This window comes from Labeo rohita, chromosome 22, assembly GCF_022985175.1.
Source record: "Labeo rohita strain BAU-BD-2019 chromosome 22, IGBB_LRoh.1.0, whole genome shotgun sequence".
In the NCBI taxonomy this organism is placed as follows: Eukaryota; Metazoa; Chordata; class Actinopteri; order Cypriniformes; family Cyprinidae; genus Labeo; species Labeo rohita.
Window position 1 is genome coordinate 18,740,579 of NC_066890.1, and position 253,994 is coordinate 18,994,572.

Here is a 253,994-nt window from a genome sequence, read left to right on the forward strand (position 1 = left end):
ATGTTATGTGATTAAAATAACAATTATTACATAAAAAGTCAATTTTTTGCAATAATTTTAACTGACTTGTTTTTCACAACTTTCTTATTTTATCATTTTAACTTTTATATCATCACAGAGTTTTATCTCATGCTTATGACTTTTTTTCATAATTTTGACTATTTGGATGCATCAAATTCTTGTTATTTGTCTGTGAAATTAATCAAAAAGTGTTCAAAATTATTTAGTCAAAATGTTATTCAATCATGTCATAATTATTACATAAAATGTAATTTTTTTTACTTATGTTATAGTTATGACTGTATTTCAAATATTAACTTCTTATAATTATCTCATAATGACGTTTTATCTCAAATTTTTGACTTTAAAGATCATGATTAGACATTTTTCTATCTATGTTCGATTTAATAGATTTTCACATTTTGACTTTTTGGATACATTAGATTCTAGCTATGGAATTAGAATTAGATTACTTTCACCTCTGTTATACATTTTTAGATATTTCGAATTAGTATTGTTTCACAATTTAATAATTGTATTATTGCTTTAATCTTTTGTCGAACTATGGAAGGCAGAAAGGGCCAAAACAAATGTGTCTCTTTGTGTTTCTCAACATGCACACATTCTGGCCGTGTTTGAATGTGTAATATATTTGAAATTAAATTCTAGTGAAAATGATAAGATTAAAGTCATAATTACATACATAAATACATTTAAGAAATTTTCATTACTTCAACTTATGTCATAACTATGACTCTGCATCTCATAATTTCGACTTTATCCCATAATTCAAAGTGACTTTAAAATTATGCAAAAACTGTTAAAATGTTACTCAAACCTTATTTTTTAATCAAAAGTGAGAATTATTACATAAAAAGTCAATTGACTTATTTCATAGTATCTCATAATATCAACTTTTTATCTCATAATGACCTTTTATCTCATAATTTTGACTAAAGACCATGATTACATGGCATCAAAATCTACTTATGAAATTAGAAATAGAATTAGCCATTTCATTCTTAAATAAATAAATAAATTCTCCTTCTATGCTTTTGTTATTTGGTTCCTGTTCTAGCTGTTCTCTTCTAAACGATGTTTGAAACTTGTACAGCTAGCACATCTTATGTTATTGCATCCTAAAGATGAATCGCTTCTTGTATTTCTCATTTGTAAGTCACTTTGGATAAAAGCACCTGATAAATGAATACATATAAATGTAATGTAAATGTAAATGTATATACTGCTTCATTAATAATGAGAAATCCATTTCGAGTTCAGCCAAGAAAAAAAATAAATAAAGAGGAGGCAACAGGACCATAAAGCAACACAAGCCAGACTCAAACTCCTGTGGCCTGCGAGTGGAAACAAATGTACTTTATCCCTCTGGATGAGGTTTATTTAAATGCCATGTGTGTATTCCAGTCAGCTGTCCTTCGTATAGATCCGTCCTGGTTTAAGAGCTTTTGCCTGACCTCTAATATGAACTCCATCACAGCACAGACAGCACTGGCTTTACTAGAGATTCATAAATTAATCATTGCATTTACATAGCGATATCCCAGGAAAGTAAAGTGCTGAAGAGGTGAAGTCGGCTAGATGACAGCCCAGACTTATGATTATCTACATAAAGTCTGGCGCATTTACTAAAATATTCTAGGCAAGCGCTCAAAGACAGGTAATAACAGACTAGCATGTAGAAAAGTGGTAGATTATTTGAATAATGGCAAAGAAGCCCACAAAAAGCTGTAGAACAGACAGCAATTTGCAACACTGGGAAAATCCAGATTGATTTGACGTATAGCACCACCTAGACGGAGTCTCTAATATCGGCTGTTTGGAGTGGAGGTTTAGTAGGTTATAAACAGGAGATGAATATAGAGCTATTTTAAACAGGCCAATATTGGACCAGGATATTGAGGTTCCTTGTATGTGAGGAAAGCCAGGACATCTGAAATCCTTATAATGCCAGAGATTTGAAGACCAGACTGTCAAATTATTATAGAAATGTCAAGTCTGAAAAGACAAGCAAGCAAGTAATAATTTAACAGATGCTTCTATGCAAAGTAAGCTTTTGAGACTTGTTTTGCATTACTTGGCGTCAAGTGATTTCATTTTTCTAACAGTCCTTTGATCATACTCAGTTTGAACAAACAATTTCAAAATACATATTTTACTGACCCAAGGTTAGATGCTTTCTTACAGTTAAATCTGACTGGAGAAATCATGAAATATAATTAGATTGACTTGCTCTTTTTTAATTTGTATTGTTTTACAATTTAACAATTTTATTATTGCTCTCATACTGTCAAATTAGGAAAGTTAGACAGGACCAAAACAAATTTGATCAAGTCTCTCAATGCGCACACATTCTGGCCATTTTTGAACATGTAATACATTATAAAGCAGATTTAACTCTAGATTTTCGGACATATTAATCAATTTTTAGTCAATCGTTGCTTTACTGATATCTACAACAGTGTTTTAGTGGCACTTTAAAAAATGAAAAAAAAAACCATTAAGATCATGAGATTAAAGTCGTAAAATTTCAAGAATAAAGTAGAAATTACGAGAATAAAGTCAAAATACTAAAGAGAATAAAGTCAAATTATTTTGAGAATAAAGAAATACTACAACGTTACTAAAACTGAAATATTATGAGAATGAAGTTGAAATATTTTGAGAGTAAATCTGAAATACTACAAGAATAAAGTCTAAATATTCTGAGAATAAAGTCAAACTATTTTGAGAATAAAGTCGAAATACAACAAGAATAAAGTTGAAATTACAAGAATAAAGTCAAAATATTTTGAGTAGTAAAGTCGAAATACTATGATAATAACATTGAAATTACGAGAATAAAGTTGAAATATTTCGAGAATAAAGTCGAAATAAAACAAGAATAAAGGTTAAATACTACGAGAATAAAGTCGAAATATTTAGAGGATAAAGTCAAAATATTTTGAGAATAAAGTCGAAATTACGAGAATAAAGTTGAAATATTTTAAGAATGAAGTCGAAATATTTTGAGAATAAAGTCGAAATATTTTGAGAATAAAGTCGAAATATTACAAGAATACAGTTGAAATATTTTGAGAATAAATACTACAAGAATAAAGTCAAAATATTTCAAGAATGAAGTCGAAATATTACAAGAATAAAGTCGAAATACTACGATAATAAAGTGAAAATATTTTGAATAAAGTCGAAATATTTCAAGAATAAAGTCGAAATATTTTGAGAATAAATTCTAAATATTACAAGAATAAAGTTGAAATATTTTGAGAATAAAGTCAATTACAAGAATAAAGATGAAATATTTCGAGAATATAGTTGAAATACAACAAGAATAAAGTCGAAATACTGTGAGAATAAAGTTGAAATTACGAGAATATAGTTGAAATACAACAAGAATAAAGTCAAAATATTTCAAGAATAAAGTAAAACACTACGAGAATAAAGTCGAAATATTTCGAGAATATAGTCAAAATACAACAAGAATAAAGTTGAAATACTACAAGAATAAAGTTTAAATATTTTGACAATAAAGTCAAAATTACAAGAATAAAGTCAAAATGTTTCGAGAATATCTAAGTTCTGAGAAAAAAAGTCAGAATTATGAGATATTAACTCGGAATTGCGAGAAAAAAGCTCAGACATACAAAGATACAAACTCGTATTTGTGAGAAAAGTGTCAAAATTGCAAATTTTTATCTCAAAATTCTAACTTTATAACTCGCAATTCAGAGTTTATTTCATGCAACTCTAAAAAAAAAACATTCAGAGTTGTGAGATAAAAACAATTGCAATTACATTTATTATTTTTTATTTACTTACAGAAAAGGGCTTCTATACTTTTCTACCTGAGAAAGAACGTTAAAATAAACAAATAAAAGTACATCAGAAATCATGACATAATACTGACATCACACACAATGTACGGATGCATTATCCCTCATGAACAAATATGATGGCTAATGTTTACATATGTGCACATTTCGTGTCAAATCAATCAAATTTCAAAAACTTTTTGACTTTGCTAATATTTTTTTTCAGAAGAAACATACACATGTATAATAATGAAAGCCAAAATATTAAATGTAATGGATGAACATTTACTGAGTAATCCACAATTTTATAGAGGGGGGGTTTCTATTAAGAACTAGAATCTAAAATCATACTGCGATATCTTTAATACTTCCTGAGTTATAGGCAAACAAACGTTGAAAAGCGCTCAGCACTCAGACTGGTATATTCAATCCAGTTGTTTAGACAGAAGGAAACAAGATACATCTCTAGTTTCAACATTATTTGTTCTTCAGACATTCATCTTTAAAAGAAAATAAGTATCATATTTTTGCAAAGTGACCCACATTTGGTTTTTGACCACTGAAAATGTGTACAATTTAATAATTTACTCCTGGAGCCATACTGAAATTCCAATATCTCTGGAATAGATCCATACAGGGCCTTAAAAATGAAGATGCCAAAGAGAAAGTTTGTTAAGACTCAATATATAAAAGGACATTAAAATATCTTCAATACTTCTTGAGTTACAGGCATGTAACCTTTGGAGAAAAACTTTAAAAAAAAAAAACACTTTTACTAATTTCTGAATGGTCACCATTGGTACATAACTTGTCTCTGAATCTTAGGTGAAAATTGCCATTTTGACCTCCCTCTACAAAATTGTGGATTACTCAGTAAATATACATCCACGACATTTAATGTTTTGGCTTTCATCATTATACATGTCTACCTTTCCTCAGAAATAATCATTTAAAAAAAATTGAGCCGGGACCTTTAATTGAGTTGACACAGAATGACCCAATATATATAAATACAAATGTACCAATGCATCACAAATGCAAACATAGTCTCAAATACATGTCAGTTTCGTTGGCTGCTGTGCATGTTTTCACGTTAACTCTGTAAACTGTAAAAACTGTGTGTGTTGATACGATCAAATTTCACACTCCATTTAAACTTTTGGCCACATTGGCCTTCCATAGCAAACTGTGCGAAATAGAACTGCCATATGAAAACGTCAAACTAAAGTAAGTTTTCCTCACATCCTGTCATCGCACATGCAACCCTTAAGAGATGCTCTTTGATCTGGAAGCAGTTTGGCTTTCTATACCGTTTATATGATCAAAACTAACCGCTTACCAAATATATAAAGCTGATGATTTTGTCCTTCTCTGTACATCGCCGTTTAAGATGAGTAAAAGTTATACATCTATTCAAGGGCGCGTGGGACGTGAGCAGGATTAAGACTGACTCCAGTTTTCAACTATGCCCTCTGGCAAACATCTGACAGAACCACACTTTTAGAAAAAATTATTTAAATCCCCATTCAGCACAATGATCAGCAGACAGCAAACTACATTTGAAGGGTAAGTTTCCATCTGCCTTTAGTCTCTTTTTCAGAAGAAAAGATTTAACACATTTAATGTGACAAAATAATCACTAGCAAAGACAAATATTAAAAAGGCTCTTTTAAAAAAAGAAATAGGCCACGGCAAACCTAAACAAATTAGACAAATTCTATAGATGCCCTTCCTAGCAGACTCTGACAGCTTTCTAATTCTGTCAGAGATATTTGACAGACTCTCAATGGAAACAGACCCAGAAACCAGTGAAGCATTAAATGAGAGCGCGCACACAGATAATGAGAGAAAAACGTCCCAAAACGTGTCTAAATTTAAAAAAGCGACTTTTTTTATGCGCACAGCGCCACCTTGTGCTCATCACCGCATAACGCACCAGGAAACGCCACTGAACCTCAAACATTTACACGCACGCGGGGTTAATCGGTACAGATGACAGTTCACATCTAGTTGTGAAGAAACACAGATGCTGAAATGTGTACATAAACACACATCTGTGCATTCTGGTGAGACTGTATGGCTACACAAACTTTAAAGTTTTCAGAGCAAATGTAATTGTTCCCTGTTTTTACAAGAGTTAAGAGCTTGTTTTCTGATCCTGCAAGTAATGCGAATGATTGTTGGGTTTTGAAATGCTCTGTGATGCATTAAACTCTCAAGGACACGGTGCAAACTAATCGTAAATGTCTAATGCACAAGCTTTTTGGCACCTTATTGTGTCCTTCCAACCGCACGTTATAATTTACAAAAGCACAAATGCAGATCAAATTTAAACGCAAACATTAAAAATCCACTCATTTAAAGAGATATAAATAGCGCCTAAAATAATGCAGTGCAACCGCTGGTAAAGCAGAAACACAATAAAAGAAAGCCAAACAAACACGCTGAGCAGCTGGTACACTGTGAAGCAGTGAAGTGTGCAGTAATCTGCGTTTCTCTCTCTCTCTCTCCCGCTAAGGAAGGAACTCATCAAAGTGTAGATTAGCCGCGCGGCCGTGATTATTTCGGGTGCTGTAATGTAACGGTTCAAAGGTGCCATTAATCTTGGCGTTCAGATGCACATCTCATTCCGGAGAGTCTCCTTGATTCGCACACAAAGGGTGAACGCAGCAATTTCTGAATTGCTTTTGCACTCCGTGACTCTAAACAGACTAATCTAACCTCGTCTGTAACCTTCACAATAACTTATGCAATGCATATCTTTTCAAATCAACCGTCGATGTCATGTTTAAGTAAGAGCTCCCTCTGTTGGTCAGTCGGGGAGGTGCTTCGGTTGACTGACAGGGTTTGTCGTAACACAAACGGCCTCCAGGGATGACCTGAACTTACGATGGACCTGAGCTCATGAAAATTCATCAGCCTGTTGATGTAACAGCCTTCACTTATTTTATATTCAAATTTGTATTATTTCTATGCATATGCATGGCATTTCAAGGATAACTGATATATGGAATCAGTAATAGAACAGATAGCACTGCAAGATGTCTGGTAAAGATCACTTGATCTGGAAAGCAAACATCTGACAGTTTTACATACATTCTAAATCCTAAACGTATTATTTGACATCTGATAGGAAACGTCCCATAGACGTATTGCAGATGAGCAAGCAATACAAAAAATACGTCTACCAGATGTAAATGCAGACATCAAATAGATGTCTCCCAGATGTATATGTGCTATCAGGGATATTTGAGTCATTTGAAAAGACCCAGATAGCACACGTACATCTGCAAGATGTCTTTTAAAGATCACTTGATCTGGAAGGCATCTGCTGTGTACAAACATCTGACAGACGTCTGTAAGATGTCAGTTTTACATATATTCAAATTCGTAAATATCTTAAAGACATCTAATAGACGTCTGTGTGACATCTGATATTAAACGTCCTATAGATGTATTGCAGATGAGCAAACAATCTAAAAAAATACGTCTTCCAGATATAAATGCAGACATCAAATAGACGTCTCCCAGATGTATATGTGCTATCAGGGATATTTGAGTCATTTGAAAAGACCCAGATAGCACACGTACATCTGCAAGATGTCTTTTAAAGATCACTTGATCTGGAAGGCATCTGCTGTGTACAAACATCTGACAGACGTCTGTAAGATGTCAGTTTTACATACATTCTAAATCATAAACATCTTAAAGACATCTAATAGACGTCTATTTTGACATCTGATAGTAAACGTCCTATAGATGTATTGCAGATGAGCAAACAATCTAAAAAATACGTCTTGCAGATGTAAATGCAGACGTCAAATAGAGATTTCCACGATGTGCATGTGCTATTGGGGATGCAATATATGCAACAAAGAAGTTCACTTCCAGAATGAAAAAAATCCTGATAATTTACCTCCATGTCGTCCAAGATGTTCACATCTTTCTTTCTTCAGTCGAAAAGAAGTTAAGGTCTTTGAGGAAAACATTCAGGATTTTTCTCCATATAGTGGACTTAAATGGTAGCCAATGGGTTGCAGTTTCAATGCAGCTTCGAAGAGCTCTACATGATCCCAGCTGAGAAATAAGGGTCTTATTAGCAAAACGATCTGCCATTTTCTGAGGAAAAGACAAATGTATATACTTTTTAACCACAAATGCTCATCTTGCATTAGCTCGACCTCACACATTACCCTGATAGCACACGTACATCTCGGAGACGTCTATTTGACATCTGCATTTACATCTGCAAGATGTATTTTTTAGATTGTTTGCTCATCTGTCTATAGGACGTTTCCTAGCAGATGTCAAATAGATGTCTATTAGATGTCTTTAAGATGTTTATGATTTAGAATGTATGTAAAACTGACATCTTACAGACGTTTGTCAGACGTTTGTACACAGCAGATGCTTTCCAGATCAAGTGATCTTTAATCTTGCTATCTTAAATTATCAGGAAATTTTTATTCTGAAAGTGAACATCTCCTTTAAGTTTGTATTTAACATAGGGATTATGATTGTCACTTATTCTCTGATTTCTGATACAGATGTCAAAAGGACATAAAATAAACATTATCATTATTATATAATTTCATTTCATGTAGTCAAGAATATGTGCAATGCAATATACATTACAGTGATTGTATGTGAAGCATTCTAATCATTTTAAAACATTCCAAATTGCTAAAACAGTTCAAACAGGTCAACTTAAAGCTGTAATTTTGCACCATTAGTGCCAGCAAACCAAACTGCAAAAATGACAGCAGTAAACAGTGTTGGTGACCTGTGCAATGCGACACTGACACTCTTGCTAATAACCCTGCAAAACCCTACATGCTAAATCCACACTATAATCACCACTGAAAATATCCCCCACTTTCTACCACTTCCGCATCATGCTAAATGAGTCCCGCTTAAAAAAATAAATAAATAAATAAAAATGTGCCCAAGCGCCTGCCTCCTACTAGGTATTGTTGAGATATTTCCGAGTCTAATCCTGAAGGCAGAATCCATTACGCTTGGTGGGGAGCAGTGAGTGTCTGTGATAAGCGCTCGCCACCTCAAAGACATGAGGTAAAATACGCCAATAGAAGCGTGGCTGCAGGGTTAAGGGTATTAGCAGCCCTACAAAGCGACATTTCACGTTAGAAATACAAGCAATTTTGGTTATTTCGGTTTTGAGAGAGGAATCCAGCAGCTAGGTGGATTCCTAACGGGAGAAAGAAAGGAAAAGACATCTAAAACGTGACCGCTGTCACCTTTTAAACAGATTTATGGTCCATTCACACAAAATGCATTTTTTGCATTTAAAAAGAAGTCAATCAACATCAGATAAAAACAAAATCAATCAGCAGAGAATGCGCTGCTGTCACACACTCTCAAAAATGTGTACATAACCCACCTGGCAGACGTCTGTAAGATGTCAGTTTTACATACATTCTAAATGATAAATATCTTAAAGACATCTAATAGACATCTATTTGACATCTGATAAGAAACGTCCAATAGACGTATTGCAGATGAGCAAACTATGCCTTGCAGATGTAACGTCTGGCAGATGTCTGTAAGATGTCAGTTTTACATACATTCTAAATCATAAACATCTTAAAGACATCTAATAGACGTCTATTTGACATCTGATAGGAAACGTCCAATAGACGTGTTGCAGATGAGCAAACTACGTCTTGCGGATGTCTTGCAGATGTAAATACAGACCTCTCCGAGATGTACGTGTGTTATCAGGGCAGATAGCACACGTACGTCTGCAAGATGTCTGTTAAAGATCACTTGATCTGGAAAGCATCTGCTGTGTACAAACATCTGACAGACGTCTGTAAGATGTCAGTTTTACATACATTCTAAATCATAAACATCTTAAAGACATCTAATAGACGTCTATTTGACATCTGATAGGAAACGTCCTATAGGCGTATTGCAAATGAGCAAACTACGTAAAAACTACGTCTTCCAGATGTAAATGCAGACCTCAAATAGACATCTCCGTGATGTATGTGTGCTATCAGAAAACTTAAAACGAAACAGTTGAGGACACAGCGAAGATGGTACCTTTTTCATGGGCTAGTGCGCTAGCATTAACATGCTAACTTTTAGAATAGCGAGCTGGACAGTGTCTGAATCTATTTTCTATACTTGTGAACACAGCTAGCCTGTACATATTCAAAATCGCCTCATGAAATGAAAAACATTGACTTTTAGTTCATTAGCTTTGAGGCTATATGCTAATGTTCTCCAGCCTAAGCATTGACAACATATACTTTTTAGTAAACATATGTATTTCTCATGTTGTGACTCAAGCGATGGATACAAATTATTAACCATTATATAGCCCAAGTTAATAACTAATGCTTCTAATAACACTTGAAACTAACTAGCAATAGGCAGTACTCATCATGGTTTAGCCAGGCATGGACATAAGCTAAATGCTAACTAGCTGTTTTAAAAAGTCACACTCCAGCTTTCTGGACAAACTTCCTTCTTATCTAAAATCACATATGATGAAAAATGTAGCAGTTTTCATTCAAAAACGTGTCAGATGTGTGCCACTAGTGGTATGCTCTTATGCTACTGACACATTGCTATTAGTTATGGAGCTAAATCTGGAGGCAAATTTAGCACATGATATCCATGGTCAATTTAATTCTCATTACTCTAATATTTCAGTCAAATAAAGAGACTGGAGATTCAAAATAACTAAAATAAAGTGTAAAAAAAAAAAATTCTACTTCCAACTTAGCTAACAAGTTAATGGTGTTCGTAATTGTAATTTAGCTACTACATTATACTACGTCACTACAGTATGTTGTGTTTTTTTTAATCCCAAAGTACAGCATACTTCAGTTTTTTATGCATACGGTAGCATACAATCAACGGCGAGATATAAAGTCAGAATTGCGAGATAAAAACTTGCAACTCTGACTTTTTTTTTTCTCGCAATTACGAGTTTATATCTCAAAATTCTGACAAAAAAGGCAGAATTGCAAGATAAAAAGAATTGCGACATGAAAAATCTTGCAACTCAGACTTTTTCTCACAAATGCGAGTTTGTATCTCGCAATTCTTACTTTTTTGTCACAATTATGAGTTTATATCTCACAATACTGAAAAAAGGTAGAATTGCGAGATAAAAAGAATTGCGACATAAAAACGTGCCATTCTGACCTTTTTTCACACAAATGCAAGTTTGTATCTCGCAATTCTGACTTTTTTACCGCAATTGCAAATTTATATCATGCAATTCTGACTTTATAACAGTTTATCGCAGTTGCACATTTATATCATGTAATGCTGAGAAAAAAAAAGTCAGAATTGTGAATCTGTATCACGCAAAAAAGTCAGAATCGTGAGCTAAAAAGAACTGCGAGGTTAAAGATAGCAATTATTACGAGTTATAAAGTCCAATTTTTAGAATGGACCGATATGTTCCCAGAATTGCGAATTCATCTCACAGTTCCGACTTAAGAACACGCACAATCACCATTCTGTAATAACACACAATGTTATTTAAAAAAAAAAATCTGAGAAAAAAAGTCACAATTGCGAAATATAAACGAACAATTCTGAGAAACAAAAGTCCAAATTGCGAGGTGTAAACTCGTAATTGTGAGAAAAAAAGTCTGAATTGTGAGATAAAGGGTCATATTTACCTTTTCATTGGTGGAAATGGCCTTGAAATTGAATAGAAAAGTAAAAATAGATGAAAAATGTAGTGTAAAAAAACTTGAAATGAGTGCTAATACATCTACAGACATGCTGTGAGCATGTAAGAAATACTCCTGCTGCACATATAACATATGAAATATCCCTGATATAACACATGAAATTACCCCATAGCACACAGGTGGAGCTGGGGAGGTGGAGGGTTTCTAAAGCACACTGCAACTGCTACAGCACGTACTAGGCAAATATTTGAATGTTCAGCAGCAAGCTCATTGGCTGCTGATGTGAAAAGTAACCAATCAGCTGCACCATGTGAATGATGATGTCATTTTGTCAGTGTGTATATATAATACTAAACCTGAATGAAACAATAGCTGGGGGGTGAATCTGTCATGCTGATCTATACGGCACAGTAAACGCTCCAGTGGCTCTGCTGAGAAGAGTGTGAAAACCCTGGCTGATGTCTTCCTTCCTCAGCAGATCTGACACAGCTGCTGTCCAAACGCTTTCATATCTGCTGTGACAAGCTGGATCCTGACAAGCAAACCTCAGTAAACACTAATGTATGGAAGAAAAAACTTCAGTAGTTGCATATAAAAAGAAACAACACCTTGAACTTGGTGCAACCTTGTAGTATTTGTTCTGGATGTTTGTTGTGATTCCTCCCGGAGGGCAAATGTTGTTTTAAGTTAAATGACGGGCCCTGTTGTACAATAACATTCAATATACGGCAGACCGAGCGTGTTTGTTCCCAGCTGAACAATTCCACATAGAGCAGCATTTAATTTCACAAACTGTGCGTATTTGCACGTAGGGATTACCCAGACATCCTCTCAGCAGCAAAAATAGCAGTCTAAACCTGCAAGCAGTGAAAGATTGAGGAGAGTTCAGCAAAATGTGAAGAGCTGGACTAAACCGGATGATGGCCAGAGACACGGTTTACATCCGAACCAGGGATTTGAAGTTATCTAGTTAAGCACTAAATCTAAACTTGTGTCCATAATTAGTTTTCTGATAGAACACTGTGTTCGCAACACCAAGGTCATGGGTTCGATTCCCAGGTGCCACATACTGATAAATGTATGTGTTTAATGGACTATACAGATAAAAGTGAAGTAAAAAAATAAATGATATAAAAATAACAAAAAAAATGTGCTTTTGGACATTCTTATTGCTAGATTTACTCTGAGATTGAGAAACAACATAAGCAAGATCTAAACCCTTCTACTCGAATGTACTACAAATTTCTTGCTAGGTCTTGCATTTCTCCAACAATGGTAAATGGGACGTGCCTGACCCTATAATTTCAACGCTCCACCTTATTCAGGACAAACAGACACAGAACTAACCACTACAATTTAACACAGTCCATGTGGCATTGTGTCGGGCAGCTTTATTGATTAAACCATTCATGAAACGAGACGGGAGAGCAAGAGTGAAAAGGGGTTTGAGATTGGTTTGACAGATTTAAGGCTGATGGGAAATCCAATCTACACTCATAACATCCTCAAGGGGACAGAAAACTACTAGAGGACATCAGTGTCCACAATCAAAGACATGCAATCTGTGTGAAATAACCAAGTTTTTCACAGAGATCAACACTGTTTAAATATTTGAGGAAAAATGTCAAAAAAAAAAACCATCAGTGAATATATGTATAAAGGTGTGGTTACACTCCATAACACACGTGAATGTGGAATGGAAATTGACTTAATTTTGTAGTGTCTGCTGGGAAAAAAATATCAGAGGTTCATTAACAGCAGATTGAATCTTTCAACTCATCAAACACGCCTTCATTTATAATCACACGTTTTAGGCCTCACTGCTTCAAATTATTTAGCAAGCATGCAAATCAGTCAATGTCTAATTTTTGGTACACAGCATCGTCCCGGACCTAGTTAGTTGCCCACCTAGACAGCATTTTTAGTATAGCCATCCCTGATGCAAATGCCAATCCCTATCTATCTATCTATCTATCTATCTATCTGTTTGTTTGCATTTACTCAGTTCACTAATTAAATAGCCATTCAATTTCTTTGATAAGTTTAGTATTTTACACAATGTTTACTCAATTCACTAACTCAAACTAACTTAACTAACTAAAAAATAATGAAAAGCCATTCCTTTTTTTTTCTTGATAGTCTGTGTTTTACAGAATGTTTATACTCAAATCCCTAACTAACTAAAAAGCATTCCATTTTTTTAAAGTTTAGTATTTTACACAAGCTACATCTACATGTTTTACAGAATGTTTAAACTCAATCCACTAACTAATAAAAAACTATTCCATTTTTTATAAGCTATCATGTTTAATAGAATGTTTATTTTCAAGTCACTAACTAAATAAAAAGCCATTCCAATTTTATTCTAATTTTAAGCTATGTGTTTTACAGAATGTTTATACTCAGTTCACTAACTAACTAATAAATAAATAAAAAGCCATTCCAGATTTTTTTGATAAGCTACATGTTTTATGGAAACTTTTATGCTTAATTCACTAACTAGCTTACTAACTAACCAATAAAAAGCTATTGCTTTTTTGATAGGCTACGTGTTTTATGGAATGTTTATACTCAATTCACCAACCAACTAACTAACTAACTAATTAATAAAAACCCATTCCATTTCTTTCTTTTTTTAAGATTTGATAAGCAACATGTTTTATGGAATGTTTATACTCAATTCACTAACTCAAACTAACTAACTAACTAACTAACTAAACAATAAAATGCCATTCCAATTATTATAAGCTATGCGTTTTACAGAATGTTTATACTCAATTCACTAACTAACTAATAAAAAGCCATAATAAAAAGCCATTCCATTTTTTTTTTTTTTATAAGCTGTGTTTTACAGAATGTTTATACTTAATTCTCTAACTAACTAACTAATAAAAAGCCATTCAAGCTATTTAAACTGTTTTATGGAATCTTTATTCTCAATTCACTAACCAGCTAACTAAGTAACTAACTAAATAAATAAATAAATAAATAAATAAATAAAAAGCCATTCCAGATTTTTTTGATAAGCTACATGTTTTATGGAAACTTTTATGCTTAATTCACTAACTAGCTTACTAACTAACCAATAAAAAGCTATTGCTTTTTTTGATAGGCTACGTGTTTTATGGAATGTTTATACTCAATTCACCAACCAACTAACTAACTAACTAATTAATAAAAACCCATTCCATTTCTTTCTTTTTTTAAGATTTGATAAGCAACATGTTTTATGGAATGTTTATACTCAATTCACTAACTCAAACTAACTAACTAACTAACTAACTAAACAATAAAATGCCATTCCAATTATTATAAGCTATGCGTTTTACAGAATGTTTATACTCAATTCACTAACTAACTAATAAAAAGCCATAATAAAAAGCCATTCCAATTTTTTTTTTATAAGCTGTGTTTTACAGAATGTTTATACTTAATTCTCTAACTAACTAACTAATAAAAAGCCATTCAAGCTATTTAAACTGTTTTATGGAATCTTTATTCTCAATTCACTAACCAGCTAACTAAGTAACTAACTAAATAAATAAATAAATAAATAAATAAATAAAAAGCCATTCCAGATTTTTTTGATAAGCTACATGTTTTATGGAAACTTTTATGCTTAATTCACTAACTAGCTTACTAACTAACCAATAAAAAGCTATTGCTTTTTTGATAGGCTACGTGTTTTATGGAATGTTTATACTCAATTCACCAACCAACTAACTAACTAACTAATTAATAAAAACCCATTCCATTTCTTTCTTTTTTTAAGATTTGATAAGCAACATGTTTTATGGAATGTTTATACTCAATTCACTAACTCAAACTAACTAACTAACTAACTAACTAAACAATAAAATGCCATTCCAATTATTATAAGCTATGCGTTTTACAGAATGTTTATACTCAATTCACTAACTAACTAATAAAAAGCCATAATAAAAAGCCATTCCAATTTTTTTTTTATAAGCTGTGTTTTACAGAATGTTTATACTTAATTCTCTAACTAACTAACTAATAAAAAGCCATTCAAGCTATTTAAACTGTTTTATGGAATCTTTATTCTCAATTCACTAACCAGCTAACTAAGTAACTAACTAACTAAATAAATAAATAAATAAATAAATAAAAAGCCATTCCAGATTTTTTTGATAAGCTACATGTTTTACAGAACTTTTTATACTCAATTCACTAACTAGCTTACTAACTAACTAACTAATAAAAAGCTATTGCTTTTTTTGATAGGCTATGTGTTTTATGGAATGTTTATACTCAATTCACTAACTAACCAACTAACCCACTAAGTTCTAATAAGCTGCATGTTTTATGGAATGTTTATACTCAATTCACTAACTAAATTAATTAATAAAAACCCATTTAATTTCTTTTTTTTTAGTTCTGATAAGCTGCATGTTTTATGGAATGTTTATACTCAATTCACTAACTAAATTAATTAATAAAAACCCATTTAATTTCTTTTTTTTTAGTTCTGATAAGCTGCATGTTTTATGGAATGTTTATACTCAATTCACTAACTAAATTAATTAATAAAAACCCATTTAATTTCTTTTTTTTTAGTTCTGATAAGCTACATGTTTTATGGAATGTTTATACTCAATTCACTAACTAACCAACCAACTAACTAACTAACTAACTAAATTAATCAATAAAAACTCATTTCACTTCTTTTTTTTTTTAGTTCTGATAAGCTACACGTTTTATGGAATGTTTATACTCAATTTACTAACTAACCAACCAACTAACTAACTAACTAACTAACTAACTAACTAACTAACTAACTAACTAAATTAATTAATAAAAACCCATTTAATTTCTTTTTTTTTTTAGTTCTGATAAGCTACATGTTTTATGGAATGTTTATACTCAATTCACCAACTAACCAACCAACTAACTAACTAACTAAATTAATTAATAAAAACTCATTTCATTTCTTTTTTTTTTAGTTCTGATAAGCTACACGTTTTATGGAATGTTTATACTCAATTTACTAACTAACCAACCAACTAACTAACTAACTAACTAATTAACTTAATTAATAAAAACCTATTTAATTTCTTTTTTTTTTAGTTCTGATAAGCTACATGTTTTATGGAATGTTTATACTAAATTCTAACTAACTAACTAACTAACTAACTAACTAAATTAATTAATAAAAAAACATTTAATTTCTTTTTTTTTTAGTTCTGATAAGCTACATGTTTTATGGAATGTTTATACTCAATTCACTAACTAGCTAACTAACTAACTAACTAAAAAGATAAAAAGCCTTTTTTTTAAAAAAAGACTAGGAATTTTACAGAATGTTTATACTCAATTCACTAACTAACTAGCTAGCTAACTAACTAAATATTAAAAAGCCATTCCTTTTTTTTTTTTTTTTGATAAGATATATGTCTGGAACGACATGAGGGTGAGTAATCAATGACAGAATTTTCATTTCTGGGTAAACTATCCCTTTTAGATGCGCTACATCCTACATGTGTGTTTAATGTGAAGTCTACACGGACGTCCTGCACTGCTTCACTGCAGGAAGAATGACCTGTCACTGTAAGGACAGCGCAGTGAATGGACTGCAGTTCACTAGGAAAAATGAAGTTGTGCTCAGGGTTGTTGAGCAATAGGACAGTGATCCTGAGCAGCATTTATACGTTATGAATACTGGATGACAGAAGCGAATACAGGCTGCCCAAAGCCATTTCATTCATTAGCATAGATTTTCCACAGTCGTTTCCTTCTGTTTGATCTGAGAAAACGGCTAATGTTTATGTTAATTAACTGATTTTACAACCGCTAAACCTGAGAAACAAGTCACTGCATTTCAATGAGAACCAGCCAATCAGACACTATGATTAACAAACATTATAATGTATGCTATATATACATATACTGGGTACACCACAAAAACATTTTTAGGAACATATTTTTAAAAGGTGTAAAGAGAGGAGAAAAAAGGAGAGAGAGTAAAGATAGATTATAATTATATTAAATGTTTTATTTCATATATACACCACACTCTTTGATATATTCAGAGATTTTCAGCTGAGGCCCAAAGCAGATGATGCTGAGTCTGACTGCAGTCTGTAAATCACAGCTGGAGTGGGAGAGAGAAAATTGCTTTTATTGCCTTTCCAAATTATGCAAACGATTAGTTGAATAAAGTAATTGTGAGGCCCAGCAAACCGGCAAACCGATACTTGGCTGTCACTCGGCTGAGGAAATAACATCAGCAGGGAAACGCGAGGTGAAATAATAATAGAATATAAAGCTGGAACTGAGGAAAAACAGACTGAAATATGATGATCTGATCACAAGATATCAGCAGATTAATACAGATACAAACAGGAAAGACGCCTAAAGAATACATTTTATATATAAAATGAATTCTTTAAAATAAATATGTTATTCTTAAGCAAAACTAAAACATAAAAAAAAATTGTGTTACTTGAAATAAAATAAAAATGTAATTGAAAATTGATAAATAAATAAATAAATAAACATTTATTTATTCTCAGCTAGTTGTTAAGGTACACTCAAACTAAAAATTAAACACAGGGGAAAAACTATATAGATATATTTTAAATAATACAAACAAAAACATAAAAACAAAATAAAATATTCATACATAAAATTCTGTATATAATAAATGGTTTATTCCTATAAATATTACTATAATAAAAAGGTTATTATCATTAGCTAAAACTAAAACTAATATATATATATATATATATATATATATATATATATATATATATATATCTAATAACATAACTCTGAAATGAATTTCATGAAATAAATTAAAAATACATTTTAAAAATCTAATTTAAGCACATATTTTATATAAATAAATATGTGTTATTATTATTAACCAAAACTAAAACCATAAAAAAAAAATTTATTACTTGAAATAAAATAAAAATATAATTTAAAAAAGTAAAAACAAACAAGCAAATAAACAAACAGAATGTTAAGCTATTGTCAAGGTACACTCAAACTTAAAATAATAATTAAAAAAAAAAAAACTTTAATTAAAACAAAATGACCGAAAATATAAAAATACACATTAAAAAAAAAAAAACATAATATAAAATAACAAATTTAAAATATTAAAAACAACTATATTTTAAATTCATACATAAAATTCTGTATATAATATAATATAATATAATATAATATAATATAATATAATATAATATAATATAATATAATATAATATAATAATTATCACTATAAATATTATTAAAATAAAAGGGTTATTATCATTAGCTAAAACTAAAATTACGTTACATGAAATAAACTAACAATAACTAACATTTTAATTTAGCTAATTTAAAGCCATAATTTTTATAAATTAATAAATAAATAAATAGAGAAAAGAGAAAAAATACTTGAAATAAAATATAAATGGAATTAAAAGTTATAAATTAATTAATGAATTAATATTTCAGCTTGTTGTCAAGGTACACTCAAATATATATATATACAAAAACATAACAAAAACTAATACAAATAAAAACAAAATGACAAAAACTTTATTTAAAATTATAATGAATAGAAAATATAAAAATAACAATATAAAATAACATTCTTTTATTTAAACGAAACAAAATTTTATTTTTAAATAAATTTATTTATTTAAACGAAATTTAAATGAAACTATATTTTGTATTCATACATAAAAAAACTGTATATAATAAAGGGGTTATTACTATAAATATTATTATACTAAAAGGGAAATTATCATTAGCTAAAACTAAAACCATTAGGGGAAAAAAATGTTACTTTCAAATCAATTACATGTTAAAAATAATAAATAAATAAATAAATAAATAATTTTTTTTAAATCTAATTTAAGGACATATTTTACATAAATAAATAGTTAGTTATTAAAGTTATTATTATTAACCAAAACTAAAATATGTGTTATTATTATTAACACAATTTATTGCAGCTAATTTTAATAACTAATATATAAACTTAATCTTAAATTTATTTTATTTTTATTAGTTGCAACATTTCATTTATTTATTTATTTATTTATTTATTTATTTATTTATTCATTCATTCATTCATTCATTCATTCTTTTTTTTTTTTATTTAACTTGAGGTACTTAAATAACCAAATAAATTAAAAACAAAATTAAAACTACACAGACATATTAATGGAGACTAACAACATGAATTGAAATGCCGCAGAGTGTGAAAAAAAAAAACAGCACTGACTGACTAACTGATAAAATTAGACGTACAAAAGGTGGAACGTAAATTTCACACTTGGCGAATGAGCAGATTCATTTGATCTCACAACGAGCCGGCGAATAATCAGCTTGTTTTAGCAAGCCTAAAAAAAGACGAGAGAAAATCAGCCATGCAAGACAGACTTGCCTAGAGCAGTCGTTTTACACACAAACCATAGTAAAGAGAAAGTCAGTAATTCAGTCAGAAAGCTGCCTTTTAAAAGGTCAAACATGCTTTAAACGCACTTCAGCCTGGAGAAAGAATCACAACCTACTGTTAATACAGACATAAACCCGTATTCACCGACTGATACATGTAAGTCAAAATAATGAAATGAAAAGCTTATTTGTAAAAACCCAATAAACGCCACTTTAAAAACAAACGGGCTGATTGCCCTGCATTATTCTCCACATATAGCACGATCTGAACCCTAAACACGTTTTGTCAAATTAATTAAAATCATGAAACTTATACAATTTCACATCAATTTAATAAAGGTTTAGGGCCCTATGAAATGTTTCATTTTCTCTCACCATATGTTTTATTGTTATCAAGTTCTGTTTTAGCATGTCTAATTATTAATGCATGCTTAATTTATTCAAATTTACTCTTAAAATAGCCTTATAAAAGGTTTTTTTACCCTCAGAAATTCTGTGTTGTGTATTTAAAATGTTCTGGTTATCAAATGAACGCATAAAGCATTATTTTCATTTATCGTTTAATTATTAAAAATTAAGCAAACCTTTTTTGGCAAACAAAGGGGCATTTACTATTAAAATTAAAACATGGAAGAAATGTTGTGTGATTATACCCTAAAAATAAAGTTTGTTTCACTTTAGTAGTAGTAGTAATAGTAGTAATATCTGGCACAATGTCTTTAGTTAAACCCGACTTTTATTTTGACGGGTTGCGTTGTGTGTGTATGCAGTGTTGGGGGTAACGCATTACAAGTAACGCAAGTTATGTAATAATATTACTTTTTTCAAGTAACTAGTAAAGTAACGCATTACTTTTGAATTTCTATTTGAGTTACTTTTTCAAATAAGTAACGCCAGTTACTTTTTTCCCCATTTATTGACTGACAAGTCTCCTGTCGGAAAATTGGGAGTAAACATGATGTTACTGTATTCTAGACTAAATGTGAACATGCATTAATTCATCTCACTCACAAAAAACAGATTAATTCCTCAAAATTAATAAAAACAGTGAAAATGCAAACTCAGAATATGATGCAACCCTGCAATGATTAAATAAGTCAAATAAAACAAATATCCTTTATGTATTTAATCCCATTTAATTAACCAGTGTCTTGCTGCCGACCTTCGATGATGCAATTCAACCATACTAATAAGCAAAAATTACCTTAGATAAATTAATATTTGTGCTTCATTTTTTTATAGCTGAAGAGTGATCTCCTGCATAAATGTACTTTTCTTTCAGCCTGAGGTGAATTCATTTCACTTTTGGTGTAAAAGGGCTTTTACATTAGAATTGTTTTATATTAAAAACAACGAAGCAAGCCCCGCTCAGATTTAAAAAGTAACGCAAAAGTAGCGTAACACATTACGTTCCATAAAAAGTAACTAAGTAACATTATTAGTTGTTTTTTCAGGGAGTACCGCAAAATAGTGATGCATTACTTTTAAAAGTAACTTTCCCCAACACTGTGTATATGATATAATGCTAGTTTTCCTAAAATGTTCATGAAGTGACTCTCAGCAGATATTGTGCATGTATTTATGTCCTCATTTAGAGAGACGACAGATCTTACACGCGCGCTTTAGTGTGTGTAGTAAACAAACAAAACCGCTCGTAGAGACACGCAGAACATACAGGATTCACATTTAAATGGTATTTTTGCGGCGTAATATTTACAGATACTAGTCCATATTGCGGTTTGATGTAAGTGTAATGACCTACTTTTGATTCTTTAATTCAAACTTTGACAAATTCTGTTACATTTCGCGTTATTCAGTAAATTTCGTTTTTATGACTGGATTCAGCGATTCCGTCCGCGTTTTCCGCATCGCGGAAATCATAGGACAATAGCATAAAAGAAAAATAAAAGCTGAAACGTTTTCACGTTACAACGTGAGGGAAAAGCTCATCCATACAGTCTATGATCACAACAACAACGTTTGTCAGACATCTACATTGTCGTCTGAAGAGATTACAAAAATTAAACGAGTGTTTTTACTTTAACTCTAAAACATGAAATGTGGAGTGACCCGCTTTTGCCAAGAAAAAAAAAAAAAAACGACTCTTGGAGTATCTGCTTTTGCTATTTCTTAATCAAAACAACCCAACTGCAATTGATGATATTACTTGGAATGTGCAATTAAAAAAATAAAATAAAATAAAATAAAATAAAAATAAAAACGGAGTTATCGGTTTTTGCAAACGAACTGTTGAAATAATAATATGGCTAACATGACATAAACATATACGCAGTCACTTAAACACCAGTCAGAAGTGTTGAAAGAATAATTCAGGTACAAGATCTCAAAGAGAAAAACGAGTGTCGAAATGTCATCTGAAACCTGTCGATAGATGAATGAACCACAAACACTGAAGTTTTAAATCAGTTTAATCGCATGTAGCTGTCCATTTCTCACAGGAGAAACACAGCTGACATTATCATTAGTTCTCATGTCTGTTATAGTGACAAATTCTTATGGATTTGTATTGAAAGTATGAGATGATTGTGGATATAATGCGTCAGACGCTGATAAGTGTTTCGTCAGCGCTATCAGGAGCCGGCAGCTGTTCAGCGCTGGCCACAGAAAAGCAGCTTTCCTTTATTTTTCACTCAAACTTCTTGGATTTCATTAGGAGTTGATAGTGAGTGATTTATCTCTGTTGAGTCCAATGTTGGTTTAAAAGCAAACTTGTCTGTTTTTTAATGTGTTTTTGTTGAGAAATGTACTGGGTTACTCTCAACAACAGAAAACACACACACACACATGTATAAACCACCTGATGTGCAGTTGAGTTTATACACAAGTTTCAGTTTTTATTTAAGCGCTGATTATTATATCCGAAAATAAATGGCAGTTGAATATAATAGTTTTTTTTTAAAAGGAATAAATAAACTAAATCATATGACATGAACAATAATTAAATAAATGGTAATATGTTTTAGTGTATATTATTATTTATTATTTATAATTATAATATAGTAATTTATATAGATATAGAAATATGCATATTAAATGTGCATATAATGTACATTTACATATTATGTATAATTGTTATACATTAACATATGACAAATAATAATTAGATAAATAATATAATATATATTTGTTATAAATTACCACAATTCTATATTGTAAGTATAAATATTATGTATACTTTTAAATCATGATCATACAATATATAATAATAATAATAATAATAATAATAATAATGTAATGTTTTATTTTATTAAATATAAATATGTATAATGTATTATATTTATATATAATATTTATGTGTTATATTTAAATATAATACATACATTATGTGTTAAATGTTACAATTATTTTATTTTATAAATATAAAAATAAAATATTATTTAATACTACTGTTACTACTACTACTAATAATAATAATGTATTTTTGTTATATTAAATGTGTACAATGTATTATATTTATATATAATATTAATATGTAATATATTCATATATAATACATATGTTAAATATTAAAATGTATTTATATTATAAATATAATAATAATAATAATAATATAGACCTATGTATTTTTATATTATATATAGTTATATACATATGCAATTTATTATATTTTTATACAATATAATCATTTATAATTTATTATATGTAAATATGCATATATTATATTTGCACACAATGTACATTGATATATGACAAACACTTATACACACACATACATAGATATAAAAAAAAAAGCACATTATATTTGTGCATATGATATGTAATAATAATAATCACAGTCATAATTCTGTATTATTTTATGATATGGATATAGAAATATGCATATTATATATGCATGTCATGTACATTTACATGTTATATATACTTTTAAACATGAACATATGACATAATTAATAATTATATAAATAATATTAGAATATATATTTTGTTATAAATGTTGTGTATACTTTTAAAACATGGTCATACAATATGTAATTTACATTTCTATTTCTATTTTATATTTATATATATATACTTGTTAAACATGAACATAAGACATAATTAATAATTATATAAATAATATTAGAATATATATTTTGTTATATTGCAATTTTATTTATATTATAAATATAAATATTGTGTATAAAACATGATCATACAATATGTAATAAATAATAATAATAAAAATAATGTGTATTATTATAATATAGAGAGATATAAAAATATGCATAATATAATGCATTATTTTTGTATATTATAATTGTAATATAATAATTCATACAGATATAAAAATATGCACAATTACATAAGATATGTACAAATAATAATAATAATTCGATATGTATTATTACATTAGAATATATCTGGAATACATACATATATATATATATATATATGAACCTACAGGACAACAGCGCAGTGTTTAAAAAATATGATAGGGCTGGGTTTAAAAAAAATTGATTTCTCAATTTTAATAGATCCTCATTTTAATGAACCAATATCAATTCTTAAATCACAATCGATCTCTTGGTCTATGCTGTTTTTAGTTGATAAATAAATAGAAATAGGCTAAGCTTGGTGTTACTTTTGATATGAAACAAATTTCCTTAGGAAATTCAAGCAACAAATACCGTTTTGGCACTCTTTAATGTGCTGTGATAGATCGTTGTAGCTTCTGTGTACTCACCTGTGCATAATCAAACGCATAGCAAAACATTCGTGACAGTTTCGTTTTTGTTCTGGATCTCGTGCTCTGCTGCTACACTGGAGCACACCCGCCACCAACTGGACAGGGGTGGGAATTACAGCTACAGTTTACAATAGATCACCCTCAGTGTCATCTGACAAAATGACAGACGGCCTTCAAATTTTTCCGTCACTGATAAAACATTTTGGAGAATTTTCAGTTAACACAACCTCTGACATATATATGAAGAGTTCAGATGCAAAACCAGCTAAAAGCCATCTCGGTCAAAAATGAGATAATGATACTGAGTGAATGTTCCTGATACATATTATACGTCCATCAAATACTTTCACTTCAAACTCGCTAAATTCCAGCCTCAACCCAATCAGAAGCACCAGTACTTACATAGAAACCTATACAAAGCAGCCAGAAAGAAATGCTCATTTTAAAGAAATACGTCAGATGGATTTGAGGCTTTTGCATCTGAACTCTTCATATATATGCATACTATATTTGCATATATTGTACATTTAAGTAAAACTACCAGCCTAGTGAGTCTCAGAGATCAGCGTTGAATCTCTGTTCCCATCAGTGAGAGTAAAGCACAGGCTCTTGGAAAGCAGCACATCAAGCTGCCCATCAGAGTTGCAACAGCGCCTCATTTGTGCTGGAACAGATCCAGTCCAGATCCAGTTTCTCCACAAACACACCAGGAACCTTATTTAGTGGATACACCATTTACTTCATCTTTAAGTGAGACATTTATGCTACAATTTGCACTCATGTTTTGATGAAACATCAACTAGTAGCTACCTAGTAACAGCCCTGCAATGCCTTAGTGCTAATGTTGTCTATTAGTTGCAATATCACATACTGTTTAAAAATAATATCTTGTATCAAACACTTTCCATAATCAAGCTGACAGGTCGCTCATTATTTCTTCTGCAGGCTCCTGATTTGCTCATGAAGCAGTGGCTGGAAGAGCAGATCTCTGAAGATCTGGTTTAGCATGCTATAGCTGTGAGCATCAGTGGCCTGAATCTGTGGCCGGCGTCGGTCATGCGTGTTTTTGTGCAGCTGTGGGCCAGCGGGGTTCACACGGGCACCACTGGAGCTGAAGGTACCGCAGGGGCGACTGACAATAACGCCAATCAGGTCTGATCTCAAATGCAAACGTTTACTGACTGAGCAAAAATATAGGAGCTGTTTGGTCTTTGGCAGGTTTACTGCATAGCTACACCTTGGAAACCAGCCATTAGCATACAACATTTTATATTAAGTTACATTTATATATTTTATAATATGACATTAACAATATTTATATTTTAAAGTCCTTATATTTATAATAAACTGTAAATATAGAGAATATATTTTATAAATTATATATTTTATTTAATGCTTTTATTTAATTTTAAACTGAGATAAATATTACTATTATAATTTTATTTATTTATTTACATTTATATACTTAATATTACATTTACAATATTTATATTCTATAATAATTTAAGGTTTTTATATTTGCAATTTATAACTTTTTTATATAACGTTTTTATATTTACAATTTATAATAAACTATATATATAAAATATATTTTATAAATTATATATTTTATTTAATATTGCAATTTAATCATTAATTGAAATAAATATTACTATTATAATTGTATTTATTTATTTACTTACATTTAGATACTTAATAATATTATATTTACAATATTTATATTTTATAATATTTTAAAGTTTATATATTTGCAATTTCTAACATTTTTTTGTATAACATGTTTTTATATTTACAATTTATAATAAAGTAAATATATAGAATATATTTTCTAAATTATTTAGTATTTATTTAATTATCAAATTAAATGAATATTAGTATTATAATTTTATTTATTTAAGTATTTATTTTATAATTTACATTTATATGCTTTATAATAGTACATTCACAGTATTTATTTATAGTTATAAATTACACATTATTATTGTATTATTATTTATATATTTATTTATTTTATAATAATTTTATATCAATTTATAGTACTTTGTAATATAACTTTTTTATATTTATACACATACATTTTTTATATATACACATACATTTTAATATTTATATTTAATTAGTAATTATTCATTGATATTAATATTACTATTATACACTATAATTTATTTTATATTATAATTTACATTTATATTCTTTACATTACATTTAAAATATTTATATTTTATAATAATTTAACGTTTGTATATTTGCAATGTCTAACAATTTCTAAATAATTTATAATATAACATGTTTTTATATTTAAAATTTATATTACTATTATACACTATTATATAATTTGTTTTATTTATTTATTCAATATTATAATTTACATTTATATACTTTATATTACAATATTTATATTTGATAATAATTGAACGTTTTTATAATTTCAATTTCAAACAATTTCTAATTAATTTTTAATATAACGTTTTTATATTTACAATTTAAAATAAACCATATATATACACTTTTGTATTTGTAATGTACATTTAACATAATTTTGTATATATTTTTAATATTTACAGTGTCTAATACTATTATTTTATTTGTTCATACTTACAGTTTATATGATAAAATAACTTAAATTTTTAAAATTATAAATCAAAAACATATTCTGGAATATCTTCTTACATTATACTACATTTCATATGATAATACAATTATAAATATTTAAAGTATAAACAAAAAATGTTAATTATCTAACATGTTGTTAACATTATATAAATATTGTTATAGTATTTATATTTTAAAACATTAATAATTTATGTTTTTATATTCACAACATTTATATATGCACAGTATAATTCATAGTAATTTGTACATCTATTATAGTACTTTTTACCTTTAATGTTAATCATTTGCAGAAGAATATTAGTTTTGTTTTAATTAGAATTTACTATATAAAATATAATTTCATACTACACGCCAAATATTTCCAAATAATTCATACTACAAACATAAAAATGACAGTCTTTCTATAGGCTATTTTAAATAAATGTACAAATAATTTACAATTTGTATTTTTTTTAAATAAAGTTACAAAAAAAAAAAAAAAACACTTGCAACCGACTGTGAGAAATTTGCCCAGGCAGGAGTTTATTGGTTTTATGTGGCGGGGTGAGGATATCGTAAGCGAGGGGATGGGAGACAAAAGCAACAACAGGCATGAAGGCCAAGTCCCTCACAGCTAAACCCTAAGGAGATAGTCAAGTAGCTTTTGTTGGTTGAAAAAAAGGAAGTGAATAAAAAAGGCAAAAGGAACAGACATAAAAGAATATCATTCATGAAAGGATCAAGTAAAACCCAATCCTTTCTGTCTTGCAGTAAGTCTCAATCCAGGGTCAAAACTGCTGCTGGGAAAAACTTCCACGAGCGAGGAAACCGACGGGAGCTTTAATTCAGTCTGATCAATGGAGCAGTAAAAAGATTCTTTAGATAAGCACTATTGATCACATAAAGAGCTGAACGCTTCACGGCAATCATCTCTCATCTTCTGTAGGTCTGATACGATGTGAGAGATGGCTCTGTAATCATGGGAATTATGGGAAACACACTGTGTCATTACATAAGTATTATATATTTCATTCTGGAGGCTGAAAGTCAGCGTGCAACTATCCAAAAGTCCTTTTACTTCTCAAATATGATGAGTAAAACAATATTATGAAAGAAAAAATATTAATTTTATTAAATAATATTATCAAAAATGTGAGAGGGTCTCAGTTTTTATTATTACGTACTGTAGCTTTGTTACTGTTAAAAATGTTTTTAACCGAAATAAACTGAAATAAGTTTCAGTTAAAATTAGTTTAAGTTGAAGTACTAAAATTACTAAAACTGAAATAAAATGTATTAAAAGTTAACAAAAATCATAGCATGTAAAGAAATTAATTAAAATATTAATTAGCAATATAATAGCTTATAAATGAAATATGAAATAAAATGAATAAAAATGTAAAACTTAAAAATTAGAAATAAAATAAATTCAGGATGAAGTGCTGAAATTACTAAATTAAAAAAAGTAAAATAGAAATACATAATTATATAAATTGTATAAATATTAAATGTCAAACTTAAAAATCAGAAATAAATTGAAACAAAATCAAGTAAAAGTAAAAAGTTTAAAGTAAAAGTAAAGTAAAAAAAAGATTAAAAATAAATATTAGATGACAAACTTAAAAATGTAAAATCATTTTAAACTGAAGAACTACAATTACTAAAATTACTAAAACTATACTAAAAGTATATTAAAAGTAAAATAGAAATATCAAACATGAACAAAAATCACTGTATGTAACAAAATTAATTTAAATATTAATTAGCACTATAATATCTTATTAATTAAATATTCTGAAATAAAATAAATATAAACTTAAAACCTAAAAAATAGAAAAAAGACTGGAAAAATTAGGATGAAATACTGAAATTACAAAAACTAAAAAATATAGATTAAAAGCAAAACAGAAATATATAATTAGATCAATTATATAAATATTAGATTTCAAACTTTAAAATGAAGAATAAATGGAAAAAAAATTAAATGAAATAAAATGAAATTAAAATTACATTACAAACTTAAAAAGTAGAAATAAACTGAAATAAAATCAATTTAAGTCAAAGTACTAAAATTACCAAAACTGAAATAACATTATAGTAAAACAGTAAAACAGAACTTATAAAAATGAGCAAAAATCATAGCACATAACAAAATAAATTTATTAATACTTCAATTAACAATTAACACTAAAATAGCTTATAAATAAAATATTATTAAATGAATAAAAACTTACAAATTTGAAATAAACCAAATTATAATAAATTTACTAAAACTAAAACTGAAATAAAAACATATTAAAATCAAAATAAATACAATAAAATATTATAACCATTATTTTAAAGTATTATAATAAAATTATAATAAAAACTAATAAACCTGACAAAGAAAAAATACTAAAAAGCTTCAAAAATTACTTTTTTTTTTTTTCTTTTAAAATGCTGTTTGTTATTGTCTTTGGTTTTCTTGAATCCATTGTACAGCACATTGGGGTGCTCTTTTGGCAGTAGAAATGTGCTATATAAGAAAAATAACTAAAACTAAACAAAAAAATTAATAAATACCATAATAGTATTTAATGTATGTATGAAAATTAGTTTGAGTAGCAAGAAACATCTGTGTTTATGTACTTGCAGTGACAATGCTAACTGTTTTATACTCGCTATAAGCTAATTTCATAGGACTTGCACATTGTGAGTGTTCACTTCAGACTGCGGCAAACAGAACCCTCTATAATCAGGCTAAAAACTCAGGTTTCTCTCTCCCTAAATGCTCTTGCATCTTTCACAAAAGTATGCGAAAGCCTAGCGGTGCATTTCAGCTAAGCTAAGAAAGATGCTTTTGCTGCAGTTTCCGTGGCCTCCTGCCAGTTTCGCTGCACTGTGAATAGGGTTAGACGCTTGCCGTCTCAACACAAGCTTTCATCTTGGATTATATTCTTCATCTGGGCGAGTGGAGAGTCTGCTACTCCTGCCCCGGAGCTCTCTTTAACGTCCGCCCACCATCGCGCGCACAAAAAAAAAGAGAAAAGCTCCCCACAGACATCTCACGAACATCATCACACCGATAATTCAGATTCCTCATGTTCCACTTGTGTGGCGTAGGGGCAGATCAGGAAAGCGTGAGTGCACACATGAGACAGATCTGCCAGTTCGAGTCAAAGGTTGAGAGGGAAAAGATCCTTTCGCACTCCACTGGGCTGTGTGGAAGCTTTGCACCGATCACGAACGCTTAAAATCACGAGTGCTATGATGAATTACCGTGCTCTTGTGCTAACACACCTGCTCGGGCTCAAAATCTCATTGGATATCACCAAACAATCTCATTTTGTGACTAATGCTATTATACATCACAGGTGTCTAACTGACTAACCACAACCTTAAAGTACCATGGTTTTACTGGTTTTTTTGGATGGTACATTATTTAACTTTTTTAGGTTTTTGAGCTATACGTTCATAAAACATATGATGGTAATATCATTGTTTCTTATATATGGTGCCATGGTAATACCATGATTTTGTTTGTGCATCTACAATAGTAGTACAGTGACTTAATGGAGATCGTGCCCTGGTAATACCAACGCTATCTCACGGCCAAATCGTACGTATTTTACAAGGTGGCTAATTTTACGAACCTCACTCGTACGATTTTGTGCGAATTCTGTACACTGTAAAAAAGAAAAAACACAATTTGTTGAGTCAGCTTAAAATAATTTGTTACCCTGCTGCTTTAAAATTTTAAGTTCAGTCAACTAAAATAAGTTTAGTCAACTTGAAATGTTAAGTTGTACTTAGTAACAACTTAGATATTTGTGTTTGCTAAACTTAACAGATGGGTAAGTAACCCAGCTGCCTTAAACTTTTAAGTTGATTCAACTCGAATATCTAAGTTGTCACTTAGTACAACTTAACATTTCAAGTTGAATAAACTTTTTTTTGAGTTGACTGAACTTAAAATTTTAAGGCAGCCAGGTTACAAATTATTTTAAGCTGACTCAACAAATTGTTTTTTACAGTGTAACGGTTAGGTTTAGGATGTAAAATATGTAAGATTTTTTACAAATCGTATAAATTTGTATGAGCGAAGTTGTACGAATTCGTACAAATTAGCCACCTTGGATGGTACATTATTTCACTTTTTTTGCTTTCAAACAGATTTAGCTATACATGCGCATCTACAATAGTAGTACAGTGGCTTAATGGACATTATACCATGGTAAAATCGTGGCAAATCGTACGTATTTTACGAGGTAGCTAATTTGTACAAATTCGTATAACCTCACTTGTATGATTTCTGTAACGGTTAAGTTTAGGGTAGTGGCTATGAATCTGCCACTTCGTAAAACACGTATTTTTTTCATATAAATTTGTATGAGTGAGGTTGTACAAATTAGCCAATTATCTCAAGGCCAATTCATACATATTTTACAATTTAGCAAATTCGTACAAATTTGTATGACGTCACTCATATGATTTCTGTTACGGTTGAGTTTAGGGTCAGGTGTGGTCCTTCATATGAATTCCTACGAATTTGGCACCGCGTAAAATACGTACACAAAGGTTATGAATTTGTATGAGTGAGGTTACAATAGTACAATACAATACAATAGTAGTATGGTGGCTTAATGGACATTATGCCATGATAATGTCAACATTATCTCACGGCCAGATCGTACATATTTTACGAGGTAGCTAATCCACACAAATTCGTACGACCTTACTCATTTGATTTCTGTAACGGTTAAGTTTATGGTCTCTCATACGAATTCATATGAATTTGCTACCTCGTAAAATATGTGCAATTTTTTTTTACAAATCGTATAAATTTATATGAGTGAGGTTGTACAAATTCGTACAAATTAGCCAATTATCTCAAGGTCAATTCGTACGTATTTTATGAGGCAGCTAATTTGTACAAATTTGTATGACCTCACTCATATGATTTCTGTTATGGTAGAGTTTAGGGTTAAGTGTGGTCCTTCATACGAATTCCTACGAATTTGGCACCACGTAAAATACATATTACTTTTCACAAAGGTTATGAATTTTTATAAGTGAGGTTGCACAAATTCGTACAAATTAGTCACCTTGGATGGCACATTATTTAGCTTTTTTTACTTTCAAACAGATTTATTTATTTAGCTATTTAGGATCTGAGCTATACGTTCATAAAACATATAATGGTAATATCATTGTTTCTTATATATGGTGCCATGGTAATACCATGATTTTGTTTGGACATCTATAATAGTAGTACAGTGGCTTAATGGATATTATATCATGGTAATACCAACTCTATCTCACAGCCAAATCGTATGTATTTTATGAGGTAGCTAATCTGCACCTCACTCGTACGATTTCTGTAACGGTTAAGTTTAGGATTAGGTGTGGTACTTCATACAAATACATACTTCATATGAATTCATACAAATTAGCCACCTTGAATGGTACATTGTTTAGCTTTTAAGCTTTTAAACAGATTCAGCTACTTTAGATCTGAGCTATACGTTCATAAAACATATCATGGTAATATTGTTGTTTCTTATACATGATGCAATAGTGATGTCATAGTGAATGCCAATGCTATCTCACAGCCAATTCATACGTATTTTACAAGGTAGCTAATTCGTACAAATTCATACGACTTCACTCCTACGATTTCTAAATTGTTAAGTTTAGGGTTAGGTGTGGTCCTTCATACTGATTCCTACGAATTTGCCACCTCATAAAATACGCACAATTTTTCACAAATCGTATACATTTGTATAAGTGAGATTGTACGAATTCATACAAATTAGGCACCTTGGATGGGAGATTATTTAGCTTTTTTTACTTTCAAACAGATTTAGCTATTTGGATCTGAGCTGTATGTTCATAAAACATATCATTGTAATATCATTGTCTCTTATATATGGTGCCATGGTAATACCGTGATTTTGTTTGGACATCTACAATAGTAGTACAGTGGCTTAATGGACATTATACCATGGTAATACCAACGCTATCTAACGACCAAATCGTACGTACTTTACGAGGTCGCTAATTTGTACAAATTCATACGACCTCACTCCTATGATTTCTGAATGGTTAAGTTTAGGGTTAGGCGTGGTCCTTCATACAAATTCATACGAATTTGCCACCTCGTAAAATACATATTTTTTTTTAACAAATCATATAAATTTGTATGATTGAGGTTGTACGAATTCGTACAAATTAACCAATTATCTCAAGGCCAATTCGTACGTATTTTACGAGGTAGCTAATTCGTACAAATTTGTATGACCATGATTTGTTTGGGACATTACACTATAGTACTATCACTACTATTTGGGAAATGTACCATGGTTGAATCATGGTAATTTTAGAAGTACTATATAAACACAATGGTACATGAATTTTAGAACCACTGTATATGGTATTACCATCCATGGTACTTTTTTACAGCAAATGATTGAGCTTTTACACATCTGCTATGGTTGTACCATAGTTTTTCATACATGTACCATAGTCACACCACATTTTTTTTTAATACCATTATATTACAATGATTTTTGAACATGTAACATGGTTTTTGGAATGTTGTACCATAGTGTTTTTTGGACAGCTACCATGGTAGTATCATAGTAACTTGAAGGTTTTCCTTGAAGTATTTTAAAATACCATATAAATACCATTGTTTACTGTATATGGATAGCTATTTATTGTGTTAAATCCAACATCTACAATATCTTGCCTAGTGAGAATCATTAGAATCAAACAATACCATGGTTTCTTACTTGGGTACATACAATGGTATTACCATTGTGTTTTTTGGACAATATCTTCACTTACAATAAAGTACCATGGTATGATTTTTTTGGACATTACAATATCGTACCACCACTACTATTTGGGAAATGTACCGCGGTAGAATCATGGTATTCCATGGTAAGTGAAACCATGTCACTTGAATTTCAGTACCATTCTGTATTTTAAAGTACCATAGTATTACCTTTCATGGTACTTTTTACAGTAAAGGATAGTGTTTTTTCATATCTACCATGGTATTACATTGATTTTCGATCATGTAATACTGTGGAGTTTATTGCATGTTGTTTTTTGTACTGTTGTAGTATCATAGTAATTTAAAGGTTTCTGAGATAGAGTACCATGGTAATACCATGGTGATTTGGACAATATCATCATTTACAATAAGTACCATGGTATGACAAGGAATTTTTGCAACCTGCACCATTGTACTATTACTACCACATTAATTTGGAAATGTACCATGGTACAATCATAGTATTTCTGAAGTACCACAAAAAAACATGGTAAAACTATGGTTTCAGTATATTTTTATTTATTTATTTTACATTTATTTATTTATTTATTTATTTTATTATAAAGGATGGATTTTTGCACATCTGCCATGGTTTTACCATAGTTTTTTAAACATGTACAGTGGTGATACCATGTTTTACCATCTTTTCCATCATAATACTGTGGGGTTTTTTGGACAATGTAGTGTTTTTTGGACATCTAACCTCTTTGAAGGTATTGCTAACTACCATAAGTAACTACCATAGTAGCTACATAAGTAACTACCATAGTAATTTTAAGGTATTCTTTTGAAATATCATACAAATACCACTGGATATTGTGACATAATGCCGAATAAAACTAAGGATTGTATTGGTTTGAAACAAATGAAACGTTAAATAATTTGAGCAGTATATAATAAAATATGACTTACACACAGAAGAGTCTTTGCGGGTCAGGTGTAAGACTTTGACTGTATGAAAACTGAAGGTTTGTGCTGAAGAGATGAGAATAGGTTGGATGTTCTTTTAAATGATACGCAGACCTCAAACTCAAAGCGACAGGCCCCTGCAGCCAGAATGACAGAGCGCGTCGCGGTTCCCCTACTTGATCTCGTATCTTGGAGCCACAAAGCAAGTCATCTAGAAAGGCAGAATTACGCTGAATAATGGCCATTATGCGGGAAGTAAACAGCAAAAAGGCACAATAATGAGTGCTAGAGACTGCTTAACGCAAACTACTCAACTGAGAGGCGAGGTAAACATCTTAGTGAAAGTTATTTAAATCAGATTCAGTGAAATATGCCTCCTAAAGACCCAATTAGGTCAAAGTTTTGTGGTTTTTAGCCCATTTCTAATAGAATTGAGGCTGTTTCCTTCGTTTTTCAGCCAAGTTAGTGACACCACCTTATTTTACGATTTCAAATTTGATTCACGTTAGATCAAACAGATTTACAAATCAGTTTATTAAACAGGCTGTTTAGGCTAACACACAATGCTAACAATAACAGGTTACATAAAACATCTGTTAACAGAAAACGAAAACACTCTGAGACCAAATGATGGCAATAAATATGTAGAATTACCCACAATAGTCACAAGCTTTAGCTTTAACAAACTAAAACAGCTCTTGCTAACTGCTGAAGACACGCCTAATGTAGTTTTGTATTGCTTATTGGCCATCTGGATCATTTATCAGAATAAAGGAAGTATTGATTTCACTCAAGCCACAGCACACGCTTGTCATTGCAGTCAAAAAGCGGAAAACGAAAAAAACAGTTGGAAACAAACATGCAGGTGACAATTTTAACAAGGCTAATTAGTCAATGTTAAACAGAGTGTGTTTACCTGTACAACAAAAAGCTGATAACAACACTTGACTGACATATTTTTCAATGGCTGATTTAATCGCAACAGCTAGAAAGCTAGGTGGCTAATGGCTAATGAATTTTTTTTTGTATATGTGATACAGGCTAATACAATTGATTACAGCAAGGGAAACACATATATTTATGCTGAAATTAGAAGGATTTACCTCAAAATATGTTGTTTTAATACAATATTCACTAGAAATTTACTAAAATATATGAAAAAATGCATATGGTAAGTTGGTACATATGGTAATGGGCACAAAGCAGAGCTAAAACACTATAAATTTCAGTCTATAAAACTGCTTCATTATAAAAACCTGTTTTAAGGGTTGGCAAATCAATAAACCAGAAATATAAAAAAAACTGCCTTAACTTCTTGACATCAACAGTTACATGTATGTACATATTATGGAAGGCTGACAGGGCCAAAAGTCAATAAACCGAATAAGTGAAATTTGACCTTGTCAGCATGCACTGTTTGTCCATGTTAATGTGACAACAAACACAGCAGCCAATGAAACTGCTGTGTTTAAGACTATATTTGCATATGTGTCACAATGTTACATTGGTATATAGGTATTAAACACATAAGATATCATGTTTATTTATGAAGGATGTCATAATGGTACACTGTTATGCACATATGCAAACATCAGACATTAAATTTGTTCATTAGAGAAAATGCGTCCGTAGGTTGTGTGTAATGTCAGTTTTATGTCATAATTTGTCATGTCCTGTTTAGTTCAGCGCTCTTTCTTGCTCCAATAAGTACAATACTAAGTTACTTACACTTTAGACACAGTGTTGTCAGTTGTGTGTTGCCAGTTGTCTTGTCTGTTTTTGTTCTGCAGACAAAAAAAAAGCTGTGAAGTCTACAGCATTTTTGAACAAATCAATCAGCTCAATGAATGATTCGCTCAAATCAGTCACCTGCTTTCTGAACAAATCAGTTTAGAGAATGGTTCAAAGATTCACTCATAAAATGTTTTGCTTCTGAATGAATTTTGCAACTAATTAATTTTTTCAACAAGTTTTTTTAACGAATCAGTTCAATGAATGATTCAATGATTCATTACAGTCATTTAAATCAAATTCTCTGAAAAAAAATGACAGTTACCACACAACACAAGAAATAATGTCTTCTCAGATAGCACACGTACGTCTGCAAAATGTCTGTTAAAGATCTCTTGATCTGGAAAGCATCTGCTGTGTACAACCGTCTGGCAGACGTAAGATGGTAAGATGTCAGTTTTACATACATTCTAAATCATAAACATCTTAAAGACATCTAATAGACGTCTATTTGACATCTGATAGGAAACGTCCAATAGACGTATTGCAGATGAGCAAACTACGTAAAAAATACGTCTTGCAGATGTAAATGCAGACGTCAAATAGACGTCTCAGAGATGTACGTGTGCTATCAGGGTTTATTCAATGCAAAAAGTTGCAGTACAGCTAAAACTGACTGAAGTTTTCCAAATATGTAGAGCAGTGGTCGGCAACAGGTGGCCCGTGGGTCAAAACTGGCCCACCAGCAATAATATCTGGCCCACGCCTGCAGCCAGATTATTTTGATAGCGGCTGGTTCTGAAATAGATCTGTCATGACAGCAACAGTTACTCATAATTTATTTAAATCGCCTTTGAATAAGCACTTACTGTTCACTTTCACTTTCAATTTCACAATCAGGCGCACCTGGAAGCCACATCTTACGATATAACACAGTGTCCGACTACGCAACGCCAGGACACACAATAAAAGGAGTTTATGTCCTAACTAGCCGTGAAGACAACACACAAAATTTCTATTTTAGAAACAGTTCCTATTTCTGCAACGTCACGGCTGGAACAACAACACAAACTATGACAGTTATAATCTCAGGTACTGATAATTTGCTTTATTCAATGTTAAAAGTGTCTAATGTAGGTTGAATATCATTTTGCGTGACATTTATAGCCAGGCTAAAAGCAACAACAGATAAATTTAAGCAAACATATGTTAAAACTGTGAACGACAAGTGTGTTCCATGACAAAGATGGTATCAGTCACTCAATATTTAGTTTTAACAATGTTAAAAAGTTTAATATTTATTAATTATATTATATTATATTATATATTATATTAATTAGAATTATATTATCTATCACATGCAAATCTAGTTGCATTTTTCAGCAATAATTTCTTAAATTATCATTTCACTATGTTGTGGCCCACCATCTAGTGGCAAAACATTTTTTGGCCTGATGCCAAACTTATTTGCCGACCCTAATGTAAAGTTTGTTGCTAATAATGTTTCTTTCTCAGACAGAAAAGTCTTAATTTACACGGTGACATTAATTACTTTTCTTAGCACAGTAGATATCAGTAAAGCAATGCTACAATAAATTAAAGAAATGATTCCTATGTGGGCAAATCTGCTTCATAATGTATCACACATACAAACACAGCCAGAATGTGCATGTTGAGAGACACATTCAAATTTGTTGTCATAACACAGTGAAACTGTGTCTTTACACTTACTAAAAAACACTGCAAAAACTTGCACTTTAACAGTGTGCAAGTCTCCACATATAAAAAGAAACACATTCAAAATTGATGCCTTAATGTGGACAACCTTCACACATGTTTGAAAAAATTTTGGCACCGTCAGCCTTCCACAATCAATAAATCAGCAATAGCTTATAAAAACACTGCCTTGACACCTTAATGTCAATAGGTGTACATTTAATGCACAAGGCTGACTGTCAATAAAATGTTAATCTGTTAATGAGGTGTAAATGCATATTTTACACAATATTGGCCCATTAATCAGTCACTAAACTGCTAATTAAAGACAAGCAAATATAAAATTGCTATGTCTTCTGCAATGACAGTAGAAAGGACCAAAATATTCTCTGCCATTAACAATGCCGTGCAGCACTGGAAACATTTAGTCCAGTCTGTCCTCTTTGCATCTACTGTATTTAACACTAATTACACGCTTTGCTTCCTGATAGAGTGTGTACATTTATAGTGTCCTCTTTATCTTCATCCTTTACTTAAACTCTCATAAATGCCATGTAACCCCTCTATGAACAATAGCTTTCAACTTCATTCATTAATTACTTGAACAGAATTAAAATAGCGCTTGGATCAAGATAGGAAGATGAGTCTCTAACAATAACAAGACTATGAACAGTAGCTGAAGTGCTTTACAAACAGCAAAACAGTAGCTTGGCTAGAGTTTTCACTTTAAGCAAACAAAGTTCGTTAAGCAATAATTTAAACAACACTCCAAGAAGTACAATAAAATACTGAGTAACTTACACTTTAGACACAGTGTTGCTAGTTACGTTGACTGTTTTTGCTTTGCAGACAAAAATCCTGTGAAGTTCAACATTTCAGAACGAATCAGTCAGTTCAGTGAATGATTTGTTCAAATCAGTCACCTGCTTTCTGAACAAATCAGTTTAGAGAATGATTCAAAGATTCACTCATAAAATGTTTTGGTTAGTTTTTTAACGAATCAGTTCAATGAATGATTCAGTGATTCATTATATAGTCATTTGTTGCCACCTACACTGTAAAAAATAAAGAACACAATTTGCTGAGTCAGCTTAAAATAATTTGTTACCCTGCTGCCTTAAAATTTTAAGTTCAGTCAACTAAAATAAGTTCACTCAACTTGAAATGTTAAGTTGTACTAAGTAACAACTTAGATATTTGTGTTTGCTAAACTTAACAGATGGGTAAGTAACCCAGCTGCTTTAAAGTTTTACGTTGATTCAACTCAAGTTGTCACTTAGTATAATTTAACATTTCAAGTTGAATAAACTTTTTTTTGAGTTCACTGAACTTAAAAGTTTAAGGCAGCCAGGTTACAAATTATTTTAAGTTGACTCAACAAATTGTTTTTTACAGTGTACTGGCATAACAATGTAACCTCTAATCAAATCTTTAAAAAAAATTAAACTTATCACACAACACAAGAAAAAAAGCATTTTTTTAGTGCAAAAGTTGCACAGCATAACTTTAAATCAAAAAGTTACACTAAAGCTAAAATTTAGTTTTATTTTCCAAAAATATAGAGTTTGTTGGTAATAACTTACTTTTGTAAAGTATATACTCTGACCAATGCAGGAAAGATAAAGAGGGTGATAGAGCCATAGGACGTTAGAGGATATAGCCTGTCCATAAATTTTGTGTTGTAGACATTTATTGTCTGAGCCTTACATTGGTTTTGGTCATTGCACACACTTGCTCCAAAGATAAATGAACCGAGGCAAATGTATTGAGCTGTAGGAAGTGTCAAGCTTTAGTATCTGTGTCGACTATCAGACAGTTGCTAGTAATTAAAGATTGTGAAAGTGATTTTTTTTTTTTTTTTTCAGGGTCAGAGAGTGGGGCTTTAAAGAGAGAGAGTTTGTTGCAAACTTTCATACTTTTACTTTTGTTTTCAACACAAGGAGAATGAGATGGAACTTAAACGAATGCAATATAAAGTAAACATAATTATATATCAGGCTGTCTTGTATCCACTGAGCTTTTAAGAAAGCATCTATCTAGCAACATAAATCCACAGAAATATGACTTGGTCCAGTATACGGTACTGTTATAATGCACTACTATAAATGAACTGATGATATCACTGAAATTGGTGTCTTGAGATGTTAGCAAAATGGCAGAAGTTAGCACTGGCTGAAACTGCACACAAAACCCTGCAGATTTACAGTGAAAAAAATATTTTTTATTACTCGTTTCTTTAGGGTGTCACTTTGTTTACATGCATTTATAACATCTGAGAAAGCTAGCACCCAGATAGCACATGTACGTCTGCAAGATGTCTGTTAAAGATCTCTTGATCTGGAAAGCATCTGCTGTGTACAAATCATAAACATCTTAAAGACATCTAATAGACGTCTATCTGACGTCTGATAGGAAATGTCCTATTGACGTATTGCAGATGAGCAAACTACGTCTTGCAGGGCTGTTATTTCCCTGATAGCACACATACATAACGGAGATGTCTATCTGACGTCTGCATTTACATCTGTAAGACGTATTTTTAAGAGTGTTTGTTCATCTGCAATACGTTTATAGAATGTTTCCTATCAGATGTCAAATAGACGTCTATTAGATGTATTTACAATCTTTATGATATAGAATGTATGTAAAACTGACATCTTACAGACGTCTACCAGTGCTATGTGGGTTGGTTAGATTGATAATACTTTGTAGTGAACTGCATTGCCATTCATCTCAGTTATCTTGGTTTTGGTGTTTAAGTCAATGAAAATTAAGTTATTTAATGCTTAATCAATAAAAAATTGCTCTCTACTATAATACAGAGCTAATTAAATACTGAAATGCTTTTTAGATGTATAGTTGATGTAGTTCCTGCACTCATAGATATGAGGTCAGAAGTTTACATACACCTTGCAGAATCTGCAAAATGTTAATTTACCAAAATAAGAGGGATCATACAAAATGCATGTTATTTTTTAGTACTGACCTGAATAAGATATTTCACATAAAAAATGTTTACATATAGTCCACAAGAGAAAATAATAGTTAAATTTATAAATATGACCCTGTTCAAAAGTTTACGTTTGATTTGTAATACTGTTTTGTTACATGAATGATCAACAGGTGTGTGTTTTTTTTGTTTAGTGATAGTTGTTCAAGAGTCCCTTGTTTGTCCTGAACAGTTAAACTGCTTGCAGTTCTTCAGAAAAATCCTTCAGGCCCCACTTCTTTGGTTTTTCAGCATTTTTGTGTATTTGAAGCATTTCCAACAATGATTGTATGATACTGAAATCCATCTTTTCACACTGAGGACAACTGAGCGACTCATATGCAACTAATTCAGAAGGTTTAAACTCTCACTGATGCTCCAAAAGGAAACACAATGCATTAAAAAAAACTTTTTGAATTTGAAAATGTTTTGAATTTGAAGATTAGGGTAAATTTAAGTTATTTTGTCTTCTGGGAAACATGTAAGTATCTTTTGTAGCTTCTGAAGGGCAGTACTAAATGAAAAAAAAAGTATGATATTTAGGCAAAATAAGAAAAATGTACACATCTTCATTCTGTTCAAAAGTTTTCACACCCCGGCTCTTAATGCATGCTTTTTCTTTCTAAAGCATCAGTGAGTGTTTGAACCTTCTGTAATAGTTGCATATGAGTCCCTCAGTTGTCCTCAGTGTGAAAAGATCTCAAAATCATACAGTCATTGTTGGAAAGGGTTCAAATACAAAAAAAAAAAAAAAAAAAAAAAAAAAAATCAGAAAAACCAAAGAATTTGTGGGACCTGAAGGATTTGCAGCAGGCAAAAAAAAAACACAACTGTGGATCATTCAGGTAACAACATAGTATTAAGAATCAAGCGTATGTAAACTTTTGAACAGGGTCATTTTTATAAATTAAACTATTTTTTTCTCCTGTGGACTACATCTTTTATGTGAAATATCTTATTCAGGTCAGTACTACATAAAAAAAAATAACACGCATTTTTATATGATCCCATTATTTTGGTCAAATAATTAACATTTTACAGATTCTGCAAGGTGTATGTAAACTTTTGACTTCAACTGTAGGTAGACGACATGTTAGACCGCTCCAGACATATTGACACGTCTGCCATCTTCAAACGGTCAATGCGTCATTCCTCACAGTAAAAATAAATATGATTTCCAAGAAGCCACAGAGCATGCTCTAGTAAAACACCTCAATTCAAAATCCTGAAGAAATTAAATAAACTTTCACAGGTGAGAATGTGTTCATTTGTGTTTTTTAATATGTATTAACTCTAAGTTTACGGTTTCGTCTTATTGTATTGTGTTCAGGTGTGTGCACACCAAAAGCGAATTTAATCATTTGCATGAGTAGATTACATGCAAACTCAATGCAAAGACGAAAATGCACAATATTCGCCGTTAACGTGTCTTCCGTGCAAGTTGAAAAATTTAAAACTCGAGCCAGAAATCACGCAAAGCAAATCACAGTTTTTTGACATGTACAGTTTGACGTTGTTGTTGTTGATGTGTGTAAAGTTACTCTTCATTCTAGAGCAGTTAACACTATGCTAATATTCTATGCTAAAATGCTATCTATATATAATAGTACTGTCAATCAATTAAAAAAAATAACTAATTAATCACACATTTTTTTCTGAAATAAATCGCGATTAATTGCGATTAATCCCACCTAACATTAGTTTATAAATATAGTTTAATATTGCAATAATTTCACACTCAATCTTCAAATTAATGTGGAAACAACATAAAGACAGTATATTTTTAATATCTGTTCAATTTTTTTCTTAATATTTAACCATTTAGCATTACAGTATAACTGAGAGCTATCAATTTTAACATTAGCAGCTGCTAATCTCAACTCTCTGCTTAGGAAACTGTTTTCCTGCATACCTTTTACAAAATAAAGCAATAAATGTCCCATGGGGTTAAGAAAGATGTTATTCTAAAAAACATTTAACTATAAATTATGGAACAATTTGTTTTTTGAAGAGAATACAAGCAACAAATTATCAGTGAGAACGTTTTAAAGGTTAAATGCTGCAACTCATCATAAACGGCTGCAGATGTCACCGCAAAAGAGCACCGCCGTATGTTTGTGAACTAGCTGAACCCCACATCTCTGACTAAGTGATGAACGGCAGACTGTCTTTCACGGGAATTGCCCTCCCTGTGGTCGTCTGAGTTTACAGGCCACTGCCTCTCAGAGCAATCAGGCCCCAGCAGGCTTTACAGTGCAAAACCAAGCGAGCCCGATAGTGTGCGTATGAAGGCACTGTAGATCAGCCATCGGTGTCGCTCATCACAATGTCAAGTCCGAACGAGGTGAGTCACGGTGAGCCACATTCACTGTCACAAAACACTGACAGTACCACACCAAACCACTCATGGGAAACAGGACAGGAAATAAACAGTCAGTCGCATGTTATACTTCATAACGAAAACGAAGCTGTGTTTTCTGCTTGAGTGAGTCATCAAATCACATTACCCACAATTCCAATGAGTGACCTAGATGAAGATTAGCTAACGCTGCTGGCACGCATGTCACTTAACGCAAAAAAAAAACGCATTCAACACAGTCTGTTTGGAGGTTGGAGTCGTGTATAATTCCCCTCCTTTCCCATGATACTTTGAAAGGGAAATAAGTATGAACATATGACAAAAGGAAGCGACATTAATGGTTGTGAATCATATTTGTTTGATGATCCTGACGATTACATGCTTGATAAGCACACAAGCCTGTGGGACAATCTGGCGAAATGTCGCGCTCAGGAAAAACCAGCCAAGCAGATTAATTAAACACTTTGCCACATGCTGAAACAAACCCATGATTAGGAAGAATCTGGGCAGCATCAATGTGAATATGGTAATTATGAAACAAAAAATGGAGAAAAATGGTCAGGCTGTTCCATCTTCATGAAAAAAATGATACAATGTGATGTAATTAAACATAATGTAATTATCATTTAGGATTTAAAATTAAAGGAGAACTCCACTTCCAGAGCAACAATTCACAAGTAATTTACTCACCCCCTTGTCATCCAAGATGTTCATGTCTTTCTGTCTTCAGTCGTGAAGAAATTATGATTTTTGAGAAAAGCATTTCAGGATTTTTCTTCATATAATGGACTTCATTGGTGCCCCGATTTTGAACTTCCAAAATGTAGTTTAAATGCGGCTTCAAAGGGCTCTAAACGATCCTAGCCAAGGAAGAAGGGACTTATTTAGTGAAACAATCAGTCATTTTTTTTTGGAAAATAATGTTTTTAATACTTTTTAAGCACAAAAGCTCATGTAGCACAGGCTCTGGGATGCACGTTCACAACGCTATATATTACTGAATCACATCGAAAGGTCACGCAGTACTGCAGACCCAGTTTTTACAAAGCGAACGTGCAAAGACTAAGAAAGTGCAAGTAAGTTTGTAAACGCTGTTTACAGACAAAAAGGTACAACAATGTCCTCCTCTCAAGTTGTAGGACTTTTTCTGCCATACTCGGTTCGGATCATTTTACCAACTTGGACCTTTGAGTCTCGTTCGGCAAAATGAACTAATCTTTTTTCGAGTCATTTCGTTCATTTTAGCAAATTATAATTAAAATGTTACGTGTTACTTCCCTAACACATCTACTGCTTACACAAACGTTGATCACACTACAAACAAGACAAAACTATAATGCTATAAGAAACAGAAAAGATTAATTCATTGTTAACCTGAGTCTTTAGTCTATGATTAGCTCACTTCACCTCTTATGTGACAAGTCTTCTGGTTCATGTCGTTCGTTCATCACATGACAGCTCCATAAAATGAACGAACGACTCGAAAAACCCGAAGACTCGAAACAGGTGAATTAATTCCAGTATAAAACCTAATAGGATGTTGCGCATGCGCGACTGAACGAATCACTCCCCGAGACGACTCGTCCTTCCCGAGTCACATTAAACATTCGTTCAAAATGAAAGAATCGTTCAAGAACAACCTATTACTAATTTAGCATTGTAAACGCGCATCCCAGAACCTGTGCTACACAAGCTTTTGTGCTTAAAAAGTATACAACATTTTATTTTCCAAAAAAAAAAATGACCAATCGTTTCACTAGATAAGACCCTTCTTCCCCTGCTGGGATCGTTTAGAGCCCTTTGAAGCCGCATTTAAACTACATTTTGGAAGATCGGGGCACCACTGAAGTCCATTATATGGAGAAAAATCCTGAAATGCTTTCCTCAATAATCATAATTTCTTTACAACTGAAGACAGAAAGACATGAACATCTTGGATGACAAGGGGGTGAGTACATTATTTGTAAATTGTTGGTCTGGAAGTGGACTTCTCCTTTCCTTTAAAAGCTTAGTTCATCCAAAAAATTAAAATTTGGATTGTTTACGAGTCCTCATGTTGTGCCAAAATGTCTTTTATTTGTGGAAAGCAAAATGTGATTATAATTAGAACTGATCTGAATTTAATTCAGTCAGCTATTAACTGCTTAATGATCGATTCATTGAGTTGAATCACTCAGGTTTGTGAACTGCATAAAATGATTAATTAAAAAAAAATACTGATTAAAAAAATTATTTGGTGGAAATTTTCTGTGAATAAATAACATTCATTTTAGCCTGTTCTTTCAAACAAAGATTTCGTATAGCTTCAAAAGATTTGGAAGATACTCAAAAATAAGACTCATTGATTCATTCAGGCTTGTGAACTCCTCAAACTGATTCAGTGAAAAATACAGTTTAAAAATAAATTGATTTGGATGATGTTTTCTGTGAATAATGTAATTAATTATGCTCTGTTCTTTCAAACAATTTTTTTGTGTAGCTTCAATAGTGCAGTTTTGTGAACTGCGTTAACAGATTAACTGGAAAAATACAGATTCAAGAAACGATTTAGTCAAGATTTTCTTGGAATAATGATGTTAATTTTGGTCTGTTCTTTCACACAAAGTTTTCACATAGCTTCAAAAGACATAAAAACAAGATTAATTTATGAACCTTTCAGTTTTATGAAGTGCATAAACTGATTCACTTAAAAATACAGATTCAAAAAATGATTTGATCAAGATTTTCTTGGAATAATGACATTAATTTTGGTCTGTTCATTCACACAGAGTTTTCGTATAGCTTGAAAAGATTTAAGAAATGAGTTTATTAATGAATCATTCAGTTTTGTGAACTGCATAAACTATTTCACTGAAAAACAGAGATTCCAAAAATGATTCAGTAAACATTTTTACATTTATTCTGGTCTGTTCTTTTAAACAAGATTTTTGTATAGCTTCAAAGAATTGAAGTATGCTCAAAATAAGACGCAGTGATTCGTTTAGTTTTGTAAACTCCTTAAACTGATTTATTGAAAATTAAAAAATTATTCGGACGATATTTTCTGTGAATAATGACATTAATTATACTCATTAATTATGCTCTTTCACACAAAATTTCTGTGTAGCTTCAAAACACTTGGAATATACTAAAATAAACTAATTCATTAATGGATCATTTAGTTTTGTGAACTGCATAAACTGATTCACTGAAAAATACAGATTCAAGAAATGAGTTGGTCAACATTTTGTTGGAATAACGACATTAATTTTGGTCTGTTCATTGACACAGAGTTTTTTGTATATCTTAAAAAGACTCAAGAACCAGGTTCATTAATGAATCATTCAGTTTTGTGAACTCCTCAAACTGCTTCACTGAAAAATATACAGATTCAAAAAATGATTTGGTCAAAATTTTCAGTGAATAATGACCTTAATTAAATTAAAACTGGCATGTTCTTTCACACAAACTTTTTGTATAGCTTCAAAAAGACCTGAAATATACTCAAAACTTAATTCATTAACGAATCATTCAGTTTTGTGAACTCCATAAACTGATTCACTGAAAAATACAGATTCAAGAAATGATTTGATCAAGATTCTCTGTGAATAATGACATTAATTTTGGTCTGTTCATTCACACAGAGTTTTCGTATATCTTGAAATGACTCAAGAACCGAGTTCATTAATGAATCATTCAGTTGTGAACTGCATAAACTGATTCACTGAAAAAAAAAGAGATTAAAAAATGATTCAGTAAACATTTTACATTAATTCTGGTCTGTTCTTTCACACAAGATTTTTAGTATAGCTTCAAAAAACTTGAAATATACTCAAAATAAGACTTAGTAATTCATTTAGTTTTGTGAACTCCTTAAACGGATTCACTGAAATTTTAAAAATGATTCGGACAATATTTTCTGTGAATAATGACATTAATTATACTCCGTTCTTTCACACAAAATTTCTGTATAGCTTCAAAACACTTGGAATATACTCAAAACAACTGATTCATTAATGGATCAATCAGTTTTGTGAACTGCATAAACCGATTCACTGAAAATACAGATTCAATAAATTATTTAATCAAGATTTTGTTGGAATAATTGCATTAATTTTGGTCTGTTCAGTCACAAAAGACTTGGAATATACTTAAAATAAGACAGTTTTGTAAACTCCTTAAACTGATTCAGTAAAAAATACAGATTACAAAAAATATTTTTGATCAAAAAAAAAATTGTGAGTAATGACATTAATTATAGTCTGTGCTTTCCCACAAATTTTTGGTATAGCTTAAAAAAAATTGGAATATACTCAAAAAACCTGATTCATTAATGAATCATTCCGTTTTGTGAGCTACATAAACTGATTCACTGAAAATAAAGATTCAAGAAATTATTTGGTCAACATTTTGTTGGAATTAATGACATTTATTTTGGTCTGTTCCATAACATTGAGTTTTTGTATATCTTTAAAAGACTCAAGAACTGGGTTAATTAATGAATCATTCAGTTTTGTGAACTCTGCAAACTGATTCACTGAAAAATATACAGATTCAAAAAATGATTTGGTCAAGATTTTCTGTAAATAAAGACCTTAAGTTTGGCCTGTTCTATCGCACAAAGTCTTTGTATGGCTTGAACAGAAAATTCAATTTTTAATGACACGAAGCTCAATGAGTCCTTTTAAAAGCTGGCAAAGCTTCACCCATCACAAAAAGGTGAAGACACATTGTTCTAAATAATTAAACAAATATATTATTTTTAGTGGCTTACTGTAAAGAATACTGCACGTATGTTATACCACAAAATTCAGCATTCTAGCTGGGGTAAAATTCATAAAAGATGTTTTGTTTCCGTTGCTTACATGCATGAAGGGATTCATTCCATCCAAATGAATATATTTCACCCATGGAAAGAAAATGAACCATAAACATTCTCATTACAGTTTATCAGTTCAGCCAAACTGACTATGTGAACCGCATAAACAATTTGAGTCGAAAAACCCCGAGAGCTTCATGGATGAGCATAATGAGAATAACGAGCATCCTTAGATTTAATACAAGACAAACAAGATCAAGAATGAAGGTTAAGGTAAAGCTACAGTTTTTCTTTCTGCTTGCATTACCACTTTGGGAATAGGCTATATATTGCAAAAAATGGGTCAAAAACTATTCTGAACATGATTTAAACGTCTTTGGGGAATGTTTTATCCACAGCTATCAGTGATAAGCGTCTACTGAGTAGAGTCATGCTATCGCTTAGTCATTTTCATTCACAAGATAGCGAACGACACATCTCTTCATTACCGCTTCTGCTCATCCCCACGATTCCTCAGAGTCTTCAACGTTCCCGAAGATCTTAATATGTTTATAATGAAATACCAAGCGCACAGTTGGTTTGTCGTGCCTTGTCATGAGGGCAGATTTGCGCCGCTGAAGGTTGAGTGCGGGCGGTAATGTGATGAAGGCCTGCTGCCACTAGTGTCATTTGTGAAATTGGTGAATTGATAGGAGACCCGTGTTAGCCCGAGGGATTTGTAAAGTAGATTATGCAAATTGGACATTATCTTGATCGGTTCTGAAAATAGATGGGAAATTGAAAAAATGAAGAACTTAAAATGAACTTTAGTGGAGTTTGAGTTTCGGTCTTTTTCATACTTTAATAATTAAGTTAATGTGTATTTGACCTCAAATTATTTGAATCACCTGGAGACGAATTTACACAAGACTCAAAAGTTTTGCAGATATACTGTAGGGGTTTTTATAAAGTGTGGGACCAGAGTGAATGAATCTATCTTTATGTAAACTCTTGCATATTTATAGTTTAATGCACTGGGTTCACAAATGCTTTACATAAACATTGTTCTGGTTTGCAAAAGCATATGACTGCCGTCATAATCACAACCAGCCAGTACAAGAAGCTGTGGTCGAGAGAATCTTGTTGTGGTTTGTCAAACAATGTTTGCTATGACTGGACTTCAGCAACAGGGCACAACCCTTTGATATTTAACATACATGCAATTCCAGAGGCTTCTAAAAATAGGAGGAGGAAGATGACGGCTCTATAGCGAAGGGCAAATGAGCATTCTGCTCTCTGACCTCATCCTGCTTTGAGACACGAGGCAGAGGAAATATTTCAGAAATGCCATTTTAAATGGCATCCATGGCTGCATTCATTAAAGAAATGATATAAAATATCACAAAGCAAAGCCTATTTTAAAACCTAGAAGGAAACTGCATTATAACTGATCCGAAGGATTGATAAACCAAATTTTTTTTACAAAAGCACCTGCTGTAAAACTCAGTTTAAAGTCTTAATTCATGCAGCTCAAGATCAATTCTACTAAAGCTAAATGTGGGAATCTGTCCAGATATACTGCTGCAGCCACCGCGAGATATGATCAGGCAATGCTCTATCAGTGCTACAACTTCCTCCAAATGCACACACACAGTCTGCAAACAGCAAATTCATCCTCGCTATTCTAATTTAACTTGGTTCTTATGATTAATGGGATCTCGCGTCTTGGAATTCAAATTCTGATAAGGAAAGCGGATTAGCTTCTGAATGAGAGAGAAAAACAGAATAAAAATGCAATTTTTCTCCTTGTTCTTCTGAGCATTTCAGCAACATTTTTGCTCGGCGGTGACCAATGCAGTTCATTGCTAATTGACTTTACTGATTGTGAGCAACTTCTGTTTTGTAAGCATCTTCACACAATGCCTTTTTTTAGAGTGTGACATTCTCACCTCTCTGCGTGCACAATTCATGACATCTTCTACGCACAAGAGATCACAGAGTTGAGGCAAGTTAAGTGACTCAAAATTTCTCCCCTGGGCAATGAATATTCAGTCATTCAGCGTCAACTTGAAAAACATCAGCAGGTATGTTACAGTATCTTAAAAATTGCTGGAGAACTTCACTGTAGATCAAGATGCTGAGGAGTGCCTCAGGGCTATCTACTGGGGCACAACTCAATTTTCGTTTGACATCTTTTTACCCAACTGTTGAGGTGAGTACCTCAAGGCTATGTATTGGGGCACATCTCATTTTGCCTTGGACTTCATTATACTGTAGCTTGGGTATACCAGGGGGCCATTCCTGTTATGCAATATCTTTTGAATTTTGCAATTTATAAATGAATAAATAAATAAAAATGTGTGTTATGGTTTAAGGCAGACTATGTTTTTAGAAACAGGTTCTGGTCAAGCTGAAACACTTCATCTTTATTATTATTAATTTAATTAATAACTTCATAATGTATAAATTAATTGCCAGTTAAAATAATATTCTGTATTCTGTTTAGTTTGAAATCTTAGGGAAAAAAAAAACATAAATATGTCTTAACCGTTGTGCGTCAAAAAAAAAAAAATTACACAAAGGTCCAAAATGTCAAAAAATGTCATAAAAATTTAAAGCTTGATTTGAAAAAAAAATTGAAAAATTTTCTCATTTTAAAGAAGACCCATGGCAGATTATTGTTGAAGTAAAAAAAGTTTAAAAAGTGAAAAAAAAACAAAAGTTTATAAAAATGCTTTATGAACAATGTTTTATATAAAATATATATTTATGAAACATGCTGATTTCTAAACTTGCTAGAAAATCAAAGCCATAAATCTAAACAAGTTGTATTCCAAATTTGAGGTTGATATCTCAAAAAATTAGCTTTCAGTAAGATTTTGTTTGGGCGCAGTACCAGATTTTCCACATTAGGTGACAGCAAAACTGCACTGGTGCACACAGTGGTTGCATTTATGATTTGCAGTATTTTTTCTCTCTCAAATATTACAAGCACAAACACAATTTTTTTTCTTATAACACGCATATAAACCACAGTCTAACATCCATACCAACACACCAATACAATTATAGCTGCATTATTTATCCAATTGGCTCTATAATATGCAGAAGCAGAAAACAGAAATGAAGTTTAAAAAAAAAAAATTGCACCATCTGGTAAAAAATTGTAAACAAAATAATAATAATAATAATGATAATAATAATAATAATAATAATAAATAATAATAATTTTGAAGCCTTGCCAACAAAATTAAAGTCTATTAACAAAAACCGCATCATTTTACAGTTAAATGGCAGTGTGATTAAAAATAGCAGTTTTAATAGGGATATTTTTGTCCTTAAGGTTCTGAGAGAAACTATTTTTTGTACCTAGAGCAAAACAGATTTATTAAAGGAAATGGGGGTGAAATAGTAACATTCCAATAAAAATACTCAATTTATGTGTATGTAACACAGGCAAAATTACCAACAAAAACAAAACTGAAATGGACAAAAATGTCCAAAAGGTCACACAAGGGTTGATACATTTCTCAATTTTACATGTTAAAAGTTGAATAGCTTTGTTTAAAATGGCGCTATACATTAAAATAATTAAATTATTTAAAATTCACGCCATGTTCATTTTAGTGTATATGCACTTACATCACGATTTGGTCAGTTGCTCAGCGATATCTGGCGATACTCGGATGTAAACAACAGCACGGATGGCATTGTTATTGTACTACTGAATACATTGTTCTGCTAATTTATGTTGTCTAAACCACGGAAAAACGCGTGGAAGCTGTTAAATCATATAGAGAATGACTTAATAAGCAAGAAATGGCACAATATTTTGACAAACTAAAGTTAATCGGTGGTAAAGATACATACAAGCAGTATTAATTAAGATATTAGCCTAAAATTTCACTTTCCTGACTGAACAAATACAAATGCTGTCAAGATTCTTGCCCTGGAAGTCCTGGTTCAGTTTGGTCACCACAAACGCATTTTATTCCTCAGACAGTTCTTGCACTCTTCTCTTTGATTTGTAATAACTTTTGTCAGCCTATAGTACTCCAAATGTTTTCTTTCCAGATCCGACCAATTAGTACAGCCCAAAACATGACAATAATTGACCATTTCAGCAGCAAAACATGCGAGTTTCGTTCGGTTTAGTGGCATTGTTTACATTTAGTGCCGCCAGTGTGGCCGATTGATGATGCCTCGTGGTATTATCATAAATGAGGATGTTTATGGCATTACGGATTTGAAGAATGGGTAAAGAGTGCTTAATTTTGAGTGAAATAATGTGAAAATGCAAAATATGTATTTTTTTAGAAATTACATAACTGTCAAAAATGATAATATCCACTTAAATGAAAGTAATTCTTTAAAATTCACACAATTTTTATTTTATTGTGAAGCTGTTATGGAAGACAAACTAATATGATTTTCATATTTAAAAAATCTCTTTTTAACATCTATCCGATATATTAAGACATAAAAAGTACTGCATAGTAGGAATCACCCAACATTCATGGAGGAAAACCGCAAGGCTATGTCCTGGGGCACAACTCATTTTGCTTGAGACATTATTTCTGATATCATTATAAACACAAAGCAAGGAAAAACACATGGCACTTGATTAGCACGTGGGTTCAGAGCAGCAAACGCAGTCACTCGTGGTGAATTCACAGAGCTCATGTCTGTTACGCACAACATAGAGCTTATAATTCAGCATTCGCCCTTATAACCGATAAGCGAATTCCCACGAAACTCGATTTTTAAGTATGAAATCCATCCACTTACCTTCGTCGTGCATTCTCTGCAGGCAAAAAGTCAGGTTTCTCCTCCAGCTTGGCATGGCAAATAACTAAGAGTAATGCGTTATGCGGAGAGAGGCGGCAACGGACGCTCGTTTGTGGTGATGATGATGGATAGGGAGCACGCGGCCGGAGATGTGTCGGTGGTCAGGTGTATCGTGGACAGATCCTGTGGTGTTCACGCAGTGGTCCATGAGCGGGCATCAGCTGTCACTCCTGAGAGCGGAGCGCAAATGACTCACGAGTGTCACCGCCTCACCAAAGTGTGCGAACGCGTGGACCGCCGGAACGCTCTCAGATCCAGGCAATATGCCACAGCAAACTCATTAACCCTTACCTTCTGATGGGCTCGGAGAAGTGCAGATTCTGCCATTCAAGACGGTATTAAATGATTAGCATATTCATATAGCATGGGTTAGTTTATATATTGTTCTCCAAAGCACTGTACTTAGAATAATACAAAGGTATGTCCAAAAAACATGGAATTATGATTATACTTTGTTAGTAGACAGATCCTTTGAGGTTTTAATTGCACAAACATTATATTTCCCAATTTCAGAGAACGTTTTTTAAACTTTTTTGAAAATATAAAACTGTAGTTTTTCTTAAAGAAAACTGTATTTGTTACATACTGTTATATAATGAATGATGCACATTCCCTATGAGGCAGTTAATAAAAGTGAGAATCACCTTGCCCAAATATTTTTAATTAGTATCAGCAAGGTAGTTCAACAAATTTCATTTTAATGAAATTTCAAAAATAGTTTCTCAGCTTAATGGTAGTTCAACAAATGCTATAAATAAATTATATTAATAAAATCTTTAATTATATATTTGTAATTACATTTAGTTTTTTTGTTTGTTTTTGTTGCTGTTGTTTTTAACATTATTGAATGTATATATTTTAAATATGCATTTCAAACTTTAAATAATTTATAGTTTTTTTTAAACAATTTTTATTGTAGAAATATTATTTTAAAAATACTAAAAAAAAGTTAAATTAACATCAGCTTAAAGGCAGTTTAACAAATGCTATATTCAAATTATATAAATAATTCAGTTATACAATTGTTTTTATTGTAAACAATATTTGGTTTCTTTAAATAATGTTTGTATATATATTATTACAAAATAAGTTAGATATTTAAAATAGTTTTCAATTAAAATGTTTTTAAAATTACTTAAAAATTATTTAATTATTTATTTATCTGTTTGTTTACCAGTATTTTGGTATCAGAATAATGAGAATTAAATAATATCAGCTTAAAGGAAGTTCAACAAATGCTATAATTAAATTATATAAATAACATCTTTGATTACATATTTTTTAATAACTTTTTTTTACAGTATTGAATGTATATATTTAAAATATATCTTTTAAAATTTAAATAATTTATATTATCTAATAAATCATTTTTATTGTAAAAAAAATAATGAAATTTTTAAAAATAGAAAAAAAAAGTTAAATTAATATCAGCTTAAAGGCCTTTCGACAAATGCTATAATGAAATGTATATAAAAAATTAATTAAATTGTATAATTGTTTTTATTGTAAATAACATTTGGTTTCTTTAAATAATGTAACAGTATTTTAATTTAATTTATATATTTTTTTATTTTCTGATCATGCATTTCATGAATAATTTTATAAAATACAAAATAAGTTATATATTTAATTTGTTTTGTTTGTTCTTTATTTAAATGTATTTAAAATTACTTAAACATGATTATTTGTTTATTTATTTATTTGCACAGTATTATCAGTAGCCATTCTTCTGGTATTAAAGGAATGAGAATTACAAGTTAAAAAAAAAAAAACAGATTACATTATTATTATTGTTGTTGTTGTTGCTGCTATATTTATTTATTTATTTTCCCTGTATTATCAGTATCCAGTATTTTGGTTTAAAGGAATGAGAGTTACAAGTAAAAAAAACAGACAGTTAGACTAAAGAGTTTTGATTTAATCATTTGAACATACTAAAATAATTAAAAGAAAAATGAGAACTGTGCTATTAAAAATAGTGAAATGTGTTGAAAATGAGTGATTTAGCTCTGTAATATGAGTAAGAAACTTGTCAGAACTGCAAACTGAAAGTGCTAAGCTGATGTGTAACCCAGTGTGTGAAAATACGCATTTCTCAAAACAATAAATCAACCTGTTATTCTAAGTGACACTTCACTTGCGCTTGTGAGAGGCTGCCGCAGAGGTTTTTTCCCCCGTTCCAGATGCAAACTCATAACTGGAGGCCAAGGGAGGGTTGGCAGGCCTCTGTGCTGATCTCCTGAACCCTTGAGCAACTCTGCCAAATCTGTAACCAAGGCATAATTTAATATGACAGTAATGGAAACAACTGCCATGGTACGTTCACGCTGGATGTTTAGATGGCATGTTTATCTGACAGATTATGCAGGTGATGCCATCCGTTTCACTCACAGGTTAGTTGTTTTGTGGTGTTCCAGTGATTGCATTTTGAAATACGGTGTAAAGTCAACATGAAAAGCTGTTCGCAACTGTTTATTCCTATATTCTCATGGCGATTTGTAGCCAATTTTTATGCTTTAGCGAACTGGTGGATAATTTGCATGATTTTATGTTTTTATACAATTTTCTGATGGTTAGGTTTAAGAGTGGATTTCCATGCTTATTTTCTGAATTTCGTAATTTGTGTAAACTTCATTCCCATATGCATGCAGTTCATATGGAATTTCCACCATTAGAATTAAAGTTTAAAAGGTTATTGCAACTTTTTTTCTTGTAATATTTATTATATTTCACAATTTGTACTTTTTTTCTCAATTTTGAGTTTATATTGCACAATTGTGAGTTCACATATAGCAACTCGGACTTGTAAAGTCAGAATTACATCTCGCAACTGTTATAAACTCGCAATTCTGACTTTTGTCTACAAATTCTGGGTTTACATCACTGTTAATAACTTGCAGTTCTGAGACATAATCGAGAGTTCTTTAACTTTCAGTTGCAATTAATATCATGTTGAATGTTGTTAACCAAACTGGTTAACAACAGCGGTACCCACTGACTTCCATAGAATTTTTTTTTTGCCATTCTATGGAAGTCAATGGCTATAAATATCTTCTTGTGTGTTCAACAGAAGAAAGACACTCATACAGGTTTGAAACAACATGAGGGTGAGTAAATAATGACAGATTATTTTTTAGGTGAACTGTCCCTACTAATATGTAAATCTTGCATAATAAAACCAGTACCATGCATAAATTAGGTAAATGTTAAGTAATGTTACATTTTTAGTTCTTTAGAACAAAAATTGTATTATATACCAACCCAATCTCATGTCAATCCATACATATTTTGGTGGGTAATTATATGAAACTTTGTAAGATTTATTGAAAATCTTTTATAAGGTGCCAAATTCATAGGAATTTGTATGAAAGACCACTTCTAACCCCGTCTCTAAACCTACCCCTCACACAAATCAATTGTAAAAGTGATGTTGTACAAATTTGTAAGATTTTTAAAAAATCATACATATTTTATGACGTGCCAAATTCATAGGAATTCGTACGAAAGACCACCACTAATCCACCATTAAAGATTTAAGATTTTTCAAAAATATGAATTTGTATGATTTTTGAAAAATCTTACATATTTTACGAGGTGCCAGATTCATGAGAATTTGTATGAAGGACCCCCCCTAAACCTACCTCTCACACACATAGTACAAAAGTGATGTTGTAAGAATATGTGCGATTTTTCAAAAATAGTACATATTTTACAAATTTGTATGAAAGACCACCCCAAAACCCGCCACCCATAACACAAATCGTACAAAATTGTAAGAGTGATGTTGTACAAATTTGTACGATTTTTGAAAAAGCATCAATTTATTTTATAACGTGCCAAATTAATAGGAATTCATATGAAATACCACCCCTAAACCCACCCTTAAACCTTCCACACACACAAATTGTACAAAATTATAGGAGTGATTCCATGCGAATCCAAACTATTTTTGAAAAATCTTGAAAAATTGAAAAATTTTATGAGGTGCCAAATTCATATGAATTTGTATGAGGGACCACCCCTAAACCTACCCCTCATACAAATCGTACAAAACTGTACAAGTGCTGTTGTAAGAATTTGTAGGATTTTTCAAAAATATGAGTTTGTATGATTTTTGAAAAATCGTCCATATTTTACGAGGTGCCAAATTTATGAGAATTTGTATGAAGGACCACCTCTAACCCCGCCCCTCACACAAATAGTACAAAATTGTACAAGAGATGTTGTAAGAATTTGTGCGATTTTTCAAAAATCATACATATTTTATTATGTGCCAAATTCATAGGAATTTGTATGAAAGACCACCCCTAAACCCACCCTTAAACCTACCACACACACAAATTGTGATGTCGTATGAATTCGTATGATTTTTGAAAAATCATATTTTACGAGGTGCCAAATTCATAAGAAATATGTACTATTTTTGAAAAATCACATAAATTCATACATCACTTGTACAATTTTGTACGATTTTAGGACCACCCCTAAACCTACCCCTGACACAAATTGTACAAATCTGTATGATTGATGTTATAGAAATTTGTACAATTTTTGAAAAATCTTACATATTTTATGCAGTGCCAGATTCATACGAATTTGTATGAACAAAATTGTACAAGTGATGTCCTACGAATTTGTATTTTTCAAAAACTGTACGTATTTTGAGGTGCCAGATTCATGAGAATTTGTATGAAGGACCACCCCTAACCTTACCCCTCACACAAATAGTACAAAATTGTACAAGTGATGTTGTAAGAATTTGTGTGATTTTTCAAAAATAGCACTTATTTTACAATGTGCCAAATTCATAGTAATTTGTATGAACAAAATTGTAAAAGTCCATCCCTTAACCTAGCCCTCACACAAATCTTACAAAATTGTACGAGTAATGTCATATGAATTTGTACGATTTTTGAAAAATCTTACATATTTCACAAGGTGCCAAATTTATAGGAATTTGTATGAAGAACCACCCCTAACCTCACCCCTAAACCTACCCTCACACAAATTGTACAAAATTGTACAATTGAGGTCATACAAATTCATATGAATTAGCCACCTCCTAAAACATACAAATTGGCCGTGAGCTGTAGCGTTACATATACACCCACACAATAAATTCTTTATAACCATTATATTTTACGTAATTGAAATTCTAGCAATATAATATATTTAATGAAATTAATAATGAAAAAAACAAATAAATGAGTAAATGAGTTGTAGTTTAGTATAGAAAATTTTATTCTTGGTCAATGGTCATGTAGGTCTTAAAACATTTTAAAGTCCACTGTGCCCAATATATTTGGACCAGCTTTCATTTATAATCATTTTTTTCTTACCTCTCCATAAATCATTTCTCAACATAATTGACATGTTAAGATTATTTTTTTTACAAATCAACTCAAACATCCTTTTTGGAAACGAACCAATGGATATGATCTAGAACAATCAGGGACAGGTTGAAAACCAAAACAAAATTTCATATCTGCTCCGTCGGCTGGGAGTGAGATGCACATTTAATGTTCAAGAAAAGTCTTTGAGGGCAGAACGATGTCTGATTGGAGGTGTGAGAAAGGAGATGAGCTTCATTGCTCGTTCTGCTGGCTGTCTGTGATGGAGGTCACGGCCCCCTGGCCTTTGTTGACGTCACTGATACAAGCCCACTGTCCGTCCACTGACTCCTTCCACAGGGTCACCTACACGCAATAAGTCAATATAGTAAATGATAGTAACATTATTGTGCATGCATACATTATTATTCAAATGTTCCAGATTTTTAAAGAAATTAATAGTTTTATTCAGCAAGGATGCATTAAATTGACTGGTTAGTCAGGTTGGAGGCCGTCAGGCAAAAGCAAACATCCTGTCTTCCCATTCCAGGGATAGCGATGCAATCTAAAGCTCACCTTGGTGGTGTAAAATAATTTCAATGAGCAAATGAGGCACTGTCGAGAATGACTGCCGCACACACCATTAGTTAAAAAAACAAACCGTTGCCTGCTTTAGCTGCCTAGAACCACCTGGTCAGAACTGTATTTAACCCGTGCTTACTTTCAAAGCCCTTTTGCATTATTTAGCTGTCTGTTTTACAAATGCATCAGATAATGGCACCTACGTCTGCGAGTAAATGACTCGACCCGCCGCTCACCATTGTGAATAATTACAAGGCAGAGCGTCGCACCGAAAGCGCAACAACCCAGAGTCTTCATTTAAATAACGGCGACGTCGAGGACCCGTTCACTCACGCTGGGCAGAGTGCTGGGTGATATAACCTCAGTCATTAATTCCTGAACCTGAGAGTGCTTTAATAGTCAGGCACTGTAAAATGAGTAATGATGCTGGGTAAATGGGGGCTCTGCAGTGCTGTAAGCTGCCCACATGCTCCAGCGGAGCATCTTCACTCCGTAATCCCATAGGACGAGAGCCAAAGACTGTCAACATAAGTTTCATGGTGAAAAGTGAATGAATCACAATGAATTTGTCAGAGAACATTCACGGCCTGTCCTTTAGTTGGTGACGGGATGAATCATGTTTGGCGCACAACATCCTGGAGCACATCCATCCTTGAGTACCAGAGCGCATGGTAGTGTTTATTAGTGGTGTTATTTAAGTATTAAGATAATATGGTTTCTTATGTGTTGAATTCATTTTTGCTTATATTTTCTGTTGTCATTTAAAGTTTGGTTAAAATCTGAATATACATTTTTTACATTTTCATGCTTTTTAGCAGACAGGACAGTAGAGAATGACAGGAAAGTGTGAGGTGAAGAGTTGGGAACACGATTGCACCACGAGTCTGGACTTGAACTTGGGTCGCCAGAGGTGCAGTTGCACTATGTCAGTGTGCGAACCGCTTGGCTATCAGCGCCAACGTTTTTCTCTTTTATTTTCTGTTGTCATTTAAAGTTTAGGTAAAATTGTAATAATGTCCTTTTTAGCCATTTTTAATGCTTTTTAACAGACAGGACAGCAGAGAATGACAGTAAAATTGTGGGGTGGAGAGTTGGGAACAGGACTGGCAAAGGACCACAAGTCGGGACTCAAACTTGGGTTGCCAGTGGTGCAGTTGCACTACGTGCAATCGACCCAAGTTCGAATCCACCTTTTGCCGAACTCGTTCTTCTTCCTTTTCACATCTCATATCATAGCAGAAAGGTATTTATTTTCAATAAGAATGAACAAAATAATCTAAAAGTTTAAAATAAAGTACTGGATAGGGTTAGGGGTAAGTGTAGTTGTAGGGACAGCTTTATTATCCCAATAATGCAGCATCCATTTAATAATTTTAATAAAAATTATCATTTACATTCAATATGTTGTTATTGCATAATGTTTTACAATGTACTACAATACTGAGTTGCAGATATTTGCAATAAGTAGTATAAACAGCAGAAAATACTGCTGTTTACATAGTGATATGCTATTTACACTAAGTGCAAATAGCGATAGATTCTACTTGGAGTAAGAAAATACAGCTATTTTCACTTAGTCTAAATAGAATCCATTGCTATTTGCACATGCTCAAACAGCCACTACCTTTTTTAATACATAGTTTTCATTCATTTTCATTTTTAAGTTTTAATTATTTTAGTACATCGGGTTAAACTAAATCAAAATGAGAAATGTTGCCTCAGCAACTAGCTGAAGTATTTTTATTTTAATTAGGGTACGTTTTATTTCAAGCAACCGTGTACAGTCATCAGCCTTGTTTATTAGTATAACTTTATTAGTGCTCATTATTTAAACTTAATAAAAATGTTGTGATGTTGCAGTTCATACAGCTAATTTTAAAGAACTGATTTAAAACTGTATTTAAAAACATTAAAAGTACAAATACTGTGCAAGTAAAATAAATTTAGACAAATATTGCTTATTACAATAAAACAGTAATATTGTAAAATATTATTGCAATTTAAATAACTGCTTTCTATTGTAATATATATTAAAATGTAATTTATTCTTGTGATCAAAGCTGAATTTTCAGGATCATTACTCCAATCTTCTGTCACATGATTCTGATTATATGTTGATTTGTTGAAACATTTCTTTATTATTATCAATGTTGAAAACAGTTGTGCTGCTTAATATTTTTCTGTAAAAAGTGGATTCTTTGATGAAAAAGTTCAAAAGAACAGCATTTATTTGAAATTTTATCTTTTGTAACATATATATATATATATTTTTTACTGTTACTTTTGATTAGTTTAATGCATCTTAGCTGAATATAAGTATTAATTTCTTTAAAAATTATTTTTTGCTAGTTTATTTTATTGATTAACTAGATTTTTAATGTATTATTTTAGTTCTTTCATGTTTCAAATTCAGAATTTAATTTACTACAATGGTTGATTGAAAAAGCCATTTTAAGTAGTTTAAGAGTAAATACATAACTTTTGATTTTTGATAAACTATTACTTAACTCCAGACTCTAGGATTGTATTAGAAAGGTATAACAGTGCACATACTTTGTTGTCTCCTCCTGACACGGCCAGGATGTTTCCTGTGATGGACCAGCTCACATGCCACACCACATCGTTGAATTTGTGGAGAAGTTTGGCCGTCCAGGTGTTACCGGCTGGGTCGTCACACGTCCAGATAAACACACGACCATCCTACGGTGCAATATAATATAACATAATATAATATAATATAATATAATATAATATAATATATTTACCATTCATGCATTTTCAAGATATTTTTATCCAACTTACATAGCATTAAACGTATACATTTTATATAAACTTAAACATATATATATATATATATATATATATATATATATAAAAAGTTCTTTTTTGTATTTAACTAGATATTATTACAATTATTGTTCACAGTGATACAATATTCATAGTAAAGCATTTGGTTGTGATCACCTGTGAGCAGCTGGCGATTGTGCTGGAAGGCAGACCAATGGAAGGAGCCCAGCCAACGTCTCTCACCCAATCACTGTGCGCCTCCAGCTTCTGGTCCTCTTTCCACTGGCCGTCCTCTTCTCTGAGAAGAAAATATGAATGTCAGCACATTATTTCACGATATTTCAAATAAATGCTGTTCTTTTGAAGTTTCAGAGTTTAGAGTTTCCATAAAAACCGGACAGCATCAATAATAATCGGAAATGTTTCTTGAGCAGCAAATCAACATATTAGAATGATTTCTGAAGGATCATGTGACAGTGAAGACTGGAGTATTGATGCTGAAAATTCAGCTTTTATCACAGGAATAAATTACATTTTTAAAATATTCGAACAGAAAACTGTTATTTTAAATTGCAATATTATTTCACAGCAATACTTAATTTTTGGTCAAATAAATGCATCCTTAATGAGCATCACAGCACTTTCAAAAACATTGTAAAACTTTTTATTATTCCGAATGCCAACGTGTACATTAAATTTTCTTTTTTTATTTAATTCTGTGGGTCTATTGGTGCCCAAGACAGCAGGTGCTCGCATCACTGTACCCTCTAAAATAAGGGCTGCACTCACTTCCACAGCTTGACCAGATTGTCACAGCCTCCAGACACAAATCTCTTGATGTAGTTGGGCTTCTGTCCTGTTGGCTGCTCAATAAGGCTCCCTGGGACAACAGCTGGGGCCCAACTCACAGCGTTACAACCGATCTGCCAGCGAAAAGACAGAAACCATTAAAAAAACTCAAAAAACAGGATGCAGTACAACAAACTGGGCTAGTCTTGTATGACATCTACCATACTGAATGAAACCTTTTCATATTGCATGTCTAGAATGCTGTATATCCAATCAGCACTCACAAATAAATAAATAAATAAATATATGAAGAGTTCAGATGCAAAACCAGCTAAATTCATAAAAAATTCATTTTTATCAGGCTCAGATGTATAGGTTTCTATGTAAGTACTGGTACTTCTGATTGGGCTGAGGCTGGTATTTTAGCGAGTTTGAAGAAAAAGTATTTGAAGGACGTATAATGTGTGTCAAGAGCATTTACTCAGAATCATCATCTCATTTTTGACCGAGATAGCTTTTAGCTGGTTTTGCCTCTGAACTTTTCAGATATATATATTTCTAAATTTTTTGATCAAAAAGGTTTAAATATAGTAATAACGTTGTAATAACATAGTAATAACATAGTAACAGCCAAAAGTGTGCACATTTACTCATTAATGAGAAGATCTGGATGAGATGAATTATGGTTTTAGTTGAAAAATATGACGTTATGACTGTTTTACATGCTTATATTCCAGCGGGTCAAAATTGAGTGCATTAAGATGAATCAAAATGTAAGAATAATTAAATAAAAACACTTGTTTAATTAAATACTAACTTTAATTACACAATATTCACATTTAATTAAATTAACATTAAATTAAAATATATTTAAATAATAATAATCAAAATGCTTTTAGAATACAGTTGAGGTCAAAAGTTTACATACACCTTGCAGAATCTGCAAAATGTTAATTATTTTACCAAAATAAGAGGGATCTCACAAAACGCATGTTATTTTTTATTTAGTACTGACCTGAATAAGATATTTCACTTATAAGACGTTCACATATAAAGAAAATAATAGTTGAATATATAAAAATGATCCTGTTCAAAAGTTTAGATGCGCTTAATTCTTAATACTTTGTTGTTACCTGAATGATCCTCAGCTGTGTTTTTTTGTTAAGTGATAGTTGTTTATGAGTCCCTTGTTTGTTCTGAACAGTTCAACTGTCCACTGTTCTTCAAATAAAATCCTTGAGGTCCCACAAATTCTTTGGTTTTTCAGCATTTTTGTGTATTTGAGTCCAAGTTGAGTCCAAATCTTTAATCAATCGAGTCCGAGACGAGTTCGAGTCCAAAATGGGCCGAGTCGGACTCAAGTCTGAGTCCCAAAGGGCCGAGTCCAAGTCGAGTCCGAGTCCAAGGAAACACTACTGTTTGTCAGTATCTTAACATTGTTTTAACCCAGGGGTGCCCAAACTCGGTCCTGGAGGGCCGGTGTCCTACAGAGTTCAGCTCCAGCCCCAATCAGACACACATGAACCAGCTAATCAAGCTCTTACTAGGCATACTAGAAACCCCCCCTGGCAGATGTGTTGAGGCAAGCTGGAGCTAAACCAAGGACCAGGACCGAGTTTGGGCACCCCTGTTTTTAACCTTTACAACTAGAAAACACAATGTCAGTTGAAATGTAAGAAAAGCAAACCTCTAGTGGATCTTGCCATTTTGATTTCACAATCAATCTCATAATTAGTGTCCATGCACTGCTTAGCAAACTTAAAGTGTGTGCAAACTTTGAGTGTGTGTGCATGTATAAACCCGTCGGCTTTCAAGTAGCCTTCGGACAAGACTTAAAAACACATGCAAATACTGAATATCACTTTCGTGATAATGCATCAAGTCAGTGACATTTCCGTCAACTGTCTCTGGACTCGGGATATTTTCCAAGTCCAGAGGCTTGAGTCCGAGTCAAGTCCGAGTAAAAATGCATCTGAGTCCATGACATGTCCGTGTCGCCTAAAAATCGTAATCAAGACCGGACTCGAGTCCGAGTACCCCAACTGTAATTTGAACCCTTTCCAACAATGACTGTATGATTTTGAGATCCATCTTTTCACACTGAGGACAACTGAGGGACTCATATGCAACTATTACAGAAGATTCAAATGCTCACTGATGCTCCAGAAGGAAAAACCATGCATTAAGAGCCAGAGGGTGAAAACTTTTAGAATTTGAAGATTAGGGTAAATTTTACTTCTTGTGTCTTCTGGAAAACGTAAGTATTTCTGTAGCTTCTGAAGGCCAGTACTAAATGAAAAAATATGATATTTGGGCATAGTACGAAAAATACACACATCTCCATTCTGTTCAAAAGTTTTCACCCCTCTGCATCGTGTTTCCTTCTGGAGCATCAGTGAGCATTTGAACCATCTGTAATAGTTACATACGAGTCCCTCAGTTGTCCTCAGTGTGAAAAGATGGATCTCAAAATTATACAGTCATTGCTGGAAAAGGTTTAAATACACAAAAATGCTGAAAAAGCAAAGAATTTGTGGGACCTGAAAGATTTTTCTGAAGAACAGCAGGCAGTTTAACTGTTCAGGACAAACAAGGGACTCATGAACAACTATCACTAAACAAAAATTCAGGTGACAACACCGTATTAAGAATCAAGTGTATGCAAACTTTTGAACGGGGTCTTTTTTATAAATCCAACTATTATTTTCTCTATATGTAAACATCTTTTATATGAAATATCTTATTCAGGTCAGTACTAAATAAAAAAATGACATGCATTTTGTGTGATCCCTCTTATTTTAGTTAAATAATTAACATTTTGCAGATTCTACCAGGCGTATGTAAACTTTCGACCTCAACTGTAAATCTTCCATTTAAGCAATATTAATTGAATACACACATTTTAGCATATTGTGGTTGCACATAAAGGCTAAACTCACTGTATGTGCATTGTTGATCTTCTTAATATCCCAGTGTCCATCTCCAGAGCAGGTCAGCACTGAAATGGCACCGTCTGAGCTGCCACAGGCCATAATCAAGCCGAAGTCATACGGTCCCCAGCAAACAGAGTTCACTGCGGGAGATCAAATGTGTGATTGTCCACAGCAGGATGCATTTCTGTATCACAGTGTTTGATATAAGAATCAAAAGCATGAAGTTACCAGAGGAATCGTGGCCTGTGTATTCATACATCTTATCCCAGGTGCCATTCTCCTCCTTCCAGATGATCACTTTTCTGTCATAGGAGCAGGACGCCAGGATGTTGCCGTACATGGGGTGAGCCCAGGCCACCTGCCACACTGGACCCTCATGACTGCCCAGAGAGATCCAGATGATTAAAATGCAATAATTAGCCCCATTTTCAGTCATAAGTCAACAAATTATGTTTATTACTACTTAAATACATAGTTGTTTGTTTATATTGGCATTTAAATATTAAATATTTATTTTTTGGGGATGAAATTGTGTTCTTTAGCATTGAAAAGTTATCGTTGTAGCAACTGTAATCGTCTCCTGAAATTTTGGTTTTCTTTTTGGTGTAATGGCAAGCCAAGTTTTATTTGCATGCTTCACTTACCCTCTCAAATCAGCCACGAGGATTTGTCCTCCGTTTTTGACGTCAAAGATCTTCACGGAGCGATCAGAGGAGCAGGTGGCCAGTCTGGTGCCGTAATAATCCATCTGAGCATCATGCTAAAAAGACAACAACGAAACAGAGTCATAATGCTGGAAAAATGCAATAAAGGTAAAGATGGAGGCAGGATGGATGGAGAGACTCACAATCATGTCCTCGTGTGAGGTGTCCACTGTGTTAATGACCGAAACCTGAAAGACACAAGACCACAGATGTGCTGAAAACTTAAACAGCTTACTGTAGAAAATAAATGATTTTAGTGTTTCAATAACTTCAAATTATCAAATTAAAATTAAATAATAAATTAAATGATATCTCAACAGAATTTTTTCGTATCATTACACATTTTATCTGAATACCCATAACTCTCAATAACTACATTCATGTATAAAGGTATGCAACTAATCGATTGTTTTGAAATGTCATTATTATAAATGAATAATAATCTAGAATTTAATTCACTAGATTAAATATTTTATTCAATTGACAAACACTGATATGCCATTACTCATTAAATCTGTGCTGTCAAATCGATTAATCGCGATTAAATCGCATCCAAAATAAAGGTTGAAAAACAAAAAGACATGGTATTTTAAGCTGATAGATCATTAAACTCAGACTGTAACTAACTACAACTGCTTGTCAATAATAATAATGATAATATTGGAAAACTGAAAGTATGGAACATATCGCAGTAGATGTAATATACCGTAGATTTGACTGTAATGTAGATACACTACCAGTCAAAAGTTTTTAAATGTTTTAAATGTCAAATAAGATTTTAAATGTTTTTAAAGAAGTCTCTTCAGCTCACCAATTCTGAAATTTAATTTGATCCAAAATTCTGCAAAAACAGTAAATTTAAAAAAATATATATTTTTACTGTTCAAAATAGCTGCTTTCTATTTGAATACATTTTAAAAGGTAGTTTATTTCTGTGATTTTAAAGCTGAATTTTAAGCATCATTACTCCAGTCTCCATTACTCCAGTGTCAGAAATCATTCTAATATGCTGATTTGTTAGTCAAAAAATGTATTATTACTATTATTATTATTATTATGAAAACAGCTGAGCATAATTTTTCGGGTTTCTTTGATGAATAGAATAAGACAGCATTTTAGAGCCATGTTTAAAAAAAAAAAAAAACTAAGATTACGAGATTAAAGTCGAAATATTTTGAGAATAAAGTCGAAATACTATGAGAGTATCTTCAGTTATTTCGAGTTGAAAAGTTAAAATGTTAAATAAAGTTGAAATCTTTCAAGAATAAAGTCTAAACATTTTACGTATTTAAATATTTAGAATTTAAATTGTAGAAATTACAGTTAATATCAAAATATTGTAACTTTAATCTCATAATTGGCAACTTAATTATAATATTTCGACTTTACTCTCGAATAAAGTCAAAATAGTTTGAGAATAAAGTTGAAATATTTCGAGAGTAAAGTAAAAATATTTTTATTCTCAAAATATTTCTACTTTACTCTCACAATTTTAGATTTTTGTTACTTTTTAATGTGCCACTAAAATGTCGTCATAATAGAAAGTTCAAAAGAAACAGCATTTATCTGAAATAGAAATCTTTTGTAACATTATAAATGATTATCATCACTTTTGACCAATTTAAAGCATCCTTAAACAAATAAATGATTATTTTCTATAATTTCTTTCTGGTATAGAGTATAATGTTACAAAACCTTTTTCATTTCAGATAAATGCTGATCTTTGGATCTTTCTACTCATCGAAGAATCCTGAAAAAATGTACTCAACTGTTTTAAATATTGATAATGATGATAATAATAAAAGCATATTATAATGATTTCTGAAGGATCATGTGACACTGACGACCAAAGTAATGATGCTGAAAATTGAGCTTTGATCACAGGAATAAATTACATTTAAAAATACATTCAAATTAAAAGCAGCTATTTTAAATGGTACACTTCTTTCATAATATTACAGCTTTTACTGTATTTTGGATCAAATAAATGCTGAGCAGAAGAAACGTCTTTTAAAAAAAACATTAAAACTCTTTTGACTAACGGTGTATTTAACAGAATCATATCATGTTGTTTTATCAGAGCTGTTTTATAAAGTCTAATCATAACTAAACAAGAAAAACTAGCTTTTAATCTCAAAAACAGTTTTGACATCTACAAATGCTTTTTATTTTCCATCAGTTTACTTGCTGTAAAACTACAGAATCAGGTTTGTTTAGATTTTTTCATTTATTGGCCACCGAACTACCGGGTTTATACAAATATCTGAGAAAAATCAAACCTTAGTCAATAAAACGACACTCACCATTTTGATTAAATCACTCCGACAACCACCTTCACCACCCAAAACTTAAAAAAATCGTCCTAGTTGCTCCTCAGAGCTTCAGAAATGAATTTACTGATAGTATTTCCGACGTGGCAGACTGACCGCTCGGTGCGGACTGTGTTTCCGTTGCTAAACGCTCCGGGTGGAACGAAAAAAAGGTTCCGTTCAAATTGTCCCGTCCGCGCCCTGCAGTTCACATTGATTCCAGCAGATGACGGCAAAGCGAGTTGAATTCATATATCGCTCAACTCTATTTATAAACTGTTCGAAAGTGTCATATGTCCCAGTCTGTCCAGTGTCCAGCCAGGCGCTATGATCTTCATCAAGCTCAGCTTCAAGTATTAATTTTAACAACGCCATAAAGTGCAGTACTTTAAACCGTCAAGATGTCGAACGTCACCTTTTACATTTCCAATCTTTTGGAAAAAATGACATCCACTGACAAAGACTTTCGGTAAGACAAGTGTGTTGTAGACGCATGTTTCAGACTCATGACTAGTGTTTACAAAAATAGGCCAATGACAAAGCAACGGCCTGGACTTTTTGTTTACAACGCAAACGTTTTCTGATTTTCAGATTCATGTAACTCTTAACTGTAATAAACATTGACTTCTGTGACTAAACACTCTTGTCGACATACCGAAAACTGATTTGTTGGCATGAAATTTCAATTTACACTACCAGTCAAAAGTTTTTTTTTTGTTTTTAAGTCTCTTGTGCTCACCAAGCCTGCATTTATTTGATCCAAAGTACAGCAAAAACAGTAAAATTGAGAAATATTTTTTACTATATATAATAAGTGCTTTCTATTTGAATATATTTTAAAACGTAATTTATTCCTGTGATTTCAAAGGTAAATTTTCAGTATCATTACACCTGTCTTAAGTGTCACACGATTCTTCAGAAATCATTATAAGATGCTCAGAATCATTTTTGTTATTATTATTATCAATATTTAAAACAGTTAAGTACATTTTCTTTCAGGATTCTTTGATGAATAGAAAGATCCAAAGATCTGCATTTATCTGAGATAAAAAGCATTAATTATAGAAATTAATTATAGAAAATTGTTTAGCAAGGATGCTTTAAATGGATCAAAAGTGATGATTAAGACATTTATAATGTTACAAAAGATTTCTGTTGCAGATAAATGCTGTTTCTGTTCATCAAAGAAACCTGGAAAAATCTACTCGGCTGTTTTCAACATAATAATAACAATAAATGTTTTTTAAACAGCAAATCAGAATATTAGAATCATTTCTGAAGGATCATGTGACTGGAGTAAATCACAGGAATAAATTGCATTTTAAACTATATTCAAATAGAAATAGTTATTTTAATTAGTAAAAAAAATATATATATATATTTCACAATTTTACTGTTTTTTGCTGTACTTTGAATCAAATAAATGCAGGCCTGGTGAGCAGAAGAGACTTCTTTAAAAACATTAAACATCTTACCGTTCAAAAACCTTTGACTGGTAGTGTACATGTAGATCAGGGGTGCTGAACCCTGTTCCTGGAGATCTACCTTCCTGCAGAGTTTAGTTCCAACCCTGATCAAACACACCTGTCTGTAATTATCAAGTGCTCCTTCAGATCCTAATTAGTTGGTTCAGGTGTGTTTGATCAGGGTTGGAGCTGAACTCTGCAGGAAGGTAGATCTCCAGGAACAGGGTTGAGCACCCCTGATATAGACTATTCTTTTCTATTATATTTTATCTGTCATTTGGTAATAAAATGGTAACTTAAACCCAGTCAAACTTAATTAAATATTAAATAAATCACCATTAATGATAACTATCACAATTCCTACAGAATTCAGTTTCTAATTTGTTATTGTCCAACTGTTTTGCTATGGAAAGTTTTAGTGGCATGTTAAAAAAATAAAATTACAAAGAATTACAAGAATAAAGTCTAAATATTTTGAGAATAAAGTCAAAATACTACAAGAGTAAAGTTGAGATACTACAAGAGTAAATTCGAAATACTATGAGAGTAAACCTGAAATATGTCAAGAATAAAGAGAATAAAGTCAAATATCACAAGAATAAAGATGAAATGTTTTGAGAGTAAATTCAAAATACTACAAGAGTAAAGTCGAAATACTACGAGAGTAAAGTCAAAATACTACATGAGTAAAGTCGAAATATATCAAGAATAAAATCAAAATATTATGAGAATAAAGTCAAAATACTACATTAGTAAAGTCTAAATATTTTTAGAATAAATGTCAAAATACTACAAGAGTAAAGTCAAAATACTACAAGACTAAAGTCAACATACTACAAAAGTAAAGTCTAAATATATCAAGAATAAAGTTGAAATATTTAAAGAATAAAGTTGAAATATTACGAGAATAAAGTCGAAATATCATGAGAATAAAGTCAAAATGTTTTGAGAATAAAGTTGAAATACTACGAGAGTAAAGTCAAAATACTACAAGAGTAAAGTCGAAATATATCAAGAATAAAGTCGAAATATTACAAGAATATAGCTGAAATGTTTCGATAATAAAGTCAAAATACTACAAGAGTAAATTCAAAATACTGCAAGAGTAAAGTTGAAATACTACGAGAGTGAAGTCAAAATACTACAAAAGTAAAGTCGAAATACTTCAAGAATAAAGTCGAAATATTACGAGAATAAAGTCGAAATATTACAAGAGTAAAGTCGAAATACTACGAGAGTAAAGTCAAAATATATCAAGAATAAAGTTGAAATATCAGGAGAATAAAGTCGAAATGTTTCGAGAATAAAGTCGAAATACTACGAGAGTAAAGTCGAAATACTACGAGAGTAAATTCGAAATATATCAAGAATAAAGTTGAAATATCAGGAGAATAAAGTCTAAATGTTTTGAGAATAAAGTCGAAATATTACGAGAGTAAAGTCGAAATATATCAAGAATAAAGTTGAAATATCAGGAGAATAAAGTCAAAATGTTTCGAGAATAAAGTCAAAATACTACCAGAGTAAAGTCAAAATACTACAAGAGTAAAGTTGAAATATGTCAAGAATAAAGTTGAAATATTATGAGAATAAAGTCGAAATTTTTTGAGAATGAAGTCAAAATACTACAAGAGTAAAGTCGAAATATTACATGAGTGAAGTCGAAATATTTCTAGAATAATGTCAAAATACTACGAGAGTAAAGTCAGAATACTACGAGAGTAGAGTCGAAATACTACATGAGTGAAGTCTAAATATTTCTAGAATAATGTCAAAATACTACGAGAGTAAAGTCGAAATACTACAAGACAATAAATTCTAAAAGTTTTAACTGAATAAGCTATTAGCTAACAAAAAAGAACTGTGGAGCTATCTTGGTAGTATTTACCATGGTAAAACCATGTGTTTTGGACATTGATTTCTTTCAGGTTTATGGCGGCCAATGACCTGATGATGGAGCTCCAGAAGGACTCGATCAAACTGGACGAGGAAAGTGAGAGGAAAGTTGTGGCGATGCTACTCAAACTTCTGGAGGACAAAAACGGAGAAGTGCAGAACCTAGCCGTCAAATGGTATTTTCTCACTCAAATTTTCTTCCAAACTTCTTTCTTTACAGTTTGTAAACACGATTATTTCTGGGTTGTGTAGTCTTGGTCCTTTAGTGGGAAAAGTGAAGGAGTGTCAAGTGGAGACGATGGTGGACACGCTATGCTCCAATATGGTGTCCAACAAAGAGCAGCTGAGGGACATTTCCAGCATGGGCCTGAAGACGGTCATTGCTGAACTGCCTCCTTCATCTACAGGTATCAAGGTCATGTTAGAGAAACGTCCATCTTATCATAACCTTTGTAATTGTTGTATTGCGTTAAAGGCTTGAGCCTCACAGTCAACGTCTGTCGGAAGATCACGTCCCAGTTGATCGGAGCATTGGGAATGCAAGATGACGTGTCCATTCAGCTGGAGGCTTTGGATATTCTCTCTGACATGTTGGGCAGGTTGGTCCAAATCTCTTGTACTTGCATAAACAAGTGTTTATGAACATCCACCCGTTTTATACCTTAATTTGACAGGTTGAGCACTGCTCTGATGAGCTTCCATCAGTCGATTCTGACCAGTCTCCTCGCCCAGCTCATGAGTCCTCGAATGGCTGTGAGGAAACGCTCTATTATTGCTCTAGGTCACCTGGTGCCTAGTTGTAGCCCTGCTCTGTTCACGCAGCTCACCGAACACCTAATGGGCGAGCTGTCTCGCGGACCGCCCACCGCCAATGTCCGCACCTACATCCAGTGCCTGGCCACGGTCAGCAGACGAGGAGGACACAGGATCGGTGAGAGCTGATTGGTTACTTCTGCTAGAATTTGGTCCGTCATTGTTGAGTGAATGTAGTGTTATGGTTTGACCAGCAGAGGGAGCTGAAGAGACTAACAGATTTTGGAGATTTTGAATATTACATGTACTGCATTACATTTCGAATATTCAAGTGTAGTAATATGGAGTCTTATGATCTGAAGGTGAACACCTGCAGAAGATTGTGCCAATGGTGGTGAAATTTTGTAACGTGGAGGATGATGAGCTTCGCGAGTTCTGCTTCCAAGCTTTTGAAGCTTTTGTTAGCAGGTACAATTATTATTTCTATATTGTTTGGTCTAAAACTTAAAATTCTTCTATTTCTTTTTTTTTTTAACATGAGACAAATGTTTTTGCATTTTAGTATTTTATTATTTTTGTTTACATTTTATTCCTTGGTAAATTTTATTTATGTTTGTTTAAATTATAACGTTATGTCATTTTGTAACATTTATTTTATGATTTTGGTTAGATTTATAATGTGTTTTTTCATTTCGTAAAATTATTTTATTTTATTATTTTGGTTTTACATTATATCATATTTTGATTTTTTTTATTTTATGATTTTTTTAAAACAATATCATGTTTTGTCAGTTTTTGGTTTATTTTGTTACTATATTACTTTGGTATATATTATAATAATTAATTACAATTAATTCTAAATTATTTTTTCTCATTTTTGTTTTATTTAATTATGTTGATTTACATTATATCATGCTTGGGAATTTTTTGACTATTTTATTACAGTATTTTGGTTTAAATTATATAGTGTTTTGTCATTTTGTAACTTTATTATATTATTTTGAATTATTTAATACAATTTTCCTAATTTTTGTTTCAATTTTATCATGTTATCATGTTTTGTCATTTTTGTAACATTTTGTTACTGTATATTATTTTGGTATAAATTATAATTAATTATAAATAGATTTTTCTAATTCTTGTTTTCATTTTATTATGTTAGTTTACATTATATCATGCTTGGTAATTTTTTGACTCATTTTATTTTATTATAGTAGATTGGTTTGAATTATATAATGTTTTGTCATTCTGTGATATTTTATTATATATATATATATATATATATATATATGTCATGATCAGTTTTGACATTTTTATTTCATTTTATTATGTTGGCTTATATTATTTTATGCTGTGGCATTTTTGTAATATTTTACTATATTATTTTGAATATAAATTTTACTATGTTTCATCATTTTGTTTCATTTTAATTAATTTTATTTATTGTTTATTGTTCTTTTATTTAATTTATTTTATTGTTATGTTGTAAGTCAGAAATTATTTTCTGTTTTTTTAACAGATGTCCGAAAGAAATGTCCCCTCATATCCAAGCAATCATCAAGTTGTGTTTGAAGTACATCACCTACGACCCCAATTACAACTATGATGCTGAAGATGATGAGGATGACAGTATGGACATTGAGGACAGAGAAGATGAAGATCAGGGTGATTTTTATGACCATCATTATGCAACTTTAAGAGTAAACATAAATCAATATTATCCTTCGAAATAAAAACAAAAAATTACTACTAATGGTACACAAAAAACAAGTTTATCTAGCTATGAGATGAGGCAGATGGTGGATCTAGTGCTGCCCACTCTGAGCATTATTTTCACAGTCGACTCACTTGTAATCAATAGAGTCTGATGATGAATACAGTGATGATGATGACATGAGCTGGAAGGTGCGCCGTTCCTCTGTGAAATGTCTGGAAGCAATAATCAGCAGCCGCAGGGATCTCCTGGTGGAGCTCTATGGATCTGTAAGCCCAACGTTGGTGTCCCGCTTCAAAGAACGTGAGGAGAATGTTAAGACTGATATCTTCTCAGCCTTCGTGGCTTTGCTTAGACAGACCAGACACCCTCATGGTCCTACTTTGGACACGGGGGCTAAAGAGGAGCCTGCAATTTCTCTTTTGAAGAAACAGGTACTCAAGTTTGCAAGTTATCAACCCAACTTACATCCCTGCTGAAAAAAAAAACGGCTAAAAACAGCCTAAGCTGGTTGACTGGTTTTAGCTGGTCATCCAGCCTGGTCATAGCTGGTCAGCAGGTTGGTTTTAGAGGGGTTTTGGCCAGTTCCTTAGCTGATCAGGCTGGGAGACCAGCTGGAACAACCAGCTAAAACCAGCTTGACCAGCCTAGCCAGGCTGGGAGACCAGCTAAAACCAGCTTCAATCAGCTAAGACCGGCCAACAATCTTAGGTTTTTCCAGCAGGGATGCAGCATCTGGTTCATATCTCCTAAAAACACCTCTCACCTTCTCTCACAGGTACCGACAATTGTAAAAGCCTTACACCGACAACTAAAGGAGAAAAGCATGAGATGTAGGCAAGGCTGCTTCAGTCTTCTGACAGAGATGGCCAATGTACTGCCTGGTCAACTAGGAGAACACATACCAGCCCTCATTCCAGGTCAGAATAAAAGAGATTTAGCATAAATTCTATGCTAACATCCTGTCCACATTATATAAGAACAGAGGTGTCCAAACTCTGTCCTGGAGGGACGATGTCCTGCAGAGTTTAGATCCAACCCTAATCAAACACACCTTAACCAGCTAATCAAGGTCTTATAAGGCATACTAAAAACTTCCAGGCAGATGTGTTGAGGCAAGTTGGAGCTAAACTCTGCAGGACACCGGCCTTTAAGCACAGAGTTTGGACACCCTTGTATAAAAGTGTCTGAACGTCAAAAGCCAGTAAACCCATTATAACTAGTGATACTGTCTACAATGGATGCAAAGCAATGAGTTACCAATAGCAAACTGATGTCCTGTCTGACTTCTGACATAAAGGACAATTTTTGACTTGTCCAGCATAGACAGCTTCAAGCACAGGGCTGGGCAACTTCGTTCCTGGAGGGCCACTGTCTTGCAGAGTTTAGCTCCAACCCTAATCAAACACACATGAACAAGGTAATCAATGTCTTTAAGATCACTAGAAAGCTACCAGCAGGTGCGTTTGATTAGGGTTGAAGATAAACTCTGTAGGACAGTGGCCCTCCAGGACCGAAGTTACCCAGCCCTGTTTAAGCAGTTGAGGCTTGATGCATGACTATAGTCCAGTGGTGTCCAAACTGGGTCCTGGAGGGCCGGTGTCCTGCAAAGTTTAGCTCCAACCCTAACTAAATACACCTGAACCAGCTAATAAAGGTCTTACTAAGCATACTAGAAACTCCCAAGTTGGAGTTAAACTCTGTAGGACACAGGCCCTCCAGGACCAAGTTCGGACACCCCATTGTAAACATGGCGTTAGTCGCTATTCTGAGTAAGAACAGCTAACATGTTTACTTCAGACCGTCTCTTGCAAATTGACACCTAGTTCTTGTCAGTGATGTTCTTTTCTTGCCCTAGTTTGAACAAGTACATCAGAGTCTGCGAAGTTGCCTTTGGACCTTTTGCATCCAGTTTTGTGGCATGTTATTTTCAGTATATACATTCATTTCAGCTTTTATCTCTCTTTAGGTATTATTTATTCCTTGACAGACAAATCGACCTCTTCAAACATGAAGATTGACGCCCTAGCTTTCCTTAATGTTCTTTTAAGTAGCCACAGCCCAGAGACCTTCCACCCACACATTAGCGTTATCTTACCACCGGTGATCCAATGCGTCGAAGACACGTTTTATAAAATCACATCCGAGGCCCTCCAAGTCACCCAACAGATTGTCAAACTCATGCGGCCGCTGGACAAGCCTGTCTCTTTTGACGCCAAGCCTTATGTTAAGAACATATTTGCTTGCACCTCAAAGAGGTTAAAGGCGGCTGACATAGACCAAGAGGTGAAAGAGCGGGCCATTTTCTGCATGGGCCATGTTTTGGGTCATTTTGGAGACCAGCTTGGTGGTGACCTGCAGCCCACCTTGCAGATATTTCTGGAGAGGCTTAAAAATGAAATCACCAGACTTGTCGCAGTAAAGACTTTGACTCTTGTTGCATCATCGCCACTTAAAATCGACTTAAGACCCATTTTAGCAGAAGGGATTCCAATGCTTGGATCCTTCTTGCGGAAAAACCAACGGGCCCTTAAGTTGAATACAATAACAGCCCTGAATGTGATGGTCACAAACTACAGCGACAGCTTCAAGCAGCCTTTGATAGAGTCCATACTAAGTGAGGTACCTGCTTTGATTCAGGAGAGTGATATGCATATCTCACAAGTAGCCATAACGCTGATCACCTGTATGGCCAAAGTTTGCCCATCCTCTTTGAGCAAGATCGGGGGGACGATCTTACCTGAAGTGCTTAACCTAGTCCATTCTCCACTGCTACAAGGAGGTGCCCTTAATTCAATACTTGAGTTCTTCCAGGTTCTTGTAGGAACGAAGGCCAACAACATGGGTTACAGTGATCTTCTGAAAGCCTTGAGGGGGCCTTTCTATGATTCAAAATCGACTGACTCCATGTCCGTGCATAAACAGTCCTACTACTCAGTGGCCAAGTGTGTAGCAGCTTTGTCAACTGCCTGTCCCAAAGAGGCTTCTGGAGTGGTCACCAACCTTATCCAGGAGGTTAAGAACCCCAAATCTTCAGAGTCTGTGAGGATTCTCTCATTGCTGTGTCTTGGGGAAATTGGACGTTTTATGAACTTTGAAGGGCAGAAAGAGCTAAAGGGAGTCATAATGGAAGCCTTCAGTTCTCCCAACGAGGAAGTCAAGTCTGCCGCATCTTTTGCTTTGGGAAACATTTGTGTTGGCAACTTGGGGGAGTATCTGCCATTCATGCTTAAGGAGATAGGAAGCCAGCCAAGGAGACAGTACCTGCTCCTGCACTCCCTTAAGGAAATGATCAGTGCTCTGTCAGCTGAAAGTCTCAAGCCTCACGTCGAGAACATCTGGGCTTTGCTGTTCAAGCACTGTGAATGTGCAGAAGAGGGTACTCGAAATATTGTAGCCGAATGTTTGGGAAAACTCACATTGGTCAGTCCATCTGAGCTCCTACCAAGACTAAAGAAACAACTGTCTTCAGGTAATACAAGATCAAAATTTACCTAGACTTTCCTCAGTAGATCAGGGGCGCCCAGACTCGATCCTGATCCTATGATATACATAATTTGCCTTCACAAACATAAACAAAAAAGCAATATTTATTGTTCTTCCAGGGTCTCCTCTTTCCCGCAGTACGGTCGTGACTGCGGTGAAGTTCACCATTGTAGACCACCCCATGCCCATAGACACACTCCTTAAAGGATGCATTGGTAAACTGCCTGTTTTTACATATAGGTAAATGCATGATAGATACCATCTTATATCCTTTCACTAATGACCTAGATTGTAATTCTGGTATTAGGTGACTTCCTGAAAACACTCCAGGACCCTGACCTCAATGTTCGGCGGGTGGCTTTAGTTATGTTCAATTCAGCTGCGCACAATAAACCCTCCCTGATCCGTGGACTTCTGACATCACTTCTCCCACATTTATACAAGGAAACCCAGATCAGAAAAGACCTTGTCAGAGAGGTACACACTATGAACGTTAAACAGTGTTGCACTAACAGTGTTGCATCTAAAATATTGGAAACACAAAATCTTAAGTAAGTTTTTTAGATCTTAACAAATTACGGCATATTAAATCACGTTTCAGGTTGAGATGGGCCCCTTCAAGCACACAGTAGATGATGGTTTGGATGTCCGCAAGGCAGCGTTCGAATGTATGTACACTCTGCTGGACAGCTGCCTGGACTGTTTGGACATCTTTGAATTTCTGAACCATGTTGAAGAAGGTCTGAAAGATCACTATGACATTAAAGTGAGTACTTTCAGTGATGTGTAGATCAAATGCATTGCTTTATGCTTTACGAAATTCAAAAATGAACATTTTGTCATTAATTACTCACCCTCGTTGTTCCAAACCTGTAAGTCCTTTGTTCATCTTCAGAACACAAATTAAGATATTTTAGATGAAATCCGAGAACTTTCTGACCCTGCATAGAAAGCAACGCAACTACCACATTCAAGGCCCAGAAAGGTAGTAAGAACATAGATAAAATAACAATTTTATGAAGCTCCAAAAATACTTTTTGTGCGCAAAGACAACAAAAATTGACTATATTCAACAGTCTTTTCTCTTTCATGTCAGTCTTCAACGCACACACATAAGAGTACCACAATATATGTGTTTTTTTTAACTGCACACAAAACATATTCTAGTAGCTTCACAAAATTAAGGTTGAACTACTGATAATACATAGACTATTTTAACTATCTTTACCTTTCTAGGCCTTGAACATGGTAGTTGTCCTGCTGTCTATTCAGGGTCAGAAAGCTCTTAGATTTTATCAAAAATATCTTCATTTGTGTTCGAAAGGTGAATGAAGGTCTTACAGGTTTGGAACAACATGAGGGTGAGTAATTAATGATAGAATATCACTTTAAATGTTGTTCAATACATTACATAGGATTGAAAAAATGCATATTTTCATGCTCTTTCCTGTTAAGACACTCATGTTTCTGGTTTTCAGATGCTGACCTTCATTATGCTCGCCAGACTTTCTAAACTCTGTCCAGCCGCTGTTGTACAAAGGTTGGACAGATTAGTGGAACCACTAAAAGCTACTTGCACTACAAAAGTAAGATTTAACACGACAGCAACTTGTAACAAAATATGAGATGTTGTCTTTTAATACTCAGTAAACATTATCTTTTGTGAATACAAAGGTGAAAGCCGGTTCAGTTAAGCAAGAGTTTGAGAAACAGGAAGAGCTGAGACGCTCTGCCATGCGTGCAGTCGCCGCCCTGCTGTCCATCAGCGAGGTGGAAAAGAGTCCTGCTATGGCAGACTTCGCCAATCAGATCAGAAGCAACGCAGAGATGGCCACCATCTTCGAAAGCCTTCAAGGAGACCCCTTAACAGGAGCTGTGGAATCGATGGACACCAGTTAGGACTCACAACTGCTGTTTATGCAATGGTTTGTGGTTGCACAACCTGCAATGGACTAGTTTTGATGTGAAAATAAAAACAAACACTTTTAAAGTTTGGAGCATATTATTACAGAACCTGGACCTTCTAGACCAGGGATGGGCAACTTCAGTCCTGGAGGGCCATTGAAATGCAGAGTTTAGCTCCAACCCTAATCAAACACACCTGTCTGTAGCTTTCTAGTGATCTTGAAGATACTGATTAGCTTGTTCAGGTTTGCTTGATTAGGGTTTGAGCTATACTCTGCAGAACAGCAGCCCTCCAGGAGCAACATTGCCTAGACCAGGGGTGCTCAACCCTGTTCCTGGAGAGCTACCATCCTGCAGAGTTCAGCTCCAACCCTGATCAAACACACCTGAACCAACCAATTAGGATCTCAAGGAGCACTTGATAATTACAGAAGGTGTGCTTGATCATGGTTGGAACTGAACTCTGCAGGAAGGTAGATCTCCAGAAACAGGGTTGGGCACCCCTGGCCTAGACCAAGGGTTCTCAACTCTGGCCTACAAGATCCATTTTCCTGCAGAGTTTAGCTCCAACCTTGATCAAACTCACCTGCCTGTAACTTTCTAGGGATCCTAAAGACCTTGATGAACTTGTCCAAGTGTGTCACTGGGGTTGGAGCTAAACTCTGAAGAAAAAAAATGGATCTTGCAGGCCAGATTTGAGAACCCCTGGCCTAGACCAAGGGTTTTCAACCCTGTTCCTGGAGCTCACCCAACAGTGCTCATTTTGCATGTCTCCATAAACATCCCATTCAGGTCATTAGCTCATTACTGGAGGCTCCAAGAACTGGACTGAATTCAAAAATCGCATACTTCTTAACTGTATAGCAGGTGAAAAACTCTGACAAAAATAGTATGTCCCAATCCACAGTAGTCATAAAACAAGAAAAAAGCTGTGCATATGATGGACACTTTGCTATCCCATGATGCCACAGGAGAGAATGACAGCATGACTTTTTTCAGCTTTCAGACACAGTCCTAAAAAGATTGTGTGATTGAAAGGAGACATTCAAAATGTGCAATGCTAAGGGGACAAGAACATTTTCTAGTCAATAAGAAATGAGACAAGACAATTGTAGTTCCTCTTTTTTCCACTTTATTGAAAAGACAACAAGATAACCAGATTATTCGTTTTCCTCGCTGCGGAGTCTGGCGTTGGGGTTTGTGACCTTGATGGCCAACTGAGCAGCCCTCTCTACAATGAGCTTCCTGTTCTTGGAAGACACATTGTGGGCGATCTCTGCGCAATGGGACCTATAAAGAAAGAATAACCTTCAGATTATCACATTCTTATTTTAAAGACACTATTAAATAAGCCAAAGCAGCATTCATCAGTGAAACTCAAGTTATTTGTTTACACACGCATATAATGTAGTTCTATTCAAAGAAGGAGACCCAAATACAAGCGTTAGGCACTTGTAGCAGATTATCTTCCACCTGCTGGCTATGAAAAGAGCTAGAGGTGGAATGGGTATTTCCTCCGCCATGCTATTTCTCTCAATTCAACACCCGAGATGAATACAGCCAACTCACCAGGTATGATCAGAGAGATATAGACAGGTTAAACAGCTTTAAATAATTACCGTACACCATGTATAAAAACAGCGATATATAAAAATCTTACTTGTTGCTCATCATGAGGACTTCAAGTTCCTTGACATTGTGAACCAGGAACTTCCTGAATCCAGAGGGCAGCATGTGTTTGGTCTTCTTGTTACTTCCATAACCGATGTTGGGCATCAACATCTGACCCTTGAAGCGCCTGCGCACTCTGTTGTCAATACCTCTGGGTTTCCTCCAGTTTTTCTACAGACAGATCATTCATATTAGATGATAGATGTAACTGAAGGCTAAAACTATTTGACAAGTATGCTGAACTACTCCAGTTGGTCTCTTAAAATGACAGTGCTTTGGAGAGTGTTGTTGCATTTGAACAGCATACAAACTCCTACTGCTTCAAGAAGATCTGAGAACTTGTTACAAGTGTGCTTTCTAAACTTCTGATCAATGACTTTCCATGATTTGTCCAGGAATTATGGAAAATAACTTGCACTGCACTCAGAGAAATGCAACTTCTAGCTTAAAGTACAAAGTATTGTAGAACTTAATGTTGCAATAAAACCAAACTAATGCCAGATCTTCCTAATCGCACATCAAAATGATCAAAAAAGACAGACTTATTAGACTTAATTAAACATTAGGATGTCAAAATTCAATGAAACATATGGACAAATTCAAAACATCTATAGATGTTTTTTTCCTGAACGTGGAAGTAACACCTGACTCTTAACCAGAAGGATGCTTTGCATTTCCGGTCTCCCGTGTTTCTTTTCAAATTAGTGTAAATTTCCGAACTGATAATCTAATGTTAAACCCATTAGAATGTTTTTAAAAAGCACATGGCGCCATAGCGCCATCACTTTGCAATGTCACAATGACCATTACTTGTCAGTGCCTCACTCCTCAAAGTTTAATGTGTGTGTAGATGACACAATGCTTCCAACATTAGCTACATTAAAAATAAAGGATGCTATTTGAATGGGTTCCTATGGAGACTGGAACAGAAGTTAGAACTCGTAATGGTGGCACTCATCATTTACTCAGAAAAAAGGTCTATACCATACACACTATCAACATTCCAGCTTTTGTAGCGATTTTAAAATGGATTTTCTGAATATATTTAAGATGCATTTAAGCAGCTCTGGTGTTGCCGACTTTACATACGTTTTTCAACTTTTTTTTAGTCAAGTACCCATTTGAGACTGATGTGCGTGCTTTTCTTTGCTTGTTGCTAAAATGCTGAAAACTACACTTGGTTTGCCTGCTAAAAACAACTAAGCTTTTTGTCCACCGAGTTAATCCAAGCACAACCTGACAACATGTTTTAGAGACAATTGATTTTTATAAAAAATGTTTGTGGAACTTCTACCATTATTAAAAACTTAAAAAGGCTTATTTGGCTAGCAAAGTCTTCATTTAATACTAGCTTTAACTAGAAAAGAATCTTCTCTATGTAAACTCGCATCATTTCTGCAAATTTTCAAAGCCTAGAAAACCATGGCTTCAGAAAAATGCTTGATATTCCTACCTTGATCTTGACATAGCGGTCGGACTGATGTCTGATGAACTTCTTAGTCCTTTTCTTGACGATTTTAGGCCTCCTGAGTGGTCTGAGTTGAGTCATGTTGCCTACAGAGTGAACAAAGAATTACATGAGTTTACTAAATATAAGTGTACACATTAAAAAAAAACAAAACAAACAAACAAAAAAAAAAGTAATTCTATCTAAACAGTTGCGCATCTTAGACCAAAGCAATCTACTTTGACATGTAGCATGTACATTAGCAATGTTAGCTTACGGTAAATTCTCGTGCAAAAAAAAAAAACGATTGTCAACAAGAACGAGTAAATTACAGCATACGATAAAATATAAGCGTAACGCATTTTTCGTTTAAACTACGGTAGAAACGTAAGGTTTATACACTAAATGGCGCAACATGCACAACACATGCAGCTACCACTAACCACAACATGCTATATAGTATATTGAGCGGCTTAAAGTATACATAATATATATTTTGCTATAAAAGGACTTTATTTTATTACTGTTGTAATGTTAAAGCGAGCTGAACAGTACGTAATACATTTCGTGATTTCAGTGTTTCACACAAATGGCCGCCATGTACAGACCCCGTGTAATAGTTTACATAAATATCGCGTATTCTATCGATTTGCGAGCCACAATATCAGCGTATTTAAATGCAGTAAACATTAATAAAGTGCCAAAGACTGTAAAACGTTTATTTTAATCAAAATGTAAAAGGATGAATTGAGATTTTATTCCGCTCACCGGTTGGCCTGCCTCTGCCGAAGACAGTCCAGAAGAAGAGGAGGAAGTGACGCCGCGACGCCCTGGAAGTAATATCAGGCAGCGGAAGTCGCCCCTGCTCTGTAATGTGTCCGTTCACAACATGTGTTAAACTTATTTTTTTTTTTTTATTAATGCTTGAACAACATGTACATAACAAACGTGCCAAGGGTATATACAAAATAAGATAAGATATTACATAGATATTACAAGATAAGTACATACATGTATTATGTGTTATGAACAAAAGTACATAAACTACACAAAAATATAAAGAACCAACAAATAAAATAATTTAAAAATATATACAAGAAAATAAAATACATACAAAAATAAGTAAAATAAAATAAAGAAATAACAGGTCTTGCTAAATCACAATAACTTAAATGTATCAAACAGTTTTACAGCTTTTTTGTTTGTACTCTAATAGTACTTATATAAATATCCAATTCTTTAAGTACCACAGAAAAAATAGGTTTCTGATTGCTAAATTTACAACGATGAATATTGTTAAATTTATTTACTTTAATGTTATGAGCATACTGTTGACTTCATAATTTGGTATATTGTGAATCATTGTACTCATTATATATGGAAAATTATTTATTTGCAAATGTAAATTAGCAATAAAAAAGCTAATTTTATTCATTTTAAAATAGAAATAGGTCACTGTATAATAAAATAAACAAGAAATAACAAAGTGAAAAAGTTAATTATTTTACAGCCTTAAATGTACTCTTTGAATCATTTGTAATTATTTGTGCTTGCTTACTGGCATGTGATTTTCTTACAGCTTTCACTAATTTATTGTTTTTTTATTATCGTATTTGTTTTGATGTAATTTATGTTATTGCCCTTGTATGTTTCTTGTTCTAAAAATTGCAATAAAAATATTGAAATTTGAATGAAAAACACTTACACTAATAAACTAATGCAGCCAAAAAAAAAAAAAATTTTCAGTTCAGTTCAGTTGAGAAAAGTCATCCTTGGCCAAGTGTACTCCTAATATGGCCAGAACTTGGCCATACTGACATTTTATATAACAATATATTTTTTGTCTTGTGTTCCACACAAATGCAGTTCATCTCATTGGCTACACCATTGCACCACCCCTTACGATGTGACTATAATCTGTTGAAGTAATAATAAACTTTGTTTATGAACAGACAATTGGCTTTATGTTCATAATTCTGTCCGTGGGTTCACCTAAGCACTGAGAATAGTTGAACGGCATGGAAAGATAAAGAGCTAAGATATTTATTAAGAGTAATGGCCATTAAAGGCATGTCGGATACATCGTATTTACGAGTTGAACGCATGTAAAGTCGTTAATACGAGTGGGAAACTCGGCGCTTAAAGAAAATTTCGAGTTCGAGTTGGGGGCGTGTCCATGAAAAATGTGTCGGACACAATATACGCAGCTAAAGACTATAGATATGTACTGTATCCAGTAGTCTACATGCACACTTTACACCTAGAGCACACTACGTAGAACACTGATGCAATTCACTCAACTTGACAGTCCATTTCAAGAATGTAAACACTGCACGCTACTGTAATAAAAAGGCAAACTATATCTGAGATTAGTCTCGGTCGATTAAAAATGTAATGCGGTCATGTACTGTAAGTTTTGCTGTTTCAAATTTCCATCATTGCACAATACCGTTGTCACTTGTTATTCAAGAAAGTTAGCAAGCTGCTAGAACTGACTGCAACAATAACATTTCGGATGACCTGTTGATTACATTTGTCCAAAAGTGACAGAAAAGTAGTTAGCTAAATTAAAAGAAGCCTAAAAATGAACATATGGTTTTCTTCTCTGCATTTAGAGCAATAGGCTAATCCTTAAAGATGAAATTTTCTCTAGGAAAACTTCAATTCAAATAAGCCCTGAAGATATCTGTGAAACACTACATGCTGATATGCAAAACATCCGCTCATTCTCCAAACTGATAGTTTTAGCTCGCAAATAGTAATTTAACTTAGTCTTAAACCAGTAATACACATCTCAGGCAATTTAATATTGACGTGAACATTTACGTATTGATGTAAACTTTTAATTCGTTTCATATTACGAAATCGTCTCAGATTACACTGCTGCTTTTCCTTTCTTCCGTAACTCTCGCTTCTCGCAAAACGAAAGTTCACAACTCGCTAGCAAGCATGGACAGGACGCATTTGCTGAGGTACGTCTGACAAAATAAGCTAAATTATGAAGCGAAGACCATAGGAAGCAACACAAATGCTGCTTTTATCTGAGAGTCTCTAGCAATTTCTATCTAAATACCATAAACGCAGCAGCTTCTGAATCTCGGAAATCGTAATAAAAGATGACGTACTAAAGCTTGGGTCGCTAAATAAGCACTTGTTAAGGACAATGAGGCATTTAAGAGTCTTCTTTTTTTCTTTCTTTCTTTCTTTCTTTCTTTCTTTCTCACGGCAGAGGATGTGGTGTCGACCTTCTTTTTTCAGCGTTGTGGCGTAATAAGCTAATAACAACATCAATTGTTTATTTTTTTGTTTCGTAATAGTGACCAGGATGAAGCCCACCCTTCTCCTTCGTGTCCTGCTGGATCTTATGCAGGTAAACATAAAATTATTTCCAAAAGATGTAAGGTAGTGTGGGGGAAAAGGACTGTGCAATTTTTTTTTTTTTTTTTTTTTTCTGTGAAACAAAAGTTAAATGTGTTCAGAAAAGTTATCATAGTTTTGGTGACAGTTACATAAATTATAAACAATTTATGAAAAAAATGTCCAGAGTTTTCATGTCAACAAAAATTTTAATTTGTACCAAAAGTGCGTTTTACCCCACCTATGGGACAAAACGCCCCCATGGATGGGGTACAATGCCCCCCCCTAGTCTGACAAAGCTATTTGCTTTAAACATTTACAGCAAAATCAAAGGCAGTTTTAGCTTAAAATTAAAAAGAATATAATCAATATTTATGAATTGCAAAATTATAATAGCCTTGAAACATTTTGTTAGCGGATGCTAAATGGCTAGCTAACTAACTACCTGATACTAACTTGAGGTAATTTTTAAATATAAAATCCAAATATTTTTATTCGACCAACTAGTTAGAATTCATTTGATGGGGGTGTTTCACCCCACCTTGCTGGGGGGTGTTTTACCCCACTGACTGTTTCAGAAAAAAAAACGATGTCATTCTGAAAATATAATTATATTTTTATTAAATAACACATACTTACTATCTACAGGCTCTATTGTTTGCGTATCATATATAACTGTGATGTTCTACAAAACAACAAGAATTAGATCATTTACTGTGAAATTGTAATCTTGATCTTGATTTCATCTTGTGGTTATTTTCGGGAAAAAACAGTAGGGGGGTGTTTTACCCCACTCTGTCCTACATGAGCAGTTCACTTTAAAGTCTATATAGGAAACATGTTTGCATATTCAAACAGAAATCAGAATAGACTCAAATTATGAAGTGCACTTTAAAATAGTGCAAAAATCTTCAGTCAGCAAATTCAGAGAAACTTGTTTCCTGTTTACCTCATAGCATGAATGACTGATGAAAAAAGAGAAGATACTATGCTGAAATAAATCTGTGGTGTACGTTATTCAGATCCGAACACAACAGATGGGGCGACGGCTCCTCCTGCAGATCTGATGCCTGTTGTTCCTGGATATGAGAGTTTGGGACCAAATGGTGAGAACGGTTTCAGTGGCTTCAGTTGAAACAAAGAGTAAAGTGTTGGTAATAAACATGACAGTGAGTTTTTTTTATTGTTATTTATCCACAGTTATTCCACCGTCCAATTTTGGATCGGTGCAACCACAGGAACCAGCCAGACCTCCAGACAGATGCTTTGAGTAAGAACTCCAGCACTCATGCAATAAAACAAGTCATGATATCAATACGTAGATTGAGGATTAATTATAAACCTAGTGCTGGTACATAAGGACTAAAATTTTTCATTAAGTGGAAAATAGAAAGAAATTTTACAATTTTCCCTAATGCATAACCTATAATCACCCCTACCCTTTGTCTAGTGTTGTCTCTTTCATTTGGTCACGTTGATTTTCCTGCCTTGCCTAACTGGTTTTCTTGTCATGTTTTGAATTCATGAATGAGGCATTTCTGGATTTATTTATTTATAGTAGCTCCACCCTGTTTGTGAGCCATTAAACATTAGACCAGGGGTGCTCCACCCTGATCAAACACACCTGAACCAACTAATTAGGATCTGAAGGAGCACTTGATAATTAAAGACAGGTGCGTTTGATCAGGGTTGGAACTAAGCTCTGCAGGAAGGTAGATCTGCAGGAACAGGGTTGAGCACCCCTGCATTAGACTAATTAGTAGTGTAAGGTATACAGTTGAGGTCAGACACCTTGCAGAATCTGTAAAATGTTAATTATTTTACCAAAATAAGAAGAATCATACACAATGCATGTTATTTTTACTTAATACTCACCTGAATAAGATATTTCACACAAAATATGTTTACATATAGTCCACAAGAGAAAATAATAGCTGAATTTATAAAAATGATCCTGTTCAAAAGTTTACATACACTTGATTCGTAACACTGTGTTGTTACCTGAATGATCCACAGCTGTGTTTTTTTGGTGTAGTGATAGTAGTCCCTTGTTTGTTAAGGGACAGTTAAGATGCATGCTGTTCTTCAGAAAAAATCCTTCAGGTCCCACAAATTCTTTGGTTTTTCAGCATTTTTGTGTATTTGAACCCTTTCCAACAATGACTGTATGGTTTTGAGATCCATCTTTTCACACTGAGGACAACTGAGGGACTCATATGCAACTACTGCAGAAGCTTCAAATGCTTACCGATGTTTCAGAAAGAAAAAAAAAAACACGTATTAAGAGCTTTTTGAATGTGAAGATCAGGGTTAATTTTACTTTATTTTCTGTATGTATTCTGGGAAACATGTAAGTATCTTCTGTAGCTTCTGAAGGGAAGTACTAATTGAAAAAAAAAGACAGAGAAATGTACACATCTTTATTCTGTACAAAAGTTTTCACCCCCTTAATGCATTCTGTTTCTTCTGGAGCATCATTGAGTGTTTGAACCTTCTGTAATAGTCCCTCAGTTGTCCTCAGTGTGAAAAGATGGATCTCAAAATGTTATAGTCATTGTTGGAAAGGATTCAAATACACAAAAATGATTTGTGGAACCTGAAAGATTTTTTCTGAAGAACAATCAAAAACATCATTTTTACATGCATGAGTTTACAATAAGTATGAAAATTCAGTGTTGTAAATGACTGGTCAAAAGTTCTTAAGTTCACACATCATGTCCTCAGCATTCCTGCAATCACTGAAGAACTTGCACATGAGGCCTTTATAAAATATGCCAGCAGCAAATGCTGTTACAGCTCTAAACCAGCCAAAGAGATGGTGTTTACAGACCTGCAGTCCCTTAACACATATCGGGTGAGCAGCAACATCCATACATCATGGCATACATCACATCCAACTACTGTATATGCAGCAGCCATGCTTACGTACAGCTTGGATATCTGTTTCCCCTAATAGTACCGATTGGAGACTTTTACTGAGTCCAGAACAACAGAATGGGACAGCGAACCATATGATGGTAAGGAAAGTCATTCTAAACTTTTTTTTTCTGGTCCTCAAATCTGCTGAGAGGTGTGTGATATTCTAGTGATAACAGAACTCCAGACGTTTCGTTGTTTTCTCACAGCGAGTGTCATGGCAGACACCCAAAGTTCATTATACTTTTAGAAATAACAGTGTTTTTGTGTCAGGGAGTGTAGTTTTAAGAGATTTACAGATGAGAATGTACTTGTTTAGACTTCAAATCATACATTTTGTTAATAAAGATAACGTCTGTTTGAAAATTTGCTGCCGTCAGCAGGCATTCAGTGCTCATGAACCCGCTGAGAGCAGCCTTACCTCGGCCAGGCCTTCTAGAATTTGCAGCTGGCTCTGATGTCTCTATAGTGATTAAATATGTGATATAATTTGTTTTGAGTAAATCTAAAGGGCAGTATTTTGTCTTAATTATCTATTATTTGTTCCAACACAAATAGTTTTAGTAATAAGTTTTCAATGAAGCAACTCAACGTTCCTTCATTACTAGTTCTAAAGTGGCATTTTGGAATTAGTAACAGAGGCTTGGGTTCAGCTGTTAAACTGTCAAACTTAAATTTGAATCTGTGGCAGACGCACGGTTGTTTTTCTTATGTATTTACTCACGTCAAACTGTCATATAAACACAGCCTGTATACAGGTGCATCTCAATAAATTAGAATGTCGTGGAAAAGTTCATTTATTTTAGTAATTCAACTCAAATTGTGAAACTTGTGTATTAAATTAAATGCACACAGACTGAAGTAGTTTAAGTCTTTGGTTCTTTTAATTGTGATGATTTTGGCTCACATTTAACAAAAACCCACCAATTAGAATACTTTATAAGACCAATAAAAAAAACAACAACATTTTAGTGAATTGTTGGCCTTTTGGAAAGTATGTTCATTTGCTGTGTATGTACTCAATACTTGGTAGGGGCTCCTTTTGCTTTAATTACTGCCTCAATTCGGCGTGGCATGGAGGTGATCAGTCTGTGGCACTGCTGAGGTGGTATGGAAGCCCAGGTTTCTTTGACAGTGGCCTTCAGCTCATCTGCATTTGTTGGTCTCTATTTTCTCATTTTCCTCTTGACAATACCCCATAGATTCTCTATGGGGTTCAGGTCTGGTGAGTTTGCTGGCCAGTCAAGCACACCAACACCATGGTCATTTAACCAACTTTTGGTGCTTTTGGCAGTGTGGGCAGGTGCTAAATCCTGCTGGAAAATTAAATCAGCATCTTGAAAAAGCTGGTCAGCAGAAGGAAGCAAGAAGTGCTCTAAAATTTCTTGGTAAACGGGTGCAGTGACTTTGGTTTTCAAAAAACACACTGGACCAACACCAGCAGATGACATTGCAACCCAAATCATCACAGACTATGGAAACTTAATATTGGACTTCAAGCAACTTGGGCTATGAGCTTCTCCACCGTTCCTCCAGACTCTAGGACCTTGGTTTTCAAATGAAATACAAAACTTGCTCTCATCTGAAAAGAGGACTTTGGACCACTGGACAACAGTCCATTTCTTCTTCTCCTTAGCCCAGGTAAGACGTCTCTGACGTTGTCTGTGGTTCAGGAGTGGCTTAACAAGAGGAATACAACAACTGTAGCCAAATTCCTTGACACGTCTGTGTGTGGTGGCTCTTGATGCCTTGACCCCAGCCTCAGTCCTTGTGAAGTTCACCCAAATTCTTGAATCGATTTTGCTTGACAAGCCTCTCAAGGCTGCGGTTCTCTCGGTTGTGCATCTTTTTCTTCCACACTTTTTCCTTCCACTCAACTTTCTGTTAACATGCTTGGATACAGCACTCTGTGAACAGCCAGCTTCTTTGGCAATGAATGTTTGTGTCTTACCCTCCTTGTGAAGGGTGTCAATGATTGTCTTCTGGACAACTGTCAGATCAGCAGTCTTCCCCATGATTGTGTAGCCTAGTGAACCAAACTGAGAGACCATTTTGAAGGCTCAGGAAACCTTTGCAGGTGTTTTGAGTTGATTAGCTGTTCAGCATGTCACCATATTCTAATTTGTTGAGATAGTGAATTGGTGGGTTTTTGTTAAATGTGAGCCAAAATCATCACAATTAAAAGAACCCGAAGACTTAAACTTTAATACATGAGTTTCACAATTTAAGTTGAATTACTGAAATAAATGAACTTTTCCACAACATTCTAATTTATTGAGATGCACCTGTATATACTCGTGTGATATTGCTCATATATGTTTAAATATTTATGTCATGTCATTTATCAGGTCAAGTGGTGGATGGTTACGGAGTGGCTCCTGCTCCGTGGAGCATCCCGGTACCCATTCCTTCCCTCTTCCAAGACTGCGTGAAATCCGTCCGTGTTCCTCACACATCCACTGTCAAAGTAAACATTTTTTTTTTTCAGTTTTCCATTCATCAGGTGCAATAAAAAAGTAATCTTGATTAATTTTGTTGTTGTTGTTGGATTCAAAATACAGGGTTGTCATTCATGCCTGAATCTCGGTAGATCTGCTTGCAGTAGATGCGTAAATTCAGGAAGGGTAAGTACCATATGATGATCAGATGTCACTTTTAATACTTCCTTCTGTATTTTCGGTCTATTGTTTCATTATAATGTTTCTACTGTTACAGACTCGATGTGGATCCTGCAGTGGAAGGGGTCGAAATGCCTCCGATCAGCGCTGTACTATGTGTCAGGGCTCTGGCATGATTAGGTATGAAGTCATCCCATTTAAATTAATTAAATTATTATTATTATTATTATTTTTATCTTAATCACATTTTTTAAAAATATAGACAACTGTACACCCTGATTTATTTAAATTAATTAATTTTTAATTTATTTCATTTGCTTTATTTAATTACATTTCTGGTTTGGTTCTTTTTTTATTTCACTAAGATGAAATGTCTTAAAAATATATCGTACATTAGTATCCAAAATACATGGCTTCAGTTCTGATGCTAATTTGTCAATATAGAGTTTTAAAATACACAATAGAACACACTAGCATCATTGTTGTGGGTTTATCAGGGTTTTTATGAGTCAAAACCAGTTACATTTTCTTTGGAAAATGTAAGAATATAGTACTCAATAAATTATCTGCATTCCAGGTGTCATTCCTGTGGAGGAGTCGGTTCAATCACGTGCAAAACATGCAAAGGGAAAGGAAAGCTCCTCTGCTTCATCAAACTTAAAATTACATGGTGAGACAACCATCGCTAACCCATTTTCACAACACACTTTCACAACTTCACTGTGTACAAACAAGCTAATGAATGTTTATTTCCCCCCCACGTGTTTTATCTTCTTAGGAAGAACAACATTCATGTGTCTGTGATTGACAAGCGTTCGGGATTCCCAGTTGAGCTTCTTGACAAAATCACCGGAGAGAAACTTCTTACCGATATGGCTCCAATGGTGAGCAAAAACATCTTGGTGCTCACAGTGCCTTTGTTATCTAATGGGGTCATAGCATTATACATTTTCTGCTATTTGAGAACTATACACATACTGAACTCAAAAGCTGTCCAAAAAGGCCATTTATTGAAACCAAATTTGTTGGCCTGTTGTGTAGCACCTACAGTTCTGCATTTCTACCTAAAAGATATCAGTGCTTGTAAGTAAAGTCTGTTTTTAACAGAATCTCTAATTATTTCAGTCTAAACAGCATATATCAAACATGTAGACTAGTGACTAATGAAAGAGCTCAAAACTCATTGCTCATTTCACATGCGAAAAGGGCGTTTCTTAAATGTGCAGCAGCAATAAATGGCCTGTTTAATTCTAAGGTTAGAAAAGGTCGAAAGTGATAATAAAAAATAAATATATAAATAAAACTAAAACAAGTAAATAAATATAAAATGATATAATATTTTAACATAAGTTAACCTTTTCATAAAATAACAATATAGATAATATATAAAATATTATAAATTATGTTTAACCTTTGTGCTGTGCTGAAATGTTTTTCCCTAATTTAAAAATTGCTTGTAAATCGAGAATTTTTTAAAGCATTTTTTGGAGGCCAATCATTTTTGACAAAGAACTTAACAAAAAGTGTGAAAAATGCCAGAAATGTATTGGTATTGGTATCATTTTACAACATAACCTTAAAGGAGAAGTCCACTTCCAAATCAAAGATTCGCATATAATGTACTCACCCCCTTGTCATCCAAGATGTTCATGTCTTTCTTTCTTCACTTGTAAAGAAATTATGTTTTTTGAGGAAAACATTTCAGGATTTTTCTCCATAAAATGCACTGGTATGGTGCCCCAATTTTGAACTTCCAAAATGCAGTTTAAATGCTTCTTCAAACGATCCCAAATGCGGTTGTAAACGATTCCAGCCGAGGAAGAAGGGTCTTATCTAGCAAAACAATCGGCTATTTTAATAAAAATAATACAATTTATATACTTGTTAATGCCAAACGCACATCTTGTCTTACTCTGACTGGAGTGTTTTCGTTCCGGTTCATGACAGTTAGGGTACGTCGAAAAACTCCCATGTCATGTTCGAAATAGTCCTATATCGCTGTTTTACCTTTTTTGTTAAGGGTGTTTGATCTTTTTTGCATGTTCACTCTGCAAAGACTGGATCAGAACTTCTGCAGTGATGTAGGATGATTTTGAAATGATTTTTGAAGTTGAGGGAGAAAATACGATTGGAGTTTTTCGACATACCCTCACTAAGGGTAAGAAAGAAAGGCAAGACGAGCGTTTGAGATTAAAAAGTATTTCAATAGTATTTTTTTAATGAAAATAACCAATTGTTTCACTTGATAAGACCCTTCTTCTTTGGCTGGCATCATTTGAAGCTGCATTTAAACTGCATTTTGGAAGTCGGGCCACAATATCAGTCTATTACATGGAGAAAAATGCAGAAAAGTTTTCCTCAAAAAACATAATTTCTTTACGACTGAAGAAAGAAAGACATGAACATCCTGGATGACAAGGGGGTGAGTACAATATATGTGAATCTTTGTTTTGGAAGTGGACTTAATTGTTTAATTGTTTGGCTGTGACACTAACGTTTTGACTCATTACTGTAGGTTTATCCAGTTGTCAGTTTCCCAGACAGCTCTGTGAACGCAGCATCCGAAAGTGGCGTGAGGGAACACCAGGCTCAGTTCGCCACCACTTGCCGTATTCTCCAACAGGTATTAAAAGAAATTAAACACTGCTTCTGACGAAACCCCAAAAACATGCGCTTGTCTCTTTAAGGCCAGATCTCAGCCTCCCGCTCTTCTGGGAGTTCATTTCTGTTGGCTCAGTCCTGTGGAATCCTAACAGAAACCAGATTAGAGCTTGTGCTTAACAGAAAGAAGACTGAAGACACAAAAACTACCCACTGCTCTTTTCTAGATCACTTTATATTAAAGAATTAGTTCACTTCCAGAATAAACATTTCCTGATAATTTACTCACTCCCATGTCATCCAAGATGTTCATGTCTTTCTTTCCTCAGTCGAAAAACAATGAAAGGTTTTGTGGAAAATGTCCCAGGAGTTTTCTCCATATGGTGGACTTCAGTGGGGATCAGCAGGTTGATTGTACAAATTGCAGTTTTAATGCAGCTTCAAAGGGCTTAGCTGTGGAATAAGTGTCTTATCTAGTGAAGCGATCAGTCATTTAAAAAAAAATACATTTATATACTTTTTAACCACAAATGCTTGTCTTGCACTAGCTGGACTAGCTGGATATACATTACGTAATCACGCATGGTTAGTTCTTTGTCTGTGTACTCTGGATCAAAAAGGTAGGGGCAAGGTGAAAAATTCCATCTTAGTTTCTCCTCTAGCTTCAAAATCATCAAAAAAAATTTGTAAAGGGCATTTGACTTTCTTTGCATGTTTGCTTTGTAAACACTGGGTCAGTACTTTCCACCTACGTCATGCTTGACCTTTCCAACATGATTCAAAATGTGTCCAGCTAGTGCGAGATAAGCATTTATGGTTAAAAAATATATAATTTTTAATGTGTTTTATGGAATGACTGATTGTTTCACTACATTTCTCACCTGGGATCATGTTGATCCCCTCTGAAGTCCACTATATGGAGAAAAATGGACAATGGGGGGTGACTAAATTATCAGGAAATTTTGATTCTGGAACTGAACTAATTCTTTAACCCTTAAATGCATGAATGTTTCAACAATCATTATTACATATTCGGGTCTTTAGCGACCCGGACCTATATATTCAGCATGGATGGATCTCTGTTGCAATAGCAAAAAACTCTCCTGATATTTTAAGAACAATTACAGAAGAATAAAATAAAGCATATTTTTTTACCTTTTGAAACTTAGAAGGGTTCAGTTTGAGCAGATGATTTTACCATCGCCGTCATCCTCAGAGCGCACTTCCACAGTACATTCAGCATCAGGCTCATATTCAACATCGCAACCATATTAGAAAAACTATCGTTTTCAGTGACTTCAAAATCAATAGTTTGATCGCTGGCAGTTTATTTATCACATCCACCATCAAATGACAGTGACATTTATACACTGACCAAAATTATAAACGCAACACTTTTGTTTTTGCCCCTATTTTTCATGAGCTGAACTCAAAGATCTAAGACTTTTTCTATGTACACAAAAGGCCTATTTCTCTCAAGTATTGTTCACAAATCTGTCTAAATCTGTGTTAGTGAGCACTTCACCTTTGCCGAGAAAATCCATCCACGTCACTGGTGTGGCATATCAAGATGTTGATTAGACAGCATGACAATAAAAGACTACTCTAAAATGTGCAGTTTTATCACACAGCACAATGCCACAGATGTTGCAAGTTTTGAGGGAGCGTGCAACTGGCATGCTGACTGCAGGAATGTCCGCCAGAGCTGTTGCCTGTGAATTGAATGTTCATTTCTCTACAATAAGCCATCTCCAAAAGCGTTTCAGAGAATTTGGCAGTACATCCAACTGGCCTCACAACCGCAGACCACGTATAACCACACCAGCCCAGGACCTCCACATCCAGCATCCTCACCTCCAAGATTGTCTGAGACAAGCCATGCGGACAGCTGCTGCAACATTCGGTTTGCATAACCAAATCATTTCTGCACAAACTGTCAGAAACCATCTCAGGGAAGCTCGTCTGCATGCTCGTCATCCTCATCGGGGCAAATGCTCACATTCGATGGCATCTGGAACTTAGAGAGGTGTTCTCTTCACGGATGAATCCCGGTTTTCACTGTACAGGGCACATGGCAGACAGCGTGTATGGCGTCGTGCGGGTGAGTGGTTTGCTGATGTCAACATTATGGATTAAGTGGCCCAAGGTGGCGGTGGGGTTAAGGTATGGGCAGGCGTATGTTATGGACAACGAACACAGGTGCATTTTATTGATGGCATTTTGAATGCACAAAGATACCGTGACAAGATCCTGAGGCCCATTGTTGTGCCATTCATCCACGACCATCACCTCATGTTGCAGCATGATAATGCATGGCCCCATGTTGCAAGGATCTGTACACAATTCCTGGAAGCTAAAAACATCCCAGTTGTTGCATGGCCAGCATGCTCACCGGACATGTCACCCATTGAGTTCTGGATCGGCATATACGACAGCATGTTCCAGTTCCTGCCAATAATCAGCAACTTCGCACAGCCGTTGAATAGGAGTGGACCAACATTCCACAGGCCATAATCAGCAACCTGATCTACTCTGTGCGAAGGAGATGTGTTGCACTGCGTGAGGCAAAAGTTGGTCACACCAGATACTGACTGGTTTTCGGACCCCCATGGACCCCCCCAATACAGTAAAACTGTACAATTTAGAGTGGCCTTTTATTGTGGCTGGAGGTGGATGGATTATCTCGGCAAAGGAGAAGTGCTCACTAACACAGACTTAGACAGATTTGTGAACAATATTTGAGAAAAATAGGCCTTTTGTGTACATAGAAAAAAGTCTTAGATCTTTGAGTTCAGCTCATGAAAAATGGAGGCAAAAACAAAAGTGTTGCATTTATAATTTTGGTCAGTGTATTTTATGGCATACAGTAATTGCTCTGCAGGTTTTTTTTTGTTATATGGTTTATAATGAATAGATAGAGAAATACGAATAAAGTTAATGTCTAACTTTAAAAAATGAAGGAGGGAGAGGGTAGTGAATGACGTCCCGGGTCACTTAAGACCTGAGGTATGCATTTAAGGGTCAAACAAAAAACTGAACAACAACAACAACAAAAAGTCTAAAGTCACATAAAATAAGTAAATTATTGAGAAACTCTTTGAAGTAGCTATTGTTTCTTTAAAAGTATTAATAGTGAAACAGTTTATGTTATCTGTAAAGAATAACTGATGAAGAAAACTTGATATTATATGGAGACAAAACATGTTCTAACTCTGTTTTTTTTATTTTCCAGAGGCAGACCATTGAGCTCATTCCCATCACGCGAGTGCATTACGCCTGGAACGAGAAAACCCACATTTATTTTGTATATGGAACCGAACACAAAGTCTACACCAAAGATTATCCTGCCAAATGCTGCTGTTGCTCCATCCTTTAGACATGCTGTATAATGCCTGTGCTGCCGTTACTATGCTTTAAGACATGCAAAAGACTTGTGTTACTAGATGTACTAGATAGAACATATGGAGCATCTGTATTTCACCCCATAATCATAGGAAAGACAAAAACAAACATTGTAAACTTTCGGAATGCTTTACTTCGGGTTTGTAATACATACATTTTTATTTTCTCGCAGTTTATATTTTAACATTTTTTAATTTAAAAAAAAAAAAAAAAAAAAAAAAAGTTGTGAGAATTGACTTTTTTCTGTCAGTTTTGACTTCTTTCTTAGTTTTCCCATGTAAACTTGCAATTGCAAGAAATAAACTTGTAGTTCTGATAAGAAATGAGCTTAGCTTTGTTATACAATAATCTGCATATGCATTGTTACACTATGGCTGATTATATACTGTCTATAAATTACCTAGAAAACTCTATTTTTTTCTAAGATATACTCACTTTCATATCACTTTTTATACTTTCTTTTGCAAAATACAAAATGTTACTCAAATGGCAGCGCGAGTCTCCATCCACTTTTATTGGATGTATTTTTTTGCTTCTAGAGTGAATTAAGACTGACGCGGTAGGTCATCTGAAAAAAAAAAAAAAAAAAAAAAAAAAAAAAAAAAATATATATATATATATATATATATATATATATATATATATATATATATATATATATATATATATATATATACACATATATAAAAATACCTAATGGAATATGCCACAAAACACACTACAGGAAACGTTTTGAAGGTTAATAGCTGATGGTCTGTAATGTATGTAATGGTTTTTGAGTGAGAAGCCATTTCCGTAATGGTTTAAATTTTTTTTTTTCAGCAGGGATCCTTCCACATCGCATTTGTGCTAAAGTTCTAAATGTCTGCAACAGCTATATTACAGAATTTTATTTTAGAGTGTACTGTGCCTTTAAGGATTGTGTAATTTGTGAATTGTATCAGGCGCGCTTTATTAAACCAGACTGCCAGAACATTATTGTGGGCGTGTCTTCATTACTGTCCAGTTTTCAGAGTTTAAAACTGAGGAAAAGCTTTCAGTAAACATAAATGGGAAGCGCTGCTCAAACCAGGATCACTGTGAAACAGACCTCACCAGCGTTTTGTGCGTTATGGATGACAAAGACGAAGATATAGGTGGGTAAATTACTAAGCTACAATATGTGCATATTACAGCTGTTTATTTTCTTAACGTTTTACTTGAAGATATAATATGTTCATTGTCCACTCTAAATGGCTTGTAAGAAACTAAATGGTTTGCATCTGTAGCATGTAGCAAAAACGTATTAGTTTATCAAAAGTATATTTTTTATAAATAAGTCAATACAACATTAACACTCCATATATCCTTTTTAAAGAAATTTCAAGTGATTATATTATCAATTTAAAGTAATATTAACACGTTTGTAGAAACTGTAGTTTAGTTTTATGCTTTGTTTTGCGTTAAAGTTGACGTCACTTCTGTTCTTAAATCACATTGGCGTTAGAATCTAGAAAAATATTTTTCTTTTTGCACAACGTCAAATCAAACGGTTTTGCAACAAAAGCATTCTGTTCGAACAAAACCTTTCCAAAGCTTCTAAACGCAGTTCTTAAGTCATTTTGTTTAACACTTTATATCATTAATAAGTAACAGTATGTTGAGGATCACGTTATATTTTGGACGGCTGTCATGTGTCTTCAACCACGTGGACGCCTCATATTTTGATTCCAATAAACACACACACACACACACACACACACACACACGTTGTGTTTACATGTTTTATGGGGACATTACATAGGCGTAATGGTTTTTATACTGTACAAACCCTATTTTCTATCGCCCTACACCTACCTTATACCTAAACTTAGCCCTCACAGGAGACTGTGCACACTTTTACTTTCTCAAAAAAACTCATTCTGCATGATTTATAAGCCTGTTTCCTCATGGGGACCTCACAAATGTCCCCACAAGGTCAGAATTTACTGGTATTACTATCCTTGTGGGGACATTTGGTCCCCATAACGTGATAAATACCAGGTGCACACACACACACACGCACACACACACACACAAAACAAAGACTGTTGCAAACACTGACAAAACCTTATCTGTGCTAATACTAAATATCAGCAATCTTGCTAACTGCTATGAAATTTAGCTAGGCAAGCATAACAATCTGAGTTTCTGTGCTTTAATTGTGCAAAACGTGATGATCCATGGTATCTAGTGTGTCTCATGTACTTCAATGGAAGGAAGGAAATCTGACCTTTTGCACAAATGAGTTCACATGGTGAATGTCACTAGTTTGCTTTCTTCTTCCTCTTTTTTTTTTTTTAGTTACACAATAACTACGCAATTACGTTTGTAGGGAATAACACATTATTGTAATGTGTTACTTTTAAAAGTAACGTTCCCCTACATTGGTATTTATTATGGAAATAATTTATTTTAATCAATATACTTAACTGTGAACTGAATGTAATGTTTGTGTACACCTATTGCATGCTATTTACAATCAGTTTAAATTGTATTATCGTTAAAATTTATATTAAATGTGACCCTGGACCACATAAGGGTAACTTTTTAGTGACAGTGTTTGGCCAAAATACAACTATTTGAAAATCTTGATTCTGAGGATGCAACAAATCTAAATACTGAATAAATCACCTTTAAAGTTGTCTAAATAAAGTTCTTAGCAATGCATATTACTTATAAAAAAAATAAGTTTTGATATATTCACGATAGGAAATTTACAAAATGTCTTCATGGAACATGATCTTTACTTAATATCCTAATGATTTTTGGCATAAAATAAAAGTCAATAATTTTGACCCATACAATGTATTTTTGCCTATTGCTACAAATGTACCCATGCTACTTATCACTGGTTTTGTGGTCCAGGGTCACAAATGCAGTTAGCAGAACCTGAGATTGCTTTGTTTGACCCAATTAAGTACATCTTTATATGAAATTTCATAACTATACCGTCTTTGGAAATATAGCTTTAGTACGGCAATGAATTTACTGACAAGCATTTATCATGAATATATTCTTTAATACAATTTCTATTGAAACTTGAATGTCATGCATTTAAATATATCTGTAATTACACATTTGTAATGAAGTTCTCACTTGTTTTAAACCTGGAAGAATTTCTGTTGAACACAAAAGAAGATTTTTTGAAGAATGTTGGTAACCAAACAATTGACAGTAGCTATCGCCTTCCATAGTATGGAAAAACATTCAACAGGAGTCAATAGCTACCGTCAACTGTTTGGTTACCAACATTCTTCAGAATATCTTCTTTTGTGAAATACATACAGGTACGACATGAGGGTGAGGAAATGATCATAGAATTTTATTTTGAGGGGTGAAATCATTAAATTACCTCATTCTCGAACCATCCTATGTGTATATGACTTTCTATTTTTAGACGAATGCAATCAGAGTTAAATTTAAAAAAGGCCTGGTTCATCCAAGCTTTATAATGGCAGTGAATGGCTGTTGAGATTTTGAAGTTCAGTAAAGTGCATCCATTCATCATAAAAAGTGCTCAGCATTTTCAGCATTTTTCTCCATATAATGGACTGATATGGTGCCCAGATTTTGAACCTCCAAAATGCAGTTTAAATGCGATGTAGGATGATTTTGAAATGATTTTTGAAGTTGAGGGAGAAAATACGATTTAAGTTTTTTGACATACCCTAAGTATTTTGAGCCAGAATACACAGAGTTCAGGGAGAGAAAGGTGAGACGAGCGTTTGAGATTAAAAAGTATTTAAATTGTATTTTTTTAATGAAACTAACCGATTGCTTCGCTAAATAAGACCCTTCTTCGGCTGGGCTCGTTTACAACCGTATTTGGGATCATTTGAAGCCGCAGCTCTAAATTGGGGCACCATATCAGTCCATTATATGGAGAAAAATGCCAAAATGTCTTCCTCAAAAAACATAATTTCTTTATGACCGAAGAAAAGAAGACATGAACATCTTGGATGACAAGGGAGTGAGTACATTATATGTGAATCTTTGTTTTGGAAGTGGACTTCTCCACTTCTGAAGTGAATCGATGCGTTTACGCTATGCCTACATCACCCACTGGAACACCACTGTCTCGTGAACTTGTGTACGAAAGTTAGCGGAAGCTAGAGATTATGGTTTATAAAGTTTTAAATATGGATATTTTTCTTACACAAACGCATCGATTCACTTCAGGAGGCCTTTTTAACCCTCTGGAGCTGTGTGGAGTATTTTTATGATGGATGGACGCACTTTATTGGGCTTCAAAATCTCAACAGCCATTCACTGCCATTATAAAGCTTGGAAGAGCCATTTTTTTAATGTAACTCCGATTGTATTCGACTAAAAGAAGAAAGTCATATATAGTAGTCAACATTTGAAGTGGATCAAAAAAGACAACTTTGATGAAAGGTTTTGATCCACTTCAAACTTGAGGGTGATTTTCATTTTTGGGTGAACTGTCTCTTTAAGTGCACTTTTCATCAAAGTTTGTCCTAAATCTGGTTCAAGTCAAGATTAAAGCTTTTAAATAGTACTTTTCAGCAATAACACTAAAACACCCTTAGGAAGACCTGTTGATTGTATAACTTGGCTTTGTTATCTAGACTTGAGCTTTTTATAACACTTTCTTGTATCGCAAGAGCAAAAATCCATTCTGAGGAAAAATGTACTATCTGAAACTGTTAACTGCAAATGTTATCTTAAAATTGAACGTATCCTGTTTGCTAAATAGATCTCTGCTTCACAAAGCAGCAGCCCATGTCTGTCAGCAGGAGCACAATTAATCATGTACCAACTTCTTTAAGGCACAACAGCCATTTAAATTCATCTAGACCGAAGCGATTGTTTACATGTAGTATTATTTCTGTTATCAGTGCATTTTATTCATGCAGCGCTATTATTAGCCACCAGACTTTGTTAGAAAGACTTGTTCTCAGGGTGTTTTCCTTTCGTAAGTCTGCAAGTACACAGCAAGTTTGCCAATTGGATCAAAGCCATTGATTGCTGTAGTAATGACTGATATTTTGCCACTTCAGTATGTTTTTTTTTTTTTTTTTTTGCAACAAATTAACAAAATACTGCCGTATACCTCTGTACACTGGAAAAAGCGTGGTTTAGTATATGTCTGCTTATTTTTTCTTTTGAGGGAGGTATTATTTTTTTTTCAATTTTTACGCAAAATAGGATGGGGTTCATTCATACTGGACACCAGAGGGTGCCCTCGTGCACAAAATCCACATATGCGTCAAAGAAGTATCACTGATTACGTATTAAATAAATTAAATGCACACAGACTGAAGTAGTTTAAGTCTTTGGTTCTTTTAATTGTGATCATTTTGGCTCACATTTAACAAAAACCCACCAATCTCAATAAATTAGAATACTTCATAAGACCAATGAAAAAACATTTTTAGTGAATTGTTGGCCTTCTGGAAAGTATGTTCATTTACTGTATATGTACTCAATACTTGGTAGGGGCTCCTTTTGCTTTAATTATGGAGGTGATCAGTCTGTGGCACTGCTGAGGTGGTATGGAAGCCCAGGTTTCTTTGACAGTGGCCTTCAGCTCATCTGCATTTTTTTGGTCTCTTGTTTCTCATTTTCCTCTTGACAATACCCCATAGATTCTCTGTGGGGTTCAGGTCTGGTGAGTTTGCTGGCCAGACAAGCACACCAACACCATGGTCATTTAACCAACTTTTGGTGCTTTTGGCAGTGTGGGCAGGTGCCAAATCCTGCTGGAAAATGAAATCAGCATCTTTAAAAAGCTGGTCAGCAGAAGGAAGCATGAAGTGCTCTAAAATTTCTTGGTAAACGGGTGCAGTGATGTTGGTTTTCAAAAAACCTGGACCAACACCAGCAGACGACACTGCACCCCAAATCATCACAGACTCTGGAAACTTAACACTGAACGTCAAGCAACTTGGGCTATGAGCTTCTCCACCGTTCCTCCAGACTCTAGGACCTTGGTTTCCAAATGAAATACAAAACTTGCTCTCATCTGAAAAGAGGACTTTAGACCACTGGGCAACAGTCCATTTCTTCTTCTCCTTAGCCCAGGTAAGACGCCTCTGACATTGTCTGTGGTTCAGGAGTGGCTTAACAAGAGGAATACAACAACTGTAGCCAAATTCCTTGACACGTCTGTGTGTGGTGGCTCTTGATGCCTTGACCCCAGCCTCAGTCCTTGTGAAGTTCACCCAAATTCTTGAATCAATTTTGCTTGACAAGCCTCTCAAGGCTGCGGTTCTCTCGGTTGTGCATCTTTTTCTTCCACACTTTTTCCTTCCACTCAACTTTCTGTTAACATGCTTGGATACAGCACTCTGTGAACAGCCAGCTTCTTTGGAAATGAATGTTTGTGGCTTCCCCTCCTTGTGAAGGGTGTCAGTGATTGTCTTCTGGACAACTGTCAGATCAGCAGTCTTCCCCATAATTGTGTAGCCTAGTGAACCAAACTGAGAGACCATTTTGAAGGCTCAGGAAACCTTTGCAGGTGTTTTGAGTTGATTAGCTGTTCAGCATGTCACCATATTCTAATTTGTTGAGATACTGAATTGGTGGGTTTTTGTTAAATGTGAGCCAAAATCATCACAATTAAAAGAACCAAAGACTTAAACTAATTCAGTCTGTGTGCACTGAATTTATTTAATACACGAGTTTCACAATTTGAGTTGAATTACTGAAATAAATTAACTTTTCCACAACATTCTAATTTATTGAGATGCCACCTATATATTGAGAATTGTGACATCCCTAGTAATGACATATATTTGTAGGCAGACCCAAAGTTCATATCATCCTGGTTCTCTCAACAAAAACCCAATAGGATTTTTCCATTGGTGTTTGGATTGTTGTGAAAAATAAGCTGTTACCAACAAAAGTTTATGTAAATTCTTGCAAATGTACAGCAGGCAATAAACAAACTACACCATGGTTGCCACAAAGGACAATTTCATTTTTTCTTAACCATAAAAATTTGATGAATGCGCATTGCTAAATTAGCGTTTGAATTGTATCAGAGACGACCTGCTCCTCCCATCATTCAGTGCTGCTGTGTATTTTGAGGGCATTGTTTCTCTGGCATACAAGCCTGATTTTGCCCATTCTTTACGCTAAATCTGAAGCACGATCTCTGTTGAAGGAAACCCACTCCAGCTGATATTTATATCCACTTGTTAGTGGCATTGTTCACTGACGTAACAAGATGTTCGTGTGAAGTATATATAACTCACTGATGTACTGTGGAGGGAAAGAACCCTAATGACTTAATGAACAGCTGCCAACTACTGATTGCTTAGAAATGTGTTTGTATTCTGTTACCTAGCAGTGTGACTTGTCTTAAAGGAACAGTTCATCCAAAAATAAATTTGCTGAAGATTTACTCACCCTTTGGTGAGTTTGTTTCTTCATGGAAACAGATTTGGAGGGATTTTAGCATTAGATCACTTGCTCACCAATGGATCCTGAATGGATGCCGTCAGAATGAGAGTCCAAACAGCTGATAAAAACATCACAATCTCTTCACAAGATGTTAATTGATGCGCTGGAGTCACTTGTGGATTGTTGTGATGTTTTTATCAGCTGTTTGGACACTCTTTCTGACGGCACCCATTCACTGAGCATGCAGAAAGACAAAAATGGCATACGTCATAGTCGTTTGACTTTAGTAGGACTAAAATCTAACTGACTGATAAAGGATCTGTGATGATGTTCCAGGATCAACAAAGATGATGATCAAAAGGCTACTTGAAAAAAATTGGTTACTGGTTTTAAGGCAGCAACTGTTTGTGATTGTGGAGCATGTTGTTCTTGGAGAAATTAGAAATGTCATCATCTCTCTCACCGCAGACACCCTTGACCCCAACCTTCCTGAGGAGGGTCCGTCTGCTCCGCCTCCAGGCTGGCTGGACAGCGTAACAGGCTACGAGGAACACACGGGCGGAGGTGAAAAGCTTTCATGTGAACCACTCATATACATTCAGGATAGACTAATAGCAGTTGTACTATTTTTTATAAACATAATAGATTATTATTATTATTATTATTATTATTATTATTATTATTATTATTATTATTAATATTATTATTATAAAAGGCACTATGATAACAGTAACATTATTACTGTTAATATTATTATGACAGTATTCTTATAACACACTATTATATACACAAACAAATGATACACTATTCTGTTTATACACTATTATAAGGCACTATAATAATAATAATAATAATAGTTTATTATAACAAGCATTGCTTATAATAGCAGAAACAACAATTATTATTAGTAGTATTATTAAAAGTTATTTTATTTTGAAAACTAAGAAACTACAATAATAATAATAATAATAATAATTATTATTATTATTACTATTATTATTATAACAATTATTGCTTATATTATTAGCATTATTATTAAGACCAATATTTTAATAATTCACTATTTTGTACTGTGAGGCACAGTAATAATAATAATAATAATTGTTATTATTTACAACAATTATTGCTATTGTTATATATGACAATTATTTGTTATTGTCATTATTATTAAGACCCTATTAGTATAATAATGCACTATTATATGCACCAATGCACTGTAATAATAAAAATGTTGTTGTTATTGTTATTATTATTATTATTATTATGGAACATTTTATTTTTATTAAAATAGTCCTAATGTGTATTATGTTTTTATTATTACTAATACTAATACTAATAATAATAATATTTATTATTATTATTATTATTATTATTATTATTAAGACACTGTTATTTTAATAATATTAATATTATTATTATCATTATTCTTTTTAATAATATATAATTGCACTATAACAACACCATTTCATTATTGCTAATATTATTATGATACTTATTATAATACACTATTATATACACAAATTAATAATAACAATAATAATTCATAATAATGATCATAATGTACTTTAAGACACAATAATAATTATTTATTATTATTATGTACAGCAATTACTGTTACTGTTATATATAACAATTGTTGTTATATATAACAATTATTTGTTATGGTCATTATTATTATTATTATTATTATTATGAAACACTTTATTTTTATTGAAATAATCATAATAAGTATTAGTTTTTTTATAATAATAATAATTATTATTGTTGTTGTTATATAACAGTTATTGTTATATATAAAAAATATTTGTTGTTGTCATTATTTTTAAAGACACTATTAGTATAATAATACACCATTACATGCACCAAGACATTATAATAATGATTTTTTTTTATTATTCTTACTATTATACTATTATTATAATGGTATGCTTTGTTATTATTAAAATGCTCATAATGAGTATTATGTTTTATAATAATAATAATAATAATAATAATAATAATAATAATAATTATTATTATTATTATTATTATTGCTGTAGTATAGTGAACATTTAGTTATTCTGTGAAAATACAGAAACATTTACAAATTGCTTTTGCATATCAGATATTGGATGATTAATAATATCAGCACTGATCAAAAATGTAATATCCATCAATCTTTAACAGCTTGTAAAATCATATAAATACAGTATACAGTATATGAACTAATATCACAGTTATGTCTTTAAATTCTTAAGTAATTTTTCCTCACTCAACATCCAACTTTAAATTTAGTTTGTGTTCTTGTTTGCAGACTGTACAGATCAAATCTGTCCTCCTCCACCAGACTTTGTCCCTAAACCTGAAAATGACAAGAACGCCTCAGTTCCAAATGTCATGTAGGTACAATATCACTTTTCACTGTACAACGTCTTTACGAATACAAAATACAACGAATACATATTTACACAACATTTGCTGAGGAAAAAAAAACATACAAATTTCATATAGTGCACAATGCATATACATTTTTTTATTTGCACACTTACCGACAGGGTACCCACCGTCTCAGAGGACGTCGCGAGAGACGCTCTACTTCAGTTTGTGGGTAAAAAATGGACATACAGCAGCAAACCAGCCAAAAATCTGATCTTCAAAGAGCTGAAGCCTTTTACAGTTTACCGTGTAAATCTTGTTATTATTTGTTCTCGATATTGTTATCACATTATAATAATTACATGACCATTAGTCCTGTATCTTTTCAGTACCGCTTGGAAACGTTCACAGAGTCCAGATCAAGCGCCTGGGAATCAGAGCCGCACACAGGTGCCCAATAACACAAATACAGTGATACGAATCATAAACAAAATGCCAGAACAGCATATTAATATCTTTTTTCTCAGGTCAGTGTGTGGATGGGCCTCAAAATGGAGTGAGTCCTCCACCGTGGCACGTCCAAGTGTCTTACCCACCCAAATTCACCGACTCCGTTCAGAAAGTCAGAGTCCCGCACTCGTCATTCATAAAGGTGTGCCTTTAAACAATCTATATTCATATAAATATTGCAGCTTACCATCAAAACCAACTCAAAGAGTTTCTTACCTAATTTACCACCATAAGTCAGACTTTGCTTATGTTTTGATGCCTGTCGGATTGCATCAGTGCATTGTCATTGCAGCCTTGCCACTGTTGTCATGGTAACGGCAAAGTGAGGTGTCGCCACTGCCGAGGACGAGGTCTGGTATGTATATGTTTAATATTTTGTATACATATCTGCTATTGTTTTATTCTCCTGACTGTTTGCTTCAAAACAAATTCAGACTCGCTGTATGTTCTGTCACGGCTCTGGTCACAGTCGCAACCGGCGGTGTACAACCTGCCACGGAAGAGGAAGAAAAAGGTAATGCGAGGGTTAAACTGACTGACAGTGTGTTTTAAATGCTCGCGTGAAAATAAAAATATCTCACCTCCTGCTTTCAGGTGTGTTTCTTGTCATGGAAAGGGTTACAAAGGCTGCCTCACGTGTAACGGTTACAGAAAACTTGTGCATTTTATACAGCTCACAGTTACATGGTAAATGTGCTATTAAGTGTTTTTTATGCTAATTATGCCGTTTGGTAAGCTACTGTACGTGTGAAATGTTGTAAACAGTCTGTGCCAGATGCATCAGTCTCTGATTAGTTTTCATGATTTCAGTTCCTGTTTTAGTTCTTGCTTTGGTCTACACAATAATCTACTCTGTTCATCTTTATTTTCATGTGGTTATCTGTGTGACAAACCACATTGTTTCACAGGAAGAACCAAGTGTTTGAGTTTATACCCAACCGGGTGCCTGCGTTCCCGCTGAAGAAGTTCGAGAAGGTGTCTGGAGAAGCGTTCTTTGTAGATGAAAACCTCCTGGTATACATTAATTCATTAATTAACTGATAAATTCATTATAATCAGGTTATTTAAATATGTTACTTAATGTTTAGAAGATGTAAAGTTAATGTTCTCAAACTCAGTGGCTCAAATGTGTTACATTGATGTAACAAGTTGATATTTCATAACATTCCCTAATGTTAAGAGAACTAATTATTAATAGAATTATTAATAAATTTCAACATGATAACATACTTAGACCGTTCGCCATAAGACATGTTAATTTACCTCAGTTTATATGTAAAACATAAACAAACGCATTGGATTTTTAGCAACAGTCGTCCGCTCAATCGCGAATTACTGTCATTATCGTTAGTTACTACAGCCTACAGTTTGCTAGCTAGCTATATCTTCGTCAGAAAGTGAATATTACCTCATTGCAATGTTTTTTAAACCAGCTCGGTCATCCATTCAGGTTGTAGCGGTATTTGAGAGAGGCGGCAGCTTTCCCGCGAGTGGGTGTGGTTTCAGCGTCGACAGCGTCTGATACCAGAGAATACTGCTCACTTTTATCAAGATTTTAATAACTGATATTATTTACTTGGCGTTTTTTAATCATTCTCATTTGGCTGAGTGGTCAATAACACATTTCCTCTGGTGTGACGTACTAATTTAATGCTTTACACGGACTTTAATTTGTTTTGTATTATTGTAAGTCTCAGATTTGTTGTATTATTGTAAGACTCAAATCGTTTTACCTCGTTGTAATCATTATGGACGAGAAATCCTGACACTAATGCTCGTAATGGCGCCCCCTGGCGGAAGTGATGGGATTGCAACGCATATACGTCAAAAAGCACTCGCAATCAACTTTTGAGATTTGTGGTCACATTTTCAAACTATGATTAGGCAACAATGACTAATTTGAAAGCTACATAAGGTTAATTTCAAAATTACGAGTGTTGTTTGAACATGTTAGGGTTTAAAGTTTCATTATAAATTAGTCAGGTTAAACGTTGTTCAATTCAACGTGGTTAAAAATGGCTGTGAGGTAAAGACATCACATGCTGTAACAACTCACGGCTTTTACAACTGTTTTATTGAGTTTTTTGGACTGAAAGTTCTTTTCTGAAAGACGTTTCGTAAGATAAACAATAGGTAGCATACGCTGTCAAACAACAGTACAGTTCATTGAACAATGTCTGTCACATTCCTGTTTTTTAATTACTGTTAAAAAAATAAATAAATATGGCACTACCCTGGTGAAAAAAACAGCATATGCTGCTTAGGTAGGTTTTGATGCTGGTTTAAGCTGGTCCTTTGCTGGTTCATGCTGGTCATGTTGCTGGTCAAGGACTAGCATGAACCAGCAAAGGACCAGCATAAACCAGCAAAGGACCAGCTTAAACCAGCATCAAAACATACCTACCAGCATATGCTGTTTTTTTCGCCAGGGTATCCATTCCTCCTGCCCTGACTAAAGTTTATAGATCCTTTCTAATCATGTTTAATTTAATAAATTAATATATACAGGCAGCACACAGATGTTTCTAGCCTACATTTACAGCACAATGCCTGTTCGCAGGTTTATCCAATAGTGGGCTTCCCTGACCGGGAAATCTGCGATGCCTCAAAAGGCGCGATTCAGAATCACCTACTAAAATATTCTGCTGTGAGCCGCATCCTGCAGCAGGTGAGCAGAAACTGTGCCAGCATATACACAGCAGAAATGGGGGTAAAGTACATTAACAAAACATGACTGCAAATGTGAATAGAGAGTTGTGAGAAGCCAATTCCACAATTGACCACCAGATGGAAGCACTGCCTTGACCAACTTAAAATTTGAAAACTTGTGTGCATAGGCCTGTTTGCCAATGATCTTTAAAACTCAATGTTTCCAAATGTATAAGTTAAAATCTTAGCAATTTATGATTTCAAATGATATTTTAGGCCTTGCTAATATTCTCCTTTTCTCATTCTCTTATAGCGTCAAACGATCGAGCTGGTTCCTCTCACTCACGTATATTACGCTTACAGTGGCAAAGACTATGATTATTTTGTTTTTGGGCGAGAAAACAAAGTTCACACCACCAAATACCCTTCTTCCTGCAGCATTTTGTAATAACTATTTGTTTTGTGTCTTAACTAATTTTGCATTAATTCATATCTGTTTTCATAAGGTGTAAATACAGTTTATACATTGTGTATTTATAATGTAATATATTGATTAACTGTAAATGTTTATGGAAATGAAGCTCCTTTCTCTGCATTCTCTCATATAAGCATAAGCACAGCACAAATGTTTCATTCTTGCTACTTCATTCTGTATATTAAATATACATATATTACTATTAAGTATTAAAATGAATGTATACAAATTATTTTGGCTTCATTTTTGCCATGAAATGCAGTTGATTTTCTTTATACATTCATTATTTTGATGATTATATCTTGGTCATTTGAAAGGACTTGGGCAAGTTTATACCTTTTTTTGTTAGCAACTGAATATATATATATATATATATATTTTTTTTTTTTTTTCCCAGGAAAAAAATATACAGTTCATTTTTACACATGGTAATCCTAACTCACACTCACAATTGATTAATAATATATTATTAATAATTATTATGAAAAAAATGTACACTTGTTTGGTCTTATATGATTTTGTTTTTACAGTTAGGACATTGCAGAATAAAATCCACAAAAATAAATAAATAAATGAACAAACAAATAAATAAAAGGGACTAGAACTTGACCTAAGGACTAGATTTCTAAAATCAACATACAAAATAAAAATATGCATTTTTGTAATCAGATTTTTTTATTTAAAATCTTATAGATACTAAATACAGGGTTTCTGCAGCCTTAAGAAAAAGTTCTAAGAATTATTCTCCCCTTTCACAAAATAAGGCCTTAAAATGTCTTAAATCAGAGCAAAAGTTCCTTTATTTATAAAGTTATGGCATTAAATGTTGCATGCACTGCAAAAATTAATATTTCCCCCAGTATCTTTGTCTTGTTTTCCAATACAAATATCTAAACATCCTTAAACTGAGATACATTTGAGATGCAAAATTACAACATGAAGTCTTGTTTTCTTAGAAACTGATCAAAATTAAGTGAGTTAATACTTAAAACAACAAATATCTCTCAATGTGTTATGAAAACTTGTTTTCCCTTTAAGTTTGCTTATTTTCCTGAGTCCACTGGCAGATATTTGTTCTTGTTTTAACCATCAGCTCACTTCATTTTGACCTTTTTCTCAGAAAAATCTCCTTATCTTAAGTAAATGTATTTTGATTTAAATATCTTTAAACATTTATACTGGAAAGCAATCCAAAAAATACTGAGGCCAAACATCACTTTTTTTTTGCAGTGTGATAAGAATGTAGAGTAAAAGTTATTTCTATATTCTAGTGGCTGGAAGCACAGATATTCAGACCTTTTTTGTAAAATTAACTAAAAAGTAGCCAAATTGTATGTTCAACGTCTAGGTATTGCTAATAGTACAACTGTTGTCTTTTCCCTACTAGACATTTATATTCAGAGACCAAATGCTGACGTATGGCGTTCTCGTCAATTTATTCCTTACATTTTGTTTAACCCTTTAACTGTCACCGTCCCACCTATATCATACATCATTTGAAAGCTTAGAAGCCCAAGAATCATCCTGTGAAAACCATTTTGAAATCGGACATTGTGTTACCATGGAAATGGTACTGTAAAATCTTTTGGCGGTCTCCTCCCCCTTAGCGGCGGTGTCAAGTGTCATATTACAAAATGCATTGTGGTCTTTTAGAATCCAAACTTTTTATAATCTTGACAAAAAACATGTCATTGGAAAGGTCTGAGTCTCAGGATTTCATATTTGGTGGTACTTATTTTGTGATAGAAGTAAAATTGACAGCGAAATTTAGACGTTTGTGACTGAAAAATGCATTAAAAAAATTATATAGAGTTTGTATGGCACCCGGTGGCTGTTTGTGGTATTACGCCCTAAACAAACTTTTACAGGAACCTCAATTTTTTTTTTCGTATCAACTTCAAATTTGGAACATAACTTATTTAGACATAAAGCTTCAATTTGATATCAAATTTGGGGTAAAACCTGTTATGTAAAATATGTATTTTATATAAAATAAAATAAAAATGGTGTAGTGCATTTTCTTTTTAGTAAATTTAAACTTCTATAACTTATTAATATTTTATTGTTTTGCCATAATCTGCTGATTGTCTTCTTTAAAAAGAGACCAACCTTAGATCTATATTCCGAAGTGTTCATGAATTACAACAATTTAAGTTTGGATAGTGCACTTTCATCCCTGTTTTAAAAAATGGGGGGTGACAGTTAAAGGGTTAAACCTCAACTACAACTACACCCTATATAGGGTTAGAATATAAGGGATAGTTAAAAATTTAAACTGTCATTAATTACTCACCCTCATGTCATTCTAAACTTGTAAGACCTTCAATCATCAACACAAATTAAGACATTTTTGATGAAATCCTAAATCTTTCTGACCCTGCATAGACAGCAAGGCAACTGAAATGTTCAAACGACCCTGAAAAGTAGTAAGATATCGATAAAATAGTCCATGTGACATTTATGCCCAAAGAAAACAAAACTAACGACTTTATTCAACAATTTCAACAAATTACGGTTGAACCACGTCACGTGGGCTATTTTAACGATGTCGTACTACCTTTCTGGGCCGTTTGAACGTTTCAGTTGCGTTGCTGTCATCAAAAATATCTTAATTTGTGTTCAGGAAAATGAGCGTGAGTAATTAATGAGTTTTCATTTTTTGAGTGAACTATCCCTTTAACTGTCAACTTGGAACAGGACAGCAGTTGGACACCTAATGTTCTCAGACTGTTTACGGTTCCTCGGATGTTGTACTGACCTGTTGCCGGCGGGTAAACAACACACCTGCTTAAGTATCACTCACAGAGTGCGTCGTTTTGACTCTTGGACGGATATGACAGGAGTGAAGCGGGATTTGAAGAGTGGAGGAGTGGCTCTCTGAGCTCCAGGCGAGCGCGGACAGTTTGTTTATGGTGAAGGAGGTGTGGAAAACACACGCGACTCAGCCGCGCATCTTCACACGACTCACACCTCACTGACATTTCATCAGAAACTGGAATAAAACGACTAGGAACGAGGAAAACGAGGAAATAACACTCGGTAGGTTTTCAAATGTTGTTTGCGGTTTTTCTGTCAAAATGTAAATAACCACGGTACAGTATAGTGATGATGTAAGATGATAATACCATGGTATTTTGAAAAACACTGTATTATCCTATTCATAAGACATAATATTTACATAATATATAGGAGTTTTTCAAATAATACCATGTTTTACCATGGTAACAGGGAACGTTTAAACGTTAATGTAGCAACTGCCACTTTAGTTTAACCGTTGAAAATTCGCTTCTTTTATGTTTGTTTATATAATATGATAATGTTTATTTCTAATCGTTTTAAAAGTCTGTTTTGTAGGAAAATACATTGTAAATGCTTTACCTGAGTATTTCTAAGACCCCAAAGTGAGGTATGTTAAACTTAAAATGTAAAATGATGTTAAAGATGTTAAATTATTAGGATGTTTGAGAAGTTACGTTGTTTAAAATCACCTATAGGCTTATGAAATTGATAAAAACAAAAATATCAACCTGTTACTTCTTGTATTTAGGCTATTAAAAGAGACATGGGGGACTGCAAGACCCCGACAGAGCATGAGGGTTAATCATTTAATACGTTTAGGACAATTAAATGACAATTAAGTTGTTTTTACAGTAGGATAGTACAGTATAATACAGTATAGCCTTACACAACCTTACTATTGTGGACAGGACAGGACAGGACATACATTGAATGTCTTTAAATGTTTGGACGTCAGTGATGTTCATTGTCCTCCTGATTCTTTCCTTTTCCTGTTTGCTGGTTTTGTTTGTTTCCGTCTTTCACATGCTGTAAATTTCCTCCCATATATTCTAAAATTATCTCAAATCATGTTTGAAATGTATATATTATAAATAAATAATATATGTTTATTATATACAAATACATGAGCCATCAGAAGGAAGTTTTCCAGAAAGCCGTGACTTCTTATATGACAATTATTTATTTTATTAAAGTATATTTTAAATAATTTTTAAATATTATTTTTAACTTAGCTAACAATGTTTTTTTTTATTTAATTTAATTTAATTTAATTTAATTTAAATGTATTTATTTTACAAGTTAAGTGCAAGTAATGGTTTACAATTAAAATTATTATATAATAATTATTATAAAAATTATTATATAATTTACAAAACATGTGTTAAAGTGTTTGACCAATCCATGGATGACCAATCAGATTCAAGCTGTGACTTCTTATAAATCCAGGTCAGGAAGCGAATGTATGAAACGTAATAGTTATGTTTTAAAGTTTTTGTGAAGTTGACAGACACTTTCTTAGATTGGCTTTGATTTGAAGACTGATGGATTGCATTATCAGGATGTGTTGTGATAGCGGCTGTAAGTTCTTGTCAGAGAGGGTTTAGGTTTCACACCCACTCTGAGCACTTGAAAGCGAGAGGAGAAGCTGACAGACTGACTGTGATCTGGTTTTGGGAGGAGTCCTCACGTAGGAGCCACATGAGAAAAGCCAGGCGGCGTCTGTGAGAGTCTTATCTGTGCTGCCCAGCACTGCAGCCCCGCGGCTATTGTTGTTTTATCTGGACTGAGCTTTGTTCTGCTGGTAACAATAGTGAGCAGGCGTACAGTGTGATTGTTCAGTGCAGGACACTTGAGGTTTTACAGTATTAAAGTTACTTTGCTTTGAGATGTGCTTTGACTTTTCCAGTCAAAAGTACAGATAAACTACTTATTACATGTTAGTAGTAACTTGGGTGAAGGTCGATTCCAGGTGCCCTGATCAGATTTTACTATCCGCTCCAAGTCACACGCTTGCCCCATACACATGCATTAAAAGTGCATAACTAACATGGTTGTTTAATTGGTTGTTTAATTTAATTATTTAATTGAAATGATATAATTTTAAAATGATGTTTTAAAATAAATTAACTAAATTGATTGCAAATATGTTTTAATTAAATATAATAACTGTGTTTTAAAATAAATTTAAATGTTAAATTTAAATTACTTTCTTTTTACTTTTTTTTTTTTTTTACTTTTTTTATTTTAAAATGTTAAAATCTTAGATTTTTTTTTCATTTTACTATTTACTATTTAGTTTTTTCTTCTTTTTTTTACAAATTGGCTACAATCATTTGATTAAATATATTTTCTTAATAATTTTTAGATTTTAACTGTCAGTATGTTTTGATTTATTTTATTAAAATATTTCTTTATATTACATCTTTAAAATATATATTTAAATTATTTTTTAGAAATCATTTTTATTTTAACTAACAATATTTTTTTTGTACAAATTGAGTGCCATTATTAATTATGTTAAACTATTTTATTAATAGTAATTTTATAATTTAACAGAGTGTATTTGCTTTTGTTTTACACATTGAGTACATATTTTGTTCAAATAAATATTCTGTTCATGTAATTTGTTTTTTAAATTTTTTTTTTAAAAATTGAATAACAAATGTTTTATTTTTTATAATTTTATTCTATTATTATTATTATCCTTATTATTATTATTATGAATGTGCAGAAAGAAAGAATAAATGAGTAAATAAATATTTTTAAATTAAAAGTAAAAAAATAAATATTTTTAAATTAAAAGTGAAAAAGTTAATACATATTTGATATATTAAAATAAATAAATAAATAAATAAATAAAAATATATATGTATATATAATTTTACAATTAAAAGTGAAAAAGCTAATACATATTTAATATAAGAAAAAAATTAATATATATATTTTTTCAATTAACAGCGAGAAAGCTAATAAATATTTAATATAACACAGTAAGAAAGTAATAAATACATATTTTTCAATTAAAAGTGAAAAAGCTAATAAATATTTAATATAAGAAAATAAGTAAATAAATAAATTAATTAGTTTTAACAAATTGAGTCGACTTAATTATTTTAATTAAGTATGTCTTTATATTACTTTCTTATAATATATATTTTTTAATTAATATTTTAAGAAAGTAATAATATAAATAAATATTTACTTGAGTGCCATTATAAATAATTAAATATTTATTTATATTATTACTTAATTATATATTTATATATTATATATTTTAGTAAAATAAATAAATATTTTATTTATATAATTATGTTTGCATTATATTTTTAATTAACAATACATTGTTTCACAGATTGAGTATACTTTTTATTTATTTATTTATTTATTTATTCATTCATTCATTCATTCATTCATTCATTCATTCATTCATTCATTCTATTAAATCAACAGGATCTATAAAGCTTCTTTTTAACCTTACTGTTCTGTTTATACTGTATATTTAATTTTTATAGGACATTAACCAATGCCTAAAATTGATGATTAAGGTTTTAGGGTTGGTTAAATGTTCTGATGTTGTGCCCAGAGGAATTCTGTGGGGTTTTGATTAAAAACAAAACAAAAAAAAAATCTTACTGTGTGGTTTCACTCTGCAAAAAATGCAAAGAAATGGAAGCGTTTGAGGATTCTGGTGTGTTATGATGTCCATCTGACCGTCTGGAGATTGTGTTAAGGATATCAGATGACATTTTATGGAGTTTAGGGAGAAGCTGCTCACCTTTTTCTCCCTTGTGAACAGATGAATCATTTCATTTTTTAGCTCTGGAAAATCTGATATATCAATGTCCTTTGTACTTGCTATGCATATCTACAGTTTCTTGGGAATGTCCCAGTCTTGCACGGGACTGATTTATATTTTCAGATCTGTTTCAGATTATCAGAGCATCTGCATCTGGTTAATGTCTATTTTTTCTCTTATCTGTACTCTTTTGATGGCAATCGGCTGGTTCTTATATATTAATTTGAGATCTTTCATCCAGACATGCATTTGTGATTTACTGCCATGTTACTGATAGTTCTTTATAATAAAAAAGATAAAAAGACAAAGTAAATGTTTTATGTATGCAGTTTATTGATTCTAATAATTGTAGTTTACTAAAGAGACCAGAGCACAGATAAAAATGTAGCCTACTAGGAATAATAAAATAAATAAAATAACACTGAATAAATAATGGATAGACACGTCCAAACTTTTGACCAATTCATTCTGTGTGCTTTTTACAGCTAAATTTAGTACATTTATGCAATGGAAGAAAAAAAGGTCACAGACCACCCAAGAAAGTCACAAAGTCCACTGTTATTCACTTATGGCTTTAATTCAGACTAGTAGAACCATTGTGTCCAACTCTGAGGAACAAAGTGGAAATATGTGGAAAAAATGACTTAGCCATCTAAAATAAGTTTTTTTTTTCCATAGAAAAAATGCTCATTTGCTTCTCATCCATAATCAAATGAGGAATCAGATGCCAGCTTTGATTAAGATTTGTCTCATATTAGTTTGCTGCAGTTTAAATTAAATAAATTAAACACACTCCAAAAGTCTTTATGAAATGTTCAAATGTCAGTTTGAAAGATTTACAGATGTTTTTGAAAAAAGGCTTAAAATAGAACAAATATGAAAATGATTCTCAGAGCAGAATTCATCATGAAAATGCTAAGCAGAAAACCTCTGAAAATGTGCATTATGAATGAATTAATGAATAACATTTTTTTCAATTTAAAGTGAAAAAGCTAATAAACATTTAATATGAGAAAATAAATAATAAATATTTTTTCAATTAAAAGTGAAAAAAGTGAAAAAAGCTTATAAATATAAGAAAATAAATAAATAAATAAATACATATTTTTCAAATATGAAAAGGATAACAAATAAGGGAATAAATAAATAAATAAATAAATAAATATGTCTAATTAAAAGTAAAAAAGGATAATAAATAAATAAATATTTTAAATTAAAAGTGAAAAAGCTAATAAATATCTAATAATATAAGAACATAAATAAATAAATATTTTTTCAATTAAAAGTGAAAAGGATAATAAAAAGGGAATAAATAAATATTTCAAATGAAAAGTGAAAAAACTAATAAATATGTAATATAAGAAAATAAATAAATAAATATTTGTCAATTAAAAATTGTATTCATTATTATTATTATTATCATTATTATTATTTCATTAAAAAAATATCTTTGTTTATTATAGAATTAACAAAAATAAAAAAGTAGAAGAAAAATAGAAGGCCTCTAACACTAGCTTGGTTTTTCTTTTTTTATTCTATCTGTTTTCTTTTTATTTATTATATAATTAAAAAACTTGCTATGTGTACTGCGTTAGGCCAACTGAGACTTGTAATAGCACTTGCATGTTATTGTTCTTTCGTTAATTTTGATTACTTCCATTGTCCGCTTTGGATAAAAGCACCTGCTAAATGTCTAAATGTAAATGTAAATGTAAAAATGAAAAGCCAATAAATTTGTAATATAAGAAAATAAATAAATAAATAAATGTTTGTTTAATTAAACGTGAAAAAGCTAATAAATAAATAAATATTTTTATTAAAAGTGGAAAACTAATGATATTTAGTATAAGAAAAAAACAAATATAAATTTTATTTTTAAATTAAAAGTGAAAAATCTAATAAATATTTAACATAAGAAAATAAGAAAAACAAATAAATAAAGGCTTTTCAATTAAAAGAATAAAATGCTAATAAATATTTAATATAGGAAAATTAATAAAAATAAATAAATAAATAGTTTTTTTCAGTTAAAAGTAAAAAAAGCTAATAAATATTTAATATAAGTAAATAAGTAAATAAACAAACAAACTCGACTACAGTATGTCTAACTGTATTTTAAAGGTGTTTAGGCCGTTTACCGCACGTCATTGAACTTGTTAACTTGGACAGGTGGATCTTGGGAATCATGCCAGAGATGCCGATCAGCCGTCATTGTATTCGTGTGTCTGTAAAAGAATTGCTTTGAATGTGCGTGTGTTGGCGAGTCCGCGAACAACATCCGTTGTAAATGACTCAATAACCCATTGTGGTGCCTCTCTATTATCTTAATTAATTGGCCTTCTCTCTATAAGCTAACAATAACAATGCCCTGGCAAACAGTATACTTCCTTCCCACAATGCATCTGTTCGAACCTGCTGTCTGGCGCCAACCCCAGGAAGGTCAGAATGAGGCTGGAAGTGGCTCTGTGTGGGCCAGGCTGACGGGAAGCTCTGTCTAAACACCCAACCAGCTGTTTCGAAAAATAATAGTAACTTCGTCATCATTCAGCCAAACTCAATCCCTAGCCAACCTAAATTCAGATGTCGTTTCTGCATACGGAGCCCAAAACAAGCACGGTTATCATTGTACTACCAAGTGAGATTCACAATGTGCCGGTCATGAATCATGTATATATTTATCTTTTATTGTTTCGGGGTGATTTCATTGTAATCTGCAGCTGTTTATTCCTCCAGACTTGGAATGGAGCGTGCAGAGCTTTGTGGAATAGTTAACATTTGTTTTACATGTGTTGTTTTATAGAAGTAGACACCAACAAAAAAGTCTCATTTGACATTCTTGAACTGAATGTGGACTGGCAATATATTAACGATTTGGTAGCATTATGCTGGTCGCTTTTGCACAAGGGCACTGACATTTTCTTCGACAAAATCAAATGCAGTCTTATCTTAAACTGTGTTTTATCACATTTATCATTTTGGACCCCATTGACTTTCATTGTATGGACAAAAGCAGTTGAAACTATTCAAAATTGTCATGAAGGTGTCGTGTAGTATAGTATGGTGTGTTTTTTTGCTCTACTAGTGGCACTAAACAGAATTTTAAAATATTATTAATACATTTAAACACTTCCTGTCATCAAACACAACCCAGTTTTATTGAAAAATTGCACCTGTGGCAAATATTTTGTTGCTTCTTGCGAATTTTACAACACTTTCACAGTGAGGTGTCGTGTGAATGGTGCGAAATGTGCATTTATTTTCTTCCAAAGATAGATAAACATGAATCTGGCAGTATTTTATTACGATAGTTATTGTTTGTACTGCACCAGTTCAGAAATTGAATATCCAGTTGCGCTAAAATGCTTTATCACATAACGCTAAACTGGACTGATAGTGTTAACAAGAGCAAACATGAGATAAAATCGCAAGTTTTACAAGTCTTTTTAAGATTTGTCTCATGAAATTAAACACACTCCAAAAGCCTTTTAGAATACGACAATATGAGAATGATTTCCAGAGCAAAACTCATCATGAAAATTGTACAAACAAACAAATAAATATTTGTTTTAGTTAAAAGCGAAAAGGCTAATACATATTTAATATAAGAAAAGAGCAAATAAATAAATAAATAAATATTTTTCAATTAAAAATGAAAATCTAATATTTAAATAAACAAATAAATAAATAAATAAATATGTTCACTTAAAAAGTGAAAAAGCTAATAAATATTTAATATAAGAAAATAAATAAATAAATATTTTTCAATTAAAAGTGAAAATCTAATATTTAAATAAATAAATAAATATGTTCACTTAAAAGTGAAAAAGCTAATACATATTTAATATAAGAAAATAAGAAAACAAATAAATAAATAAATATTTTTCAATTAAAAGTGAAAATGTAATGTTTAAATAAATATAAATAAATAAATATTTTCTCTTAAAAGTGAAAAAGCTAATGAATTTTTAATATAAGAAAAAAAATGATGTAAGAAAAATGAATAAAAATGTATTTTTAAATTAAAAGTGAAAAGCTAAAAATATTTTAAATAAAAAAAAGATATGAATACATACATTTTTGGCTTTTGTGTTCTGGCGAAAGAAAGAAAGTATATGTAGTATTTATTTATTTGTTAAGTTTTTTTAAGATTTGTCTTGTGTTTTCTGCAGTTTATATTGAAATTAAACATACTCCAAAAGCCTTTCAGAAATCTTTTGAGTTTTTGGACATTTTTGACAAAAGGCTTAAAATACAACAAATAAAAATGATTTCCAGAGCAAAACTCATCATAAAAATTCTGTAGTGTCTACAAACAAACAAACAAACAAACATTTGTTTCAAATAAAAGTGAAAAAGCTAATATTTAAACAGATAAATATTTTTCACTTAAAAGTGAAAAGGCTATTTAGTATTTAATATAATAAAATAATAAAATAAATAAATGAATCATTTTTTTATTAAAAAGAAAAAATATTTAATGTAAGAAAAAATAAATAAAAATATATTTTTAAATTAAAAAGTGAAAAGCTAAAAAATATTTTAAATAAATAAATAAATATTTTGGCTTTTATGTTCTGACAAAAGGAAATGTATGTACTGTGTTTTTTGCTCTACTAGTGGCACTGAACAGAATTTTTCAATAATTTTAATACATTTAAACACTTCCCGTCACCAAACACAGCCAAGGATTATTGAAATATTAATGTATATATTTAAGAAAAATATGTTATTTATGTACAAAATATTTTTATTTATATATAATATAAATGATATAAAAAATATAATAAATAAATATATTTGTAAATATTTTTTTAAATATATACAGTAATTTGTATGTATTATAACTACACACAGCACACACACATATATTAAGCAAACTCAAACTTTTATTTCATATGCGATTAATCGCAATTAATCATTTGACAGCACTAAAAGCTTATGGAACAATAAAAATGAATGCAAATTAATATAGTTTAAATATTATGATGTTTTTAAGTTGAACTCTTTTATTAAGTTTTATTGATGAATTAACATTAATATATTTATTAATAATTACATTTTTAGAAGAAAAAAAAAGAATAATAACTAAGTCAAATATAAAATAAAATAAAATAAAATAAAATAAAATAAAATCTGTTTAACACATTCTCCCACAATTAAATCCATTATACAAATTCCCCAATAAAATCCAAAAAAAAAAAAATAGAGATCCCGTCTGGGCATGATTATAAGGTACTCCAGTGGAATTACGCAAAGTATTTCCAGAGAGACTCTTTTGTACATCCGTATGTTCCCAGGCCACTTGACAGGACTTATATTTACAGCAGCGATAGACCAAAATTAGAGAGGCTATTCTTGTTGTCTGCGAATGCTGTTCATTAAAGTCAGAGGACTCTGTTTTGCCTCACATGACAGAACCTGAGAGCACATTAATTAAAGCCAATTACAGATAGCTTAGAAATCCCTCCGCTAAGCCTTTGAGAGCAATTTGCACGAGATGAAACAGCACGGGTCAACCGTCATCATAAAAGAGAGCATCTCTAAACATATGCGCTTAAAGGGAGTCAGCAAATGATTTACACAAAGACGCCTAATCCAAAACAGATAGTCAGCTAGCGATACTAAACAACAAGGACAGCTTTTATCCTTTCGCTAGACCTATTAGGTTTCATACCTATGAATTCGTCTTCCACATCACGGTTACAAAAGCAAGGCCTAGGCTAAATCACATACGATAGCAAACCCCATGACGATTTTTTATCCCGGCTGATGCGCAGTTCTCTATAATCTTCGCTTGATTTATCTCTGGTTCTTTGGCCTTGAAGAATTCCAGTGCCGCTCGTTTAAAAGGATGAGAAAACAGAGCGAGAGCCCCATACCGGGAGGTAAGGATCCCCGCCGGGCACTCTGACATCCCGGGACCTCAAGGGTCGTCCAGCCAGAGGGGGTGCTAATATCTCTGCTCCAGGTGGGGCGCTATGTGACGGGGAGGAACGCAGGGTTCGGAGGTTTAGACAGGCGTGTCGGGATACGGCTAATCAGATATATGCGTCCAAGACACCTCCGTCTCTGAGGTCTAGTAAAAATTTGTATTGTGATATTAGGGTGTAAAGGTTAAGTGTGGGATTTCTGCACTGCTAGTAGCAACAAAACAGAACTGTAATCTGAGCAGCGTAACTTAACAACTTGGAAAAAACATTTTGGCGAAAGTACAAAGATGTAGCTAAACGTACAATTCAATGCATTTCTTTTTACACAAATCATAAATAGATTATCATTTAATGACTGCACAATAACACTTTATGGCCTTAAAACACTTTTACCATAGTGCGTGATTTGTAGACTAATACATTTTGGTGCTTTCATCATATAACCGGCTCCGCATGGCTTTTCTGACATAGAAACAGTGCTGGGTACACTCAGAAAAATAATTCATTGAATGAACTCAATTTAATTGAGGGCAGGATTTCCATCCAATAAATATGTGTAACCCCAACTCATAAGAAACAAATTCATGCAGTGAAATGTAATTAGGTCAGGCCAACTCAGTTTGATCAAATATAGTTTTAATGAAATTGATAAGTTTATAAAGTGATTATTTTATGCTTGTTGAACTCAAACTAAAACATGGTAAACTGGTCAACAAATAACTTGGCAACTGACTTCTCAGGCATTAGTCATAAGATAGCTTTGTTATATCCATCGCATGCCCAAAGTAGTTGTTTATTTTATTATTAAAACAATTTTAACTCATGTTAGCAGGTCCTCAACCCAAGCACAAACTGTTTTAAATACAAACATAGAAGAACATTAAACATTAACGTCTCCCAATTTTATCAAAAATGCATAAAATAACATTTTATTTCAACATTTACTCTCCTTATTCAACCGTGTGCAAAGCATGATGGCAAGGGAAAATCCACTTCCTAGTTACACAAATAAAATAATTAATGTACTCTCAACTCAAATAAATTAAGTGGTTGTAAAAAATTGTGTTGGATTAACTTAATTTACTTAAGTAAATTGAACAAGCATCAAATGTTATTTTTGGTCTCCTTAATTGAAACATGTTTTTTCAAAATCAAAATATTGAGTTGAACCAAAATGCAACTGTTTCAAGTCAGTTTGATACAATGCAGTTGTTTAAATGGGAAACCTAACACAATGATGTTAAATGAAAATATTATTTTAAATAAACTGAACAGTGTTGTAGAATCATTTTTTTTTTTTTTTGAGTATTACATGTACACTGTAAAAACAATTTGTTGATTCAACTTAAAATAATTTGTTTCCCGGCTGCCTTAAAAAAAAGTCAACTCAAAATGTTAAGCTGTACTAAGCGACAACTTAGATATTTGAGTTCATTCAATTTAAAATTTTAAGGCAGCTGGATAACAAGCCCTGCTTTTAAGTTTAACAAACCAAATTGATTGTTTAGTCAACTCAAAAATCTAAGTTTTCTCTTAGTACAACTTAACATAAGTTGACTAAACGTATTCGTGTTGACTGAACTTAAATTTTTAAGTCTGCAGGGTAACAAATTATTTTAAGTTGATTCAACAAATTGTGTGTGTTTTTTTTTGTTGTTGTTGTTGTTTTACGTAATCAGACTCCAAAAACTGAGTACTCATAATTGGATTACATTACATTTTAAAATGGTCATGATTGGATTACAGTTACTTTTTATGACTTGTTGTGATTACATATAATGCATAAAATGGCAGTAAATTATTCACAACTAACTGATTCTTTCCAAAATTTCATTTCCAAAAATCCTACTGTGTCGTAGCGTTTAGCCATGGTTATATTACTATATACAGGTCCCACAAATTCTTTGGTTTTTCAGCATTTTTGTGTATTTGAACCCTTTCCATCTTTTCACACTGAGGACAACTGAGGGACTCATATACAACTATTACAGAAGGTTCAAACACTCACTGATGCTCCAGAAGGAAAAAACATGCATTAAGACCCGGGGGGTGAAAACTTTTGAAACAGAATGGAGATGTGTACATTTTTTCTTATTTTGCCTAAATGTCATATTTTTTTTATTTAGTACTGCCCTTCAGAAGCTACAGGAGATACTTACATGTTTCCCAGAAAACAAAATAAGTTAAACTTACCCTGATCTTTAAATTTAAAAGTTTTCACCCCCAAGCTCTTAATGCAGGGTTTTTCCTTTTGGTGTATCAGTGAGCGTTTGAGCCTTCTGTAATAGTTGCATATAAGTCCTCGATTTGGTCCAGGAGGCCTTTATTAACCTTCTGAAGTTGTGTGGAGCACTTTTATGATGAATGGATGCACTTATTTGGGCTTTAAAATCTCAACAGCCATTCACTGGCATTATAAAGCTTGGAAGAACCAGGACATTCTTTAATATAACACCGATCGTATTCATCTGAAAGAAGATAGTCATATTCATCTAGGATGGCATGAGGGTGAGTAAATCATACTTGAGGGTCAGTAAATCGTAATTTTAATTTTTAGGTGAACTAGTCTGCAAACACAGACCCATCTAAAAACAAATACTCAAAGGTAAAAAAAGACTCCTCTCTCCTGCAATACCGCGTTCCAAATACAGCATACAAAAGGAAGAGGCGAAAGACAAAATAAGCGTGCGATTTTAAACAATCTGGCTCCACTGGCAAGTCTGTGTCTGACTCCAATCTGCAAGTCCGAATGTCAGTGCTTAAGGTTGCTCTGCAGGGAACCAAGACAGCCTGTTTTATGGGTGGTGTGACATCCAAAGCCTGGAATGAGGTCACTCGGACCACCGGGGAGGAAAACACCCGATAAGTCTGTATCATCGGCTGAGCAGGAGTTTGTTGACTCTGTCAGTGAGGTCAGATGTACAAGGAGCGTCACACATGAATCAAGATAATTGGTATTAATGACAAAATTATGAGATAATTAAAAAGGACCGTGAATGATTAAAGATAAAGTCATTTTACTTTCCCTCATGTTGATCTGAACTTCATGACTTACTTATTTTAAACACAAAAAGAGAGATTTTAAAGGAACAGCTCATCCAAAAATGAAACATTAATGACTATTTACTCACCCTCAGGCCATCCAAGATGTAGATGAGTTTGTTTCTTCATCAGATTTGGAGAAATGTAGCATTTCATCACTTGCTCACCAATGGATATGAATGGGTGCCGTCAGAATGAGAGTCCAAACTGCTGATAAAAACATCACAATAATCCAGAAGTAATCCACACCACTCCAGTCCATCAGTTAACATCTTTTAAACCATTGCTTCTGGCCAAAATATGAGTTCATAATCTATAATAAGGATGTTCTTTCAGCTACAATAAATGAGAACTGAAGTTCAAAAATAAAAATACCCGAAAAAGTATCAAAACAAGAGCTATATAATAGTTTTGTTTGAGAAACAGGCCCTAATTTAATGAGCTGAGATCAAGTCAAGTAGGTTAAACTTGAAAAACGAATTTATCTGATTCATAAATGAATAAGTTAAACTGATGTGATGAACTGAATCAACTGATTCATTGAAAAGATCCAACTCGAAATAATGTTTTACTCACAAATTAGAAATTTCTAATTCTCTCATGAATATGGCAAGGAAAAACAACACCACTGCTGTTAAAATGAAAAATTTATGCTAAGGTTTATGCGCCAAACATTTGTCAAAAAGTCAGGAGTTGAAAACTGAAGAAAATAGGCTAATAAAAGAAAAAAAAAAAGCATACGCTATTTCATTTGACCTTTTAATAAAATATTTAGCTTTGATTTTTTTTACTTTGTTATTAATTATTTGTAGTAGAAGAAAGTTGAAGGTTGTTTTCACCGATACTGACATCAAATGAGATGTGATAGTGATTTTACTAAGTGTTTACACATTTTATTTACACTGACCTCTTTTAGTAACTGCTTTTTATCTGACTCTTAAGCAAAACACTTTGATTTCTCTCTTGTAATTGTGTTTTTGTTCAAAGCAGGTTGTTTATTTACATATCCGTTATTACACAACAGCCCTTGCTGTGAAGCCTTTGTTGTGGATCAAAATCAGGAATGAGTGTTATTTGTTTGTGTCTTTACAATGAAACAAATGGGTTTTAAGTTCAGCAGGTGTTGTCTGGCACTCTCTCATCTCAGACTAAACAAAAAACAAAGCAATATATTGTGTCTAGACAGCAATGTTAACAAGCTGCCTTTAACCGCTCCTTTGTTATAAAACTTCCAATATAGAGAAGAGATGAGCTTTAATAGAGAGAAACAGTGAGCGCCCACATTTTCCTGGGTTTCTGAAGTATTTTTCCAGTCTGTTTTTCCATTTAAGTGAATCATAGGGATTCACAACATTAAATAGGTACTTTTTTTGGAAAATTAAGCATTGCGAAATATGTATTTGAAACAGCAGCAACAAAATATGTCTGACTTTAATTTATTGTAGATAAGCATATTTAAATATATGCAAATATATAAGTTGATTAAATGTAAAGAGACTACGTTACGTTATGTTACTCACAATTCTTAATAGAAGTGGGTGGGTGAAATTTTCATGGCAACAGTGCCTTAACTGTGATTGCCAGATATTCACCTTAAAAATGACGGTGACAAAGTCTCAGGTATGACTGAGTGGCATATTCCTATATGTTTAACAAAAAATAAGAAGAAACTTTTTTTTTTTTTTTTTTAATATGCACAGAGAATGCCCTTTTATTTATTTATTTTTTTTTGTTTCACTGCAAATTATATGGTAATAGATTTTATTTAAAAAAGGTCAAAAACTACAGTAAAAAATTACATATAATAGAAAAGTTTTATGTTTATATTTCTTTCTTTATTTATTTACTGTATATGAGGCAACTTTCTGTTACCCATGTTTTTACTATAGCATAAAAAATATCCTGTTACCATAAAAAACAAACAAAACAAAAAAAAAAAAAAAAATCAAGCAGCTGTGGTTGGATATGTCTCAGGTATGACGGCATGGCATATTAACAAAAAATTAAGAAACATATTTTTTTTTTAATGTGTGCAGGGAAAATCCTTTTTATTGATTTATTTTTTTCACTGTAAATTCTATGGTAATTCATAAATTTTACTTTAAAAAATTGACAAAAAGTACAGCAAAAATTACATATAATGAGATTTGTAGGGTTGTTTTTTTCCACATATGATGAGGTAACTTATTGTTAAACAGCATTTTACTGTAGCATAAAAAATATCCTGTTGCGATAAAAAATAAAACTAAAAGAGGATCAGCTGCGGTTGCCAGATATTCACCTTAAAATGGTGACCATGTCTCAGGTATGACAGGATGACATATTCTTGTGTACATTAAAAAAAAAAAAAAAATAGGAAGAAACAGATTTTTTAATGTGCATGGAATGTTCTTTTGCATTTTGTTCGCTGTAAATTATACGGTAATTCATAGATTTTTCTTAATAAAAATTAAAAGTAAAAATACATATAATGAAATGTTTGTGTTTTTTTATTCATTTTTTTTACTGTATATGATGGGTAACGTACTGTAGCATAAAAAAAAACAACAACAAAAACAAACAAACAAACAAAAAAACTGTTGTTGCCAGATATTCACCTTAAAAATTATGGTAATAATGTCTCAGGTATGACGGATGGAATATCCCTGTATATATTTAATTAAAAAAAAAAAAAAAAAGATTTTTTTTTTTAAATATGTGCAGAAAATGTTATTTTACTTTTTTCCCCTCACTAATTCATAGATTTTACTTTCCAAAAAACACAGTAAATATTAGATATACTTTGTAATGTTAACCAGCATTTTACTGTAGCATAAAAAATTGTGGTTGCCAGATATTCACCTTAAAAAATATGCTGATAATGTCTCAGGTATGAAAGGATGGAATATTCCTGTATATATTTAATAAAAAAAAAAAAAAAAAAAAAAAAAAAAAGAGAAGAAACTGATTATTTTTTTTTTAAATATGTGCAGAAAATGTTATTTTACTTTTTTCCCCTCACTAATTCATAGATTTTACTTTTCAAAAAACACAGTAAATATTAGATATACTTTGTAATGTTAACCAGCATTTTACTGTAGCATAAAAAATTGTGGTTGCCAGATATTCACCTTAAAAAATATGGTGATAATGTCTCAGGTATGACAGGATGGAATATTCCTGTATATATTTAAGAAAAAAAAAAAAAAAAAAAAAATGAGAAGAAACTGATTATTATTATTTTTTTTAAATATGTGCAGAAAATGTTATCTTACTTTTTTCCCCTCACTAATTCATATATTTTACTTTCCAAAAAACATAGTAAAAATTAGATATACTTTGTACTGTTAACCAGCTTTTTACTTTAGCATAAAAAACTGTGGTTGCCAGATATTCACCTTAAAAATTATGGTGATAATGTCTGAGGCATGACAGGATAGCATATCCCTGTATATATTTAATAAAAAATAATGTTATTTTACTGTTTTCTTACTAATTCCAAAAAAACATAAATATACTTTGTACTTACTGTTAACCAGCATTTTACTGTAGCTTAAAAAATATCTTATGAATTTATTTATGAATAAATAAATAATAAATAAATTGTTGTGGTTGCCAGATATTCACCTTAATCTGTGGTAATTCATAGATTTTACTATGATTTTACTATAAATCTCATTCAAAAACAAACAAACAAACAAACAAACAAAAAAACATACATTTGACAAAAAGTAGAGTAAAAAAATTACATGTAAGGCAATGTTACGTTTTTCATTATATTTGATGAGGTAATTTACTGTTAACCAGGTTTTTACTGTAGGTTTTTTCAGTTTTTTATGTTTAATTTAATGTTCAATTCTGAATTAAAATTCAATTCTGCAATGAAAGACATTTATTCAATTATAAAGCTTAAAGTATTGTATATCTATATAGTGGTGTATTTTTCATTATATTAGTACTTTTTAGTCGTTTTTATTTCAAGTCAACATAGTTTCAGTTTTACAGTTAACTACAGTTAACAAATGTATAGATTTTTCTTCCATATTTAACTTTCCAGCATATGTAAGGTGTAAACATTATGTGTAAACACCTACAGTACACATTTTAATGCAATCAAGCTGCTTCTAGGTTGAGCCATATAGTCATGATTTAAATACCCGAGGGTTTGCTGCAATAAAGTTTTGAGAGGAAATCTCCTACGTGCATCCTAACTAAACGACTAATGGGAAAATCGTCACCATCCTATGCCCGGCAGGTTCATGCTGTGTTTTAAAGAGGGGGTTAGTGCGCTTGAGGCTGTTCTCCATCCCAAGGTCATGCAACTGTGAAGTATACACTGCTGTTTAGTTGTCCTCACAATTACTAGCAGAAATGGCTCGCAGAATCCTTGGAAAGGAGGAAATGAGCTGGAATTCTGCACATTGTGTTTCAGATTTCCTGTTGTAACCACCAATAGTGCACTGGTTAGGAATAGCGGTTTGTCATTCAGATTCTCTAGGGAACATTACAAAACCATCTAGACGGTTGTTTTCCAAGTTTTGAGGGATGTGCAACAACATGTATTGTTTGACTCCTTTTCAAAATCAGCTGTCTGGAATGAATACCACAACATTCCATCAGGATTCTTGAACTGGGACGATTCTTCCCATTCCCTCCCCATAGCTGAGTCATTTGTCCAAATGTATTTTCAAACATTTCAATTTCACATTTCACACGCTGGATATTCCCCCGCTTTTTCAAATACACAGACAAATGGCTGTTTATTTTATTGTGGTGAGATGTAATGGGCCTGACAGCCGATCACTTATAGTTGCACATGTTAATTTAAAACCTCTAGTTGTAGGAGGTAAGTTGACAGATTACTAATCGTAGATTTTTTTTCCCAGCATTTCCAACTCAGACTGCTGCTTCACAATTCCCAGATGAGCACGGAGCATTTCTGACAGACAATAACAGAGTTCAGACTCTTTTTCGGATGCTTTGTGGTGATTTTGGATGTTAGTTAGAGTGCAGGAGAGGGAATCTGGCGCCTCTGCTACCAAATTGACTTGCTCTGAATGACCCCCACCAGACAATCATAGATTAAGTGTGCTGAAATTGTTCCATGTTGTGTGCAATTTGGATGCTGATAGGAAACAGAAACTTCTAGCGCATAACAAGACAGTAAATTTTCCTTGACACTACTTTCCGAGACATATAGTTTTGATATATGATATATAATTTAGCTCTGTATTTCTTTTTCAAGAAATGAAAAAATATTTAGTTCAAATGTTTTGCTGGCAGTAAATTGTGCAATGGCTAAAAAAGCTGTAGGTTGTAAATCTGTTAGTTTTATGGAGTTTTTAAAAAATATTCATATTTGAGAGGGTGCACGTTCAAGGTTTGTTTCACTCACACAGGAATTAGCTTTCTGTAATATTGACAAATCATTCCTAAACCTAATATGGGCATGTTTTTTTGTTTTGCTTTCCAGTTTTGTTTTGCTTTCTTGTTTTGATGCCCTGTTTTGCTTTGCTTTCTGGATTTGTTTTGTTTTGCATTTCTTTCTTTTTTTTTTTTAGTTTTATTTTGATTCCCCCCCCCCCTTTTTTTTTTGCTTTCCAGCGTTTAGTTTTGATTCTGTTTTGTTTTGCTTTCCTGATTTGTTTAGTTTTCTTTTTTTCCTTTTCTTTTTTGTAGATTTGTTTTGCCTTTCTGTTTTGTTTTACTTTTCTTTGCTTCCCTGTTTGTTTTGTTTTCCTTTATGGTTTTGTTTTGTTTTGCATTTTCCTTTTTTCCTTTTTTTTTCTTTTTTGTCGTGTTTTGCTTTTCTTTGCTTTCCTGTTTAATTTGTTTTGATTTCTGGTTTTGTTTGGCTTTGCTTTCCTGTTTGTTTAGTTTTGTTTTGCTTTACTATTTTGTTTTGTTGTATTTTGCTTTGATTTCCTGTTTACTTTAGTTTTGCTTTCCAGTTTTATTTTGTTTTCCTTTCTGGTTTTGTTTTGTTTTGCTGTTTTGTTTAGTTTTCCCTTTTTTGTAGTTTTGTTTTGCTTTTCTTTGTGTCCCTATTTCATTTGTTTTACTTTCTGGTTTTGTTTGTTTTTTGGTTCACAGTTTCTTTTTCTTTTTTTTTCTTCTTCTTCTTATTTTTTTTTTTTTGTATTTTGCTTTGTTTTCCATTTTTGTTTTGTTTTGCTTTGCGTTACCATTTTTTTTTTTTTTTTTTTTTTTTTTTTTTTTTTTTTTTTTCCTGTTTTGTTCAGAATACTTCACAAACAAACCCTATTAATCCTCTTTGTGCTCTAGATAATTTCCACCTTAGGTCCACTAACAATTTCATGCTTTTACTAAATGTTAGAGCTACAAAGAAAGGTCTACAGTATGACAATCTCAGATTTTCTTCCAACAATATGTTCAGCATACAAAATATCGACAGCAATGACATCATCACAATATTTGCATACTGTATTGTTATTGGTCTTGTGTAGTTAACAATTTCTCCAATTGTGTTCATTGTGATGCCATTAGAAAAAGTCACTGATGCAATAATAATAATAATAATAGTAATAATAATAATGATCTAGAAGATGTAATAATAATAGACGCTGTACATTGTTCACTAACTCCCACACATACAGACTCTAATAATACACTTCCTGGGAAGGAACCTTAGGTTTTTTTTTTCTTCTCATTGTTTCTCGCTGGTAAATGGTTAAAAGAAACACATGCAAGAAGAATTGCTGGAATTTGCTCACTAACACATGAAACAATGATGCCTAATAAATATAACATTACTCATCAGTGCTGTACATTTGAAAATCCAGAACCCTGGACAGGATGGGTCAGATATTTTACCATTTTAAATATTATTATAACTTCTGGCCTTTCAAGGCACCCCATCACACCACTCCTTAAAGCAGAAGTGGCCGATAGCGCTGGATCCTGTCAGATTGAAAACAGCTGAAGTGGACAGATCATCTGTCTCTCTTCATTTTGCTGCCAGATGCAGGTATCTGCGGGTGAGGAGTGCAGAGATGGACTGGTATGTGAAGGAGAGCTGCTTTCTCTGGTCTGTTGATTACTTACTGCAGTGCAGAGCTGGACTCAAGGAGCAGATTGTGATGTTCAGGATCACTGGTGTGTTGTCGTGGGAGTTGTAGGGCTGTACGGTTGAAAGATCGCACGCACGGGGCAAAACATTGAACCATGTGACACGGCCACACTTGGTTATTTGGTTATGAAGCAAGCCAGAGTTTCCAAAACTGCCTAGAGGGTCCATCTGTTAAGGAGCGGGGGAGTTATTCTCAACCTGAATGTTGAACCAGAACTGACCCACTAGCACTTAAATAATAAAAAAAGGTCACTATAAGATTATAAAGAAAGTGCATTTATGCATATACACTTTCAATGTAGTTAAGGCCTATAAACTTAAAGATTGTTTTTCTGACATGATTAGCTTGCTACTAGCATATTGCTAGCATGATTAGCATATTACATAGTGCATGAAGTTAAGCTACTGCAAGATGAGCATTTGTGGTTAAAAAGTATGTAAACTTTTAACCAAAATGATTGGTTGTTTTCTAAACGAAAAGAAAAAGAAAGTTTACATACTTTTTAACCACAAATGCTCATCTTGCACTAGCTTAACTTCATGCACTATGTAATATGCTAATCATGCTAGCAATATGCTAGTAGAAAGCTAATCATGTCAGAAACATGCTAGCAACATGCTAATTACATGTTAATCCTGCTAGCAACATGCTAGTAACATACTAATCATGTTAAAAAACATGCTAACAACATGCTAATCATGCTTAAAACATGCTAGAAACATGTTAACAACATGTTAATCATGATAACATGCTAGTAATATGTTAATCATGTTAGCAACATGTTAATGACTTGCTTATCAAACTAGAAACATGCTAGCAACATGTTAACTATATGTTAATTATATTAACAACATGCTAGCAACAGGCTAATCATGCCAGCAAAACACATTAGTAACCTGCAGTAATCATGCTAGAAACATGCTATAGCAACATGCTAGTAACTTCCCAGTCATATTAAAAACATGCAAGCAGCATGGTAATAACTTGCTAATCATGCTAGCAAAATGCTAAAAACATGGTAAAAATGCGTTAATTTTGGTAACAACATGTTAGCGACAAGGTAATCATGCTAGAAACATGTTAGCAACATGGTAATCATGCTAGCCAGATGCTAGTAACATACTACGCAGGTTACAAACATGCTAGTAACTTGTTAATCATGTTAAAAACATGTTAGCAGCATGCTAGTGATTTGGTAATCATGCTGGAATCATGGTAACAACATGCTAGGAATAGGCGAATCATAATAGCAAAATGTTAGAAACTTGCTTATCATGTTAGAAACATAGTTAGCAACATGCTAGTAACATGCAAATCAAGTTAGAAACATTCTAACAACATGCTAATCACACTAGAAACATGTTAACAATGTGTTAATCATGGTAAAAACATGCTGTCAACATGCTAATCATGTTAGGAACATGCTAGAAAAAATCATGTTAAAACATGCTAGCAACATGCTAATTGTGTTAGAAAAAATGCTAGCAGCATGCTAGTAACGTGCTAATCATGCTGGAAACATGCTAACAAAGTGTTAATCATTGTGATAACCTGCTAACGACATGCTAATCATGCTAGAAACATGCTAATATAATGCTAACAACATGCTAATCATGCTAGAAACATGTTAGCAACATGCTAATCATGCTGGAAACATGCTAACAATGTGTTAATCATTGTGCCAACCTTCTAACAACATGCTAATCATGCTAGAAACATTATTGTAACTTGCTAATCATGTTAGAAACATGTTAATATAATGCTAACAACATGTTAATCATGCTAGCAACACACTAGTAAAATACTAACAATGTTAGAAACATGCTAGAAACATGCTAACAACATGTTAATCATGGTAACAATGTGATAAAAGCATGTTATTAACGTGCTAATCATGTTAACAACACACTAGTAACTTGCTAATCATGCCTGAAACATGCTAACAATGTGTTAATCATTGTGACAACCTGCTAACGACATGTTAATCATGCTAGAAACATTATTGTAACTTCCTAATCATGCTAGAAACATGCTAATATAATGCTAACAACATGCTAATCATGTTAACAACACACTAGTAAAATACTAATAATGTTAGAAACATGCTACCAATGTGTTAATCATTGTGACAACCTGCTAAAGACATGTTAATCATGCTAGAAACATTACTGTAACTTGCTAATCATGCTAGAAACATGCTAATTTAATGCTAACAACATGCTAATCATGTTAACAACACACTAGTAAAATACTAATAATGTTAGAAACATGCTAGAAACATGCTAACAACATGTTAATCGTGGTAACAACATGATAAAAGCATGTTATTAACGTGCTAATCATGTTAACAACACACTAGTAACTTGCTAATCATGCTAGAAACATGTTAGCAACATGGTAATCAAGTTAGAAACATGGTAACAACATGCTAGTAACTTGCTGTCTATATATCTGTCTGACTGTATTGCCTTCAAAACATTTAAGTTTTAAGCTTTAAAACTACTTTAAACTTCGATCTATTTCAGAGTGAAAACTGTCAAACTTTTTCATCTTTTTTCAAACTTTCTGGTCAGGCAGATATTTCACAGTTTTACTGTTTTTACATTTCCGATCAAATAAATACAGCCTTGGTAAAGAGAAGAGACTGTATGCCAAAAGTGGTCAAAGTTAATGATACACAATAGTATCCAATTACAATCTTGTAAGCTTGATAATATCACAAAAACACATAAAACACACTAATAAATAAAACACTAATTGTTCTTCAGGGCCTGGATATCTTCCAAATTTTGATATACTGAGAATGAGCTCATAACAGAGAAGTTTACATTCATATTACAATGAGCTTTATGACATCCAATTTACATTCTACATTAAACACATAAAGCACATCAAAACAACAGAACAAATGACTTTTAATAAAAGCAGACAGAGCGTTTTTGCCTTCGCAAAGGCATTTGTAAGCAGGGTGGAGGTCCTCACACTCATTCAAACACGACACCTTCCTAACACACTCAGATAACCTTCCCGCCCTCTAGCGCTCGACACATCCGTCACTCACTTGCTCCATATTATGTTGCAGAGAAACTGTAATCCTTCCTGAAAACCCAAAGTCTCCCTAATGAGCTCAACAAAGTCGTCCTCAAAAAGCGAGGCGGATGCGTTCGTGTAAACTATCCTTTCTCTTTACGACAAAATCCGCTGGCACGGGTTGTGTTTGTGTCCCAGAAGCTCACTAGTGCAACATTACCCACGAAAATGATGGACACATGGATGAACGGCCTGAATCTACTTCTGAATGATTCCCAAGGAACGTGAAACTTTTTGACTGTTGTTTGTCCAAATTGTGGATTTTTGCATTATAAAACGCCTAATGAATTGTGAAAAATTCAGTGCTTTTGCACTCAATGGCAGCGCTTCGCTAAGAATAGGGCTGATTTCGAATGCGTTTGCTGGTAATGCGTGTCCCGCCGTGTTAAGCCGGTGTCTTTGTGCATGTTAAACGGGAGGCTCGGTTGCTTGTTTTTCGGCTGGTTGAACCCAGTGTTGTTTGCTCACGGGGTAGCGGGTCTTTTCACAGCTCGTCGCGGATCTTAATGTGCCGACCGGCCCCTTTCATTCACATTGAGACTTTCAATGAATAAGTAATTTTCCGCATCTCTCTTTGTACAAGTTGGGTTAGGCTGCTCCTTTCTTTTTAATTCAATTTATTTTATGCAGTTAGGCCTGGGCGGTATGATGTTATATAATAAGTGACAGTACAATTTATGTGATATATATATATATATATATATATATATATATATTTGTGTGGCTATTAGTTAAGTTTGCCTAATGTGAAGAAAATTGAAAGAGTTGCTACCAAGTCAAAATGAGGAAGAACCAGTTTTTTTGGAATGACTAAAAAAGTAAAATGCAGTTTAATTGTCTATGCAATATATATGATTGTGGATCATCCAATCAGAATTCAGAGTCTCTGCTTTTAAATTATAGTTGTGCTGTTTTGATTCTTGTGTTTTAACTTAAGTTTCAGGCTTTAGCAAACGGTAATGTACAACTCAGTCTCATGAGAAACATGCAAAATATGTTTTTTTTTTTTTTTTTGTGTGTGTGTGTGTGTGTGTGTGTGTGTCTGTGTGTGTGAAGGACCATTCTTATCCCTAACTCTGTCTCTAAAAATAAATCTTGATAATTTAATGTATTTTTTTGACACAAATGGCTACTTTTATGTATTTTTTTCTGAAAGTTGTCATTTTTGTACAAACATTTATTTATTTTATTTATTTATTTTTTAAATTCATATACACACACAGTGCCAAATTGTAATGAATTATGTTTTTGACAGATTATCAATATTTTTGATATTGATATTTTATAATAATTGATATATATATATTTTTCAACTAAAATATTTTTTTTTTAACAAAAATACCTAAACTAAATAAACTTTCTTTTGTTGGATGTTTGAATATTTGTTATGTTTTGTTGCTGTTTATGTTTTCGAATGTATATGTATTTTGAACGTTTTAAATAAAAACAAATCTTTGCATACAAATCTGACATTTTCATGACTTTCATATAAAATGCAATATAAAAAATAGTTGAAGAAACACCCAAATACAATCATATAATTTTTGTCACAAATTACGAGCACAATAAATCATAAGAAGTTATACAAATTCAAAACATAAAACAGCTTTTTTGTGTGTTTTTTTTAAATTGAACGATGATAATTTGATCAGCAGAAACAACTACAGTATATTATGATATACCACTACCATAATATAAAATAATTCAAAGATTGTAGTTTATTAATAGCACATGTACACTGAAATGTCTATTTGATATTTAAGAAATGTTAAACTTTCTTCATTAAATATTTAAACATTCATCACAGTTTTTGCAATTATTTGTGTTTTAGAATCTATATAAAATATAAAATGTTTGTATACAAATATGAGATTTTATTTCGTGCAGAAAAACAAATGCAAAATAGAAGTTGCCAAACACTCAAATACAAGTAAATACATTAAATGCATTCATATTTGCCAAAATGTAACAATGTTTAGCAAAAATGGATATGGATATACATTTGTTATTGTGTTTTTGTGAAATTATCAAAATCATAATAGTATTTGGGTGTTTTTTATAACTATGGCCACTTTTACCTTGCATTTTCTTTTTCTGAAAAGTGTGCAAATGTCATATTTGTATACAAACATCAATTTTTTGAGTCATTTTATGGCATGGTAAAGATATATCTATATAGGATGACAGCTATTTTATTTATAAATTAAATAAAATAGCTTACTAAAACACACTTTCATGGCAATTCAGAACTTTTAAATGTTATATTTTAAGAAAATATTGTTGGCGAATTTGTGCGATGTACTTATGCATAATAGGTTTTCCAGTTCAGAGCCACTATAGTGGTGTGTAAATGCAGGGACATTTGACAAAGTCTGAAGTGGTGTTTTTTTGCCGGATCGGATCAGAAGTTGTTGGTGCAGAGCGGTGAAAGACTCCCCGCCGCTCCCTCTATTCTGTCCGCTCACACGCTCAAGAGGAAGTGAGAGTGCTCATCCATTACTTTGACAAAGTCCCTGACTATGTGTCGCCCTGCAGGGATCATTATTTTCCTGTCTGCCTGTTAAGATGTTTGCAGTATTTTCAAGAGGCCTTTTGTCCTAGAGAAACCTCTGTGAGCTTAACATGTGAGGTCCGGACGGAAAAGTGTCCCGCACCCGTGATCGCAGCTCTTTGACTGTATGTTCAATTGTCAAAAGCAGCATTGGTAGTACAGTGTCTGAAGTCACTCTTTAAGCTTTACCAGTCAAGGTTGTAAATTAGGTCATTTTTCGACCGTGACCCTGACAGCTGCTAGTTTTTCGTCATTGTAGTAAAACATTGTCCAAGGAAGCAGGATCTATATCTGGAGTGAGCTGCCCTTTCTCTCTAGATTCACGTTGTGTGGCTGTTGTGGTCTGGAAGTGAGTTAATATCAACTACTTCCTCTTCCCCAAGCTTGACGATTTTCCCACAGTTAGTGTTTGTTTGTTGTCTTTCCTCATATTGAAAAGGCTGATGACTAACTGTTGTCTAGAACAGGTCAATCTGCAGGAACATTTTGTCTGATATACCACATGTCAGTGTTTCTTTTCTGCCTCATTAATGTTCACAATGGTTCATCTTTACATGTTCACATTTGCCAGACGCTTTTATCCAAACACTATATTCAAGGTTTACACATGATCATACGCTACCATTTATGTTACAGGAAGCCTTCAGAAACACTTGAATAATTAATGTTTGATAAATTGTGATAATTATTTTATTTTATTTTATTTTATTTTATTTTATTTTATTTTATTTTATTTTATTTTATTTTATTTTATTTTATTTTATTTTTCCAAAATTACACTGTTCCTGGAAGGTACCCAAAATTTTATTTATTTATTTATTTATTTATTTGCCACTCCAAATGGCACCCAAATGTGTAATAATAATAATAATAATAATAATAGTAATAATGATAATAATAAAAGTTATTATATTTTGACAGTTTGTTTGTTTGTTTACTTGTTTATTATTATTATTATTATTAATAATATTATTATTATTTCCTAGCCCAAATTGCACTGTTCCTGGGAAGTACCTACATTCTAATTGATTAATTAATTAATTAATTATTTTTTTTTTATTAATTATTATTATTAGTAGTAGTAGTATATGTTCTAGCCCAAATTGCACTGTCCCTGTAAAGTAAATTCTGATTATTTATTTGTTTATTTGTTTGTTTGTTTTTGGTTCGTTTATTTTAACAACAACAACAACAACAATAATAATAATACCTATATTCTGCCTGTTTGTTTGTTTGTTTGTTTGTTTGTTTGCTTGTTTTATTATTATTATTATTATTATTATTATTATTATATTTCCTAGCCCAAATTGCACTGTTCCTGGGAAGTACCTACATTCTAATTGATTGATTGATTAATTAATTAATTATTTTTTTATTTTTTATTAATTATTATTATTATTATTAGTAGTAGTAGTAGTAGTAGTATTATATGTTCTAGCCCAAATTGCACTGTTCCTGTAAAGTAAATTCTGATTATTTATTTGTTTATTTATTTATTTGTTTGTTTTTTGTTTTGTTTATTTTAACAACAACAATAACAATAACAATAACAATAATAATAATAATAATAATAATAATAATAATACCTATGTGTTTGTTTGTTTGCTTGTTTTTATTATTATTATTATTATTATTATTGTTGTTGTTGTTGTTGTTATATTTCCTAGCCCAAATTGCACTATTCCTGGAAAGTACCCAAATTCTGTTTGTTTATTTATTTGTTTGTTTGCTTGTTTGTTTGTTTATTTTCTAGCCCAAAATGTACTGTTCCTGGAAAGTACCCACATTTTATTTATTTATTTATTTATTTATTTGTTTGTTTGTTTGTTTGTTTGTTTATTACCTTTTTAGCCCAAATGGCAGTGTTGCTGGAAATAACCCAAATTCTGATTTGAATAAAAATAAATAAATAATAATAATTATTATTAGTTATAAATAAATAATTATAAATACATATTTGTAATTGTAATCAATATTTTTTAACCATTTTAATCAAATTTTCATAAATTAGAAAACATACATATCTACCTATTTGTCTCTTTCTAAAAACAAAAACAAAAAATAAAAATAAAGACCACACTTCATGCCGACAGTCAAAAGTACATCTATAGCATTACTGACTCTAGTAGCAGCACATAAAAGGCCACAAACCTCCAAAGAGTCATTAATAATGATTGAAACCAAATCCCCCTCATTCTATAAAAACCGTTGCCACAGAACGGACCTTTTTAATACAGCATAATTCAAATCCCTCCTGCTCTCCCAACTCATATGTGCTAAATACAGACATAAAGAATACAGAGAGTACTCCAATGAAAAATAGGCCTATATTAGTATCTGCCAGACCATCACCACCTTGCACAGCTCACACATAGTTGTTGTCGTGCCAGGAATGATATGTTTTCTTTTGCTTTCTATGGGAGATTAATAGCTTTGAGTCAACAGACAGAGCTAATAAGAGTCGCTGATCTCTCAAACACCTGTGATCCAGCCAACACAGTAAATCTAGATATTATGACCGCCGAGTAAACCTGGAGGGTGAGCGTAACAGCGTAATCCTGATACCAGAGCACTTAAAGGAACAGTACACCTAAATAAAAATACAAATTTGCTGAAACTGTACTCACCCTCAGGCCTCCCAAGATGTAGATGATAGGGCTTCCGGGTTCGGTACTTTCGGTACTGAAATTTTAAAAAACGTCCATTTCGTGCTCACATTTGAGCGCTGTTGAGCTGATTTTTAAACATCGCTGATTGGCCATAGCGTTCACACGCTCAACAGACATGACTGCTCAAATGTGAGTGGGAAATGGACGTTTTTTCAAAAGGTACCGAACCCGGTACTTTTCGACAACCCTAGTAGATGAGTTTGTTTCTTCATCAGATTTGGAGAAATGCACCATTACTTCACTTGCTCACCCATGGATGTAAATGGGTACCGTCAGAATGAGAGTCCAAACAGCTGATTAAAACATCACAAGTAATTTACACCACTCCAGGCCATCAGTTAACATCTTGAGAAGCCAAAAGCTGCGTGTTTAAAAAAAACAAAACCATCTTTAAGATGTTTTCAACTTCACACCATTGCTTCCGATGGAAATATAGCCCGTATAATTAATATAGTCAGTCAAAAAGTCATCTCATCTGAAACAGACGAGAAATATATGCAGATTAAGCACTGATTACAAGCCTAAAACAGCTCAAAACAAATATTTTGGTGGATTTTGATGTGAGAATAATGAAAAAGAAGGACTTTTTAACTGGAGGACGTGTTATTATGAATTATGGATTTTGGTGAGAAGTGATGGTTTGAAGTTAAAAACGCCTTAATAATGGATATTTCTTATAAACATACACCTTTTCACATCATAAGACGTTAATTAATGGACTGGAGTGGTGTGGATTACTTGTGGATTACTGTGATGTTTTTATCAGCTGTTTGGATTCTCATTCTGACGGAACCCATTTACATCCATTGATGAGAAAGTGATTAAATGCTATGTTTCTCTAAATCTGATAAAGAACTCATCTACATCTTGGGAGGCCTGAGGGTGAATATATTTTAAGTAAATTTTCCTTTTTTTTAGGTAAACTGTTCCTTTAATTACTCTGGTATAAGGTTTACGGCTGCATTTGGATGGCACCCATTCACATTCATTGGTGAGCAACTGCTACATTTCTCCAAATCTGATAAAGAAATAAACTCATTTACATTTTGGGTGGAATGCATATATTTTAAGCAAATTTTAATTTTTTAGGTTAACTATTGCTTTAAGTACCCTCGTATCAGGTTTACGGCTGCGTTTGGACGGCACCCATTCAAATCCATTGATGAGCAAGTGATGAAATGCTACATTTCTCCAAATCTGATGAGGAAACAAACTCATTTACATTTTAAGTGGCCTGAGGGTAAAATTTCAGAAATTTTTCATTTTTTCAGGCAAATTATTCCTTTAATTATTTTGGTATCAGGTTTACGGCTGCATTTGGATGGCACCCATTTACATCAATTGGTGAGCAAGTGATGAAATGCTACATTTCTTCAAAACTGATAAAGAAACAAACTCATTTACATTTTGTGTGGCCTCAGGGTAAATATATTTTAAGCAAATTTTCATTTTTTAGGTTAACTATTGCTTTAAGTACTCTGGTATCAGGTTTACGGCTGCTTTTGTATGGCACCCATTCACATCCATTGATGAGCAGGTGATGAAATGCTACATTTCTCCAAATCTGATGAAGAAACAAACTCATTTACATTTTGGGTGGCCTGGGGGTGAATACTTTTTTAGCATATTTTCATTTTTTTAGGCAAACTATTTCTTTAAGTACTCTGATATCAGGTTTACGGCTGCGTTTGGACGGCACCCATTCACATCCATTAGTGAGCAACTGATGAAATGCTACATTTCTCCAAATCTGATGAAGAAACAAACTCATTTACATTTTGTGTGGCCTCAGGGTAAATATATTTTAAGCAAATTTTCATTTTTTAGGTTAACTATTGCTTTAAGTACTCTGGTATCAGGTTTACGGCTGCTTTTTTATGGCACCCATTCACATCCATTAGTGAGCAACTGATGAAATGCTATATTTCTCCAAATCTGATGAAGAAACAAACTCATTTACATCTTGGGTGCCCTGGGGTTGAATACATTTTTGTCGGTTTTTCATTTTTTAGGTTAACTATTCCTTAAAGTACTCTGGTATCAGGTTTACGGCTGCGTTTGGACAGCACCCATTCACATCCATTGGTGAGCAAGTAATGTAATGTTACACTTCTCCAAATCTGATGAAGAAACAAACTCATTTACATTTTGGGCGGCCTGGGGGTGAATACATTTTTAGCAAGTTTTTTTTTTGTGTGTGAACTGTTTCTTTAAATGAAACCAGGATTATAAACACAGCTGATAAGCACGTCTGATTTCTCACACTGAAATGGAGCGGTAATAAATTTTGCGATAAATCAGCGTACTGAAGGGAGCGTTTGGTTTCCGTCACTCGAGGAACTTGAATAGAGTTATTATGTCTGAGTAACGGCGTAATGAGCTTAGATTTTGAGGTGATGAATGGAGCAATAGAGAAAGCCTATCTTCATTTTGCATATGTTTGAGCTCCAGCCCATTTTTTCGTGTCGAAACCGTCCCCAGGGGTCCCCTCGCGAGTCTAAGTGGCGCAACTAACATTCCCCTGATCATGGGAAAATGTTTCCCCTGAGCACCAACACAAAAACTGCTGCTCTTTCAATGAGCTCGCCAATTGTTGGACTTTCTATACCGTGCGTCGTACGAAACTTGCTAACGGACAAATGAAATCCATTCCAGTGGATTGAACTCTTGCATGTTCTTTGACAGTGTTTAGCGGTTAGCATGTACAGGAGGAAGCCGCTCGAGTGTTTCTTGGTTGCGCATGTGATCTGTTTGTGTATGGTGACCTCTTAAAGGAAAGAAAATAAAGATCAGGGTGGCTGATTAGCCATGGGAACTTTTCTCGAAACAATACTCCGGTTTCCTTCTCTGCACGAGGCTGGTTCTCGCGTGGTTGTGAGCTCGGCACGCCGCTCACACGCTCTCGAGGTTTCGGGTTTCTAGTCTGTTGTGCCTCCAGATTTATTCTGACTTGAGGAGGCTGCTGAGCACATTGGGGACACTAGCGTGCTGAAGTCTGGTAGTGAACGCCTGAGGATGTGGCATATGCTGTTTTCTATTTAGAAAAGATGACATGGATGGGGTTAATGTCATTGTGAAAGAATGCAATCTGGAGTTTTCCCTTCCATAAGGAGGCAAAATATTTTCAGTTTGATGTGGAAAGTGCTCTGGGATCTTCAGCTAACATTTTTTCATATTAGGGATTCTTGTTGTCAAAGTTATTCATTTTGACCAAAATCTAAAAGTGAAACCTTGGATTTCAGTGTGGAAACATTATTTAATGATTATGTAATGTTAAAAATCTTTGTTAATATTACTTTTTTATATAAGAGAGAGAGAGAGTTATGTAATATTAATTAGCATCAGATTACATAAACAAAATAGTGGGATATTGCACTGTACTGTCTTAAAAATCATTTAAAAATTAGTTAAAAAATTAAATTATGATTAAAATATACAATTATTGTCCAACAGAATATAGTCCAGTTGCAGATTATAGTAGATGAATGTTTTGTAGAATTTTGTAAAAATGTATAAATATATATATATATATATAATTATTATTATATTAGAAATATATTATTATATTAGAAAAATAAATAATTTATAATAATTCTATAAATATGAAATCAATTTTTTATCAGTATTTTTCTATTCTATTTTCTATTCTATTCTATTCTATTCTATTCTATTCTATTCTATTCTGTTGCATTTTATTCTATTATTTTATTTTATTGTCAGATTACACAAATAATATGTGAACAGCATATTGCACTTAAAAATCATTAAAAATACATTAAAATTATGATTAAAATATACATTTACTGTCCAACATAATACAGTCCAGTTATAGATTATTATTAATGAATAATTTGTAGAATAGAATAATAATAATTTTTAATACTAGAATAATGTAGAATAAAAATTTTAAATATAACAATTCTGTAAATATTAAATTAGATAAAAATAATTTAGAAATATAATAGTTCAATAATTTTTAAATATTTGTTTCTATTTAAATATATTTTTATTGTATATTTTATAGCATTTATATTATATATTTTTTTTCATTTATATTGCAATTTATTATATTATATTATATTATATTATATTACTGATAAGAATCAGATTACAGAAAGAAAATAGTATAAGGACGGCATATTACACTGTATTGTGTTGTAAAGTAATTTTAAAAATGTTAATTTATTATTAAAATATACAATTAATATTATTTAAATATTCAATTAAATAAAAATGATTTAGAAAAATAATATTTTAATAATTATTACAATCAACTTTTATCTATTTACATATATTTTATTGTATATTTGTATATAATTTATATTATTATATTATATTATATTATATTATATTATATTATATTATATTATATTATATTATATTATATTATATTTGTTATTGGAATTAGATTATTCGTTAGATTATTTGTTATTGTTATTAGAATCAGATCACAGAAAGAAAATAATATGTGAATAGCATATTGCAAAAATGTAAAATTATGATTAAAATATACAAGTATTGTCCAACATAATATAGTCCAATTACAGATTATTATAGATGAATGAATTGTAGAACTTAAATAAAATAGAACTTAAATAAATTAATTAATTAATTAATACATTTTAAAAAAATCAACATGATCATTTGTTTTAATATATTTAAATATATAATTTAATAATTTAATATGATATATAATAATTCTATAAATATTACATTTTAAATATATATTTATTTATTTAAATAGATTTTTCTATTCTATTCTATTCTATTCTATTCTATTCTATTATAATATATATTGATTGGCATCACTAAGATGTCAGTGGTATTTCATATTATTACTGCTGTATTTAATTTCAGTTTAAATTCTCATATAAGTTTTCTATTTCTCCAGCGTTTAAAGGTGATGTAATTCAATAATGTAACATTATATTGCATAATAATGATTAAAGAGTACATTAATTCTGTAACACAATAGACTCCTTTGCATATTATATTATATTATATTATATTATATTATATTATATTATATTATATTATATTATATTATATTATATTATATTATATTATATTATATTGATTTGATAACAGATGCAGTGCGATGCAGTATTACTGTGATATTTCATTTCAGCTTACATCTTAAATCTGTTTGTTATTTCTCCAGCACTACGAAGGTGATGTGACATAGAAGACATCCTGTACGGTCAGACTACAGGAAGCTGGAGATGAGGATTGTAGGATTATGGAGGACTGGGCCATACAGTCCCCTGCTGGTCTTTCTGCTCCACTTTTTGCTGCCTCTTACACGGTCCAGTAATGCTGGAAACCACAACATACCACGACTACAGCTCTCTCATACAGGTCAGAACTCACTCTCATACACTCTCTCATTCATTTTCATGGGGACAATCAGAAGACAGTGGAAAAAGAATGAAATCATGTCTGCAACAATAATAGTTATGCTGTCTTTGCCATGGTAGTCTGCCGATCTTCAGATAGAACTTCTCTCTGAAGCTGCTTTTGCTTATTTCCGTTTAGCCGTGAGGACATTAGCAGGGTCAAGCTGTTTTAATAGACACAATGCAGCAAGGGAAGAGTCCCATTAACCTCTGCTTCCTGAAAACGTACTAGATAATTAGTCTGTAACTGTATTTTGCCAGTCCTCTTTCAAGTTTACGCCAAAAGAACTGCTAAATTCTAATAGTCTAACCTCCCTTCCAAAACAACATTATCACTGATAAGAGTGACGTTAGTGATACTGCCAGCCACCCAGCTATATATCACCGGACCATTCTGCGACTGTCTGTCTGGACACCCACGCCACACAGTCGCATCCCTTGAGCCCTCTGCCATTATCAGCACATCACAGCCGCCCACGTTACTGACCCCTCAGAACCTCCCGGAACCTGCGAGACTCCGGCGCTTCCTCTCAGGAAGGTTCTGCATATGGTGGCGTCGACCGGAGCGCTGTACCTATAGTGTAAATGTGCATCTTATTATCTTCAGAGCTGTTAATAGAATGTGTACATCATCTCAGGGGCGCCATGTGTTTATGAGTGCGGGGCGGCAGACATCCGAAGGTTGGCAGTGAGACGCAAAAGCCAGACGTTATTCATTAATGTAGAGGAGTCACTTGTTTTGCTTGCAGGTATCTTGAAGTCGAATTTGAAAGCCAAGCTTTCAAAATAAACAAAGATGACGTCTGAAGTAGCTGAATATGACTGCTTTATAAAGGAGTAAGATGCTTTTGAGGGACATGATGGTTCAGGTTTGCATCTTAGACTTTTGTTAGGAGAGAAAACTGTAGTTGATCCTACTTACAATACACTACCAACCCTACAGTACTGAGTCGTACCTGTACAAAAAAATGAAGCAGTGGACTTTTTTTAAACTGGTTGTAATATCTGTGCAACTATACTGATACCAAAAACCAAACCAAACATTTGCCTCAGTCAAATGAACCATCTGAATTAACCAAAACACTAAAATGCATCAGATGTGAGATAAAGCAGCTAACATGATGCTAACATTTTGATGTTCACGCTACAGTGCTTATCTATAGAAAAAAGTGACAGAAAAATGTATTCTTCGTTTTTTATTTTTTGTTTCCTCCAGGGTTCTTCAACATGTTGAACAGAAAGTCAATGTTTATCATTCCTTCATTGGGACAACAAATGTCCTTTTATTAGAAAACAGGACAATTCTGTTGATATTTAGTCATCCTCATGTCATTTCACCAAGCTTTACAGGAATTTGATCAATGGTGTCCCCCAAGTCTTTGTCTTAGGTCCTATTGCATTTTAGCATAAAATGAATAGCTCACCCAAAAAATGAAAATCATGACAGAATTTCTTCACGTTCATGTCATGTAGATAATCTAGTAGCATAGTAGCTAATGAGCTAATGCACTAATGTGTAAAGTGTAGCTTACTACCCAGCAAACATGTCTTTGATGTTTTTGAGGGACATGATGGAACAGGTTTGCTGCTTAGACTTTTGTTTTGGGGGGAAAATTGTAGTTGATCCTACTTACAATGCACTAACAACCGTAAAACACTGTGTTGTATCTGTACAAAAAATAAAGCAGTGAACATTTTTTGGAACTTACTGTAATATCTGCACAACTACAGTATACTGACACCAAACAGTGGTTGTTAATGTAGTAATGTAACATATTATTGCGTCCTAATATGTTAGTGCTACTTTGGAGTCTATTGGCTTATTGCTTGGACAACAAATGACCTTTTTTTAGAAAACAGGACAATTCTATTGTTATTTAGCCACCCTTATGTCATCTGAACCAGCTTAACAGAAATTTGATAACGTTGTCCCCCAAGGCTTTATCTTAGGTCCTATAAAAATGAAAATTCTGACATAATTTCTTCACCTTCTTGTGTCACGTAGCTATTCTAGTAGCATAGTAGTTAATGCGCCACTGAGCCAGCAGTTTACTACCCAGCAAACATGTCCCTAACTTTTTTGAGGTTCTGGTTTGCACCTTAGACTTTTGTTTTGGGGTAAAATTGTAGTTGACCCTACTTACAATACACCAACAATCCTATAGTATAGTAAGCAGCGCCCATTTTTTTTGAACTGGCTGTAATATTTGTGCAACTACACTACATTGACACCAAAAAATGGTTGTTAATATAGTAGGTATTGTGTCCTAATATGTCAGTTCTACTTTGCCATCTATTGGCTTATTGCTTGGACAACAAATGTCCTTTTTTCGGAAAACAGGACAATTATTTTGTTATTTAGTCAAAATTATGTCATTTCAACAAGCTTAACAGGAATTCGATCAGTGGTGTCCCCCAAGGCTGGTGTCCTACAGAGTTTAGCTCCAACTCCAATTAGGCATGCCTGAACCAGCTAATCAAGCTCTTACTAGGCATACTAGAAACTTCCGACAGGTGTGTTAAAACAAGTTGGAGCTAAACTCTGCAGGACAGCAGCCCTTCAGGACAGAGTTTGGGCACCCCTGGCTTACTGCTTGGACAACAAATGTCCTTTTATTATAGAACAGGAAAATTCTGTTGTTATTTATTCACCTTTATGCCATTTCATCAAGCTTTACAGGAATTTGATAAGTGGTGTCCCCCAAGGCTATATCTTAAGTCCTATTGCATTTTAGAATAAAAGGAATAATTCACCCAAAAACATGAAAATTCTGACATAATTTCCTTACCTTCTTGTGTCATGTAGCTAATGTAGTAGCATAGTAGCTACTGTGCTAATGCTCTAATGTGTAAAATGTAGTTTACTATCCAGCACACATCTCTCTAACTTCTTTGAGGGACATGACGGTTCAGGTTTGCAACTTAGACTCTTGATTTGGGGTACTGTTGTAGTTGATCCTGCTTAAAATACACCAACAATCCTATAGCACTGTGTTGTATCTGTACAAAAAAAAATTAAGCAGTGCACGTTTTTTGAACTGGCTGTAATATCTGTGCAACTACAATATACTCACACCAAAAAATGGCTGTTAATGTAGCAGCTATTGTGTCGTAATATGTTAGTGCTACTTTGCAGTCTAGTAGCATATTGCTTGAACAACAAATGTCCTTTTTTAGAAAACAGGACAATTCTGTTGTTATTTAGTCACACTTATGTCATTATGTCTTAACAGAAATTTGATAAAGGTGTCCCCCAAGGCTTTATCTTAGGTCATTTTGCATTTTAGTATAAAAGGAATAGTTCACTCGAAAAAATGAAAATTCTGACATAATTTCCTTACCTTCATGTATCATGTAGCTAATCTAGTAGCATATTAGCTAATGTGTACAGTGTAGTTTACTACCCCATGTCCCCCTTACACTAACAACCCTATAACACTGTTGTATTTGTACAAAAAAGAAGCAGTGGACTTTTTTGAACTGGCTGTAATATTTGCACAACTATACTGACAGCAAACAATGGTTGTTAATGTACTAGCTATTGCACCCTAATATGTTAATGCTACTTTGCAGTTTATTAGCTTATTGCTTGGACAACAGATGTCCTTTTATTAGAAAACAGGACAATTCTTTTTTTATTTAGTCACCCTTATGTAATTTCAACAAGTTTTACAGGAATTTGATCAGCGGTGTCCCCCAAGGCTTTATCTTAGGTCCTATTGCATTTTAGTATAAAAGGAATAGTTGACCCAAAAACATGAAAATTCTGACCTAATTTCCTCACCTTAATGTGCCATGTAGCTAATTTGCTAATGTGCTAATGTGTAAAGTGTAGTTTACTACCCAGCAAACATGTCCTTGACTTTTTCGATGGAAATGATGGTACAGGTTTGCTTAGACTTTTGTTTTGGGGGAAATTGTAGTTGATCCTACTTAAAGTGCAACAACCCTATAACACTGTTGTATTTGTACAAAAAATGAAGCAGCAGACTTTTTTTACTGGCTGTAATATCTGCACAACTATACTGACACTAAACAGTATTAATGTTAACATTATTAATGTAGTAGCTACTGTGTCCTAATGTCCTTTTATTAGAAAACAGGAAAGTTCTGCTGTTATTTAGTCACCCTTATGTCATTTCAACCAGCTTTACAGGAATTTGATCAATGGTGTTCCCCAAGGCTTTATCTTAGGTCCTATTGCATTTTCTTATAAAAGGAATAGTTCACCCAGAAAATGAAAATTCTGACTTAATTTCCTCACCTTCATGTGTTATGTAGCTAATCTAGTAGCATAGTAGCTAATGTGCTAATGCTTTAATATGTGTACTTTACTACCCAGAACTGCTCTCTTTTTGCTTTTATTGAAAAGCAGCCATCAAAATTTTGCCTCAACTAATTTGAAATAACTTTATTTTAAAACTGAGTCATCTTCCTTCCTTAAACTGCTTGTTTAACCTCTAAAGATGAAGTTCTGCTGGCAGATGCACATACAATTGATTTTCCAGTGTCCTCTGAGTTTCCCACTGGTGTTTACCAGTTAAACTCCTGCAAATTTCGGGGATTTCTACTTTCTGACAGATAGATGGATAAAAACCAAAAGAAACATTCCTGGCATTTGAGACTGGCTATATGTCTCAATTTTTCCACGATAGGAAGGATGTTTTGTTCACACCCACCAGTCTCATTTTGACAGCTGCGCTTCATATTGTTTGTACTGAGAAGATCATTATCAAAACACGGGACACACAGTGAAGATTCACCCGAACGTGGGACTTTTGAGTCATTTCAGTGAGCTTTAAGACCTTTTGACTTGTTCACAGTAGCGTACTCAAAGAGAACCAATAAATTAAGCTGAACTATTTTTCTAATAGTCCTCAGAGGGCAAATCTTTGCAAGACACTAAACCATTTTTATTACAGTCTCTGTCATTGCCAAAATATAGCCCTTTGGCACTAGGAATGTGACCTGTAGGATGTAGTTCCTGATAGCTGACACAGTGCTGCGTCACGGTGATGACCCCTGACTGTCTAAACCCTTTGTATCCATGGCAACAAGGTGCAGGAGATAAGCAGCGCTGATGACTCAGGGCCCCGGGCTCTGGCATGGGCTAATGAAGCCATCAGGGCGTTAACACTGAACAGAGCCAGGAAGAAGAATGTTGCTAATTAGAGGAAGGAAAGATGAAAACAATCGGAATCACTTTCTCTGGGGCTCTGGGGTGTCTGAGTTTCTCAAAATGTAGACTTTTAGAGAGGATATTAGCCGTTAAGTTAGGTTAAAATGCACAGATATCTTTTGAAAAAAAGAGGACACCTCAGCATACTTTTATATACATACAATTTCATGTTATTTTCAATTTTCATTGTAGTTAAATGACAATGTAATATATTAAAAATGTATATTAAATGCATAAAGCTTAACTTTTTTGGCCCACCTACACAGCAAGTATATGGTTAAAGTTTACCAAACTAAACTAAACTAAAATGTACTTTAATTTCTATTGAAACTTGTATATCATGTATTTTAAAATATTTGAAATTACAAATTTGTAAAGTTGCAGGTTTGTAATTTAAAATGTATTAACTCTTATTAATCAAGTACTTTACATATGCTTAGTGTTATTTACTCACCCTTATGTCGTTTCAATCAAATTTACAAGTGTCTGATGAATGGTATGCCCCAAGGCTCTATCTTAGGTCCTATGGCATTTAGATATTAATAAATAGTTCACCTTAAAATAAAAATTCTGTTATCGTTTCCTCATCTTCATGTTGTTCTAAACTTGTATGTTCTTTGGTGTGTTTCTCACACAGCTAACATACACTTAAAAAAAAAGTTGTTTCAACTTAAAAAAGTAAGTGTTCGTGCTGCCTTAAAATGTTCCAAGTTTTCACATAGTACAACTTAACATTTCATGTTGACTAAACTTAAAAATTTAAGGCAGCATGAACACTTACTTGTTTAAGTTGAAACAACTTTTTTTAACATTGTATCACTTCCTTACAACAAATATTAAAATATTTAAAATGTATGTGAATGTAAATCTTTCGATTTTACATTATTACAAAGTGCAGTCATAAAAAAAAACAGTCATTAAACTGTACTTTCTAAATAACCTTAAATGGCCTTTTATTTCATTAATATTGTTTTAAAAAAATATACTCTTAAGATTTGAAGAATGCCATATGTGCTCATTCAATACAATTCACACTCAATACTTTTCAGAATGATAACTTCAGTTTGTTACTGCAAGCGCAAAGCGCATATAAATATGTATTACATGCTAAGCATGTCCAGTCACACTGCGTGCCTGAAATACTTTGACCAAGCTGTCGCATCTGTGTTTGCTTACTTGCAAAGTATGTTTCTGGGCTAACTTGAAACAGATTCTTACATGAGCATAAACCTGGAAGTCAGTCACTCAGATCTTCTCTCTTTCGTTCTAACCTTCAAATATATATTTATTATTCAGTCATATCTACTCTTAGTGGCACATTGATTTCAGTTGTGTCTTCTGTTCCAGTGTCCTGACCTCATCCTTTAAAAAGCAAGACAAAACGTCCACCCAAAGCCTAAACATCATGGTCAGTGAATTTTTGTAATTATACTTTAAGACCACAGAAACCTTGTGACAATTGGTGATAAATGCCAAAGCCATTCACTCTCATCAAGTCAGAATGACGATAGATAATAATAGTCTGGCTTCGTTTTTGGGTCGGGTCATTGACGGGATTTGGGTTGCCTCACTTGACTTGATTATCTCTCACAAACTGCACTTAAGTAGCGCATAGGTCCACGTGTGTCCTTGTGCAAGCAAACTTTCAACACCTCTAGTCCAAGACTGAAGCAATTAAAAGTGCACCGCATGGCCCCTGATGACGTCGTTCCAGAGCGTAATGAAGAAAACAACTCTGGGGCAGAAGGGTGCCGCAGCTGAGGCCCCTCATCAGTGCTGTAAGTCTGTAGAGGCACACTTTCCCCCAAGAGAGAGGCATTTAGTCCACATTCCTGCTAAATAGACAGCGAACTCAAAAACACGTAGGTCACAACTGCAAAAACCTCCAGTGGGATGCGCTGGTCATCAGAAGACTGTTATTCTTAGTTTATGCTTCCTTCAGGGCTCTTCAACGTGTAGTACGGGAAGTCAATGTTTATTACTGTATGGACAACTTTTATTAGAAAACAAAGAAAATGCTGTTGTTATTCTCACCCTTATGTTGTTTCAACCAACTTTACAAGTATCTAATAAACGGTGTTCCCCAAGGCTCTATCTTAGGGCCTATTGCATTTTAAGTATCAAGGGAATACTTAATGCTTAAAAATAAAAATTCAGACATAATTTCCTCATCCTCATGTCATATTCTTATTTAAAAAGATTTTACTTTTTAGCAAAGCTAACATACTCACTAATTTGTGATCTTTAAAAGATCATGAGGTTTTTATCTAATGTTACCTTTTATATATAATGTTTTAATCTACTGTCATTTATCAGTGCTGGCTGACTGCGGCTGACACAAAGTTTGCGAAAGTTCACTGATCTGAAGTTTGGCACCAACAGCGACTTTGAGGAAGTACAACAAACTCCTAATCTTTGCTGCAAAGTCCCACAAGGCCTATAAAAACAAATGCAAGGACACAAATGAGAAATTAAGGGAGAGTCTAAACTCGACTAGGAAGATGAATTACCATCGGAGGGATATTTCACAGACCAGGCTTACATAGAGTTTCATAAGACCAAAACTTGAGGATGCCCTCAAATCCAGTGGGGAATTGATGCATGGACAGATGGACAGGGTTTAAAACTGGGACATGTCGTAAATTGTGAGTTGTGTTGTAAGTCATTGTTTACATCTGGAGGGAATTTGATACTAACTGAGTTAGTAAAAGCTTACGGGGGTCTGCATTTATAGGCAGTTAATGGCTTGGAACATTGGCCTGGTCTTTTTGACACATAAACAATATACTGTAGTGTTTAGTCAGAAAATTCATGACTTTCAAAGCCTTTCAGAATGACCTAATAAACAGGAAGGGACAAACAATTACAGACACAGACTTTAAACTAAATTTGACCAAACAAATGACTGTATAAAGTCCTAAAACAGTGACTTTAAAACATGCAACAACGGTTTAGAAACCCTAAAGCCACCATTGTAGTTAATAAATGAACGAGGTGCCTTTGGTTTTCCCATTCACTGTTTTACTCTGCTTCTTCTGCTAATGCGGGTGACCCAGAACACAACTTACAACTGGGGCTTGTGGGTAATTCGAATGACTAGCTCCCACTGACCCAAAGTAAAAAAAAGTCAATTGAAATGGAGTCCGTCCATGTCTTCCATCACCGCAAAAAGCCTTTCTGGACAGTTTGGAAAAGTGACAAATGAGAGAAGACAGGGAAATTGATGAATGTAGGAGATAAATGAGGAGGTATATTGATGTTAACACCTCTCCCACCCTCAAAGCGAGTCTCCTCTGGTGTCAGTTTCATGAATCCAACCAAACGCAGTTGTATATATTTCCATGACTGATGAGGTTTCTCAAATTTTTAGAGGACATATTTGTCTTCAGTTTTTGAATAAAGATTGGAAACTCTAAACTCAAAATAAAAGCCACAAGAATTTTTGAATTTTATTCAAGTCTATTTTTACTTAAAGTATAGTAAAAGTTCAAGCATGCCTTTGAATGTATAAGTTACTTAAATGCCATTTCTCTTCAAAAGTACTGTGGTTTGCCTTGGGAACAGATCAACTGTGCATACTAGAGGCCTGCCGCCAGTTTTCGCCAGACTTGTCTGTACATGAGGAAAAATAATGAGAAGAACATTCACGCCTTGAACATTTCTTGATCATCCTGAACAAACAGTTGGAAAACAGCTTGGCAATGGGATTTCAATGCATCCGGAAATTGATAAACATGAAAAAAAACCTGATACAAAGACAAAACAAACATGGCTGTCATTGCAACGGCGTACTTGCAATTTCCCATTGACTTGTATTACTTACTTTGACATGTTTCAGGTTTTTAGTGAGGACTGTTCTAAGACATTTTCAATGGGATTTCTATGTTTGTATGGTCATTGGCCTTCTCTTAACAGTCAGAATCGTCAGTAGAGATATTTTATACAGCTCTTGGGGAACTCTTAATGTTTTATTAGTTGTCATTAAACACTCGCCCAAAGTCTTTGCTTTGCCAATTGTTTTTTATTGCAAGTCGTTTCAGCAAATCCAAACCAGATTGATTCAATCTAGTTTCATTCTTGTCCAGACACTTTTTTCCCCCAATGTTTGTGCTATTACCACAAGATAATTGCTTTGATTGCCTTAAAGATTAATCTAATGTCCAGTGATCTAATGGTATTACAGTTGCATCTGTTGTTTATAAAAGCATGTGTTGAAAAGCTAGTCCTGTAGTATTGATTTCCATCTGGAATTCAGTTTTCAGGCAAAGCCTGATCTTTATCTAGCAAACTGATTTGTAATGTTCTTTTTAGCAGAACTGTTGACTGCAGTTTTACAAACGGGTCACTTAAAGTTCATGAAATTCTGTTAACCTTTTGATTCTCAATCAGATTGTTTCCTTTTTCCTCTTGGTTGAATTATGGAAGAACTCTTATCTCTAAAATATCTCGCTAAGCAAGTTCTACATCTCATTTATTCACTCTTTAGTCATTATCTTAACTTATACTCTTCACAAAAGTACCAGGGAATCCTTGAAATCCATTTCTGCCCATACTTTAGTCACTACAAATCAAGTCTCATTGCACTAAGTGTACAAACAAATCTTCTGTACCCACCCATTAGTCACATCAATGTTTCAGAAACATTGTAGCGCATTGTAGCTCGTTCCAGGATTTTTGGTAAAATTGGAAAAATTATGATCTGTACGGTATGGTTGGTGTGTGAAATTCTGATTTGTGGTGTAAGAGGAATGTTTGGTCTAAACTATAGTGAAGCCAGTCTTCTCTCAACCGCAGATTCCAGATGTTATGTGCAAGACGTTCAGAATGAGTTACAGGTCAAGGACAGTTCAGTTTCTGAAGCACTGTTTTAAAACCTACAGCTTACATAGACAGTTGCCTTATAAGGGACCATTCACGTGTGATCTGCCGTTCCAAAACAGCTCAATGGAGCGCAACAAAATGGAACAGAATTCAGGATTCTAAAACAGTTTTAGTTTTGTGCAGTAGACACTAAATCATCCTAACTGAAACACTCTTCATAGGCATTAACTCTGTATGGCGTAAGTTATCAATGCACAAATAACACATACTTTGTAAAATAAAAGTAAAGTGTGTAATTAGTCTATTTTAATTAGATTTTATTGTTTTATTCATAAAACTTTGCATCACTGTGTAGCATTCAAATAGCGCTCGACTCAATGATTTTCAAGAGAGTTTGACATTAGCATGTTGCTAAGCTAACAACGCTAAACACAAATGCAAATGCTGTAAAATAGAAGTGGTAAATCAGTTCATTTTAAATATTTAAATTATCAGTGGTTATGTATCAGTGGATATATGCCAAATATATTTATAACTGACATTTCTCATGGCGCTAGATGCTAAATGCTATGTTCCTCACAAGTTGTTTGAAACTCCCATCGTAGGCAACAACACTGTGTGCCATTCAAACAGCACTCGACTCAGTTGTTTCCAGTAAAGTGTAATGTTAGCATGTAGCTAAGCTAGCAATGCAAAGCACACAAATATATAACACACACATATTTACATCTCACAATTCTGAATTTATAACTTGCAATTGCGAGTTTATATCACGCAATTCTACGAAAAAAAAGTCTGAACTGTGAGATGTAAACTTACAGTTGCAAGCTTAATGCAGTTCTATGAAAAAAGTTGTTATTGCAATTCTGACTTAATATCTCGCAATTGTGGGTTTATTGCATGCAATACTACAAACAATATCTGAATTTCAAGTTTATATCACAGTTCTGACATTATAACTTGCAAATGCAAGCTTATGTAACACAATTCCAACTGTAAAACTTTCAATTGCAAGCTTCTATAATGCATCTTTACGAAAAAAGTGAGAATTTCAAGTTTATATCGCAGTTCTGACTTTATAACTTGAAATTTGGAGTTTATATCATGCAATTCTAAAAAAAAAAAGTCAGAATTACAAGTAATTCTGACTTTATAGCTCAACATTGCAAGCTTATATAGCACAATTCTGACTTTATAACTCGCAATTGTGAGTTTATATAAAGCAGTTCTGAAAAGTCAGAATTTCAATGTTTTTATTGCTATTCTAACTATATAACTTGCAATTTTGAGTTTATATCATGCAATTCTAAAATAACGTTTTATTTTATAACCTTCAATTGTGAGCTTATGTAATGCAATTTTGACTTTATAACTCGGAATTGCAAGTTTATACCATGCAATTCTAAGAAAAATTTTTTATAACGCAATTTATTAAATAAAGTGCAACTGTGAGCTTATATAATGCAATTCTGACTTTATAACTCACAACTGCAAGCGTATTGCAAGTGTCTGACTTTATAATTTGCTAGTTTGAGTTTATATCATGCAATTCCAAGAAAAAAAGTCAGAATTATAAGTTTATATCGTAATTCTAATTTAATAGTTAAAAATTGCAAGCTTATATAATGCAATTCTGACTTTATAACTTAGAATTGTGAGTTTATATAATGCATTTTGGATAAAAAGTCAGAATTTCAAGTTTATATCGCAATTCTGACTTTATAACTCATAACTGTGAGCTTCGATAATGCAATTCTAAGAAAAAAAGTCACAATTTCATGTTTATATTGCAATTTTGACTTTAAAATTGAAATTGTGCGATTATATCTTGGAATTCTAAGAAAAAAAGTCAGAATTGTGAGATGTAAACTCACAATTGCGTGAAAAAAGTCAGAATTGCAAGTTAATACTGACTTTATAATTCACAACTAAGTTTATATCTTGCAGTTCTAAGAAAAAGTTATAATTTCACAATTATATCACAATTTTGACTTTATAACTTGCAATTGTGAGATTATATCTTGCAATTCTAAGAAAAAAAGTCAAAATTTCATGTTTATATCACAATTTTGACTTTACAACTTGCAATTGTGAGCTTTGATAATGCAATTCTAAGAAAAAAACTCAAAATTTCATGTTTATTTCACAATTTTGACTTTATAACTTGCAGTTGTGAGCTTTGATAATGCATTTCTAAGAAAAAAAGTCAAAATTTCATGTTTATTTTGCAATTTTGACTTTATAACTTGCAGTTGTGAGCTGTGATAATGTGAAAAAAACTCAAAATTTCATGCATTTTGACTTTATAATAGTTCTGAGCTTTGATAATGCAATTCTAAGAAAAAAAGTCAAAATTTCATGTTTATTTCACAATTTTGACTTTATAACTTGCAGTTGTGAGCTTTGATAATGCATTTCTAAGAAAAAAAAAGTCAAAATTTTGACTTTATAACTTGCAGTTGTGAGCTGTGATAATGCATTTTTATTTCACAATTTTGACTTTATAACTTGCAGTTGTGAGCTTTGATAATGCAATTCTAAGAAAAAAAGTCAAAATTTCATGTTTATTTCACAATTTTGACTTTATAACTTGCAGTTGTGAGCTGTGATAATGCATTTCTAAGAAAAAAAGTCAAAATTTCATGTTTATTTTGCAATTTTGACTTTATAACTTGCAACTGTGCGATTATATCTTGCAATTCTAAGAAAAAAAGTCAGAATTGTGAGATGTAAACTCACAATTGCGTAAAAAAGTCAGAATTGCAACATAATACTGACTATATAATTCACAACTGTAAGTTTATATCTTGCATTTCTAAGAAAAAAAGTCAATTGCGAGATGTAAACTTGCTACTGTGAGAAAAAAAAAAATCTGACTTTATTTCCCACAATTGCAAGCTTATATCATGCAATTCTACGAAAAAAGTCAGAATTGTAAGATGTAAACTTGCTTTTGCAAAAGAAAACCCCTCAGAATGACAAATTTATCTCACACTTCTGACTTAATTTCTTACAGTTGCGAGCTTATATCATACAATTCTAAGAAAAAAGGTCCGAATTGTAAGATGTAAAATGGAAAAAAGTCAATTGCAAATTTATATCACAAATCTGACTTTATTATTATGAGAGCATCATAATGTTGCCTACATTCTGAAACAACTTTAACGCCATCTTAAAAAGCTAGGTAAAAATGTAAAATGTTAAAATGTATAAATGATGTTCTCTACATCTTTAAGTTCTTTAAGTTGAGATCATTAGTCCTTGGCTGTGCTTTATTTAGTTTATATGGAACAATTCTTGGGTCTTGAGTCATTACAAAAGTGCCAACAGCCAACAAAACAATTAGAGAAAGCCAAAACGGCAACAGGAATAAATAAGCAGCTATATTCTCCTCACCACTTATGATATACAGGGCCTCAGAGGAAACAGCGTGAAATTTATCAGCTTTCTATACGTCACTCTGACTTCAGGGGACTACCTGAAAAATTTGGCACTGATAACTGTACAGTAGGCCAACAGAAGGAAGCCTGCGTGTTTCTGTGACAGATTGATGTTGTTTTGCGTAGACACTCATTCATTGCTTTAGGAGATGGAAAAGAGATACGTGTCCACGTCTGTGTTAATTTTGATTCCGCCCAGTGGTTTGCTTATTCAAGTGGTTGGATGCCGATGCAATGGCAGGGAGATCTCTGAAAGTTCTCTTGATCTTTCTGTTATAGCTGAGACTTTTGAGCTCCGACCCTTGGCACTCCAGTGATTTTCCCATCACTTGAGCTCTACACCCTATCAAAGGCTACCAGCACTTGATGAAATTCGAGATAACGAGGGAAACGGACTCCCTGCTGCTTGAGGAGTGACAGAACCTGTCAGTGACCTTATAAGTCCTCAACAGAGTCCCTCCTCTGGCTAATCGGCCGGATAATATAGTGAGACCACTGTTTCAAACGTTCATAGTCATGGAGAAATTGAATAGACTGATTAATGGCATTAACACACACAATCACCACTAGGCCGATTATACTTAAAGGGACAGTTCACCTAAAAATTACAATTCTGGTAATATTTATGTATAGATTATTCATAAGCCTGTATGACTGATTATAGAGGTCACGCTCTAAAAAGAAAGAAAGAAAGAAAAGAAGCCTTAAAAAATGTTGTGCTAGGACTACAAGGTTTTTTTTTTTTTTTTTTACATAATAAATACATATATTCACAATGTTGCAGAAATGTTGTTAGGATGTTGTTTGCACATTCTTAAATTTGAAGTCCTGTTATGACATTATGACATATATACAATTTCAGGACATAAATACAATTTTTGTTGCATTTTAATAAAGCAACAACATCGGAATGGATAACAGCGTTGCATGCATGCATATTTATTTATTTATTTATTTATTTACTTATATTTCAACCCTGTTATTATTATTCAGGACATGTGTAAATACTTATTTTTTTTGCGTTCTTGCCCCAAAATAATTTAATTCATTAATTAATAAAAATGAAAATAATTTAAATCAAAATTTAAAAAGCAACAACATCTGAATGATATGAAAATATTTATTTATTTATTTAGTTATTTATTTATTTATTTTTCAACCCTGTTATTATTATTCAGGATTATTTTCTATTCTTTTTTGTTCTATTTTTTGTCTTTTGTATTGTTTTCTTTTTTTTATCTTTTTTATTTTATATTAATTAATTTATTACTCATTTTTCAACCCTGTTATTAATATTCAGGGCATGAATAAATACAATTTTGTATTGTTTTTTGTTGCATTCTTGCTCAAAAATATTTGCTAAATAAATACTTTAATTAAATTAATTAAGTAATTAAAACAAAAAAAAAATTATAAAATTTAAATTTAAAAAGCAACATCTTGGATAACAGGGTTGCATGCACAATATTTATTTATTTAAACCCTGTTATTAATATTCAAGACATTTTTAAATACTTTTTTTGTTGCTTTTTGTTGCATTCTTGCCCAAAAATAAATAATTTAATAAAAAGTAATACTATATATATATATACACACGCTATATATATATATATATATATATATATATATATATATATTGAAGTCAACATTTAAAGGCAACAACATCAGAATGGATAACACGGTTGCATGCATATAAATTAATCTATTATTCATTTTTCAACCCTGTTATTAATATTCAGGACATGTCTAAATACTTGTTTTTTGGCTTTTTGTTGCATTCTTGTCCACAAATAAATGAATTAATTAATAATAAAAAAATAAAATAAAATAACCATTTTAAGAGAAACAACATCAGAATGGATAACAGGGTTGCATGCATATTAACTCAAAGAGTACCACAGTTTGGAGTCATTTTCATTTGCGGAATCATGCAAAACCAGACAATACTGTGTCTAAAATTTAACCCAATATTAACTTCTTGTTTACTGTTGTGTACAATCAGTATCACATTTGCAACATCACGTTAAGCCATTCTCCTGCATCATGTTTGTCAGCAACTGTGTAAGATTTTCAAAATAAATAATATGAAATATTATTTTTAGATGAACTGTTTCTTTAAAGTTCTTGCGTTTCTGTGCTCTATTAGAGCCACACTTCCAATTCTCAGAACTGGCTGTTTTGAGATGTTTCACTCTTCTTTGCTTATTTCCATTGTCATCTGACCTTCTGCTAAAGGCAAGAGATTGTTACAGGTGTTTGGCAGAGTATCAGCCAACGTCTGTTTGATGTGGCCATGGATCATGAGCAAATGTTCGCAATTGACTTGCGTCAGACATGAGACAGAGCGTTTGAGTTTTATGGTGTCTGAAGACCGTGAACTCGGCAGCACCCTGTTTCTGCATACGAGAATCAAAACAACTCTGGATTTGATTATCAGGATTTTGCTTTTATTGATATTGGATTTATAAAGATACTTTGTCAAAGAATTCCGGGTGGCCTGATTCCATTTCCAAACCTAATCCACACGTTTCGGTACGTGAAGAGGAATGGTAATCAAGACAGATCACCTTTGACCCCTTAAATCTGTAAGGTTTCGGCAACTTGGCCTCTGAAACACTTAACTGAATCAAAGACAAACTGCCTGGCGTGTCAGTGTCACATTACTGCATCTGACAGTCTACAAATTGGTGGCCATTACTTTTCTTCTAAGCGGCATATAAAACAAACCACATTAAATGTTAGTTGACTTACAGTACATCACCAAAGATCTTGACATTTTTGACTATATCCAACTAGTAAAATTATATTTATTTTATAAAAAATAATTAAGTAACAAAATTTTAGTGTTAACTGTATTCATTAAGCTCAAGTGTTCAACCCTGTGATTTTAAAATATTTTTTTCTAAAAATGACTTGGATCACAGGGTTGAACTTTTTTTGTCCCAGTTTTTGGAAGGTTTATCAATAACTACAAATCAATATTTTGTCCTAAACTAGCTATCATTTGAGAAGTAAATAAAAAATAAAAAATAAATAAAATAAAAAACTTGATACTAAAAAATAACAAAATTACTAAAATCTGAAATAAAATAAAATAAGTACTGTTGACTAAAACAAAAACTAATATTAATCAGCAATTAAAATAAATTTAAAATAAAATAAATTCTAAATATTATATGCAAAACTTAAACAAAAAAACTTCAATGAATAAAAAGTTGAGTAGTGAAGTACTAAATTAATCAGATGAACACTGAAATATAAAATTTAATCTAAAAAAAAATAATAAAAATGACAAACTAAATACTAAAAATAACAACATTACTAAAATCAGAACTAAAATTAAGTTATCATAATCTGTAATTAAAATAAATCTAAAATGAAATTAAATACATTTTATATGCAAATAATAAACAAAAAAGAAAAAAAGTTAGTTTTTTAAAAAAAAAAAAAATCAAAAATTGAGTACTGAAGTACTAAATTAATCAAGTGAAAACAGAAATAAACAAAATGAAAGAAAAATTATCATTATTAAAAAATAATAATACAATTGACAAATTTAATACTAAAAATTACAATGATTAAAATATGAACTAAAGTGAAATTATTATTGTTGACTAAAACGAAAACTAATATTAGTTGGCAATTAAAATAAATTTAAAATAAAATAAAATCGAAATATTATGTGCAAAACTTAAACAAAAAAAATGTAATAAAAATTCAGTACTGAAATATTAAATTAATCAATTGAAAACTGAAATAAACCAAAATTAAAGCAAAATCATCAATATAAAAAATAAATAAAAATGAAAGATTTAATACTAAAAATAACAATGACTAAAATATGAACTTATTAACTATTACTAAAACTATTATTAATCTGTAATTAAAATAAAGCTAAAAAAAAGAATATATATATATATATATATATATATATAAACTTAAACTAATAAAAATGACAAACTTAATACTACAAATAGCAAAATTACTAAAATCTAAGCTAAAATGAAAATGTTACTGTAACTACAACCAAAACTATTATTAATTGGTAATTAAAATAGAGCTACAATTTTATATGCAGAACTTAAACAAAAAAGTTGAGTAATGAAGTACTAAATTAATCAACTGAAAACAGAAATAATAAGAAAACTATAAAAACTGATATAAAAATAAAAAATATATAAAAATGACAAACTTAACACTAAAAATACAAAAAAAAAACTTACATAAATGACAAACTTCATACTAAAAATAACAAAATGTTAATAACAACAAAAATACTGAAAAATAAAATACTGAAATCTAAACTAAAATGAATAAAAATGAAAGATAATTACTTTTTTTTTTGATAAATTTAAAGAAAATAACAAAAAGCACAAAAAATAAGGTTTCAAAAATGTTTAGTAACTAAATGTTAGTAACAGGGTTAAAAATGTGCAAACATTTTCCATAAACAGTAAATAAAAGCATTTAAACTTGTATATAGTTTTTACTTCCTGTAGCAAACAAACAGCGTTTTCTAGGTTAAGCTCCTGATGTCCACTGACCTTTTGTTAAAAAGAAGAAAACATTAAGCTTTTTTTTGGCCCATCTTGGCACTAGATGTCCAAACGTGACATTCTGAACGATAAAATAAATATCCGAAACGGTTGACAGCAACCTAAACACATTAACGGATCAAACAAACAATATTATATACAATCCGTCGCCGTCGACTTGTGTGGTTGCTGTAATACGCCTAGAAACAGGTTGCCAAATATTTCCCAAATAAACAACTCAGTACCTCATTAAACACTCGACATTAAGAAACTATCAAGTGTTACACACTGCATCATCCTTCGCAATGGATGAATTCAAACATATGAATGGATCGTTCAAACATGTATCATGTTGACCACATGTGCGTGTCAGTCTCGATAAGTGTTGAAGATCTCAAGACTGAACGCCGTACCCCCCTCAGTCCAACAACCCTGATCATTTCATCAATCACAGACCCGCGGAGTCGATTAGCATGCTAGTTTGGTGTGTTTTTCAGTCGTGTGTTCAGACTTGCTGCTCTGAACCGTCATGTTACAAGCAAACGTCATTGGCTCCAGGTCGGTGCTTGGATGTTTTATGGCTTGGATACATTAATGGAAACCATTTCCTCATTCTGGCTTGACCTCAATGTGAAATACAATTCGGAAGACATTGATACGGACCTTTACATTGGTCCAGCACCTTAACAGTCTGGGAAAGTCTGTCCATCACGCTGATAGAAGGACTCCATGGACCGGGTGGAGTCGCAACCAGATGCGTCTGTGTGTGATATAAGGAGAGGAGGTTTTTGAGAGTTTGGTAATGAGAATGTGTGTGTTTTGTGGGTGGGAAAGGGGGATTTTTCTGTATTCATCCTAAATAATGTTCCCCATCCAGCGCATGACGCACAATCAACACATGCTAGACTGTCTATAGCTGTGATCTCATCAAAAGGTTGTTTCTTTTGTAGGCAATAAAATAAAGATGTGGAGTGTGATGCAAATGCTGCTTTTATGCTGTATGTGAACAGATGTGTTATGGATTTGTTGGGTTTATTTAAAAACTGTTTCAACTACTTACAGAGTCGAAGGTCTTTTTTTAGTTTTAATGTGGAAAATAAGGATTGAGGCTCAAAGGTCAAAGTAAAAAAAAAAATACTAATTGAATTTGATTTATTTAAAGGAGAAGTCCACTTGCAGAACAACAATTTACAAATAATTTACTCACCCCCTTGTCATCCAAGATGTTCATGTCTTTCTGTCTTTAGTCGTAAAGAAATTATGGTTTTTGAAGAAAACATTTCAGGATTTTTCTCCATATAATGGACTTCAATTGTGCCCCGATTTTGAACTTCCAAAATCTAGTTTAAATGCAGCTTCAAAGGGCTCTAAACGATCCCAGCTGAGGAAGAAGGGTCTTATCTAGCGAAACGATTGGTCATTTTTTTCAAATAATAAAAATTTGTATACTTTTTAACCACAAAAGCTCGTGTAGCACAGGCTCTGGGATGCGCGTCCACGGGTCGTTCTTGAACGATTTGTTCATTTTGAACAGATCTTTAATGTGACTCGCGAAGAACGAGTCGTCTCAGGGAGTGATTCGTTCAGTCGTGCATGCACAACATCATATTAGGTTCTGTACTGGAATTAGTTCACCTGTTTCGAGTCTTTGGGTTTTTCGAGTCGTTCGTTCATCTTATGGAGCTGTCACATGATGCGGATTTTGCTCAAATGAACAAAATGACTCGAAAAAAGATTCGTTCATTTTGCTGAACAAGACTTAAAGGTCCGAGTCCGTAAAATGATCCGAACTTCCCATCACTATTACGAATCATGTCTAAGTTTATCGTCTGTTTACTCCGGCTAAAAAAGGTAGAGTATGGCCAAAAACTTCAGAATCGTCCGACATCGTTGTACCTTTTTAAACAGCGTTTGACTTACTTACACTTTCTTAGTCTTTGCGCGTTCGCTTTGTAAACACTGGGTCTGTAGTTCCACCTACTTCCACCTACTTCAGCGTGACGTTTCGACATGATTCAATAGTACGTGAACGCGCATCCCAGAACCTGTGCTACATGAGCTTTTGTACTTAAAAAGTATACACATTTTTATTTTTTGAAAAAAAATGACCGATGGTTTCGCTAAGTAAGACCCTTCTTCCTCGGCTGGGATCGTTTAGAGACTTTTGAAGCTGCATTTAAACTACATTTTGGAAGTTCAAAATCGGGGCACAATTGAAGTCCATTATATGAAAAAAAAATCCTGAAAAGTTTTCCTCAAAAACCAAAATTTCTTTATGACTGAAGACAGAAAGACATGAACATCTTGGATGACAAGGGGGTGAGTCAATTATTTGTAAGTTGTTGTTTTGGAAGTGGAGTTCTCCTTTAAATTAATTTGTTGCTGTTAAATAATAATAATTTCTAAGTGAAACATACATACAAATTATAAATCAAATGTTTGTGATTATTAAGTAAAGTTAAAATGTAAAAAAATGTAAGAAATGTTTATGTATTTTTAAATAAATGTCTAAAAGAATAAAATAAAACATTAAAAAAAATAAATAAAAACAACTAAAATAAAATAATCACGTCTAAATACTTTTGGAATTGTATAATAATTGTATAATATACCATTGTGTAATAATTTTATAATAATTTTTATATTTAATCTTTTTTTTTGTATTAAATTAAGTAAAATAATTGTACATAAAAAGTACATTTGACTAAATAAATATTTATATTTATAAAATAATGATTAAATGCATATTAATAATAATTTCTAATGATTTTAAAAAGGAGACACAAATAAATAACATGTCTAAATACATTTAACTACTTAATGAAGGGAGAAAGAAAGACAGACGAAAGATATATTTCATATTTCTTTTTTATTATTAAATAAAGTACAATAATTTCTAAATAAATGTACATTATGAATGTACAATGCACATTAGAATGACTAACTAAATAAATATTAATAATTATTTCTAACTATTTTAAAAAGGAGCCAAACAAATAAATAGAACAATTACTAAAATAAATAAATAAACAAACAAATTAATAAATTAATTTAATTAATAGCCATGTCTAAATACATTTAAAATAAATAAAAATTCATTAATAAATTAATTGAGAAAGAAAAAAAGAAAGAAAGAAACATTACCATTGTATAATAATTTCATATTCAATTTTGTATTTCTTGTTATTATTAAATAAAATAAAATAATTTCTAAATAAGATGTACATTCGAATGACTAAATAAATATTAATAATAATTTCTAACAATTTTAAAAAAGGAGACAAACAAATAAATAGAGCAATTACTAAAATAAAGAAATAATTAGAAACAGAAAAAGAAAGAAAGAAAGAAAGTAATATTAAAATAGTTTATTTTTCAGATTATATTAATTTTTTTACTAATAAATAAATATAAATTAAGAATAAATCTGAAAAAAAAACACTGAAATGGATCAACATGAGACCTGAAAAAAGAGGAAGGATGAAAATAAGTAAAACTGAAATAAAAAATAAACACATAAATATGTTTAAAAATAAAGAATACTTGCTAATTAATTTAGAGAAAGAAAGAAAAATGAAAAACACCCCAACAAAAACTAAAGTATAATAATTTAATACAAAAACATATATATATATATATATATATAATATTCAGTTTCGTATATATATATTTACTATAAATAAAATAATTTCTAAATAAAATGTACAAAAAAAATGATGAACTTAGTTAATTTGTTAATTAAATATTCTAGTGTAAGTTTCAAAAACAAATACAACCAAGGAAATTGGAGACCTGTTCAACACTAAAATGGAGCAACATGGGATCTTATAAAATCAGAAATTAGGTAAAAGTATGGGTCGCCTGTGTTTGAACTCTCATTTTGAAACGGTGCCAAATTCTCCGAAGCTGATGAAGAGCCGTTGTATAACGTGGCGCTGGAAGCTGCGGTGGAAAGGATTCCGGCAGGTGCTGTGACTTGCATGTTGGCCTCTGTGCTAAATGGCTTTCATGATGGATAGCATCAACATGCCCCAATTATGAGATTTATTTTAGTTGTCGTTGAGAAATCACCTTGTGTCATCTAAGAATTCCTTTAATGGTGAGTCATGCAATGTGCAGCTTTAATGGAGGATGAAAACGTAAGAAGAAAACTCAAGCAGGAGGAGATGTGAAATATAATCCAGGAAGACATTTGGCTTGTATTAATCACAGATCCTAAATACATTCATTTTGATTATGCGTGTTATTGAGTAATTAACTCTGTGTATTTTAGTACATCACATTCCTGGATATTTCTCTTTTTAAAGGCAACGTGGCAACATGTTTTTGACATAAATGGGCTCTATTTTTAAAAACAAATGTTACAGCCTCATTAGCAAGCGCTGGAATTTCCTCACCCGGTTTAGAATGCAAATGAACGTCTTCATGCTAGTTAAACATGCAAACTTTGCTGTCTGGGAGAACATTTCATAGAGGTTTATTGTTTGATTTAAACACTTATAATAGCTACAGAGCGTGATTTATATATCCCAGCTAATGGAACAATCCATTTTTTTATTATTATTTTTTAATGTTAGTACTTGTTTTAGAACATTCAAAAGTAGCATTGTCATAATGTTTGCAAATAAATCAAATGGAACATTCTCTTACTGTTTGCATAACATTTTAAAAACAGGTCATTTGAAATGTTCAGAGAACATTCAGAATTCAGTTTTCATAACTTAATGGTAACGTTAGCAAATCATTCGTATTAGAACATGTTTTTGCTAGCTGAGATATTGGCAATGCTAAATTATTTTAACAAGACCACTAAAATTATGGTCAACATTATTTAACAAATGTATATTTCATAATTCATAGAGATTTCATGCACATAAATTATTAAATCTAATTTATAATTGTGAATAAAGGGCAAGACAAAGGCTGGGTTAAGTTACAAATAAATCTGTAATTTAATAAATCTGATTAAAATTGAATTGAAATGAAAAATTGAATAATAAATGACTTTTTTTCTCACAATTGCAAGTTTAGACCACCTAATTCTGCAATATATATGTGCAGTATAAATTCACAATTGTGAAAAACACTGATATGCTCTCAGAATTGCAGCTTCATTTCTCAGAATTGCGAGGTTATCTTGCAGTTCTGACTTTATAACTTGCAATTGTGAGTTTATATGCCACAATTCTAAGAAAAAAGTCAGAACTCAAGATAACCTCGAAATTCTGAGAAATGAAGTTGCAATTCTGAGAACATATCAGTGTTTTTCACAACTGTGAATTTATATTGCACAATTCTCAGAAAAAAAGTTAGATTTGCGAGATATAAACTTGCAAATATGAGAAAAAAGTCAGAATTGCGTGATATAAACTCACAATTGTAAGAAATAAAGTCAGAATTGTGAAATAAAGTCAAAATTGTAAGACATAAACTTAAATTTCCGAGAAAAGCCAACATTGCGAAATATAAACTTGCATTAGTGAGAAAAAGTCAGAATTGCAAGAAAAAAAAATTCAGAATTGAGATAAACTTGCAATTGTGAGAAAAACGCTAGAATTGTGAGATATAAACTCGCAATTGCGAAAAAAATGTCCTAATTGTGAGAAAAACTTAGAATTACGAGATACAAACTAACGTTTGTGAGAAAAGTCAGAATTGCAAGAAAAAAGTCAGAATAGCGAGATATAAAAAAATCACAATTGCGAAGAAAAAAAGTCATAATTGCAAGAAAAAAAGTCTAAATAGTGAGATATAAAATTACATTTGCTACAAAAAGTCAGTATAGCAAAAAGTCAGAATTGTGAGAAAAAAGTCAGAATTACAAAAAAAGCCTGAATTGCGAGATATAAACTTGCAACTCCAAAAAAAGTCAGAATAACAAGGTATAAACTCGCAATTGAGAGAAAAAAGTCCTAATTGGGAGAAAAAGTCAAAATAGTGAGATATAAAATTGCATTTGCTAGAAAAAAGTCAGAATTGCGAAAAATAAAAATGCAATTGCAAGAAAAAAAGTCCTAATTGCGAAAAATGTCAAAATCGTGAGCTATAAAATTGTAGTTGTGAGAAGAAAATCATAATTGCGAGATATGAACTTGCATTTGTGAGAAAAAAAGTCAGAATTGCAAAAAATAAAAATGCAATTGCAAGAAAAAAAGTCCTAATTGCGAAAAATGTCAAAATTGTGAGCTATAAACTTGCATTTGCAAGAAAAGTTAGAATTGCAAAAAAAAAAAAAAACTGAAGTAAGATATAAACTTGCAATTCCAAGAAAAACATAAACTGAGACATAAACTCACAATTGCAAGAAAAAAAAGTCCTAATTGCGAGAAAAATCTCAGAATTGTGAGCTATAAACTTGTAGTTGTGAAAAAAATCATAATTGCGAGATATGAACTTGCATTTGTGAGAAAAAAATTCAGAATTGCGAGATACCAACTTGAATTTGCTAGAAAAGTCAGAATTGCGAAAAAAAAGCCTGAACTGCAAGCTATAAACTCAAATTTGTGAGAAAAAAGTCTGAATTACAATTAAAAAGTCAAAATTGCAAGATATAAACTCGCAATTGCGAAAAAAAATAGAGTCCGAATTTCAAGATATACTGTAAACTCAAATTTGTGAGAAAAAAGTTAGAATTGCAAGTTTATATCTTTTAAAATTCGCAATTACAACTTCATATCATGAAATATAAAAACTTTATAATGCACTATTACTTAATAGTGGTCATGGTTAAAAAAGACAAGAAAATAAGAAAGCAACATCCAGATGCATCATTTAACCTTCACCTTGACGTGACCCAGCCAGAAAGACCGTGAAGCCAAAAATGCAGTCTCTAGACCTTGAGCTATTTCCTGTGCAACATCTCGACTCCCTTTCATCGATATCAAGGCAGGGTGTGCGGCTAAGAAAACACCTGTCAAAGTTTATTACCGCAGTCCTCCCCTCACCACAACATGCCTGACACCTCCATGAGCTGGACGTTCTGCTAGTCAAACCGCTTGTCAACGTGTAATCATGCACACTTTTGCCACATATGTGGCCCGCTGTGGGCCCCTCGTCCCATTGGAATTGTGGGTAGCTGGAGTGCAGCTGTCAAGGAGCGTGTTGAGGGTTAATTGGCCTTAATTAACAGAGTTGTTTTGCCTGTTTAAGCACCAGCTAGGGGGGTTGTGGAGATGTGGACGTGTCTGAATGTGTTTGTATGAGAAATGCATCATGTATAATTGTGTGCGAGTGCCGCTGTAGGGGAACGCAGATATTTGTAATCTGGAATGAGAGCATGCCGAAACCGCTTCAGCGTATTTATTTTACATATCTATCATAGATCAGACTCACCTCGCAATGACCTCGACCTAACAAGCTTCAAACTGCAACACAATCCTTCCAAAATAAGTCTGTGCAGTAAAATACATTCTTTAAAATATAGGTTCTTTATTGGTATTGATGGTTTTATGAAGAACTATTCAACATCCATGGAAACTTTTCATTGCACAAAAGGCTCTTTACACTCTTTAAGAAATTGTTCTTCACACTAACAAAAATGGTTCTTTTAAGAATTGTTCACCAAAAAGTTCCAAGAGAACCTTTTTTACTATAAAGAACCTTGAAAGGTTCCACGGAACCATCAAAGCCAGTAAAGAACCTTTAGTTTTAAGAGTGTGGTTCCGAAGGACCTAAGAAGACATGAACTCAAATTTGCGAGAATAAAAAGACACAGTTGCGAGATAAACTCACATTTGTGAGAAAAAAAGTCATAACTGAGAGATAAAAATGTCAATTGCGAGATATAAACTCACAATTACGAGATGAAAGTCAGAGCTGCAAGATATAAACTCAAATTTGCAACAACACAGTCAGAATTGTGAGAAAAAAAGTTACAATTGTGAGATATAAACTTGCATTTGTGAGAAAATATCAGAATTGCAAGAAAATAAGTCAATTACGATAGTAATAAGATATAAACTTAAAAAAGTGCGATATAAACTTGCATTTGCAAGAAATTTGAAAACTCAATTTAAAAAAAAAAAGTCTGAATTGCGAGATATGCTCGCATTTGTGAGAAAAAAGTCCGAATTGCAAGAAAAAAGTCAAAATTTCAATATAATCTTGCATTTGCAAGAAAAAAAAAGTAGGAATTGAGATAAAAATGTGCAATTGTGAGAAAAAAGTGAGAATTGCAAAGTATAAACTCACAATTACAAGAAAAAAGACAGAATTGCAAGATATAAACTCAAATTTGTGAGAAAAAAAGTCAGAATTGCAATATAAACTTGCATTTGCAAGAAAAAAAGTCAGAATTCTGGGATAAAAAATGTGCAATTGTGAAAAAAAAGTCAGAATTGCAAGATTTAAACTCACAATTCCAAGAAAAAAGACAGAATTGCAAGACACAAACTTAAATTTGTGAAAAAAAAGTCCGAATTGTGAGATATAAACTCACATTTGTGAGAAAAAAGTCAAAATGTCAATATAATCTTGCGTTTGCAAGAAAAAAAAAGTAAGAATTGTGAGATAAAAAAATTTGCAATTGTGAGAAAAAGTGAGAATTGCAGGATATAAACTCACAATTACGAGGAAAAAAAGACAGAATTGCAAGAAAAAGGTCAAAATTGCAATATAAACTTGCATTTGCAAGAAAAAAAGTCAGAATTGTGAGAAAAAAGACAGAATTGCGCAAAAAAAAAGTCAAAATTGCAAGATATAAACTCACAGTTGCAAGAACAAAGTCAGAATTATGAGAAAAAAAAGTTACAATTGTGAGATATAAACTTGCATTTGCGAGAAAATGTCAGAATTGCAAGAAAATAAGTCAATAACGAGATATAAACTTGAAAAAAAGGTTAAAATTGCAAGATATAAACAATTTGTAACAGGTAGCGCCAGTAGCTCACGAATGCAACTATTTCACGTCATCAAAGTAATGGCGCCCCCTATAGTCCAAAATATGTATAAATTATTCAAGAAGAAAAAAAATGTTTACTGAAAGTTTCCTCTATTGTAACACTGCGAAACTTCACTTTCGGAACCTTCATTTTTGGAAGTATAGCTTATTTTTAATTGGCATACTGAATTTTCTATTCGAGGTCATGTGATACGAGAACATTTGGGTGTTCAGAACAACTGTGTTTGAAAACTTCACATTTTAGTCCTAACTGTAAAATCTAACTCTTGTTTTTTGACAGAACTGAGGTCGAGGAACAGCTCTGCGGTGTTCTGGGACGGTGGAGAGGGGGGAGCGTACCAGGCCTTACTACTGGATGAGGACCGCGGATGGCTGCTGGTCGGAGGCCGAGACCACATCTACATGTTAAACTCTGACAGCTTCACCCAACCGGCACGCAAGGTCAGCGCGCACAACTACCACCATCTGACAGCGCATGATGTCATTCAGCGATCGCAAGAATAAGGGTCACTAAAGTGAAAACAGACCATGACTACAGTGTTTTACTGTTCACATGAATCTGTACATCTGCAATATTGTTTTAATAGCCTCTCTGAAGTTATAGGATTCAGTCTTAAAACTGCTCCACCCCATACATCTGTTGGTTAGCACAGTAAATTAAATTGTCTCGTCCCTCGTTTTGTAAGTGTATGAAAAACATATGTACTATATTATGCTCACAGTTGTAATACAAAATTGTAAACATACAAAATGTGAACTATAGTATGCCACAACTATATATGTAAACTTTCATCTCCATACATACATTATTTACGTAAAGCTATATATTTACACTATAGCAAATCTCAACTGCTTCATTGTTTATATGACAAAATGTAAACTTTATTACCGTCCAGCTCTAATCTGTTAAATTTTGGTTATACGGCATAAATATGTTACAATATTATACATAACATCACAATTTTCTTTAGTGTGTATTGTGAACAGTGCTATTCAAATAATATTGACTTACTTAGTCTTCAAATATCAAGTCAAACTAGCAACACCAGAAATCACAAAGTTTAACTTTAATGCTTAACCGTTATCATGTTTATGTTACGTTAGCATATTAGCTGAGATTGGTGTGGTACAAATGTTTACCAAACTACATTGAATCTTTCACCTCAACCAAAATTTAAGCTAGGCTTTCATTGCATACGCTACTGTAAACAAACTTTTTGTTAGTTTTAACAAGCGGAGTGACAAGATGAAACTATTTTCTGAGGTAATCGGCAGCATGACAGTCCCGTAACATACAATTTAACACAAGTTTAATATACTCTGCATAAACACAAATGCGTCTTGCTGCGCACTTATGCCTCAAACTGCAATGTGTGCTGAAAACTATAGCGTCGCTGCAGGCTGTAGTCTATTAGCGTTAGCATAGCATCTTTTTCTACAGTTTTCAGGCCAACTGTTGCTACTGCAAAGCAAGTTTGAGGATATTCTTACAGAACTAGTTGACTATCCACCTTATTTTTGCTGTAAGGCTGTGCGGGGCCATTCGTAAATTTCTGGCTTCCGGGCTCACCCAGCTATTTTTAGCATAAAACCCATTTTGCTGCATGATAGTGCATATGGGTGCGTCTCACCATATTATTGTAATGTATTATCTTAATTAAGAACACACTGGTTTGTAGTGCAAACCGTTTTATCGTTTACTGCACGTTGTTATTTTTCTCGTTATTTCCCTACAGCGCCTAATCAACTGGAAGTCTCACCCATAGGCTACTTCCGTATTGAAGTAAAAAGTGGATGTAGCTAGCTTCTACTTCTTGATGGTTTTTAACAGCGGCTGGCAAACAACCAAAATAGGTGCATTACTGCCACCTTCTGCTTCAGAGTGTGGAACAAAATTTAAAACGTATTCATCAGCTGTGTTTCTCTATTAAAATCAAAGAAAGCTTTACTATTTAACTAGCTTCTTGAATAATGGCACAATGTTTAATAACGCAGATATCTCAAAGTGCCTCTATCGCCCCCTACAGTATGGAGGTTTGTTGGTACAGCAGGATTGTAAGTTTGCAATGTGTTTGCCAGCCATTCGTGTCTACATTTGCATACTTCTAGCCTTCATTACCGGTAAATAAACATTACACTTGGTTCAATATTAATTGATTCTGTCTTTTATAAACGTGAAATACCAAAAGACGCCTGTAAGAAATGATGAGGTCAAACGGAAGGTCATGGCACAGCCATACATACGTGATCTTCATAAGAGCTAAGGCACGCCAGGGTCTCCATGTCCCAATTATATAATTATGTACAGTGTGCTGATTGCCAGCTAATGATTAGGTCAGTACCTGCACATTATTTCCACATGGAAATGATTACAATTTGAAAGGCATGCAGATTGCTGAGTAATGATGGTAACACGGCAAGGAGGGTCTGTGCTAATCAACTTAATTATTGTAGCACAGGTTTTTACAGGAACATTGATGTGATGTACATACTTTTTTTTTCTTTGGGAAAACTGTCTCTTTTATTTTTAGATTCACTGGCCAGCTGGACAGGAACACGTTGAGCGCTGCAAACATGCAGGAAAGAATCTATCGGTAAGTAACTTTAAAAGGTCACAAAGAAAAAGTTAAAGCTTTCGAGGACCCATAGATGCCTTTTTAATGAAGCGCTCTCACAGACTGAGATAAGAATAAAAGCTGAAAAATAATATTTACGGCACTATGGGGGGAATATTTCAAGTTGGAAAGTCTTTAGGGAGGAAAGACTTAAGCATCAGTTCCCCCTGCAATAACAAACAAAAATCAGTAGGTGCATTACTGTGTGATTTAAAATGCTTCACTCTTTAAAATCATGCTTTTAATCAAATACCACATGTATCTCCTAGATGGACTGCGCAAATTACGTGAGACTCCTACAGCCCTTCAATAAAACTCATGTCTATGTATGTGGAACTGGAGCGTTCCACCCGCAGTGCACCTATATTGACCTGGGACACAATCTTGAGGTGAGTAAACTCTCTACTTTTTGGCCAACAAGCAGTGTGAAAGGCAGTAAACACATTCAAGGGTCATTTAACTTTGTTATTTTATACAAATGAGATGGTGAATTGAGAGTTACTGACCGTAGAGCTGAACTAATATTGAGGGTAATGGTGCAAAGAGAGTGACAAGCTTGTCTTGGTATCCCAGAAACCCACTTTCCGGCTCGTCAGCCAAGTTGGAGAATCTGGAAGAGGAAAATGTCCCTTCAGTCCACAGGAGCCTTTTACCGCCCGACTGACAGGTGAGTTTCCAGAACACACTGTCCTCAAAAACAACCCATCAGCCCTTTGTAGACAAAAATTCTGAGGAAACACACATAAATTGTAAGACGTACTCCCATATGAGTCATTGATTATTGGATCCGTAGAAGTCCTGGCCAGATGTTACGTTTGCATGGGGAAATTTCGAAGTTCCCCCAGTAAACAGGTTTGTCACCCATATTTGTCTTCACTGGACACTTACTATGCAGTAATTCGACTTAGAAAGGTTTTTAAAAATTGCCCAGTTGCTGGTACAGTGTGGCCAGGAAATGAAACCCAGCTGCAAAATTTTGATTATATTTAGCTTTTTCTTTTGAAGGCATGTATAGCCCAGAAGACCATAATACAGAAACCATATGCTACCTAATTGAAGGCTATTACCCCAACCAGAGACCTTTTTGACCATTTAATGATGCCTTTGAAATAATCAAAATTTCCTTTTCACACAAGCTGCTGTATAGCAGAGTATTTTGACAAAGCATCTGGAGTCAGGGGATAGAATCATTAAAAATTAGCTATGTATCATGAAAAATCATTTGTCATTTTAAGTCGTTCTAGATGTGATTTTCATTAAATGGCTATTAATGCTCACCTTAGATGGGGACCTGTATGCGGGGACGTCCGTCGACTTCATGGGAACAACCGCTGCCATTTTTCGCACACCTGTGCATAGCAGCAATCAACACTATATCCGCACTGAAGCTTACCAGGACCAGTGGCTAAATGGTGAGAAGTGAAATAAAAATTTCATTGTTTTTATTGCAAATGTGTGCAAAGACAACATGGCCTTAGTTTCCAAAGTGGGCTAGTATGGGTGCAAGAAAATATTTGTATTGCTGGAAAGTTTCATTGGTAAATAAACTTTCACATTGCTCATAGATTAAAACACCAGATTATAGTTGGTATCGCAATTATAAACACTGTTTAGCACAAGTTAATTAGGAGGCAAGAAGGTCTAACATACTGGGAGACAGCTGTCGGTTTAGATTTCCTATCATTTTAACCCAAATTAAACATTTGGGTTCTGTATTTCTTTAATTAGCTTGCAAGCTAACAGTTACCAACAGTTAGTGACTACCAAAGCAGACTGCTAAAAAATTAGACTGTTAGTTTAGTATATTCCTACCTTACTAGCTTGTTAACTTAGGAAGTCATTTAGCCTCTTCCCAGATAGCACAGGTATGTCTGCAAGATGCCTGTTAAAGATCTCTTGATCTGGAAAGCATCTGCTGGCAGATGTCTGTAAGATGTCAGTTTTACATACATTCTAAATCATAAACATCTTAAAGACATTTAATAGACGTCTATTTGACATCTGATAGGAAATGTCCAATAGATGTATTGCAGATGAGCAAACTACGTCTTGCAGATGTCTTGCAGATGTAAATGCAGACATCAAATAGACATCTCCGAGATACACGTGTGCTATCAGGGTTAGCTTATCATGAATCAACATAATAGTCTGTTCGATTAGCATATAGCTACCCAAATCAATGCTATCTTAGCTATCACTGCTACAAAATGGCTATTTTGATTATCTAGCTTTTTAGCTTAGCATAAAGGTGTCATTTAGCCTCTTAGCTTAACATACAGTCAACATATTAGTCTGTTTGATTAGCATACAGCTACCCAAATCAATGCTAGCTTAGATATTAATGTTGCTATTTTGACAAACAACTACTTCTTGGAGTTCATAAGGAGAATTTATTTAATCCAGTTACCTGTTATGTTAATGTCATGTGACTGATCGATTACTCTATATTATGGAACTCCTTGCAGCAGACTGGGGATAAAGTCAAGTAGTCAAGTAATGTGTCAAGTTTCAAGGAAGTGTAGTTATTTTTACTAAAATACATGACAAAAAATACTGGTTTAGACATTTTTGGCAGTGGATTTGCAAGTGGTTCATGGTTTGAAACATTTAGAAACCACTGTTTTGGGGTGACTGGTGCTGCCTAATTAACTTTTGTGACTTCCTCTAACCTCACTCCGATGCCAATTTCTTTTCACAGAGCCGGAGTTTGTGGGATCATATTCCATCCCTGACACACACAGCTTGGATGATGACAAAGTCTACTTCTTCTTCAAAGAGACCGCCGTAGAGTCCAACCAGCTCGACAAGCGTATCTACAGTCGAGTGGCTCGTGTCTGCAAGGTGAGCGCCAAGTCCAGTGCCATAATGAGCCAATGAAAACATGAAATGGATCCAAAAGACCTTTGTTTGGTATGAAGAATCAATGAGTCTTTTGTGGACATTAATGAATGGACGTGTAAGCCTCAGTATCGTCTGTTGCACAGTAGTAGAAGCATCGCGTATCTAATAATGGATGAATGAGGGGTTTGTTTGAGAGTAATTAAACACTAATCTAGCAACAAATTTAGCAAACTAGACTTTCAGTTCAGGCTTTTCATGTCAGAGCATTCTTATATTTATATAATGCATTATATATTTATTTCATGCTGGATTTATTTGTAATGCGTGAAAATGTAGTGCTACAATATATTTGCTTTTGCACAGATTTCTGCCCCAGTTTGCAGTCTGGAGTTGATGCTAGTTGCTGAAAGTCAGAGCTAATCTGCAGATTTTAGGTGGTCAGAAGATGACTGATTTGACCAATGACCAATTTTATGAAAATTGTATAGTGTATAATGGGGTTAGACTCCAAATGTTTAGCTTCAGACTGGGATTCCATCCAGTTGGAAGATGTCAGAAATGTTTGATATTTTAAGCCAGTTTTAAAACACACATTGTTGTCATTTGTCATGCCTCTTCCAGCAACAAGGCGCAGTGTTTCTCGTGAGTTTGTTGTGTTTGGAACAACTTAAAAGTCTGGTAGTTCCTCTGTAACCATTTAGAGTTCAGATTTCGAAAGTCCTATAGTGTATTCCAGGCTTTACATGTTTTTGGTGTTCATCAGAATGACATAGGAGGAAAAAGGAGCTTGATTAATCGCTGGAGCACCTTCCTGAAGGCCAGGCTGGTGTGCTCAGTACCAGGACCTGGGGGCATGGACACACACTTTGATGAGCTTGGTATGTTCACACACTCTTCAAGTCAGCATGAACTCAAAAACTCACCCTTGTTAGATTTGTTACTCAACAGTCCTGATCCTTTCTTCTCATTTTTTAATTTTTAGAGGACATATTTCTCTTGGAGACCAAAGATCCACAGAATCCAGTCATCTATGGTGTCTTCTCTACTTCCAGGTAAGTTCATTACCTGAATAGTTTGATTCATGAGTCATTCTTTGGGTTACCACCCCATAATCCTCTTAACTTTTTAGAACCACATTCCTGTTATATTTGTTTACTTCAATTCTTGAATTATCATTGGCTCCATCCAAATCAACCAATCCGTCACACTCAATCTAACTCTCCAGGTTCTCAGACCTAAAATCAACCTAAATCTGATTATCTCAGTTTATCTTGTAAACTGACATCAGTATCAAAATGCTACTAAAATCAACAATCGGGTCACAGGATGCTCTCCTCCCTGCCCGGTCCATTTAGAACAATCCATCTCGGTGTTCCCACCCGAGGAACGGATAGCCTGAGGCCAATCGGGAGGGTGAAAGGTCACTAAGCTTGAGGAACTCTGTTATTCTAACCTAATACATGTTTCCTTTTCAAAAGCTCTGTCTTCAGAGGTTCAGCTGTTTGTGTCTATTCCATGGCCTCCATCCGAGCCGCCTTCAACGGGCCGTTTGCGCATAAGGAAAGCCCCGATTATCGCTGGATGGAATACAAGGGGAAGATCCCTTATCCACGGCCAGGGACGGTAAGTTCTCAACAGGAAGGAATTAAGTTTGGTAGACTGAGAAGATGATTTGCCATTTTGAAGGATGCCTCTTCGGCTTTCTGTTGGCAACTTTAAGGACTTAAAATTCTTATCTCTGTGTTGTGAGCACAAGTGCAAGCAAGATTTGAGATTCGTGGTTGGTTCTGAAATGCAGATATGTTGGGCCAGTTTGGAAACCATGTGGACAGTCACTCCATGCACTAGCTGCACTGCCTCAAGGGGGTTGTAAAAATGTCAGCAGGCACTCTGGGGGTCACGCGTCAGTGCGGTTATTGGAGTGGCTGGAGTGTGGACTTTTAGTGGTGAGGTCACCAAAAGGAAGTCAATTATCAGGACTCTGAGTTCTGCTCCATTAGTTGCTAAAGTCATAACCACAGAGTTGACCTCAGTTTTGAGTAAACAGCTAAACCCTTTCAAAGTTTGGGGTTTAGTGACTAGAAAAGGGGTGTCCAGGGATTCATTTCCCAAAAGCATCATAAGCCTAAGTGCATCGTAGACCCATTGAAACCAATGGAGCTATGATCAATTTAGGCTTATGACACTTTTGGGAAATGTAGCCCAGATCTGTTCCTGGAGGTCCACTGTCCTGCAGAGTTTAGCTTCAACCCAAATTAAACACACCTGAAACATCTAATAAAGTTCTTCAGGATTACAAGAATCTTCCAGACAAGTGTGTAAAGGCTGGTTGGAGCTAAACTCTACAGGATTGCTGGCCCTCCAGGAACAGGTTTGGACACCCCTGGACTAGGAAGTGCAATTAAGATCATGCACAAGTTCTTGCACAAATTGTTTAAAGCAGGAGTTCTTAACTCTGGCCCTCAAAGGTCCACTTTCCTGGAGTTTAACTCCAATCTTGATCAAATCTACCTGCCAGTAACTTTCTAGCAATTCTGAAGACATTGATTAGCTTGTTCGGGTGAGTTTGATTAGGGTTAGAGCTAAACTCTGCAAGAAAGTGGATCTCAAGGGCCAGAGTTGAGAACCCCTGGTTTAAAAATCACCATGTTTACTGGCTTTACAACAGGGGTGTCTAAACTTGGTCCTGGAGGGCCAGTGTCCTGCAGAGGTTAGCTCCAACTTGCAAAATTAGGTAGTTCAGGTGTGTTTAATTAGGGTTGGAGCTAAACTCTGCAGGACAACAGCTCTCCAGGACTGAGTTTGGACACTCCTGCTTTACAAGGTAAAAGCTGATAAAACCTTCCCTTTGCGCAAGCAACGTTTGCAAGCAATATGTCATACTAGAAAATGTTAACATGTATAAAATTCCCTGATTTAGGGGGTACTTGCTAAACCAAATTGTTCATGACAACAGAAGATTCCTTCAAAACTGCATGTCTCAATATGAATAAACAAGAATTATGATGCTCGTGCACTATGATCTTGAAACAGTGGCCAAAATCCACATCTGCACAAATGTTTTTGACTATTTTTACCTTAGTCTGAGACTGTTACGCCAAATTCAGTCCCCACAGGGTTTCAGAATATAAGCTTAACTAAAGCTCCTATATCCCTACAGTGTCCGAGTGAAACCTATGACCCTTTGCACAAGTCCACCCGAGATTTCCCAGACGATGTTGTGAGCTTCATGAGGACCCATCAGCTGATGTGGGAACCAGTGATGCCCATCCATAGGCATCCTGTCTTCACTCGGATCAATGCTCCTTACAGGCTGAAAAAGCTTGTGGTTGATAGGGTTGATGCAGAGGATGGCCAGTATGACGTCTTACATCTTGGCACAGGTATGTTGGAAAGCAGTCAACAAAAGATCAACGTTCAGTGAACAGGATCTTTTATACTAATGAAAAACTAGCGGTTGGTCTTCTCTATTATAAAAGCATTAGACCTAAAATTGCACTGCAAATATGGAAATCTCCTACATCGGTTCCTAGATCAAGTAAATGCTATGAAAGACGACCTCTGTTCCCACGCTGGTCAGTGGTCCTGTTACCAGGGATTATCCTGACATTCAGAGGAGCCAATGTTTCTTTTCCTGACTAACATTTGTCCACCTGGACTAGCGGGTGTATGCGTGAACTCTGCCACATTTAAGTGAATCATATAGGGCAAATAGATACTCTGTTCAGGACAAATATGCTTAACCTGTTTGTACAGAGAGCAGACTCACAATTTCACTGTGTATAGGACTGGAACAGTGTAACAGCTGCCAGCCCTCAGGGTTCTGCATAAATCCACAAGCCAAAAGCCAGTGCTCTCTCACCATGGTAACTAAGTAAGGGGGAATTATGGGATATATTAAAAGAAAGTACAGTTGATTGTTCAGGTTGAAGTTTCATGTTAAAATCTACCTATCTATCTATATATCTATCTGTCTGTCTGTCTGTCTGTCTGTCGTTCGTTTGTTCTGTCATTCTATCTATCTATCTATTGTTTTTTCGTTCTATCTGTTGTTCGTTCTGTCTGTCTGTATCTTTTTTTCATTCTATCATTTGTTCGTTCTGACATTCTATCTATCGATCTATTGTTTTTTCATTCTATCTATTGTTCGTTCTGTCTATCTGTATCTCTTTATATCATTCATTCTGTCATTCTATCTATCTATCTATCTTTCTGTCATTCTATCTATCGTCTATCTATCTATCTATTTATCTATCTATCTGTCTGTCTCTGTCTATCTATCTATTGTTCGTTCTGTCATTCTATCTATCTATCATCTATCTGTCTATCTATCTATCTAACTGTCTGTCTGTCAGTCTATCTATCTATCTATCTATCTATCGTTCGTTCGTTCTGTCATTCTATCTATCTATCGTTTTTTCGTTCTATCTGTTGTTCGTTCTGTCTGTCTGTATCTTTTTTTCATTCTATCATTTGTTCGTTCTGACATTCTATCTATCTATCTATCTATCGTTTGTACATTCTGTCATTCTATCTATCTATCTATCTATCTATCTATCTATCTATCTATCGTTTGTACATTCTGTCATTCTATCTATCTATCTATCTATTGTTTTTTCGTTCTATCTATTGTTCATTCTGTCTATCTGTATCTTTTTTCGTTCTATCATTTGTTCGTTCTGACATTCTATCTATCTATCTGTCTGTCTGTCTGTCTATCTATCGTTCGTTCTGTCATTCTATCTATCTATCATCTATCTATCTATCTATCTATCTGTCTGTCTGTCTGTCTATCTATCTATCTATTGTTCATTCTGTCTATCTGTATCTTTTTTTCGTTCTATCATTTGTTCGTTCTGACATTCTATCTATCTATCTATCTATCTATCTATCTATCTATCTTTTGTTCTATCGTTCTATCATTCTATTTTTTTCTGTCTATCATTCTGTCAATCTTTCTGTCTGTCTGTCAGTCTTTCAGTCCGTCTAGCTATTATTTTATCTATCTATTGATTGTTCTGTCTATTTAACAGTCTGTCTATCTGTCTGGCAGTTTATTAGTCAGTCTGTTTGTCGTTTCAGCGTTCTTACTGTCTGTGTTTCTGTCTATCTGTCTGTCTCTGTCTCTGTCTCTTTCAGTGTCAGTCAGTCTGTCATGTATGTATAGTGAAATCTCACATGGTAAGTCTTCTTTATCTCCAGATGATGGCAGAGTATTAAAGGTGGTCTCCATACCTAAAGAGAACTGGGAAACTGAAGAAATCATCCTAGAAGAGCTTAATGTCTTCAAGGTAATTCAAAATCTCATTTTCTTCTCTCACTTCTTCTTGTTTATCCTGCCATCTGCTGGACTCATGACCTCTGACCCTGGGCTGTTATTGGTTGTTGTGTTCTTGTCAAGTGCTTCCCAAACAAAAATAACTCCTAAAGAAGAAAACCAGATTTCCCATGGCTCTCTACTCAAGTGAACAAACCCAGGGACAGGAGAGGCAGTGTTACACCATGAATATTGTGTTTAGTGAACAAGAAGATCTCATTTATTTAAAACTTTAGACACTGAGGAATGTCTCGGTTTTGCTCTGGTGATGAAGGGAATGTAAGCAAACAGTGTCAATGTGGTAATATGCAATGCCTGGAGAATGTTCTGTAGTACAACAGTGAATTAAAAATTGCATTTAGCTTAGAGTTTTCATTTTTTAAAGAAATTTAAGACCATAAATGTAGTCTGTACTGCTCATTTCAAGTCTACTGAAGTCAGACAATAATTGTGTACAAGGAACGGACCAAAATGTTCCTTTTAAGTTGTTATTCACTGAATACCACAGCATCCCTCATAACAAATATTTCAAGTGATTTAAACTACATCAAAATGTAATTATATGTATTATAAAGCAGTATTAATCAATCAAACCTTTGGGTGGACATATGATAGACATTGCCTGCTGGCCATTTGGTGAAACGGAGCTGTTTTAAGAGTCAAGGCTCATTTGCTGATGTATAAGAAGGCGAAATGAACCAACAGAGCAGAAAGCTTTAAAACTTTCACAAGGGCCTGTTATGATGAGCTGTTCCTATTCAGTGCCAACAATGCGTGTCTTCCTCCTCTTTGTTCGGGAGATGATTTATTCTGTGTTGACATTTTTTCTTTCTTTCTTTTTTTTCTATTTTTTCAGACTCAAACCCCAATACTAAGCATGGAGCTCTCTACCAAGAGGGTAAGTGGATTTGTTTGGTGGGTGGCCACTTGCTTTAACAACAACATTAGCTTCATGTTTTTGCTTTTAAACCCACTGTAATGTTTTGCCCTATAGACTTCCATTGTAAGTACGTCAATGTAAACATTAGATTTAATACAGCTTTATCATTCTAATTACCAATTTTTATTGATCTGTCTGTTTTATATCACATTTAGACATAAATCCTCATGTTTTATTTGATTTTTCATTTCTAGCAAGTGCTTTTTGTAAGCAGTGATGAAAGGGTCGTCCAGCTGCCTGTGCAGAGGTGTGAGCTGTACGGTAAAGCATGTGTAGACTGCTGTCTAGCCCGCGACCCATACTGCGCTTGGGATGGCACCTCCTGTACTAACTACTTCCCTAGTAACAAAAGGTACGTCCTTTTGTATTACGGGACATTTAATACATTCTCATTGGTCAGAAAACCATATAATAATTTTAGCATTTTAGTAATTATTCAAAGAAATGTTTCTGAAAATAATAATAAATAAATAAATAAATAAAGCAATGATAGCAAGTGGCAACACTTTATTTGAAGGTGTCTATGTTACACATTACTTTCACACAAAATTTCACACAGAAATCAAAGATGGACTGAACAACATTTTTGGCACCTTATCAAAATTGTAAGAAATAATTGCTTTTCAAGCATGTGATGCTCCTGTAATTTGTATTTAGACACACCTGTGGCAAGTAACAGGTGTGAGCAATATAGTAATCACACTTGCAACCAGTTAAAATGGAGAAAAGTTGATTAAAATGGAGAAAACTCAACCTGTGTGTTGTGTCACACTGAGCATGGAGAAAAGAAAGAAGTGTGAAGAAGTCTGTGGATTTGAGAGAAAACATATTGTTGAAAAACATATACAATCTCAAGGCTACAAGTCCATCTCCAGAGATCTTAATGTTCCTGTGTCCATTGTGTGCAATATCATCAAGAGGTTTACAGCCCATGGCACTGTAGCTAACCTCCCTGGACGTGGATGGAAGAGCAAAATTAATGAAAAATGAAAACGAAGGATTGTTCAATTGGTGGATAAAGAACCCTGATTAACTTTCAAATAAATTCAAGCTGATCTGCAGACACAGGGTACAACAGTGTCAACTCACACTATCCATCCTCATCTGAATGAAAAGGGACCCTATGGTAGGAGACAAAGGAGGACACCACTACTGACACAAAGGCATAAAAAAGCAAGACTTTTGGAGTTTGCCAAAACTCATGTGACAAAACCACAATCCTTCTGGGAGAACGTACTGTGGACAGATTTTTTGGACGTAGTGACCAGTGTCAGAAAGCTGCGTCTCCACCAGTGGTCATGGGTCTTCCAGCAGAACAATGACCCAAAACACACTTCAAAAAGCATTTAGAAATGGTTACAAACAAAGCGCTGGAGAGTTCTGAAATGGCCAGTCCAGATCTGAATCCCATAAAACACCTGTGGAGAGATTTCAAAACAGCAGTTGGGAGAAGGCATCCTTCAAATCTGAACGACCTGGAACAGTTTGCAAAAGAAGAGTGGTCCAAAATTCCAGTAGAGACGTATTCCTGGTTACAGGAAGCGATTGATTTCAGTTATTTTTTCCAAAGGGGGTGCTACCAAATATCAAGTTAAGGGTGCCAATAATTTTGTCCAGTGTTTTTTTTTTTGGGTTCTGTGTGGAATTGTATCAGATTTGACTTTTCTTCTGTTGTTCCAATGCAAACAACAACAACAAAAAAATGTGAGTACCAAAACATTTGCAGCTGTTTGAAGGGTTGCATTTTCTGACAGAATTGCAAGGGCCGATATTTTTGGCCATGACACTCTCTCTCTCTCTCTCTCTCTCTCTCTATCTATTACTAATTAATATTTTAAGTAAATAATTACAATGTAACAAGGACACCATAAATAACAACAGTGCTACAGTTGACTATACTTTAAGAAAATAAACATTTTTGGAGTACGTTTTACAAGAAGATACTATTTCAGCCTTTTGTGTTTAATTACAATGCATTACTAATAATTTGTGAAATGTACTAGAAGTTGTGAATTTGAGAGATGAACTAAAATTGTTTCTACAACATTTTTATTGAGTTATTAACAAATAGAGGAAAACTGTAGGCTTGGTTACAGTGAATTTTAAAAAATTTTACTTGGAGCATTTATTAGTTGAAAATGACTTGAATTATAAAACCGAAAACCACCAGCAAACCTGCCAAGTAATATATCTGAGTGTCAGTGACATCCTCTTGTGGTCCACAGGCGTGCCCGGAGACAGGATGTGAGGTATGGAGACCCCTGGAGCCAGTGTCAAGACATGAGAGAGGGTAATAAATCACTTACTGTTCACCTCACCGCTTTCCATCCTCAGGTTATATATGATATTGGCCAGTCCTGGGAAAAAAGGCACACTACTCCCTCTAGTGTACAAACTGGATACTAACACATGCTAAGATGTGTGCACCACATCAATATGAAATCAAATCTTGTTTACCTTCTTAGTGTTTAATCGTTCTTAAAGTCCTTAGTCTTAAATTGTAAACAATTTGTCAGTTCAAATTCCAAAAAGCTAAAAGCATCCATTCATCTTAACAGGTTTAGAGACTGCTGAACTGAAGACTGTTTACGCCGTGGAGACAAACTCAACCTTCCTGGAATGTATCCCACGTTCACCACAAGCCACTATCAAGTGGATAATTCAGCCAAGCCACAGCCAAACTAGCATAGAGGTCTGTCCACATCCTGTTTAGATTCATTCATGAACAATCGTAAAACATCTAATTAATTTACTTTTACTCTAACTCAAACTGTTTTCTATCTCTCAGTTGGTTCCAGGTGAGGAAAACCTCATCCATATGCAACGCGGGCTCCTCCTCCAACACCTAGCATCTGCTAACGCTGGCCTGTACCTCTGCGTAGCCTACGAACACTCATTCTCCCGCACGCTAGCCCGCTACGAGCTCCACGTAATTCCCCAGAACCACATGTTGAAAGTGCAAAACACCCATCCTGGAAATTACGCCGCCTCACCGCGGAGTTACAAGGAACTCCACCTAATGGGAGTTAGCGGGCTAACGGCCGACGAGTACTGTGAACATCTTTGGTACCGCGAGAAACGGCAAAAGCAAAAACTTCGCCCTCTAAAATGGAAGGTGTCTGAAAACCGTAAAGCGAGAGTTAGGCGGCAAAATCCACCCAATGAGCCTCTCAACAGAGGTGAAACGGCAGACTTTTGATGAAGAAAAAGACTGTGACTTCACTTGGACAATTAGCATCTTGTTTATAGCTTAAAGGCTACATTTCAACTAGCTGTAGCCAGCAAATGCTACTGTTAGCACAACAACAAAGGCTACAAACTGTAAGTTTTATTTTGTAGCCTGTGCTAGTGTTAGCATGTAGCTTTAACACAGTATAACCAATGTGCAACTGATATGAATTTGTACAGTCATTCACATTTCGCATAATATTTTCAATCTGTGTCTACTATTTGTCAACCTTCTTGAAAGACAAGCACCTATGCTAAATGCTAGGTATGCTTGGAAGCTAATATTAAAAATGGACAAGCTAACGCACTGTTTTGAGCAAAATGCAGTGCAATGATGAACTGACTTCTCTTGCTTTCACTAGGCATGTAGATAAATAGTCTCTAGAGCTGTATTTCATTGTATTGCTATTAAATTTGGACGCTCAATACAGTCATTTTTACATTCTGACAACAGCAGGTGCCTCCATGTTCACAGGAAGTTTGCCTAGGATGTGCCCTTCATATGTTTCCTTCCTCTTCAAGAACAATCTCTTCTGCTCTTTCCTGAGAACATCCTTGAGTAAATATTGTGTTTGCTTTATGACTCCTTTGCAAAATCAAAATCTCTTCCCTCTTGGCCCTTGTGTGTACAGTTTGTGTGTGGAAGCATCTGGGGATGGTAAGTAGAAAATGGCCTCCACAGATCAAAGAGCTTTTAAATATTCTTCGCTGCCCATGAAAATGACTTCCAGAATCATCATACTTTTGTTCTTCACCACAACTAAACGGAAAGTTGTCTTTGGCTCTTTGTGGAATCTGAAATAGGTTCATGGTTGGTTAGATATAAAAACACTAAATGTACATTGTTTTAATGTATGTTGATTATATAATGGAGCTCACATGTTGGGTTATATACTAAACTTGTAAATGTGGTAGTGGTTGCTATATATTTAAATACCTAATACCTGATTTTACACTTGTATATACTACTGTAATACTTTTACACAGCAAGGATTCATCAAGTTAACCAAGTGTCAGTAAAGGTGTTATAATGTTACAAAAGAGCTGTTCTTTTGAATTTTCTATTCATACAATCCTTAAATATATTAAGCAGCAAAGCCATTTTCAACATTGATAACGTTTCTTGAGCTGCAAATCAGCATATTAGATATAGATATATATTAAATTCTAATAATATTTCACAATATTACCGTTTTTACTGTATATTTAAAGGCTTCACTGCACGATTTTAGCAATCCTATAAGATCGTCGATGATCACACTGTGCGACATTGATCTAATAAACTTGGAAGCGGTGAATGGGAATAAGAGCTTGAGGTAAGTTTTAAGTTTTAGCGCCATGTCGCGTTGATTTCATGTCGCATTTTTATTGGCTGGTCTCTAAACGTGGGTCGTGGCAGCAAAAACACCATGCGATGATCAGGCTTAATTTCTGACACTGCCAGAAAATTGTCGTAGGCTATCTTTGGTCGCAACATCGTGACAACGCACCTCTCTTACTGTACGGCATAGGGCCATAGATTAGGAGCCAAGACCACAGAAATCGCCACGATTGGAAAAAAAGGCACACTACTCCCTCTAGTGTACAAAATGGATACTAACACATGCTACTAACACATGCAGTACTTCAATATGAAATTACAGTTTTTCTCAGTCGCTTTGGTGCATTTCTCAAATCTGAAATGAAATTCTCAAAACTACTTTTTTAACCTCCACATCATCTAGTCATTTGTGCACATCTTAATAGCAGTTTCTCATTCTTTTGAACAAGTTGCAATTGCTTTGGTACATTCATGCAATTATGTACATTTGTCTGCATTTTCCTACATTATTAGTTGCTAGTGTCATGTTGCTCAAAGTTTATTATATAGTTCTCTGTGCAATAGTCTTACCCCTCATCTAGTCATTAGTTCATCGTCATTAAATGCAAAATGGTTGATATAGTTGTCATAAACTGTCAAGTATATATTCTACACATTACTGTTAGTCTGTTTGTAAGTTTGCCATGTATTGCATGTGCAGGTGAATCTTGACTTTCACTAATAAGGGAATGTAGATTAACCAATAACAAACCAGTTCTCTAAAATTCCGTGCTGTATGCAGAAGCAAAGTTCTGCCTGAGGGGTGATTCCTGTGTTTGCCTTTCTAATTTTGTACTTTCGCTTTTGTGCATCTGCCATGTACAAACATCTGACAGACATCTGTAAGATGTCAGTTTTACATACATTCTAAATCATAAACATCTTACAGTAAAGACATGTAATAAAAGTCTATTTGACACCTGGTAGGAAACGTGCAGATGAGCGAATACTCTAAAAATAAATCTTGCAGATGTAAATGTAAACGTAAAATAGACGTCTTAGTGATGTACGTGTACTATCAGGGATATTTCTTTTTCCTGTCTATCACAATGACTCTGTAATGTTGTTGTTTTTTTCTGTTCTTTGTTGTTTTTGTTTATTTTTTTTTATTTTTATTTTTTTTTTGTCCTATCCGGTCTCTTACAATCAATATCTCACATACAGTAATGTGTACATTTGTACTTTTGAAATGGATGGCACACACAAGAACTGCAGCCTTCTGCATTTCAATACAGTAACTGTCATGCAAACTATTGCCATAGTTTACACAGTGCCGGCCCGTCCAACAGGCGATACAGGCGGTCGCCTAGGGCCCCGTCCTAAGTAGAGGGCCCCGCGGCCGCGAGGTTGTCAACAGGATTTTTAGGTGCGCAGACAGCTCTGCATGCTTAATCACTCTTGCAGTACTTTAATGTCATACACCTATCGGTATCACCTAGCGCAACTTAAAGCCGCACACACCTCACACAACTAAGGTAACGCGCACCAGTGCTGTACAGTGCGGCATACGTGTCGAACATATGAAAAAAATTTACCTCAGTAGAACGCGTGCATGGATTTTGCATGGGTTTGAGTCTGTTTACAAACCTGTTGTCTATTGAGAACGTTTTAATGACATGATTTTGCTCCAAATCCATTTAATATCATCAGTCGAGTCTTTGAAATAACTTCCTTTTTTGGTCTGACGTGGTTTTAAATCACAGAATGAGGCAAAATCATTATTTTATATAGTATTCTATAAAGTGATAAAGACTGTTGATATGGCTCGAAGAACAGAGATAATCCATTTCGTTGCAATCATACAGATGTTTCATGAGTTAAAATGTCTCTGAGTTTTATTCAGCTACGGGAAAGCGTATACCTTTGTCCATATAAGGGATTTCATGTATGAATTAAACATTCTATTTCATGTATTAAATATATTAATTAACACCTTATTTTGGGTAAAAATTGGAATAATAATACTTCTCCACTGTAGAACTTTTTTTTCTCCCTCTCTCAGTGAATGCATAAGATTTTCTGACAAAAAGTTAAGATTTTTTGCAAACAGCAAATGAGCACAAAGCTGAAGGAGGAAGTGATGATGAGATCTTTTATAGGCAGCAGGGAGTCAGCTGACCAGGCCGGGCGTGGCACGAGTTAGAGGACAGGAACCAATCAGACGTCATCCTGCACAGAAACACACATACAACACTTCCCAAAAACAGAACAAAGACAAATAAAACCTAAGGGATGTAACACAAGTAATTTCCTGTTGCCAGCAGGTGGCACTATGATTGATATAGAAAACTGGCCGTTACATGTGTTCAGGTCAGGACTCTTATTGAACAACTGAAATTTGGAGCAGATTGGACACTGCATGCATGAGTTACAACAAAATTTTCTTTCATTGCATTAATAGCATGCATTGGCACGTAGTAAGTGCTGCTAGCACGTTTCTAGCATGTTTAGCACAAAATGGCAGATTTTACTGTGCTTTTAATAGTCCATCACAGTGTTAAACATGTCACTTCCAGTTGCCAGCAGGTGGCGCTATGACTATAACCGAATATGGGCATGTATATATCTTCAGGCCAGGACTCTTATCAAATAGGGCAGTCTGGGGCAGATTGGACATTGTTTGCATGAATTACAACAACTTCCTGTTTCATGGCTTTAACAACATGCTTTAGCACTTAGTAAATGTTGTTAGCATGTTTGAGCATGTTTTTGCAAGTTTAGCGCTCAATGGCTTATTTTAGTGTGTTGCTAATAGTGTATCACAGTGTTAAACGTCACTTCCTGTTGACAGTAGGTGGCACATAAATGTATTCAGGCCAGGACTCTTATCAAACATGCTACGTTTGGGGCAGATTGGACATTGCATGACTGAGTTACAGTAACTTCCTGTTTCACTGCATTAATAACATGCTTGAACACTTAGCTAAGTGTTGCTAACATGTTTTAGCATGTTTCTAGCATGTTGCTTCCCTATTTAACACTTGTTGATACTTTTTAATATGTTGCTAGGTATCCATAACAGTATTAAATATGTCACTTCCTGTTGCCAGCAGGTGGCGCTATGATTATAACTGAATATTGGCATGGGCATGTGTTCAGATCAGGACTCTTATCGAACATGTTAAGTTTGAGGCAGATTGGACATTGTATGCCTGAGTTACAGTAATTTCCTGTTTCATTGCATTATTAGCATGCTTTGGCATATTAGCTAAGTGTTGCTAGCATGCTTTACTTTGTTTGTAGCATGTTGAATATTAAGTTTGGGTCAGATTGGACATTGTATGCATGATTTACAGCAATTTCCTTTTTCTTTGTATTAATAGCATGCTTTAGCTCTTAGCTAATTGGTGCCAACGTGTTTTAGCATGATTCTAGCATGTTGCTAGCCTATTTAAAACTTGTTAACACTTTTAATATGTTGCTAGGAGTCCGTAACAGCATTAAACATGTCACTTCCTGTTGTCAGCAGGTGGCGCTATGACTATAACTGAATATGGGCACTGACGTGTTCAGGACTGGACTCTTATCAAACATGAAGTTTGAGGCAGATCGAACATTGTTTGCTTGAGTTACAGCAACTTCCTTTTTCATGGCTGAACACTGTATTTTGTCAGGCCACCACGGACACGCCCCTTGACGAAAACTCAAGATCTTCGCAATTTAGCATCGCAAAGGCCTCATGATAACACTCAGCAAACGTGAAGAACTTTTATTTTCAGTTGTGAAAATGCACATCTTTTTGCAATTATTGTTATTATTTATTTCACACTGAATAAATTTGAGCGTGGCGTTTCAACCATCCAATGCTACATAACAACCACTGATACACGACATGACCAAAATGAAAAACATGTCGTCAGTTTACACATCCTGCCCTAGTGTCTAGATGTAGGTGAGAGTTTGTGGTTTATTGTTCGTATGCTCACATTTCATTTCTTTTTACAGCTCGAATGATCATAGCAAAAACGTAGATACCCCAAACTAACTTTTTATTGGTATTATACCCTTAGTTTGGATTGACGGTCAACACAAGAATCCATCAACATGCCAAGAAAGTTCTCTGAGAAGCTGTGTGTTTTAACTGTTATATAAAAACAAATAATAATAATAAAAAAAGAGATGAGACTTATTTGTGGCTGGTTGCTTGTAACACATAAGATGAGTGGAACATTAACACTTTGTATGAGCTGTCATTCTTAAAACAGGTGTAAAACCACAGACAAGCTAAACTGTGATGTTCTAATGTAGTGTGACTCGATTAGACTTTGCATTATGAAAAGGTCATAAAGGTTAGACATGTAATTATTAAGTAAATGTAACTATTAATCATTTTATAAACAAAAATGGTACAGAAACCATTTTCACTCAGAATTTAGTACATTTTACAAAGAAACTACAAGCAACACACTGAATCAAACTTATTTTGAAATAGAATGACTGAATAATATATACACACCAATAATCTGTTTTATTTACAACTTTGAATAGTTTTTTACTGTAACAGGTGTGTAGTTGCTGGTGTTTGGCATTTGCAATATGTTACACTGCTACTTGTTCTCCTAATATGCACATTTGGTCTAGGTGCTAACGCACATGCTTTGTAGCTTTGAAGTCCTGTTGTTGTATTTAAAATGGCCATAAAGAAACATTTACGCATAAATCAAATAAGCCTTTAAATGCACAATACAGATTACAGCAGTAGATGTTAATATTACATTAAGACTAAAATACATTTCAGATATTAAGCATGCTAAATCTATAAGACGTAAGATATGTATAGTTCTACTGGATAGCTAAATCTGCAGAGAAATTTATAGTTCAAGGTGAGATTATACATTACATTTATAAAGGTATAAAATGAGAAATAAAGCTGTATGATGTGCATCAAACTTGTATTTATTATTTTGGCAGCTGTAGAACAGCATAAGTGCAGTCGACTTGGCTGGGTCTGAATGTTTTAAGATTTGAAGAATCCACCTCAGTGTACTGAAAAAGCAATGAGGAAAACAGTATTAGCGTTCAGCTAACACACTAACAGAAAAGAGCGTCGGCATTAAGCTAAAACAATACTAGAAAAGAGTATTAGCATATTGCAGCTGTCTTTGTACAGACAAATGGTTCACAACATTGTATCATCAGTTTCATGTCATTTACTTGTGGTTGATTTGATTCTTGAGGTTGTACTTGTGTTTGCTGAAGATCAGTGGTATGATCTTCTGGTGATCGTCTTCTGGATATTTTATGTCCAGCAGCACACACTGTTAATAGTCCTAAAATACATTTGGATTTAAGATTATTTAACAAACAAACAATAAATAAAAACCCAACACAACTTGAATTTAACAAACCTAATACTCACCAATAACCACAATGACCAAAACAACATTCAGCAGACCTAATATGAGAGTGAATGTTTTCCATGGTGTCTGATTCTGCTGTATGTACTGCACTATGGTGTGATTTTGACACTCAGTAAACATAGTTACTTGAGTTGGAGCTGTAAAGAAAATGTATTTTTGTACAATGTCAGTGAACAGCAGTGATTGAATAACGGCGCTATAAATAAACAGCGTTATTTTTTTCAGTAACGAGTAATCAAATGAATTACGGCGTTACCCTTACTGACATGCGGCATTACTATAATCTATTATATTACTATATTCTATTATATTATAATCTATGTTTTAGTTTGTCAGCATACCTGTATTTGACGAGCCGTAAACTCGTTACGTCTCATACACACGAAAAGATACAGAGCGAGAGAGTCTTATACCATGCAGAATTCACGTGCACCATGTAACCAATACTCCTTGTTGTATTTTCCTGTCAACATAATGGAGTTATTTTGGAATTCTTCAGCTTTTAAGAACTGCTGGTTTCTCCGGTAGTAGGCGGAACTAATGCGCAAACGGCAATCTTATTGGCTGGCGCTCAGCTATTATCACACTTGTTTTGATTTCAGCAAATCAATTTGAGCGAACGCAGACAACTTGATTAATATTCATAAACCCAGCAGCTCATAAAGCCTTAGTGCATTTTATATTGTTATTAGTACCAGAATTCGTAGTAGCCACCTCCCTTTTTTTTTTTTTTTTACAGAAACGCCAGCAGTCTTAAAGGGGTCATCGGATGCCCATTTTCCACAAGCTGATATGATTCTTTAGGGTCTTAAAGAAAAGTCTACAACATACTTCGGTTAAAAATGCTCAACGGTTATGTAAAACAACACCCTTTTTACCTTGTCGAAATGAGCTCTGCAAAAATCATCTCATTCTGAGGGGTTGTTCCTTTAAATGCCAATGAGCTCTGCTCGCCCCGCCCCTCTCTTCTGTAAGTGAAGCTGGATCACGAATGATTTGCACGAACATAGAAAGGTATATGTAGATCGGGAGCCGCATTCCCTTCACAAACAAAAGTAAACCACTGCATCTTCAGCGGCTCAGATGTTGGAGTAAATGACGACCACTATGTTTATTATTACATCCAGCAACACAACACCTCAGTCGTTACACAAGATATTCTTGTGTAACTTACAACCCTGCTCCAGCATCGAAACAAGGAGGTCAGACTGTGACAGCTGATCTGAGATAAGACACTCATGTCAACCAACTATCGTGGGAGCGGCCTCTGACAGGCATCTGAGAGTGGCTCGATTTGAGAAAGGGGATATTATTTTTACAGATTAATTAAAAACCACTGCATGGATTTTTATCATTATAGGGTAGATTTGTACATACACTGCCAACACACATTAATGTTCAAACAACATGTATAAGTGAAGTTAGCATCTGATGACCCCTTTAAGTTCAGTCAACATGACAAATATGCATTCATACATGGTTATTCTAATTACTGAAATTCTAATTACTAAAGTTTAATTCTAAATTATCATATCATATTATAATGCTTGACTGACTGATGCTAAATGTACTTTCAGATATATAAAAATCTAAGCCATTAAGCATATATACTGACTAAAATTATAAACGTAACACTTTTGTTTTTGCCCCCATTTTTCATGAGCTGAACTTGTGTACATAGACTTTTTCTATGTACACAAAAGGCCTATTTCTCTCAAATATTCTTCACAAATCTGTCTAAATTTGCACTTCTCCTTTGCCGAGATAATCCATCCACCTCATAGGTGTGGCATATCAAGATGCTGATTAGACAGCATGACTATTGCACAGCTGTGCCTTAGGCTGGCCAAAATAAAAGGCCACTCTAAAATGTGCTTGGGGGGGGGGTCCAAAAACCAGTCAGTGTCTGGTGTGACCACCATTTGCCTCACGCAGTGCAACACATCTCCTTCGCATAGAGTTGATCAGGTTGTTGATTGTGGCCTGTGGAATGTTGGTCCGCTCCTCTTCAATTGCTGTGTGAAGTTGCTGGATATTGGCAGGAACTGAAACACACTGTCGTATACGCAAATCCAAAGCATCCCAAACATGCTGAATGGGTGACATGTCCAGTGATTATGCTGGCCATGCAAGAACTGGGATGTTTTCAGCTTCCAGGGATTGTGTACAGATCCTTGCAACATGGGGCCATGCATTATCATGCTGCAACATGAGGTGATGGTCATGGATGAATGGTACAACAATGGGTCTCAGGATCTCATCACGGTATCTCTGTGCATTCAAAATGCCATCAATAAAATGCACCTGTATTCGTTGTCCATAACATACGCCTGCCCATACCTTAACCCCACCGCCACCTTGGGCCACTTAATCCATAATGTTACATTTACATTTACATTTATTCATTTAGCAGACGCTTTTATACAAAGCGACTTACAAGTGGGGAATACGTCAAGTGATTTGTCCTAAAGAAGCAAATCGACTTAGGAAGTGTTCATAAACAGTCATTGTTCAGATAAGTGAACAATAAGTCTTCAGATAGAAAGGGAAAAGAGTAGAATAAAAAGTTTTTTGTTTTTTTTTTAAGTCAAATAGTTTCGAAAGAGATGAGTTTTCAGCAGTCGCTTGAAAGTTGTTAGGGAGTTGGCATTCCGGATTGCAGTGGGAAGATCATTCCACCAGCCAGGAACGATGTAAGAGAATGTTCTGGACAGTGATTTTGTGCCTCTTTGTAATGGTACAACGAGTTGTCGCTCACTGGTGGATCTCAGACTTCTGGAGTGAGTGTAGATTGGTAGCAATGAGTGGAGGTAGGCGGGCACTGAGCCTGTGGCTGTTCAGTAAGCAAGCATCAGTGAATTTGATGTGAGCCGCAACCGGGAGCCAGTGCAGGGTGATAAAGAAAGGTGTGACATGGGCCCTTTTGGGCTCGTTGAAGACCAGTCGTGCTGTTGCATTCTGAATCATTTGTAGAGGTTTGATTGTGCATGAAGGATGACCGGCTAGAAGAGCATTGCAGTAGTCCAGCCTAGAGATGACCAGGGCCTGGACAAGAAGTTGTGTGGTGCCAGACGCCATCGAATGTGAGCATTTGCCCACTCAAGTCGGTTACGATGACAAACTGCAGTCAGGTCGAGACCCCGAAGAGGATGCCGAGCATGCAGATGAGCTTCCCTAAGATGGTTTCTGGCAGTTTGTGCAGAAATTCTTTGATTATGCAAACCAATTGTTGCAGCAGCTGTCTGGGTGGCTGGTGTGGAGGTCCTGGGCTGGTGTGGTTACACGTGGTCTGCGGTTGTGAGGCCAGTTGGGTGTACTGCCAAATTCTCTGAAACCCCTTTGGAGACGGCTTATGGTAGAGAAATGAACATTCAGTTCATTGGCAACAGCTCTGGTGGACATTCCTGCAGTCAGCATGCCAATTGCACACTCCCTCAAAACTTGTGACATCTGTGGCATTGTGCTGTGTGATAAAACTGCACATTTTAGAGTGCCCTTTTATTGTGGCCAGCCTAAGACACACCTGTGCAATAATCATGCTGTCCAATCAGCATCTTGATATGCCACACCTGTGAGGTGGATGGATTATCTCAGCAAAGGAGAAGTGCTCACTAACACAGATTTAGACAGATTTGTAAACAATACTTGAGAGAAATAGGCCTTTTGTGTACATAGAAAAAGTCTTAGATCTTTGAGTTCCACTCATGAAAAATGGGGGCAAAAACAAAAGTGTTGCGTTTATAATTCTGGTCAGTGTACACAGGATATCAGTTATTTAATATTAGTCTGAAAAAAAAAAATTCATTTCATTTAATTAAATTTCATTATAATGAATTTCATTTATTTAGCACATTTCATATTGAGGGCATCCACGTTATTTGACGTATTTGAACATTTTTTAAAAAATAACACAATCGTTACTTTCCCTGGTAATTAGTTACTTTTATAATGATGTAACTCAGTTACTATTTGTAAGAAGTAACTAGTACCTATAACTAATTACTTTTTTTAAGTAACATGCCCAACGCTGGTGAACACCCAGATTGCACATGCATCTCCAAGATGTCTGGTAAAGATCTCTTGATCTGGAAAGCATCTACTATGTACAAACATCTGGCAGACATCTGTAAGATGCAAATTTTACGTACATTCTAAATCATAAACATCTTTTTAATAGACATCTATTTAACATCTGATAGTAAATGTCCAATAGACATACTGCAGATGAGCAAACTACGCCTCGTGGATGTCTTGCAGATGTAAATACAGACGCCGAGATGTACGTGTATCAGGGCAGCTTCTTTAGACTTCACAGAGCACACCAATCATGTGCCCATCATTTTACCATTATAATTTTATATTTATTTGAGAAAGAGTAAACATGCTCACACATATCAGTCTGCAAATCTGCACAGTAACAGTAAAACCAGTGCAAAGAAAAGATTATCTGTTTTTAGAGAACAACCGTATATCTAAATATACAAAAAACTAAAGAAAAACTGAAAAAAAGATTTTTTTTTGACAGAACATTATTTTGGTTAACAGCATTTTCTTTAACCCTTAAGCACAACAAAATTCAAAGCGTAATTCAAACTATGGGTAAAACGCCTGTAAAAAATCAATATGAACAATTGTTTTTTATTAACTCGGTCATTGGGCCTGATATTTAAATACACAATACTTTTCTTAGAGTGTATACATAGTATATAATATATTGTGACATTCTTATGAAGCAGTAACTGAAGTATCACTCACCAGTGGTGTATAGTCTGGTGCCGCTGCTGAGATGTGAAGTTGTGTCCAAGTTCATACAGTAATAAACTCCTAACTCGTTAATAGTAATGTTATGTATAAACAGATGATGTGCAGATGTCACTGAAAATTTCTGTTTGAATGTTTTGTTGAAGTACAATGCTTTTGGTGGGTTTAAGAAGGAGCGTAATATCAGAACTGGAGGATCCGGTAAATTTAGCAACATCCATGTCACCTCCTTTATGTCAAGATAACAGTTTATGGTCACATTTTGACCCAAATCTGTTAGTTGATTGGTTAAAGACTCTGTAGTTTGACACCATAAGAAAAGATCTGTCCAAGGGAAGAAAGAAAACGAGACAGTATGAACTTCTAAACATCAGAAATCCTCACAATAACCATCATAATACAACGTTTATAATATATATATATAATAGAAAATAAACTCACAGAGAAGAAAGCACATGATCTTCAGGGTCTTAAAATACTTCAGCATGATTCTGTCTTGTTTCTTTCACATGACATTGGAAATGAAACCTTACCTCACAGCTTTCAAACTAACAGAGACATTTTAACCACAATCGAGAGGAAGTTAAGGCAGGTTTGCTCTGACCACACAAGTACGCTGGTGTTTTATTCCCATTAATCATAACCTAAACCATACACACACATATATATGGCTCAGGTTATGATCAGATGGAATAAAACTATTGCTAAGAGTAATAATCTGATATTTCATAATTGTGTTGCCTGAGAAATTAATGATAACTAGAGCAATATGAAGCAGTAGTCTCTTTTATTGTGATCACATTGTAGGTTTTTGCAGGCTTTGGAGAATATAATGTACACTGATTAAAAAAAAAAAAGCCTTTTAAACACAGAAATACATAGGACATTGCTAAAAAGAAACAGATTCTGTATGTTAGATTGTATTTTTTTTTAAATTATGGAAATAGACTGATTTTAGTTCAGTGTACAGTGTGGCCATCTACTGGTCATAACACACAGCTGAGCTTTGTTACACCCAGTGGTTTCACCTTTGGTTTATCACATTGGGTTTATTTTAGTTATTGTGTCAGCTGAGTAGACGTGGGTACCAGAGAGTCTTACGAGTTCAGAGAGATTAATAAGAAATCAGATGCAGCAATAATGGAAAGACGAAGAATATGTGCAATGGCTGTTATAAACAATCAAAGTGAGTTTGATTTATGCCTTTGAGCTGGGGATTGGTTATAAGCATACAGGTTATGAGCAGACAGAAGTTTTCCGTGTGGATGGTCGACTGATGCTGTGAGATTGCTTCAGAGTTCGTTGGGATTACCCGCTGAGTTTTTTAGTGTGCGTCATTAACGAAGTGCTGTTTATTTGTTATTCACCTTAATATTGTGACCTAATATGTCATCAAATGTATTATTAATATAGTTCTTCAATTATGAAAGAAATTATGCAATATTCTGTGTATATTATATGTTTACGGTTTCTTATTTTTAGCCACGTGAAGCTATAATGACTCAGCACCTGTTACGCCGATCGCCTTAGAAACTAATTGCGTTTTATTTGCTTTATTATAGAACCACACACATATCACGAATCTCACGAATAATACAAGTACTATCAGCACACATCCAGCACATCACTACACAGAAGAGGACATACATCTACGGACATCTGCCTGTTCAAGTCTCCGAGTGAGGATTACAATTAGTCCAATCATCTGTCTGCACCTATCCCTCCTTTCAAGTAGACATTTCCCTGAAACTATTGGGACTTATCAGAACTGAGAAGTACCTCACTGCAAGATCTAAGTACCACTCTTTGAGTCCTCTCTGTGCATATTGTTCCCTACCAAAACCATGAAAGTTAAAGCTTACTCGTCATGTCAAGTTAATCCGCAAGAGATGCGTGCCTCCTTGTTTACGGCTCATCTCTGAAGAGGACTCGCATGAGTATTGTTTGGAGTGTTAGGGGTAATAGCATGCAGCTCTTGCGTTCGAGGGCAGCAACTGTGAGCACTGCGATTCACTTCTTTTCCGTGTACTTTGCGTTGGGCTCGCTTTCCCTTTACGAAGTACGAGCCGTTACGCCCTTGTTAAGAACGAACTTTAATCTGGCTGAGGCTCAAGAGACAGGTCCTCTCCTTTCCCTCGTTCTCTTGCCAGATCGGGAGATTTTCGCGCCTGCTTTCAAAGCATGCCCCAGCTTTTCTTCAGATTGGGCAGTGAACGCTGTAACTCTTGCTTCTGTTCTGTTGTGCTCCTCCGGCAATTATTTAAGGAATGAGAAGTTACTTGAGGTGATCACTCGTTCACCAGATTAAAGCTGGACTGGCCAAAGAACAAGAGATCCCCAGATGCTCCAAACTCCAAACTGCAGCGGTTTTGCAGACGTATCATTCAAAAAGATCTGAGCACAGGGAGGCAAGAAGCTCCCCTACCGGGCTCTAGTGTTGGAGTTGTTGGCCACCCAGTCCCAACACGGTCCAGCTCCCCTGAGGCAAGAAGCCCAAAGAGACAGTGTGCAAGTCTTACGCCCCCTTGTAAAGACTGGGGAAAAGCTTGTAGCACTCAACAGCCAAAGAGGAAGCCAGACCTAAAAACAGTTTATGACTGAAAGGAGGTCCTAAGGCAGTGCCCAGGACAATGGGTGTGTCCCTTCGGGGAGGGCCATGGTAAACTGCAACGAGGAAGAAGAGCTCCTTCCTGGCACCCTTAGGGGCTACTGTACAACTTCCACCACCACTGGTGTTTCGGGCGGTCAGCGATCTCCAGTGGGATGTTACATGACTGGTTGTTTCCTGCTGTGTTTCAGGACACCAGACATTTAACATTCCCCCCCAGCAAAATCAGTGTCAGAGTTTTTAAATCAGTCACAATTTGGTACAAAAAGTCAGAAAAATTTGGTAGCGTGGAAGCTACTGCCAAATGTCTCTCCTTGGGTCATTGGGACTGTACAAAAGGGGCTACAGCATACGATTTGCGTATCGTCCTCTGCGTTTCAATGGCGTGGTCTCCACTACCGTGAAACTGGAACAAGCATATTTGTTGGAATTGCAAGCTCTACTGAACAAGGAGGTCGTAGAACATCTCCCCTTCTAGACAGAGAGTCGAGCTGCTATAGCCAGTATTTCTAGTTCCCAGAAATGACAGGGGTTGCGTCCACTCTAGATCTTTGTGGGCTGAACAGCTTTCTAAGAACGTACAAGTTCAGAATGCTGACAATCAATGATTGTTTTCTTCTCTATGGTCTATAGGACCAGCCTGCCGCACCACATACTTGTTGCAAGGGGGCAGCCTTAGTATAGAATGCAGTCTCTAATGCAGTAGGCATTGCATTTATTATTGTGAGAAATTCCTTGTGGACAACAGGGAAGTTTGACACGAAATTGTAATAAGAGTAAACATTTCCTTTTGGATCTAGCATATCACAAATAAAATCTATTCCTTTCTCATGACAGTTCTTAAGGGAATTTGACTTCTTGAGCCATTTCTTTATTCCATAATTTCATAATATATGCTGCTTGGATTTATTGCAGGCGTGCAGATGGCACTAGGGACATGATTCTTAGTGACCTGATCCATCCGGCTCGCTGTCCCTGTCGCCACTCCCTAGTTATTGCCGCCACTGCTTTAGAATCAGTCGCAGACTGACCAGGGCTCTAGACTCATTCTTTCCACAGACCATGCACTTGCACAAATGTGACAACGTTAAATTTTAGCTAAATAAAACATATTTAGAATAAGGCATTAAGTTTTGGTGGGTGATTGGGATACTAAACAATTAACAGTTTAATCATGCATTGCTAGTGTTGACCAGGCAGGCCTTTGTTAAGCTTTGTTAATCGTTGTTTATCCATGATTTCAAATAAGAATCTCCCAATAGCTTTTTTAGTGCAAACCATTAGCCCAAATTATGCAATGTAACTACATTTGGGCATTAGTTAAAGCCCAAATTATGCAAAATAACTGATATGAAATCATTTGCTGACAGCTTTGTCCCCCCCAGTTTAAAAACCCCATCTGCGCTTCTGCTTCTTCTCTAAAGTGAATTGCATTTTTGAGGGCCTAAACATGCTCGAAAACTCACAAAACTTTGCATATGCGTCAGACCTGCCGAAAATTTACATCTGATATGGGTTTCAAAAGTGGGTGTGGCAAAATGGCTTGATAGCGCCACCTATAAAATTTCAACAGAGTGCATGCTATTAATGCCATGAAAGAGGAATTTGTTGTCCTGACCTGAACACATGTAAAGGCCAATATTCTGTTACAATCATAGCGCCACCTACTGGCAACAGAAAATTACTTGTTTTACACTCACTTAAACATGCAATGTCCAATCTGCCCCAAACTTCACATTTGATAAGAGTACTGGCCTGAACATATCTTAAGGCTAATGTTCAGTTTCAATATTAGTGCCAACTGCTGGCAAAAGGATGTATCTTGTTCTACATTTAACATGTTTACATGTTTTACATTTACATTAATGACTGACATGTTCTTACTATATTTACTGTATTTATAAAATTGCAGCTCATGTGGGTTCCAGCTCACGTGGGAATTAATGGTAATGAAGAGGCAGATAAGTTGGCTAAACAAGGAGTAGAGGAGGTGGAGTAGAGCAGCATGATGCTGGAAGTGCAAGCAGAGGAGCTGAACACGCAGCACTGCAGCACTGAGCTTCTGGCTCTGTGGTGGCTGGAAAGGAGAGGGGACTCCGATATGGAAAGAGTTTCTGATCCGAGTCACCAGCGGATGGCATTAATGCACTGACTAAGATGGCTTTGAAGCATTCACTTATTGAAATTAATACAGCTATTAGCAAATCTGAAATCAAGAGAATAATATCATTTGAAGGAAGAAAGATATGGCAAAAGTTATGGAACAGTGGAACAAAAGGAAGGCATCTTCACCGGATTCAGGAGTGTGTAGGAGATGAGAGAATGAGATGTGGTAGTAGGAAGAAAGATGTTATTGTAACAAGAATGAGAATTGGACATTCAGCATTAAATTACAATTCACACAAAATAGGGAAACATGAAACTGGCAGCTGTGATAAATGTGGGAATCCAGAAACAGTAAAGCACATTTTAATAGAATGTGAAGCTTATGAAATAGAAAGAATCAGCTTAATCAAAAATTAGGATTGATGGGATATGACAAAGTGTCACTCGAGACACTATTAAGGAATAGACAAATGCAATCAGGAATTAATGAGGAATTGTTCAATTATTTAAAAAAAGACAGAAAATATGGAAAGAATATAATTTTGTAGTAATTAGTAGGTGATAGGTGTTTTCCTCCCTCTTCCTCTTCTCTTTCTTTTCTACCAGATCTTTGTTCACTCCACACTCCAGTTTGCTAAAAAACATCAGAGGAAGAAGAAGCTCAAACTCTGCACACTGGCAACAGCTGGTCTGTGACTGGAGTGTGCATGGTAGGAAGTAGCGTTGACTACGGAAGTGATCTAGAAATGGAGGATGAATTGTTTGGCGTGGAAAGCAGAGGTAATGGAGATGAATGAAGTGTAGTGGTAAACAGGAAAAGAAAGAAAACTAGTGGAAATGTATTTGAAACAGACGGCGAGAATGGAAGTCGTATGTCAAGGAAAAGAAAAGAAGACTAAGGTAATGACAAAGTTTGCTGCTGGATCTTTGAATGCCATTAATCTGTTGAAGCTGTCTAAAGCACTGAAGGAAATGATCAGAATGATGGAATGTGGTAAGACTTTAAGAGAAGGTAGACTTTTGTTATTCTGTAAAGAGAATAGACAACAAAATGTGGCTATAGGAATAAAATCGATTCTAGGACAAAAAGTTACTTGCTTAATTCCAGAAGAAAAAAGACTAAAAGGATAAAAGGTTAAAGGTTAAAAGGAGTAATATTTGGAATATCTCCTGATGTTCAAGTTGAAACAATAAAGAAAATTTTAACTACAGCGACAGTGTTCAATGTGAAATTATTGATGTGTACCAGGAACAATGAAAACCTTGGCAGTCTAAAAATGAAAAACAAACAGGATGAAAAGCATGAGATAACAAAGATCACAGACAACGTATCATTTGGGACATTCATGGCAGAAGTTGTCAGTTGTTCTGCTCAAACTGATAGCCAGACAGAAAGAATCAAGATAATAATCAAAGCAGCCGAAAATTGTTTGGAGATAAAAGGTATTTCTGTAGACATGATAAATGATAATCTAAAAGCATATGTTACAAACTCGCAAGCAGGATGTGGTGGATCATAATAGTGTTTTCTATTTTACAGTGGAATGCCAGAAGTCTTATTGCAAATGGTCAAGAATTTAAGCAATATATCTCCAAGAAAGAAAGTAGCCCTGATATAATATGTGTACAAGAAACTTGGCTTAAGCCACAGTTAAATTTTACATTACAAGGATATACAATCATACGGAAAGATATGAAAATAGGGAACAGAGGCAGGGTAGCTACTTTCATTAAACAAGGGATTGGGTTTAGAAATATTGTAAGAGATGTGGAGCAATAGGTAGTAGTAGTGGAAGTTTGGGAAGGGTCACAAAGTTATAAAGTAATCAATTAATCCATGCGAGAAGTTGAGTTTAAATGTGTTTGGAAAATATTGGCAGGAAAATTTGGTGTGGTGATTTTAATGATCACAGTATGTTGTGGGGGAATAATAAAACCCCCGGTTTAATGCCCCGGACCCGCCTAGAAGGATCCAGGTTCAACCACTTGTGTCTAACAAAATCTTCTGTGAGCATGATGTGAGCTCCCACCCACTACCACTAGCCCCTGATGTTTTGGCACCAGCCCCGGATGTTTTAAAATCCTAGAAACGCCCCTGGCTACACACATGCTCGTCTTAGAGACTATTCATGTAAATAAATTTGGTTTTGTCTTAAGTAAACCTAAACAGCTGGGAGAAACACTGACGCGCCAAAATATTTAATCTGTGCGTCAGATCTTAAAGCGACAGCAGCGTAAACCTGCAGCCGCCGACCGCGTCATAAATATCAATCAAACAACAAAAGAAAAAAAAGAAAATCACTCACTTTTCTTGACTGAATTACTTATTAACTTTAGTAAGAATAATGTTTAATGTATACAGTGAAGATTTTGCAGTGTTTTATTTTAACATTTATTACTTTAAGAAATGTCTGTAGTCTATTTCTGTGATAGCCTTTAGATAGACCTACCTAAAAAAATCTATTTTTAAAAAGATTCTATTTTAAAAAAATATTATTTTATTTGTATTTTTGATTAATATATTTATTTATCCTTTTGTTTGTAAGTAATAGGCCTACTTGGAGTGTTTACTTGTTTTCAGTAAGCTTGAGAATGTTTTACTTACATTAGTTGATTAGTTTTTGCTGTATTAAAATTATTATTATTTTTTTTAAACATGGTGGCAGCTTCTAGCTTCAAAGAAAAATAATTTTTCTAACATCTTTGCAGCAATAGTTTTAATGGATCCAAAACCACCTTGGGTGTGCATGATTTTCTAATAATTCAATGGCACATCATCAGTTTTTCTTTATATAATGTAATTTATTGTAATTAACTATAAATGCATTCAAAAATAAAATGGATGTGAGTTTGCTGTGACTTATGGAAAGTATATATAGGGCTTTATACACAGTGTATACCATTGTAAAGACTAGGTTTATTCCCTCACAGCCTCATTTTCATCCAAGAAAAAAAAAGTCATATAAAACCCAAAACATACACAGCCACAATCATAAATAAAAGAGGCGCATTTTCTGCTTGTTGTCTGTGATCTTTTCAGTCCCCAAACTCAGTCCTGGTCTTTGCTTTAGCTCCAACATGCCTTAACACATCTGCCAGGGGGTTTCTAGTATGCCTAGTAAAAGCTTGATTAGCTGGTTCAGGTGTGTCTAATTGGGGCTGGAGCTAAACTCTGTAGGACACCGGCCCTCCAGGACCAAGTTTTGGCACCCGTGGGTTAAAACAATGTTAAGATTCCAACAAACAGTAGTGTTTCCTTGGACTCGGACTCGACTCGGACTCGTCTCGGACTCGATTGGTTAAAGAGTCGGACTCGACTTACGTGGACTCAACCCAACACTACTATAATTCCTGATAATAATTTGTAGTCTGTGTTTAAAAGTGTAAAGGGTCTTAAATGATCAAGTAATCTCTTATATATAATTTGGAATTAGTATTATCAAGCCTTGCTTAATACTCGTTATTGATTCTTTCTTTTCTATGCATTCTTGTATCACTTTGAATAACATATATCTAATCCGTAACATCCATATATATATACCCCTCACAGTTGACATGAAGGGCAAAATTAGCTATATAGACCAAAACCACTTTTTTGCACCAGGCTGTAAACATTTTTTTTTCTGCTGTAAAGCTGGCCATTTTAACATGGGGAGTCTATGGGATTGACTCCCTTTTGCAGCCAGTCTCTAGCGGCCAGTTGTAGTCACTTCCGTGTTGGCTTCAAGAGGGAGACCGGGAGGTTGCCGCTTGGTGGCTAGAAGGGATACTCCTCCGACCGGAAACTAACAATGAAATGAATTTTTCTACCTATTAGATTGTTTTTTTTTTTTTTTTTTTTTTTTTTTTTTCAACGTCTACACCTACCTCAACCCTAAACTTAGCCGTTACTATAATATAAAAACAGTTTTATTGTTGTACGTGGGACAAAAATAACGTTAGATGATTGATGTGCGCATGCCCAGTAGCCAGAGCTGTAACCCTTCTAGCCTTAACCGAAGAAGGCGGAGCATCTGTTGTTATGTTTTGTTAAGCCGTTCGGTGTTGTAAACAAAAATAAACGCTTCAGCGTCAGAAATTTTGTTTTCATCACTAACAATTTTACAATATTACAATAAGCCTGATCGCCCTGAGCGAAGCAAGAGAAAACGAATATCGAATGTGAAAACAATGTAAGCCAGATCTCTAGAAGTAAACAAAAACAAAGCAAAAACCGAAAACGAAACAAAAAGCGAAAGTATAGGCCGTGTTGAATGTAAGATCACCAATTGTATTGGCATAAACGGAATAAGTGAAAAAACTGAACACGTCGGTTAGGCCGTCAACATGGAAATAAGGTAAGTTTTTTCCTCAGTTCACCATAATGTCCAAACTCAGGGTGTCTGCGGGTCCTCAGAAAGTCTTAAAATGTCTTAAATTCAGATTCGATGGGTCTTAAATATTTTTGGTCACATTACCGCTAAAATACCTTAGGTCGTACAGACCTAATGACTGTTTACAATCATTGGACAGACCAAATTTTTTTTTTTTGCCTCCTCTCCACATTTGTTGTGCGTCATCAGACAGAATCGCAGTTGCAGAATACAGGTCAAACTCCCTTTTTCAGAATATAATGTTCGCAATAGTAAGGATGATAAATACAGATAGGTATATAGTTTTTTTTTTCACTTGCCTGACCGGACAAAGAGCCTGATTAAAACTTAAGTGCATCGAAACATTGCATACATTATCAGCGAATGATAATGGATAGTGTATTTCTGGTATTAAAATCGCGCTTCCTGTCTCTTTGTGAGAGCGTAAATGAGCGTAAAAACACGCATAAAGAAACTCAGAAGAAACACGCTGAGGTAAACATTCAATAGTTTAGCCAATAGTTTTAGGTAAAATAGTTTAGCCTGTTTATAACATGATTTTGTTCAGTAACATACCAAGGGAGCTATTTTGCTGAATATTGTCACAATTGCAAATGTTACATTGATTTTAGTTCAATAAACAAGTATTTAGTCAAGTAGCTATTAAGTTACTCTAGACACAATATTTACTGTTTTCTGTGTTTCTTATAATATATTGAGAACATTTCACTAATAAAATTAAGAAATAATTTTTACCTGTTTTTTTAAGGAAATGAGTGCAATTTTTAGGCTTAATTTGAGGAACAATTTAGGCTAAAAATTTGAGGAAAAAAGGCTTCATATTTATTTTAAGAGAATTGGTCCAATTATCCGGGTTTGATTGAGTCACCTTCATTTGAATCTCAACAACGGCAGTGATCAGACGGCATTTTGAAGGAGCAGACGAACAGTATAAAATGTTAAGAGGTAAGTTAAGCGCCTTACTAATTTTTACATTTTATTTTGATTTCTTAAATAAGCTCCTCAGGACACCGCTTATTCACACTAGTACAGGAATTGTTTTACACTGATTTTTGAATCTGAACGACAGTGATCATTTTGGCATGTGGGACAGTGACTATGTTGAACCAGGTGTTTTAAAATATCTTAATATCTTAAACATAAGTACGTTCCTCATGTAAAAAAATTTCTTGCACTAGTGTCAGCAATATAAATGAAATAAATTAAACATTGTGAACATTTCTGAAAACATCCTGTCTGCCATTAGCCATGGTATACTTGAGTTTGTTGTAGTGTCAGTCTCCACAGTTCACTGAAACAAGTTTTGGGGAGTTAGTGTTTTAATATGTTACAAAGATATGAACCTAGAAATGGTTTACTGTACTTCCTTGATATATCTGCATTTTAAGTTCTTATGAGGAAAAACTTTTTTGAACATCTTACACAAATTAACTGCATAAATAACAGATCTTCATAATAAAATATGTTATGTCTGTTTTACAGTGTGACAATGAGGATGTGCAGCAAAGTCTACTGCAGCATGTAATGAAAATTGCTGTCTGCAAGAAGGATGACCAGGAGGACTTTAGCATTGTCTTGGAGGGTGTGCAAGTCATGACTGGCTTGGGAAATCTGACTAGAGCCTGCACAGTTCTTTTTGGATTCACATATGCACTAAACCTCACCTATCCCAAACAACTGAGGAACACGTTTGAGGCCTTTCAGTCGCTCTTGGAACTGGATGTTTGCAGGTTTTCCCCCAAATTACAATCTCTCAAAAACACAAAACACAAAAACTTGCGTGTTAGATTGTGAGAGACACATTCCATTGTTACCAAGTTTTGGTGAAAATGCTTAGCACTGGTTGAGGTTTTGAGATTGTTCTACAGCTTGTTCTACAACAGGTTATCTGGTTTTATGCTATCTGCACAAGTTATCTCAGGTTTTAGTACAGAATGTGACTATTCCCACAAAAAAAGATGTTAGCATATAATGCTAAACAGTTGATTTCAATGACATATAAATTGTCAGTTACAAACTGTTTTACAATCTTAAAACTGCTGTAAATGTTATATACACTATTTTACAAAGTGTTTAATATTTTGATACCAGTGAAACATGGAATGAAAGCATGTTTAACACCAAAATGCATTATGTATTCATTTTATTATAAAATGTTTTTATATTATTAAGTAATTTTCCTTAATACATATGAGTACATTTTGTTTTATCTGCTTAAACTAAAAAAGATTATTCCACTAATAATGTTAAAATCATCATGTGTCTGGCTAAATAATTTAGATGATTTGTTCAAGTAGATTCTGCTAGGGAAAAAATCAAGCCGTAAATACTACTTAAAAATAATATGCGTCTGGCTAAATAATTTAGGATTTTTTACATGATTTATTCGAGTAAATTCTTCTAAAAAAATCAAGTCTTAAAAACTGCTTAAAAATAATATGTGTAATATTGTTACCATATTTTTTTTAAGTAGATAGCACATAAGATTTTTTACAGTGTTCCAAAAACAGAGGTAACTTTCAGGCTATGTAAATAGCCATAGCAACTTGATCTCTGAAGATAACCTGCTCCGGAGTAGGTTATGTTTCAGGGTTATCTTATTTCAGAGCGATTTTCTGGGACTCGAACCTGCAACCTTTCAGTTACAAGCCCAACATTTCTTATTTGAATATTCATATAGGTATTTAAAACATCTCATAACATGATTTCTTGCAGTTTTCACTTTACAGTGTAAATTATCTAATCTGACTTGTAACAGCCCTATAGAAGAGAAGAGCAGTTTGGAAGTGGCCAAAACCCCTCTAAAACCAGCCTGCTGACCAGCAATGACCAGCCTGGATGACCAGATAAAACCAGCCAACCAACCCCCCCTTTTTTTTTTAGCTGGTTCTAACAGTGGAAGAAGGAAATCATTAAGCAAATGGGACCACAACATACTTTTATACTTTTAGGACTTACTATTTGTGTATTTTCTTTGACATTGACTAAATCTTGACTTTGTTTTTACAGGTATTTACAAATGCTACCTGTGTTTCTGTTAATAAATGGAGGTGAGCACAAAATCAACTATTTGAAAAGCAAATACTACTTGTTTGCCTACTAAACTAAGTTTGCTTCTTTTATGTTCTGTTTTCTCTTCGTTCAGTTTCTCTGCAGGACACCGTTGTGGGTTCCATTGGAGGATCTGCTGTTTTACTGTGTTCCTCAAAAGAACCTCAGCTTACAATTCAGGACGTAGAAGTGCAATGGAGACACAACAACTGGAATGTGTATGCCATTATAAAAGATAAAGTCGCTATGGAAGAACAGGATGCAGAGTGCAGGAACAGAACTGAAAGTTTCCCTGTGGAGTATGTGAGAGGAAACTTCTCACTCAAACTCAACAACCTTCAATACTCTGAAGGAGAATACAAGTGTTACATCTCAGAGGACTCCATAATACAAAATATAATAACTGTTGAGCTTTTGATTAAAGGTGTGTAAAACCAAATTAATGTCTCATAATTTGCAATTTAATAGAGTCACATTATCCGAATGCTGTAATTACCACATTGTTGTTGACACTAACTATAGTTATTTTTCAACCAACATTCTACTGTAGAAAAATTATGAAAAGATGCTCTTGTGTTTTTTGTGTGTGTGTTTTCTCTAACTTTTGTTATTCTTTTGTTATCCAGAGAGAGCAACAAGACAAAACTCCAATGAAGGAACAAAACCAAGACCAGAGATGACTGTAATGATCAGTTTCGTTCTGTGTATTGGCATTATATTTTCACTGGCTGTAAGTTCATTCAGCAATGTAACAGCATGATCAAAGTATTTCATATCGTAAATAAATCACAGCCTTTAATTAAACACTCTAATGATGAATATGTTACCGAATTCTGCCACAGGAGTTTTAATGTAATTCACTGCACCCGAAAAAAGGAAGAGGGGCTGGCAAAGCAATCTTCTTTCATCTCTCTGCGGTGACTCCCTGCAACATGAGTGTAGAATACACGGAGGATGTTTCCGTGACTTGTAATAAAACCTAAACTCTTCCCTGCACTTTTTTTTTTTTTTTTTTTGCACTTAAACCGATTAAAGATGAAGACACTAAAACACTGACTATATGTTTTATGTGTGTTTTTCAATGCTTCTCCAAGTAATAAATAAAGTATATGAGTGATACAGTGCTAACTGGCATTTATTACAGTGCAGAAGCAATAAGATATATTTTCTGACTTTTTCTGTGATAAAAATGGAAAAAGTGTTTGTAGTATATTAATCATGAAGTTGTCATTAGTAAAATATATATCAAAAATATTATAGAATACAAATGATTGGTTGTTGTCCAGCAGTGTATTCTATTTATTTTATTGCCCTCTGGATATAAAACTATCTATATGCTGCGTTATCTTTATTTAGGGATCAAATATTTTGTGGCTCCATGTGAATTTTATTCGGTGGGAAAGGGGCCAAAATGGCTCTTTTGATGTTGAAGGTTGCAGACCACTACTTTAGTGGGACGGATTGCACACAATATTATATATTATTACAATAAAGTTTATATAGACACAGATATTTAACTTCTGTTTTAACACTTATGTTACTGATTGAGCAAGCTGGTTGTTTATGCAAAGCAAGAATTTCACACTTATTAATATTTAACATAACGCCTCAACTTTCGGTTCCAAAAACAGAGGTAACTTTCAGGCTATGTAAGTAGCCATAGCAACTTGCTCTCTGAAGATAACCTGCTCCAGAGTAGGTTATGTTTCAGGGTTATCTTATTTCAGAGCGATTTTCTATAATGTATTTTTATAAAAATAGATATCTGATATGACTTATATAATTAGCATCAAACAAACATATAATTCTTATTCTTAAAGATTAAAGCTTAAACAATATATATATATATATATATATATATATATTGCACAACCACCAATTAGGTTGCAATATGCACCAAATATGTAAATGACCTTTTGAATGATAGAGGAAGAAAGAAGCTGTGTGGCTCGCTTTATCTTAGCATCTGTTTCTATAGGGAAAGGAAAGGAAGGAAAGGACATGATGTGTGGCGAAGTATGGTGACCCATACTCGGAATTTGTGCTCTGCATTTAACCCATCCAAGTAGCACAGTAGTGAGTAGTGAACAAACACGCACCTGGAGCAGTGAGCAGTCATATTGCTATCGCTGCAGCGCCCTGGGAGCAGTTGGTGGTTGTGCTATATATATATATATATATATTATTTTTATTATTTTTTTATTTATTTTTTTTTTTTTAAAGTTTGTTGCCTCAAGGCAACATTGTACCACAATGGACAAAATGAAACATTTGATATTTTCATGCAGAAAAAAAAAAAATATATATATATATATATATTTTAAACATCAATTTCTTTAATCAAACATTTGAACACACAGATTTATCACAATTTTGATGTTTTGCACATCTCATATTTAACAAAAAGTAAGATTTCATACCCACGTTGCTTTCAGGCAACACTGTACCATCATGGATCACAAGTATAACCAGACTATCATATGTGATGTACCAAAACATTATAATTAGTGTTGTTTCAAAGTAAAAAAAAATCAAATTATCATAACCTTATGCTAATATGCACCTTATCCTTACAAGCATGCACATACACACACAAGCACATGCATGTAAAATCTCCTTCCTCCCTAATGACTCCTCACTGCTTGTAAAAGCTGAGGAAGCACTTCCTCTCAACAGAATGTGTGCAGATATTTTATATGAATTACAATTAAGCCTGCTGACCAACTATGACCAGCCTGGATGACTAGTTTTTTTCAGCTGGCTCTAACAGTGAAAGAAGGAAATCATTAAGCAAATGAATTACTATTTGTGTATTTTCTTTGCCATTGACTAAATCTTGACTTTGTTTTTACAGGTATTTACAAATGCTACCTGTGTTTCTGTTAATAAATGGAGGTGAGCACAAAATCAACTATTTGAAAAGCAAATACCTACTTGTTTGCCTACTAAACTAAGTTTGCTTCTTTTATGTTCTGTTTTCTCTTCGTTCAGTTTCTCTGCAGGACACTGTTGTAGGTTTCATTGGAGGATCTGCTGTTTTACTGTGTTCCTCAAAAGAACCTCTGCTTACAATTCAAGACGTAGAAGTGCAATGGAGACACAACAACTGGAATGTGTATGCCATTATAAAAGATAAAGTCGCTATGGAAGAACAGGATGCAGAGTACAGGAACAGAACTGAAAGTTTCCCTGCGGAGTATGTGAGAGGAAACTTCTCACTCAAACTCAACAACCTTCAATACTCTGATGAAGGAGAATACAAGTGTTACATCTCAGAGGACTCCATAATAAAAAATATAATAACTGTTGAGCTTTTGATTAAAGGTGTGTAAAATCCAATTACTGTCATAATTTGTCATTTCAGAGTCACATTATCCGAATGCTGTAATTACCACATTGTTGTTGACACTAACTATAGTTATTTTTCAACCAATGTTCTACTGTAGAAAAATTCTGAAAGGATGCTCTTGTGTTTTTGTGTGTGCGTTTTCTCTAACTTTTGTAATTCTTTTGTTATCCAGAGAGAGAAACAAGACAAAACTCCAACGAAGGAACAAAACCAAGACCAGAGATGACTGTAATGATCAGTTTCGTTCTGTGTATTGGCATTATATTTTCACTGGCTGTAAGTTCATTCAGCAATGTAACAGCATGATCAAAGTATTTCATATCGTAAATAAATCGCAGCCTCTAATTAAACACTCTAATGATGAATATGTTACCGAATTCTGCCACAGGAGTTTTAATGTAATTCACTGCACCCGAAAAAAGGAAGAGGGGCTGGCAAAGCAATCTTCTTTCATCTCTCTGCGGTGACTCCCTGTAACATGAGTGTAGAATACACGGAGGATGTTTCCGTGACTTGTAATAAAACCTAAACTCTTCCCTGCACTTTTTTTTTTTTGCACTTAAACCGATTAAAGGTGAAGACACTAAACCATTGACAATATTTGTTTTATGTGTGTTTTTCAATGCTTCTCCAAGTAATAAATAAAGTATATGAGTGATACAGTGCTAACTGGCATTTATTACAGTGCAGAAGCAATAAGATATATTTTCTGACTTTTTCTGTGATAAAAATGGAAAAAGTGTTTGTAGTATATTAATTAATCATGAAGTTGTCATTAGTAAAATATATATCAAAAATATTATAGAATACAAATGATTGGTTGTTGTCCAGCAGTGTATTCTATTTATTTTATTGCCCTCTGGATATAAAACTATCTATATGCTGCGTTATCTTTATTTAGGGATCAAATATTTTGTGGCTCCATGTGAATTTTATTCGGTGGGAAAGGGGCCAAAATGGCTCTTTTGATGTTGAAGGTTGCAGACCACTACTTTAGTGGGACGGATTGCACACAATATTATATATTATTACAATAAAGTTTATATAGACACAGATATTTAACTTCTGTTTTAACACTTATGTTACTGATTGAGCAAGCTGGTTGTTTATGCAAAGCAAGAATTTCACACTTATTAATATTTAACATAACGCCTCAACTTTCGGTTCCAAAAACAGAGGTAACTTTCAGGCTATGTAAGTAGCCATAGCAACTTGCTCTCTGAAGATAACCTGCTCCAGAGTAGGTTATGTTTCAGGGTTATCTTATTTCAGAGCGATTTTCTATAATGTATTTTTATAAAAATACATATCTGATATGACTTATATAATTAGCATCAAACAAACATATAATTCTTATTCTTAAAGATTAAAGCTTAAACAATATATATATATATATATATATATATATATTGCACAACCACCAATTAGGTTGCAATATGCACCAAATATGTAAATGACCTTTTGAATGATAGAGGAAGAAAGAAGCTGTGTGGCTCGCTTTATCTTAGCATCTGTTTCTATAGGGAAAGGAAAGGAAGGAAAGGACATGATGTGTGGCGAAGTATGGTGACCCATACTCGGAATTTGTGCTCTGCATTTAATCCATCCAAGTAGCACAGTAGTGAGTAGTGAACAAACACGCACCTGGAGCAGTGAGCAGTCATATTGCTATCGCTGCAGCGCCCTGGGAGCAGTTGGTGGTTGTGCTATATATATATTATTATTATTTTGTTTAAGCTTTAATCTTTAACCCTCTACGGTACGCAGTGTGGTATCAATGAGGAAAAAAATGGTTTGTGATGTTTTTCCTGCTTAAAATTGGACACTATAACAATATCAATAAATATTTTTATTATTTTTTTATTTATTTATTTTTTTAAAAGTTTGTTGCCTCAAGGCAACATTGTACCACAATGGACAAAATGAAACATTTGATATTTTCATGCAGAAAAAAAAAAAAAAAAAAAAAAAAAAAAATATATATATATATATATATATATATATATATTTTAAACATCAATTTCTTTAATCAAACATTTGAACACACAGATTTATCACAATTTTGATGTTTTGCACATCTCATATTTAACAGAAAGTAAGATTTCATACCCACGTGTTGCTTTCAGGCAACACTGTACCATCATGGATCACAAGTATAACCAGACTATCATATGTGATATACCAAAACATTATAATTAGTGTTGTTTCAAAGTAAAAAAAAATCAAATTATCATAACCTTATGCTAATATGCACCTTATCCTTACAAGCATGCACATACACACACAAGCACATGCATGTAAAATCTCCTTCCTCCCTAATGACTCCTCACTGCTTGTAAAAGCTGAGGAAGCACTTCCTCTCAACAGAATGTGTGCAGATATTTTATATGAATTACAATTAAGCCTGCTGACCAACTATGACCAGCCTGGATGACTAGTTTTTTTCAGCTGGCTCTAACAGTGAAAGAAGGAAATCATTAAGCAAATGAATTACTATTTGTGTATTTTCTTTGCCATTGACTAAATCTTGACTTTGTTTTTACAGGTATTTACAAATGCTACCTGTGTTTCTGTTAATAAATGGAGGTGAGCACAAAATCAACTATTTGAAAAGCAAATACCTACTTGTTTGCCTACTAAACTAAGTTTGCTTCTTTTATGTTCTGTTTTCTCTTCGTTCAGTTTCTCTGCAGGACACTGTTGTGGGTTTCATTGGAGGATCTGCTGTTTTACTGTGTTCCTCAAAAGAACCTCAGCTTACAATTCAAGATGTAGAAGTGCAATGGAGACACAACAACTGGAATGTGTATGCCATTATAAAAGATAAAGTCGCTATGGAAGAACAGGATGCAGAGTACAGGAACAGAACTGAAAGTTTCCCTGCGGAGTATGTGAGAGGAAACTTCTCACTCAAACTCAACAACCTTCAATACTCTGATGAAGGAGAATACAAGTGTTACATCTCAGAGGACTCCATAATACAAAATATAATAACTGTTGAGCTTTTGATTAAAGGTGTGTAAAATCCAATTACTGTCATAATTTGTCATTTCAGAGTCGCATTATCCGAATGCTGTAATTACCACATTGTTGTTGACACTAACTATAGTTATTTTTCAACCAATGTTCTACTGTAGAAAAATTATGAAAGGATGCTCTTGTGTTTTTGTGTGTGTGTGTTTTCTCTAACTTTTGTAATTCTTTTGTTATCCAGAGAGAGAAACAAGACAAAACTCCAACGAAGGAACAAAACCAAGACCAGAGATGACTGTAATGATCAGTTTCGTTCTGTGTATTGGCATTATATTTTCACTGGCTGTAAGTTCATTCAGCAATGTAACAGCATGATCAACAAAGTATTTCATGTCATAAATAAATCGCAGCCTCTAATTAAACACTCTAATGATGAATGTGTTACAGAACTCTGCCACAGGAGTTTTTATGTAATTCACTACACCCGAAAAAAGGAAGAGGGGCTAGAAAAGCAATCTTCTTTCATCTCTCTGCGGTGACTCCCTGTAACATGAGTGTAGAATACACGGAGGATGTTTCCGTGACTTGTAATAAAACCTAAACTCTTCCCTGCACTTTTTTTTTTTTTGCACTTAAACCGATTAAAGATGAAGACACTAAAACACTGACTATATGTTTTATGTGTGTTTTTCAATGCTTCTCCAAGTAATAAATAAAGTATATGAGTGATACAGTGCTAACTGACATAGCTTTTATTACAGTGCAGAAGCAATAAGATATATTTTCTGACTTTTTCTGTGATTTATGCACATTTTATTGATGCAAAGATGTTTATTTGTTTATAATGTTTACAGTTACTAAATTGTCACCGGCTATAGAGACTACTGAACAGACATTTAGAAGTTTATTTTTAAATGCAAAGTATTGAAAGTCAAAAACGAAATGTTAGCATTTTTACAACACTATAAGGGCCAGATTTACAAACAGCTTGTGCCAGCTCAAACCACCTTTTGGTGTTAAAATAGTGCTGTCAGGATTTACTAGTGAAGAACTAGCACTAAGAAGGTGTGGACATGGTTATTTTTGCGCCTGACCTTATTGAAAATGTATTTGTAGGAGTTTCCCTTTCAGACACAAAATGTATTGGAAGAAGATAGTAAAATGAATCATGCAGTGTGTTTTATTAACGTTTACACTCATCAAATTACTGATATTTGTGCCATTATTTAACACCTTAAAGCAGGTGGTAATTTGCACTGCTTTTGGTACATTGCGCTGGTCATTATGGAAATTGTCTGGCTGTGTCTGTGTTTTTTATTGTGCACACTGTCAGTAAAGCACACACAAAATTTTCCCCTCCCATCTGCACTTTTATGAAATTGTGCTTTAATGCTAATTTGCCTCATTTAGTAAATCTGGCCCTACACTCAAAAAAATAATCTGTTGAATGAACATGATTTAATCGTAGCACCCATTAAGCATCTAAACAAATCAAGTAAACCTGGACTGAATTGAATATGTTACATGAACACAACAAACATTTGTAGATTTAACATGATTTTAATATGTCAGTGTAACAACTTTTTAACTAATTGAATCAAAATGTTTATATTGTGTTAGTCTAATCAAATTTATTCTTATTCACTCAATGTTGGTAAAGCACTTCAATTCAACCACATCCTGCCTTGTTACATCAACTAGTTATTGTCTTGTTCATGTATGGTTTTCTTGTTGTTTCAATTAGATTTGTTTTAGATGACAGCACTAAGAAACAAGACATTACCCAAAGCTCAGTAATCTTCAGAAAAAGCACAGACAACATGCAAACAATATACATTTTTTATTTTACCATTCAGCTTTAACATGCACTGATTAAGTTTAAACTGCTTTCTTCAATTTAAGTCTCCTATCCATTTGAGTGTTTGTAACACAGTGTATAAGAAACATTTAACCAACAAAATATTGGCTCTTGATAAAACTGATCCCCAAGCTTGTAGGATGTTAATGCCCTATTGGTCTTAAAACTTCTAAAAATTAAGCCATTTTAATACTACCCTTTTTGGGAATTTGTGAGGTAAACCTTGGCCTGACACAAAAAATAACATTTGAAAACAAACAAGAATGCACATGAATTTATAACATAAAACAAACATTGATATCACGTGTAATATTTTGATGATTCTAAATGACCCATGTAGCTATGTTGCTTCACATCTGAAAATAAAAATACTGTGCATCAGTGTCGACTCCACTCTCAGAAGAAAAAAAAAAAAAAAGTGTAACAACTGCTTCAGTCAGTTACTACAAAACACTGTTAGTCTCAGTCCATTTAAAACAAACAAAAACAAACTACTACTTAAGTGCATTTTGTTTGACTTTTGTTTGTCTTTTTCAAGCTCACTCCAAAAGCTTGTTTTTGAGAAACTGTACCTTGGATGACAACCTCTGTCCATTTAGAAAGATCTTCTGCAAGAATTCAAAAGTACATGTGAGCTCTGGTGGGTTGCTCAGGTTCAAACAGTGTATCAGCCCAAATAACAAGTCACTCAGGACTTCCACACCTTCAATACGGACACCAGTGTCATGTGGGTCATCGTCAGGCAGCGCTCCCTCCTTCAGTATGTCATACACTCCCATCACAGTTTGCTCCCTGGAACTTTGTGACTCCATGTCTGAATCCTGTGTGACAAAATACATGAAAGATCACAAACAAAAATTAGCTCAAATATTTATTACAAGAATTGCACACGTATACACTCACTTGCCACTTTATTAGGTACACCTGTAAAGTAAACTTCAATCCACTACAGAAGCTCTGCTGTGAATTCTACATTTACAAGGTTATAGTTTCTCAGTTTTAAGTTGAAATTGTAACAAAGGTGAAAATTCTACTCACCTAATATGTTTATTATTGAAGTCACAGTGGGTGCTGGAGTGTTATTGCAGTGCATTATATTATAAGATTGTTATAATTTATTTGGCTACCATATTTAAAATGAATGAGTTGGCTAAAACATTAGAACCATCTTAGAATATAATGCACTGCAATAAAACAAAACCATGCAAGTACAGTTTTCTGATGCCGTTTATGTATTTATATATTTATTTTTTGTAGCATGCCTCTTCTGCCTTTCAGACCAATTTTTAATTTTTAGTAGGGGTTTACACATAGTTTTGTAAATTAGGCCCCAAGAAAGCTCAACAAATATAAATAAAATTAATTGGTTTAGTGCATTAACCTATTCACATAAGAGATTTGTCATGGTGTACCATCAGTTTCCTATGATGTGAACAGTTTGTCCAGCTCAGTTATTTGACAAGTGTTCTCTCGTCACATTTTTGAAAACACGCCCCCAGTAAAGAATATATGGGTTTTTAAAACTTTTTTTCCGTAAACTCACCAAATATGCCTTCACTACTTTTTCAGGGTCTTCATTTCAAGTAGGTCCACAGAAACTTGATGACACAGGTTCTTCTGATATGTATAGTGTCATCCTGTAGAGTGGGGACATGATTAACTCAAACTTCAGTGGCAGCACAGCTTAAGAGTATTGAACATGTTGCTGTCTGTGTAGAATGTAACGGGTGAAATCTATACACATGGGTTTTAAGTCCTGCCCATGTCTTAAATGTGCATGGACAATTTAAATTTACACAAACATAATGATTGCAGCTTCCAAAGCAATGGTTTAGTTTATAATGCTTAAGTTATTAGTACCTACAACTCTTTCCTTTGCAACACACTTCCTGCACTGCCACATACACGTCACTGAAAGAGGAAAAAAAAAAAACAAACAAAAAAAAAATTGGAAAGTTCAGTATTCAAGGATAGTTAGTTATACATTACTGTATGTGAGCATTAAGAAAAACTACTTAACATGTAATAAAGGTGAGGTTCACACCAGAAGAGCATGGGGACAGCTTTATATTGTGATGTATTTCTTCCTTTCTTTTTATTTTTGTACATAAAAAGTAACATTTCCACTGTGAAGAAAAAAAAAAAAAAAAACATATAAAAGTTCAATTTTCCCCTAATGTGTATTTAAAAAATTGGCCCAAAGAAAATTACGACTACTGGGTGCTGTTACTAAATATCAAGACTTTTACTTAATATTTATAACTATATTCCCTGAATAAAACCATGCATACAACAATTTTCAGTTGTACTGTATTCAAAAAGCTGGGTAGCATTCTGAGACATTTTGAAACTATGTTTGAATAAACAGAAATGTCTAGTTATAGAAAGTTTCAAGTAATATTTTGCTGATATACAGTGGTCAACATTTGAAGTGGATCAAAAAAAATAATCAAAGTAAGACAAGAACAGGTTAAGTTTTGGTTTTAGGACTTCGATAAAGGGTTTTGATCCACTTTAAATGTTGACTACTGTATACACACGAAGGGCCAGGATAACGTTAGTTCATTTAGCTAATGATAACAACAGTCCCTCCGTTGGCATACTAAGCAAAATCTCAAAAAACAAACAAACAAACAAACAAAAAATACTAGCTAGACTTAAAAAAAGCGATGAGAAACGGATGCATGGTGTGTTCGACTCTGCATTCACTTTTCCTCCCGTTTTCCCCTCTCGTTGTTTGGGTAGACTTCAGGATTAATGTAGGTTAGGTAGTTAATAGTTAGGCTTAGTTACCATTGAATTGTGACAGAAATGCACCAATTGTAGGGCATATATTAACGTAAGATGAAAGACACGGAACTTAACCTAACACATGTGCTTCAAGCCTGAGAGAATAAACCTGCTTATAAACATCGCCACTGTCTAATAACTTATTTTTAATCTATAATGCTACGTTACTAATTACAAACAGGTACATATTAAGTACTTACCCTCAAAATCAAGTACGCAAAACAATTAGACGCAGCAGTTCAAACCGCCGGCGCTCTCACAGCTCCATTTCTTCCATCCGCCTGTACCCACGTGTTTCCGCCGCTGTGCTGAGCATGCGCAGTGACTCACCAGAGAGAGTCGTTGATATGAAGCGCCCCAGTCTCGTTGAATCAACAAGTGCTGATCTAATTAATTTGATGATTTCTTAATTTAGTTACACATAACAAGAATGAATCACTTAACAGAAGTAAACTCGTTATATTCTTGTTAATCAGACATATTTGTATTTTGCAAATCAAGCAAGTGGCTAGTTGACTTTTTTGAGTGTAGGTGTGATTCAAGGTGGTGCCAAAGAAGGCAACTACATTGCGAGCTCCTACAAAACTTTTCAGTTTTTTGACTATTTTACTTGTAATTTTGTTGTTTTTCATACTGGATGTTATTATTATAACTGCACACACACAATGCAAGTGTAACACCTAAAATTATCTCCCCGTAAAACCAAACTTCAGGAACTCGCATAAAACAAATGCCATACAACTAAACAATAAAACTAATTTGCAGATGAGACCTCCAAATAGAGCAAATGACACTACCTCACCCAAACTTCCCTCCTTGCTCATTTATATCCCCCTTCTTCTCCCCCAACAGGCTTCACTGAAAGTTAACTAAGAATATGTACCGCATATGAAGTATCTTGTGAATCTGTTTTTTTTCCCTCTTCATGTTTAGTATCAACATCTGACGCATACAGCACACAAAACTGGAAACACTTACAGGAAAAGTCCACTTCCAGAACAAAATTTGACATATAATGTACTCACCCCCTTGTCATCCAAGATGTTCATGTCTTTCTTTCTTTAGTTGTAAAGAAGTTATGTTTCTTGAGGAAAACATTTCAGGATATTTTTCCATATAATGGGCTGCTATGGTCCCCCGAGTTTGAACTTCCAAAATGCAGTTTAAATGTGGCTTCAAATGATCCCAATGGTGAATTTGCAGTTGTCAAAATCACAGCTGTTTCCTTTCCCACTCGAACCAACACAGACCAGGCACTAAAGTAACTGTATAGGAACATAAGCAGGCAGGAAACCACTTATTCTGAACTTTCTGGCATGCCTACAAGTCTCACGCCTATTGCTGACTCTCTCTTGACAGTACAGAGAAAAGTCCCACGTCTGTGTCAGTCCAGATGGCGTTCCAGGTTTTCACAGATCTTCAACCTCAAGAAGGTTGCACACACACATTTGGGGCGTCAGTGCCTTGCTCAGTTGTGGTACTGAGGGTGAAAGAGGAAGAGTCCGGTCATTCACTCCCCCCACCTATAAACCCTGCTGGTACTGAGACTCGAATCCACGACCTTCGTGTTACAAGCCTGACTCGCTAACCATTAGGCAACAACTGCCCTGGTTTGAAGAGGTGCTGGTTTGTAAGCAGCCAATTTTTAAAAGTGTGTCTATTGACAAAACAGTTTTGGGTTCCTCTGCATTCATATCACTGAGGTTCTCGTGTGATCTACGCACAACGATGCAGTGCTGAAGAAGGCACATCAGCACCTTTTCTTCATGAAACGTCTGAGGAAATGTGGAATGAGCTTCTCTCCCTCCAGGACATAATACCAGGAGAAAGTCCCACAGACTGCTTTTATGGTTGCTGTAAGCAGACGAGCGCTCAAGTGTAAAGACCACAAGTGTGGGTGTTTTGACAAGCCCTTTGTTTTGATGACGCAAAAGCTTTCCATATATTGGTGCCAAAAAAAGCGGGGTGGGAGGAGGGGGGCTATGGAATTCACATCTGCCCATCTTGTCTTCATAAACAATTCATTGGGGCATCTTAAAGGGAAAGAGTCCTGAAGCCTGCAAAATAATATTTGAACTCCTGGTTCCATCGTCCTAAAGTCAATTTCAGTTAAAAACGACCTGAAGCTCTGTGGTTAACACAAGCTCAAGACATTTTCATGTTTTATTCTGTGACATTAAATACATCAGTAATATCCACTTTTTGGTCATGAGCCAGTTAAGAAACACTTAACTATGCTATTCTTTAATACTGAGAACGATTTTTGTAATTGTATCTTTATTGCTGTCTTTAAAGTTATTGTCTTGAGGTTTTGTATCATATTCATATCAATGCTCACTTAAAATGAAAGGACAATTTGATTAATGCAACACACCTTGTTTCACAGAATACAGAGCTTTATTAAAGGACAAGAATAATGGGAGGTAAGAAATTATGGCATAAAATAACTTTATTATACATTTGTTTGTTTGCTTGTTTGTTTGGATACCTAAAATTTAAGGCATCAACTCATTATCTCTTATGTTTTCTTGCAAAAGGTAAAGAATCTAAACTTGAGAGAAGGATTGTCCTTTTTGGGAAGACAGGAGCTGGCAAGAGCAGCGTTGGGATTGGGAATACAATCCTTGGAAAGCGAATATTCAAGTGTACAGCTTCACCTACATCAATGACTAGAGACTTTGTAAGTGGAAACGTGGTTATTAAAAAAATAATAAATCACTGTTGTTGACACACCTGGAATTTTTGACACAGTTGTTATGAGGATGCCATCAGAGCTGAAATCATTAAATCCATCGCTGAAATGGGTTCAAATCCTGACATGATAATGATTGCAAGGTACACAAAATAGGAAAAGGAGATTGTGGATATTATGAATTCATATTTTGAGCAGTGTGGTGATATCCTTAAACACATATTGATTTTGTTCACGCATGTGAAGATCTATAAGCTCAAACCTTCAGTCCAAAGAGGGTCCACGTACAGAGGTCACATTCATGTTATTGACAAGAAAAAACGGAGAAAACACTGGTGGGGTTACAACAGCTGTGAAGACCGTCGAAACGAACTGAAGAAGGCTGCTTTAACAATGAGCTGCTTCAGATGGTGGAGGAAGAATTTCAAAAGATTGAAAATATAGAAGACAATTTGCATGTAGAAGAGAAAAATCCGTTTGTCAAACTTTAGGTCGAGTCCAGTTTTTTGCACGTGGAGTAACCAATTGCGACATGACCAAGGTTATAATTACTAGTATCAAAAGCATCACTGGGTCCATACAAAATTACTTCTTGGTTTGTTGGTTTGTTCTGTTACGATCTCATACTGTACAGCCTCCCCCTACTGGATGCATCAGGAGCGTAACTGCCTGGAATATGTCCGCCTGCTCCTCCTTTTCCATTCAAAACGTGCTGAGCAATTCAGAGTGATTTTTTATAATGTATTTTTATAATAAAAATACATATCTGATATGACTTATATAATTAGCATCAAAAATATAATTCTTATTTTTAAAGATTAAAGCTTAAACAAAAAAAAAAAAAAAGTTTTTTGTTTTTGGTTCAAAGATTTTGATGCCCTGGTTCTACTATAGTTATATTGTAGAAATACTACAGTAAAACTGTGGTAACCATGACTATAGTAACCATAGTTTTTTAAATCATGGTAAAATTTGTAGTTACTATGGTTTTACTGCAAATACTGTAGTAATGCTTATTTTTGTTTTACTGCAACAGTCAAACCATTGGCACTGTAGTAAAATTATGGTTGATTTTGTTTTTACTATTTTTTTTTTGGTTTTACTGCAAATGCTGTGGTAAATCCATGGTTAATCTTTGAAAGAGTACACATTGAATGTAATGCTTCTCATTTGTATGTCACTTTTGATAAAAGCATCTGATGAATGTAAATGTATTTGTATGTTTAATATGTTTATTGAAAATATTAATACATTTGCAGCTGCTATTGAGAGTGGTGTGTGTCGTTTTATTATAAACCAGCGGCTACTGCCATGCGTGGTCCTAGAATAACGATGAGCAAAACGCCAGTGAGCGCACACGCAGAGCAGCCGGGATTTACGGCTGCATCGGCCTGAAAGCATTTGCGATCAAATGCCGACGTCGCAACGATATCTTCCCGATTAGCAAACGCTCCCTGAGCGACATCGTGCCGATGGAATTTTGTAAATCGGGCCGACATCGGCCCAACATATGTGTGCTGTTAGGGTTTAGAGCGATTTTTTTTATAAGGTATTTTTATAATAAAAATATATATCTGATATGACTTATATAATTAGCATCAAAAATATAATTCTTATTCTTAAAGATTAAAGCTTAAACAAACCAAAAAAATATATATATAGCACAACCACCAATTAGGTCGTGATATGCACTAAATATGTAAATGACTGGTTATTTACTCCCCCCATCTTCGATCCCTGCCAGACCTGGGACTTGCACCCTTTCGGTTATAAGCCAGACTCCCTAACATTAAGCCACGGCTGCCCCCATTGTGACTTGTTGATTCATTGCTCTGTTGAGAATGTCTTGTGTGTTAACCAGGAACATACTCTGAGTTGAATGAACTTACTCCTGGTTTTTGGAACTAGTATAAAGCAAGGTTTGGATTAATCAACGGAGAGTTCAGGGTTTAGCAGATGGTAAATTAACCTTGCTTTATGGAATACACCCTAGAAGTATCGCACATTCTCCAAGCAACACTCGACGATGTTTTGCTACTAAATAGTTAAGCGTTTTAACCAAATCACTCAATAACTCACTCACTCACTCAAGTGACTTACCGCCACCTAATGGTAGTTTAGTATGTTTAAAAGTACACTTGCACGGAGGGTGCAAGTGGCGACTGCGAGTAACATTGTAATTTAGTTTCTTTTTTCTTGTCTTCACCACCTGGCTACTGTTGTAAAATGTTGTGAGATTCAATTTAAAAAATAATAAATAAATAAAATAAAATAAAAATAAAAAAGACCGCAAGTAACGTCAGACAGAAGTGCAGGCGTCTGAGAGTGTAGGTCTGAAAATGCAAGTGCATGTCTGCAGCCAGACCCTTCTCACTTGTTTGCCTACTAAACTAAGTTTGCTTCATTTATATTCTATTTTCTCTTCATTCAGTTTCTCTGCAGGACACCGTTGTGGGTTCCATTGGAGGATCTGCTGTTTTACTGTGTTCCTCAAAAGAACCTCAGCTTACAATTCAAGACGTAGAAGTGCAATGGAGACACAACAACTGGAATGTGTATGCCATTATAAAAGATAAAGTCGCTATGGAAGAACAGGATGCAGAGTACAGGAACAGAACTGAAAGTTTCCCTGCGGAGTATGTGAGAGGAAACTTCTCACTCAAACTCAACAACCTTCAATACTCTGACATTGTTGTTGACACTATAGTTAGTTTTTCAATGCTTCTCCAAGTAATAAATAAAGTATATGAGTGATACAGTGCTAACTGACATAGCATTTATTACAGTGCAGAAACAATATTATATTATATTATATTATATGTTTATTATATTTTATTATCTCACACATCATGGATCTGCATTTTCTATAATGTATATCTATAATAAAAATACACGTCTGATATGACATATAATTAGCATCAAACAAACAAAATAATTCTTATTCTCAAGGATAAAAGATTAAAGGAAAAAAGGATTGCACAACCACCAATTAGGTGGCAATATGCACTAAGTATGCTAATGACCTTTCAACAGAAGAAGCAGCAGCAGTATGGTGTGTTTTTTTTTAATAGTGTCCATTTCCATAGTGACTCGTCGATTCGTCGCTCTGTTAAGAATATCTAGCGTGTTAACCAGGAACATATTTTGAGTTGAATGAACTTACTCCTGGAAGCGTTTTTGGAACTAGCATACCTTGAATAAGCAAGGTTTGGGTTAATCAACCGAGAGTTCAAAAAAACAGTTGCATGCGAAAGTTAGGGAACCCCTTGCAGAATCTGTGAAAATGTGAATAATTTTAACAAAATAAGAGAAATTGTACAAAATGCACATATATTTTTTGTCCTGAGTAAGATATTTTGCATAAAAAGGTGTTTACATATGAAGAGTTCAGATGCAAAACCAGCTAAAAGCTGGTCAAAAATGAGATAATGATACTGAGTGAATGCTCTTGACAAATATTATACGTCCATCAAATACTTTTACTTCAAACTCGCTAAAATCCAGCCTCAGCCCAATCAGAAGTACCAGTACTTACATAGAAACCTGTACATCTGGGCCTGATAAAAATGCTGGTTTTGCATCTGAACTCTTCACATAGTCCACAAGACAAAAAAAAAAAAAAGCTGAAATGATTAAAATAACCCCTTTTAAAAGTTTGGGATCCCTTGGTTTTTAATACTGTGTGTGGTTACCTGGATGATCTACGACTGTTTTTTTGTTTGTTTGTTTGTTTTGTTTTGTGGTGGTTGTTCATGAGTTTTTAAAACTTGTTTGCTGTAGATCAGTGGTGGGGAGTTCTTGTGATCACTCTCAGGAAATTTTATTTCCAGCAGCACGTACCTTCCTAAAATAAACTGAGATTTAAAATTACTTAAAAATAAATAAATAACAATTTTAATAATATATGTATTTTTTTTAATATGACTATTTTCAATGACTAAAACGGATATGAGAGTGAATGAGAAGCTTGCAAAGCACAGCAAACCTACCAAAAAGAAAGTGCATGATTTTAACCCCAGTCAAGAGGAAGTTAAGTGTCACAAATGTGGCCTGTGGCCTTCGGTCTGCTCACCACCAGATGTCGCCCTCTCATTCTATTGACATTCACATTACACACTGTTGCTCCACACTATGGACTACATTCCCCATGCTCCACTTCACTGATTACCCTCTCTTGTATCCAATTAGACTCCCTATAAATAGAAGGCCCTTCCTACTATTCTGGGCCAGTATTGGATTGCATTTAAGTTTATGGGTTCACCAGATCAAAGCGATCTAGCAGTGAACCCTCAGAATGTTAAAATCTTTCGAAACAGTATGACACAACTGTTTGCTTATTGATTTCGAAAGCTCTGAATTAGTACAGAAGCGAAAGTATGCTGGTCTGTATTAATCTGAAGTACAATATCACCAGTATTGCAAATAAAGTATAATGTAATATATATTTTCATTAACATACTTTACATTATTGATTGCTGATTTTAATAGTAAAAAGAATGCATGTAATTAAAAATATTGTTTTACAGTATTCCTTTTAATGCCCCCAGTTTGGTTTGTTTTTGTGAATGGTGGATACTTTCCATAGACTTCTAACTCTTTCTGTATTATTTATAAGCCTTTTGAATTATGGGGACACTCTGAATGTCCTCATATTTTACCCTCTCCTTGTAATACCTATGTCAAGCCACTAGAGCCACTAGAAGGCAAGCATGCAACCATTAGCCGAAAAAGCGTAACGGCTAAAGCTAACGCTTTCGGCCTGGCAGTACATGGGAAAGGAGACCAGAGGCCATCTTCCAATGGATGTCAATGGAGGATAGGCTTTACTACACTGAATAAACAACTTTTTTTTAGAGGAAACGACTTATCATTTAATAAATCAACAGCCTATCTTAGGGCAGACCATCTGTTGTGGGACATAAATGTGATTTTGCAGAACAATGCGGGACACGTGTGAGATTTTCTACTGTTATGATGCAAATACTGATTATATCCGTTGCCATATGGGCTGATTTATGTTTTTGAGCGTGCACATGGAAGCGACAGAAAACGCGTCTTTTTTATTGGGAATTCATCTGCGAGAAAAGAGATTTGGGCTTGCGCATTTTCAGAAATCTGTCATGAAAATAACGCTATAGAAACTGTATCAAACGAACTATTAAAATAAGTATATATATTACCATCGTAGTAATACAAAGCGGGTTGAAAATCACCAAACTTAGGCTTTAAGGCAATGATTGCAGTACATCATTTTTGGCAGTTTTGTATGTCCATTTATAGTTGCCATCATCTGAAGTCTCCATATGTGTTTGCACCATCTGAAATGTGCTTAAAGGAGAAGTCCACTTCCAGAACAACAATTTACAAATAATTTACTCACCCCCTTGTCATCCAAGATGTTCATGTCTTTGTCTTCAGTCATAAAGAAATTATGTTTTTTGAGGAAAACATTTCAGCATTTTTCTTCATATAATGGACTGCAATGGTGCCCCAATTTTGAACTTCCAAAAAGCAGTTTATATGTGGCTTCAAGCAATCCCACATGCGGTTTTAAACGATCCCATCCTTATCTAGTGAAATGATCAGTTAGTTTTATTTTAAAAAATACAATTTATATACTTTTTAATGCCAAACGCTCATCCTGTCTTACTCTGCTTGGACTGTTTTTGTTCCAGTTCGTGACAGTTCGGGTATATCGAAAAAGTCCCATCTCATGTTCTCCCTCAACTTCGAAATAATCCCATATTGCTGCATTTTTCTTCATATAATGGGCTGCTATGGTGCCCCGCATTTTAAATACTTTAATTTTGCATTGCTTTTTGTTAAGGGTGTTTGATCTTCTTTGCATGTTCACGTTGCAAAGACTGGGTATGTACTTCTGCAGTGATGTAGGATGATTTTGAAATGATTTTTGAAGTTGAGGGAGAAAATACGATTGGAGTTTTTCGACATACCCTAACTGTCTTGAGTCAGAATACACAGAGTTCATGGAGAGAAAGGCAAGACGAGCGTTTGAGATTAAAAAATATTTAAATGTTATGAAAATAACCGATTGTTAGACCCTTCTTTCTCGGCTGGGATCATTTACAACCACATTTGGGATCGTTTGAAGCCGCATTTAAACTGCTTTTTGGAAGTTCAAAATCACGGCACCATATCAGTCCATTATATGAAGAAAATGCAGAAATGTTTTCCTCAAAAAAACAGAATTTCTTTACGACTGAAGAAAGAAAGACGTGAACATCTTGGACAACAAGGGGGTGAGTACAATATATGTGAATCTTTGTTTTGGAAGTGGACTTTAAGTGAGGGTGGATCCAAACTACCATAATCTCTAGTAACACTGGGATGGGCAACCTGAGAGATAGAAACAGGAAATCAAAGGGAGAATAATTAGCATAGCAGCTGTTCATATTATTTCAGGCAAAAGATAATCATAATTATGAGAAAAGTAATGATACGTGGGGCAACATTTTTAAGATGTTGCCAGGCGATGCTGCTTGGATACTTTTCCACTGAGAATGGCCAACAAATTTCTATCTGGATACTTCAGATCGGTCGTGAGCCCTGTGTCTCTGGTTGCCTGTTGATGGCAGCATTGCACAAAAGATGTGTATCATCACTTTAAGGAAGGCTATTCCATTGTTTAGGAATAAAATGTCAAAAAGCTCTACCTCCTTTACTGGACTTTGATATCCTGAGTAGTCAACAGTCCAGAGTCTAGTGATATTATTTAGCTTATTAAATGATTTTTAAAGGATTACATGACACTGAAAACTGGAGTAATGATGCTGAAAATTCAGCTTTTATCACAGAAATAAAATACATTTTAAAATCACTTAGTCATGTTCGGATGTCAAAACCTTCTTAAAATAACTGTAGTAAAGAAGTGTAACACAGATGCATGGTGATAAAGGCAAACACGATGTGAAAAATGTGCAATTTGCAATTTGTATCAATATTTGCTTACCACAAAAGATCAAAACACGTTTGAACTAACTCAAGGTCCTTTAAGTGACGTCGCCAATTAACAGTACAGTGCATATTTTGGGCTAAATAAATTAGCCAAAGTCCAATAAACCATTGACAAACTTCCAGCAAACACTTTACAAAGCTATCAATACCTCTCATCTACACATAAAGACGTGATTAAAAGCCAAAACTTTCATAAACATATCGTCAGATAACATTTGTAAGGATCATTATTGCCGCTTCCATAGACATCGGCGTGTCTTTTAAAAAGGGGGAGGACAGTGCTTACAAAATGAGTCTCTATAAGGAGACAGAAGATGAGGACACTGCCTTTAAAATCTGTTCTCCAGGACCAAGCTGTGATCAACCAATGACCTCTGACCTTAGGTAAGACATTTGAAATGTTTCCATTTGGTGAGCTTTTTCACCACAGCAACATATACTGCATTCCAGATCATATAATTGCATTTATTTTCTGATCTGTAAATAAATAAATGTAAACTGACAAACAAGAAATTGGTCTGTTTTATTATAAAATGCTGTTTCATTGATCTTTTGTCAACATCACAAGGAGGAAGGAACAGGAATCAGAGTCTCCAGAACCCAGCGCTGTCTATGAAGAGTGACATATCCATGATGCCACCCCCTGTATTCAGTGATAGATCTGTGACCTTTGACCCTCTGTTAGTATATATATTTACTTGTTAATTTACTGTAGCGCTTCTCAAATTAATAATGATAATGCTTAAATGCAAGTAATGCAAGATAATGCAATTTAAAAAATCATAGTCATACATCATAAATAAATAATTCTTGACTAATCTGTGTTAACAGCAGCAGTTATTCAGTCTGTATACATACGCTGATCTCCCTCCAGTCTCTTCTGAACTTCCCTCACAAGCGTGCATTCCCCTTAGTAATGCTCTGTGTCAGTGTTGACAGATTTCACTATAAAAGTACACCAGCCCATGCTTTGGGAGACCGTATAAGGGAAAATTACACTGTAAAAAAATTTACTGTGCTTCCCAAAAAACACCATAAAATGACCTCTTACTCCAGCCAAGAGAAATTTTTGCACTTGGCAGACTTTTTTTCCCACAGCAACTTACAGCGCATTTCATTTATTTTCTGATCTGTGAACAATCTTGTAGCTTTGTATTTCATCAGTTCATGTCACTGAGTCTATTTGTTTTATCCCGTATTTGTAAATTGATTTGGATAAAATCTTTCTAATTTACTGTAGTGCATCTCAAGTGAATAATAATTTAAGAATCAATGAAATAACATCAAATATAATCCAATATATGCAACATGCACTGCATTCAGACTCGACCAACAGTAACCATGCAACCAGACAATGCAGTGATTTGCAAATGTCATAAACCCATATTTTATTCACAACATAGCACAGAAAAACTGAGGAAATGTATCATTTTAAGGAAAAAATAAGGTCATTTTGAATTCCCATACATACACAGACTGTTGTTAAAAGAAGAGGTGATGCGACACAATAGTAATCATAGCCCTGTCTCTACTTTTTGTAATGAGTTGCAGTCATCAAATTCAAAATGACCTTTTAGTTTCCGTTAAAATGGTACATTTCCTCAGTTTTTAAACATTTTCTTTTTCTCAGTGTAAACATTTGTTATAAAATACGGGTTTATGATATTTGCAAATCATTGCATGCTCGTTTTCCATTGCATTTTTTTTTTTTTTTTGGAATTGTGATTATCTTTTCTCACAGATTCTCTCTGACCTGCACTTCAACCCATGAGACTGGAGACCTGCAGAAACCAGTGGAGGATGTCTTACAAGGAGTTAAAGACCAGCACAAAAACAGCATGAAGAACAAGTATGAGAGATTATTTGAGGGACTCAAAGTAAAAGCGACTCAAACCCTCCTGAGCAGTGTCTACACACAGCTCTATATCATAGAGGGAGAGAGTGAAGGAGTGAATGAAGAACATGAGGTTTTACAGATGAAGAAAACAGAACACAGACACTAACAAGACACTCCAATTGACTGCAATGACATCTTTAAAGCCTCACCCGAATCAGGATTTGAGGAGAAAGACAAAACCAAGACCGTCCTTACTAAAGGCATCGCTGGAATTGGAAAAACTGTCTCTGTGCAGAAGTTCATTCTGGACTGGGCTGAGGAAAAAGCCAATCAGGATGTAGATTTTATGTTTGTACTTTTATTTCGAGAGCTGAACTTTATTGGAGATCTTCAGTACAGTCTTCACAGACTTCTGCTGGACTTTCATCCTGATCTTCAAGATCTGCCCTCAAAGATTTATGGGGAGTGTAAAGTTGTGTTCATCTTTGATGGTCTGGATGAAAGCAGAATCACACAGATGTTTTCAGATGATCAGAAAGTTTGTGATGTGACTGAGACTTCATCAGTGGGTGTGTTGATGCCAAACCTCATCAGAGGACATCTGCTTCCCTCTGCTCTCATCTGGATCACCTCCAGACCAGCAGCAGCCAATCAATTCCCCTTCAAATACATCAACCGTCTGACAGAAATTCAGGGATTCAATGAGACTCAGAAGGAGGAATATTTCAGGAAGAGAGTCAGTGACCAGAGTCAAGCCAACAAAATCATCTCACACATCAGAAAAGCAAGAAGCCTCCACATCATGTGCCACATCCCCGTCTTCTGCTGGATCTCATCCACTGTGCTTCAAAAGCTCCTGGAAGAAGATCTGCATGCAGAAATCCCTCAAACTCTGACTGAAATATATATCCACTTCCTGCTGATTCAGATCAACATGAAGAATCAGAAGTATGAAGAGAGAGATCCGGAGAAACTCCAGCAGTCCAACAGAAAAGTGATTGTGAAACTTGCTAAAGTGGCTTTCAAACAGCTGATGAAGGGCAATTTGATGTTCTTTGAGGAGGACCTGAGTGACAGCGGCACAGATGTCAAAGATGCCTCAGTGTATTCTGGGATTTGCACTGAGATCTTTAAGGAGGAATCTGTGATTCATCAGAGGAAAGTCTACAGCTTTATTCATCTGAACATTCAGGAATTTCTTGCTGCTTTCCATGTGTTTTGCTTCCACATAAGCAACACAACAGAAGAATGTTTTGATTCACTGCACAAACTCAATGAAAGAGTAGTTGACGAAGCTCTTGAGAGTAAGAATGGACACCTGGATCCGTTCCTGCGGTTCCTGCTGGGCGTCTCACTGGAGTCCAATCAGAGACTCTTACAGGATCTACTGACACACACAGAGAACAGCTCAGAGAGCACTGGGAGAACCACAAAGTACATTAAAGAGAAGATCAAAGATGGACATGGATTCTCCACTGAAAGAGCCATCAATATGTTCCTCTGTCTGCTGGAAGTGAAAGAATCGGACTCTGTCCAGAGAGATTCAGGAGTTTGTGAAATCAGACAAACACTCAGAGAAGAAACTATCTGCTGCTCACTGCTCAACAATCGCCTACATGCTTCAGATGTCAGAGGAGCTGCTGGATGAGCTGGACCTCAAAAAATACAACACATCAGATGAGGGTAGAAGAAGACTGATTCTTCTGTGTTCAACTGCAGAGAAGCCCTGTGAGTGTTTTAATACGTTGCAGTGAAAAGTCTTTCTAAATGGAGTTGCAATCTTTGCTGTACTTACTCATAAATATTGAGTATATTTTGTGTATTTTCTTGTTCTGCTCCCTTTCAGTCTTGCTGGCTATAATTTCTCAAATAAGCATTGTGAAACACTGTCATCAGTTCTAGAATTATCACACTATGTCCTGAGAGAGCTGGATCTAAGTAACAGTGACCTGGGGGATTCAGGAGTGAAGCTGATGGCATGAAGAGTCCAAACTGTGAGCTGGAGACACTGAGGTTTGAGTTTCATTCATATGTTGAGTCATGAATATTTACAGGTTAGGGTTTCATACTAACTTTTAAACCACTCTCTGCTTATTGTTGCTGTGTGTCTGTAGGTTGTCAGGCTGTATGGTGACAAAGCAAGGCTGTGTTTATTTGTCTTCTGCTCTGAGTTTAACCCCTCACACCTAAGAGAGCTGGATCTGAGCTACAATCACCCAGGAGAATCAGGAGTCCAGCTGCTCAACCACAAACTGGAGGATCCAAACTGTAAACTGGAGAAACTCAAGTATGCGGGGTAATAAGTTGTTTTATTCAAGATCACTAATACTTTTAATTTCCATTTTATACATGCATATAATGCATGAATAATACATGCATTATATGCAAGATATCTTCTATGCCCTTTAGCCATGACAATGCAATTTCTTTTATTATTTACGGCTTAACCTAAACAATTAAACCAGTCATGTTGTGATGACTTTGTCTTTTTAAGGTAGTTTGCAGGCTAGTTGTTCCAGCATTTTTTAGGGAAGTTGCAGCAGTTCTTTTGTGGACTTAGGATTTTGACTCATTTTACAGTTAGACATTCTTATCATAACCATACTAAATACTAGAGTTGGGGTACTCGGACTCGTACTCGGACTCGAGTCCGGTCTCGAGTACAATTTTTAGGCGACTCGGACTTGTCACGGACTCGGATGCATTTTTACTCGGACTTGACTCGGACTCGAGCGTTTCGGAAAATATCCCGAGTCCATCCGAGTCCAGAGAAAGTTGATGGAAATGTCACTGACTTCGTTATCACGAAAGTGATATTCAGTATTTGCATGTGTTTTTAAGTCTTGTCCAGTAGGCTACTTGAAAGCCGACGGGTTTATGTGCGCACACACTCAAAGCGCGCTCACAGAACGCGCCTCTCGGTCAGTGTGCGAATGCCGAGTTCCCTTTCGCTTCTAATAGGTTCCGTTATTGCTACACATATGCTCATCTTGGAGTATATTCACGTAAATGAAGTTAGGTTTGTCTTAAGTAAACCTGAACGGTTCGGAGAAATACTGATACGTCAAAATATTTAATCTGTGCGTCAGATCTTAAAGCGAAAGCAGCGTAAACCTGCAGCCGCAGACCGCGTCATAAATATCAATCAAACAACAAAAGAAAATGAGAAAATCACTCACTTTTCTTGACTGAATCACTTATTAACTTTAATAAGAATCATATTTAACATATACAGTGAAGATTTTGCAGTGTTTTATTTTTACATTTATTACTTCAAGAAATGTCTGTAGTCTGTTTCTGTAATAGCCTTTAGATATATAAAAGATACTATCTTTAAAAATATTATTTCATTTGTATTTTTGATTAATATATTTATTTATCCATTTATTTGTAAATAATAGGTCTTGGAGTGTTTACTTGCCTTCAGTAAGCTTGAGAATGTTTTACTTACATTAGTTGATTAGTTTTTTCTGTATTGAAATTATTTTTATATTTTAAACATGGTGGCAGTTTCTAGCTTCAAAGAAAAATAAATTTTCTAACATCTTTGCAGCAATAGTTTTAATGGGTCCAAAACCACCTTGGGTGTGCATGATTTTCTAGTAATTCAATGGTACATCATCAATTTTTCTTTATATAATGTAATGTACTGTAATTAATGTAAGTAGAAATGCATTCAAAAATAAAACAGGTGTGAGTTTGCTGTGACGTATGGAAAGGTATATGTAGGGCTTTATACACAGTGTATACCATTGTAAAGACTAGGTGTATCCCTCATAGCCTCATTTTCATCCAAGAAAAAAAAAAGTCATATAAAACCCAAAACACACACAGCCACAATCAGAAATCAAAGAGGTGCATTTTCTGCTCTCAACCCTTTAATTGTCACCGTCCACTCAGTGGGAAGTTTACTTCATCATATTACAAATAAATCCTAATCTAATTATGACAAACTATACATCGTCAGAGAGGTCTAAGACTCCTAAATAGATATTTTACCATATTTTGTGTTACAAAGTATGTAGGAAAAGTAATAGATTAATAGTGTCAAGAGTGTAACTTAAAAAAAAATCTACATCATAACACGAGTTCTGACCTATAAAAGACTTTCTTTATTGCCTTTTTTCCTATCACACTTTAGAAATTATGTATCAGTTCAAAACTTAAAATCTCAAAATTCATCCTTTGAAAGGCATTTTAAAATCGGACATTGCATTACCACAGAAAATGTACATCAAAATCATATTACAAAATGTTTTCATTCATGAATTATAAAAATTTAAGTCAGGATAGTGCATTTTTATGTCTGTGTTCAAAAATGGGAGTGACAGTTAAAGGGTTATGGTCCCATTCACCAAGATGCCTACTCCTTTACCCCCACCCTTGAATTTATACATTTACTATATCAATGGATAAAGTCAAGTCCCGCCCTATAATTTATCACATTCTAAAACCGGTTTCACTCTGAAATATGTCAGCATAAGTCAGCCAGAACTTCTGTTACATGACTTTAAGTTTGCTAAGCAGAGCATGGACACTAATTTTGAGATGTCGTGAAATCAAAAATCAAAATGGCAAAATCCACTAGAGGTTTGCTTTTCTTACATTTCAATTGACATTGCGTTTTTCCAGTTGTAAAGGTTAAAAACAGGGGTGCCCAAACTCGGTCCTGGTCCTTGGTTTAGCTCCAACTTGCCTTAACACACCTGCCAGGGGGGTTTCTGCCTAGTATGCCTAGTAAGAGCTTGATTAGCTGGTTCAGGTGTGTCTAATTGGGGCTGGAGCTAAACTTTGCAGGACACCGGCCCTCTAGGACCGATTTTGAGCACCCCTGGGTTAAAACAATGTTAAGATACTGACAAACAGTAGTGTTTCCTTGGACTCGGACTCGGCCCTTTGGGACTCGGACTTGAGTCCGACTCGGCCCATTTTGGACTCGGACTCATCTCGGACTCGATTGGTTAAAGACTCTGACTCGACTCGGACTCGACTTAGGTGAACTCGAACCCAACACTAAACTTTACTTTAATGTATTTGCACCAAAAAATGATAAGGATTTATGCTGATATCGTCCAAAACCACACTTTGCCAGGGTAGGGTGACCACCTGTCCCGCTTTGCGTTGTACCGCACAGCATTTTCACCCCTTGTCCCGCACGTCGAGAAAATGTCCCACATTTTCATCAGTCTGTTGGTTATTTAATGATTATATTAAGAAAACGACCATGCGTTCTTTTGTCATTTTAAGAAAGCTTTTTATTTATTGTTTTTGCTGTATAGTTTCTGCGCAAAGAATGTGCGGACCTCATCAAGTAATCCGGACCACCGACGGATATGGTCGAGCGCACACGGAAAAACATGATATTCTCCATTCATTTTAACCAGTTTTAAAAAAATCGATGCAGCTTTCAAACGCGACTTTCTTCTTATTTTAATAGTTTGAGACGGTTTCTAAGGCGTTAATGACAAATGTCTAGAACACATTATTGTAATGCGGGGGCGCATTAAAATGCGCAAGCATAAATCTCTTGTCTCACTGGTGGATTCTCTTCACTCTCATAAAAAAGACGCTTTCTCTCATTTGCATGTGCGCGCTCAGAAATACAGATCAGCGCATATGGCAACGGATGTAATCAGTATTTACATAGCATAACAGTAGAAAATGTATCAGTTACACACGTGCCCCGCATTGTCCCGCAAAATCACATTTATGTCCCGCAACAGCCCTATTGCCTGGTGGTCACCCTATGTCAGGGGTGTTTCCAAACTTTTGGAGGGCAGTGTATGTAAAAAAAAAAAAAAGGAAGATGCGATTCTAAATTTTAAACAACCATTCTTGTTTATCCTTCCATTCTTATGTTCATTTTATGGGAAATGTTTTTTAGAAAACAGTGCCATTTAAATCAAGTTTAATGTGGATATACTGCAGTTTAAAAATACTATGGATTAATCATTTTAACTTAAGTACAACATACTTTTTAAACCTTAAAGTCAGTCTTTAAACAATTTTTTTTGAGAATTACAAGTTGGAAGAAAAAAATTAGTCGCCATGTCAAGAGAGAAGATGAAGACTATGTTGTAGTTGTAGTTTTTTTTTTTCCCTGTCTTGCGCAGAGTTTGCTATCTATAATGTAATTTAAAACACACACACACACACACACGCGTTTGTTTTTGTGAATTGTGGGGACTTTCCATAGACTTCTATAGATTTTATACTGACCAAACAATATTGTCTATCCCCTAACCCAACCCTAACCCAACCCTAACCCTAAACCTAGCCCTCACAGAAAACATGTTTGCATCGTTACACTTTCAGATAAACATCATTTACTATTTTTAATCATTTTTTAACATTGTGGGGACCGGCCTGCACAATGTCAAAAATTTCAGGTTTTACTATCCTTGTGGGGACATTTGGTCCCCACAATGTAGCAAAAACAAGTACACACTGTGTTCTATTTTTCAATTAATGCAGTATATGTAAGGTAAAAAGTAGTACTGGTTGAAATAAACAAATAATACCAAATGTTATATATAGTATAACCAGTAGATGGCTATTTTTAAACATGGTTTTAAAACTCTTGCTACTAAGAACTGTGTTTTAAAGTGCTTAGCCTTTCTTAGGTATTGCATTTGGATGTACATTTAGACATTATCGTAGACTAATTTTTTTTTCAGCTTAGATATTATTTTATTTTTATTAATTTATTTTTCCAGTGATGTTGAATCTTCTGGCTCAGCTAACTGGTAAACAGTCTCCAGCTGAGCAGCTCTCTCTCTCTGTGTGTTATTTATATATGTTATATATTTAATTATTATTATTATTATTATTATTTCAATTTATCAAAATCTACAGTAGTCTAAATGCACATAAAGATAGTTTCAGGCTTGATTAAAGGGTTACTCCAACCCCCCAAAAAGTGTCATTAATCACTTACCTCCATGTTGTTCCAAAAACCTGTAAAAGCTTCATTCGTCTTCGGAACACAAATTAAGATATTTTGATGCATTCTGACCTCTCTGACCCTCCTACCCTGTTGAAAAAAAAAAACAGTATATGCTGGTTAGGTAGGTTTTAATGCTGGGACACTGGCTTTAGCTGGTTTATGCTGTACCTTAGCTGGTTTATGCTGGTCGAGAATACTTTTTGTACGCAAACGACTTTATGCAACAATTCGTCTCCTCCGTATTACCCTAATAATATTGGAACGTATATCGAACGCAAACAGTGTACGCTGTGCTGTGTCAGCAGCATCCCACGGATTTTATTCAAATCAAAGCATTAACGACGTAACCAGCATATCTGCCTGATGTCCCTGGTGAAAAACAACAGCATATGCTGGTTAGGTATGTTTTGATGCTGGTTTAAGCTGGTCCTTTGCTGGTTTATGCTGGTCATGTTGCTGGTCAAGGACCAGCATAAACCAGCAAAAGACCAGCTTAAACCAGCATAAAAACATACCTAACCAGCATCCCAGCATCAAAACATACCTACCAGCATATGCTGTTTTTTTCACCAGGGGTTGATCATGTTAATTACATTGCTTTCTATGGGAGGGTCAGAGAGCTGTCAGAATGCATCAAAAATGTCTTAATTTGTGTTCCGAAGACAAATGAAGCTTTTACGGGTTTGTAGCAACATCGGGTAAGTGATTACTGACAAAATTTTCATTTTGGAGTGGAGTAGCCCTTTAATATCATGTATGATCTACTTCATACAGCAACTTTTTTAAACACATACAACACTTTATTATTATTATTATTATTATTATTATTATTATTATTTTCTTTTGAGGTGATAACTGAAACCCAAGGTCAAAGTGAAGCATTTGGTTAGTTTACTCATCCTGCTGTGGGTGAGACTTTGTGGTTCTTCACTGTATGTATGATGCATAGCCATTGATATATTTTACTCAGCTTGTCTAAGTTTTATTTATAAACTATACAAACTATAACAGAGAAAATTACTTTTAAAAGTAATGCATTACAATATTGCGTTATTCCCTAAAAAAGTAGCTATTTGGATTACTTTTTATGGAAAGTAATGTGTTATTCATATTTAAACCAAACTATAACACATGTATTTAGTTACTTACAGTGTTAGGGAAAGTTACTTTTAAAAGTAATGCATTACAATATTGCGTTACTCCCTTAAAAAGTAGCTAACTGCATTACTTTTTATGGAAAGTGTTACTTTTGTGTTATTTTTTAAATTAAAATCTGGGCTGGGCTTTCTTGTTTGTTTTTGATATAAAACACACACAAATATTTTACAATTTAATGAAAATTATGTCACAAAATCCTAAAAAAAGAAAAAAATCTTAATGTCTTAAAAGTAGGCCTAGTTTCATATATTTATATTTTGCATTTATTGAACACACAGTCAACCTGTGATAGCAGTTTGCTACATTTACCTAATATATGATTTTAATGATAACATATTGTGCAATATCAATTTGCAGTTTCATGTTAAGCAGAGGCTTTTTTTTTTCAAATATGGGGGACAGGCAGTTATCAGTAACTACTGCTGGTAACTAGGTATTAATATCTTTGGTCACATCATCTATGAACAAACTCAGACAGACTGTTTTTAAAGAACTGTGACACTTTTTTTTTTCAGGATGCTTGAAGAAAATAGTGCAAAGCTGCAGCACTGTTAAAAGTTTTAGGCACTTGTGTAAAAATGCTGTCAAATGTGTCTTCATGTCATTCCAGGAAGACTGAATGATGATAAGATTAGATCAGTGTGGAGCACTGGCTGTTGTCAGACTCCTTGTGCAAACAAAAATCTCACTAGATTATTACAATTAATGGCAAACAGAATGTTTGGAAATGTAAACCAATATTTTTTTACTGACACACTACAGCAAAAGATAGAAATAACTTACTTTAAACCATTTTGTAGCTGGTGAAAATACTAGTGGCCTAAAACTTTTGCACAGTACTGTATGTTATATGTTGAGAGACAAATAAGCTGTGACACTCAGGAAAGTATTATTTATCCCACTTGCTTGTAATGTATCAGTGTTTGTGTTGAGTCTTCAGGTTGTTCGAAAGTCATAAAAAGCTGCTGTAAGTTTTCAAGCTGAGGTGGGTGTTTGTTACTGCCATCAGCAAAAACCTTTGATAATCCCAAGAATACTAAAAAATAAAAAAAGTAATAAAAATTAATTTCAATCTCAAAAGCAACAATTAACCAGACAGGAGAATTATATTTAAAGTTTATGAAAAGCAACTCACCTATCATGACAATGGCCAGAACAGCAAAAATCAGACCAAATATTAGAGTATGACTCGGTTGTGTTTTCAGCTCAATATGATGCACTACTGTGTAATTATGACCTTTAGTTAGTTGTGTTGGAACTGTAAATAAAGTGCAGTATGTAGTATACTGTGTTGAGTGGGGCGGGGCCGAGAGCCATGGGAACGGAACGAGGCAGGTGGAGTATAATGATAATGAGCGACACCTGCGCCACTCACCGGTCTCGAGTCCCACGGAGGAGCTCCGGAAGGATAAAAGGAGGAGCAAAGACAGTTAAAGACGAGAGAGGACCAGGCCTGGACTTTATTTTGCGTTTTGTGTGCGGCAGTCGTCCCTGAGGGGCTGCCGCTTTACTTTTGTGTTTGTTTTTTTTATGATTAAAGTGTTTGAATGTTTGCCGGTTCCTGCCTCCTTCTTCCCGTTCAATGAACTTCATTACCTTGGTGCTGAAACCCGGGAGGAAGGAGGGACATGCTGTCAGAAGAACCCTCGCTGCTGAGCGGGATCGCGGTACTGAGGAGGTCGGGCAGCACGAAGGAGTGGACGAATGTGGCTGCCCGAGGCAGTGGTGCTGGAGTGATTGTACCATAGGTGGGTTCGAGGAGGGGTGGCTGCCATCCGAGAGGGAGCGGAGGAGTCGGTGCCGTTTGCCAGGAGGCCGGAGCCTGCTGTCGTCTGCCATGTTGGGGAGGAGCAAGGTGATCACCATTGATGTGTAGTCTGGTGCCATTGCCAAAATTTTCTGTTCTGTCTATGTTTGTACAGTAATAACTTCCTAAGTTATCAAAAGTGAATTTATTTATGAACAGACTATGATTAGACTGCACTGAATACTTTGAATCTATTATTGAAGTAAAATGTTGCTGGTGGGTTTGAGAAGGAGCGTAATATCAGAACTGGAGGATCTGGTGGATCCACTAACAACCACATCACATCCTTTACATCAAGATCGCAGTTTATGGTCACATTTTGATCCAAATGTAATAACTGATCTGTTAACGCCTCTGCCACTTGCCACCATATAAAAAAAAAAGTAATCACACTTCTAAAAATAACTTTATAGAGTATCCTGACTATCAAATAATATTCAAAGGATAATAAACTCACAGATCTGGAGCTGCATAATTCTTGTTTTGTTAAAACAATTGGTCGAGCGCTTCAGCGTGATGTTGTCTTGTGTGTTTCACATCCCGTTGGAGATTTTTTACCTTTGAGCTTTCAGTAGCAGAGGAAGTTGAAGTTGTATTTGCTCTGACCACACACATAGGCCTTTGTTCTTATATACACCATTTGGAATTATGTTTGTAAAATTGTATTGCTTTATTATGTTTTACAGCTAATGTACACCAAGTGGCGCCAAAACGAGTTTTGTATTCTAAGTAATATTCTATTGAGTTTTATGTATATTTACAACAAAAGCATGGGTCAGGAAATATGTGTCAAACACACACACACACACACACACACACACACACATAAATATCTAGTCTGTATACATCAAAGACCTTAGCAACTAAAACACATCACGCCAGTACAAACTATGATTACAACACAGACTTAAACAGCTATGCTTCATCAACACTGTTATTTTACTGTGAAGTTGCTTTGAAACAATTTGTAGACCTATTGTTCAAGGCACTATATTAATAAATGTGACTAAAACAGCTGTGAAATGGCTCCGTGTGAGCAAATAGAAATAGGCATTAATTAATTAAGTGTGGGGGGGAGGGTGTTACCAGGTGTGACTCACAATGAAACAGTTTACAACATAGCCCACCGCACAGAATACTGTGTTCCACAATACAATGAACTTCACCTTTCATTTTCAGAGTAAAATATTTCTTGAATGTCACCAGTGATTTTTGGCTGCCATTTCTGTGATATGTGATGATGCCCCAGTAGAAGAGCTGCTTGTGAGCTATCTTTCCCTGGTGGTGCATCATCATTAGGTTTGCCAGTTGTCGAGCACATTGTACGTACCTCCTCAGGTGTTTGCTCCTTACAATCAAGGCCTTGTATCTGCAGAAGCAACACGCCACCTTACGAGGTGGCAGGTGGGAAGAATAGAGGCAGATGTTATTAAATACATTAGCGTCCTCTGTTTAACACCTTGCAATTCATGGCAAGGCATATGGGGAGGCAATGCCTTTTAAGTGGTATATCCTGTGCCAATTTAGTTCTTCACACAAGTTCTCTAACACCTCTGGGCTGTTGAAAGATAACCAGAAACAAGGCTAGAAGCAAGTCTGGCTCCCTAGTTTACCTCCAACAGTAGGGGACAGTTGAAAGAAAATAAAAGAAGGCACAAGGCTAGAAGAAGACTGCTGAAGATTTTTTTCTTTGTACTGTACATCAGGCTCTGAGACAGGTCTGCTGATGTAAGAGTTGAATGTCACAATAATCACAACTCCTCATCTCAGCACTGCAGAGGTAAGAAATTTGGTGGCACTGAGATGTTGTACCTCTTCTGGTACCAGTTACCTTCTTTGCCTGGAGTAGAGTCTTGAGATTGAAAGAAGATAATATAATCTTCTCTTTTGAGCTCCTTCCATGCCTCTAGCCAGAGATTGGCAACTTCAGTCTTGGAGGGCCACCATCTTGCAGAGTTTAGCTTCATCCCTAATCAAACCCGCCTAAACAAGCTAATCAAGGTCTTTAGAAAGCTACAGGGAGGTGTGTTTAATTAGGGTTGAGCTTCCATTCCATTCGGAAGGGCTCATTTCTATGTCCTAAACCATTCGAAAGGTTTACCCTCCAGAGTGAGAGCTTTTAAAGGTTAAAAGGAGTAGGAAACCAAACTTTTTTTTTTTTTTTTTAAGTGCCCTTATGGAGGCACCGTCATCATGCAAAGACTTTGAAGTGGCCAGTTTAGAGCACTTTGGTTTGGAATGATCCTTCTTGGCCATGATTGTTTTTGCTCCAAAGTGCCCTCCAAGACCGAAGTTGCCTATCCACGCTCTAGAGGACATAAGCCTTAGGGGCCAATGACATCCCTCGTAAGTTCCTTTCCAGCATGTAGTTGTAAGTTTAAGAGAGTTTACATTGTGATATACACAGGTCCAGCAGTAAAAGCCCAGACTTTGCATTGTCAAACATGGAGTTTTGAGATAAAGGCTCTTAAGGAGGTTAAAGAGATTTAGATTAGTCCACCTCACCTCATCGCAGGCTCATGGTGACTAGAATTCCTTGTTAGTTTTATGAGGATTGAGTAGCTTTTGTTTTAGAATTAAAACAAGAAACTAAACTAACCAATCTGGACTAACCATAGATCGTCCACGTCCAAACAACTGCCTGCTGACCATACTATTTATCATCGCTCTCTAATTTATCTCACTGGTAACCAGCATTGCACCCGCTAATCTGAATTCTGTACATCGTCATTTTGCACTTCTGAACTGTCGGTCAATATCGGACAAAGCCCCTTATCTCAATGAAATTATCACTGACAAAAGGCTTGACATTTTTCTACTCACTGAAACCTGGCAAGCTCCGGCTGATTTTCTCCAGTTAAATCTTCTTGCACCTGATGGATATAAGTATCTCGCTCGACCTCGAATGCATGGCAAAGGGGGTGGTCTTGCCGTCATTTATCGGGACAGTCTTCGACTGAAACAACTTGATTTTCACAACACCAATTCGTTTGAATATATGGTATTGAAAGCTGACAATTATCTTGCTCTACCGTCCTCCTAAAGCCCTCTCCAGCTTTTTTTCTGAACTCAGTGAACTGTTATCCCTTGCCTGTTCATTGTCATTCCCTATTCTCCTGCTTGGTGACTTCAATATTCATGTTGATATAGTTTGCTCCAACACTACTCAGTTACTGTCTGTTTTTGAATGTTTTGATCTGACACAGCATGTTTGCGTTCCTACCCATATTCGTGGTCATACCCTTGATCTAATATGTACATCTTGGGGGGGATATTACTTCCATTTCTGCTTCTGACACCGGTATTTCTGACCATAAACTTCTTGACTTTAGTCTCAATCTTCCTATGCATTCTAAATGCCTTAAGACTGTTATTTCATACCGCAATCTGAAAGCTATTGATACTGTATCATTTTGTACTTCCATTGTCTCTTCGAACCTCTCTGATGTCATTGATATTTCTTCTCCGTCTGTGATACTTTCTAATTACCACTCTGTAATTTCTGAAATCCTACAGCAGCATGCTCCTATTAAGACCAGAAATGTCCCCGCTACTCACTCTTCTCCTTGGTATACCCCTGAGCTCCGTATTCTTAAGGCTACTGGTAGATGGCTTGAACGTCTTTACAGGAGAACCGGTCTTACTGTTCATTATTTGGCTTTTCTTGATCATCTCAAATCTTATAAATCCGCTCTCACTTCAGCTCGCTCTAATTTTGTCTCTGCCACAATTAATAAATCAAGCAATAGGCCAAAAACGTTATTTAATACAATAAATAAACTTACTAACCCCCCACCTCAGGATGCTCTAGCGTCAACTGACTTTTGCTGCTCCTTTTTGGATTATTTGCTCGAAAAGACTAATGCTGTCCACCAATGTTTCCCTACTGATACAGAGCTCAGCCATCCATCAAATCTTTCCAGTCAGTCTTTGTCTTGTTTTTCCCTGACGACCCCAGAATCTGTCTCTAAGCTAATCTTGAAATCCAACTCTTCATCGTGTCACCTTGATCCTGCTCCTACTCCTCTCCTGAAACTTTGTCACACTTCATCTCTGCACCTATCTCTCATTTCATCAATGCATCTCTTACCTCCGCTTCATTTCCTCTGCCACTAAAAACTGCTGCAGTTACACCAGTTCTCAAGAAACCCAACCTCGACCCCTCAGTTCTGTCTAATTATCGTCCCATTTCTAATTTACCTTTCATATCTAAATTACTGGAAAGTACTGTTGCTGCCCAACTCCAGTCTTTTCTAGTTGATAATAATCTCTTTGACCCTTTTCAATCTGGTTTTCGCCCCCTCTATAGTACTGAAACTGCACTTGTAAAGGTAGTGAATGATCTACTGCTTTCTAGTGATTCTGGCTCCTTGTCTATATTACTGCTACTTGATCTCAGCTCTGCCTTCGACACTGTCTCCCATGATTTACTTATTTCTCACCTCTCTGATCTGGGTATTTCTGGTACTGCTCTCTCTTGGTTTTCTTCCTATCTCTCAGGTAGACAATTCTACATCTCTGTTAAGGATTTTCGATCACCCACTGTCCCCCTGAAGCGAGGTGTTCCCCAGGGATCTGTTCTAGGCCCACTATTATTCACAATTTACATAATCCCACTTGGTCTGATTTTACAACGTCATGGTCTAAATTATCACTTTTATGCAGACGACATTCAACTTTATTCTATCTGTACACCTACTCTATCCGCCCAAATTGACAAAATCTCTGCTTGTGTGAAGGACATTAAAGATTGGCTTAACTTAAATTTTCTGAAACTCAATATGGACAAAACTGAGATAATTTTCATTGGAACCCCAGCACTTACCAGCAACATCTCTACCAGTTTCACCTGTGAGATTGCTGGCTCTCACATCAAAACATCTACTTCTGTCAAAAATTTAGGTGTAATCCTTGACTCCACACTTTCCTTTCAGTCTCACATTAAATCTGTCACTAAATCTGCATTCTTCCATTTACGCCATATTGCCCAACTGCGTCCCTTCATCAGCACCAAAGACGCTGAAACTGTCATCCATGCATTTGTCTCTTCACGCATTGATTTCTGTAATGCCCTTTTCATTGGTCTGCCTGCCAGCTCCATCTCCAGATTACAATATATTCAAAACTCTGCGGCTAGAATACTCACTCATACCAAACGTTCTGCTCATATAACCCCAATCTTGTATGACCTCCATTGGCTCCCAGTTGTATACCGTATAAAATTCAAAATTCTCCTCCTTGTTTTTAAATCCTTAAATGGCCTAGCTCCCTCCTATCTTTGCAATATGCTTGTCCCCTACATCCCTACTCGATCACTACGTTCCTCCGACTCTGGCCTTCTTGCTGTCCCTTCGGTACCGCCTCTCTTCAATGGGGGGCAGATCATTTAGTGTTATTGCACCCAAACTTTGGAACTCTCTACCACGCTCACTCTGTTCTGTCACTAATATCTCAGAATTTAAATCTTTACTCAAAACTCACTTGTTTTCTGAATGTTACACCTCTGATTTGATAAACTGACTGCTCTGCTTGATCAACCTGTACTCTGCATGTTTGTCTCTTAGGTCTTGTTTTGTATTTCCAGTTTGTTATATTTGACTTCTTGTATATTTGTTTACCTAATGTTTCTCTACTTGACTACTGTTTCTTTCAATGTTTTGTCCGTACTATCTCTTCTTTGTTACATTCATTGTAAAGTGTCCTTGAGCTCTGGAAAGGCGCTATATAAATAAAAAATATTATTATTATTATTATTAAACCACTTTCATTGTTGCACCTTGTCACTTGCTCCCTCTAGTCAGGCTAAGTTTACAACCCATTCTCACTCTCAAGGCGTCAAAAACTGCAGAATGGTCAAGCACCTTTAGTGTCACTATGAAGACGTCAACGGCGCCCCTCAGCATCACTATATAGACGAACTGGGACCTACATTGATTTTAATGGGAAACTTTTGCTGTCATAACACAGACGTGAAGGACATGAGATGATGATCGCTATGAAATCACGTTCAAGAAGTCTCATTCAGCACACATCGCGATATTTGCCATCAGTTTACGTGTGCCACAGGTTGGGTGAGTAGTTGTAAATACGCTGTCTTAATGTTTGTTTTAAAATGTAATGTACCCTGTCTTCTTTATTAATCAGATTAGCGCCGTATGTTTATTTGCTTAATTATATCTGTCATCCGAGGCTGTGTTTGCATTTCATTCCGTTTAACTAAAGGAACACACCTGCTAACTAGGGCAATTAAACTCTATCTGTCACATGACGTGCCATAGACCTTGGATCAGTTTTATATTCATATCAGGTTCAAAGTTGTAAGTTGTATCTGTAGTAAAATCATGGCAACCACAACACTTACAACAGCAACTGCAGTTGTACTGTGATATTTTAGGTTAAAACACAGTAAACATGACACTTACCATGTTTTTACCACAGTACATGTAGTTGTACTGTGATATTTGAAGTTAAAACACATTAAACATGACACACTTACCATGTTTTTACCCCAGTAACTGCAGTTGTACTGTGATACTTGAAGTCAAAACACAGTAAACATGACACTTACCATGTTTTACCACAGTAACTGCAGTTTCACTGTGAAATTTTAAGTGAAATCAGTAAACGTGGCACTTACAATGTTTTTACTACAGTAACTGTAGTTGTACTGTGATATTTGAAGTTAAAAGAGTGACACTTGCCATGTTTTTACCACAGTAACTGCAGTTTTGTTGTGATATTTGAAGTTAAAAAACAGTAAACATGACACTTATGTTTTTACCACGGTAACTGTAGTTGTACTGTGAAATCTGAAGTTAAAACAGAGTAAACAGGACACTTACCATGTTTTTGCCACAGTAACTGTAGTTTGCTGTGGCAGTTTCGGTAAAAAAGGCACAATAACCACAACACTTAATATGCTTTTACTGCAGTATCGTTAGCTTGACTGTGATATGTATAGTAATAGCACAGTGATCACCAAACTTACTATGGTTTTACCACTGTAATACTAGTTTTGATGTGCTTTTACGACAGATACCACAGTAATCACTACACTTACTATTCCATGCTTGTAAAACCTTTTATTGTAAAAACAAAAAAAAAAGTAAAAAATTGAACTTGCAGTTCATTTATATCAGTTTTTAACTTCAATATTTTGCTCACAGATCATTATTAACATTCTCTATATAATTCTCTTTTCTTTCCCTTTTTTAGCTGAGAAGCCCTAAAGGAAGCAGTCAGCCCAGTCTTGTTTGTGGAGAGGTCTTCATTTAGAAACAGAGAAGACAGAAAGCTGAGGAGGGAGACATTTGCAGTGGCAGGTCTGTGTTAGTTTTACCCTTTTATCAAACATTCCTGCTGTTATAATTTGCACAGCATTTGTTGTTTCTTAAACTTCTGCCCTGTATAAATACGCACGCTTGCGTTTTTTGCACTTAACCCCTTGACTACTTATATGATGTATTTCCTATATTTGGCCCAAGTGTTGAAGTGAACATGTAAACCACAAGTGTGTGTAGAACTTTTCATTACCTGATGGGACAGACTTATAGTGTGATAAAAATGCACGTGTTTACATGGATTTATTTTTAGTTTTAACTTTGCATTTTAAAATACACTTCTAAATGTCTGTTCAGTATCTCCCTATAACAGATGGCAATTTACTTTGTGATGCTTCTAATTAAGTGATAAAAAGCAGTTGCAAATGATGTACTAAATAAATATACTTCTCTTTGCACCAGTAAAACGTGCAACACTTTGTTTTACTACCAAATTATTCGTAATATCTAATTATTATAATTATTATTAATTTTTAACTTACATTGGAAAGGTTTCTGCGATCTCTTGCAAGATCTCACAATTTTTTCTAAAACACAATGCATGATGGGATACACTAAGCCTTCTGAGCAGTATTTAAAATGTTGTGGATTTAGTGTGTGTTAAGAGCAGTGCGGGTTTGGTATTATTTAGGCCTGGGACAGTCTTGCGAACTTGCTTCCTGTCACATGCATGTGCTATCAAGTGGCCAAGAGCGCAAGTGTGGGTATTTGGACTGGGTAAAAGTTTTAAAAATGCCCCATTAGTACATCAGTCTTAATAATTCAATAATTCAATTTAACACTAGTATGATATTGTACAAGTGTACTTGTAGACAGTCCTGTAGTGTTTACTCTACTGCTCATTGCCTCAGTCCCTGTACAGTCTCATTTGACACTATCACAATATTTGTAAATCAGTTGTGCCCCTTCTTGGAAAGCAGTCAGATGCCCCACACAGTCAGAAACTTTGTATTGTCCATTGGCTTCTTAATAAATTACTTCAAATCGGCCCCATCAGCTCTTTGTCCAACGTTACATGATGTCTCTCTGCACCTCGTAATTTATCTGTTTCCATGAATGGAAATGCTAGTTTGATGTGTCCTGTTAGCATGTAAACA

At 34.1% G+C, this 253,994-nt stretch overlaps 8 protein-coding genes and 2 long non-coding RNA genes across 24 annotated transcripts; 6 read left to right on the plus strand and 4 right to left on the minus strand.

The window, feature by feature from the left end:
* Window positions 1-58,568: 58,568 nt before the first annotated feature.
* sec13 (SEC13 homolog, nuclear pore and COPII coat complex component) lies at window positions 58,569-68,934 on the minus strand. The gene is made up of 9 exons (XM_051095611.1): window positions 68,780-68,934; window positions 66,620-66,664; window positions 66,417-66,532; window positions 66,001-66,152; window positions 65,779-65,912; window positions 62,840-62,973; window positions 62,228-62,348; window positions 61,817-61,963; window positions 58,569-59,047 (listed from the first exon to the last, which is right to left on the minus strand). The coding sequence occupies exons 1-9, from the start codon at window positions 68,780-68,782 to the stop codon at window positions 58,937-58,939; spliced, it is 963 nt and encodes a 320-aa protein (XP_050951568.1). The 5' UTR covers window positions 68,783-68,934; the 3' UTR covers window positions 58,569-58,936.
* Window positions 68,935-69,086: 152 nt separating this feature from the next.
* cand2 (cullin-associated and neddylation-dissociated 2 (putative)) lies at window positions 69,087-80,090 on the plus strand. Its single transcript, XM_051095271.1, has 15 exons — window positions 69,087-69,254; window positions 72,180-72,323; window positions 72,400-72,554; window positions 72,623-72,746; window positions 72,822-73,078; window positions 73,263-73,368; window positions 74,420-74,565; window positions 74,762-75,048; window positions 75,393-75,534; window positions 76,584-78,086; window positions 78,220-78,315; window positions 78,408-78,577; window positions 78,702-78,866; window positions 79,579-79,686; window positions 79,775-80,090. The coding sequence occupies exons 1-15, from the start codon at window positions 69,187-69,189 to the stop codon at window positions 79,997-79,999; spliced, it is 3,696 nt and encodes a 1,231-aa protein (XP_050951228.1). The 5' UTR covers window positions 69,087-69,186; the 3' UTR covers window positions 80,000-80,090.
* A 1,030-nt stretch (window positions 80,091-81,120) lies between these two features.
* On the minus strand, window positions 81,121-83,990 carry rpl32 (ribosomal protein L32). Its single transcript, XM_051094721.1, has 4 exons — window positions 83,892-83,990; window positions 83,130-83,230; window positions 81,666-81,847; window positions 81,121-81,295 (listed from the first exon to the last, which is right to left on the minus strand). The coding sequence occupies exons 2-4, from the start codon at window positions 83,223-83,225 to the stop codon at window positions 81,166-81,168; spliced, it is 408 nt and encodes a 135-aa protein (XP_050950678.1). The 5' UTR covers window positions 83,226-83,230; window positions 83,892-83,990; the 3' UTR covers window positions 81,121-81,165.
* Window positions 83,991-85,949: 1,959 nt separating this feature from the next.
* ssuh2.2 (ssu-2 homolog, tandem duplicate 2) lies at window positions 85,950-98,043 on the plus strand. Its single transcript, XM_051094719.1, has 13 exons — window positions 85,950-86,095; window positions 86,441-86,493; window positions 87,503-87,586; window positions 87,681-87,750; window positions 89,205-89,334; window positions 89,437-89,497; window positions 91,745-91,863; window positions 91,958-92,020; window positions 92,112-92,194; window positions 92,592-92,684; window positions 92,793-92,898; window positions 94,530-94,637; window positions 97,848-98,043. Exons 1-13 carry the CDS (start codon window positions 86,073-86,075, stop codon window positions 97,989-97,991), a joined length of 1,137 nt encoding a protein of 378 aa, XP_050950676.1. The 5' UTR covers window positions 85,950-86,072; the 3' UTR covers window positions 97,992-98,043.
* A 969-nt stretch (window positions 98,044-99,012) lies between these two features.
* ssuh2.1 (ssu-2 homolog, tandem duplicate 1) lies at window positions 99,013-111,624 on the plus strand. The gene is made up of 12 exons (XM_051094720.1): window positions 99,013-99,153; window positions 105,875-105,970; window positions 107,700-107,784; window positions 107,941-108,070; window positions 108,151-108,211; window positions 108,289-108,413; window positions 108,564-108,626; window positions 108,706-108,785; window positions 108,866-108,958; window positions 109,180-109,285; window positions 110,832-110,939; window positions 111,234-111,624. The coding sequence occupies exons 1-12, from the start codon at window positions 99,129-99,131 to the stop codon at window positions 111,366-111,368; spliced, it is 1,107 nt and encodes a 368-aa protein (XP_050950677.1). The 5' UTR covers window positions 99,013-99,128; the 3' UTR covers window positions 111,369-111,624.
* A 2,498-nt stretch (window positions 111,625-114,122) lies between these two features.
* On the plus strand, window positions 114,123-190,318 carry si:dkey-49n23.1 (semaphorin-3D). The gene is made up of 18 exons (XM_051094600.1): window positions 114,123-114,434; window positions 147,504-147,700; window positions 174,893-175,053; window positions 177,144-177,206; window positions 177,497-177,616; window positions 177,801-177,894; window positions 178,511-178,639; window positions 179,926-180,068; window positions 180,832-180,946; window positions 181,051-181,120; window positions 181,547-181,691; window positions 183,229-183,451; window positions 185,271-185,359; window positions 186,242-186,283; window positions 186,520-186,677; window positions 188,551-188,615; window positions 188,884-189,017; window positions 189,114-190,318. The coding sequence occupies exons 2-18, from the start codon at window positions 147,565-147,567 to the stop codon at window positions 189,522-189,524; spliced, it is 2,298 nt and encodes a 765-aa protein (XP_050950557.1). The 5' UTR covers window positions 114,123-114,434; window positions 147,504-147,564; the 3' UTR covers window positions 189,525-190,318.
* A 4,483-nt stretch (window positions 190,319-194,801) lies between these two features.
* On the minus strand, window positions 194,802-201,650 carry LOC127153904 (uncharacterized). Of its 2 annotated transcripts, XM_051095196.1 has the most exons (5): window positions 201,476-201,650; window positions 201,029-201,358; window positions 196,273-196,410; window positions 196,068-196,183; window positions 194,802-195,899 (listed from the first exon to the last, which is right to left on the minus strand). In XM_051095196.1, exons 1-5 carry the CDS (start codon window positions 201,519-201,521, stop codon window positions 195,813-195,815), a joined length of 717 nt encoding a protein of 238 aa, XP_050951153.1. In that variant the 5' UTR covers window positions 201,522-201,650; the 3' UTR covers window positions 194,802-195,812. The 2 variants fall into 2 exon arrangements, with proteins under 2 accessions (XP_050951153.1, XP_050951154.1); XM_051095197.1 differs by lacking the exon at window positions 196,273-196,410.
* Window positions 201,651-209,736: 8,086 nt separating this feature from the next.
* LOC127153902 (ICOS ligand) lies at window positions 209,737-220,228 on the plus strand. Of its 14 annotated transcripts, none has more exons than XR_007825367.1 (6): window positions 209,737-210,085; window positions 213,131-213,171; window positions 213,267-213,596; window positions 213,799-213,902; window positions 216,910-217,095; window positions 220,142-220,228. XR_007825367.1 is itself a non-coding variant. In XM_051095184.1 (6 exons), the coding sequence occupies exons 2-6, from the start codon at window positions 211,646-211,648 to the stop codon at window positions 219,966-219,968; spliced, it is 711 nt and encodes a 236-aa protein (XP_050951141.1). In that variant the 5' UTR covers window positions 210,362-211,066; window positions 211,604-211,645; the 3' UTR covers window positions 219,969-220,222. The 14 variants fall into 14 exon arrangements, 12 of the variants coding, with proteins under 12 accessions (XP_050951151.1, XP_050951150.1, XP_050951149.1 ...); XR_007825366.1 differs by lacking the exons at window positions 213,267-213,596; window positions 213,799-213,902 and adding exons at window positions 216,164-216,496; window positions 216,694-216,797 and having other exon boundaries at window positions 220,142-220,225; XM_051095184.1 differs by lacking the exons at window positions 209,737-210,085; window positions 213,131-213,171; window positions 213,267-213,596; window positions 213,799-213,902; window positions 216,910-217,095 and adding exons at window positions 210,362-211,066; window positions 211,604-211,851; window positions 219,067-219,107; window positions 219,204-219,536; window positions 219,736-219,839 and having other exon boundaries at window positions 219,942-220,222.
* A 1,138-nt stretch (window positions 220,229-221,366) lies between these two features.
* On the minus strand, window positions 221,367-223,404 carry LOC127153906 (uncharacterized). The gene is made up of 3 exons (XR_007825368.1): window positions 223,213-223,404; window positions 222,896-222,989; window positions 221,367-222,173 (listed from the first exon to the last, which is right to left on the minus strand). It is a non-coding gene; the product is annotated as an uncharacterized LOC127153906 (long non-coding RNA).
* Window positions 223,405-237,187: 13,783 nt separating this feature from the next.
* LOC127153212 (uncharacterized) lies at window positions 237,188-237,930 on the plus strand. Its single transcript, XR_007825217.1, has 3 exons — window positions 237,188-237,374; window positions 237,543-237,659; window positions 237,761-237,930. It is a non-coding gene; the product is annotated as an uncharacterized LOC127153212 (long non-coding RNA).
* Window positions 237,931-253,994: the final 16,064 nt, after the last annotated feature.

Excerpts from the sequence above, each read along its gene's own strand:
- sec13 (XM_051095611.1), bottom strand. Across the intron at positions 66,533-66,619 it reads CCTCACACGAGGACATGATT|CATGATGCTCAGATGGATTA; the intron begins GTGAGTCTCTCC and ends TTGTCTTTTTAG. Across the intron at positions 65,913-66,000 it reads CACAGGCCACGATTCCTCTG|TGAACTCTGTTTGCTGGGGA; the intron begins GTAACTTCATGC and ends GATCTCCCGCAG.
- cand2 (XM_051095271.1), top strand. The coding sequence starts at position 69,187 with ATGTCGAACGTCACCTTTTACATTTCCAATCTTTTGGAAAAAATGACA. Across the intron at positions 69,255-72,179 it reads TCCACTGACAAAGACTTTCG|GTTTATGGCGGCCAATGACC; the intron begins GTAAGACAAGTG and ends GATTTCTTTCAG. Across the intron at positions 72,555-72,622 it reads ACTGCCTCCTTCATCTACAG|GCTTGAGCCTCACAGTCAAC; the intron begins GTATCAAGGTCA and ends ATTGCGTTAAAG.
- rpl32 (XM_051094721.1), bottom strand. The coding sequence starts at position 83,225 with ATGACTCAACTCAGACCACTCAGGAGGCCTAAAATCGTCAAGAAAAGG. Across the intron at positions 81,848-83,129 it reads ACCGCTATGTCAAGATCAAG|AAAAACTGGAGGAAACCCAG; the intron begins GTAGGAATATCA and ends ATCTGTCTGTAG. Across the intron at positions 81,296-81,665 it reads GTCCTCATGATGAGCAACAA|GTCCCATTGCGCAGAGATCG; the intron begins GTAAGATTTTTA and ends CTTTCTTTATAG.
- ssuh2.2 (XM_051094719.1), top strand. The coding sequence starts at position 86,073 with ATGGACAGGACGCATTTGCTGAG. Across the intron at positions 92,195-92,591 it reads CAGGGCTCTGGCATGATTAG|GTGTCATTCCTGTGGAGGAG; the intron begins GTATGAAGTCAT and ends TCTGCATTCCAG. Across the intron at positions 92,899-94,529 it reads TTACCGATATGGCTCCAATG|GTTTATCCAGTTGTCAGTTT; the intron begins GTGAGCAAAAAC and ends TCATTACTGTAG.
- ssuh2.1 (XM_051094720.1), top strand. The coding sequence starts at position 99,129 with ATGGATGACAAAGACGAAGATATAG. Across the intron at positions 108,627-108,705 it reads ACTGCCGAGGACGAGGTCTG|ACTCGCTGTATGTTCTGTCA; the intron begins GTATGTATATGT and ends AAACAAATTCAG. Across the intron at positions 108,959-109,179 it reads ATACAGCTCACAGTTACATG|GAAGAACCAAGTGTTTGAGT; the intron begins GTAAATGTGCTA and ends ATTGTTTCACAG.
- si:dkey-49n23.1 (XM_051094600.1), top strand. The coding sequence starts at position 147,565 with ATGAGGATTGTAGGATTATGGAGGACTGGGCCATACAGTCCCCTGCTG. Across the intron at positions 147,701-174,892 it reads ACTACAGCTCTCTCATACAG|AACTGAGGTCGAGGAACAGC; the intron begins GTCAGAACTCAC and ends GTTTTTTGACAG. Across the intron at positions 177,617-177,800 it reads ACCTGGGACACAATCTTGAG|AAACCCACTTTCCGGCTCGT; the intron begins GTGAGTAAACTC and ends TTGGTATCCCAG.
- LOC127153904 (XM_051095196.1), bottom strand. The coding sequence starts at position 201,521 with ATGCTGAAGTATTTTAAGACCCTGAAGATCATGTGCTTTCTTCTCT. Across the intron at positions 196,411-201,028 it reads CACCAGACTATACACCACTG|CTCCAACTCAAGTAACTATG; the intron begins GTGAGTGATACT and ends TTTTCTTTACAG. Across the intron at positions 196,184-196,272 it reads TTTGGTCATTGTGGTTATTG|GACTATTAACAGTGTGTGCT; the intron begins GTGAGTATTAGG and ends AATGTATTTTAG.
- LOC127153902 (XM_051095183.1), top strand. The coding sequence starts at position 211,589 with ATGTCTGTTTTACAGTGTGACAATGAGGATGTGCAGCAAAGTCTACTG. Across the intron at positions 211,852-219,066 it reads TTGGAACTGGATGTTTGCAG|GTATTTACAAATGCTACCTG; the intron begins GTTTTCCCCCAA and ends TTGTTTTTACAG. Across the intron at positions 219,108-219,203 it reads GTTTCTGTTAATAAATGGAG|TTTCTCTGCAGGACACTGTT; the intron begins GTGAGCACAAAA and ends CTCTTCGTTCAG.